The sequence below is a fragment of the Numenius arquata genome, chromosome Z, assembly GCF_964106895.1.
Source record: "Numenius arquata chromosome Z, bNumArq3.hap1.1, whole genome shotgun sequence".
NCBI lineage: Eukaryota > Metazoa > Chordata > Aves > Charadriiformes > Scolopacidae > Numenius > Numenius arquata.
Window position 1 is genome coordinate 26,003,974 of NC_133616.1, and position 288,358 is coordinate 26,292,331.

Sequence of the window (288,358 nt, forward strand, 5' to 3'; positions counted from 1 at the left end):
CTCTGATGCTGACACTGGCAGTCATTACAATGGTGGTGTTCTGTCAACAAGTTAGGAAAAATCCTACATGTACACGAGAATTGATTTTGCATGGATCAGTAAAGAAAGCAATAATTGCTTCAAGGCTTGCTCTAATTTATGCAAAAGTTTCTCAATTATTTGTGAAGGACTGTCAGATATAAGATGGTATGCAAATGGGAGAAATCATAAAAGCATAGCTTCTAAACAACAAAATGCTTTCAACTTTTTTGTTGCTATGAAGTGTAAAATACTTCATACTTCAAAAAACACAAAGGCAGCTGTTGTACAATCAACAAAAGTAAGTTACAGTATCAGTCACAATCATTCATATAGCTCACTTATTGTGACAGCAAATTAAATCAAGTTGTTTTCCAATATTCGCCCATGGCTCAATATATCATAGCTTAATGAAATGGGTTGGTAGTTCAAAAGCTGTGTGCATTGGCAGCTGTATATTTGGTCCTCATTCAACTGAACATGAATGAATGAATGCATACATGAATGAAGGAAGGTTTGGCTGAAAAGAATGTCTTTTCCTGTGTGGTTGCTGGTGCTTCAAGTCGTGGACATTGTGACAGTTCTCTGATAATAATTTGTGCACAGTTAAAAAGCAAAAATCTGTCATCTAATATAACTTTCAAGGCAATAGTGAAACTGCGTTAGGAAGTTTTTGGAAAGGATAATAAGTATTTTACAACTAAATGATAGAATTTTCATAGTGCATCTTTGCTGGCTACTAAAAGTGTTAACTTTGGGAGATACCAGATGCCTGCCAGTTAATAGAAAAAGAGAATGCATGCAAACATAGACCCATCACTGGTGAAGAAAGAGTTGGTATGCGAACTATTACAGGAGCTTGACCTCTACAAATCAATGGGCCCTGACGCTATCCAGGGTCTTAACAGAGCTGGCTGACATAGTTATGAAGCCACTCTTCATAATCCTTGAGAAGTTGTGGAGATTGGGGGTTGTCCCAGAAGACTGGAAGAAGACTAATGTCACCCCCATCTACAAGAACGGTGATAAAGAAGCAGAGATAAAGAAGTCATTATCCCACTCTACTCAAGCACTTCTCAGGCCACACCTGGACCACTGTGTTCAGTTTTGGTCCCTGCTATGCAAAAAGGATGTGGATAGACTGGAGAGGACCCAGAGAAGGGCCACAGAGATGATCAAAGGACTGGGAAGTATGGCATATAAAGAAAGGCTGAGAGAATTTGGTTTGTTCAGTTTTGAGAAAAGAAAGCTTAGGGGAGACCTTATCACCATGTTCCAGGATTTAAAAGGTGGCTACAAAGAAGATGGAGACTTCCTTTTTACATGGAGTCACATGGGAAAGACGAGGGGTGATGGGTACAAGTTACTCTTGGGGAGATCCTGATTGGACATGAGAGGAAAAGTTTTCTCCAATGAGAACAATCAGGCCTTGGAATAATCTCCCCAGGGAAGTGGCGGATTCCCCAACATTGGACACTGTTGAGACTCAGATGGACAGGGTGCTGGGCCATCTTGTCTAGGTTGTGCTTTTGCCAAGAAAGGTTGGACCAGGTGATCCTTGAGGTCTCTTCCAACCTGATGTTCTCTGATTCTATGATTAGCCAAGGATGCTCCCCACCCCAACAAGTCCTCTCTACACCATGCTTTCCAAATAGTAGAATTTTAGGGGTTTTGTGCTAGGTAAGAATTACCTACTTGCAATTAAATGTTTCTAATTTGGGTACAAGGTATAGCTCATAAATATATCAATCTGATTTTTAAGGTGCTAGTAAGTTCATTGAAAAATTAGTTCTAATAGAGAATGGGTGATGTTTAGATAAAAGTAGCTCAACTAAAAATTTCCCAGCCTCCTGGAATTGGTTTCATTCAGGGGTTTTCAGTAATTCTGAAATAGTTGCCTTCTTAGCAAACAAAATTATCTTAATCTGAATTGGCTATTTTCTCAGAAAGAAGAGTTTAAACTTCAATGAAGAGTAGATTTGAACTGCTTGTCTGAGTAGTAGTTGTATACTATTCTTAAGAAATTTTGTGTAAGGAACTGACTTGATATTATTCCTTCAAGTCCTGGTTCTCTCAATATTCTATCACTTGTGGAATTTACAATGTTTATGCCAACCTCAGATGGTGGCAAGGAGGGCTCAGATCGGCTGAGAGGGAAATCCATCAGGTTTTTTCAATGCAAAATGTTCAAACACTAAGTAGACAACCAAGTGATCTTTCTTGATTGGCTTTCTGTCCCAATAAAGTAGATCAGTTTTACAGAGGATGTGCCTTCAAAAAATAAAACCAAGCTGTAACAAATAACCCCTAGCAACCATTGTAAAGAAGTGTTTCCTTTCATAAAATGGAGCAATCTATGAACCATCAACTGCAAGCGTAATTGATAGAGGAAAGCAGGGATGGAGAATGTCAACGTGCCACATGAGCACATAGCTAAGGCTCTGCTACAGAAGTTGGGCAAAGTGACTGGCACTGAAGACTGAATGACTGCTAGAAGCTCATGTAGCAGAAAAAAGCCAGGGAAATCTATGGTAGAGTAAGTGCAAGTTACAGCATCAAATTAGATCATGTGCAGATACCAGTATTAATGTCTTGCTGAAAGTTTAGGCAGAAGACACCTAGTCTGTTAGGTAAAACTTTTCCTGAAGAGTTATTTGATAACTGCTCTTGGAACAATTTAAAATAGCAAGAATCTTTTCCTACGTTTTACAGCAGAGAGATTTACTTGCAAATTGTTGGAAAGATTGTAACTTAGGAGAGAGGGAAGAGGAATGTGATAAGCAGGTGTTGCACTATAATACTTGAAGGCCATGAAGTGCAATATTCCTCAAAATCTTTTGCCTCAATTTAAAAGAAAAATATGTGGAGAAGATAGGAGAAACTGCAGAAATCACAGCAGCCTTCAGAACTCCAAAAATCTGCTACATGCAGACTCCCATTTAACCTCTTTCTCTTTCTTACAATCAATGAAGCCCTGCTTCCCCAAGATAATAAATCCAGTTGTAGTGCGCTGATTGCTGAATCAAAATCCCTGTTTCCATCATGCAAAGTATTGAGCTAATATAAACTTGTTTTAAATAGTCTGAAGAGGTAGCTTTAGCCTCTTTCTAGGAGTGGAGTTCTAGTGTCAGAAGGTACACTGGTGTGCTTTTCTGAGTAGAACCAGATTATCCGGCTTACAGGAGGCAGTGTGTGAGCAAGCCAAACCTCTGGGGCCACCTAACAAGTGCAACAGTGAATACCCATAGGCAGGTGAACGTCTTGCCATTTTTATGAGAACCCTGACTACTTTCTGAAGCCCCACACTGAGATTTTCCCATTGTATTCCAGAACTGTTGCAGGATATTTGGAATTAGCCTCTCTCGATAGCTCACCTCTTCAGAGGTGGCAGAAGGGTTCCCAGGGCAATAGCTGAGTTTCAGCAGGGAGCGGTTAACATGTGTAGCCAGGTTGTGGCTGTTTCGCCAAAGGTCAGTCTAGCACTGCCAGTGATCTCATCTCGTGCCCTGCATGCCCATGCTCTGCCCCACTCTCTTGCTGTGACTGGCCCTGCCCTGTGGGCTGTACTCCAGACCCACACTGATGTAGGGACATGAGCATCCATCCACTGTTCCTCATGCCCCTCAGGGGTGTCAGAACTGAACTTCAGCTCACAGCAGAGAACTGACATCTCATATTTACTGTTTGGAGTAACTGATTTAGCTAATGTCCGGGTGCTCTAAGGGCATGCTGTGTAATAACAAAATTGGGTCATTCTTGGCTCGAGCAAAGAATCATTTTTGCTGACCTAGAATGACATTGCTCAATGTCATGTCATTCAAAATGAAGGTTAGATATGAAAAGTAAAAGCTGTCCCCAGTGGAGCCATTAGTCTCTGCTGCTCTTCATATTCCCCTTAGTCCTATTCTGCTCCATCTGTTCTGGGACTTTACAAAGAGTAGATCATCAGCAAACCATCTTTCCCTTTGCTTCTTTTCCCTGTGGACTAGTTGCTGGTCTTTGTCCAAGGAGTAGAGCCTTCTCCCACGGCAGGGGATGCCTGTATTTTAGGAATGTGCAGGCACAGCATAGCTATCACCAGCAAGGTGTCTTCATTTTTCTCCCAGACTGAACTCATCTGCCCGTTTTCCGTCCCACAGGCAGCAAAGGTAAGTGTAAGCACACTTAGAGAGCCCAGCAATCATTAGCACTGGCCAAGACAGCAGGATGTAATTTTGCAAGAAGGGTTATTCCTGCTGGAAGAAGACTCATGTATCCATCTCGCTGGGGACAGAAGAGTAGCAATTTTCCCACTCTTGTCTAAAGAGTTGTGACGCCTGTGGATGAAGCCACGTACTGCCACAAACGCTGCTTTTAAGAGGATGGCTAACCCACTGTGGGACCCAGCGCATGGGAGCAATGAATAGTAAGCTACAGTCATGAGGGAAGATACAGTGGAGCGAACACATGCTGTTTGGGAGTAGGGAGAGCATTCCAGGCAGCTGTGGAGTGAAGCCAAGTGGCACTAACAGTCTGTGCCTCTTGCATATGTGCCTGTACCAACTTAAGAGTGGGAGGAAGAAGCTAAGGCAGGTGATAAAAAAAACTAGTTCAGGCAGTGAGCAGACCTCAGTCTCAACTCTCTTCTCCTCCCACTTATATTATCTCTTGCTGCATTACGCTGCAGAGATGCCTGGCTCCTGCAGCCCTTTACTTACACTTCCCCGACCTCTTCTCATATCTGTACCCCTCAAGAAGAGGTACGGTGGTGGACCTCAGTGGGAATTGTCTAGACAGTAGCAGGGCTTGTGCTATGATCTCTTCCAGCCAAATGTTTTCAGGAAATAACTTCTCAGCGTCTCACATCCTTTCCAATTTAAAACTGTACATAAACAGTTGAACGTAAATAGTTGTCTGCATTTTGATTGTATTATGTTTTACATTGCTTTTTAATCACTCATTTTCTTCATTGAGTGATTATTAAGTTGTAATTATTAAGCAATTAAATTCCAATTAGAAAGCAATTTAATTGCAATTCTGGGATCTGGAAAACAATTCAGGGTGGAATCTGTATACATGTAAGGAGTGAATAATGCAAAACTGTGGTCCTCAGATGTCAGGAGTTCTCTTCTGCAACAAATAAGACAAGGTAAAAAGATTGAGAGAAAAAGGTGCGAGGAATGATGGTATCTTGGTTTCAATTCAACCATACACAGTTTTTCAGAACAAATATGGCATTTTGCATAAAACAGTTCAGAGGGCAACCTTCACAGTTTGACTCTCCTGATTCTGATGCGCAGGTGCGAGTAGTTACTTATCTTCACAAAACGCCTAACAATATATTGAGAATTTTTAGGCTTGGGCCAGCCTTTCCTGCTGTCATTCCATCTCTGCATGTACCTATTTTCCCTGTATGTTAGCATTAGTGGACAAGAAGGCTAATGCCTGGCACAGAGGGTCTCAATACAGCTGCATCAGGACATGTACAGCTGTCATTAGGCAAGGAACCATGTGTCTGCTGCTGCAGTCACTGCTCAGTCGAAAGCAAAAATTATGTATTGCTTTTGCAGTGCTGAATGGTGTCCTGGCAGTGCTTTAAAGGCAATTGCTTTGGGCCACCGACATAGGGGAAGTCTGATATTATAAACAGAAGGCCAGCTTTTCCAAAGAGGCCGGTCCACAGGGAGCCCCACAGGGAAAGAGGATGGACAAGTGAACAGCTGCACACGCAGCAGTCAGAGCATCAGGCTTCTCACCATCCAAAAACCTCTACCACTAGCTCTTGCTAAGTGAAGAGCAGTGTTGGAAAAGTGCACTTGTGTCTGAACCGGCTCAGACCTGTACTCCAAGGTAATATGACAATGCACAAGTGCAAACATGGAAGCACAGCTTTAGACAATGAGGGAAATTTAAGGCAGTCACCTGCAATCTGAAGGTAAATCTCAGCTATAAAAAAAGATAATTCCAAGATTAAATCTGAGGATCGGCTGGTGAAATTAGTCTTGCAGATTACCATGCTGCTGGGGAGATACAGTGTGGTGGAGATGTTCTGAAGGCTGCAATAGCAGACATGAAGTGAAGCTGACAGAAGGATTCAGACCTGTATGATTTAAACATTAAATAGGAAAGGTACAGTGTTGAAGGAAAATAAAGCAGATTTTGGTTTAATTTGGATAGGCATGATTCTTATGTATTCATGCCTGCTGTTTATATAAAGAAGAAAAGGAACAATTCTTAGAAATGTCAGCAACTGGAAGGATCAGAGACGACAATAAACCATAAGTTAGGTAACCAGCTATCCCAGTTTGGGTAGGTCTGTCTTTTTTCAGTGGCACGCAGGATTTTTCCTGCTTTTCTCTGCTCAGACTTTATTCCTGAGAATTTTTTTAGTGCAATGACAGAACCAGAAACAGTGGCCTATCACATGTAGTAGGCACATGACCTAAAGCAGATGGTATATGTTGTATTATATGGCATCCCTTTATGAACTAATCCATAGGAACAACAGCATTCAGGAATCTCTGCAAACCTTTCTTTTGTGAAAAAAACCAACAAAAAATCACATGGTGGTCTACTGCTGATGGAATATATAATGTGGAGCTTATGTTCTCCTTTTCAGGAGTTTATGTTCTCATGAGAGTTGTATGTAGGGTTTAGGAAGGCACATCCATTTATGGGCTGAATTTTGAAAAACATTTTGCATCTTACTTGCATACCTAAAAAGGTGTGCAGGAAAGGGGAGGGAACTGAGCAAGCAGTGGGGATGGACACACAGACGACATCTGGAAGTTTCTGATATCTGTGCCTGCACACAGCTGTAGAGACAGCATAGTTTGAAATGAGAGACATATATTGCACAAGGGTTCATATAAAAAAATACTTTCAATTTTTTTAATAAATAACTCTTTGCTTTGAATTTCCCCTTTGACATTCATAACAAGTTATTAATCAGATCCTTAAAAGGAAAAACATCTTGGCAGAACAAAAAAAAACCCACACACTCATTACTTTGAGAGGCTTATTTTCAGATGGGGCAAATTATGGATATGAAAAATGACATATTTTAGTGTGCAGATTAGGCTTCCTCTGAAGAAGAAACATAAATGAAATGTTTGTTAAGCTTGTGCCTCTTCAGATTTAAAGTCAATTAGAGAAGAAGAATATTTTATCTTAAAAATGCAGTAATTGCTCTCTCTTTTCTAATAACAGTAGCTCAGTTCATGCTTTCAAGACAAAAAGTGTTGTTTCTTTAAACCACTACAGATCTCTGGAGGAAAGGATTTCAACGCTGTTTCCATTTTGTACTGATTCCTTATTAGGCCAGATTTGTTTTTAAAAAGCGGGGGAAAAGAGAAAAGAAAGCAGGCATATCGCTAAATCTAGCTGCTGGGAAGAAATACGACAAGGGAACCAGATTAGTAGTTTTATTGTGGCCCTGATTTGTTGTTTACAAAAGTATTGTAGTTATAATCTTTAAAATGTTAACAGTTACCAAAAGTTAGTTCATTCAATGGTTGGGTCAAGCCTCACTGGAAACATATCAAATGTGGTAGAAAAACTACATCTCTTGCTGCCTTTGAAAAAATTCTGTATCTCTGAAGCATTGCATAAAAGGGAAGCAAAACTGCATTATTAGCTCAAAAGTATGTTATTCAGGAGCTTATATGCTAAGGAAGTCTTCATTTCATAAAAAGAAATTTCTTGTTAGGGTCACATTCCCTTTTCTCCCACTTAAAAAAGGCAACTGTATTTTCTATGGTTTCAAAAGTAGCTCTTTAAACTAAATTGCAGAATTAGCCAAGAATGTCCATTAATCTCCATTCCAACCCATTGCCTTTCTTGACCATGTAGCCTTTTATGAAAAAATAAAAGATGAAAAGATAATTAAAAATTACATCACAAAATAGTTTTACATACTGGTAAATTTTAACATTATCTAAAACCAAATAGCTAAGGAAATCCAGGACTTCATAAAAATACTTGTCTTTAAAGATAGTGATGCCAGCTCTGAACTGCTAACGGTAAGCATGCTAAAGTCAAACCAATATTCCCTTTGAAATATCTGAGTAGAAGCATGCAGCAAGATCTACTGTGGTACTTGAAAATTCAAAGTTCAGAATAGCCTAGAAGTTGTAAATGTCAAATAAACATTTCATGAAGCAGACATCTGAAGTGTTAGGGAGAAAACAGGTAGGTTGTTGGTGAAAGAGACAGGCCACTCACAAAGATAATGTTTTGCCAAGGATATTCTTGTTGCAGTCTTTCCATAAGCCTTGCAGAGAATACTGTTAACCTTTATGTGGAATAAAGAGTGATGGATACAGTATATACTTAGTACAGATCTATTAAATTGGGTTGCGAAACCATTTCAAATATCATATGGTATCATTGTTACTGTGTGGTTGAGCTGCAGTGCATACAGAATGCCCTGCTCCAGCTCCCTGCTCCAGGGTTCTCATCGAAAGAAAAAAATTTAGAGGTATGTGTATACCATTAGAATACCGTGAATCAATGCAAATCAAGTTTTTGCCCTTAGAAAATTTGATCTTTTCTTCAATTTGTGCATCTGTAATAGAACCCCAAAATAAATGTAAACCTCTCCAGCCACTGAAAGTGCTGGAGTGCAGCTCATAAACAGGTATTGCAAAGTGCTTAGGTATTACACTTTGATTAGTCTCATGGGCATTTTTTGCACAAATGAAGAATTAATTTTTCATCTACTACTGTACTATCAATATCCTAGACTATCAATATCTACAGACTAGCAGCATGGCTTAAGTACTCTAAGTGGCCAGCGAAAGATGGGATAATAAACTATTATTTTAGTCCTCAAAGCACATTTGCCTTGAAAACCCTAACATCTTTTCCATTTTTTTTTTTGCAAATGATAGGTGTGTCTGGTTTGATAGAGGAGATGTTACTTTCACTAAGCTTGATAAAAAAATAGTCACCAGAAGGTATATGTTCCGATCAGTGTAAAGAAGGTCACTCTGAAACATGGTACCACTCTTTTAAAGAAATTCAATGACTACATTATCACATAGTGCTCACTAAGCATTGATGAGTTTGTTAATTTAATGATGGATGTTTTGGCTTTGATGCTTAAGTGACAATGGGGGCACCTGTTACTGTTGCATTGGGTCATCCTTCTTCCACCCCAGCCAGGGCCCTACGTGCTGCCTGAGCACCAGGATCCCCTCTGGAGTGGAACAACTAGCTGTCCCTGTCCCCAGCCCTGCTGACAAAACTTGGGGCCAGGTCAGCAGTTGATCAGCCCAGAAACCCCATTGCCCAGCCCAGGCTTCTAGCACTGGCTGGCGTCTTTGCTTCCAGCATAAGCTGTTGATGTCGTGCTGCCAGCGCAGCTAGATCTTGCCAGGTCGCTTGAGACAAGCTTAACATTGTTAAAATACCTACCAAAGATGGAGCAAACAGGACCCAGAAGAGACATCTCAGTCTCAGTTGTAGCAGTATGTTTTGAGCTATCTTGGGATTAGGGAGGTTTTGGGAAATGCAGCCTGCTAGCACACAACCTTGACTCTGGTTTTTCACAATGTTTAATAATTATTATCTCTATTTATTGAATTTCCTTGGTTCCCTCAAGCAGGTGTGTGTTGTTTTTTGTTTATTTGTTTGGGTTTTTTGTCAAAAAGACTCATTTTTCTTGTTTTCATGGTACAATAACTCTGTAGAGATCCAAGAAAGAAGATAAATATTAGTCATCAGTCAGAAAGTGCTATTGGGAAAAATTATGGCATTAAGACCTAAATATGTAAGCAATAAAACCCACTGGAGTTCATCAGATGTTTGAGGGGAAATACTGTTAAAAAACTAGCAGGTGAGAGCTGAATTCCTAGCACTTTGACTCCAAGGAAAAAGTATGGTTATATGCTGGATATTAATTTAACAATGTAGATGAGATTCATTACATAAACAAGAGTTTGTAAAAGTAATTGCTTTCTTTTACTGAGAAGAATGGTCCTGTGCATGTTATGTTAAAGAAGAACTAGTTAATAAGCAGTTGCACACTTGAAGTAGTTCTGTGAGTTTTTTGTAAACTCACACTCACACAAAAACTTTTAGTTTTTGTCCAAGTAGTTACTCCAATGTGTCTGTCAAATACTACTTATCCTTAGAAATCTCTTCAACACTTTTCTCAGTATTTTTTCCCCCTTTCTTCCAATTCCATCCACCGAAATAAATAGCAGAGGAAAGAATTAAAAATTTTCCTAATGTTGGTGCGTGTGCAACTCCATGTCTTTAGAAACACACTTCAATTCACACCGTACAAATATACCATCCTATAGGATGCGTAAAATGTTTGGTAGTGGCACTGGGAAGTCTGGGCCTGCTGTGAAGTGTGACTTTGCAAAAATAGTAATAAAATTATTCCATATTTATTGCTTTTCTGCATTCCAAACTTAGCTAGACTAAGACTTTCAAAGAATGGAGAATTTTGCTATATTTTTAGCCTTTAGAAAATGTATAAAGAAGTATAATTTTAGAATCAAAGGATTTTCTATTTTTTGACAAAAGCTACGATCGTAACTCAAATTTGCTTAGTTTTCTCGTGCTGTAAGAATCAGAAGAAAATCCATATTTACAATCAGTGAAAATTTGAATATAGAACCCAAATGTTTTACAGAACAGAAAGAGCAAAATTTTGAATCAAGAATATTAATTTTGCAAATTTTCTATTCAAAAGTGTAATTGCATCATAAAATATTTCTTCTTCTGTGGTGAGTAGGACCCGAGAGGTGATTGTCCCCCTGTACTCGGCACTGGTGAGACCCCACCTCGAGTACTGCGTCCAGTTTTGGGCCCCCTACCACAGGAAAGACATTGAGGTGCTGGAGCAGGTCCAGAGAAGGGCAACGAAGCTGGTGAGGGGTCTGGAGCACAAGTCTTATGAGGAGAGGCTGAGGGAGCTGGGGTTGTTCAGTCTGGGGAAGAGGAGACTGAGGGGAGACCTTATCGCTCTCTACAACTACCTGAAAGGAGGCTGTAGAGAGGCGGGGGTCGGTCTCTTCTCCCAAGTTACAGATGATAGGACAAGGAGTAATGGCCTCAAGTTACGCCAGGGGAAGTTCAGGTTAGATATTAGGAAATATCTAAATATTTCTTTACTGAAAGGGTTATCGGGCATTGGAATGGGCTGCCCAGGGAGATGGTTGAGGCATCATCCCTGGAGGTATTCAAGAGACGAGTTGACATGGTGCTCGGGGATATGGATTAGTGTTGGGTGGTGTGGTGGTGTGTGTGTGGGTTGTGTGTGGTGTGTTGTGTGTGTGGTTTTTTTGTTTGGTTTTTTTTTTTTTTCTTTTTCATTGGTTGGACTAGATGATCTTAAAGGGTCCCTTCCAACCTAGGTGATTCTGTGATTCTGTGATTCTTCAAGTTGCAATATTCATAGTAACAGAATAAAGAAGCTGTATACTTTCTGTTTCATGCCCATGTCCTTGCTGTGAGATGCACTTAACATTTGAGAAATATTTAGCAACAAAACAATACTGGTCCTATTTTTGTGAAAGGGCATCTGTTGGAGCATTGTAGAAATGCTGAGAAAATGCAGTCAGCAAAATAACATATTTGGTATTTAATTCAGATGAACATTTATGTGAAAAGTGCAATGCAAGAATCCATCCACTTAGTATCTATCTGAGAAATGTTAGAAAGTGATGCACTTTCACCTAGCTGTCCCATCCAAAATGTAAGATTGTTTCTGCCAAGCATTTGCAATGAAACATAAATTAAAGTGAAGTAAAAATTTTAGCAATCCACAGTCATGCTGGCCCCATTTTGTATCCACCCCAACAGCCAAAAACCCTCAGCAAGGCTTTCATCATCTCATATCTCATTTACTGTAACAACCTCTCCCCAACTAATTTGTTTTTCACAACTGCTATCTTCCCAGAATGCTGGTGCAAAATTCATTTCCATGTCAGTTTTGCATCCTTACACGAGCTCTCCCTTCTCCATCGCATCCTGTATAAAGTGGGGCCTGTGTAATTTTACATTTCACACTGATATCTGTGACAACAGTATTATCTAATTATATAAAGATTAAAGTGTTCCATGAAACAGCTAGTACTGAATTGGTGCTATCTATCTGGTTAATTTTGAAATAGTTGTGATCTGCATTAGCTAATTCTAATCTTTTGCTGTTGATTCATATTTGCAGTCCACACTTCATAAATTTACAGTCTTTGAATTTTGTCTTTTAAAAGCATAGTCTTGAAATAATACATTACAAAACAGTTTCCACTGCTTTTGCACATTTCAGATTTCTGTATGAAATTTCATAAGGCAAATAGCTTTATCAGCTTTCTTTCTGAGAGATTTTTTGTAAAGGACTACTTTTAAAAATTCTGATCACAGAAATCTTTAAATACATCTCTTATAAATATGATGTTGTCTAAGTTTGTATGCCATGAATAAATACTTCCCCTTGTTTCAAGACTTGTGCAATTTTTGAGTCTGAGTGAAAGCACCCCTCTCCTCTCCCTCCTTCTCTGTATATGTAAATATGTGTGTATGTATCTATATATTATATTTGTATTAGCTAATTCCTTGTTGCCCAAAGTGCTGTATGCTGTCACTTATGCTTTTAAATTCCCGAGACTGTTTCATGCTTGCCAGAATTTTTATACTGAAGGTTTTGGGCTGAGCTACGTTACAGGATTGAGGTCAGTAAGTTCTGTTCTGTCCGTGTTTCTGAGGAAGCTTTTCCTCCGGGAATTCTGTGGCAGCACTGTCCTGGTTTGTCTTGCCGCAACATTGTTTCAGTTGTTCTATTTTGTGTGGTAATTTACAATTTAACCTTTAGGAGTTGTTTAATTATTTTGATAGACTTCTTTAAGATTCTTCTGTGGATTAAGAAAGATTCAGGAAAAAGAGATGCTTAAGTCCAACTATTCATTTAAAGCCCTGGAATTCACCAGGTCATTTCACTGGTAATAATATTTTCACATTTACATCACAGTAAGTAATTGCCATTTCATATTTCATCGAAATAGATTCTCTTTCTTTGGAACGTTAGTACCAAAATATCTAAATTCATTATCTACGAATTTTAGAAGTTATCTGTCATCCTTTACTGTTTTAAGCCACAATGCTGTATCTGTGATTTGCAGTCTTTTAATTCATGTCCTCATTGCTGAAAAAAAAAATCTTTATTTCCTATAATCCTTCCCAACTTTATTATGTATATTCTATGAAGAACATAAAGTCATAACCATATAATGAAATCTTAATTTCTGCTTCCACTAGGTAAATCACTCCAGCTTCTTCTGTGTCCCTACTCATCTGTCCTAAATAGCTTTATAATTAAAACAAGTAGTAAGTATGATAAGAAATGTCCATATCTTTTTCTTCTGTGTAGTGTTTCTGGTTTTTGCTACTGTCTTCCAAACAACTAAAGAGTCATTATTTAAGTTACTTTCTGAAAGCGTTCCCCAAAACAGCTTTCTTCTATATTTCAAATAAAAGATGATATCCTGTCGATTTCAAATACATTTCCTTCTTCTTAGTTAAAGTAGTAGGTCTCTCTGTCAGTAGTTCTAGAATTCCTTGTCTCGTGTAAATATTTTATCTTACATACAGGCCTTCTTTCTTTTCTAAAGCTAGTTTACTTTTAGTAAGCTTTGGTTATAGTAATTTTTTATCTGAATGCCAGCATTTTGATGAAAAAGTGGCTTTAAAAATATTCCTTAAAGAAAAAAGGCTTACAGATTGTTGTATCTAAGAAGTCTTCACCTGATTTGTATATCAAAGCTGCGTTTTTCTGGTGGAAGAAGCCTAATAACTGCCTTGTTGCACTTCAAGGTCAGAGTGCATATTTTTACCTACACTAAAAGATAGTATCTAAAGAGGTAACCATCTGATTGAGGATACTTTTGTGGTTTTTAATTATGAAATTCTTCTATTTCTTTTGTGTTATTGGATCCTCTATTCCCTCTCTTTTATTACATATCAAAACAGGCATTTCCAAACTGAAGTATGCTGGCTTCCAGGCCTCTAGTCTCTGCAGGGATATATTTGAAAAATTCCATTAAACTGTGTTAATTCCTGTGTATCTTGGGGCAAGGGCTTAAAGCTTGGGAAATGTTGAGAGGTCAGGGAAGGTCTGGCTCTTCTTGCACTTAATGAAATGCTTTGATATTGAACATGCTTGAATGCTGGGCAGGCATTTGGTGCACTGTGACATTTTAAGTGAATTGCAATTAAAATACATATATACTCTAAAGGTAGCCTGTTAGTATCTTAATAGTGTCACTAAAATTATCAGGCAGAAAATGTCAGAATTTCACATAAAAGTTTTTGGGATATCCTCATATGAAAAGATCTCAGATAAAAAAGCCACTTTATTACTTCAAGGTACTTTGCTCTTCATGGAGCTCTATGGTTTGCATTATATAAAGGGATGTTGCTTTTCCAGCCACATTTCTTTTTATTGCTTTAAGTAAAATTTTAGACTTGCAGAGTACACAAAGTATTTGCTTTGTAGTTGGATCTTTTTAAGAAATGTAACCACATTATTTTGCTATTATGTGTGCAACAAACAGGTTGGTAATGAACTGAGATTTGTTTATCTAACATTAGGCAAGAAAGCAGTATAACATGCTGGTTTTGGCATATTTGGAACATAAATAATAAAACCAGTTTTAAAGCTATTAGTGTTGAAAAATAATTCTCGTAGTGTTAGTCTCTTAGATGAAACATAGTTTTGTTAGATCATCATCTAGCTTCTCAGAGGGAGCTGGCAGAAAGACATAGAAATTCTGCATTAAATGTTTCCTAAGTAATTGCTGTTATTCAGTCAATGTGTGTGCGTGCGTGTGCCTTAAAAATATCATGTCCTTCCAAGTTTCAAGGAATAAATGTATAGGTAAAAGATTATATTAGTGCCTCAAATGAGGGAAAACTTACAACATTAACTAAACTACATTATTAGGCACCAGAAAATTTATAAATTAGGAATTATTATGAATTATAATATGAATGCTTCTCATTATAGAGAAAACTTTGGAGTTCGTTCTTCATTAAATGACTTGAAATCTATTGCTAATCTCAAAGCCAAGGGAAAACTGGCTGCATGAGTTCTTCTAGTTCTCCAGTTAAGATAATGTTGTATCAGCTCTTTGTCTGAGTCAGGATCCTATGCATTTTAATCTGAATACATCTAACGGAGAAGTACAGAGAAGACACACAGCCTTCCATGCACTTCTTTCCCCTGCTGGCTAGTATGTTCCCGGTGTCACCCTCTTACTAGTCGTCTTCAGCCCTTTTAGAGGCAACCACCTGCGTAGGGATGTTTTTGTATAGCAGAGGGTAGATGCCCTGAACACCAAGACTGCTGCTTTCCACCACAGAAGCACAACCCAGTGGCTAACACTGGACGAAGCACCCGTTCTGCTACAGCTTTGGTCCTACCTACTTCTGTGTTTAGAAAACACCTGTAATAGGGACATCTCCCAAGTGACACAGGCTTGGAGTAGAAGGAGCAGTCAGGGCACTTAGGAGGCCATGTGTGGAAGCTCCTGTGTCCTTATTAGTATTCTGTGAATCTTTATGTCTCTCATTACACCCACTGACTTAGTTAGCAATATAAGCTAAATTATGATATTCTTACTAATATTGTTATTTGTCCTATAGAATTTACACTTTCAAGACTTGAATGCCAGGAAAACATTGTACTTTTTCAATTTTTTTAAGAATGGGTAAATATCCAGGATTATCGAAATGGATCCTAAAGCCAGGACAGGAGAAACTGTTGAAGAGTGGCACTTGCACAGCTTAGCGGTAAATGGGGTGTGCTGAAACAGAATTATTTTTTCAGAATTCCAGCCAGAAAGAAATAGATAATGTATAGTTCTGTGTGTGACCTGTGCATTTCCCTTCTCATTTCAAGTACAGCTCTATGTACAGCTAAGACGTAATATATATTACATACAATGTGTAATGTATAAAATATAGCACATAATTTATCATAACAAAGCATTAATATTATATACTGCTATATAACATTATTATGTTCTACACAACATAAAAAACATTATGTAATAAAAATACACATTATATTATTAGTATTTAAAATATAATGTGTAATATATGGTATCAGTGTAGAAATCCCTTGCATGAGTTTTAAAATGAAAAATAGCTGGTCTGAGACAGAAATCAGCAATAGTATCAATCTCATATGGTGTATATTTATGTATCATGCCAATTTTCAAAGTTTCCAAAGTATAATCATACTATTTCCATTCAAAACAGTAAGAGCTGTTTGGTTAATACCCGATACAAGCTAGAAAGAAATTTGAAAGAGTTTTAAAATACATTTACACAACACAGTTCAGCAAGAGAAACACCTCTTTGCTATTTCCTAAATGCCTATTTTCATTCCTTCTTCTAAGTTGAATCCAAATATAATACTGGAAGTATTTAGGCTGTTAGACACTAAACTGGGAAAAAAACCCCACAAAACCAACCAACACAGAAACCTTGATATTCTGCATTTATGTAATTTACTAAATGCAGCATGCGTAACTGCTTGTATCGGCTAATCTGGTTTTCACAGCCATCATATTAGTTAACAGAAATAGTGTGCCACTGATCTGATACATCAGATGTGGAACAACTGAAAGATAGAACTTTTGTATACTCTTCTGATCTGTAACAGCATCCAGTAAGTACTGCCTAACAGAGCAAACATGTAAGAGAGGAATTGTATTGCGGGTACAGATAAGTGTATATACTGAATACCCTTGAATTTGAAAGGCCATTCTACTCAGCTTACAAAACCTTGCCCGCTACACTGGAAGTGCAGTGTCTTCCTGGAATGTTCCTCTGCAAGTTTACTGGTTTTCATGTGTAAAATGAAGGTACATTAGTGCTTTCTAGAAGACATAAAGACTACAAAGTGGACAAAAAATTGGGCATCACCATTAGAAGCAATGCTCGAGCTCACGTCTCTCACTATTGTACTTCTGTTCCACAACTATGGGCAAATTACAGTATCTGTAGGTGCTGGCCAGTAAGAACTCTGAGTCTGCATAGCTACACAACAAAGATGACCTTACGAAGAGGTGAGCTGGTGAATGTAGAAGGCGTCTCCGTAGAATTCTCAGCCTGACTCTCAACAAGTTCGTTCTCACAAGTAAGTTCTGGTTCCCAGAAGGCTTGCTTTAGAAAGTTGTCCCATTTTTGGAATATTTTTAAATGTTCACAGAATATTGTAAAGTATTGGCAAAAAGAGGTCAAACCAATCCTGGTTAATAAGAAACCCACTTTTTTAGCCTAATGAACAAGGCAATATTAATTGGAAAAGAGTTCTCACTAGCTGTTTAAGTACAAGAGGAAACATATTTCAAATCAGCCAACTGAGAAAGTTACTAACACTGTCCTGATTTGAATGGGGAGTTATCAATAAATAAATAGACACAGTTAAACAAAGTTTTCAAAGATGCCATAAAATACTGGGAAGAGATAAAGAATTACTGAGACTTTTTCCACTTTATCAGGTGATGCCTTGTGTAAGTGAAACCATATGTTGCCTGTAACTTACTCGTAAATTGTTGTTTTTGAAGCAGTAATTATTATATGGAGTACTTCATGATATGAGTAATAAAGCTTTTTTCCTACTTGCCAGGGAGGAAGAAAGACAGTAAATATAACAATAATAAAAAACCAATTCATGTAGAAATGGACAGATGAGAGTAATTGGTTAAAGGACCTCTTTTCTGAGGAACACGCCTAACTTTGTGAAGAGTAAACATCTATTTCAGTTCTTATATAGCTTATTCCACAACATCTGGTGTGCTTTAGAGTCAGACCCGTGTAAACAAAACTCTCTTTGTCTTCAGTGACAGGCTGGAATAATTAAACTTGACTTTTTAACAATTTCCTTTAGTACTGAACTGAAATTGTGCAACATTAAGCTATATATTTAGCAACATTTCCTCCAGACCTCTTGAAAAAAAAAAATGAAGCTACAACTTCTGAAACTGATTGATCAAAGGAAAAAAAGATTAAGATACCAAATATTCATAAGTGAAAATGAAAATAATCCAAGCATAAGTGATTAAAGCAGAATGACATACTTTATGCTTAACTGAAACATCCTTTGTTTATATTAATACTCAACTAAGACAGGAGAACTACTGAAATGATGAAAGAGTACTCACACAAGTAAAGGAAGACAAGTCAGGCCCTTAGTCTGAACCTTTAGCCATCTAGCAGAAAAAGAGAAATCACAATGCAAATCACTTTTCCATATTTTAAGAAAAGTGGATTAGGCAACAAAATGCATTAAAATGTAATGTAAAACTATGATGTGACCCATGAGTAAATAAACTTCTTTTATTGTTTATCCATTCTTTGAAGGTGGAGAAAACAAGTTATTTCAATGCCAAATCTTAATCAATTAAATGAAAAAACATGTCATATCACTAGTCATTATATTTTAAATATTACTATTACTAAATAATACTTAGCATTACTAAAATAATTAATATTTTAAGAGAATAAATGCACTAGGCAATTTAAAAGGCTAATGTTATACATGAAGAGTAAACTTTGAATTGAACTTTTTTACAAACTTACATAAAAGAAAATGTGTAAATACAAAACATAGTCAAAAAAGCTTGTTTAAACATCGGTGGTCTTTTTTCTTGTGTATGAGTTATTACACCACTGTGATGTACCTTAAGAACCAAGAAGCAAAACAGATGAACACATTAATGTAAAGAACAATTGTTTGGGTTGAATTAAATGTCAATAATGAGATAAATATACAAATTTTATTATGTATTAAAAAAACCCCCACATTAAATATAAATAATTTCAATTTTCCCATTTCATCTGCTCTAAACAGAGAAGAATCTGTACAAAGAATCTCAAGATTATTAGGAAAACAAATTTAGGATCCTTTTATGAAATTTGAAGAGTCTATTTTTAGATTGTATCCTCATCTTTGTTAGTGCAAAATAACTTCTGACAATAACAGAATTTGTGAGGCTGCCCCCATATATTGATCTCTTGATATAATGGACGTAAAAGTAGAAAAGAAGAGTTTCAATTTTGTTTTACCATCCAAATATCGCAGAAATGTGGGTATATACTGTATTTAGCTCCTACTTCTGATCATCACTGAAAGCCTCTGGAATCATTAAATTATGTTATTGGTATGTTTTGGGGTACAAAAATATGAAGATGAAAAGAAATGCACAAAAATGCATTAGAGGAGTTCTCTCTCCCCTAAATTTCTTTGGTCCATGTTTTTTTTAGGTATTGTTGTGATACAAGTTTAGAAATCAAGATCTGTATTACTGCAGTCTATTATTTATATTAATATTTAACTCCTCTCTCTGCTCCAGAACAAATGCTCGCCTTAAAAATAATCAGATTTCAATAATAGCAGCAGAGGGTTTTTAATATCTATTCTAATTTTGTATCTTGCAGGTAACACCTATTACATTTCAAAGCTTTTCTGTTGCAGCCATCAGAGGCTGAAAATTTAAAGTTGGTACTTGCATATGCCTGTTTTCATCTAGCAGTTGAGGTTATTTTAGTTCATATTAAATCCTAATTTCTGTTGCTTTGTGTCTTATCCTGTTTTTGTATCACTTCATCCACTAAATAACTTTTTGAATTAAAGAAAAAATAATTCTATATTACTTATGTACTTAGAACTACAAAAGTGCAAGTCAGGTGGCTCCAAACATGAAGTGATAAATGAAGCAATGAATGATATAGCATCCAACAGCAATTACAATAAATGGCTAAACTGAAAATTACTAAAATTAGTATCTCATCACTCATTTTGACTTGCCTGTCTTGTTTAGATGGAGATGTCTCACAGCTTTGCTGTAATTTAGCTTTAATAACATCTCTATTAAGTAGTTGCCTGTTGAACAGACAAGCATTACTTAAATAATGACACTTCAGTAGTGAATTAACTTTCTCCTGTGCAATTAAGTAGCTGTCCATCACATTCATCAACTTACTAAATCGTCTTTCAGTATCTTCATTATTACGTATTAGCCACCCACATTAATTGCTCAGGCAGACCATACAGCGACTCCTTTCCAGGAGCAGGGTTGAGTCCTCTACAGACAGTAGCTGATGATACTGGAGAGGAGGGAGATGAAAGTGATAACTGCTCATAAATCCCGGGACAGGTAACTTTTAGGGTCATGAAGGGCAATGGTATTTACTTGGCTGTTAGAGTAATAAAATGTTCGGTTATTGTAATGGTGATTTGTGTATATGACTGATTTACTCTCCTTGTATATTGATCTACAAGCTCCTTATTCAGCTTCAGTTTTAAGTTAGATTCAGATTGATTTTATTTTGCAGTGTTTGTTTTGGGATGGAGAACAGGAATAATAGGACAAAAAGCATATGATGGTTTCTTCAAATTATTCTATGTCCCTTGCACTAAACGTGTGTTTTCTAAAACCTGAAAATTACAAATTAAATTTTTAAAGGCCAAGTATAATCATGAGTTCATTGATTTAGATATTCCATGTAACAGTGGCCATGAAACTTTATCTGTTTAATCCAGATTTGAACCAAACAAGTGGACTCTGTTGAAGGAAATGAACATTTAATCCCCATCTGAATATTTTTTTCTGTTCCAATGACTAGCCACTTTAATTTTTACAGAGAGGTAGCTTATTTTGTATTTTTATGGTTATAATTTAAAATCATCGCTATTGTGCTTATCTTGGATGACTTAATTCTTTGTTTTTATTTTCCCCCTATGAGATATAAGTACATCCTAATAAAGTCATCTTTCATCTTTCTTTTGATAAACCAGTCAAACTGAACTGATAAGTTGTAGGTTTCTGTGAGGATTCCTTTTTTTTCAAGTTGTGGAAAAGGGTTTTTTGGTCCCTTTCATACCCTTTCTTGTTAATCAATATTTTTTATAGTGATAACAGAACTGAACATTGTAGTCCCATAACTAATACTAGTTCTTTTAACTGCTTTCTTGGAATGTAGTATAGGGCTCTACAGAACTTATAATTTTCATACAAGTTATATAACAAGTTATTTGCCGTCTCTGTTTTCTGTTTACACTTGGTCATGGGACTAGAATGCTTTCCAGTAAATTTACCTGCCTTTCTTCATCTTGTTTCCAGGGTTCCTGAAGTCTACAATGACTTGCATATTCCAGCAGGTCTTCAGACAGATGATCAAATACATATAATGAGAAGAAACTTCCCTTACAGCTCCAAAACCTTGCCCAATTTTTCATTTCTTCTTGGCTAGGATTCATTTGAATAAATGAACCTGTCTTTTACCATGTAGCCCTCCACATCTAATCTGTTTATCAAAGACACCATTTATAGTTAATAGTATAGAAATAGCAATAAATAGAAATTAGAAAGAGAAAGAAATAGAAAGAAATAGAAATAGAAATAGAAATAGAAATAGAAATAGAAATAGGGTGTGATACATCAGACCAAGCAATAATGTCTACTTCAGCACAAAATTCTTTGGTCTTCAGTAATGAATCCTGTTCCTTGTGGATTTGTTCCATCTTAAGGGTCATAGATACCTTTGCTTTCTCTGCCATGCTTCCTAATAAGAAATAATTGGTGGATTGCTATGATTTTTCTAGAATAGTCTACAAGTCTTCTGGGGTAGCAAGGGAAATCTGCAAATCTGCCTTAATTTTAAGAATAGTCTCTCTTTTAAATTTTTGTGTCCTTTTGATGGTGCTGAGGTCTGCTCCATAACTACTAAACCCAAAATTACTGCTGTCTCAGGAATAGCTTTTCTTTTTAGTACTTTGTTATTTGGTAGCTGTCTGATTTGCTTCAAAACTGTTTCTCAAAAGCATCATGATTTGGCACACACTTCTGTGCACTTAGCATCCTTCTGGAGAGTATTTTCAAATTAGGTAGTATAGCTCCAAAAGTTAAGCCAGGCTGAGCAAAGAATGTCTGTATGTTTAGTCCCATGCTATTAAAATTAAAATATGAAAATTACATTCATATAGTCTAATTAGTGAAAGCATTCATGCATTTTTAATTTAGAATTAAAGTGCCTACTGTTTTTTCAGGATTTGCAATAGGGAGATACTAAGTTAAGGTGGTAGAAGTAGCAATATTCTCCTTATTAAATAGAAATATATTTTTCCAAAGCTAGCTTTTATTCATAAAGAGATTAGTCATTGTTATTACATGCATTTATATGAAGCAAATTACTACAATATCGCTGGTAATTTTAAGATTTAAGTAAAACAAAAAAAAACCCAAAGAAACAATTTACCACAGAATCTGCACAATAGAATTATTCAATGAACTAAGAACAAAATATCCCTCTATTTCTCCTTTTAGGCAAAGCCTAAATGGGATCCTGCCACTTACTGAACCACGTATAATTAGTTGTAAAAGCTTGGACAATAGGATTTAACTTTTTTTCAGTAGGATAAAATTATGCTTAAGCATAATTTGGCAGAAGTGTATTGCAGAAGGGCAATTCTGGAATTACTGGAAGAGCAGCAATGAGCTTCATCCTCCAAGAAACACATCTGAAAATTTTAGATTAGTGGAAATCAAATGGTAGGATGGAAGAGATAGGCAAATTTAAATATGTGGCAAATGGGCTGCTTAAGTTCTTGCAAAATATAACCAGCTCCTTGAATTTCATGTTTTGTGACAGCAAAGAGACCAATGTTCATTTCAGTCATATGCTTGGAGGCCATGTATTAAAACTAGTAGCCAAAACTTCTGAGTGATTTTTAGTCTCCAAGGTAAAGCTGCTAAAATGGTTTAGCTAACTTATATCACACTTTCAAAATCATGTTTCTGGAATAATCTAAATTTGTGCTTTTAACTGAGAGAAGCGGTTTCTTTACACTGCATGTTCATTAGTTGTAGCCTCACTTTAGTTAGCATTTTAATATGCAAAAGATATGTACAGTAATCAATAACAAATTTCTGGAAACTTAGCTCTGCACAGAATTACCAATACTATTAGCAGTTGGGGCTGTTGACTAAAAATCTTCACGAGCCCCATTTTGACAACAGCTTGGTTCTTCCTGTGCAAAATGGTCTAAATTATTCTATTTGTATTTTCCCCATACACAAGTATCCATCACCTTTCCTCAAATGAAGGCTGCAGTTTAATTAATCCTCTTGAGTTCAATATAAAAAGCCTTAGGCACTTCCCAGTTAGTTGTGATAAGCATAAACCAGGAGTTTTTCAGGCCCTCTGCCTCTAAGTGAAGTAGACCATCCTGTTACTAGTACTTCCCTTGAAAATCTCAGAGAAGAGTACAAAGTTCAAATAAAGATGTGTCTATCTGGGTGTATTTATGAGGCATGAAATGTTACTAATTCCATGCTGTCCACATAGGCTTCTTTAAGAAAACTGGAAAAGACGATGACAAACTCTAGTCCTAAACCTATCCTTAATAATATATGCACATGGAACACATAATTGCTGAGTCTAGCAAATAAAGATAGAAAAATGGAGGCTAAGGCTGAATTGATATGAATTCAAGTTCAAATACACTGTGTTTGAACATGAGTAATCAGATACTGTGTCAAATTAATGGATCATTTGTCACTACAATGACAATGTTCTCCTAAATGGTAGTCATAGTACAGGATACTTTTCACTTGAAATAGGAGTCAATGCATATTCTATAATGGTCTAGGAAAGGGATCAGATGAGGAAATACAGGTGCTTTCTGGAATTTACTCATTCTACAAGTACCTAATCATGTATATGGTACTCTGGCTGTACTGGCAGGACTAGGGTGATGAACAATGACTGGGATATCTGTAAGATAACTACTCTGGAGGGGAGGAACATCGATGCCTTAAATGGAGCCAACAAAGAAAACAAAACCAAAAAGCATCATAAAAAAAAGAGATTTACATCTCAGATTAATAAAACTAATGAGTAGGTAGAAGGCCATATCAAATCTCCATTTCATGATAAAAGGACTAACTGGGGCAGTATAAGTAATTATTTTAATTAAACATCTGAGTTACATGGTGCTAAAATAGCAGTATGTATGAGAAATTATTGGTTTATTAAGTTTTCACAGCTGTCTACATAGTCACTGGAGAGCTAATGTTAGCAGTACTCCACTATTAAATTATATTTTCACTGCTAATATCCTATTTTAAACCCTCACTTAATGAGATTAAATTTCAGAAAAATATAAAGACTGTAATTCAAAAGTAAGCTTGTAAAACATTCACATTTTACTAATAGTTGGAATTATTTTTCAAGGTTAGCACTGTCAAACAATGTCCAACACCTCAACTAAGTTCTGCTATGCTTAGCTGTCTTCCATGCATTGTTATTCTAAAACATTAAAAACTGCAAAGTGCATAGCATTAAATGTCACACATTTATTTTAAGGTAGCAGGTGTTGAGTTTGAAGTAGTGATCACAATTCATTGTCCCATTATTTCCCACTGGTTCTGCAAGCTCCGTTTACCTTCTTGTCTGTTACATTTTGGGTACTCAAACAGGAAACCCCATCCAGCTCAGAAGTCCAAACTTGCCTCATTTTGTAACCTCATTTTCCTTCAGTTTCCTGGTGCAACTCATTATATTTGGCATTTATCATGTAAGTATTTTGCGACTATTTGCTTCACAAGAACTAATCACACATCATAGGCAAGCTTATGTATTCATAAGCTAGTTCATATATTCATAATATTGATTATAGTAATATATTCATCATATTCATATTGGCTGGAGAGTTGGGCAGAGAGGAACCTGATGAAATTCAACAAGGGCAAGTGTAGGGTGCTACACCTGGGGAGGAATAACCCCATGCACCTGGACAGTTTGGGGGCTGACCTGCTGGAAAGCAGCTCTGCAGAGAGGGACCTGGGAGTCGTCGTGGACAACAACTTGACCATGAGCCAGCAATGTGCCCTGGTGGCCAAGAAGGCCACTGGCATCCTGGGGTGCATCAGGAAGAGTGTGACCAGCAGGTTGAGGGAGGTTATCCTTCCCCTCTACTCTGCCCTGGTGAGGCTGCATCTGGAGTACTGTGTCCAGTTCTGGGCTCCCCAGTTCACAAAGGACAGGGAACTGCTGGAGAGGGTACAGCAGTGGACCACAAAGGTGATTAGGGGCCTGGAGCATCTGTCTTACAAGGAAAGACTGAGGGACTTGGGTATTTTTAGTCTGGAGAAGAGAAGATGGAGGAAGGATCTGATCAACACCTATAAATACTTAAAGGGTGGGTGTCAAGAGGAAGGGGCCAGCCTTTTTTCAGTGGTGCCCAGTGACAGGACAAGAGGAAATGGGCACAAACTTGTACATAAGTTCCATCTAAACATGAGGAGGAACTTCTTCACTTTGCGGGTGGCAGAGCACTGGAACAGGCTGCCCAGGGAGGGGGTGGAGTCTCCGTCTCTGGAGACATTCAAACCTGCCTGGACATGATCCTGTGCAACCTGCTCTAGATGAACCTGCTTTGGCAGGGTGGTTGGACTAGATGATCTCTGGAGGTCCCTTCCAACCCCATATCATTCTGTGATTCTGTGATAAGCTGTTGTTTATATGTTGCTGTACCTACAATTGTATTATGGCATATGGCTCAGGCTGTTCTTGCTCTATGAAGTGAAGAATGGGGACGCCAGCTGTGCTCTGAACCTGGTTACTAAAAATGTGTCAAGTGGGTCAGCCAGAATGTGAAGGCAAAAAAAGGAACCACTGCAAAACTGTTCTGTGGTAGCTGATCTGTGCTCACAGAAGCAGCCTGCAACCTGAAGTAAGTATCGGTGTAGCACTGCAGACCTGCTGCTTCTGGCTTCTCGCTGCCTGGGAGACAGGATAGGGAATGTCTGTGGTCTCTCTGTGTGAAACAGCCATTTTTGGCTGATAAGAAGGGCAATTCATCTGAAGTCACATTCAGCTCCTCCAGGCTGGATGGGTTTTGCTTGGTATGGACTCTTTACCTACCAGGTCTGTAGTCAGTCCGTGTGGACAGAAGGTTCTAGAAACACCCCAAGACAATCAGTGATAGCGCTTTACGGCGCAAGCCTGTCTCATTCTGTTCTTTCTGCTTAAATTCCAGAATTATTAACATTGCATTAATAGAATCTATTAGGATAGTTCATCTTAAGAGTTTCTTAAGAAGGAAGTTAATTTTGAAGTGCAAAACTGCATTAGCTGGGGTTTTCTTCATTTATCGTTCCGCAGCTGATTTAATATTTATGAGAAAAAGAGATTCTTTTACTTGGAAAACGTGAAGAAAGTTACTAACTCAAATAACTTTCTAACTTAACTAACTTAACTGAAGTTACTAACTTAAATAGCTAGTGTTACAATGTATGTAGTGAAAATTTTCAAGTAAAAAAGTGAAACTAATGCTATCTTCCTCATGCAAAATCACAGAATCACACAGAATCACAGAACGTACACTTTTATTACATACTATCTTCATGCTCTTACTGACATGAAATAGTAGGATAAAATCTCCGAGATTTTGGAGAGTTTTGTCAAATACACTACTTCAAATCAATTATTCTTTACTTTCAACCGTAACAACCTGAACACCTGTTGGAATGCAGCGAATGGCTGATGAGCCAGTGAATGGTAGAAGGACAAACCAAAGGCTAATTTTATTTTGTTTGGTATTTTGCAGTGTATGAAGCTACAATTACATATCATCTGCTGTGGCAGGGTTTATGTAAATACAGCATCAAACCTGTGAGCAAAATTGAACTGATACAATTCAGTGTGAAGACACCTGAAGAAAGCGAGTGTAGTAGATACAGGAATCTACATTCGTCAATTTTCACGGTGAACACGGATTATCACAAAATAACTGCGTAAGATTATGCTCTAAATATTGGAAGGTTCCATCACAGAAAAGTTATGTTTGTCACATAAATGAAACAGAACAAAGGAACTTATCCATCGGATTTCAGGAAAGTAATGGCAAGTAATTACTTAAACTTTCAGGCTCCTCTGAAGTAAATAGTATTCTCCATACAATAATTTTCTTACTGACAACACAAATATAACCTTCAGACAACATGTAGAAATGGCAGTTTGAAAAAATGTGAAGTCTATTATTGACTACAGTTCCTGCAAAAGCTTTCCAGGCCACAACATATGATAAAGTTCCCCTTCTGAAACTTTTGTTTGTGCAAGCAATCTTCACTCACATATATAACTACATTAAACATAATGAGTCTGCTAATGAACTTAAACGCAACACCAGATCCCACTATGTTGGTCATCTCAGATGATAAAAAGAGATGTAGAATGAAAAAGATTAATGTTTACATTGGATACTGTGAGTCTGTGTTACACAAAGGTCTGTCAAAAAGTGTGCTTAAAGCCTGCATTGCTGCCTTTTAAAAAATCAAAAATCATGTTTAGGTAACTATTGGAAGATTACAATACAGATAATAGTTTGAACATAATCACCTGACTTAGGTTGATAGGTAAAGCAATGTCATGCTTGCATTAATCTAAAAATCTTTCACAGTCCCCTTAAAAAAAATTGTCATTGATAACCCTTCTGCTAGGTTAACCAGGGAATGTGTGTGTGCGTCCCTACAGAAGATAAACGCAGGTAATGTGTTTCTTTTTCTCCATGATATTTAGGAATGGAAAAATTCTCACAATATTAAAAATTCAAATAGTTTTAGTAGACTCAAGTATTTCTTCCCTATGACTTATTAAAAAAAAATCCAGCCATTTGTTGGTAGCACTATTTAAAACAGTACTGTCTGAGGGTAGAGCTACTCTTCGCTTTTAATCATTAAATGCTTAGCTTACAGAGAGCAAGAAGTAACTCACAAAGCAGTTCCAACCCACACAGAAAATAATTGGATTCAGTGTAAGGCAGTTTAATGTCAGTGACGTACTCTCCATCTCCCACTAAATCAGCTTCACTCTGTGTGCTCTGGTTTCATAAGTGCATGTCGGTGCATATAATAGTTTTTTCTGGAGAACAAAATAGTAACAAGACACTGCATCACCTCTGAAATCCTAAGATCCACTGGGTAAATATAAATAACCCACACTAGTCCATTTTAAGTCAATTCATGGCTACCCCCATTCTCCATTTTATATCTTTACAGTTAATCTCACTTTTTGTAAATTTATTCCTACATAAGATATAGAAGAGGAAACGAACAATTTCTGATCATTGTTTACCTCGGAGTGTTATGGAGTTGTTCAGTAACGTCTGAGTATTTGTTAGAAGTTTCATGTGAAAACATCTACCTCTTGTGCCCAAAGTTGGAACTGCCACAGATGAGGGTAATTTGCATTAACTGATACAGAATAAAACTAACAGATAGTATTTCCTTTCGACACTGATTAATATTAATATTGCAGCTCTGTGTACTGTAAAGTGAATGTGGATCTATAGACAGGCCTATTCTGTATATGGATTTACAAATCAGGGCACAACTATGGCCAGGGTCTCGCGGGGGCCGGGGCCAGGCCAGGAAGTCAGTCCATGTACAAGAAGTTTCAAAAGCACTGATTTCTAATGGAACTAAATTAAATTAGATATCAAAGCAAAGTTTACTTCAAAACTCTCAAAGTAACTTCAAGTGCAGAAAAAAAAAAACCAAACAAAACTGGCCGAATATAGTATATGAATTTTGTGGGTTTTTTTATTTTGCTGCGTGGAGGCTTAGAATTTAAGTTCTATGGGTAGAAATGAGTAAACAGTATCAAAATCTTTAGAGAATCAAATGTGATGCCTTCAACCTATGCGTTGTGGAGAGAATAGAAAAGTTTTCTATTGCGTATTCCTCCAACTCTTCTTCAAAAACTGTATTTTCTGGGTGATTTTATTTCAAAGTTCCCATTTTCTGTTCTGTGCAGCTTTCATCCTACTTTTTCCCCTTGCTGCTGTAGAAGAGATTTTCATGTAGCACTTCCATGTCACAATCTCAACTACAAGAATGTAAGGAAGGACATCATGGATCAGAACAAGAGGTCATCTCTTAGCCTTCTTTCTCCGAAGGAGATTAAGAGTAGAGCAAAAATAAATAATCCTTTTGAGAGCTCCACCAGATTTTCTCAGTGTTTGGTGTAAAATTTTGGTGCAAACAATGTACAGAAAGAAATTAAGAGCAGCATAGATGGAAGTCCATCAATAGAGTGGGAGTGTGGGATGTCCGTCGGCAGCCAAACTGTTCAGTTCCTATGTAGCTTAAAGCTTAAACCTATTGCTATTTCAGGAAGCCTGAAAGTTCCTCTCCATTTAGAAGTGTTTTGCTAGTGTTCTCTGTTCTGGTGTTTGTAACTGCCTACCCTTTAAAGTGACAGTGCCTGAATGTAGATACTTTAACTCATTAGCAAGGCCTTAGGTAAAAGCAACCCGATTTTAAAACTACTAATTCTGCTTAAATAATTTTTTGTTGGAAAAAATGTAAGTCCTCATCTTTTCTGAAAATCAAGCACTTAAGCAACTAGATTGGTAAAATGCAAGTAAAAGGCAGAAAGCTCTGTCAGCCGTCAGAAGCATGTGTGGATGGGAGCCTGAGTGAGTATAGGAAGAGGACTTCTAGGGCCCCAGATTTTCTGAAAAACTAGCCTGGAAACTGTGCAGAAGGAAGCTGCTATTCGCTCTTTGTCTCTCTGTTTTCAGGGAATAGGACATTATATACAAAAGCTGCATTAAAGAAATGCTTTTCTCAAAGCAGAATCAAGGCTGTTTGGTATCATGGATGAAGTCTCCGGTCCTTTAATCCTGCCCGGTTCCTCCACTCCCACATCTAAGTGAACATGTACATGGGTGGGGTAGTGCTCTCCAATGTTCCGTGTTATCTTCTGCCCCAGAAGAAAAGCCCAATACACAAAGCTCTGCTGAGGAGTACCAGATGCAGACCACCCTGGCCTTTGTGTAGGTGTGGTATTCCCTTGTGGTTGTCCCAGCTGCATTCCTCATCCCACTTCCATATTCCCGCTATCCGGACTAGTGCGCCAGGTTCATCTATGCTCAGTTTGGCAGTTCCAGAATAGTGGACACTCCTTTTGTGTGTCCCCGTAGAGCTGCTCCTTTTGTGCAACACTGGCCATTACTTTGACTTTGCTTATCCCATCAATTTCTTCTTCTAATAAATATAAGCATGAAAAGCCTTGATTATTGGATAGCAACTCAGACCAGTAACTAGCAAATATCTTTAACTGATGAACAATCGGCGAAAGAGGGTAATGGAAATGCAGCTGTCTTCTTTCACTAGCAATTCATGACTCAGTCACTAATGATAAAAAGAAGGAAGAAATGCAGACATCAAAGGCCATAGAAGCAGAATTTTCTGTTGAGAATGGTGTCAGAAGGTTTGCATGACATATTGGCAAATCTTTAAAACACTTTATCAAGGTCTGAAAGGAAGTACATTATGTCTAAGACCTCTGCTCTTCTTAGTTGCTAGTTGCTTTTCTGATGTTTGAGTAATATTGCTATCTCCAAAGATACTGTTTAATTTCCAGTGAACTTTTGTAGGAAAGCTTTTATCTTTTGAGTTCAGTTATGGAACAAAGAGCTATAAAAGGCAAAATAGGATTTTGCCTCTTCAGCATTATCATCTTATTTCATATTTCTTTCTTAGGAAAATGAATGACTAAAGTAGCTTGGAATCTAGAAACAAAAACCTGGATTGTAGTTTACTGCTACAGAGGAAAAAATTTCTGTGTAAGTCATATAGGCTGTTTTGACTGAAGCAATGAGGAGGAGTGAAGTGCTTTATGGAGCACTGGACCTAATAACTGTGCAGCACCAAAGTGTTACAATTGAAGAACTAGACAATTGGCAAGCTGGGACTTGGTGTCCCTGAGAGCAGAACAGATGGGTCATCCTAGATACAGCATCTCAAGTACATTTTAAACGTAGCCATAATAGCCCTGTAAACATTTAGTATTTTTAAATACTGATCACAGTGGTTTGGCAGGAGTGAACACAAATTTCCTTTCACAACTTCAAAGGCAGAAATGGCAAACAAGACCCGAGGGAATAAATAAGACTGAAAACAAAGGATGTTTCTGTTTTTCTCTTGAATAAAATGAAACCTCACTAAATTCTCAGCTTTTGTGATCAGAATGGGACATGTAGCCTGGCTTGCCTCATATGTGGCATTCTTCAACTACAGATGGGGTAGACTGGTGTGTTCCTGTTTCTTAGAGGAGGAAACAGAAAGGTAGCATGACTTTAATTGCCATTTTATTGGACTACAAGTCTTTGGTAGAAGTCGAACCATGCCATTAGATAATATATATGTGCTAATTTATTTCATTATTATTATTTCTTTCATATTGCATTGAAATTCCAATTTATAGTGTATGGGCTGTTAGTGTTCCACAGAACACTTCTGAGTGGTTTGTACAAACTTGGCTAATCACGTTCAGTTTCTCATTTTTCAGCTGCTGAATTGTGTTATAAAACAGGGGGATATCCACACATTTATGTAGCTGCAATAGGAATAGTGTGCTGAAGTATACCACCTAAGAACAGTTGCAAGTGCAAAGGTCCATCTAGCCCCAGATACTTATATTTATGTCTCGTACCAGATTATTACAGAAGCGTATCAGAACAAGGAGAGCATGTAATGGTACTTCTCTGTAACAAACTTGTGGTTCAGGAACTTGCTTAGCCAGAGATACTATCTTTGTATTTAATAACCTTTTCTTCCATTAATTGATCTATTTGTTCTTTGACCTCATGAAAACTTTTGCCATTAACAATATCCCATGGCAACTATTAAAACCCATATTTCAGTTGCACTGTAGGAAAGAAAAAATCCCTTTATTTTGCATCTAGAATCTACCCGTTTCATTTGATGCCTTCTAGCAGATGAGAAAATGAGTCAGGCTGTCTGTGCAATTCATGACTTCATAGATCTCTATCATAAAATAGATAGACCCCTATTAAATGTCTCTTTTCTAGGCTACGGAGTTCAAGTCTATTTAGTTTTCTTTTCTCATATGTAAGTCATTCTTCATCTCAATCTCTCTGTGTCGTTTCAAGTTTTCTTAAGTACATCATGAGATGTACTGATCAGGACTGACTACAAATATTCTGTCTTTAAATGCAGCCTACATTATAATAAAGGCTTATGAATTCACATGCAAAATAGATTTAACAATAAAAGTCCATAAATATGCACTATATTTCCTTTATTTTAGTTTTCAAAACAATAAATGAGAGAAATCCACTTTTCTTCACATAACTTTTAAGGAAGTTCCTTCTTAGATGTATGAAAAAATGACATCCTACAGTGATTCAGTAGCACTGAATAAGTGGAATAAGGTGCCGACTGGGTAAGAACAAAAATCAGAGACACAGTCTGATAGTTTCACAAAAATGTTAATGTAAAATTACTTGGTTATTTTTAATTCATAAAGTAATAATTTTAAATTTAATATAATTATAATACTTGCAAATACCATTGAATTTTATAATTATAATTATAAATTTAATAATATTTTTATAATTATATAATTTTTTAAAAAATGTCTTTTAAAAGAAGAATTTTCACATAAATTCTCTTTACTTTGGATTCCCTACATTTTTTTTAAGAAACAGGACATACATCTTGTCTGAGAAATACCAATTAATTATAGGAAAAAACCCTGCATATTTAATTAATGAAATAAGTGATCTAGCTTTAGAATCACAGTTGTAGGGTTCTGAGAGACCCTTATCTCATTCCAAGACAAGCCAGAGATACTGTTCAACAAGAACACAAGTTTCCACAGCTTTTGGAGTTCTGGGTTAGAAATGGTCGCTATTCAGACATGACTGCAAGGAGAATCTCTGACAAAAAAAAGGCTGGGTTTTTCCTAGTCTGAAATTATCTTCTGTATATCCATTGTTATTTCAAAGATAAATCTTTCAACTTCCTCATTCTTGATCTGACAGGAAAATAATTTATTGGCCTTTTCACCCTTTTCATATACAAGTGCACTTGAGTGTAGGAATTGCTTACAGACCTGATTCTCAGCCAGATCATTATGTTCTTTCCAGAAACTATTTATGAATTACCATACATTAAAAAAAAATTCTGTAGGATAAGTAATGTAAGCGTTTCACCCTTAGGAAAATGTGAGGAGTAACCATTTCTTGGCATTACGCCTTTATTTTCTCACTTTGCTACTCCTCCAGTACAAGACTCTCCTATGTTTCTCCCCCAAATCCTATTACGTTCTGGTAAAGAATTTTATCTTCTGTGATCACTACCAGCTGAAAGAGCCATTGTGTTTCTCTGAGCCTTCATTTCTCATTTTTGCTCATTCTCATTTCTAAAAAGAACTTTCTCCTTTTCTCTAATAATAGGCTCCATTTTATATGTTATTTTTACATTGTGGGTCTGCTTCTGTTGCTGTCTGATTAGTTTGTGTCCTCAAATTGCACAAAAATGCTAGAAAAGGAGTTAAATCTTCTTGGACGAGGACTTTTTTGTTGTATACTTTTTTCTCACCCAATGGGACAGGATACGTGTTAAACGCTGCAGAAGTGAAAAGGTGGTATGTTGGAAGGACATTGTGCTCCAGATGCAGGGGAAAGGATTTGGATGCTATATTCGTTCAACATCAGTAGAACCTGTTCCCATACTACTGTAATCTATACCAGGACTGATGCATTCTTGACCCCATGACGGAGAAGTCACAATGGGCTTACATCTAGCCTTCTCCCTGCTTATGGACCAGTTGCTCAAAATTTTATACATTTTAATTGCTGCTTACTCACCAGTAAACTGAATTCAAAACTCAAGAACTGGCTGGAGGTTCTTTAGGGCAGCTGTATATTTCTGTATGCAGACTGAAAGGTACAGACACATTCTGAGAAGACCTAATCATCCTGACAATCTTTCTATGAATATTTGTCCCTTTATTTCTGCCAAACAACTCGCAGTACCAGCAGAAAGCAAACACAAACGCAAACACGTATTAGCTGTTCCAGTAGAGTTTGAAGGCAGAATGTGGAGTGTGTGCAGGTACACAAGAAACATGAACGCTAAAGTCCTTAGTAAGTGCAGCTTGATTTTCTTTCAAAACTCAAGACCCAGTAATACAGTTGGACTATTTCCAACTGTCAAGGCATGTATTTCAAAGGCAGCCTAACTCTGTGGTTTCTAGATAATGGCTAGGAGAGACCACAATAAAGAAGAAGAGATGTTGTGATAAACACATGAACCATGTACGTATACCTCCTTCTTAAAGCATTTAATCCAAACTGGTTTAAAAATATCTTTCAATGTGCTATCTTGCAGACTTTAACTAATAAGCTGTGAAATACTCATAAAGGCAGAAAAACCTGTTTTAGTCTGTCAGTTAAGGGAATTCCCTGAAGAATTCTGAAGCTGACCTTGACCCAGTAACCTTATCCAGTCAGATATGTTACAGTACAAATTATTTATATAGGCACAAGGTTTTAAAAAGTTATTTAAGCTGCATTGCATTACTCAAAACAGTAAAATACTTTGTTCTATTTAGCTAGACACTGCTTATCTAGATTCAGAAAAGCAGAAGACAAATTGGCAAACCCATGCCTATAGTTTGTATGCTAATAGATCTAGGGGGAAACCTACAATTAACATGAGCAAGGTAGATCAAGAGTGAATCTGTAACTTGTGACTGCATTAGAAAGGCAGTTGTGGCTAGCTGGGGCACTTGGGAGAACTCACCACACCTTGAATTTCTTCTCCTAGTTAACATAAATCTTCTGAGATACAGTAACTTTTCTTGTTCTAAAGCAGTATGTTGGCTTTTTTAAAGGATACAGTGCAGTAAACATTTAGACATTGTTTCGAACATTTTAAACTCATTCCTTGAGTTGTGAGCACTAGGTATGACTAGGAATGTGTTTTATTTATATTTGGAGATTTTTGTGTTTCTGTAATGGTTTTGAATATAATCTTAATCTTTTTAATTCCAAGATATTGAATATTGATATCTATCTGAAAGCAAAATCTAATTTTATATATAAATGAAAATTCTAATTCTAATAATACCTATTTGCTTGTTTATACTTGAAGAAATTACAAAGAACTCACTTAATTGAAGAATTGTTTTATTTTTCAAACATTTTCTCTTTTGTGTTCTGTGTTTTTGCTTTTTGCTTTTTATCTTATTAATCATTTAATGAAAATCTTTGTAACTGTCTGAAGACATGTCAATTGATGCAGACAGAAGACACGTTATGTAATTTTAGAGTTTATAGGATAGCTGTAGGAACAAAAGAGAATTTAGAGTCTCCTGGTTTCAACAGCACATACATGATATGTGCTGTTATTATCCACAGCAGCACATACAGCTCCTGTGGATAATATGATAGACGGTTGTACTCAGAAGGAATGGAGCACGGGTGCTTTTGAAAGAACGCTGGGTTGCTCGTTACAGTTCCAAATCTAGATTCAATCGGAGAGAGGCAGATCAAAGTCTTTCTCAGATCCATTAGTTTTCTCATTTGCTTAAGGGTACCCTTAAACTACTCCTGTAGTACTCCTACTGTAAACTACTCCTGAGTAGTTCCCTGAACTACTCAGGGATAATAGCAACTGAGTTCATGCCTCGGGCTGAAAACCCATTATTCCAGGCTAGGCAATGAGTTCTCAGTGCTTACTTTTAAAGTGACTGATTATACATCTGATCTATAAATCATTACTGAATGAAAAATATTCATATTCAGAAGTTAGTATAGTATCATTACTTATCTTTCAAGGACATTTACTGAAAAAAATATTTAAGTCAAAACTCTTACACATTTGTGTAGGATCTGAAATACCAGCATATTTTAGGTATATCAGAAACTATCAGCAAAATAGAAAATATGAGCAAAGCATTTAATACCCTGACATTTCCATTTAATTCCATTAAAAATGTGTTTCCTTACCAATGCATCTCTTGTCTTTTTCATGACAAATAGCGTATTAATAATCTGAGCCACAAGAGGGCACCAAATAAGCATACGGTAGCCCAGCTCGGCTTTAAAAAAAAAAACTACAAAAGGGACATAACTGTAAAAAACTTGAAAAATATCTTCTGTAAATGCTTCAGAAAGCTGAGCAAAGTTCATTTTTGTATGAATTACAAAATCACAGTTTGTTGAGTAATATGAATATTTTTTTTTGCATATGTATTTATCCATATAAATAGGTCTTGACTTCCTTGAAAGTTATTGCTTGGTGCCATGAATTTTTAAAAGCTATGTCCATACGTGACATATTACATAGTTGGTTACATTTATAAATGGAAGAGTAAAAAACTATGCAATTTACCAGATACTATAGAAGTAGCAGTCGTGAAGATGGTATGAGTCATGGAGGTGAAATTGTTTCGGAAAGAAGAATGACGAGTGGAAAACTGAGAAGCAAAAGCCTTCTATGTTTCCTGTTTTAAGCTTTGTTAATTTTCTTATGCTGCACAAAAACTTGAAATACAGAATACTGTAATCAATGATTGTAAGTGGAGAATTTAGATTTGGTAGTAATTTGTGTTTCATAATTCAGTAATTTGGACATAATTTTGTACAGGCTTGAATGCAATATGCAAATACACAATCACTGCATGGTAATTTAAAGAAGTTAATATAGCCAGGAAAAAGTTATTCATTGAACAGTTGTGGCGTATTTCAGGATAGAACCATATAGCAAGAACTAATAGCAAGAGCTTGTAGCTAGCCTTCCTCATAGGACTGTTTAATGATACTTAATAAATCTTCATATAATATTTGCTTTCTGTTCTCTCTTTCAGTTCCAAGGCCCTTCCAATCTCTGCTTCACTGTTATTATTTGCTCCTCTTCTCATACCACAGTCGCATGATCATCCACCTCAATAGCCCATTTGTCTACTTTTCCCCGTGTTTTCACTCCCACAAATTTCCCTGGAATATTCTACAATCTACTGTTCTTTTTCCATTACTCCTTCCTCTAAGATTACTTTTAAAGTGATATATATAAAAGAGTTAGTTTGTTGTACTTAGGATGTTTCTTATTGCTAACAATAAATACTTATTTTATAGAATTATACAAAGAAGCAAGCAGCTTAAACCTCTTGTGTCAAAGAACAGCCAGGCAGTTTTAGAAGAAACTAGAATAGATCTATCCGTCAAGCTATGGATTTGTTCTCCTATCAGTTACCCCTTCCTACACTATATCTGTCTTATACACAAATAAAAGATGCAAGCCAAGGGCCCCTCCATGTATGTGTAACCATGTTTGGGACCAAAGTTCAAGTGCTCTCACCGTTACATTTTGAAATTAATGCATGGTTTGAAAAACAGAGAGAGATGATTTCTAAGGACAGCTGATATGAATTCTCAGATTTTGCTGTAGATTAGAGCAACATTTTAAAATATTAGGAAATAAGTAAATGTCTGGTTTTCTCTGGTGAAGACCCAATTCTCCAGCAGTCTACTCTGGTTTTTGATCCTTTAAAACTCAAGATGTAGGATGTAGTCTGACATGGCACGACTGAGAGGTGTCTCCCTCAAGTGACATTACTGGAAGAGCATCAACAGTTACTGTGACTGTTTTGTGGTAATTATAATGAGGCATTTCCATTCAAGGGAAAGAAACCCATGATGGCTGTTACTGTGCAAAGGGCACAACACAATGCGAAGGGCAGGACAAAGATGGAAGTAAAGTAATTGCCATCAGGTAATATGGCAATGGTCAGGAATATTCACACTGGGACTTTTACACTCTCTGTAAAAGCTGTAACTTTCCAGACACAGTGCTACAAAGAAAAAAGCTGTCAGAGATCATAAAACAAAACCAAAATGCTGTTGTCTATAGAAGACAACTACTGAGGACAACTGCGCTTATAGCAGCCATGCACTCTTAATAAACCCTGTATTGGTAACGGCTTTTGTCAAATTCATTTGCTTTATACAATGACTCAGTTTCAATCAGAAGTGTACAAGTTCCTGAAAGGCAAGCAAGTCAAAAAGCTGCTTCAGAAAAATATTGTGACAATCCATTTCACCCCCCTTTTTTTTTTCGCTGCAAGATAAAAAGTATTGATTGTGAACTGTAACCTTTTGGAAATGAGTTCAGTTCTCAGGATGAAAAGGTTGGACTCCACTAATATAAATTATATCAGAAGATGGATAGAAGGGCATTTTAATGAACACAGATTATTCCTCAGACAGGAAAGGAAAGGGGGAAAGATGCACATAGGAAAATAAGACAGTAAAAAGAAATTAGAGGAAACTTTGCTCAGACAACTTCTAATCACCCTGTTACATTTTATGGCCTTCCACACATAAACTTCTGCTGTTAGTCTAGGCTACCGGCTAGTACTGTAACTGTGAGCCTGGAGGTCACTGTGACGTACCGACATTGACCGGGAGCCAAGGACATTTGTAACCTGGATTACTAGATGCAACAAACGAGCTGATGGCATGGGCCATACTTTGTATTTTAAACATCTGCGCCCAAGGCACAGCGGTGGGCTGGCAAGCACAGCTCTCTACCTCCGGGCAAACCAGGCCCCGGCACTCCGAGGGGGCCCGGCACTCCGAGGGGGCCCGGCGCTGGCAGGGGACGTGGAGCCACAGCTTCTCCTGGAGCTCCCCCGGAGGGACGCCGAGCGAGGCTGGCTTCCGCGGGCTCCTCTCGCCCGGTCTCTGGGCCCGGGGAGGGCCGCCGGGTAGGAGCGGAGGGAGAACGGGGCCGGTAAGGGGCGAGGCTGGAAACGGCGGCAGTCCCGAGGCCGCGGGGAGGCAACAGCCTGGCTCCCGCGGCCGCCGCGGCTGCCGTCTTTCCGGGGCCGGGCGGCAAAGCCCGAGGCACCGCCACACAGGTCCGGGCCCCGCCGGCTCCTCGTGCCCCTCTGGCGTCAGCGCTGGGCCGCGTTGCCGTAGCAACGGGCAGGGCGGGCCGAGATAGGGGCGAGTTCCGCCCCGGCCAGTCGGCCCCTCCTACCTGCCACGTGACGCGCCCGCCCCGCCGTGCTGGCGCGTGCCCGCCGCCGCTTCCGGGGGGAGGGCCGGGCCGGTAAGTTTGGCGGAGCGGGTGGGGAGCACCGGCGGCGACATGTCCGGCAACGGGCTCAGCTACAGCGAGCAGGGGGGAGAGGTGGCGTCCGAGCTGGCGCAGGAGGCGACGTCCACCACGAGCCCTTCGGCTCCCGCGGCCTTCGGGCTCTTCAGCAGCGACACCAAGAAGTAAGGGGGGGGGGGCGGGCCGGGCCAGGGGGGCAGCGGCGGGGGCCCGTCCCTCAGAGTCCGAGCGGGTCCCGCTCCGGGTTGTTGGGAAGGTGAGCGGTGACCAGTTCCCTGGGCGGTGCTGGGCTGGCGGGACCCTGTCCTCAGGCTCCGAGCGCGGGGGGGGGCAGGGGCAGGGGCAGCTCCAGGGGGCGGTGGTGGGGAAGCGGTGCCTTTGTTGCCCGCTTTTACCCGTTTATGACACCCTGGAAAAGTTTGCTTGCTTACCTTTCAGGTGCTCATCGCGGGATGAGTAATCTGTAAAGTTTTTTTTCTTGTTTTGTTTGAAAAACTGCTTACCATTTTTCCTCTGTTTTGATATCTAACCATCCTGGCATTAGTTTAATTTTTCCTTCAAATGTATTTAAAAAAAAAAAAAAAAAGTGCTTAGAACTATTTGTGGGAGTTGTAGTTGATCGTGGTGAGGTGGCCAGCTTGGAGTGGGTCTTAACAGTCTTGTGGCTTGGTCAGAAGTTAAAATGAGGAAATGGCGGAGGGAAAAAAACCAACCAAAGTGCACTGGTTCAAAAAGCCTTCAGCTCCTTAAAGGAAAAGTGAATTGGAGAGGAAAAAAATGTGTCTAAATGGAAGGATCAAGAGGTTTGCTAAGCTGGAATTGTGTCCTACAACAAATTGGAAATCTATTCCAAGAGCAACCAATAAAAAGCACCATAAACTAAGGTCTCATGTACATTAGAAAATCAATCAGTTCTTCTTCAGTTTGATTGTTCTGCACAAAGAGAACATCCATGCTCTAGAAACCTTGACTGATGTGTTTATTTTTGTGCCACACCAAAGTAAATCACAACAACATGAAGCTGCTGTCACTGTGATGCTTAGCTCTGTGAGACAGCAGCTGATGGGCCTCCTCACTTAGCCAGACAAGTCGCATTTTTCTTCCCCTGCTATTCCACTAAATACTTTGCTTTTTCATTCTGTTCCAGTTAAAATTTTCACTGCTCTACCACAGATGCTCCTCTGCTGACTTGTCTCCTGTAGCTAGTATATGTTGTTTGCACTCTTCCTTTCCTGTCCCCTTCCACAGAAACAACTTTGCACTTGATTTCTTAACCATTGTTTTGCTGCCTCTTTTCCACAGAGGGGGGTCATTGGTCATGGCCATAATTCTTTGCGTAACTCATTTAATCTTAGATTTCAGACTGTTTTGCAGGTGAAGTGTAGCTCTCCATGTTTTATCATGGAGATGATGCAGAATCTGAAGTGACTAATTCTACTGGAGGCTGCCCAGTGGTCAGGGGGATATATAGCGCTGGGGTCCTGAGAAGTTTTGTACACATGTATGTATGTGATTGTCTTTCAATATGGAAGAACCAGAATAGTTTGTGATATGCATGCGTGCCTTAATTAATTAATTGCTCCTCCAGGCTTGCTCTTAAACTTACAGGAGGGGAGACAAGATCCGTCCTCTAAAGGAAGAGCTTGAGAGGAAAGCAGGCATTGGTCTCTGTGGTCCTTTTTGGCTGATGAACAAATTCTTGTTGAAATAGGAAGTTATCCACAATTCAGGCCTGTGTGGGTAAACTCTGAGCATAGACTGGATAATTGAGGAACAGACACTGTGCAGTGAAGATTATGAAACTTGTCTGGAAAAGCCACTGGACTGCAAGTGAGGGTTATGGTTAGAAACGCAGACTGTGTTGCAGTCTGCTTGGAAAATCCATATAAGCATATAGTGTGGAAGTCATATAGTCCACTCTAGTAATAGCCCAAAAATTCCTTATTGAGAAGCAGACAAAATTTCCTTTCCTTAGAGCTGAAATGGAAATCTTCTTGCAATAGGGACTGTAGCCCAGATGGAGGATATTGTATCTTTTGGTGGTTTGGTGTTCTTTAAACTGGGCAGACCAGTTCCCTCCCTGCTGGGCATACAGAGAAGTGCAAGATGTGTCTCTGTGTCTTGCATATTAGATTCTGGGGATATTTCCAATGGTGAAAATAAAATTACTGTTATGGCTTTTCAGAGTTTGTTGGCTGAACTCTCTTGATTGTTACTCAACACTGTTAAATATGATCTTAGCTATGCTTGTGTCCCATGTTATTGTGACATTTCAGTGCTTTGCGAACTTTTTTTGTTGCTGAGGAAGAGGGCTTCTTCCTTAGACCTACTGATGATACAAGAAGTACCTCTTGTCAGCAGAGGGGCAGATGCATAATATTACAGCCCAGAATGTTGCTCCAGTAACTAATTGTTTGACCAGATGCCTGCACTTGCCGGTTGCCAGTTAGTCTGAACAATATAATGTGGTTAAAGTATAAATGTTAAGATGTTACTGTAAACACTTTCTTTAAAAAATTCCAGTCTCTTTTCTTTAAGTTGTCTGTCTTCTGTTTGTCATGAGGAGGAAGTAAGCAAGCCAAAATGCTTTTGAAATAAGCAAATTGTTTATTAGAATAGACTGTCTTCAGTCTTAGAGTATTGTTTATGTAGAATGGCCTATGACAAGTTGCATACAGATGCAGAAATGAGTATCAGTAGACTTAAATCTGACCTTAAAGTTGACCTAATATAAATTATATGTCCTGTCTTGTTTTTAGCATCTCAGTAGAAATACTCAGCTGAAGTACTTATTATGGAAAAGTTCTGAACACCCCTTGGTGTCAAAAGCCCATGTCTTATTCTCTTGCTAAAGCTGCCTTTTTTACCTTTAGCAATTCTATGATTTATTCATTAACTTTCAATTACAAATCGAATCTTCAATTCAGTTAATGAATGTAGTATTTTCTCAGCATATTAGTGTTGTAGTTTGGTTGAGAGACATGCTATCACGATTCAAGGCACTGAGATACTTTCAAATTTACGATGTGGTGACGTCTTAAACATGAGTAAGTGGGAAGTTTGACTGTTAGAAGATCAATAAAGAGGAAATAATCACTGAAATAAACAGTTATCTTAATATAAACAAAGTGCAATAAGTTGCATGCACCATGTGCAAATAATATGTTTCTCATTAGTTAATATATTGTATGGATCAAATGCAGTGAGAAAGAAATGGAGATTGTAAAAAGACATGTTTTGTCTGCTTCTATAAATGTTCATGACAAAAGAAGTGTGGAAAGGAAGAGGTATTTCTGCTCTATTATGTAAAATATTATTAAGTACAATGTATACATAAGAAACTCTTTTCTTACTGCCTTTGACCAAACTGGGACTGTTCTCTAATAAGAGATTTCACAACAAATAGATGAGATTGCGGCTAGCTTTTTCTGTGAGTATTGAATTGTTAGTAAAGAGGCAAATATAACTTGCTTATTTGGTATGTATGTGGATCTTGTGTTCAGAGGACAGAGGTGTTCATCCTGTTAAATATCTCAATAACTCAAATATTAAAAGATCTTGTGTACCTGAGATGAGTCAGTCTAAACTGTTACATTGCTGGAGATGCCTGTTCCTCTTCTTTCTCTCTACCTTTTCTATGCGAGTCACATGAGTTGACATGTGTGGTATTCCTTTATACAACTTGTGTAGTTACCTTTTAGGAATTTATTTGTGTGTTCAGGTAGATGCTCTGACACCTGTCTGCAAACTGGTTATGTTCCAGACATAGGTCAGTCTAGGTGCTCCAGATGTACATTGTTCACGTGCCCCACATGTCTGAAAAAAAGAAGAAAAAGGATCAGGTTGTGGGCCACCAGGATAATGGAAATGGTCTGTAGACAAGTCTTTGCCCGTAACAAGACTTCTCAGCAGAAAATTAGTACCCCTGGTAAGAGCGCAGGGGTCACGTAAATGTTATGGACAAGCTGAATCCAGTATGTGGACCTCAAGCTATTTCTCCATGGTCTAGATTGATGGAATCCATGAAATGAGCTCTGCCTACTTGGAAGACTGTCAAAATCATATTTATAGTGTAGAGAGATACCGTTTGATGCACATCACCTAAAATAAGAAGTTATTTTTTATAGTTACACTGTGTACTGTTGCTCTATGTAGAGGGATGAAAAGTTGAAGCACGTTCCAACTCTTAAGAAAACCTGGAGAGATAACTAGATAGTAACACAGAATCCATGTTAATTGCATACATTGGGGTGCAGCTATTACTGCCTACAGTTAATTGCAGGTGGACAGAGCATTTTCATCTATATTAATTATACTTTAAACAAAATTTACCTGTACGTCATATTAAAATATAATAATGTTTGGTCCTTGGAAATGATACGGTTTCAGCAATAAAACTAGCTGTTGTTGTATCTAAACCAAGTGTAAAAACTTACAGGTAACCCACATGAGTAACATCAGTAGATACCAATTGATAAGTGCAGTATTGAAGCAGATGGCAAAACTTATAATATGCATTTTCAACTTTTCTGATTTGCATCTTTAAACTGTATTCCTGCCAAGCAAAATACATTTGTAATTTATTAGACTTTTTTTCCTGCAGATCTGGCTTATGCATTCTGTTGAGCTATTCATCAGAAATCTCAGCAGGGCTGCAAACCCTTTTTTTTTTTTTTTTTTTTTTGCTGAGATTTGCACAAGCCTGTTTTGCAGAGAGCTAGAGAGCTGATCTAAGGTGGTGATTTCATTAAGATACTCATTCCCCAGTTCTCTGTGTGGAAGACTTTTCCAAATTCATCAGAGCTAACAACTTGCTTTCAACAGCTGCCAGAAATGTTGTTGGAGTCTTAAATTGATCTAGTTTTGCCTTGGCATATCCTGTTCAACCAGTCATGGAAAGCTTGTACATAGACTGCCATTTGTGAAATTCTTGGAGGAGACTCCAGCCCTAATACTCAAACTTGATGCATGCCCTAGCTCGTTGGCACAACGACTTCCTTTCGCCATCTGTTGTAATGGCACTATGCCCACTGATATGGTGATACGCCAACTTCAGAAGGATGTACAAGCCAGCAAAGATGAATGGTTTGGGTGAACTGATGACTCTACAAGAGTAGATGTTGCATTGATGTTGGCGGTAGCAGCAACTTACAGGTGTTCATGCATTGAGTTGCTCAAGCATTGTTCAGGTATTATATTTTCACGACAGAGAACCAGGAAGATTCATTATTCAGTTTCAACTATACACTTTTCTATATGTTTCCTCACTGAGAAGGGTGAGTCTGTACCTAAACCATCCAAATGGCTATTGGCAAAGCAATCATTAAATGAGTTAAATTATGTTACTGGTCAGATTATAGCTGATCTTGTTCTTCTCTGTGGCTCTCAGCCTCCCAGGATACTATAGTTATCCTGATTTTCCTCACATTTCTGCTATCTGTCCTTTGAAAATTTGCTTTCTGGGTAGTACGTTTGTTTTTCAGATTGAAAAATTAGGGGTGGCTGAAAAGGAACGAGATTATTTCTTATTTCAATTTCTCTTTAAATCACAGTACAGCTACACTCATAGGTAAATGATTTGAGTCTCCCTTGAAATAATAGTTGAATTCTATGTTGGTGTTGTGAATTGGCAATAAATATAAATAGCCTTTTAATGGAAGAGGACGGCAATACTGAATAGCACCACAAGATGTCATTCAAACAGTTTGTGGTATAGAATCAAACACAGTGAAGCTTAGATTTCTTAATTTCCTGCTAGAGGAAGACCCCAAATCAAAAACAAAATAAACTTGAATTGCAGCATGTACTTGCTGCTGTTTTAGCTTCATGTTAGTGGCTCTGAAATCAATTTACAGTTTCTCTTTAGGTGTTAAATTTAAACTTGTTTAGAGTTTATGCAATAGCCTGAGCTAGGCTAAGCCAATTTATTTTAAGGACTTTGCAGTGCCAGTGAAATGTAAAACTGATTTTTTTTTTAATTTATTATTTTTAAAAATTTTTTTAAATTGTTGGGGGGGACATGGGACCTTCCATAAGCCATCAGTACTACTCCGGTGTCAAGATCAAAGGTCAAGCTGCTCTGTCAGTGTGGATTTTCCACTTTAAACCTGGTAATATTCACAGTATTTTAAACTCCATGTTGGACCATTTTGCTGTGCTGCAGGCAAAAAAAATTAAATCTTAGTATGTCGTGGTTAAAAGTATGTCATCTGGACTGAAGTCTCCTAAAGACTTTGAACACAAGAACAATGCAGTTGGTGTGATGTAACTGAAAGTGTGCAGTGGATGGAGAACTTAAAACAAGAAACGAATTATTAGAATTCTGTTGAATGGGACTTTTGTATCTTTTGTTCTTGTTCTGTAACAGGTGGGTCCATAATATCAGAACTGGTGAAACTTGCTTACTCCCCTACAGTGGATTTGTTTGCCTTTCCCTGTATCTTAGAATCATAGAACCGTTTGGGTTGCAAGGGACCTTTAAAGGTCTTCTAGTCCAACACCCCTGCAGTAAGTAAGGACATCTTCAATTAGATTAGGTTGCTCAGAGCCCTGTCCAACCTGACCTTGAATGTTTCCAGGGATGGAGCATCTACCACCTCTCTGGGCAACCCGTTTCAGTGTCTCACTACCCTCATTGTATAAAACTTCTTCCTTATAATCTAGAATGAATCTACCCTCTTTTAGTTTAAAACCATTACCCCTTATCCTATCACTACAAGCCCTACTAAAGTATTTGTCCTCATCTTTCTTACAAGCCCCTTTGAAGTACTGAAAGGCCGCTATAAGGTCTCCCTGAAGCCTTCTCTTCTCCAGGCTGAACAATCCCAACTCTCTCAGCCTTTCCTCATAGGAGAGGTGCTCCTGCCCTCTGATCATTTTTCCTCCTCTGAACCTGTTCCAACAGGGCCACATCCTTCCTGTGCTGAGGGCCCCAGAGCTGGACACAGTACTCCAGGTGGGGTCTCACCAGAGCAGAGTAGAGGGACAGAATCACCTCCCTGGACCTGCTGGCCACACTTCTTTTGGTGCAGCCCAGGATGCGGTTGCTTTTCTGGCATTCAAGCACACGTTGTTGGCTCATGTCCAGCTTTTCATCCACCAGGACACCCACGTCCTCCTTGGCAGGGCTGTTCTCAATCTCATCTTGCAGTACTCTCAAAATTTACCATGTAACACAGCACTGTCCTTGTATATGAAGAGTCTCTGTCGCACCACGAGTTTATTTGTTTGAAATTCTTTCCCCTTTCTTAGAGTGATTAAAAGTGTTCTGGGTTTTGGGGTATATAGACAGCATGGAGAATCATAATTAAATCATAATTAAGTTCTTATTTTGTAAAACAACAGCCTGATAAACTCACAGGTGTAAAGATTTTGTAGCTAAAGAATTATTGTTACATTGCCAGCTGGGCTTTGGTTGCAGTTTTGATACTTATGAAACTTCTGCTTTTTACAGAGAAAGCCTTATGAATAGTGAGTGGCTTCTTCCAGTAACTGAATACATTAGAACTTAGCAAATGCTGACAATTTATGGGTTTCATCTTATGGTGTTGCTAAAAAGAATAGGAGATATAATAAATGCATATCTTACCAGGGCGGAATACAACAGTTTTTCAGAATATGTAGATGCAGTGGCAAATAATATACCACAGACTATGGATTAGTATTTTAGTATGGCTAAAGTTTTGTGATAGTTCCTTTGAGAAGACAAAGTAACAGAGAGAGGCCCAGATTTATCACTCACATAGTTGGTTTAAACCTTAGTGATGTACAGTTATGCTGGTCTTCTCTTGTTTTCTGTAGAAGCGGGTAATGTTGCTTAACAGAATCTGAAATCCTAGTCTTAATCTGAGCAAGATGCCAGTTTTAGTTGTCCTGGTGGACAAATTGACCATGAGCCAGTAATGTGCTCTTGTGGCCAAGAAGGCCAATGACCTCCTGGGGTCCATTAAAAAGAGCGTGACCAGCAGGTAGAGGGAGGTCATCCTGCCTGTCTACTCTGCCCTGGTGAGGCCACATTTAGACTACTGTGTCCAGTTCTCGGCTCCCCAGTTCAAGAAAGACAAGGAACTACTGGGAAGAGTTCAGCAGAGGGCTACAAAGATGATCAAGGGACTGAAGCATCTCTCTTACACACCCAGGTCTTTCAGCTTTTCCTCCTGTTTATCCTGGAGAAGATAAGACTGAGAGGGGATCACATCAATGCTTATAAATGTCTAAAGGGCTGCTGCCAAGAGGATGGGGCCAGACTCTTTCCAGTGGTGCCCAGTGGCAGAACAAGGGGCAATGGGGACAAACTGGAACACAGGAAGTTCCATCTCAACGTGAGGAAAAAATTATTTACTTTGAGGGTGCCGGAGCACCGGAATAGGCTGCCCACAGAGGTTGTGGAGTCTCCTTCTCTGGAGATATTCAAAACCTGTGTGGATGGGTTCCTGTCCAGCCTGCTCTAGGTGACCCTGCTTTGGCAGGGGGGTTGGACTAGATGGTCTCCAGAGGTCCGTTGCAACCCTTACCAGTCTGTGATACTGTGATAATATTTCTAATTGCAGTCCATACCAGTGCTTTCAAGTGGAAACTTTTTTAAGACAGTAGGGCTGTGTTATATAGTGGTTGACACTGGACTACGACTCAGGGAAATCTCAGTGCTTTCTTAGATACGGCAGTGGGCACAGAAGTGGAAATCTTTTTGTTTTTTCTTTTTCCCTCTCAGAAAATCATTTCACCTCTTCTCTCTCTCAGTGAAAACGGACTCAGAGACTATATATTTACTCTTAGAAAGGTTTTTTTGCTCCTATTGTTGTTAGGACCATTACTGTCCTGCTTAGTATAGCTCCATATTATTTGTGAACTGTCAGATTAGGCTTCTTTAAATCTGGCTTTGCGAAGCTTATATTTCATTCATCTATAATATGTATCTAACTCTGTAAGGCTAAAATTACCCTCAAAATTTTAGCAGGGAGAGGCAAAGGTTTTGATGCAGCTGCAAGGTTGCTTGCATTTTCCTGAGCTCCTGGCAGGTGGACATATGTGATAAAGAAATTATTTGTCTAACATTGTGTACTGAAGAGCTGTCACTTCAGAATAACTAATGAGCATAGAAACACGAACAGCATGTAAGTCTTGCATTTATGATTTCTGTTTTGAGGGATTTTACTTAAGGATTGAAATTCCTTAAGATCTTCTTAATGGTCACAAGGTGAAAATATTTTTGTACTGTACCATAAACTATATTATGAAAAACTGAAATGCATTTGGCTTTCCCATTATTCATTGAGGCTGCTGATAAGAGTTGTTTTTGGAGGGAAATGACCTTTGAAATCTGCGTAGGATATTTGTTTCTGGAAGTTAAAACAGCAAGGGAGTGGGTATCCTGTTACTTAATAAGATTTGCTTTCTTTGAGTAGACTTCAGTCACAGCAGGCAAGCTTGGTTGAGTGCAGTCATTTTTTTTATTTTTTATTTTTTTTAAATACTGTACTTAATGGAACGAAATTCTACAATGCTGGGTAAAATAACTGAGGTGTCTTGCACTATTAAATCTGCTCTTAAAGGGCAAAACTTTGAGGTTACACTGAAGCCATATCTAACTGTAGAAGAGAAAAGTCTTGCTGCTGCTGATCCATATGAATGTATGGAGCAGTATTTTACTCTGTAAGTATCTAATGCTTGCTAATCCTGGATTATAATTTGTTAGAAAAGAAAAAAAAAATTCATATTTTCATGTAACAATTAATTTCCAAATGGATTCATCAAGAATGTGTGGTTTTCTCCTATTTTTCTTTTTTTTTTTTCCTCCTGCTGCTTTTTTCTTAGGGAAGCAAGGCTGACTATAAGCAGGTCTTCATGTCTTAATTTATCTGGTTTCTGTTTTCCTTATTAACATTTCAAAATGTTTTAATTTGAAATGTGTGATAGAATATTTTCTATAAGCAGTTAGAAGTACATTTAATCATGAAATACTTTTGTCTTCACATCTTAAGTTCACCTTTTGCCTTTTTAATTTGTATTTATTACCCTGGTAACTCATGCTCATTCTGTGATTATTGTCTGCTTTTGTCATTTCCAACTTCTGGGAAGCAGTCTTCAGCATGTACATGAGTCTTGTGCTGTGTAACTTCCTCCATTTTTGCTACTTGACCGTCAAGTTCAAATTATGTTTTCCACATTTTCTACTTTTCACTTGAAAACTTTTGACGTATTCTTATTTTTTTCATGTTAGCTTTTTTGTTATTTATTGTATTAGGTATGCTTTGAATCTTAAGCAGTTGCTACAACTATGTACAACTATGTCTTAGTCATGCAATACTCTTTGGTTCTTTAGTCAGATGCTAATTTTTTTGAAGTGTTGTTTATTGGTTTATTTATTTATTAGCCAATTGGCTTTATTGGTTTATTTATTTATTAGCCAATTGGCTTTATTGGTTGTGCCAAGGAATCAAAGCATCCTCCTACCAATTATATGAGAACTAGGTGATCACAGTTTAGTAATATTACCCTGTGCTTTAGCTTTTACTGATGTCTCTCAATTTGTACATGATGATGTGAAATAATGGCAGGAAACTGGAAGCAAGAGTAGAGGACTAGAAGTAACTTTGTAAATCAAGTCCAGTCATCTGCTGTGTAACTGGTAACTGTGTCATAGTTTCTTTCACAAGCTAAGCTTAAAAGGTAAGGATTGAGACTTAAACAGAAGCAATTAGAATTCTATCTCTGAAATGTTTGTATCCAACTAGAGCAAAGTCTCAGGCAGGGTGCTTCAGGCTGATAAAAAATAACCGAGATGTACTTGGTATCCTATGAGGAATAGGTGGACAGGAATGATCAGCAAAATAAGCTATCTCTGTGACCAAGAATGATGGGAATAAAGAGAGCTGCCAAAAGTTAAACCAAGCTAGCCATCCTAAAAAGTGAATTACAAACAGAACTACACAGAGAGATTAAAAGGCAAAAAAAAACCCGAATTATTAAAGATATTTTAAGTACAACCCTACCAACAAATACCTGATTTCTGATATCAAAAATAAGGATGTAGAGCTGAGGGAGAAATGTGGAGTGGCTGAAAGGAGTGTTAGGCTATAGAGATGAACACAAGCATGCTTGAAGTGAAATCAGAAAACCAGAGAGCTTCATGTGGAGGGAGTTGTGCCTTTATCCCAGGGAGCTGGGAGAAGGGCAATAGGAGGTGGTCTGTGAAATCACAGCTTTAGTTACTTTTAACAGATCTGTCAACATGGGGTAATACTACAAGAAGGTGGTACACTGGATGTTACCACTTGCCATGGAGAAGGCGGCCAGCTATAGACAAATTGATTTCAACAGTATCCAAAACTACAGAACAAAGTTGCACAGGAAGTATTATTAAAGACTGAAGCAAACAACTAGATAAACATAGCAACAGAAGACTGTTCAAACTTTGAACACTTCCAGAAGTAACTGAAAACAGTAAAAACCTTTGAGTGTGATGCAGACAAAATAAGGAGGTCCTAGTGATATTTGGGAAACGGTGCTGAAGCAGGTGAGAAAATCAAAAACTTTTTTCTTTTAAAGATAATACTTAAATATTAAGCTGTCAAATGAAGCCAGTATTTACAACAGGCCATCTGTATTAGATTGCTGTAGTATTTCATGAAACACTTGGTTTTGGAAAAGCTATTAGACTCAGTTGGAAGTTGCATGTAGGTATCTGCATCCTGAATTTTGTGTTTGATTTTTACTTCTGGCTTACTAGGAAAAAAATTTGTTTGGTTTTTTCCCCATCTGGTTGTAGTTCTTAATCTTGTGGGTGTATACTGAAGTGTATGGGCAGTGGGGATTTCTCATGGAGGAGCACGGAATAGACGCAGTACTGGGTCTGAAAATACAAGGAAAATCTCTGTTAGAGTGACTCTGTCCTTTGCAAGCAGGAAAAATGCTATTTAAAGGTTTACAAAGAAATGGATGACTACATTTTTGTCTCATTGTAACTTACTCTGGCTTTGTCTTAAATCTCTTTTTTTCTCCCCATCTGAAATTCTGAGGGCAGTAATAAATTAAAATATACCTAGGTTTTGCATTCACTTTTGAAATCCTGTCTGGATTTCTATGTTGCCCTTCACTATGTGAAAGCTCACAGAGTTTGTGAACTTGGGAATTTTTCAGAGTTCTTTGTAATATTGCAAGTGTCTCTTCTTGAGCCATTGTTTGCTTTGTATTTTTTAGTACTCAAGCAATCTAGACAGTACAAAATGCTGTTTCTTCAAAAAAAATCTGGTTTTTTTTTTTGGTAAACTTTCAGGGGTTTGTAGATGCAAAAAGATCACAGCCTAACTGCATTTAAAAAGCCAAGCAGGGTGAGGTTTCTTATCAGTGGTGGCTAATGAGAAGCCATATCTGTGAGAATATCCTTATTGACTTAATATTTTTGTGTGAGAATTTTATTTCAGCTGTGAAAAGTGCTTGGACACTATATGTGGCTAATCATCGGGCTATCTTAATATTATGGCATGTAGAATAGATATACTACAGATCTGAGGCTTTTAATCCTGAGGATAGGAGATAGCAATTTACAGTCTAGAAAGGCAGATGAAAACATAAAGTTATATACTTGATTCTCATTGAAATGCAGCCCATATTGAAGTCTACCGTTGGGCTTTTCAGTGATTCACGTAAGCTGATACACAAACTTGTCAACCTCAAGCTGGCCCTCGCTGAGGGAAAAGGGAGGAGTGAAGACTTCAACCTTCCAACCAAGATTCAGCAAACAGTGGATTAAAGTTGCATGGGCTTGCATTGTGGTTGGAATCTGATAGATTCTTTTGCTAAACACTTCATTATACTAGGCCAGCATGTTAACAAATATGATTTAAAAGTGGGCAAGAAGGAACAGTGCTTCCCCTTAAGTTGTTGAATTGATGCAAGAATATAAAAATGGTGTTCTGGTTTTGTTTTTTTTTTTTTTTTCTAATTAATGCTTTACTGTGTTTCTACCTTAGAAATGAAGACCTAAAGCAAATGTTGGAAAGCAGTAAAGATTCTGCAAAGCTGGATGCTATGAAAAGAATTGTTGGGGTATGTGTTTTTTATTATTGTTTTTATTTGTTAGGATATCTGTGGGTTTTATTGTTACTATTTATTAGTATTATTTCTTGGATGTGAATACTGGTTTAGCTTTACAGATCCTGTACCAAGTCAGCATTTGAATCTCTAAACGTTGTTTAGAAGCTACTGTGAAATCCTTAATTTGGAATTTGGTGTAAAAATTGCTGTATAGAAATATATGCAGTCATATACTTTAAAAATATTTATGTAATGGTGCTAATATGCCTGTAAATAACTGTTTTCAGTAGGGAGGCGAGATCTTAAATAGGAAAGTGTTTCATCAGAGAAGCTTCAATCGCTGTCTTAATTCAGCAGACAGGAAACAACAGAAATTTGCAGGAGTAAAATGACAAATTGCATTTACTATTTTTACTTTTTAGATTTTATAAGGATTTTTTTTTTTTAATTAACCATCTCATCTGTATATTTAACTAAGTATTTCAGGTGAACCGTGTACCCATAGAGGTGATTAAATAATATTCCTTCAGTCTCCTCTGGATGTGCTGTTTTGTTTTGCTTGTTTTTTATGTGGGTTATACTATCTAAGCATGTACTGAAGTGAGTAGGTACAGGTTGTAACATGCAACTGTGTTCTTGCCTCTGACTCTAGAGCTAGCGATTTCTCCATTACGCTCTAGTGATGAAGATTTTACTCAAGCTGATTTTCTTCTGCTTTTGACTTTGATCCTAGTTGTGCTAGAGACATCAATTACCTGTTAGATCTGGGTAATCTATCAATTATTATTTCATAACACCGTTTTTTTTGTGTGTGCATGAAAGGTTTCTTGGTTCGTCTTCTCCAGCATGATGTGGGATTCCTCAGGGTTTGAGCAGTGAGAGTCTGGTGGACAGAGGTGCTGTTGCAAGCAGTCATGGCCTTTAGAAGTGCCATGATTTCAACTTACAGTAACTTACATTCTCCTGCTTCCCTCAGGAAAGAATTATTTTTTATTTTTTTTTCTGGCTATTACTGTGGGCAGGAGGGCTGGGGGGAGTTGTTTGTTGCTCCCTTGGTTTTCTTTTTCAAAGGGTGGCCAGATCTCTTTATCTGTATTTGGAAACTGTTGCAACTGAATGTGTATGCATATGTATGTGGGGGAATTAGAAACTATTAAATTGGGTCAGCTTTAAATTTTAAAACAAATCTTTACTAGATTGATATTTTTTTTTTTTTAATTTTTTTTTTTCCATCCAAACAATGCTCTTATTATAAATGAGTCCTCAAAGAGCAAATGCACTCATTATAAATATCTGCTGCTGCAGTGTATTCAGACCACTCTTCACAGATGTTTCTTTAATTTCCTAGAAGTATATGGTATGATAAAGCTGTAGATGTGTAGTTAGCACTGAGAGCTGTGGTCCTTGATAGTCTTAGGCTGAGGTGATCAGGCTCCATAGCTCTTCAGCAAGGGAAGGCATAACTGAACTGAGCACATTCTTTCTTCTGCTACCCCATTTCCCAGTTCCAGATTTTTGTTCTTTTATAAGTTCCCAGTCCTTGGTTTCTGCGCAAGGCTGGAAGAACACTACTTTCCAGGATGACAGCAGGTACCTTCTGTTTCTTGGATATTTCTTCCCTCCTTAGCTGCTGCTTCTTTTCTTAAAACAGAAGCAGCCTTCTAGCTTATAAGGTTGACCATAACTTGACGGCAAGGGAGTTTTTTGAATTACTAAATCCTCTGTTTTCAATCCATTCCATATTTTCAAGGTATGTGCTGTTATCCTGTGTTTAAACTATGTTTTGTAACAGACAGCTGGTACCAACCTCTGGTTCACATAACAAACTGAAACAATGAGCTTTACAGGCCAGGCCTGGGACCTTGCATGATTAGCATAAGACCTTCTAGCAGTAGTGACAATGTTCTTGCTGGGCACAAAGATTCTTGTGTGTTACCAATTGTGTGCTTACATTTAAAGAGTTCTCAGGGATGAGATAGGTTTTGCAGAAATGAAAGGCTTCCTCAAGCCTTATTTTTAGAGGAAAAAGGAACTCTGTTCTCAGAGTATTGTTTAATGTGTCTCCCTGGCATGCATGTTTTCACTAATTTTAGTTAGAGGAAAAAGCTGTGCATACCCATAGTTTTCTTTCTCTTTTAGTAGACTTCAAGAGGCTGAACCTTAATTTGTCCATATAGCTGTGATGGAAAAGTTCCAGGAGAACACTGCTTACAGCTTCTTTTGCTGCTGCTTCCTCCTTTAAGGTGGTTTGCAAACTCTCTCCTGGGAAGGAGAATATTAATTGCAAATAAAACCAAATACATCTTGCAGAGAGTGACTTTTAGCAACATAATTTCAAGCACAGGAACAGTCCAGTTTTCATCTTTCCAGTTGTAAGAAACCTCTTAGATGAAGGTGTCTAAGCCTGCCTTCAGCTAAAATACATAAGTGTGACTAATGATCAGTGACGTTTTTTGGTTTGGGGTTGTTTTTTTGTTTGGTGTGGTTTTTTTTTAGTCAGTATGTTATTTTTTTATGTTTCTTCCTTACATGCATGCTGTAAAAATAATTGCAGTCTTTGGAAGATTACAAGTAACACTGGCGGTTTAGAAAAAAATTTGAAGTGTGTGCAGAACCAAGTTTATGTTATGCTTTAACATACACTGATATTACAACAACCAAGATGTTCTTGTTACGAGGTCTTGAAACCTGTCTAAACTTCTCATCTGGGGAAAAAATCTCAGTGGAATATTGCTCCTAAAGATTTTATAGCATAAATTTAGGAAACAAATTCACATGCCTGATTTCCCACAGAGAATTTTATCTGTGTCTGTGTGTGTCTCATGGGGGAAGAAGAAAAAAAAGTTTAGTATACCCTGACAATAAGTAGTATTTATTCTAGAATGAAAGTTTCTGTCTGTGCAGGAACTCCAGTTACATAAGACAATTGGAGAATGTCTAGGCACAGCAACAAAAATGACATGATAGACCTTAGTCTTGGAAAGAACCATTATGTTCTTTCAGGTTAATGATCCATGGGCTAAGGAGGATTTACACTAATCGTTATGACTTAATGAGTCAAAATACACTCTTTTAAAAGACCCTAAATACATATTTACATGGTACACTGGAGCTATTATGGTTGATCAGTTAAATAATGCAAGTAATGCATAGAGTCATACTGTTACAGCCTATCAGGAAAGTCTAAGTCTATTCTAGTTTTGAATAACATAACTTCTGTTGCATCAAGATGAGAAGACTGATAATATTTTATTGTTATACTTTTCTGCAGTGCATCTTGCTACTAAGTTCTACTTGACTGTGGTCATTCTGAATGTGCCATTTATTACAAAGACCCCCCTGTCCTGACATGAGTGGTTTAATTTAGATTCTTAGTTAGAGCCCCTTGAAACATGTACAATGTGCTTGCCTCTTAGTTTGTCACTTCCTGTGCTTTAATAGAGCTGCAAGAATAGTTTAAGATGTTAAGTTGGTTAAATTGTAATGTCATGCTGGACAGCTGCTCTTAAACCCTTTTGAAAAGCTTACTCGGCTTGAACTATAACCACCTTCTTTTTTCTTCTAGTGTCTTTCTTCTCATCTCTGAATATACAGTTTGTTGCGGTGTCGCCTGGTTTTGTGTTTTCTTGTTTTTGTTGCATGAGATCCTAGGTCTTCATGTCCTTAAAGTGTTTTGTCAATGAAATACACTAACAGGCCTGTGAGTTAGGAGTTTGAAGTTTAATCAGCTGTATCATGTTGAGTAATGGTGGGAATGTGTGATGGTTATGAACAACAGCAACTGCAGCTGCAGAACCCATGTTCCTGTGTTGGATCCCGGCATATTTGCTTGTCTTAGTGAGCTCTTGTCCTTTCTGATTAGATTGATGTTTGGCTGACTGGATCCTGCTCTTGACCATAGCTGGGGGTTCTCTCAGTCTGTCTGTAATCAGCAACACTTAGTTGATATAACATGTTCCTGGAAATTCCATCTTTTGCAGCTTGAAGTCCGGGCAGACGTTCTGCTGGAATTAGATCTAAGAAATAAGAGAGTTGTGCAGCTGTAGTGTATACTGAAGTATTTTATTCCTTCTAACATACTTGGTTTCTTATACATAACTTCCTCCTTAAGCTGTTCGTACAAGGGCTGAAGTTAAACTGGGATTTTGTCATTTGTGCTATTGAGACAATTTTATTGTTTACCACATGCACTCGTTTCAGGTTTCTCTGAGATCAAATATGAAAACTTCCTTCATTTTTTTTAAAAAAAATATCACAGTGAGTTGACTGATCTTTTACCTTGCTGTTTTTTTGTTTTGTATAGACACTTTAAGGCCTTTTGTGTTTAACTTGCCATGGAAAGCAACCATACTTTTTTTTTTGAGTGAAATGTCTGTATTATTTTTTTCCTTCTTGGTTCAGTTGCACACCAAGATTGTTCCGGGCAAAAGGAACAGGACTTAAACTGGTATAACTTTTCCTAATGTTTTTTTGTTGTTTTTATTGGGATGAAGGTTTTTTTGGATAGCAGCTTCCAACAGGTAATTCTGTAAAGTTTTCAGGTTAGCAAGACCTTTGGGTGAAGTCCGGTTCATTGATTCCAGACACACTCCAAACCTCATAACCAGCCAGTTCTCGGCAGCTTTGTTGTATTGACAGTATCCTGTAAAATCTAATACTTAACAAAAAAGTCAGACTTTATCCTCAACTTCGTAGCATTCAGGTTTTAAATAAATCTGGAATAAAGGCTTGTTTCTTTAGGAAAAAATAAAAACAACCTACAAACCAAACAACAAACAACCTAAAAACCCTGAAAAGCCAACACTAATAAATTATATTATATTACTAAGATTTGTGTGTCTTTTTTTTTTTTATATAGATGATTGCAAATGGAAAAAATGCTTCTGAGCTGTTTCCTGCCGTTGTGAAGAATGTTGCCAGTAAAAATATTGAGGTATTCCTATAGCTCATTAAGCATGCTGTTATGGAAGATCTCTTTATGAAAATTTTACCTAATTGTATTTGGACTTCAACATAAACCATAAAATGTCTAGGATTTTTAAATATAATTTCTCAGGGTTAATGTTAATGACAACATTATGGTAGTAGTTTAATATGTAAATTAAAGGAACCTACTCGGTCATTTGGAGGGAGGAATAATAAATATTTACATTTATAAAATTGATTGATTATGGAAAGTTTGTGGAAGTGTGTGGCAGTAAGTCTTAGGAAAGGTACTGTAGTTTCTTTGAGGCGTGGTGCTGCTTGCGAAGTTTGAGACGGGATTGTGCTACATTGTATTTGAAAATGTCTATTGCAGATCAAGGCTAAGAGGTAAGGATTGGGTAAAAAAGTTGTGTTCTAATTGTGTATTTATAAAGGGAGTGTCTCAGCGTTAGAATTGCAGAATGAGATAACTTTAACTTAGTTAAACAAGTCTTTGTATGTATTCATGGTTGGACAAAATGTGATGTTACTAATGAAGTGTGTATAAAATAATTTTTTGTTTCACATTACTTAAATGTTGGTTCTTTTGATAATTTAGTGTAGAGAATATATTTAATGCTGAATTTAAGGCAACAAAAATGGTTGCTTTTTCCCTGGTTTAAGGCACTGACGATTTTATTTCCTTCAATAACAACTTCAGCAAACTCCTGTCTCTCTCTAATGTGCTGTAATAGAGCAAGTCACAGATACGTTTGTTTTCTTCCTTATTTTACACAGATTGATAGTAATAGTCAAGTTTGAGTCTAATTTTAGCTTTAAGGAAGTTGTTCTTATTTAGCTACTACTTTAAAACTTTGGTTTTTTCCATTCTTTGAAAATACATATATTTGGTTGAGGCCAAATACTGAGCTCTGGTAAGTCAAGGAGGCATAAGTCTGCAAAGATGACAATTCAGTGTCTTTCAGAATTTACCATATTAAAATAATTTTAGAAATTGTAACTGTACTTTTAGTAATAGGTGATAAAAAGAAATGGGGTAAAGAGTCATGCTTAGACTAGTTAAATATTCTCTTCCTCTTTAACTTGTATTTGTAAGGTATGAGTACTGTTAAGTCCAGTTTTGAACAGAGATACTATTCAAAGCACTCCTCTTTGGTGTAAGGTATTATTCATCTTGAGTGCTTTTAACTGTTAGGGCTGGAACCACTAGCCCAACAGAGGCAAGACTGTCCCAGCTTCAGGCTTCCAGCCCAACCAGTAGTAAGGCTGGGAGTGTGTTCCTGGTAGGTGTGCAGACGCACACATATGTTTTGTGTATATACACACATGTAAGAAGTACATATGTATAGAGTACTCGAATGTAAACAGCACCAGCAGCTTGGCAGTTCAAGATTAAGGTCTGCTAGTAGGAATGTATGTATGGAGATGTGTACATTGTGGATCCATCCAACAGCTGGACTCAGACATGGTCTGCCCAGTGGCTGGCCCCTGGATCTCAGTCACCTCCATTGCTGGCACCTGGACCTAGGCCTGCAGCCTCAGGGGCTCATATTTCAGTTGCTAGTACAAACTACTGTACACATACAAACACATGTAAAGCAGGACTCCCCTGATCACCCTCTACCCCATCATGGTCTTGGCCTTAGACACAGAGGTGTATGTGCAAATGTGCACACAAAACTGGACCTGGCCAGAACTCCCATAGTCCTCTACTAGCCAACCACTTGTGGTTATGCCCTTAGAAAGATGAACACAAACACATGGTTCTTGCCCCTAGAGACCCACAGACCATCTGTTTTTTCTGGCAGCTGGATGGCACTCCCCGGGTCTATGCCATAGCCAGTTCCACAGTTCCTGTGGTCTTGCCCTTAAATACCCACACCTTCACCTAGCTCCTTCCCGGGCCACTTCACCTACTCACTGCCTAGTGCAGTTTGATCCATTGGTACCCTTGCACGCTTTCCAGTCACTGGCAGCAGAAACACATGGGCTTGCACTTGGTTTCACATACTCCAGTCTCGTCAGTTGTTTGCCCTCTGGTCTGTGGTCCTAGCCTGGGTGCTGGCAGCTGAACCCTCACTTGTTCCATGTGGTGGCCACTGTGACTTGAGGTCCCTTTCCAGTTGCTGGAGGCACACTTAAGTCCCCTCACTTTGCTGCCTCTAGTTGCTGGTGCCCAAGGACACATGGGCCCTCTAGCCTGTGGCCTGACTGTAATTGCTGGCACATATATGCACCTTCACCCTGAATAGAGAGTACTTCACCAAGGAAAATAGTAAAAAATGAAATTTAATGAGAAAATACAACACACCATGGTGATCAGGTGCAGGGAACAGAAGGGTAGATGTACGAACCAGCAAAGTGTTTAGATGTGTCCAGCCTTTTTTATTTGCTTATCCCTCTATTTTCCCCTACTTCTTCCTCCCCAGATCACATAGATTCCCCCCACTTCTCTTTTGCTTTGGTTCCTCCCCAAAACATCCCATGATAAGTCTTGTGCAATCTTAAAATACGTTTCATTTGCATCCCATACCTGTATGTAGTAAAGCCCTCACTCTGAAAGGTGCTCTGGTGTTGATTGACTCTTGACGGATTTAACAGCTGGATGTGGGAGCTGAGGCTCTCCTGAGGTGGTCCTGGGAGGGGCCTGAGAGGGTATCCTTTCCTATGAGTCCTAAATTTGGGTTCCCTCCTGCTACTGTATCTCTCAGCACCTCTGGGCTCATGGTTCCTGTTAAGGATTTGGGAGAAACTAGGGCAGAGTATTACTTGCAAACATCTCTTTAGCCCCCTTGTCTCTCTGTGCTCCTTTGGGTGTGTGCAGACAAGGTTTTATCACATAACCTAACAGAAATTAGTAGAAGCCTTTCATTCACTGTTTATATCTTATGGGCCTTTTCTTATATTTTAAAACAAACGGACAGTTATGTGAATTCACATGTCCTGCTCTATGCCATAGTCAAATTTCCCTCATTACTTATTTTTCCACCATTTAGTGCTAACATATTTGTGTGAGAAGAGACCGTTAAACTGAAGAGAGATCAGGGCATTCAGTAAAGTGAGCTGACTAATTTCTTTATCAAGCCTAGTTAGATGACAAGTTTAGGTCATAATGTATGTATTCTTCCAGCCATCTAGTTAGCCCATCAGGGTCTCAGAAACCTTCATCATTGTCCAGTTTTTAGGACGCTTTTGAAATGATGACAAATTACTGGGTTAAGTCAGATTCTTAGTACATTGATCCTGATACTGTTTTATGAAAATGTTTTGCCAAATTTTTCCTGTCCTTAAGAATTCTTACACAAATCTGTCTGTACAAATTGGTACAATGCAGTAGCAAATGCATCAGTTCATCCGAATGACTTTGTATCCAAGTGACTTTCCTGCCCAGAAATGGCTGCTGGTTTTTTTTTTCTTGCCTTTTTTTTTTTTATCAGGGCTGAGTACTCTGATACAGGGAAATGGAGGTGAAGAAGCAGTAGAACACGTTCATTTGTTTTAAGAGAAGCAAAGGGCATTTTATTGTTTACACAAGTGCCTTCTGATTTTTGTTTTTATAAGTACACGCTGACCTCAACTTGATTATGTGCATCATGTCATGGATGGTAAGGATACAAAAAGTGACCTAATAAACAATTGGTGGTATAGAACAAAAATAAGTCTTGGTCAATAACTCATGGAGTTTGATGTGCTTATATTGATAAACTAATTAAACAAATCTGTCTGTGTTCCTCAAGCCTAATGTGCCCCTGTTATGATTAGTTTTATAGAAAGGAGCATTTCAACATTGAACGAAGGTAAATGGTAAAAGAATAGTGTAGTCACGAAGCTCTAAGTGCTTCCATTTCTAGTCACAGAGTGGTTTCAAGCAAAGGAGGCTTTCTTTGCACACCTGCAGTCATTCATTGCATAGGCCTCTTGTGGTCAATGTTGATTGCTGCTTGTCTATAGCTGAACAACAAATAATTTAGTATGGTGTAACCTTCTGTGATTTAATATTATGCTTTTTGCCAGAATTGGCACAAAGATACATCTTCTGATAGTGACAGTAATTATAGCACAGCTGTAGTTGAGGGTCTTTCAGAATTTTCCATTATAAACCCCAATAGTAGGTTTACAACTCAGATGTAAAAAATGTTTTCACTGCTTCCTGGGCATATGGTGACCATGAGGGGGTAAAGTGAACTAAATTGAATGCCCTCCTCCCCCAAAATCATACTGAGGTTTTCTTAATCTTTGAACATTGCATCCTTTGTAGTATGCTTATATTGGCTACATCTTTTGAATGCTTGTAGTTAGGCAAAAGTGGATCTAATACCCTTTGCTTTTGTCCAAGACATGGTTAGAAGTGCTCTTTTAGTCAGATTTAAATAGCGTAAGTTACTATACTTCAGCTGGAAGGTATTTCCTTTCACATTCTCTTTCAAATGTGTTAAAGTAATTGATTTTAAATTGGAAAAAAAAGTAATTGATTTTAAATTGGAGAGACGTGGGTTTGATGGATGAACCACTCAGTGGATAAGGAATTGTCTGTATGGTTGCACTCAAAGAATTGCAGCCAACAGCTCAATGGAGTGGAGACCAGTGACAAGTGGTGTTCCCCTGGGGTTGATATAGGGACTGGTGCTGTTTGTCCATGTCACCAACAAGCATGTTAGTGGGTTTGTGTGCACCCTCATCAAGTTTGCTGACCACACCAAGCTGCATGGTGCAGTCGACATGCTGGAGGAAAGGGAACAGCAAAGGGCTATGAAGATGGTTAGGGAACTTCCTCATCTCTCTTATGAGGAAGGGCTGAGGGACTTGGGTATTTTTATTCTGGAGAAGAGAAGACTGAGGGGGGATCTTAACAATGCCTATAAGTACTTAAAGGGTGGGTGTCAAGAGGATGGGGCCAGTCTTTTTTCAGTGGTGCCCAAGAGGTTACCGAGTGGTTTCAGTGGCTACCAAGGGGTAACGGGCACAAACTTGAACATAGAAAGTTCCATCTAAACATGAGGAGGAACTTCTTTACTTTGAGGGTGGCAGAGCACTGGAACAGACTGTCCAGAGAGGTGGTGGGGTTTCCATCTCTGGAGACATTCAAAACCCACCCGGACATGTTCCTGTGCAACCTGCTCTAAGTGGGCCTGCTCTGGCAGGGTTGTTGGACTAGGTGATCTCCAGAGGTCCCTTCCAACCCCATATCATTCTGTGATTCTGTGAATACCATCCAGAGGGACCTGGACAGACTTCAGAGGTGGGCCTGTGTGAACCTTGCAAAACTCAGCAAGGCCAAGTGCAAGCTCCTGCATATGAGTCAGGGTTATCCCAAACACAGATACAGTCTATGTGGAGAGTGGATTGAGACGAGTTGTAAGGAGAACACCTTGGGGGTGTTGGTTGATGAGAAGGTCAACATGAGCTGGCAATCATAGAATCATCTGGGTTGGAAGGGACCTTCAAGATCATCTAGTCCAACCATCAACCTAACTCTGACAAAAAAAAAAAAAAAAAATCACTAAACCATGTCCCCCAGCACCATGTCAACCCATCTTTTGAACACCTCCAGGGATGGTACCTCAACCACTTCCCTGGGCAGCCCATTCCAATGCTTGATAACTCTTTCAGTGTAAAAATTCTTCCTAATATCCGACCTGAACCTCAAATGTGCCCTTGCAGCCCAGAAAGCCAACCATATCCTGCCATACATCAAAAGAAGCATGACTAGCAGGTCGAGGGGGGTAATTCTGCCCCTCTACTCCGCGCTGGTGAGACCCCATCTGGAGTACTGCGTCCAGCTCTGGAGTCCTCAGCACAAGAAGGATGTTGACCTGTTGGAGAAAGTCCAGAGGAGGGCCACAAAGATGATCAAAGGGCTGGAGCACCTCTCCTATGAAGACAGGCTGAGAGAGTTGGGCTTGTTCAGCCTGGAGAAGGGAAGGCTCTGGGGAGACCTTATAGCAGCCTTCCAGTACCCAAAGGGGACCTACAGGAGAGATGGAGAAGGGACTCTTTATCAGGGAGTGTATTGATAGGATGAGGGGTATTGGTTTTAAACTGAAAGAGGGTAGATTTAGATTAGATATTAGGAAGAAATTTTTTCACTATGGTGGTGGTGAGACATTGGCACAGGTTGCCCAGGGAGGTTGTGGATGCTCCATCCCTGGAGGTATTCAAGGCCAAGTTGGATGGGGCTTTGAGTAACCTGGTCTAGTGGAAGGTATTCCTGCCTATGGCAAGGGGGTTGGAACTAGATGATCTTCGAACCTAAACCACTCTATGATTCTACAATTTTGAGTTTCAGGGTAAACTAAAACAGGCTTATTGAAATCCTTGGCTATTGCAGTTTAACCTATTTTCCATTAAAAAAAAACCATGAAGAGTGTTCAGCTGGTCAGCTGCCACATGTCAACTTCTTAGATTATTCAAGTCTTTATTTACTAGTTGATAATATAAAGCAGTACTTTGTTATTAGCCTTCATCTGACAGTGTTGTTAAGTAGGTAATGTTGCAGCACTTCAGGGAGTTTCTGTTAAAAGAATTACAGTAAATCATAAGACATTTGAGAAGCATGTGATTACTCTAGTGATATATTAACTCTTTCTTCAAAGACGAAAATGTTGATGAAATTGTGCAATCTAGGACTTGGTTTTATAGACTTCTAAAACTTTCTGATAATTATGTTAATTGTGTTTTTCTTTTCAGATAAAAAAGCTTGTATATGTTTATCTGATGCGTTATGCAGAAGAGCAGCAAGATCTAGCATTATTGTCCATCAGTACTTTCCAGCGTGCTTTAAAAGTGAGTGACTACTAAATAAGATTCATAGAGAGTTCTGAGTGGGTATCACAGAAATTAAAATATCTGTATAAGTGTAGTCTGGTAAACTAAAGCGTGTAAATGTCTACATCGTTTCAAGTTATGTCATTGACGTCATTTTTTGTGCTATCTCAAACCTCTTCAAGCAGCTAAGCCTGCATAAAGTAAAATTACTTCCCTAAAGAAAAGCAGCAGATTGGTGCTCTCAAATTCTCAGGCCCGGCATTTAATTTCTGGAGTGACTTTTCTTTTTCCAAGATAGCTTATGTATGTCAAAAGAAGACCTTGTTATTCCCCTGAGCCACCTATGTTCCTTTTAGTTTGTGTAAAACGTCTTTGTATACAACAGAATTGGAACATAAGCAAGACAGTAATAACTAAATTAAAATATTTAGTGTGTTGCATATGCTACTTTTTTACTAAAAGCGCTGGAGAAAAAGCATTTTTTACCGTTCCATTTCAAATTCAGATCACAATAGGGAATGGGATTAGAGAACAAAGATTAGGATTGCCTTTGAAGTGTTACTGTGTGGAAAAGAAAGATTTATTAAATCTCTGTCCTTAAATTTGGCCAGTTTTTATATTAAGAGAAGATTTGGTTTTTGTTTGTACTCTTCTTGTAAGGCTACTCTAGGTTCGTAATCAATTTTTGTCATGTCACTGATCTTACATCTTGTTGGAAAATGTTGCAATCAGAGTACCAGTTGTGCCACTGTAGGAGCATGCCACAGCTGACAAGAGCTCTCTGCCCTTTTCCTTACACCTTTTGTCTCAGTGTCACATGTACTACCTTTTCTATCTGTGTCTGCCATGAACAGCTAAAATTCAAATTGCTTTACATCTTGTGCTTCTATTGAGATATGTATACAGTGAACACTTTCTCATGGCATAACTTTTTAAAAAGCTGTGGAAAGCAGGAACAAAAGGAGGGGGGATAACTCAAATATTGTGACTGTGAGTAATTCAAAGGAGTGGCGGTGTGGCAAGGGAGAAGGCTCCAAGCTAGCTGAGGTTTTCAGCAACTAAGGAAATTACTAAGCCTGCTATGGAAGATTAGTGAACGTAATTAATTCCTTCTGTTCACTTTTTGTAACATTTTGTGTATGGTTTTGTAATGAAGTAAATAATTTGGCTTGATGTGTGGAGATTTTTTTCCTCCCTGTTTAGAAAGAACTTTTTAGGGTATTTTAAACTTTTGTGATTGGAGATGAGCTTTGCAAACTTTGATTAGAAGTTGTTTTTCTAGAACCTGTCCAATTAAGTGCTTCATCATCCAGATACTTACTGCCCATCAGCTGCTTAGATGTAGGAATTTTGAGAGTTTAGATGAACTGAATACCAGTCTGAAAAACCATGTTGCCAAATCTCAGTCTTTGGGAGAAATGTTGTCTAGGAAGTGCCCTTCTGGCAGACAGTACACTGAATTAATGCGGCTGCAATTTCAGTTTGCTGAATTTTAGAGGATTTAGTACATGATTAAGCAACATTTCTCCCATATGTCCCAAGGTCATGATTAATGGACAAGGTTTACATAACAGTTCCTCCAGATCCAGATGTTTTGTGATATTGTCGAATCTCCAAGCTATTTACATTTGGCTTAATATTTTCACATGTACTTAAGAAAATTCATTTTGTTACTGGCTTCAGCTTATTTCTTGCAATAAAGTGTAAAATAGATATGTTGTCAAGAACTTGAGTGGCATTGACACAACTGAGAACCACATTTTTATTTGAGAGTTCTTATATTTAAGTAATAAAAATGAGCTAGGCATGTTTTTCAGAATATCTGTATTGCACTTGGATTGCAGAAAATGTTTCAGATCATTAGATAAAATATTAGTCTTTTTTGTCCATCATTCCCATATTTTGCTTGGAAACATGAATTATGTTAATGTTTCCCTTTTCCAGATTGCCAGATCTTCATAGTGTTCCGATATTTTCTGTCTGTCTTTTACTTTTTTTGGTTGTTGCAAGTTTGAAATTGCAAGTGTGAAGTTTGGCACTTTTTCTTATTAGCATGGCCTTAGCTTGCAAGCCTGGCTGAGAGTCAGATTTACACGTGTAAATGTGCAGTTACTAATTAATGTAAACACTGCAGAGAATTTAGTGATGCATTTCTGCACTATCTTATTTTATTTCTCCCATTCTCTCTCATTCTTTAGGATCCTAATCAGTTAATCCGCGCAAGTGCTTTAAGAGTTTTATCCAGTATCCGTGTCCCAATTATTGTTCCCATTATGATGCTTGCCATTAAGGAAGCCTCTTCTGATTTATCTCCTTATGTGAGGAAGAATGCAGCCCATGCAATCCAAAAACTGTACAGGTAAGTGATTCTGACAAATACTGAAAAGCAATTTTAAGATAGTTGTGGTATATGTTTTTTAAGACTACTGGGGGGGTTGGCATGTCTCAGATGTATCAGATGCATTTCTTAAAAAATATAAAGTGTGTGTAGGCATTCCACCACTCAACTGATTTGGTTGGAATTCAGGCAAGTCTCTTGTTTGCTAGAATAAAGGGATAACTATGAAGAGATACAAAAAGAAACTGTTATCTTTTGTTTTTAGTATAGCAGTTATTGTCATTTGTGTGGCAACTATTTTGATGGGTATTCTAGAATCAGAAATTTCTGTGTCTAGCATCTTTATGTTTAATCCTGAAGGCATTTGCTATAGTTTGTATTACAGGTGACAAATGAATACTACCTTGTAGAAATATTTATTTATGCAAATCCAAATCTTCCTCGTCCCTGTTCAGAAATTCTAGTTGTGGAAGAGTTCATATGAAGAGATGGGTACTGGTTTACACAGGTGGGGACAGCAAAACCTTTTCCTTTGTTTTGGAAAGGCAGGCATTTATTCTACTACTTAGTTCCCTTTTACTTTGCCTGTGCCAAAAAGAGGAGGGTAAGAGGTGTTAGAAGTTCCGAATAAGGTAGTGTGGCGCTGCTGCAATTCCATGTCCCCAGGCAGACCAACCAGTAGTGAGGCTGAGCATGTATTCCTAATGGGCAGGCACACGCAGGCACACACATGCGTGCATGTGCACACACCCCCCCACACCCCCCCCCCCCACACCCCCCAGATGCATGCAGCCAGCTGTACAGATCAGCACAGGCAGAAAACAGCACTCATGCAGACAAAACCAGCACCAACAGCCTTATCCTGTTGCACTCTCTGGCTGATCAGGATGCAGGCCCACTAGTGGACCTATGTATGTACAATATAGATCCCCCCCAATAATGATGCTTGATGCTCAGTCTTTCCAGTAACTGGCCTCGGATTCATGGTCTCCACAGTCATTGGCAGTGACACAATGCTTGTGACCCCACTGCAGTTGCTGTTACAGTCCCCCTTAGTCAGAAACACACATGCCTCCACCCTTTCACTTGAACACTGTGAATCCCACAGTAGCTGGGTTTAGACACTCAGACTACGTAGTAGCTGGCCCTTATATCTCCTCATCTCCAGTTGTGTCTCGCTGGGTGGAGAAGAAGAGTAGAGAAAACAGAGAGACTGAGACACAGAAATGGTTATCTCAGTCAACCTGCAGACCTTACAGTCTCTCCAATAGTTGGCCTGGGTGCCCTGGTTGCTCTGGTAGCCAAAATCTCCAGTTATCTCACTCAGAGATATACACATACACACACGCCCAGTCCAGACCTACAGCTCCACTTCAATATCTGGCTTCCTAAAACACCTAATCTGCCTTGATATTCTCTAGCAATCAGACACTGACATACATACTTGCTATAGTTGCTGGTACTGGTGTTACATGGGTCCTTACAACCCATGGCCTGACTCCAGTTGCTGGAGCTTAGGCTGCATATCACATGTGCACGCAGAGTAGAGACTGCCTCACCCAGGAAAATAGTTGGAGTTTAATGAGAAGACGGAACAGACTGTGGTCAATCAGGTGCAGAGTGTGGCCAGACAAGCATGCTGAACACCAATGGATTTACATACAACTGGCTGCTTTTTTGTACCTATCCCTCTGTTTTCCTATGCTTGTTCCTCTTGAAATCATCTAGATCTCTCACTTTCCCTGCTTTTCATTTCTCCCGTAAACATGTCATAGTAAGTCTTGTACAATCCCAAAATGCTCTTCTGGCATTGCGTATTAAGTCTCATAGCCCTGTAGCTAGTAACACCCCTAAGTCTGAAAGGTGCTTTGGAGAGACTCTTGCAGTCATGATAGGTTCATTTCAGGACCATAAGGCTGATGGCTTTTTCGTGGCAGATCTCCGAAGAACCTGGGCAGGGTCTCCTACCTTCTGGTGATTTGTTAATTTATTTATTTTTTCCTTATTGTGCTGAGTACTCTCATGTGATGGCCCTGGGAGTAGCTGGGTCAGGATGTTACTGGAGTTTCCCCCACCTTTGTACTCCTCTGTGTGCAGCCAAGCCTTTTATCACATAATGTAACAAGAGGGAATGGATTTTTAAGTCCCTTCCTGCTATTTGAGTAGTTTATTTTTTATTAGCATCTGGTTCCAGCACACAAAAGACTTTTTGGCCTGAATTATTCTTCATACACAGAATGTCCTTTGACTTCCTGATAGTATCAAAAGTACTCAGAGGAGTTTGGCAGTAATGGTCTGTTAGTGCCAGCAAGGCGCAGCAGTATCTGGACAGCAGGCTACTCTATGGAATTTTAACTTAAATTGACGCTTCCTTTTCTTCTCTTTTTTACTAGCCTGGATTAAAGAGCTGATTGGTGCGAAACTGGAAGATGCTGAAATCTAACTTAATTACTAAAAGATGTTTTATCTGTCTTTCATCCAATCTCCAGATATGATTGCATCTTCAAAAACGATTTGTATTTTTTCTTATCTCTGGTTCGTATGATATCCTATGCTTATATGATGGTAGTAGCAATATTTTTAAACCTTGCAAATACCATAAAAAGATATGTTTTATGGTAAAAAAATACAGCAGCACAATCCGGAGAAACTGGCCTAACTCCCTTCTAGTTTCCATGAATTCCTGACTGGTCGTAAAAAGGACATCCAGCTCAGATAGCAAAGGAAAACTAATGGAACTGATGTTCTGTAAAGGTTTCCTAAATGCTTTTGTGGGCCTGTACGTCCTTCACAAGTTTTCACTCTGTGTGAACATTCTAGGCATCATAATGCAAGTTTTCAAGCTGCAATAGCTGCAAATTTGACATTACCTGGACTAAAATAAGCTGCTTGGTTACTTGTGAGTGGAGTTGTAACTAGCAATTGTGTCCTTGGTAGCAGGATTTGGGAACTGCTTATAGAAAGCAAGTGAACTATTATTGTCACATTTTCAAAATTTACTTATACAAATGCCATATCTCATAGCACTGATTTACTTCAGGAACCAAGGGGAGAGAGTATAGTTTTCTGGATCACTTGAATAAGCAGCAGTAATGGGAACTGGTGAAGAGTCTAATTTACCTGTCCACAGGCAGGTCCAGTTGGCTTGCCTGCAAATAAGTCTTCAACAGGCAGTCTCAGCAGATGTTTCAACAAGGATCATGACTGGTAGCTCCACAATTCAGTGATGCAGATCATATACTCATGGCAAGGTTATCTTTTGGACTATATGTGATGAGCAAGTAGTTTCAGAAGACTCTCTCTGAAGTTGGAATTCTGGAAGGGATGGATTTTTGATGTGAAGATCAGTCAACAGTTTATATGCTCTCCTAAATCTAATTACTTCATCTTCTTTGAGCATTTGAGTAAGACGAAGTAATTGTTTATTCTAATAGTGCCTGTATGCTCCATTTGCTTTTTGGTTTCCATGACTTCTCTACTTGTTTGATAGTCCTGTCGTTCAGTTAGGGCTCCAGTTAGACTTCTGGATGGAGGTTCAATACTCCAATCTTCCTTGCATTTAGTGTCATGGTGTTTGGATGGGTGTCTGACCTAGAAGAGCTTGTTCATTAGTGGTTCAATCAATCCTAACAGCAGGAAGCTTACATATCAAAGAGAAAAGATTTCAGGCATAGTGTGAACAGCAACATTTGTGCCCAATGCAATCAACATTGCTAGGTACGTTTAAGTAATTTTATCATTGAAAATGTCAGACCTCTTGCTTATTTCACTTGGGATGCATTTCAAAGCTATTAGTATCTTCTGTCTATCAATAGAAAACTCTACTGTGTACTTGCACCTTCTTGCAGCGAAATTTGGAAAAGGACTTCTTAAAAGCCCTATCACTAATATTGATAGATTCCATTACTAGTATCTGATAATACCAGTAATAGATTCTACTATTACTGGTAGATACCATAATGGGAGCAGATCGCTCTGAGCTCTTCAACCTGTTCTTTTATTTTCTCTCCAAGAATGCTGCCTTCCTTATCTAAAACATCAGGAAAGAGGAGGGGAAGGAATGTGAATTCAGTTATTGGAGCACTTGTTGAAGATTTTCTTGATTGCATAACAAAAGCGGTATTTTTCAAAGTTTCTTAGTTATAAGTACTTCTTTCATTTTAAATTTTATCCCATTTTTGAAATTTCGAAATAAGTTTTATTAGAAAGACTTATGGCTATTCCTCTGAAGGTTTTGGTCCTTGGCAGAAAATCTAGTAAACTTTTTTTGACAAAAATAGAAGTTGGAACAAAAAGTAATTGTAAAAGTACCTATAGAACAATGTGCTGTTGCTTTGCTTATGCTGATGGTGGCTTCTAACAAAGTTGTGTTATCCATTGAAGCATGTTCTTGTATTGCTAGGTATTAGAGCCTTAGCAAAGTAGTATGCAGCTAGATACGGTGTGAATCTGTAGCTGGGAAGGATATACTGTGCCTTAGGGCAGTTCATCACTCAGCATTAAAGCTGAAATGTACAATAATGACTATATACTTCCTTACTTATCTGTAATTGTATCCACATTGAAATGACTTTTCAAAGGCATAGAACTACATATCTGTATAGCTCTTCGTACCTGCTTTCTGTTTGTATTTTCTTCTGCCTTGGTTTTGAAGTCTTCCATCTGTTATAGATCCATGATGAAGCAGCAGCTGGAAAGAAAAGTTGGTGCTTACCTACCTAAGATGCAAGCTTGACAATAACAAATGTTTCTGGCAAATTTTTCTCTGCTGTTTGAATATGAAAAGGACAATACGAAGACTGTTGTTTGCAACTCTTGTTTTTTCTCTGTTTTTACTATTTATATAGGACTTCAAGCAGTCTATTTTTCATCAGCTTTCACACCTACTTTGTATAGGTACACTTAAATACAATGTCCAAATTTTTGAGTTCCAGTACTTCTGACTAAAATTAGTGAAGTTAACAAAGTGTCTTACTTGAAGCATTATATTTATAATTTGATAATAAAGGTTTGATTCTGCTTTGTCGTGATGTTCATTCACTGCTGAGTTCATTCATGCTGAAATTTCCTTCTGCAGAAGCAGTGAAATCCTTGTGACTTAACATCTGAAGCTCAGTCAAGTTCTCCCTAATGGCTTGGCTTGTCTTAATGTTTCTTAAATCCTAAAATTTTTATGAGTTTAAGTATTAAGATTCTTATAGAACGCACATAAGTGGTAACATAAAGTTAATCTTTAAAATTTAATTTTATACTCCTTCAATTCAGTTCTATATTCCATGATTAACTTTATTTTCAGTCAAGTTCTTTTACAATCAGTTCTTTGGAATACTTGATTTTTCTGGAAGTGGTTTCTTCAATGCTTTTTGTTCCCAGCTTATGTCTAAAGGTGAACAAACTTAACATCTTTTCAATTCGGGTATGTCTGATCAAATGAGTAAAAACAATTTCTATTTTTCCTTCTAGTCTTGATCCAGAGCAAAAGGAGATGTTAATTGAAGTGATAGAAAAGCTTTTGAAGGACAGAAGTACGGTAAGAATCAGTATTCTATTACATACGCACATATTTTAAAGAGTTTACTCCTGAAGCTGTCATTCAGCAGTACATGATATACTTTCCTAACCCTTGCTGATGTGTTTTTATATGTTTTTAGATAGAAGTATCATCATGTATTTATGCACCATACTATGACTGTAATCGTGACCATCTCCTTTAATAAGGCTTGTAATTGTACTTGCATCATGGGTATTAATCACCTGATTTGTTAGCATCTTTTTGTGTATGCTTCTTTAAACTTAATTTTGAAAATGAAAGTTATATAATTGTATGACTACAAGTGTCTATGTGTAAACACTTTTTCATTGGGGAATTAGCTAGGTCATTTCAATTTGTTTGTGATACTGTAAGAATAAATTACTTCTGTATGATGTACAGTATGCCTGTTGAAGTCAGTCTGCCTTGTAGTGTGTACAACTGTTAAGCAATGATACTTGCTGTATGCTTGTTTGTTCTTGCAAATATCCCCACTTCCAATCTGGTAAGTAAAACAAACACCCTGGGACAATTTCTATAAATTTAACACCCCTGTTTGCCTGTACTATATAGGTACAGGTTTTCTGTATGAACGCCTGGATGTCTCAAAATGGTCACACACTTTATTTTATTTCCTGCACCCTACAAATAAGTTTCACAAGTCTAAGCCAGAGAGGTAATTGAGCAAGGAGTCTTCATATAGAAAAAAGAGTTGTAAATTAAAACATTCTCTTCTTGTTCTTGTTGAGACTACTAATTTAGTGAATGTAATCCTTTTTTGAGTAAAATAAAGTGTTACTAGGTACCAGATAGTGTGATGCTTCATCCCCTATTTACCAAGTGTTTTTCTAAGACACAGGAATGTATCATCTGTTGTTCTAGCACAGTCCAGGTGTTCAGGACATAAATGGTGCTGCTCTCTAAAAAACATCTCGCAACTTCCACTGAAGGGTTACTGAAGGAGAGTGTCAGAGCTTAATGGCTCAGCAGACAGTAAATCATCTAGTTAGTTCTCCTGACTGCATCTATGCTTGACCTGTACTCATTTGTCAGAGGCCTTTGTGCTTCTGTGGAGTTGCCCCCCAGTGGTTCTTTGTGTATTTTCTTTTTGTGGTTCATGCTCTTGGTGTGCATGCAATCTGTGAAAGTGAGATTAGGTTCTTATACCTGTGGAGGCATAAAGGGCTGAGGAGCCATCTTTGTTTCTTTTAACTGCTGATGGCAGAAAAATAAAATCCAGGAGTTTTCACTCTGTTTCCTAGTTCTTATTGCATATGGTAAATGGCAAGCTATGCCATTTACTTTACAAAATGTTAGAGGAGAAAAGTGTGGTGTAGGTTCGGATCTTCTTTTTCCCCAGCACACTGATCCTGGCATTTGGAGCTACTTATAAGGGGATTAATGCTCGTTGCTTAGTACGTGCTGCAATTCCATTGCTTCTGTGACACTGAAAAATGGACACTGTATTTATGAAGATACCGGCTGAAGCAATAGACAACATTATGCAATGTTGTCAGCACTTTCAGGAAGCTAAGAATGATGGTCTAGAATTGGGTCTTCTGGACCTCTTTGGAGACATAATATGGTTAGCTGCTGCAACTTTTTCCTCCCTCTGCTTCCTCTTGGTCTGTTCCCTAGGAAGATCTGAATGCAGCCTGGGCTGAGACGTCAGGTTCAGTTTTACTTTTTCGGGGTGTGGTATGAAGAATTATTATGCCAAAAAGGAACTGTACAAATCTCTTTTCAGGACTTTCTGAATCAAAATCAAGTATTAATATGTGCTTTTCATCCCAGACTCCACAGCTTGTTGTGATCTAAAGTGGATCGATCTGTCTTTAGTCCTTGACAGCTTTGGGAAGACCGATCTGGCATGGAAAGCTTCACCTTAAGTAGCTATCTTTTGTCGTGTTCCACTGAACGTTCTCAGAAAACCTCCACATTTACTAACAGAAAGCGCATAGTCCACAAGAGTTTTATTAGCAGGTAACTCCAATATGAATAAGCTTATTCTTTGCCTCTAATTGGAGAACGTAGTCATTTGCTTGTAGTGGAGGAAACAGAGTGCCACTTGTATCTACTTTTAGCTTTTAAAATTGGAGAAGATGGAGCTGCTTATGGGTGGTGGTCCTTCTATACAGGTGTATCCCTAGGTAGCCTAGATAGCCTTACATTGGTTACTTTTTAAGTCTTATTTAAACTCCTCTTGGGAACCTTGTATTAATTTGAACCACCTTTTTGTAGTCTCTAAGGGAAGCTGAATTTCATACACTTAGCATAATCAAAAAGGGTTCTTCTACATACATAAAGAAAAAGCTTCTAGAAAATATTTTGCTGTCGGTGAAGAAAGTTAGGTTGGATTTGTTGCCACAGGAACTGTAGAAATCAGTCTGAGCTGTGGAACAACAACATTTTGTCATAGCCTTATGAAGTGCATGTGTTTGATTAATGTATTTTTCAGGTTTTTGCAGCTTCTGTTGCCTGTTTGACAGACAGGTGGCCTGAAATTTGTAGGCTGTTAGTGGTGGAACTCAGACCACAAGTGTTTGCTTGGTGCTAATCTTTGGATTTCTTTAATTTAAATGCACAGAAGCTGTTCCCTTACATCAACATTAGTTGTCATCTTGTGATAGTTTTAATCTAATGTTGGCAGATCAGTTCATTGGGCAAGTGATGGTGTTTTCATTAAATAGTGTCTTTACCAGAGTGAGAGGGTCTTAGTGACTTCAAGAATTGCTGAACATCAGTGGTTGTCCAGCTTTTTTTCCCTTGATGGAAATGTCAGTTTACTTTTGGCATTTCTGAAGGGCTGATAATCCTCAGACAAACCATAGTGCATTGTACATAATGTTGTTGTGGGAAGATCTACCATGTGATTTTGTTTGGGTTTTTTTTGTTCTTACTCCATTTGTTTAAGACATGTTTGAGACTTCACTTTATTAAAGTGTAAATTTTTACTCATAATTTGTTTATTTTCTGTAACCATTTGTTGTCAAGCAGTGTTTTTGAAACTTACTGACATACTCTCTATGTTAAAGTGAGACAGAATAGCTACTCAACATAAATGCTTCTAAATTTATGGAAACCGGAAAATTTTTTTTCAGAGAGAACATGCTATTGTGGATTATTAATGCAGTTTATGTTGCACAGAAAAGTCACAATGTATTTAAATTAGTCAGAGTCATTTTACATTTGAAATAGCAAGAAACTGTCTGGATGGGAATTTTACTACAGTAAAATTAAGCCATTTTATCAGACCGCACAAAATGTGTTCATTTTTTAGGTCTCAATCAGTAGTAAATTTTAATATAAGCTGAGGTAAGCAAAACTTAAAATAAGATGAGGTCTAATCTTAACCGAGCACTTCATTAAAATTTCTGGTGAGATAAATGAAAGATCACTATCTTCCTTAAGTGACTTAACACGAAGATTCAATTAAAATCCAAGCTCTCAGTTAATCTAAGATGCAAAATTATCAAGTGCAAACCATCATTAACATACCCTGAAGGGTAGCTAACTGGGAATTAGAGTATGTCAACAAAGCTGTGATTTTCTGCCAGGTTATTTAATTTTTAAACAGATAAGATGTCTACAAATATTTTTATTATAGAGACTTAAGAAACTCCTAGTTAGGTTTTTACCCTGCTTTTCAGAAGAAAGTACCCCAGACTTTGATGAGCAGGTACAAGAGTGTGAATGCCTGCTCCTTTCATTTTTCTAGTAATTCTAGATAATCGAGCAATTAACATGATTTTATGTAGAAAGGAGGCGAACAGCATGTGTGTATGTTATGCTAAAATGATTTTCTCAGAAAGTAATATAGCTAGTCACGTAGTCATGTGTGAAGGTATAATTGGGTATTCGAGAGGAAACTAGTTTCCTTTTTCTTTTTAGTTGATTCTGTATCACTCACTCTAATTCTGTTTTTTCCATTCACTTAGCAAGCCTGATGATCTAACTTTGGGGCACAGGGTTTAAGGTAGGATTTGTTGCTGTTGTGATTTAACCCCAGTTGGCAGATATGACCACACAGCCACTCATTCACCCCATCCCACCCCCCATGCACGGGTTGGGATTGGTGAGAGAATCAGAAAAGTAAAAGTGCGAAAACTTGTGGATTGAGACAAAGACAGTTTAATGGGTAAAGCAAAAGCTGCACACCGAAGCAAAGCAAAACAAGGAATTCATTCACTGCTTCCCATGGGCAGGCAGGGGTTTGGCCAACCCCAAGAAAGCAGAGCTCCATCAATGGAACAGTTGGGAAGACAAATGCCATCACTCCGAATGCTCCCCTCCTTCCTTGTGCCCCCAGCTTTACATGCGGAGCATGACACCACATGGTATGGAATATCCCTGTGGTCAGTTGGGGTCAGCTGTCCCGGCTGTGTCCCCTCCCAACTGCTTGTGCACCCCGAGCTTGCTCGCTGGCAGGGCAGTGTGAGAAGCCGAAAAGGCCTTGACTGCCTGGCAACAACTGAAAACACCAGTGCACTGTCAAAAGTATTTCACATCCCAAATCCAAAATGTAGCACTATAAAACATAGCTGCTAATTAAAAAAGTTAACACTATCCCAACTGAAACCATGACAGTTGCTTAAATTGCTTTTGCCATACTGTGAGGGGCTGTAGGACTGCATTGTGTTTGTTGCCTGTGTATTTTACAAATATGATTGTGTAAACAACAATAAAAATCAAGTTCCTTAATGATACCTGAGTTATAGCAGTTTCAAAAAAAAAAATCTATGTTGATATTGAAAAGGAATCATATCTATTGTCCAAACCTGTAAAATGACAAGAACTTTTGACTTGCATTCTTCAGTCCAAACTAATAGTCCAAACTTAGTATCCCTAACTGTTTCTAAAGCTGCGTCTAAAAAGAAAAGGCAGAAGTAGACCTGTAGCTGGGATGTAGTTACATGGATGCAGGGCTTATTGAAAATGTCCAAACTTTTTACAGGTTTCTGTCCTTAACTTTGATCTGTTTTTATTTTGTTTGGGCAGATACCTCTGTTATAAGGAAGGTTTATGATGTTTGTGTGGAAATATAAATGCATGTGCTGCATGATAAAATGAATTTTTTTCAGCCCCATTCAGACAGAACTGGGATAGTATGTGGCCATATGTATTTTGTGCTGTATCATAACTGTTGCTATTATAGCTCCTGTTCTGGGACCAGGTAGTATGCAGAGTGCAGCACTGCTTTTGAACTCTTCTAAGACAGAAGAATGTTAGACAGAAATTTCAAAACATGTTGGCCTGACTTTGAGATGCTCATTGATTCCCAAGTATGTACTCCTGATGTTCTGTCCCCAGAAACCTCTGTTGTGAAGTAATACAGGAATGGATAGAGGCAAGTTTTGTGTTAAGACTGACAGTAAATTATCTTATTGCATGGAATTGGTTCATTGCTAATTAAGATTTACACTCTTTTCTAAAATAGGCTAGATTTTTCTTTAGCCTCTGCTAAAATAATATTTTTTTACTTTAATGAGAATATTTTAATAACATTAAGCTACTTCTAATATTTAAATAAATTTATTGTTCTGTTGTGGTGTGATAATTTACTCCTAAATATAAGAGATGCAACTTAGTATGAATTCTGTTTGGGGGTGAAAAGACTATACAAACCTGTGAGTATTGAGATTTCTTTTGCAGACTGCATGGTACTAGATGAAGCACAGATTCTTGTGAAGTGAGACCCCTTAGATTAAAAAATGATCCTAGGAATTGGTGATGGCTTTGCAATGAAGATCTTGATCTTTAAAACTAAAGCAGTGTATTTGGTGATAATGGGAAAGAAAGCTAGACTCTACTTTTCAACAATAGCCTTCTGTTAATAAGTTAATGGTTTAGTTTAGAACCCAAATGTGTGGATAAGACAATGTTTTCTTAAGTTATTGATTTCATGTTGGTAAAAGCTTCACTTTTGTGGAAAAATATTACTGAGTTTGTGCAGATGTTTTATTGTGATAGATCTATTATCCAGCTATTAGAAGATAAATGACTGATCTTTTCCAGTTTCCTTGCCTCCAGAAAATTGAAATAAGAAGGGGAATATCATTTGGGCTGTATGATTAGGGCAGGTGGGGTGGCCATTAATTTAAGAGAGAGGAATCTTGGCAGCGTAGGCCAACTTGCACTATATTATCAATCAAACCTCGATGCACTTCTTGTGATGACCCAGCACTCTCAGGTTTTCGCAGCGTTAATTAGAATTCATGACAAAATAGATGCAAGGAAACGTTTTGTACCCTTCATAATTTTATAGAAAATTTATTGTTATTAGAGGAACCATTTGCTTAGTGTGATTTTTTTCATTACCAGCTTGTCAACTAGCATAGATAATCTGGAGAAAATATGAACTCCATAGATTGGGTGTCACTTTTGTTGATGGTTCATGTAGTTTACCTTGGAGCACAGCTAATGGCTGAAGTTCATAGCAACAGCACAGAAAAACGTGGCAACCAGTGGAAGACAAATGAACCATGTTTATTGCTTTAATATAAAAAATACATAAATGGAAAGCAGCATTTGAATTTGATGAGCTCATTGCTGGTTTTGTTGGAGTGATTTATATTTTCTCCTTATACAAAAAGCTACTATTGACACAGTGAGATGGAAATTAACTGACTGTTTTTTGGAAACCGATATTTTTTGGTTTTATATTCTGATTGGATCGTTTTGTTTTAATTCTAAATATTTTTATGGAATGTTGAGCATTTAATAAACAAAGATTATTAGCTGCTCCTCTGATGTTTAGATATATAGTAGGATCATACTATAGGGGAAACAGTGTCAACTAGAAAATAATCTCTTATTAAGAAAGCATTAGGAAATTTTCTCAAATAAATCCTCTTGTTGCCAGTGCATTTTCAATCTTCACTCTCACTTCTCCTCCCCTCCCCTGTTTCAGATGAAAAGCCTAATTTTGGAAAATGCAATAATGGGGAGAGGGGCATGATCTTAAATAATGTCATGATGTATGGCAATTCCTGTATTAATTTGTAAATCTAGAGACTCGCCATGGGAATAAAATGCTTGTTCATCCAGTGCACCTCATACTGTATGTTCAAATTTTTTTAATATCTTTTAAGCATTCACAAGTGACAACATTCTCATTGTGAACTTGAGTAGGTGACTGATGTGAATTGAAATAAGTAATTATTTAGAACCCCTGTATTTCAGTATGACTATTTCTTTGTATCGAATTGGTGTGTTTTACTTACAGCAAGTGAACTTTTTAAAAGCCAGCGTTTTTCATGGGAGATATGCTCAGTTTTGAAAGATCTAAACTAGTGTTATATGTATTATTTTATGTAAGATTTCAAACTATATCATATCCAAATGAAAGACAAATACAGCAAAATGTGTGTGCAGTACTAGTAGCAGTAAAAGGCAAGGGTATCCATTCCAGAACTACAGTCAGACAGCAGCATCTGTGTCGTCCTTCACCTGTGAACCTAAAAGGGTATTTTTAAATATTAGGCTGTGACTATTCTTATTGTCATAAATTGATCTGTGTATCATTCCCTCTCTCTCTCTCCCCTGCCTCCTTCCCTCCCTCCTTTTCTCCCTTTGTATGTCAAGCCTGTCAAAGAGACCCTATACTGTCTTGTAGTGTGGAGGAGTAGAGTATCCATTAGAAAGTTGATGGGACAGTGACTAAAAAAAGTCTCTGTGGTCTAAAAATGCCATCCCTTTCTTCTAACACTTCAGGTCCATCTTGCTGTCCTCTGCAAGCTGGCCTTAACTATAGTTCAGAGGTTTGCATTCTGATAAAATTACTTTGCTGCAAGTGAGTTCTAACATAGAACTCTTCCCACCCTTTCTGTCTTCCATCCTCAACTTTATTTGGCCTAATTGAGTAGCTACTCAGGACTGATAGTGATTTGTCTGGAGTTAGGTGCTATCTCCTGCTGAACTTTGAATCCACACCTAAACATCAACTCACAGCAGTTTTTAATTACAGAACAGTTACTGCAGCACGATATTAAGAAGAAAGTTTAGTACAACAACATTAAAAGAAAAATCTATTGTTTTTGTGATACGGCAAAAAATAGCAAATTATTTTAGATATAAAGTGGGTTTTATTTAGCTCTATCAAATAATCAAATTTTGCTTCCTGAAATGAGTTGTATACTTGCTGGGACCAGCAGTTACCAGTATGTGGACAGACCTGGAGACAATAAATGCAACTTCACGTTTATTCTTATTGGTAATTCACAAAATCCCCACAGAGCCTGAAACTTGTTTAGCATAATAGCAAGACTATATTCTGAGCTGTTTTCTTTCAATTGTAATGTTGGGTGCATACTAATAAACCAAATGTCAGCCAAATACAGGGAGAAAAATGTAACATATGAATTTCATTGTATTTAATATTTCTCAAAAAGTACCATTTCAATAAACTGCACTTCTATTTAATTGCTTACTTTAAGTCATTGGGGAAATTTTAGAGGTTGAAATGCAGATCCCCAGTGCTCAGATAGAATATGACATTAATTTGCTGCCAGAAGGCTATACTGCATGCATGCTAACTGCATACATATCAGCTGCTTCATATAAAGTCTCATCATTTTAGTTATTTGACTTAACATGTACTCTGACACAAAACAAATCTTAATTAAAGCAATTAGAAGAGGAAGAACAGTAATTCCAGGTACACAATGACATGTCCTTATAATGCATGGTCAGCTTTTGCAGTTTTCCCACAGTTAAAGTAACCTGCTGACAGAATTTTAGTAGGAACCCCAATATATGTTTTGCTTCTTTATTTTTAAATGAAAATAAAGATCAGAAGGTTTTGACAAGCCTTGAAGTGTTAGAATGTTGAGAATCTATTTAATTTTCTCATGAAAACAAATATTTTTATAATCATTGTCAGTATAAGGATTTTTGTAGATATATAAAGATTTATTTCTAATGAAGGCAAAAAATGTGTGAGGACATAGCAGGGCATAAATGATCCATTCCTGCAATTTTGGAACTGATAGGGAAGTGCTGAACACCATGCAGAAATTCTGCTTCTGTTCTTGGAGGAAAAGTGTTAATGTAGCTCTGTATTGTATTGCTGATTTTCATGCCTTTTTTTGCAAAGTGTATTCATGAAGCTCTTAATGCAAAATTTCATATGACAGTTAATTTGGCCATATTAAGAGAGAAATTTGGATCCCAGTAGTGCTGGGAAACTTACCGCAGCTTCTCTTTAGTTTGATCCCACCAGTGTTGATAAGAGAATCCAAAAAGACCTTGTCGGGCGTTTCACTATATTATAGTTCTTGTTGTTTCCTGTTATTTCTGAGTTAATTGCAAGTTCTCTGATAATTTATTTGGAAACGATAAGAAAAAAAAATTATGCTTACATTGCACTGTGTCTTCAGGGCTGGGAGCTAAGATTTATGTATGTAATAGAGCAAATGTTTTCTCTTTTCTAATAAACTTACCTCAATTCTGTTTTAAATAAGGTACCTTTTCTGTGGGCTTAGGGTTTTTTGTTGTTGTTTCTTTTCACTTAATAGAAACAATTTTAAATTGCTGAGAATTGCTGGTATTAATTCTGGTTCTCACTTGTGGTTGAACTGTAGAAGGAACACTGAACTTCTGGTCTATATTTTGTTTTCTAGCTGGTAGCTGGGAGTGTTGTGATGGCATTTGAGGAAGTGTGTCCAGATAGAATTGATCTGATTCACAAGAACTACCGAAAGCTCTGTAACTTGTTGGTTGACGTGGAAGAGTGGGGTCAAGTTGTTATAATCCACATGTTAACTCGATATGCACGTACGCAGTTTGTAAGCCCGTGGAAGGTAAGTTTGTGACTTTTAAAACTACTATTTTGTGCTTGCATTCTGAATTATTTTGACTGTTGGATATACTTAGTCTTTTAAGATGCGTTTTTATGCAAACTCTAATAAAAATAGAAATCAAATGCGTAAGTCTTAGCTCTCTAAGGCTTCACTTTTACAAGGCATCCACCCTTCTTCTGAGCATGAGAGTTTTCCTTCCAGGCTGTAACCTGTTCTGATTTACCCTGGGCACATCCCATGGGCAGCAGAGAGATTGCTTTTTCTTTGAGCGACGTGGCTCTGCTCTAGGAGATTTTATGTGAGTCAAAGCTAGAAAGGTTTGCCATTCTGTCCTGACACTGGATAGAATCTACTTTCTTTGTAGGTATGAATACCCAGTGTCACAGAATAGTGAACATTACGTTGCTTGTCTAGGCTTTGTTCATGTGCTGAGGCTCTGCATGGAGGCTTGAGTATGTGTTTTTGAACTGTGCAATGTAAAAAAGGTTTTGGTATTTTTGTGTATATTATGTAAATATGAGTTTACTCTTACTTGAAATTATTAAAAGGGATATTCAAAGTACAAATCCTGTCACTTCTAACAGCAAACAAATAGACAGCTCAAGAAATTGATGCTATTAATATTGGTTTCAATAGGGATTTAACTCTGAATAACAATTTAAATTAAAAGACAGAATAATTCTGGAAAGAACTGTATAAAATTGCTCCACAGCTCCACAGTTGTTTGCATTTATTACAGTCTTGGGGATGTTACTACTGTTAAATTTTACCATTTAATTTGAAACTAATTCTTGTTTAAAGTTGTACATATTCATTGATACATATGTTGTTTTATAGCAGTAGCTGGAGATGGATTTTGTACAGTTGCATAAAGGGATGTTTGGGGTACCTACTTCTAATGAGTATAAGATGATCTCAGAATCTTAGAGAAAGTTTAATCATCTGGATTTATTTTTTTTAATTCCTCTGTATTTCTTTAGACTGAAGTAGTTCTGCCATAGCTCAGCTAATGTATCTTAACACTTCTGTTCAGGCATTGTTATTTTGGGGCAGATTATTGTGGTTTGTAATTACTGTATTAACATTTTTTTAAAGGTTTCTTTTTTTCAGCATTAGCATACAGAATGACACCAGCTATCACTGAGTTCTTTCAAATTCTGTCTTTTAGTACCTTTTGCCTGGGAATCAGTTTGAAATACAGTGACATTCTATGTTAATATATGTATAATTTATTATGTGAAAGTAATTGTAAGGAGATATATTTGGACAAACAGCTAATTTCAGCCTGACTTAGTTTATAATTATATTCACTTCTTAAATAAGCAGGAGATATAACAAATAGAAAACTAGAAACAGCAAAAATGTCTGAAGCAGAATAATATTTTTGCACTACCTGTTTGGTTCTGAAACATCCTTTTTTCTTTCACATGAAAATGAAATTCTCTGTAAGAACACATCTTTCTAGAAAATTGGTTACAATGAAGAAAGTATTTTTAGATAATGAGACACTTAAGTAATATGTTTTCCTAACATCCTTGAGACAGTGTTTATTATGTGTTGCTTATTGAAAGAGAGTAACTTGCATTCTTCTCTCTGACCTTTAGAAAGAATCAAAATTAGTAATTTGCTTTGCCTAAATCTACAGTTTCACAATTGGTTTAGGTCAGTTTTAGTCTGTGATTGAACAAAGGAAGCATAGAAGAGGAGGATGACCTCCTGTCTTTGATTGAGAGGTTGAACGTCTTGATGGGATGAGGTTTCTTTAAGACTAATGTACATTTTTCACTGAAACTGGATGGATGGTGATTGTTGCTGTGGCTTCTGCTCTAGGAATGTAAAAGGTTTGTGTAACAATACTGCCTGTATCAACCTAAAATTGGTCATCAGTGGTATAGTATTAATAACACTTTGTTTCCACTTCCATGAGCTTCAGTGCAAAATTTAGTTTGTCTACCTACTCAGCAATTAAATTAGCAGAATTTTTTTCTGGGGCTAGTTGAAAAGCATGCCTTTGTCAATAGGTTCTTAAATGAACTCATCATATAACAGGGCATCTTGTGCAGTAGAAGAGATTTTTAATTTAGTTTATTTGCATCATTATGGATCAGTATTTAGGCTGTTTATATGTAAATGTATGATTTGAGGAACAATTAAGTGTTGACAAAGTAGATTGCAGTCATATCAATTGCAGTGCGTTTTCCATAATTTTTCTAACTGACATCTTTGATGATAAATAGTGGATGCCAAGTCAAAGCCGATTATACAGTGCACTAGGAATTCATGGCGCTGTCAGGGAGAAGACCGATTGACTTTAAATTTACATATTAATGAGAAGATTTGTTAAGGGGGTGCTTGACTATAGAAAATAACAGCATATTTATAGGGCACGACACTTTATAAATAAAGCTGATGCAGGAAAATGGAAATTAAACCTATCAGATTAATAAATTCAAGGCTGCTAAAATGCATATTTGCATTTTTATTCACTAAAATTTACCTCACTTTTTGAGAAATGTATGCTGCTTCTGTTCAAGTTGAGCTAATTCCCAACAAGTAATGGTGTAATGTTTTGAACTGACTTCTTGTGCACTTAGAAACGTGAAAAGAAAAAATGGAATATGTACCAGTTAGGAAGAAAAATCCTTCTTTGAGCAATATGTGTAAAAATGTTGCAAAACTTTAATTGAATTACCTAGTAACCAAGAATACTAAGTTTTATATCCCTGTTTTTAGCTTCTCCAAAGGGTAGATTTTTTTAAAATTCTGATTATAAATGCTGTGAGGAATAATGTCCTTGGTTTACCCTATTTGTCTTGAAATATTTAGAGGGTGCTTTTTAAGTAGTTACATGTGAATAGCAGTTTCAGAATAACGTTTTTTTCCATGTGAACTGTATTCAGCTTTAACATGTATTAACTGGAATGAGAGCAAGACACTCACTCTGGAGTGAAAAAAAACCTGCTCGGGACTAACTGAGAAGAATAATTTCAACAATTTTCTGGGAAGTGACATATTTGATGGCAGATAACACTGTAATGCGTCCCAGCTTAAATGTTTTGCCCTGCCCTTGTCACAGGAGTTGTTGGGACTGCTGAGTCATTTGAAGACAGCTCCCAAACCATTACAGCTTGCAGCCTGATGCATGAAGATGTTTAAAATAAAGTTGCTGTTGGTTTCCATGAAGGCGTTGAGTTGCACTCTAGCAGTTCAGGAGCTGATTTTCAAGCTGTTCAGCCATCCCTGAAGTCAGAAGTTTCAATGGTCATTGTAGAGATTGAAATGGAGCGGGGAGTTGTAATCTTGCAAAAAACCGGGGCTTTCAGGGCTGCTCAGCTTCCTTTCAGGCAATTGCAGTTTTTAGAAATAAACTGTCTTGGTGTTCAATTAAGATTGAACATCGATTCAGGTTGGTAGCCTCCTGTTAACTAGGAGAATTACCTAAAGTGATAAAAATGAAATAAGCTCAAGTACTTTAAAAAATATTGTGTATGTAAATCATTCATGTAGTAATGAATGAACCTGGGTACAACTTTCCCCCCCCTTCTAAATCCTCTACAGAGAGGCTGAGAAGTTTTATTACACTCTCCTTCAATAAGAAAATGGGTAAAAAGACATAGATAGTTAAACACATTTAAGAAATACTGAGAATATTTTAGAATAAAATTAATCAAGATGTGTGATGTATTGTACATAATGTGTACTTTGTAGACCTCACTGAAGTTTCATTGTAGATATTTGTGCTTTGTGGTTCTACCAGATGATAGTTTTGCTGACTTTTATTTTTTTTTTTCTTCTTCCTTCTGCTCTGCTCCCCTGCCCGAAAATGATTATAAGGCCAGAGAATTTTCTTCCCCAGAGGTCAAAAGCAGTCATTTAATTTTCAGCTTCTATTATGCTGTCCTCATCAGATGCAAGTGTGAAACCATATAGAATGGTAGATTTCCTTGACCCTGATATGGCTAATAAGATCAAAAGATTAAATTCAGGAAAACTAGTGTACGATGAAGTTATGTGTTATACTACTTATTTCTTCCATTCTTAGTGTAACTGTCAGAATCCTTAGTCCGAATTGGAGGGTTCTGGATTCAGTTACTGTTTCCCTTTTTGTCGGAGTGTGATACTGTCTGACGAGGTTTCTTTTAGATATACATGGGGAGGTGTTAATGTCTAATATTAAATTCACTTATTTGAAGATATTGGGTGAAACATTTGGGGCATAAAATTTTACTGTAAAACCAGTTTTATTAGTTTTATTTTTCCCTCCTAGGTATACTACTTTAGAATAATGTAGAACGTAGATTTGTAACAAAAAATGGCCTCAAGTTGATTGTGGATAGTTGATTACTTGAAATTCTGAACAAAACTTTCTGCTCATGAGACTATTTTCATGATCACTGTGCAATAGTCTCTTCTGTCACTGAAAGGAAGCATTATTGTCTTTCTGCCTTCCCTCCCTTCCCTTGTGATAGGGGTATTGTTTCTATGGCAGTCTGGGTAAGGAATTAATCCAGCAGAGGAATAACTGAAAGGATGAGGAGGGCTACATTTCAGCCACGTGAATTTCCTGATTTGCTTTGCTTTGTGCCTGCCAAGCACTTACTGCTGGCAAAAGAGAAGTACAGTCTGTAGATAAAAACACCATTTATCTTTTCAGCAAAGTGTATTGCTGTGGTTTCTGTTAGTCCCATGACAGACTTGCAGTGGAATAGCAGCAGTGGGTAGAATCTGTGTAGGCAAGTTCTCTAGGACATCTGTATCGTTCATGTTAAGAAAGTAACCCCTGCATTTCCCATAAATTTGACCAGTCGAGGTAATCCATCCAATGCTGTTGCCTTATTTTCTTGACTCAGGAGGAGGTGTTTTTTAATTATATATATATAGGATAAGAGGTATTCTAGCCATCTGTTGGTTAAAATTGTTTTTATATCTGTCCAGATCACTGGCTTACAGAAATAAAAATTAATTGAAAGGAAATGCTGAAATATTTCTATAGAAATCTAAATATCAACTATCTAACTGCAAATAATTTTTAATTTACCTATCAGATGTACCAGACCCCATCAGCTACAAAATTTCTAGCTTTCATTTTGGCCATTGCAATGATGTTTAATCATAGAAAATTTTGTAAGCAATATGAAATGAAGGCTGTTTTACAATACTTTGGGGCGGTCCTAGATGCCAAAATACTCATAAATTCTGTTCTAGACACTTATCTGTGGGATATTATTCTCTGTTTAGTAACTTGTGTGGCCTTATAAGCTTCCTTAGCTCCCTCTTTGCAAAAGTAAACATTTGTTTAATTGTTCCTCTGTTTGAAGAAGACCTACATGAGGTCAGACCTATGGTCTGAGTCTGAGCCTGTACATTTGTTCTGTTTGCAATATCAAGTAGAATTCTTGATTCATTACGGCATATCTGTAAAGGACCATGGGGAAGAGTAAATATGAAAAAATTCAATTTGGATCATCCATCTCGTTGACAGTGCATCCACACATTTGTTCCAGTTTATGGTTGGAAAAATGCCAGACAAGAAGACTAGGGCTAACTTAGGCCTGAATGGTAGCAACACATGCTCTTCCATCACAGCTTTTACCATCAGAATAAATATACCATCAGTTGTTGGTGTGAGAATATCACTGAAGCAAATCAACAGATGTTTTAAGATGCTTTCAGATCCTTTGCCTACTTACGCATTAGAGTGAAGGAAAAAAAATCCTGTAGTACCAGATTTAATGTCCATTGACTATGTTTAGGTTAGTAGGGCAGACTTTCTGGTGAGGATATGAGACCCTCATCTTTCAGACTGCTAATCTAAGTACAGGTACAGTTAGCATTCTTTTAAGGTTTCGGGTCATTTTGTATCTTGAAAATTTGAGGCTCCTAATGTCTAGAGCAAGAGCTGTAGTCCAAATATGGTTTAAATGTTGGATAAACATTCTATTAACAGTAAAAAATCCTAAGCTACATAAACAAAAAATAAAAATAAATTTATGAGTGTGTTTGCATGTGTGGGAAACAGGGAAGACCCCTTTGTTGTCTTTGACTTTACTCTTAAAATTGTCTACGTTTTTTCCAAAGAGAAAGGAGTTGGGTTGTTTTAATCTTATTGTGAATATTGGGAACACTAGAAAGGGAAGGGCACTGTGAGCCGTTACAGTTCTGTACATGCTGAAGATCTGTGAGATCCCTGTTCCTCCCTACCTTGTTTGTAATTGATGGCAGCTGGTGACTACTACCTAGAGCATGTAGTACCCTTCTTTTGGTTGCGCCCCCAGAGTAACTAACAGTTACCTGTTTTTCTTATGGTTCACTTACTGTGCAACCCTATGGAAAAATACTTTTGCTAGGCAGTTGCTTCATAAGTGCTTGCTATTGTGATAGGATGGTTTATACTGCGTCTTCAGATAGTTAAACAGATTAACTTTAAACTGAGATTAAACTTTAACCATCATAAAAAGCCTTAAAGGTGCTCAAGCATTTAACCAAACTTCTGAATACAAGTTCCAAATTCTACTTCAATTTTTGGACTTGAGTGGAAAAAAAATGAGGAACTTTTAGTCAGAAGCAGGTGGTGTCTTTTCCCTCTAATTTATCCCTTCACCTTTGCTCCTTCTCCACTTTATTTTTACTATGTTTATTTTATCCCTTCTTGTTTTTCCTTGTATTTTCTGTTCTTGCTCTCTTCTTATGCTCCAGATTTTTCTGTTTTTTTCTGTTCTTTGCATCGCAGTGTCTTTGCACTCTCATTATCATACCTTCTTCACACACTATTGAAATGAGGATGTTTTTGTGGTAAGAGAAAACTATTTTATGCCTCACTTCCATTTTGAGGAGAGTGTAGCTGTTTTGAATAAATTAAAGTGATCTAAAAATCACAATTGATTTTCTTAATTGTAACTGAAAGTATCGTGAGGCTTTGTTACAACAATAATTGGGAATTTGGGGTTGTTGCATAACAGTGTTAGTTACTGCAGCATATTTAACTCTTAGCCCCTATTCATAGACAGCAGCCCTAGATTTAGTTGCTGCTTCTTATAGAAATGAGAATGAGCTTTTGAACACTTCCTGAGTTTTCACATTAGTTCAATATGAAGTTACTTAGCACAGATGTTCCTGTAATTGTGATATATTGGGAAAAATTTAATGTTCAGTGGTCCTCAAACCCATACTTCCACCTGTGCAATGCTCTTGTCTCAGGGCTGTAGTATAAAACTTCTATGAGTACAGGCTTTTGAAAAATTTTTTTTTACTTTTTTCACTGCTTTTGAATTCATTGCATTTTGGAGTTTCTATTCAAAACTGTTATTTGCTAAGCAAGTTTTTAAAAGCTATCCTAAGACTGGTTTGAGGAGTTTTTGAACAGTCTTTCATGTAAAATATGAGTTTACATATTCATACTGTATGGGAAAATTGTTGTGTGGTTTTTTTAAGAGTGCAATAAACATGTACATCCACACTGGGATTACAAAGGGCATTGTGTAAATAAGAATATGCAGGGATTTAGTCTTAGAATATATGAGAGGAAAAGATGTAGTAAACTATAGATGAAGCTTGACTTATGAATCCTTTATCATGTAATTACATATATGCTGGAAGTTAAGCTGAGAACAGAGTTGTGACTAAAAGTGCCTTAAATTAATGCTACGGTCTGATTCTCAAGCTTGAGTAGGTAGGTGCCTTTATGTAATTTAAGTATCAAGCTCGCTATATTTACAAATCGGAAGGTTTTTATATAGAAAGCTTCTTTGAATTGTGTATAAAATTTCTCCAACCTAGTGAAAATTTGTTGTGGGTTCCTTAGCCACATGAAAATTTAGGTTTTTTGAAGAAATAAGAAAATGTTTTACTGAGTATGAAACATGCAACTCCAAGGGCTATTGATACCACAAGGTAAACTAACATGGAAGATGTGTCCTTTTACAGAATAATTTCTGTAATAAGTCTCAAAGTTGCCCTAGGATAGCTTTTCACAGGGATGTTACAATATCATAATCAGGAAATTGCTTAGAATGCTAAGAAGATACTGGAGGATTTTGTGCAATGGCTTTCCTGTTTGTTGGAACTGAACTGAGACTAAAGCTAGTGTTTTAAAGCCCAAGTATAGATACTGTTGATAATCTCACCTAATTTGAATCTTATTTTTTGCAGTTTTAAACTGTTGTCACATGGTGTTGCAGTCCTTTCTTACTGGTAATGCATAATTGTCATGAGATCACCTGGGTTTGGGTGTTACTAAACTCCAAATAATTTAGGTCATGGGACTGTGCAACTGATCTTTAGACCACAAGACCATTGCCACAATCTTGAGGCCCTAGGAAATGCAACTCTAGAAGTTGCATTCCTCCCTTCCCTCAACTGTAGAACCTCTTTGAAACAACCTGGTAATAAATGAAAATTCAAACCCGTTTTAGTGAAGGGATTGATTGAGCTGAAAAACACCTCAGAACTTCTGTGTCCCAGTGAGATGAAGTCTGTGGGAAAACAATTATTCTTGAATGCAATACCTCTTGTGTGAAAATGCCCTGGTTTTGGTCAATACCCTGAAAACAGTAAAGAGTGTCTACTTGTATGAACACAGTGAAGGCAGAGAAGAAGGGAGGAGTTTCCTTCTTTGAAAACTTCTTATCCCATTCTTTTCTTGCATTTTTAGATCATGGATTCTCAACCTGCTTCTTTTTGGCTTTTCACTCTTTGTATTAATAGAAGGTCTGTTAAGAAATTTCAATGGCACTCGCATTATAAACCCTTTTTCAGGTTGAATCATTTCCTGGCAGATGTTTGCATTTGAAAAATAGATTAGTTTTCAACATCATGTGATGAGTGTTAGCCCAATATAAAGTCTATAGAGTGAGGGTTAGAATCAGAAAATATAATTCAGTGTGACTCAAATATTTCTTCAGGTTGTCACAACTACCATTTTCATTAATACTCACTTCAACTTCTGTTAGATGAAAGCGTGTTTATCTCTTTAGATAAATAAGCTTTAAAAACCCACAAATATAATTGTGTGCAAGGAACCATGAAATCTCATTTGTGCAGAACATGATAGCTTTTATCTAAAACTTAAGACTAAAGTACCAGTTTCCATTGTAATTTATTGGAATTATATAATATCTTTTATAAAACTGTATTAATATATTACATATTGTGTCTGTTTGTGGGTGGGATGGGGTGTGGTTGCGGGTGTTTGTTTTGGTTTGGTTTTGGTGTTGGTGTTCTGGGATTTTTTGGGTGTGGTGGGGTTTTTTTGGTTTTGGTTTTTTTGTTGTTGTTGTTGGTTGGCCTCGATGATCTCAAAGGTCCCATCCAACCAAAAATATTCTGTGATTCTGTGATTTTCACAGAATCATAGAATTGCAGGAGTTGGAAGGGACCTCTGGAGATCATCTAGTCCAATCCCCCTGCCGAAGCAGGTCCACCTAGAGCAGGCTGTACAGGAACATGTCCAGGCTGGTTCTGAATGTCTCCAGAGATGGAGACTCCACCACCTCTCTGGGCAGCCTGTTCCAGTGGTCTGCCACTCTCAAAGAAGTTCCTCCTAATGTTTAGATGGAACTTCCTATGTTCAAGTTTGTTTCCATTTCCTCTTGTCCTGTCACTGGGCACCACTGAAAAAAGACTGGCCCCATCCTCCTGGCACCCACCCTTTAAGTATTTATACGCATTGATTAGATCCCTCCTGAGTCTTCTCTTCTCCAGACTAAAAATACCCAAGTCCTTCAGCCTTTCCTTATAAGAGAGATGTTCTGGTCCCCTAATCATCTTCGTAGCCTTTTGCTGTACCTTCTCCAGCAGTTGCCTGTTCTTCTTGAACTGGGGAGCTCAGAACTGGACACAGTACTCCAGATGCAGCCTCACTGGGGCAGAGTAGAGGGGGAGGATGACCTCCCCTAACCTGCTGGCCAGTGTATTTCCTTACGAATCTGAGGAGAGCAACTGAAGTCTGTAGCTTTAAAATCAGTTATACCTAATCTAGGAATACAAATATTTTAACAACTTTTCAATAGAAGATGGAGTTAAGGCTAGTAGAGTGGGCAAATAGTATATGTTCATACTTTGGATTTCAGTGAAATTTAACTCTGAGTTTGTGGATGTGTGAAGCTCTGTTTGGAGGTACTTGTAACATTCACATAATGGGCATTACCCTAAATGGAAGACACACGCTCAACCTTAATGCCGTATTAAATGTAATTTCAAGCAAGATTTCAGTTAAATGGTTAGTTCATTTACTTAGTGACTTTAAAAACAGGCTAATGGAACTTGTTATCTGGCAGTTTCTTCATTTAAGCTGTTAATACTTTATGAAGATGTTCCTAAACTGTATGTCTGGAATAACATAAAAAAGAGTGAAAGAACATGCGTAATTCTAAAATACTCACTTCTCTACTGGATTGAATAAATCGCAGAAGATGGGGAAAGCACAGAGTACATTTGCAATTCCTAGCTTGGCATGCTAGTGGTCTCTCTCAGTTTTTAATCACTTCTTTCTGCCAGGGTTCTAAACTTTTTCGTTATTTCGCAATTTAAAAAAGCTATTAATTGCACGATTAAATCATGTGCTACTGCAAACTCTTAAGTGTACTTAATGCAGATTAACTAAAGACTACCACTGAAAGGGAATGTCCCTGTTTTGTCCGTCGCTCTTTAACACCTTCTCGTTTTGAAAATTCAGCAGTTCTGGTGATCCTGTGATCACAAAGTGAGCCAGATCATTTTACTGATCCTGCTGAAAATAAAACATGCTTTCTAAAAACAAGTGAACAAACTAATGACAAACTTTTAATGGTATGATTAGTCTTTAGATGCAGTTTCACAGTTAATTTAAGTGATTGAAAGGATAAGCAAAAGCATGGGAATATTTGAATCTACTTCCCAAGCTCTTGTGCTGTCTTTCCCCTGTCACAAAGGATCAGAATGTTGGGATTTTTTCTGATAGAGCTGCTAATATGTAGTAGTTATCAGTTTGAGCTCTAGTTAGGAATCTGGGATAGTAAAATTGGATAGTAAAATTTGAGTGCCACCAATATCTGGCATTTCTTCAAGGACGTATGAAGCACCTCCCACAGCTTATGTAGGTGCAATATAGATACTGAGGACTGGAGAATAATTGTGCAGGAAATTGTCTGTGGAAGCTGACAGTTGTTGGTTCAACATTAATAGTCAAAACAGGAAGACTTTAATTTCCTAAGTGCAAGAGTCTTATTTTCAGTCCTGTGCTGGCTCTAAAAATATTAGAGTGTTAGCAGTACTACTTTCTCCATTACAGCCTATTCATACTTTCTTTCTTGGTTGCAATTCAATATGTAGACCTAGTATAAGGAGCATGCTGTTCTGGCTGCTGGAAGAATAGTTGGTCACCACTAGCACCGTTGCTGAGTATGGAGTCTCTTCCTTTTGTACAAGCTTCAATACTTGCACTACAAAGTTTATCTGGGAGCAGAGCATAAGTCATCTAGATCTCTTAAGACAAGGTTTTGGCTTGGTGGTCTGAATTCTTGGCTGTAAATTATTGTGTCTCAGTCAGCTTGAAGGGTTCAGTTTCAGGTTTTCTGCCTTGGCTATTTATATATTTTTTTCTTGCCTATTTAACAGAATCTCCATTCTTTATTGCATAAGGAATGAAACAAAGACATAACAAAGACTCAGGAAAAGGCTGAAGTACTTAATGCCTTCTTGGCCTCAGTCTTTAATGGTAAGACCAGTTGTTCTTAGGATGCCCAGCCCCTGAGCTGAAAGACAGGGTTGAGGAGCAGAATGAAGCTCCAGTAATCCAAGGTGAAATGGTTAGTGACCAGCTACACAACTTAAACACACACAAGTTTATGGGGCTGTATGGGATCCGGCGAAGTGTACTGAGGGAGCTGGCAGAAGTGCTCATGAAGCCACCTTCCATCATTTAACAGCAGTCCTGACTTACTGGGGAGGTTCCAGTTGACTGAAAGTTAGCAAATGTGACACGCATCCGCAAGAAGGGATGGAAGGAAGATCTAGGAAGCTATAGGCCTGTCAGTCTGTCCTCAGTGCCAGAGAATATTGCACATCTTGAGTGCCATCACATGGCATGTACAGGACAACCAGATGATCGGGCCCAGTCAGCATGGGTTTATGAAAGGCAGGTTCTGCTTGACCAACCTGATTTCCTTCTATGGCGAGGTGACCCACTTAGTGGATGAGGGTAAGGCTGTGGATGTTGTTTACCTGGACTTTACTAAAGCCTTTGACACCATTTCTCAGAGCATTCTCCTGGAGAAACTGGCTGCTCGTGGCCTGGACGGGTATACGCTTTGCTGAGTGAAAACTGACTGGGTGGCCGGTCCCAAAGAGTTGTGGTGAATAGAGTTAAACCCAGTTGGTGCCTGGTCACAAGTGGTGTTCCCCAGGACTCAGTATTGGGGCCAGTTCTGTTTAATATCTTTATCGATGATTTGGATGAGGGCATTCAGTGCACCTTCAGTAAGGTTGCAGATGACACCAAGTTGGGTGGGAGTGTTGATTTACTTGAGGGTAGGAAGGCTCTACAGTGGGATCTGGACAGGCTGGATCAATGGGCTGAGGCCAATGGTATGAGATTAAAAAGGCCAAGTGCCAGGTCCTGCCCTTGGGTCACAACAACCCCATGCAGCGCTACAGGCTTGGGGAAGAGTGGCTGGAAAGCTGCATAGAGGAAAAGGACATGGGGGTGATGGTTGACAGCTAGCTGAATATGAGCCAGCAGTGTGTCCAGGTGGCCAAGAAGGCTGATAGCATCCTGGCATGTATCAGAAGTAGTGATATCAGCAGGACTAGGGAAGTGATTGTCCCCCTGTACTCATGACTGGTGGGGCCGCACCTCAAATAACGTGTTCGGTTTTGGGCCCCTCACTATAAGAAAGGCATTGAGGTACTGGAACATGTCCAGAGAAGGGCAATGAAGCTGGTGAAGGGTCTAGAGAATAAGTCTTATGAGGAGCGGCTGAGGGAACTGGGGCTGTTTAGCCTGGAGAAAAGGAGACTGAGGGGAGACCTTATTGCTCTCCACAGCTACCTGAAAGGAGGTTGTAGCGAGGTGGGGGTCCAGCAATAGGACAAGAGTAAGTGGCCTCAAGTTGCGCTAGGGGAGGTTTAGATTGAATATTAGGAAAAATGTCTTCACTGAAAGGGTTGTCAAGCATTGGAACAGCTGCCCAGGGAAGTGGTTGAGTCTCTGTCCCTGGAGGTATTTGTAGGCATGCTTCTTAGGGCCATGGTTTGGTGGAGAACATGGCAGTGTTAGGTAAACGATTGGATTTGATGATCTTAATGATCTTCTCCAACCTAAATGATTCTATGATTCTAAATGTACAGTTGTCTTTTTTTTGGCAGTGAGTATAGTCAGCACTTCAGGTTGAGGCTTAAGGAGTTGAGAGTGAGTGAAGGTTTTCACATTTCCTGGTAATTGCTCTCAATGTCTGGGATGATTAATAGAATTTGAAACAACAATTTTTGCACACCACATAATACTTTGCTTTCCTCTCCATGGTAATATGCAAATCTTGCAGTATTACATAGTCTCTTTGTCTTAGTAAGGTCCTTGTGACTACAAATTCTGACTAATATGGACTTCATCAACTTGATTTTAATGAATTTCAGTTCATTAAAGTTATTTCCCTGTGTGTCATCATCATCCTTTGTATGGAACATAATTATTTCATACCAGTTCTCAACAGATTTGGGAGAAGAGGAATATTCTAAGATTGCAATAAAATACATGACTATGAGAAAAGACCACATTAATACTTCTGCTATGGGGGTATGAAGAAAGTGATTCAATATAAAGACTCTAATGGGATTTAAATTAAAAATATTTTCCTAAGAGGCATACATTGCTTTATAATTATTTGGAACTCTGTTCCAAGTATGTTCCTAACCAACATTTCTTTTTTTAAAAAAAAAGAGTCAGGAATGGGAGAGCTCAAGCTGTTTCTTTACAACAGTGATAAATGAGTTAAATACAATTTCCAACTTTGTATTCCTGTTGAGTTCAGTAGTACTGATACGAGTGCCTATTAGCAGTCAAGGCAGGGATACTGAAGCCTGAATCAATGGAGGTTGAATTATCCTCCTTCTGTTACAGGAAGCTTCTTCAGTGCAGAGTTGAGATGCACTGGGACCAGGGTTTTTGCTTTCAAGTTGCCTGTCCTGTAGACATGGGGAGGAATTTGGTTACCCGTACTCTTGTTTTAGCATCCTGAATTTTTAGTTTAGAGGGGTGACTGCCACAAAGATGTATAGACAGAGAAGTAAGCAAACTAAGTAACTTTGGTTGCTGTTGGATCTAAGAGCTTGCTGGGGATTCTGTAAAACACTGAGAGCACTGTTGGCATCAAGTAATAAAAATAAGAAGAAATGTGAAGAGAAGTTTTGTTTTCAGTGTCCTTTCAAATTGTAATAAAAACCAGTAAAATGACAACTTTGATTTACTGTCACTTCTTCCCTCCCCATGCCCCTCTGCCTCTGCTGAGGACACTTTTATGGGCTCTTTTACTACATGTGAGTCTTGACCAACGCATACAACAAAGGTTTGAAGTTACCCATGCCTAGTTTTCTGAAGACCTATTAACTAAATCTGTATTTTCATGTCAGGCTATTCTTCCATTCACTTTTGGTCATATTGCTACTGCCAGCTAGAATTAAAAAGACATATTTGTCTCAAAATTAATTGTCTCTTAAAAATCAGCAATTGGCTATATCACTTAAATAATCCTCTTAAAACCATTGTGTAGAGTTAGGTATTCCATTAAATAGTTGAAACAGACTTGAGAGAAAGACAAGCAGAGCTATTGGTATGGTTGGTGTTTGGTACCAGCCAACCTATTGTAACGTGAATAGCTCCAGCTGGCCACAGTAATCATCTTAATCTTGTGTTTCTCTAAGTTTGTGGACTTATTAATGCTAATTTAATGTAAGCATAATGAAACAGTTTAAGTCTGTTCTTTATCAATTTTTTGATCCACATCAGAAATCTTAAAATTTCTTCTAACTTACCGTGTTTATATAATCAGATATATTCCTTTATATTCTTTTATTTAACCCTCTGGCGTAAAAGAAAGGCCTAATTTACTAAAATCTCAAGCTTTAATGAATTATTTAATTGTGTTGGTTTGGGTTTTTTTAAGTGATGTTATGCTGATAATTCATAATTTTGTTTAAATAGCTCAAGAATTTTTTCTTCATCAGAGAAGGCCAGGCTCAGAATACATGGTTTGGGATACACATCCTTTTTCTCATGTAATTTCTTAAGGAAAAAAAACCTGTCCCTTCTTTTGAGATTTGCTATTTTTACAAATAATTTATATATTGCTGGAGAAGGAAGAATTCACATGATTTGCATTAAATTTTCAAACAAGAGGGAATTTTAAACAATTGACCGTTTTCAGAAATACCAATTTCAGATCATAGCAGTATGAAGTCCAAAAAAGACCAATATTCACACCTGTTCTCCTTTATAGAATATTAATGAATATATTTCATTTAGCAGTTCACCTTATTTCTAAGGAAATTTTTTCATATATTATTAAGCTGTTTTTCATGTCAGTACATTTGCTGCTTTGAGCACACTGGGATAGAGGATCCAATAGCTATTTTTTAAAAAATATATGTGTCTTCCATGAAATTGTGGTGTTGTATGTTACATCCTTAGTGACTAAAACTGGTTGATTCAAGTATTTTGTATATGTTTTTGTCATTTTGTCTTTCGGTAGGATGATGTGGTTGTTGAAGAATATAGTGAAAATAATTTCTATGAATCTGATGAAGAGAAAGAAAAGGATCGGAAAATGAAAAACACCTACACTATGGACCCTGATCACAGGCTGCTGTTACGAAATACAAAGCCCCTGCTCCAAAGCCGGAATGCTGCTGTATGACAAATCCTGTTTTGATTAAAATATTAAACTAATAAATATCTATGCTTCTAGAAAATTTAAAAGATTGAAGAATAAAATCTACACCTCTTTAAAAGTGTTGATAATACTCTCTAGTAACTTATAGAAGTATGGTGGTTCTTTCTTTTTTGAAATTAACTTGGCTTCTAAGTAAAACACCTGAATTGAATATTATATATGCTCCAAATATTAAGAACAAACAAAATATTAGACAAAATACAAGAACATTTGAATCCAACTTATATAGCATGTGATGACTATACCATAGCTAGTTTTTAATGCTTATGTTCTGAGCAACTAGGATGGCTCAAAAGTTTTGGTGGTAGAGATTCACAAAGGAAATCATAGTTGTTATTGATTCATTAGGTTGTGCTTTCCTTTGAGTCTCACATTTTAAAAGTAGACAATTATATGCCTAACTTCTTTGTCAATCCAAGGCAGGTTCTTAGTGTTAGTGCCTTTGTAGGTTCAAGGATGGATATGACATCATGAGTATAATATGCTCTGCAATGTTTCTTTGAGATTTTAAGATGCATGCAGATTTTTAGAACAGAAAAAAGCTGTGCTGACAGTGAATCATTGTAACATGACTCATATGGCAGAACTTTATAACCTCTGTTTGTCCTGTTAATCAAGACTAGATGTCTTTGGGAAAAGACTTCCAGTGATAATGAATATTCATGTCCTTGCAAAAACATTTACTGCACCATGATTAAGTCACCTCCCAACCTGTTCTTGATAAGCTAAACAGATCAGGTTTTTGTTTCTCCCTTGGAACATACTTCTAGATTCTGACTAATGTCTGACTCTTTTCAAAACCACTTATAATCTGCCAGCAAAATTTGGAAATAAATTGAATACAGTTTTACAATAATAATTCTGTTAGAGCATAGCCTTTTGCTAAAATCACTGTTCAATGTCTATATGATACTTCCTCATCTCACACAAGGAGCAAGTATGTTAAATGTCTGCTGTCACACTATACTGAGAGCAAGTTCAGTTGCTTATCTGCCACATCCCATAAGTAATTTTCTTTATATCTGTTAAATATGGTATTGATTCTCACATTTATGATCTTTAACTTTCTGATATTAAAGTTAAGTGAGATGTTTAAGGGAAGTTTGTGAAGTGAAATTGTGCTTACACACAATTGTGCTTTGAATTGCTATTACAGCAATTTTTGAACCATTCACAGAATTTACTAGCAAATAAATTAATTGCTTTCTCTTCGACCTTAGATTCTTGTCAGTAATAAAAGATACCTAGAGTATGTTGCTAAAAATCTCCTAGTTATTTCTACTTTTCTGATGTTTTAAATCACTTTTCATTGTCTAATAATAATTTCTATTTCATTGGTACTAAGATTTAAGATACCAAGTCAAGTGTCATGATGATGGCTTTACTTTGAGTCTCCTTTCTATGATTTGTTTTGTTTTGAACAGCAAGTTGACCATGATAGTATTGTAGTGAAGGCTGTGACGTGATTTATTCATTAGCATAAAATTCATCATTTTTTTTACTTATGAGAAAACTTGGAAAAAAAAAAGTATTGTTACTAAGTTGATTATATTTCAGTCTTCCGCTTTTTGAAGTATTTTTTTAATAATGGGATGAAAGATATTAAGTGGAAACTAAATAATAGGTAATACTGAACCTGTATTTAATAAAAATCACAAAATTTGCAGAAGTTTTAACAGTATTTCCTCATTAATTTGTACAGCTGATGTTGGCAATACTGACTTGTTAAGGATGATATCATTATGTTTACAATTTGTATTGCCTATATTTGTTATCTCTTTGTCCCTTTTCCTCTGTCTCTCTATATATTATAGTATACAAAAAATACTGGGAGAATTGAGAGCTACTTAATTAGCTATTATTTTAGAAATACAAATATTTTTTGTCTGATGTTTTTCCCCCAGTCTGTTGGTTTCAAAAAAATGTGGGTATGTACTTTGCTTTCTGAAGAGTGAGTAGGTAGTTCTGCAGGTCTGAAGCAAATGTGATAAGATACATATGATGATTTGAAGTTAACATGCTGTTCTGAATGTTCTTCTTTTAGGTGGTAATGGCAGTTGCACAGCTTTACTGGCATTTGGCACCAAAATCCGAAGCTGGTATTGTTTCTAAGTCATTGGTGCGTTTACTCCGTAGTAATAGGTAATTAAATCCATACTTTACATTGTTATGTCTACTTTATGTCTACTATATCTATAGTTTTTCATACATGCTTGTTTAGCCGTGATTATAAGAATATTACTATTGTACTTTTAGAGTGTTGTTTTTTTTTTAAATTGTCCTGTAATACTAATTTTTACTCAACAAATGAAGATCATTAAAACCAATTCTGTCACTTTCAGGATCACATCCAGTGATTGTTCAATATTGTGTTTCGTTTGTAATTACGACTTTCGTTCTGAGAAGAATCATGGCTGCTTAGTTAGCGTACTAATAGAGGCAGTCCTGACTAGTTTGCTTAGTTTCTTGATTTATTTATTTTTTAATTATTTGAAATTTAATTATATTAGAATTCCTCACTGTCTTGCTAGGCACTAAAGAAGTCTTCAGATGTGTATTTTCTTTTCCTGCACTATATACTGAAGACTTCTTGTTACAGAGAAACTAAGGAAAATATTTGTTAAAATACCCCTTGATGCTGATGAACCCCATGTTTCCTTAATCTTTGGACTGCTTTTAAGGAATAAATTTGTATTTCTTTCAGGACCTCTAATTTTGACATTATGATCTTCAGTGTAACCTTGTCTACTTTCCTATGAAGGGTCTCACTGGCTACATGTTTCATAGGATTGATAATACTCTTTTTTTCTTAGTGTTTGATAGTTTTGGAATATTATGCTAATATTTGCTGCACAAAACCAGGGGTTTTTTTCTCCTCAGTTTTTAGATTTTGGACTTCCATGTATTTGTATGAAAAGCCTTGAAGGGGTGATAGGCGGCACAGCATTAAGATGTTTTGAGTATATCTTTCTAACTAAACTTTGTATTTTTGGCTAGACCATCACTATTAAAATGATTTCTTTGTTAAAGTTGGTAACATCAAACAGACAAAAAGCTTTTTAAAAAAATCACTTTCGTTGTCTGACAAGATTGCTTGTCTGAGATGGGCTTTAGCTTTTGTGAGCCCAATAACTGTAGAGCTCTTTCTCTGTTAACTTTTGCAGCTCACCCATGGCTAATGTTTCTTTTGTTTAAAAGTTAGTAAAGAACTAAAATTTGGCTTGGTAGGATATTCATACTTTTATTTCAGATAAAAATGAATCACTGTTATTTTTGCTTGGTTTTATAGTACAGTATGCTTCCCATTCTCTTTAAGCAAAGATAAGTATTGGCTAAAGTTTGGCATATGTACAGGTAATGTATAGAACTAAATTCATACTCGCAGATTGAAAGGATTATTTTTGCATGTTGCTTATTGCTCACTTATATTCAGTTTCACCAAAAGAGAAGTCACATTTCCTGTACCTCAACTAGTGCCTAACATGGCACTAGTCTTATGATTTTCCTGTGTCGAATGGCTTGTCTGTTCTCTGTTACCAGTCTGTGTGAAACATTTCTGCTATTAGAGCCACTTTGAAATAAGCTTTTACAGTTTGCCCTTGAAGTTATGTGCCTATGGCCTTTAAATTGATGTCAAACACATCATGTGCAGCTATTTCCATGTACCTATGTAAGAATTACATAAAAATAGGTTTAAAAGATATTAAGTACTTCTCTATTATTACTTTTCTTTGTAAGCAACAGCTGTAATTACCACAGGGCTATTAGACAGTTTTGAATAGGAGGAGGTAATGGATGTGATGATTTCTCTATTAGGATGTGATTTGCATCATGAAAGAATTTGAATGGTTCAGGAAAAAATTGTGTAAATTATTACTTAGTTTTTAAGTAAATGTTGCAGAAACTCTGGAGTTTATAAGCTTTAGACTACTACCCAGATTTCTTTTTTGCTCACTCCTGCTGAGGCTTTTAAGCTAATACATTAATGCTCAGAATATCCTCCAAACATGTTTAATGTTTTTGTATTTAGAATATTACATAATTTTGTAGTCTGTATCTTGACCAAGTCTATTATGTTAAAATACTGCTTTTTGATAGCTGCATATGCCTGACAGTGTATACTCCTAAGTCACAGGAGACCCTGGCCCTTTTTAAGAATTACTAGGAAATTTTTTTAAGACAAAAAATGTTATAGCAATTCTTGCTAGTTGTGCAAGTATTAACTCTTCTTGTAACTAATGCAGTCATTTTCACACTTGTGTTTTTGTTCTCAATGGGCTTGCAGCCCTTGTGTTTTCGTTCTCAGCTGTGTCAGCGTGAAAAAATTTTGTCCAGCATCTTGAAACTTAAATGAAGGTGTTTGTGAGCTATTTCTGGAGATGCCAGAATAACAATGTTGTAAACAAAGTTTTGGTTTAAACAAAGACCCAAGGCCTGAAAGAAGCATGGCACCATTGCACTGGTGTCAGTGATTATTTTTTTTTCCATATTGAAATTTTTAAGAATGAGAGCCTGGTTTCATCATGCATCTTCCTGTGAAGCAGATGATGAACTTGTTGCAATTCGCAATTAGCTTTTTCCTTCTATGTTTGTGACAAGTAAAATGTATAATGAACTTTGGATTCAAATCTATTTGGACTTTCTTTGCCATGTTGCAGTATTCTATTTATCTGTAATTTTGCAGAATAACTCTTGTTTTTCTTTTCATATTCTAGGGAGGTGCAGTATATTGTTCTGCAAAATATTGCCACTATGTCAATTCAGAGAAAGGTATACCCTCTTTAGAATATTCTAAATCACATTTTATATGAAACACAGGCAAACTTCTTAAGTATGTTCTGCTTTTTCAGGGCATGTTTGAACCCTACCTGAAGAGCTTCTATGTTAGATCAACTGACCCAACAATGATCAAAACGCTGAAGGTGAGTTTAAAAGCAAATTCATCTGTATACTGCTGGACAACTCTGTTTGCAACAGGAAAGTAAAATTTTCTTGCACTGATGTAACCCACGTCATTCTGTGCTGTTCCTTGTTTTCATTAAGAAGTGTAGAGTGTTGTGGCTTTTAGTTAAGCCCACAAGTGTCCTTCAGGCTTGTCAGGCTGCTTGAAATTTCTCTTGTTACCATGCTGTAGGTGGCAGATGGGCAACGTTTTCTACTACAGCTTTTGATACCTTTCAGCAAGACAGGGCATTACTATTTTTATCTAACCAGCCATTCAAACATTTAAAGACTGACTGTTTTCATGGGAAGTAGAATCTTCTCGAAGAGAAACGAAAACAGAGTCTTTGATACTGTTTGCTTAAAAAAGAGTTTAAATCTGTTTCCCTGAACAAAATGAGACAGTGTAGAAGTCCCAGATTCCCTTTGAAGTTGGCATGTGACATGAGAAGTACTTTAGGCTTTCCTCAAGGCCACATCTCAATGCGTGTTTTAGGCTGTCATCATCTTGTTTTCTCTATTCTTACTCTTTAACGGATGTGAAATCCTTGACAAAACAATAGCTTAAAAAATTGTCTACTATTATGTGCCTTTTCTCTTGTTTTGCTTTAGATTGTCATAGGCACTTGTGTTTAGGATTGGAAGGTATGAGTTTCTTAAAGAAACATTATTTTTTCCTTATTTTCATTTTACATCCATTTTGCACACTCATTACTTGTGCAGAGTGGTGTAGTCCATGGTGGTTGTGCCCAGCCCATCATATTTTTATTAATCCAAAATGAAATCTACGTAAATTTGAGGCAGTTGGAGGCAAAAAGGTCTCCACATTTAATGATTATGAAAACTGTCAGGAGTACTGCTAAGAGTGTTATCCAGGAAAGTTGCTCCTGAAATAATTGAAAATTGATAAATTTCCCATATTAATTGATAATACAGTGGTTAAGAGGTAGAGAAGTAGACATTGTGGTTTTTCCTTTCATTGTCTCAGTTCTTTCTTGGTGACTGAAAAATTGAGGACAACCTACACTGTTACACACATAAAAATATCTTGTGCTTTTCTCCACATCCTACTCCTGTAGTTCCATCCTATCTGCTCTAAGATAGGAGGATGAGACCTAAGGCAGTATTTCAGATGCAGGAGCACCCTGGAATTCATCTGCTGCACTATTTAATTTTCTGTTTTGTTCTCTGTTTCTTTCCCAACGAGTTTGCTTTTTGATCACTGCTTAGCATTGAGCTTGTATTTTCATGGAGTTGCCTATTTTACCACAAATTCTTGGATAGAATTAGTAGTAATCAGATCATTTTCTCCAAAATTAAGGTTTTTACCCAGTTATGAACATTAATTTACATTTATCTCTTTAATTTTTTCTTTGGCCATTTTATCAACCAGTCACCTAATACTTGAAGTTTTTATGCAGCTTTTCTTAGTCAGCCTTTGTCTACATTTCTCTGAAAACTGTAGCAATCAGCTGCAAACCTTGCTGCCTGTCTTCTCATTACTTTCGTAATTCATATATGAATATGTTGAAAAGCAAAAGACAATAAAGATATTTTTGGGATTCCATTGATAGCCTTCCTATGCTGTAAAATAATCTCATTTTTTTCCTGGAAGCATAGCATTGTAACAATATATGCCCAGTGTTGTATATCATCCTGTTGTTCACCAGAAACAAAGAAGAGGCCTTCCAGGTTCTGTTGATGTTGATTAAGCTCTGAGGAGTCTCATCGATGCAACTGTTTCTTTCCTGAGTTTAAAGGTCTTTTATTGCTGTTCATCTGAATGTAATGGACCCTTTATTTCTCCCCAGCTGCAGTTGTGATTTTCATTATTTCTTCTTACAATGTCACATGGTTGTTAAATGCTAAGGCCTGTTGTATAACATTGGAAACTATGTTGCCAGAAACCATGTTGCCATCAAGTCCGTTTGATATGCAAAGCAACAGTAAAACCACAGCTCGTAGAAAATGCATCCCTGAACCCTAAGAGTCCTCCTTTGAAAACCTTGCGTGTACTTGCAAGGAGAATATTCCTCCTGAGTGCAATGCTGTTACCAATTTATACTGAAATCTGGTATACTCTGTTGAATTGTAAGTGGTATCTTTAGTAGTACTATCTTTTATTTATATACAATAAAAGTATAGTGTATATGTGGTACTGTTTATAATATTTTAGCTTTTGATAAAATACCTGGGGTTTTTTTCTTGTAGCTTGAAATCTTGACAAGTTTAGCAAATGAAGCCAACATATCAACTCTGCTTCGAGAATTTCAGGTTTGTGCAAAAGTGTACTCTTTTTATATGAAATGCTCCCTGTTGGCCAATTGCCATTATTGAATGCTTCATCTAGATTTTTAGTCTTATATTTTTAAACTTGAAGTCTTTTCCAGGATAAAATGTTCTCAGAGTCGAAATGAAACTGTGTCATATAATAATGGATAATTAAGCTTTTTATATGTGGGAAGGAGTTTCGATGTTTTGTTTCTCACTCTTCTTCCAGCTACCAAAAAAAAAAAAAGCGTTGAGAAAAACTCATTCATTCCAAATTCTTTAAAACAAATTCTACCAACTTGACTGACACTGTAAGTCACTAAATGATGGAGTCTTAATTTTAGCAATATTTGGCCATTAGCATTTGTTGCCAAACCTCATTTCTGTAAGTCATTTGATGAAATAGTAGTATCTCCAATATCTGCATATGTATCAGCAAGATGTTCTGCCTGTGTTGTGAAACAGTGTCTGTCCTTCCGTCTTTCCTCTTTGCTTATGACATCTATTTTCATTGCTTCAGTTCTCTGCCTGGATTTCTCTGAAAGGTACTGGTTCTGAGGCAGGTAGGTTATTCATAGTTTCACAGATGCTCCTGGTTAAATGAACTGAAACCTCTCTGAAGAGAGAGCTCATCAACTCTTCCAACCTTGCACACAAACTAATTGCTGTTTTTGGGTAATTGCCCCCTGCCCCAAGCTTTCTTGAAATTGGAGGTTTGCATGGCCATGGGTGACCAAAGCTGGCAAAAAAGTCTTCTGAAAGTGACAATGAGGTGAAAAAAGTTTAATTTCTAATGCGCAATGTAGTTTTCTAGATTAAATTTATTATACAGTATGCCTGTCTTATGAGAATAATATGGTAAGTCTTTAGTTGACAAGACTTATGTATTGACTAATGAAAATCCTGTTTCCTTAGACTTACGTGAAGAGCCAAGATAAGCAGTTTGCTGCAGCTACAATTCAGGCTATAGGCAGATGTGCAACAAACATCACCGAAGTGACTGACACATGCCTTAATGGCCTCGTATGTTTGCTGTCCAACAGGGATGGTAAGCTAAATGTTCTCTTTGTTTTCTGAAACCTTTCTTAATGAGAACCACACAGGGCAGATCGAGTTAAAAAGTATATGAGAATTTACTCTTATAAGAATTTAGCTGACATGACTGGATAAAAATAGTGATTCTGGTGTTTCTTCTCATTTGAAGCACTTGAAAAGGGTCTTATAGTCACTAGGTACGTATTTTCTCTTTTGTTAGTGAAATTAATTTCTTGTGGCCTGCGATTTACATGTTTACCTGTTTTTTCTCAATATGCTGTAATTATTAAAGCGTGCTGTTGTGGTAATCACAGATGACAGTAGTTTTACTGTTTAGGGTTAGTTGCATCAAAACAGTTAGCCTGTAGAGGGTGCTGAAAGCTTGGAATGTTGGGTGGTTTTTTTTTTTTAGTGCATCAATGCCTAGCTGAAAAAACATACTAAATAGTTTTAGGATAAATGGCCCCAAATTTGCTTTGATTTTATAATCTAGCCTTTTGTTATTTTTATATAGTGAAATGGAGTTGCAAGTCACTAAGGAACACAACAAGGAGCAGATAAGTCAAATAGGATGTAGCAGCACTGTAAATCAATAGCTGATAATATTGTATATTCTTACCAGTTACCAATTAATATAGCACAGATGTAGCCAATAAGACAATCGGAAGATTATTATATAACGTACAGTCTACATGAATATGGTTAAAGTTTGGAAATAGAGTTTAAGATGTAGTTAAAAATAATAATGTCAGGAAGGAAGAAAGTATGGTTTAGGGTGGCCTGGAGTAATTACAGTTGTTCGGAAAACACAGATGAGATCTACTCTGAGCTTTCAAAAGTGGCATTAATTGCTCTCCATACCTACTGGACATATTTTTCATGGTAAACCTAAGAAGGCCTTTATTAGGGCCATCACTTTGGCCGCACACAGTCATCCTGTGACCCATTGATACACTCAGAGCTTTCTCTTATTTGGTTTATGAACTACGAGTCGTCGTCTCCCACTTCACCTTGTATTAGGAATTTCTGAGAGGCCTCAGTGTATATCTTTGTATTTTAAATATGTGTAACTTTAATTTCCTAGTGCTCCAGAGCTTATTTCCCTTTATGGTTTTTTGGCTATCAGCTGTGTTTAAAATATCTTCCCATATTGTGTTACAAGGTCATGTCCGCACAATGAGCCTTTTTGTCTTACATTCAGCAATGACCATATTAAAAATACAGGCTTCAAAGCTTGTTCTTGATTCTGCTTAATTCTACTAGCAATCTTCCTCTAGGTCAGTAGGCTCCTTTCAGCATGTACAAATCCCCATTTTTTTCTGTGTTAAATAAAATAATAAAAAATCACTTCAGATATTTTGTTACTTAATAATCCTTCTTTCCATTTTCTTGCTTTTTCTTTTTGCTAAGAATAAACAAAGATAAGAGGAAAAGGCTTTTTTTTTTCTATTATGATAGCTTCTCAATTTAATATTTTCTTCAAAGTAATTCCACATATATATACACACACATATATGCATGTACATATATAAAAAGGTCTGTCTCAACAAGATTAGTTTTCCTGACTGTTTCTAAGTAGTTGTCTAGCAAATAAAATTATCTTCTTGTGCTTACTGTTCTGAAAGACTGCAAAGGATATATTGAGGATCTTTTAAACCTGGCAGCTGGCAAATTGCTTTACCATAGCCACAGTGTCTTTATTCTTTCTTTCAAGGAATGAATAGAATAGCATAATTTACGTGGTACCTTTCCTCAGGTGGCAGGAAATTACAGATAGTCACAGCTTACTGAACATAAGAAGAGTTTTGGGCATGGTAAGGAAGAAAAAAAGAGATTTAGCATGTGTAGGACAATAGATTTAAGAGTCCTGGTTAATCTTGCTTTCTTCCAACTTTCAGTCTTGAAGTGTGCAAGCAATATGTTTGCCCTTCTTCCATGATTGTTTGAAGCCTGGAAGCAGTTCTCCTGCCTTTGCGTAGAGTAAAACCTAAGCTCATAAGTTCAGAAGGTTCCGAGTTCCCTGAAAGCAGAGTTGGCTCTGTTTTCTCTGCACTATTTTCTTCTTATAGGGAATTCACTTGAGTTTGGAAGAGAAGTGACCAAATTGATTCTACTGCGTCAAAACAGAATCCTGAAGAACAAACTTGTAGTAAAGCTGCCTTCTAATTCTATGCTTTTACCATAGAATCGTAGAATGGTTCAGGTTGGAAGGGATCTTAAAGATCATCTAGCTCCAACCCCCTCTGCCATGGGTAGGGATACCTCCCACTAGACCAGGTTGTGCAAAGCCCCATCCAGCCTAGCCTTGAACACCTCCGGGGACGGGGCGTCCACAGCTTCTCTGGGCAACCTGTTCCAGTGTCTCACCACCCTCACAGTAAAGAATTTCTTCCTAGTCTCGCCTCTTTCAGTTTAAAACCATTATCCCTCGTCCTATCAATACACTCCTTCATAAAGAGTCCCTCCCCATCTCTTCTGTAGGCCCCCTTTAGGTATTGGAAGGCCATTATAAGGTCTCCCTAGAGCCTTCCTTTCTCCAGGCTGGAGAATCCCAACTCTCTCAGCCTGTCCTCATAGGAGAGGTGCTCCAGCCCTCTGATCGTCTTTGTGGCCCTCCGCTGGATTCGTTCCGACAGGTCCATGTCCTTCCTGTGTTGAGGACTCCAGAGCTGGACACAGTACTCCAGGTGGGGTCTCACCAGAGCAGAGTAGAGGGGCAGAATCACCTCCCTGGACCTGCTGGCCACGCTTCTTTTGATGTAGTCCAGGGTTCGGTTGGCTTTCTGGGCTGCCAGCGCACATTGCCAGCTCATGTTGAGCTTCTCATCCACCAGCACCCCCAAGTCTTTCTCAGGGCCGCTCTCTTGTTCTGGAAAGGCCTTTACTGTAGATACAGCCCAACAGCCAAGATATCTTGTATATATCTCCAAGATATCTTGGCTGTAGCTGGTACAGGAGCTGTGCCATTAATCATTCTGGCACATAGATGCCAAGAGGCAGAGTGTTGTTACACAGAACAGTCCCTTAAAGAGTCAGGTCCAGCTGGGAAAACTCTTCACAGAGCTCTTCAAGTGTCTCATCATTGAACTTTCTCGTTTCTGTACGTGCTTCTGATTCAAATGGTTGTTTTTTTTTACTGGAGCTCCCAGCTTCCCTGAGTTGGGGAAATTTGACTTTAAACAAAGCACTCAAAAATAGGCAAAGAAAATTTCAAGAGTTGAACAGAGCCTTTTTTCTGGAAGCCATGTTGAGGGTTGAGAATTATTTTCCTTTCTTGTCTGGTGAAGGAAGTACAAAAAGAAGAGTTATTTTGGCTCTTTGGTGTGACATTTGGCATTTGACTGATGCATTTCCTTTCAGAAATTGCCTTGATAATTTCAGCTGACCAATGGCCTTACTATGACATAAAAATCACTTTAGCTGTAAGAGACAGGTGGGATTATAAGGAGTCTCTTGTCTGTCTGTGTACGAGAGATCCTTTCTTATAAGCTCCCTTTAAGTGTTGAAAGGTTACAATGAGGTCTCCCTAAGGCCTTCTCTTCTTCAGGCTGAAGAACCTCTAATCTCCCTGTTTGTCCTCACAGGAGTGGTTCTCCATCCCGCTAATCATTTTCACGGCCCTCCCCTGGACCCACTCTAATATGTCCATGTCTGTCTTGGACTGAGAGCTCCAGAGCTGGATGTCGTACTCCAGGTGGTTTCTCACCAGAATGGAGTAGAGGGGCAAAAACCTTCTTCAACCTGCTGGCCCCACTTCTTTGTGTGGATATGGTTGGCTTTCTGGGCTGTGAGCCCACATTGCAGACTCATGTCCATTTTTTTCACCCACCAGTACACCCAAGCCCTTCTCAGCAGGGCTACTCTCAATCCGTTCATCCTCCAGCCTGTGAGGGTTGACCAGAACCAGGTGCAGGACCCTGCACTTGGCCTTGTTGAACTTCGTGAGCTTCACATGAGGTTCACATTGGTCCACTTCTTGAGCTTGTCCAGGTCCCTCTGAATCGCACCCTGCCCCTCAGGCATGTCCATGGCACCACTCAACTTGGAGTCGTGTAAATTTCCTGGGGGTGCACTTAATCACTTGTACAGAGTTGCTATGAGATTCAGTTGGTATATTCCTTCCAAAAGCAGTTGGTGCAATTTTGCTGCTTTTAGAAATAGCGATTATACAAATTTCAGACTGGATAAATTAGTCTTCAGTTGTGTGTTTTAGTTTCTGCGAGTATCGGTTAATGTAAGTGGAAGAAAATTTGACTCTACATCAGTGGTACCAAATGTAGTGCTTCAGAATGCAGCTTTTGAATATTTTCTGGTAATACATTTCTTGCTAGGGTCTTCTGAGTTTCTGCTACAATGTGGCCAAATTCTCAATTATGAAAAAGCCTGCAATTTGGTCTCCACAAGTTACTGTCTACCACGTTGTTAATTTTTTATATACATCATTATTTGGCAAAATGGAACATTGTATGACTGAATATATTATAGGTTTTTGAGAAGTTGTCATGCTGTAGGGTCTTCAGAGATTATCCTACTCAGACTAGTCATTTCCATATTGCTTCAAAATTGTTTGAATTGTTTAGTTTTATTTTGCTTAAACATTCTCCATGTTAAGTAGTATCACAAAACACTCAATGAAGAAGGTCGTCTGTATTATGATGTCCCCCGCTCTAAATATTCCAGATTGTAATTTTAAAATTTTGAGAAGTGTTATCTTATTTTAATATCTGGCAAAACACAATCTAAATTAAATTTATCTGTAGGATTGTGCAAGACCTTGAGATATGAAGTAGACATGTTAACTTTGCTTCAAGAAATTAGTCTAGAAAAGTGACAGAGATCACGTCAAATAAGGGATGACACAAAAACCTGCAAGCTAAAGATTAAGCATTTCAGAGGCTTATGGCATAATGATACATACTCAGAGCTTTTGCAAAGCCTTTCTCCATAAAGAAGTTTTCTATAATTTTTTTTTTTTTTTAGAAAGCAAATTTAGAGATCTCTTCCCCACACCATTCTTTTGAAACTTCAGTTTGCTTGATTGCTGAGTGAATGGTCCATGTGCCATATTAATTCTTGAAATGTAGAAATTCCTCTGTCATGTTTAACGAATGGTTGTTAGGCTTTTTCTTTGTTTTAAACATTGATAGTTTAGGAGAAATAGTTACTCCCTTTTTGTAGTATAGATGAAAATTAGAATTATGCTGAACTCTTACAGTAGTCTTTGTTTTGGTTTCAGCTTTGGCTGTGTTTGACTTTCCTTCATCTTTCCTTACAGCATGAGTTTACTCTTGCATAGAAGCTTACCTCTGCACCAGTGGGTTTTTTCAGTTTCAAAAACTGTACATTTCATACAAGTTGATCAGGCTGTGAATGTTACTTTTTACAGTAGTTAAGTACTCCAGTGCGTGACTTTGGCATAAATCTTCCAACAACTTGCTTTTTAGAAGCTTCATTTGAATGTTCTAGAGTTAAGGTTACAGACCTGAGAGACACAGTTTAGAAGGTGAAAAAGTGCAAAGGAAATGTTTAGATATTTCTCTTGTTTATGAATGAGCTATTACTTTTAATGTTGTATATTTTTTTGAAAAATAAACAAGTGTTTTTATTTTTAATGTAGACAGCAAATTACTTATGAATATGCATAATTTCAATGAAAAACGGATGGTTTTTGCTGCTGTTTGTCAATTTGAAAACAAAAACTACAGAGTGCAGCTTTACTAAAAGGCAGGTTTTTAAAAAAAGCATGTAATAAGATAATATTTTTACATTTAGAACATTTCTCTGTACTGTTTTTGTTTGGTTTTGGTTTTTTTTCTGCTTTTAACTTGACTCTGGAAGCTGCACTTGTGTTTACTTAGTAAAGCGGTTTACATCTTTGTTACCAGGTAAACAGAATTCGGTTCTGCAAAGCATAATTTGAAAACTGATAACATCTTTTACACTCAATTATTTATGGCTTTTTCTTTTGCATAAATGCTTTTAAAATTAATAATTTGTTTTGTCTTAAACAGAAATTGTAGTTGCTGAAAGTGTTGTTGTCATTAAGAAACTGCTGCAAACTCAGCCAGCACACCATGGTGAAATTATTAAGCATATGGCCAAGCTCTTGGATAACATTACAGTGAGTATTTGCATACAGCATCTTATTTTCATTGTTAAATGATAAAAATCACGCTATCTGCTTTTAATTTGAGCCATAAATAGAAATAGATATATTAGAGAAACACAACATAATTTTTTATTTTTGATATAAAATATCATTTTTCATGATCTTAAGGAAGAGGAAATAGAAGTGATTATATGGCATCAATTTGTGCCTTAAATCTGGGAAGCTATTTTGAATGAGATCCTGGAAATGCTGAGTATTGCTAGTACCATTAGGCCAAGATGGGTAGCAGGTTTAGAACATCTACATCTACATCCCTCTACAAACAGATAGGGGCAGCATCGCGCTCACACGCTCTGGTCCTCATGGGGGACTTCAACCACCCCGACATCTGTTGGAAGGACAACACAGCAGAGCACAGGAAATCCAGGAGGTTCTTAGAATGTGTCGACGACAACTTTCTTCTGCAAATAATAGAGGAACCAACGAGGAAAGGAGCAGTGCTGGACCTTGTCCTCACCAACAAGGAGGGGCTGGTCGGGAATGTCAAGTTCAAGGGTAGCCTCGGCTGCAGTGACCATGAGATGATAGAATTCAAGATTCATAAGGCAGCAAGGAGGGTGCGCAGCAAGCTGGCTACCCTGGACTTCAAAAGAGCAGACTTTGATCTCCTGAGAGATCTGATTGGTAAGGTAGCGTGGGAAAAAGAACTGGAAGGGAGAGGGGCCCAAAAAAGCTGGGTGGTATTTAAGGATTGCCTCCTCCAAGCTCAGGAGAGGTGCATCCCAAAAAAGAAGAAATCGGGCAAAATAGCCAGTAGGCCGGCGTGGATGAACAAGGAACTGCTGGACAAACTCAGGACCAAAAAGGAGGCCTATAGAGGGTGGAAGCAGGGAAAGGTAGACTGGGAAGAATACAGAGAAGCTGTCCGAGTCACCAGAAACCTGATCAGGCAAGCGAAAGCCCAGGCAGAACTAAATCTAGCCAGGGATGTGAAAAATAACAAGAAGAACTTCTATAGATATATCAGGGATAAAAATAAGACGAGGGAAGCTGTGGGTCCCCTCCGGAAGGAAACGGGAGACCTGGTCACCCAGGATGTGGATAAGGCTGAGCTACTGAATGACTTCTTTGCCTCAGTCTTCACTGGCAAGGGCCCTAACCACACTGCCCAAGTCACGGAGGGCAAGAACAGGGGCTCTGGGAATGAAGAAGCACCCACAGTACAAGAAGACGAGGTTCGAGACCTCTTAAAGAACCTGAAGGTGCATAAGTCCATGGGACCTGATGAAATCCATCCACGGGTCCTGAGAGAACTGGCGGACGAAGTTGCTAAGCCCCTCTCCATCATATTTGAGAAATCGTGGCAGTCTGGTGAAGTTCCCACTGACTGGAAAAAAGGGAACATAACTCCAATATTCAAAAAAGGAAACAAAGAAGACCCGGGAAACTACAGGCCGGTCAGTCTCACCTCTGTGCCTGGCAAGATCATGGAGCAGATCCTCATGAAATCCTTGCTAAGGCACATGGAGAATAAAGAAGTGATTGGAAACAGCCAACATGGCTTCACCAAGGGCAAATCGTGCCTGACAAATTTGGTGGCCTTTTACAATACTGCCACAGACTTGGTAGACAAGGGCAGAGCGACTGACGTCATTTACCTGGACTTATGCAAAGCATTTGACACTGTCCCGCACGACATCCTGGTCTCAAAATTGGAAACTCATGGATTCGATGGATGGACCACTCGGTGGATAGGGAACTGGCTGGATGGCCGCATCCAAAGGGTTACAATCAATGGCTCAATGTCCAGGTGGCGGCCAGTAACGAGTGGTGTTCCGCAGGGGTCGGTACTGGGACCAGTACTGTTTAACATCTTTGTCGGTGACATGGACAGTGGGGTAGAGTGCACCCTCAGCAAGTTTGCTGATGACACCAAGCTCGGTGGCGCAGTTGACACGCTGGAGGGAAGGGATGCCATCCAGAGGGACCTAGACAGGCTGGAGAGGTGGGCTCGTGCAAATTGCATGAAGTTCAACCAAGCCAAGTGCAGGGTCCTGCACCTGGGACGTGGCAACCCCAGGCACAAATACAAGTTGGGTGGAGAATGGCTGGAGAGCAGCCCCGAGGAGAAGGACTTGGGAGTGCTTATGGATGAGAAGCTCAACATGAGCAGGCAGTGTGCACTGGCAGCCCAGAGAGCCAACCGTGTCCTGGGCTGCATCAGGAGAAGTGTGGCCAGCAGGTCTCGCGAGGTGATTCTGCCCCTCTACTCTGCGCTCGTGAGACCCCTCCTGGAGTACTGTGTCCAGCTTTGGAGTCCTCAACACAGAAAGGACATGGACCTGTTGGAACGGGTCCAGCGGAGGGCCACGAGGATGATCAGAGGGATGGAGCACCTCTCCTATGAAGACAGACTGAGAGAGCTGGGGTTGTTCAGCCTGGAGAAGAGAAGGCTCCGGGGAGACCTTATAACAGCCTATCAATACCTGAAGGGAGCCTACAGAAGAGCTGAAGAGGGACTCTTTGTCAGGAAGAGTGGTGACAGGACAAGGGGCAATGGTTTTAAATTGGAAGAGAAGAGATTTAGATTAGATATAAGGAAGAAATTCTTTACAGTGAGGGTGGTGAGGCACTGGAACAGGTTGCCCAGGGAAGTTGTGGATGCCCCATCCCTGGAAGTGTTCAAGGCCAGGCTGGATGGGGCTTTAAGCAACCTGCTCTAGTGAGAGGTGTCCCTGCCCATGGCAGGGGGGTTGGAACTAGATGATCTTTAAGGTCCTTTCCAACTCTAGCCATTCTATGATTCTATGATTCTATGAACATGGAGCGGGTAAGTTGAAATGAAAATAAGGGCAAAGCAGAATTTAACTTGAGGATTTTCAGCCTTTTGTCTTACTGATCTGGGGTGGAGTTTAAAAAATTTTAAATCTCTTTCCCTACCCCCATGTCACCTGACATTTCTATTGTACTGCACACACTGCTGTGAGTGTGTTGCAATATTTCTTGAAGTTACACTTTTTTCTTCTGGGTATTTAAGATTCTGTGGCACTTAACAGTAAAATTTGCTCTATTGTCTATTATCTATCCTTAGATTAAATTGATGTTTAGGTATGACAATATTAATTCCCAAATTCTCCTCACAGTCCTGGCTATTGATAAAGTATTTAGTGGGCTATCCTAAATTTTAGTGTAAGGCTGAAGACCCATTAGCTTCCTGTTGCATCATACCCCAAAGGTGACAGATTCTGATCTGTCAATAATTATTTTTCTCTAGATGCTTTAGATAGGACTGTTCAGTTTCATATAATTAAACATTTATTGATGATGGTGGAGTAAATAGTTTCTAAATAAGTGAATCTTCCATTTTCCACAGCTGAATTTGGCAGAGTTTGGAATATTAAAAAAAAAAAAAAAAGGAAATGTGGTGGTCTCAGGTCATGCTTGCTGAACAGATTAAACAGACCTTTGGCTGCTAAGAGCTGATGATCAAACTTCATAACTGATGTAAATAAAATATAATTCTACTGGATTTCTCATATCCAGAATCAAAAGGGTCTATAAGATATTGCTGCTTATTAAATGTCAAATAAGTATTACCTATTTTCTAATAATCATCTGTGTTTTCAGAAAATTTCTGCAATATTTTAGTTGATAATTACAATCTCATGAATTATGTATAATCTTAATATATGCATCTTCTGGCACTTTGCCAAATGAGTTTGTCATCTTATTTCCATATACTGTATGAGAGAAAATAGTTGTTTTCTAAATACTCTGTTCAACACTTAAAAGAGTTTTGTAGCTATTTTATACAATAAATAGTTCTGAGTAAATATTTCATGTTTGAAATACAGGGAATTTTTTTGGAAAAGGAAATCCTTTTTTAAGTTGAATGGTGGGGGGTGGAGATTTGCAGCACTTGAACTACTTTGATGTACTCATGTTCTCCAATAATGAGGTTGTACAAAATATCAGAAAATGGTTAGTTGTAGGAAAGAGTCTGTAGAACAGAGCAGTCATAGGAATAAAGTAAAAGTCAAAATCTGAATCTGAATTATGCTTGTTTTCCATGACGGAAGCAGTGATAGTGATGCTGTAGGATTTCAAGGATGATTGTTGTACATCTTGTTTTACCTTTTCCCCTGTAATTTTTTAATAATAACTTCCAGAAACTTATCTTCCTCAGTATGTTTAGGACTTGGGATTAAAGAATAAATTTGGAGGAAATTCATAACTATAATTTGAATGCCATGTCATTATCCTGAAATAATTTGCACCCATTATGTTTGAAAATGGATGTATTCCTTCACAGAATTGTTTGGGTTGGAAGGGACCTTTAAAGGTCATCTAGTTCAGCCCCCCAAACCCCTGCAGTTACTTCTGAAAAGGACAGGCATATTTTTACATGTTTAGGAAAGTGTTATTTGGGTTATATAAATACTGAGGATCTGTGTTTGAAATTTTGACATTTCATAAAGCAGTGCTGGAATTTCTGACATCTGCAGGTGTATTTTAAACATTGATCTTACTATGATAATAGCGGTTGTGAGCCAACGTAGCACAGTTGCCTTGGGTTTTGTGTGCTGCAAGACATAGAGACACAAAGCAAGGATTCCTGGCCTTTATTACTTTGACATATAGTATACGTACATACACTCACACACACTTTTCTACACACATTTTACACAGATTATTTTTTTTTTCTCAACATCTTCTGGTGGGGAAAGTATTTCTGGTCTCAATTTTTAAATGGGGGTTGAAATTTAAGGATCTACCCTATTTCTTTATGGAAGAGCATACAACTGTCTTGAAAGGACTCTTGCATTCGGATGTAAGAGAAGCAGCCAAACGATACGGTTTGGAATGAACTTGAAAGTAACTGGAGGTTTGGGGACTTTGGGCAAAGAAATTCTTTGGTGTTTTTTAGAGTTGAGATTAATTTAATACTGTGTAAAACACAACCGAAAGCACGAACAGATTTTAATACAGTTAAATAGAAAAGGTTAAAATAAAGCTTTTTGATTGTTCTGTCGTGTTTTAGTTTAGGTAAATGGTGAACACTTAACCACTAAAATAAACAAAATTGGTGTAAACTGGATGGAATACATTTTTGGGTTGGTGCCTGAATTTATTTCATTCAGGTTGTTATAAATTTCACTTGTGTTAGCCTGAGATTGTGATTGTCAATTATGAGATCTCTAAAAATCTTTTGTAGCAATGTTTCTTTCAGGTCATCCAATCTAAAATGTACTTATTCTTGTTTTCATCTTGTCTTTATTCTTATCTTCATCTTCTTCATCTACAGAAGCCATTTAGAAAGTGATAAGATGGATAGTAAGCTAAATATATCTGACTGACTATAAGAAATGTTAGGAAGCCTAATTAAAAACTACAGAGCTCTTGTAGACCACTGACTCTCACTTACGCTAAAGCTTAGAACTAGGTCCATTTCAGTTTGTTCTTTATCTGATTGTTTCTTACATATCTGAAAAGAGTGCTATTTGTCTTCCATTGCTTTTGTATGTTATCATTTGTAACTTAAACTTTTGTCTAAAGCGTGCCCAGGCAAAGATCTATAAGATTATGCTATGTCTGGTATTTGTTGAGTACCTTGACCATGCATAGTACGGCTCAATCTAGCTGCATTCCAGCTCCTTTCCTCCACCCACTTCAGAAGTTGTGACTGAGAAATGCATGTCTGATGGTGTTCTGAAGATACTAACCGAGAGAGTAATAGGATCTCTTTAAACTTCAATTTTTAAAAATCAGATATGGTGCCATTTGACTCTTAATGTGTTAATAACGTCAGCATGCTTAACAATTTAATGACCTGGAGAGTTGTGGGCCAGAGATCTAGGCAGTGCTAGTTCGTGCTAGATGTTCACTCTGAGGTAGGATTAATTAGTTGTGTGGATAGTTTTTAAAGTGGCAGGAGTTTAAAAAATACGCATGTGGGAAAGGGGCATTTAAAGAAGGATGATACTAGTAGAGTCCAAAAGTTTTCTTAGTAGAGTAGTCTCATCTTTGGCAGCCACAAAATCTGATGCTTTAGGAGAGGGGTTAAAGATAAGAGCAAGTTAATTGTGATGCAGCTCTGATGAACCTTCTCAGCTGCTGACCAGAAGGTTGAATTTGTGTCTGCATCATGCTTACTAATCTAAAAATTCTAATCTCTCCTCACGTTCCATATCTCTAATCAGCCTTTCCCTCTTCTCTTTGTCTTTTCAGATACTTGTGTGGTTTTTGAAGTGGGGTGACCAGAAGTGCACCCAGTAGTCAGAGTATGAATGAGGAATTTTATGCAGTGACATAATGATATTACTTGTTTTGTATTTTTTATCTCACTTTGCTGGTGATGTCTGCCTTTTGACTTCCACAGAACATTGACTTAACAATTCTACAATTCTCTGAAAATATTCATGATTCCAAGGTATTTTTTCCTAGGAAGAGTTTGGGGTCCATCAGTATGTATAGAATTATTTATATTTTCTTTTAGGTCCTGTTATTAGTGTTTCAAGGCCAGCTGCATCACTTCTGCCTATTTTTAAGTATAAAATAATAACTTATCTTCAACTGTTCAGGCACTGTTTTAGTTTAGATTACCTTGAATAATTTTGCATCAGCAAAATTGACTGTCTCCTCACTAGATAGCCCTCTTCTAGGTTACTTGCAAATCTGTTGAACAGCATGTTTTCCCCTGTAGGTCCCTGTATGGCATCTGATGATTGCCTTCCATTGTAGCTGGGTTTTTGTCTTTTGTATTACCTAGTCCTTTTTCATTCATGAGAGTGCCTTTCCACCCTGTGAAGGATGACGTTTCTAAAATTACTGAGGGGCTTTTTCAAAAGCTCTTAGAATATTCTCTCATCAAATGTGTGTCATATAGTCGTATAATCTACTCTTTCTAGAAAACCTTTCCTTCAAAACACCTATGGTCCACAATTTGTTTAAGTGCAAATAGTTGCAGATTTAATCTGAATTGTATTTTAAAGTGGATTGGTTAGACTGCATTGATTAAACTGGATTAACATATGACACTTTTGTTTACATTCAAAGTATGCCTCTTTTGATTTAACTTCGTTCTTTTTAGCAATGAATGAATGTCAATCGACCTAGCAAGAATTAGCTTTGAGTAAGAATGTCTCAATGGTGTACTACATTTGTGTATTTCCTCATACAAACAAGCTGCAGTAGGCTCCAGATTAGTTTCTACCTTTTTCTTTTTAGAAAAATTTTTGATGATACGTTGTACCCAGTATTGATTGCTTTTTGGGTGATGGGAATCTTGTAGTTCTGGTGTGATTTTTCTCCAGACTGTCTCTTACAGTAGCACTAAGGCAGGGTGTTTTTATTTTGATAGTTGGTGAATTCTGACATCCTTGGTTTTCGTTACAGACTTATTCCTAGTTCCTTTTAGATATGAGAGAAGTCTGAAGAGTTTTCTAGAGATGAGGAAGAACACTTTTTGATGGGATAAACACAGGAAAAGGAGTGACAAATTTAGAGGGATGATAGATGCATGTAACTTTGAAGAACTTAGTATGTGGTGCAAAACATGTCATTTGCAATTAAGCAATTAAGAATTACAAATTACTGATTTGGGTTGGGATTCTAATTACTAGGGTAGGTGACTGGGAGTTTTTGACACTGCTCTGTCCATTCATCCAACAATAACAAACTTAAGTTCCTATGCAGTATTCCTACATAAATACTGCTTATTGAGATATTTCGGGTATGGCTTCACAGCAGAGGCAACTTGCTTGCTTTAATTAAGTTCTTCTTTCCCTCAATGTTAGGAAGGTATCACAAGGTATGACATTCATATATTCATATGTAATTCAGTTCTGCAAGCTTCAGATTCTAGCCACATTCTTTTCCCTATGATACACTTCAATAATGTATTTTTAAAACTTTAAGTAATGCCTTAATGAACAATTCTCATAATTTGATCATTTTTTAACTTGGTCTAATATCTAGGTAAAGTTTCAGAATTTGAGAGGAATATATGGCCTTTGGGACACTGTATCTAGGAAGACTGTACACTGAACTTGAAACAAATACTCAGCTTGAGTAAAACACAATTTAAACAAAACCTGTACACTATGTAAGAGGTGGCAGTCATCAATGGAGATCCATTTTAAAGGAATTTTATGTGTAGACGTTCAAATAATGGAGGAGTCCTTGAAGGTCTACCATTTGAAAAAAATAAAACAGTTGTCTTTTACTCCTACTCTTTCCTGTGTACCTTTTCTTCTTGCTGCCAGTTTGAAATTTAACATCAACTTCATTCCTCTTTCTATTTGTGATGCCAAGTAAAATTTAAAAAAATTTAAAAATTGCTAGCTATGCAAATTTTGTCCTGGATGCAGAGAATTAGACCTCATTTGCAATTTGGATATTTCCTTGTTTTGTGACAAAAGTGGATGACAAGAATTGGCAATTTTAAGTTGTACTTTAGCCTAGCCTGTGTAAAAAGGTTAGAGCTGAACTACAGTAGTTTTTAAATTGTGTTGTATAGAGTGATCTGTAAAATCTTTGTAGTGTCTTTTTCTAACTGCTGTAAGTAACCGGAATCTTGCCTTGAGGGAAGAGAGTGTGGCTGGTTTTTATTTTTTAACCATTTATTTCTTTTCCACCAGACAGGTAATGGGTTAAAATGGCTGTAGAAGCTGCTTTCTGGTACTAAGGCTTAAAAAGTGCACTTAACCACTTGCTCAGGGCATATGGAATAAAACATCAGGCAAAGTAATTTACAATCCTGTTTACCTTTGAGGATAATGCAGAGCAGGGCTGAATAATGAAAGTATTATTTCCTGCATTTTTGTCAATTCAAGGTCCCTACTTAAGCTATACTGGAAAAGGCAATGAAGGTCTAGAAGTGGCTTCGTTTCTTGTTTGCTGTTTTGAATGCCCTGGAAACAACGGCTGCAGGATCATGCACTTGATATTACATGGTTGAGGACTGGGAGACTTAAACAGGGAAAAATAAATCTGAAAATATTGTATGATTTTGACCCCAAGTGAATCCACTGACACAGAAACATTGGGTTCATCAGTTTGACATACACTTTTCATTAAAATGACTTCCACTCAGGTTTTGATTCAAAAGTCTCTAATTGATATTGATTCTTGTGCACAAAATTGTGTTTAATATATACAATATTTACATAATAATCTAACCACCTGGTTAAAAGGCAGAGTCTCACGAAAAATTTCAACTGTCTTCTTTTGTCACTATTTTTCAAATTATTCTTTGTTTAGTCTATTTATTTTACATTCTGAAACTAGTTTGTTACTCTGATAATTACATTTTACAAACTGGGGAAAAACTTTAAATAGTAAAACACTGCTTAAATGCATGCTGTTTAAATATATTTGAATACATTTTATTGTGGTCTTAAAGTTTAGTGTTGGGTTTCACCAGGAAATGTACAATACTGATCTTTGTCTTTCATAATTAATACTATTACTAAAATTTGTTGGCTCTGTGAGCTATTTTTGCTTCATGAAAAAACAATAATAGGAAAAGGGATATTTCTAATAGGCTGTGGTACTTGGTGGTCTCTTAAAGAATTCTGATATTTTAACAAGACTGTAATGAAATATTTTAGAAAAATAAATCTAGCATAACTGAAATCTGAAGTTGCCTATATATTCTTATTTAGAGGTATCTATCTGTACAGCAGGCAACTTGAACTGATCCAATACTGGAAAATTTAATGTACCACTCAATTACTGTTCTTTAGCCCAATTTAAAATAATAGATTAGGAGTGAGGTCTTAATGTAGTGTAACCTTTGGAACATTAGAAATAACCTCTTTCCCTTCTGAAATCAGTGTACAGTAATGGCATCAGTCTTACCATTTCACAAGCGAACATATTCTGACTGCATTTAAAGTTTTTATATTTAGCAGTTGTTCAGTAGCTTGTTCCCCTCTCTCACACTGTAAGTTCCAAAACCATTTAAATTTTTTGTCAACTCACAAAAAAAAAAGTTAATCTGTGTCTCAATCAGTATTTACGTATATTTATGTGCATTAAATCACTGTTATACCAATCCCCATACATTATGTTACCTTAAATATCTTTTCCATGTTTAGAATTGGCATTTATCTCTTGAGGGGATTTTTAGTTACTGTTCGACTCCTGTACTCTGTCTTTCTGTGATTTGGTTGCTTTCTCTTTCAGCAGAGGCAGTCCTCTCTTCCCCATGACATGCCTATTTATGTTTTTATTGGTGTGTGTATTTACAACAATGTGAAGTACAGAGGCAGATATTGTCAGGTGGACTTTGTTCAAAGCTGTTCCCAAACTTTCTGGAGCAGTAAAACATGTTTAATCATTAAAATTTCTTGTGAACATAATTAGTTTCTTTAGTATGGCTTAGTGGACCATTTATTAGGGACTGTGGACCATTGTATTGTTTACAAATTACTATGCTGAACCTTGAGGGTTTTCTTGCATTTGTTACCTTTTATGAATGTAACTGAAGAGCAGTACTTTCAAATTTTATGTGTATGCAAGGTAGGATACTTAATAGTTCGTTCCTATTTTAATTCTGAGAAAGAGATATTCATATATGAACAACTGAGATATGCTGAAAAACTAATTAAAACATTGTTATGGTTTGAGGAACCCACAACAATTTACTGATGTTAATGCAATTATTCTCTCACCCCATAATCCCTACCCACCCAGGAAGGGGATTCGGGGAAAAAACCAAGGAAACCCGAGAGTTGAAAGATAAACAGATTTAATAATACAAGACTAAATAATTCACATTAATAATACTGAAGAGCCAATATTGATACTGATAACAATATAAAATGTACAAGAATTATACTCAGCCAATACTATCAGCAGGAAGCTGTGCACTCCCAGCAGTGGACAACAAACGTCAAGACCATGAGTGCTGCAGCTTTGGGAGAAAGGGAAGGGCTCAGGGGTCTAGCACTGGGGCAAGAAGTTCTCAGGATCGCAGCCATCAAGGGAGAAATACAGGTTTGCAGTAAACTTCCTAATTTATATTGAAAGTGACGTTCATGGTATGAAATAATCCCATTGGCCAGCCTGGGTCAAGTGCCCAGGGCTTGCTCCCCCTTATCCCTGCACCTGGCAAGGCTCGAAAACATGGAGACCTTGAATCCCACATAGCCTAGCTGGCTGTGATGTAAATATTTTCACAAATTCAGACAATAGAGCCTTCTAAAAGTACAGTTTTCCCAAGCATTAGAAGAGAAATTAGTCCTGTGTTGCTCAAACCAGGACAAACTTATATAAAAGATGCTAAGAATTAGAGCTTTGAGAACCATAGCACTGAATTTCTAAAGCTTGTTTCTCCTGTGAATCTTACCTGAGGTAGAACTCATGCTTAAGTGTAAGCTCATTTAAAAAGATCACCATATAGTCTAGGGAGTAATGAAGAGTGTTAGTACAAATGTTTTTAACTTTTTTAGAAAAAGCAGCAAAATTAGCTGAAACTGCAATTACAATTGGAAGCTTTCCTTTTTTTCTAAACTACACTTAGTCATTTGATAGGATATAGAACAGTTACGTTTTTTCTGTAGTATTTTCACATCTGTTGAACAAGAGTCTGTTCGGGACATGAGAGCACTACAGTCTGTAGGCACTATGCAAGACATGTTTCTGCCTAGAAGAATTTTCTCATCACATACTTTCTTCCTTCTTTTGAAGGAAGAGAGCAATGTTTTCAGGGAGGTACGTAACACAGATGCAATTTTTGGTTTGACCACCAGTTAATATAGGCTATCTCACCTTTGAGAAGAGCATGTGTATATTACTTCGTTTAACTCCTAACGGCTTCTAGCTAAACTCTTTGTGGAGCTTGAGCTTCTGTTTCCTTCTGTGCTTTCCCATTTTGGTTCCCCTCCGTCTGTGACAGTACTGTGCTTTTGAAGTCAGGGCGATACACTGGGAGTTCATCTTAAAAACTGCTACTGCCAGTTAGTTCAGTGAAACAGCCAAGTAGGCTCCAAAACAATAAGACCTGTGTGAAGTTCCTGGTCAAGAGTGTTCTCAGTTAAGGGGTTAGATCCTATTCAGAAGTTGAGAACCCTAATTTTGAACTTCTGTCTCTCTAAAATTCTCTGTTTGGTTGGCCTTGGATGTTTGCAAAAATGCGAAACTTACTCTTATTAAATTTTAAATAAGAATGAAGGAAAGATAGCAATAGTCTTAAAGAAATTCTTGTGCTTTTAAAGTAGATAGGCAGGATTTGAGGAAGCTCTGCTGTTGGAAACCTTTTCTATATTAATATGGTCACAAACAAACACTGTTTTATTTCAACATGGTGTTTAGCGTAGCCTGGTGGCAAGAATTCCCAACAACACCTCAAAGACCACCAGCTTGTACTGTGAACATGAACACGTTTCTTCTGTGTGCCTCTTTCCATTCCTGCTTTGTTTGTTTTGTTAACTCGTAATGCGTGGATTTTGGGGCAGGATCTGTATCTTACATTTGGTATGAATATTCAGTTTACCACAGTAGCTATATTGAACAGTACTTTATTTGGGTATGTATTTCTTGCATGGCAATTGCCTTTAAATGGTTTAACTTGTTACTGAATACAGACATGTACAAGTTTGCAAGTAGCCCTTGTGAATGTGTTAACTTAGAGTGCACAATGTTTTCTCAGGTTCCGGTAGCCAGAGCCAGCATTCTCTGGCTCATCGGCGAGTACTGTGAGCGGGTTCCAAAGATCGCACCTGATGTTTTGAGAAAGACAGCCAAGAGCTTCACTAACGAAGATGACCTTGTAAAGTTGCAGATCTTAAATTTGGGCGCAAAACTCTATTTAACAAACTCAAAGCAGGTAAGCTTAAACTCAGAAGTGTGTGTATTTTGAATCACAGTAGGTTTTGCACAGTCTGTGTAGATCAGTGGTGATTTCTTTTATATAAGTAACCAAAACTAGTCCATATTATTCTACAAAGAAAAGCTGAACATCAGTTTTCAAGAAATCTAACAGACTAAATCTAACCATGAGTCTTTGAGTATGTTCTGGATTGTGAATGAGAGCGAGGTCACACTTCTTTGCCGCCTCCTTTCTTGGGAAAATTGTGGATTTTTTAATTCACATAAATATGAAATATTTGTAAGTTTTACTAATATCAAACAGCAGATTTTCTAGATGTCATTTGCTGTTTTCTGGATGTAAGACCAGAATGTTCAAGGGAATACTGTCGATTTGAACAAGAAGCTGCTCATTTTTTGTTCAGGGTGTCTTAAAGGAGATGCCAGCAAAAGACCTCATCATGTGTTTCTGTCAGTGCTCATCTTAAAGATAGTAGCTGCTTTCACTTTTTAAGTATTTCTTACTATTTCACTTTAGCTTGTGGAAATGTTGGGGTTTGATCATCTCTAGTAATAAAGATCATTTTAAAATGTCAGATAGTACAAAAAAGGTGAACTTAGATCTCCAGGCAGCTGAAAACAGTAGCTACGAGAGGTGCCAGCTGCCTCATTCTTCTCAACGACAGCAGTGTGAACTTCATCACTCTTTGGCTATGGAATATAGCATCTTGACACTAATTTTTCACTGTAATTCCAATTATTGCTGTAAAAGGTTGTAAAATCAAAATTTATTTTTTTTTTTTCAAACGCAGAAGAAATATATTGTCAAAGATGTATACCCTTTCATGGGATGCTAGACCTCTTTGTTTTACAACAGCTTGAACAGCACGGGATTTTGTATGTTTGCAACTGTGGTGTCATCTTGTTCCTTGATAGCTATATCCAACTGCAGACAATCTGTCTGAGACTTTATTCTGTAGGGCATGTGGAAGATAAACTGTCTTGAGATGTATTCATGTAAGAGTGAAAGCTTGTCCTCGGCTTATACAGTCTAAAGTGGCTCAGTAACAAATGATGACTGTTGGTCTGATTATCTGAACTGCCTCTTTTTGGCCCATTACATAATACTTGCTATTTTCCTGTATGATTTTTGTAATTTTAAACTAGCTTTTCCACACTATATTTGGCCAAAAATCCATTGCCTGCAAGGAGGTGATGATTCCCATTATGCTCTTTTTCCAGTTTCACATCTTTAATACATTTTAAACCATCATTATACGTGTTGCATAACACTAAATACAGTGATAATGCTAAAGTAGAAGAAACTGTTTCCTGAGATGCCTTCTAAATGATGAATTTCATCAAAGGGCATTTTCCTCTTTTAGTTTTAGGTTGTGGAAAAATATCTTGTCTTCTCATGTGATAAACCTATTCACATACGAAAATTTTAACAGAGTAGGTTGATGGCTTGGCTTGATTCAAAGCTTTTTCCAAACCAGAATATGATGATTTTGCCTTTAGAAGCTGGCAACACTCTTCCCATATCTACATCCTTATTCCCAGGAGTAACTCTTTACTCACTCGGTATTAAAACATTTCTTTCTTGAATGACTTGTTTCTAAAAAGTCCAGCCATTTTTCAGATCTTGTACACTTGACTGCTCAGTTGTCAGTCTGTCCACCTCTCCTCATCCCCATGTTTTCTCCCTCTGTATCCTATCCCACCATGTAATCCGTTATCAGTTTCATCCAAAGTCAATGGAGTTGTGAAAATCTCAAAGATAACAATGCCACTTTATTGAAAAGTAGTGGTAGGATAGTTAAGAGAGACTCAACACCAAGCAGACAAAAAGAGCACCAGGCGAGACGTGAGAGAAAGGTAGGTAAAACTCATCTGTTAACTCTTGCTTGGAGAAAAGCACAAAATTGTGGAGGACTTCATTATTTTTTCCCTCTCTGTAAATACATTATTTTATTTGCTGATAATTTCATTAATGCAACACATTCTCAGAAATGCTTTTTAATATTCAGGATTTTTTAAAAGAATTCCCAATATCCTTTATATCCCATGATCACCCCATGAATTTTTAAAGACTGTTTATAATTTTAAGGAAGAGTTTCAGATTCAGTCCTATCTGGATAAATATCTAATTAGAACAGACTTTCCTGTTTGTCTGTGTTTGGTAAAATTTGCTTCCTTTTTTCATCACTTAGGGTCATAAAATCCTTATGAATGTGCTAGATAGCTGTCTAAATGGAGCTCATATAAGAGAAAGTGTTACGTGGAAAATATGTCATCTAATTGCCTTAGCTGTTTCTTGCATATAGTAGGAAGAATAAAGAGATTTTGATGGGTTTCTGCTGTGTAACAGAGTAAGAGTCCAACCAGAAAAAGTCCCGAGTAGTCCTAGTGTGTAAATAGATACATGAAATGTGGTTTAGCACAATAACCTTATCTTATGTATCTAATGAATCAAGTTTCTTCAAGCTAATGATATCAAAGAGTTTATAGATAGCTGTTTCACTCCCATTGTAGAGCCTTATCTGTTGGTGATACTTGCATTATATAATTTTCAAGTGAGGATTTACCAAAAAGTTAATTGCTGCTAATGTAGGATAGGCATTACATTCTTAAATAGAACTATTACCGCTAGAAAATTCTAGAAAAGTTGCTGAAGCAGATGTGAAGTATACTTTTCATATTAGCCATACCAAAATGTACAAAAATTAGTAATAGATTCTAACAGTGTGCAGATAAAAGAAATTACATTATACCTATATAACGAGCATGTCCAGGTAACAGGCGATGTTGACATATGACAAGTCCATGATATCATATATCAGAATACTTTGTCTTACTGTTCTATGAAGCAGTCATGGTGTGGAGATTCTGTCATATTTCACCAAATCAACGTGCTTGCTTAAATAATTTTCAGCTTCTTATGGATATTCCTTTGTTGAAAAAACTGATGTGTATTCATTAGTTTATTTTTTCTTTTAATTAAAGTTAATTGTTTCTATTAGCTACTTCCATGTAGAAAAGCTTCGCTAGTTGTTTGGTTGCATTGCCACAAGGCAAGAAAAAAATACTGTTTTCATGCTATTTTCATGAAAACTACTTATATATTATGCTTGCAAGGAGACTTCTTGCAGATACGGAGCATTCTTCCATATAAATTTGTTGTGTCTTTTTCTGTATTGGACATGGAAAAGATATTTTAGGGGAGAGGAAAGGGAGGAGGAAAAAGGGAAAGGATCATGGCAAAAATGATCCCATTAAAGGAAATGTAGTCTACCGGGATCAACTTTTTCTAATTCCATCAACGCTCACTGAAAAATTGCCCACCATGATAACAAGTCCCTCAACTTTTCTCATCCTTGCAGCAGTTCACAAGCAAAGACCACTGTGTTTTATGATCCATTCTACTGAGCTTTCTGCCATGACAGCAAGGAGTCTTGTTTTGTTTTACAGAGGAGAAGTGATGGCAAAGGCTGCAGGAGGTATCCCTCATTTAGTTTAATTCATGCTACCTGAGAACCCTCCCTTCCAATTCCATTTAGATTGAACAGCCCAAGTCCTGCATGAGTGCAGATTACGTATGTTCTATCTGTGCAGTTGTTTAAAATTTTATACCCTGATATAGAAATAGCTGCTAATAGGCTGTGAAATAAGTATGGGAAAGTTTTTACCTTTCCCAGAGCTAAGGCAGTCCCTTGGAGGAAAAATATCTTTTCACAGGACTGTCCTTTGGGTACCAGAGAGAAAAAAGAAATGAAAAATTTTTCACTGAAAGCTTTTTTAACTTTGCTTTTACTATTATTCTAATGTAATATGACTAATTATTCTTGAAATCCCTGGTACCGTAGAGTATTTTGTGAAATGCTTTATAACCACATACATTGCATTGTATGTAGTTAAAATTAAAACAATTTTTTTTTTACTGTATATTTCACTTATAGAATAATCAATACTCTAATGAAGTATTTTTACATCTCTAGAAAAAACCTAACTTGATTCCTCAAGGTGGAAATTATTAAACTGAACTTTTCTTAGCAAATCGCACATAACAAAATTGACTGATTTGTTTTTTTAAACACATGTTTCTGCTCACATGATTGAAACTGTGTTGTTATTATTACAGCAATAGCATGATAAACAAGATATATATGCAAGGTTTTTTCTTTGTATAAAGAAAGAAATTGTCCTTGACAATACATTTTTAACCCTGTGTTATTTGTCCATCAGAGTTGAAATACTAAAAATTTACTTCCTTATGATGGTTTAAGGTTTTTAGCTCTTTTTCCTGTTCGCTTGTATGTAAAGAAAATAGCATGCTTCTTTCAAATATGTCTAATGGCTACAAGTCTGTTCAGCACTATTCTTATGGTTACATTACATTATTTCTAAGATACTGGGAAAGTCTCCCTGATTTTTTTATATTCCTTTTTTAGTTTTAAAAATTTAACTGAATTATTAAAATTATTTAATACATGTTAATATCTCAGACATCAAATTAGGAAGTCCTATTATGCTGTAAAAAGCTGTGATAATATAAGTTGCTCTCTTACATAAATAAATAAATGACCGATATTACTGGAGGCTTTAAGCTTCAAGAAAAAAATGGAAGAAGTCTTTTATCCTGGTTTTTAGAGGGCATCAGCAGCTTGCTTTTATGAAAAAGTAACAGCTAAATGCACTGCAAATAATTTGCAGTAATCCAGTTCAGTGATTCATGTGTCTGCTTTAATGGGTCATAATTCAGGATAAAGTAACTGAGTGCAGTCAGAGTGCAGACACTGCTTATGCCAGGGACAGTATCTCTTCATAAAACACACCTCAGCAGAAGCAGTTTGCCAGCCTCCTAATACCCTCTGATGTTTTGATGTCCTGCATATTTTTCCGATTAAGTTTTGAGTGCCATGTTTTTAGTTGTATTTCCACATTCATTATCCTCACGTAGACCCTTCAGCGGGTTTGCCATATATGATTATTTTTTTAATGATGCCTTTCTTTCCACTTCAGCAGTTTAATAATCTAGCACATGGCTGCTTCTCAGTACTCAGCATTCACCTCCCCAATACAGAAGAGGACATGTGCTTTGGCTGCAGAATTCCATTTGCAGCTTTAGAAATGCATATTCCCTGTGGAACAACATTTGTTTGACATAACCATTCATTTTTATTACCTCTTTAAATATGTTTATCCAGAGTTATCAATAATCATAAATAACTTGTATTCTGTTCTTGTCCTGTTTTTTTCCACAGACAAAATTGCTTACCCAGTACGTATTAAATCTCGGCAAGTATGATCAAAGCTACGACATCAGAGACCGTACAAGATTTATTAGGCAGCTTATTGTTCCGAATGAGAAGAGTGGAGCTTTAAGCAAATATGCCAAAAAAATATTTCTGGCACAGAAACCTGCCCCGTTGCTTGAGTCTCCTTTTAAAGGTATAACTGCCAAAATCATTTGGTAAATGTTCATTGTGTAAAGGAATGTGGCAGCCTATTCTATTTCAAATATGCTCACAAATTGTGTCACTTAGCAAATACAAATGATTAATATGCAAGGGTACTCGCTCTGCTTACTTGCTTTTCAGCAAGCAAGGTTTGCATGGTGCAAACAGTGCATTTCTCTGATGATAAACCCTGACAAACTGATCTATTTCTATTTATGTGGATTTTAAATTTGATTTAAATAACAGAAGGTGTGTCTTTTGAGGAAAACTATTCCTCAGTTTAGGAAAATAGCTCTAGTCTTTTATCTGGACTTTAATAGAAGATTGCTAATGTGAGTATGGCAAATGTTTTCTGAATCTGAAATAAATTGAATCTCAATAGATTAGGTTTTTATTATTTTTCTCCAAAGTCATAATTCTCCCTGTCTGTTTTCCCTGCCTTTTTATAAGAAAGAACCATTGTCTGTCTTCTCAAATTAAAAGGTTATCAGGTTATCTTAATTTAAAAAAATGCTCTGATATTGTGACGATTTGTAATTTTAATTTTCATACTTAGTTAGTCCCAGTTCTGAATCTCTAAAAGGAGCTCCATTTTGAAGAAAAACTATTAAAATTCTGGATGTGTTTGTGCCAAGACATGTATATGGATTGTTTAACTGTGCTGTCATTCTTAATATTCACAGTAAAGTAATTTTTAGAGAAGCTACATTTCAGAGCAACACCTCTAAACACACTGACTGATTAGCTTTTTTATTGACCATTATGGGGGAGATTATTGTAATCTATGGACTGAAATCAGTTTTTTGACCTATGAAGAGCTTCCTAGTTTATATTTATTCCATGACATTTGAGGTAATATAATGGCAATTACCTTTAGCCCTTATTAAGATTGCTCTTTGTGGTAGAGCTCATGGTGTTTGTGTATTTCACCCCTCCCCCTTATTTTTTTTTTTTTAATAGATCGGGATCATTTCCAGCTTGGCACCTTGTCTCACACGCTGAACAGCCGAGCCACTGGCTACCTGGAGCTGTCCGACTGGCCAGAGGTGGCGCCTGACCCTTCCGTCCGAAACATCGACGTAGCCGAGTCGGTACGTCAGCATCATTAAAAGTAACTTTGCTGAAGGTGCTCATCAATACAGAGTATTAGCCTAAAATACAAGTATTTAAATACTATCTGTATGCTGTACTGAAAAACGTTGTTACGTGTGAACATCCGTGTTGCTTATCTTAGCTTGGAAACAGGACACTTGGAAACCTGCATGATGCTTGCTTTTTCTTTTTAGTGGGAGTGGATCAACTGTAGGCCACTTTCTGCTTTGCTTGTGGATTAGATGGGCTTTTCCCCCCCTCCATCTCACTTTTGATTTCATACCTCTTACATTCACTCTGCTGTAGTATGTTACTTGCTCCTAATGATGAGTGTAGCTGGACTACCAAAGTAAGAGGTGAGCGGAAGTGTAAAGTTTGGAAGAGACCAGGGTTTACACTTCAGATCATCTGGAGAGAATGAGAAAAGTTTATAATAGGGAAATGTTATCTATTAGTGCACTAGTCATTTGTTGACATTGCAGGGCTGGTCTTCTACTACCAAGAGTTTTTTGTTACTGGATTATGAACTCTGAGGCAATGTCATGTTCTGGTACTGGAGCTGTGATTTATACATCAGGTACCAGAGTCCTACTAAATGTCAGTTAAAGCTATTGAACAGTAACAAAAATATAAAGGTATCGAAATACAGTGTGCTGATGGTGCTCCTGGAGGTATGTCATTGTAACAGGTATACCCAGAAAAGCACATTGTCCTTGATATGAGCCAAATTCTACAGTAAATTGCATATGAATTAATTTGCATGAAAGATGTTAGGCATAGAATGGGTAGAGAAGATTCTAAAAAATAGGTATGACTTGCAGAAGCCAGCGAACTGCAATGTGGTAGAACAAGCATTCCTCTTTAGTACTTCAATGTTACTTGTGTACCTTCTTATATACATTTCAGGAAAAAGTATTTGTGTACAAACTCCTGAAAGCTTTTGTGGGGAGAATCTGAAGGCAATCAGCTCAAGCAGGGGGTTATAAATGATAGGCTTGGCATGAGAGAATGTGTGGAGGCACCTTTGCCCATAAAAACAAAAAGTATTGCAGGAAATTGGTCAAACGGAGTAACATCCATCTACGACATAATAGCAAACATCTCGCTCCAACCATTTAAACCTCAAAACAAAAATGAAAATCCTTTCCCTATGTTTTTTTGCAGGTATTTTCTTTGTAGAGTCTCTCAGTGTCATAGATTTCCTCCAATGCTCAAATTCACAATTAAATTGTCATTTATATTCAAAGAAATACTGGATTTTTAAAATGCCAGTTGTTGGGTGGAGCATTGCAAACCTTCAGCAGCTTTTGGTGTTTTAAGAGGAAGCCCGTGCGTCTCTATAGCCATACACCATTGCAGGTCACTGTTAGAACTTTTTCAAAAGTCAGTCTTATTTCAGGCCAGAGCGGTATGTATACCCAACTGTATTGAGTGATACAGGTCACTGAGGCAGACCGGTACCATTCAATATAGTTGTCTGCCTATTTGCTTCTTTCCTGGCCTGAGTTTTCTTGTGCTCCTCTAGTAGTATAGGGGAATATGGAAAGCAAAAAGTCTGGCCAAAGTATTACTATGTTCTGGTGTTCTCTTGGTGGTAAGAATTTTATTTGGAGAATTGCAAAGGAAGTGAAATATAATTTCTCTTTGGCTGCTGGAGCTTTTGCTGCCTACTGGGTCCTCATCTGTTTTCCCCTTAAAACTTAGGAAGATAAAAGTGGTAACTAGCTATATTTACCCTTCATTCTAATCATAGGCTAAACTCAGCTGGATCTAAAGATAAAAACTCTCAGACTTCAGGTTCTTTTGGCATAGAAATTTATTTATGGTTACTGATGCTTTTAATCTGCCTTAGTAAATCTTTTTCTAGACTCTCTAATAGACATATCTCACCTTTTATAGGTATGTACAAAACTTTTAGTTCTTCTAATTGTGTGAAGTAAGAGAAGTCTAATAGCTTCTCTTGACTTGCTTAGAGGATTTATTTAGAAACTGCTTAATACAACTACTGCAAGTGGTTTTTCTTTGCTGTGTTGTGTGTATATTTTTATATTGCTGGTTGTAACAGTAAACTTAAGTAGAAATTTATTTACAGGCAAAAGAATGGACTGGAATGCTAGGTAAGACAAGGAAAGAGAAACCTACTGAGAAGTTCTACTCTGAATCAGAAGAGGAGGAAGATGAGTCTGCCAGTACCAGTGCATCAGGTGGGTGTTTGGAAAGCAACTTGCATATCTGCTGCCTGGAGAACTGTATCTTCAGAACTGGCCACTACTTGAAAAGAATTGGAAAAAATTAAAAAAAAAAAAGCCGGAGCTATGTATAAAATCAGGAAATCGGGTGGAAAACTTTACATTTACTTTAGCCGTGCAGTAACTGCCAATTTTACCAGTATGGCTTGTGTGTTTATTAAATGAGTTGGCCTTTGCTTTGTTTCCCAGTTAAAAAAGCTGGCATGCCAATTACAACCTGCTTTGAGTCTAGTAAGAGTAGTGAGAGTTTGTAACTCCAATTAAAACTAAAGGCACCTAACTTTTTGTGGGAAGGCTGCCCATGTGCTTTGTTGTTGGGAACCGTAAGTCTTGAATGTTTTTTGGAATTGGCTGTTGATGAGTTTCTATTTTGATAGTAATTGCAGATGCATTGATAAATGCCCAGGCTTACTTAAATGTGTAGTCTTTCATTGGGTTTATTCAGTAAATTGTGTTATAGTATTACTTTCAAGTTCTACATGACATTTTCTATTTATTGTAATGGGAGTGATGATGGAGAAGATAACTGACAGCTGCCTATCAAGTTCAGTGAGCAAAGGTTCTTTTGACCAGTCTCCCACTTAATGCTGGACAGGCAGTTCCCCAAGACATCAGTAGATCAGATGTAGTGAAGAACATCGTTCTCCCAGGTCCAGAATTTAGTCACAGAAAGTGTTTAGCATTAGACACTTAAAAGAATTATCAACATGTAGTGGAATGGAAGAGGGGCACTAAGAATTGTGTCACTGAAATTAATGATCTCTGAAGCAAGAAAAGAATACATTCACTTCAGATATTTGAATATTTGGTAACTATATGATTAATTAGAGGATGAATTATTTGTTTAAGTCAGTGATTCAATCATCATCACTATCAGTATTCAAGAACAGATTATCTAATTAAACAATTGGTTGAAAAGATAATCTTGCAGCTAAGTGAATGTATAGATTTAAGAATTTGAGATCATCTCCAACTCCTGATAGGGTTATGTAATTTTGAAGAATCCACATGCAATTAATTTATTATTGGGCTTTCTAATTTGATGAAGTGTATTACTGTAGGCTGAAGAGGACAGGTCTTTAACCACTAAAATTTTGTAAACGTTAGGACAAAGTGATTTTCTTGCCTGCTTTTGACACAGGTTAAATAATGTTAAAGCTTGAGTTTGGATCTTACAATACTAAAACATTGTGTTATTTAAAATAAATTTGGATTCCTAAAATATTATGTAAGATATTTGGAAAAATAATGTAAGATTTTTTTTTTATTTCAGAGAGCGAGTCTGGCAGTGAAAGTGAGAAGGAAGATAAGGAGGAAGGCAGCAGTGATGAGAGTAGTGGGAGTTCCTCTTCCAGTGGAGAATCAAGTGATAGTGAATCAGGCAGCAAAGAAAGTGCTGCAAAGAAAACATCTAGAGCTACTGATGAAAGGTAGGTATATATTTATATGGTTTTAATTTTTTGTGACACTAGCTGTTAAAGCACTCTTCCTGTAAACAGTCTGATAAACCTTTAATTAGGCTTTTTTGGGGTGTATTGGCCAAGGAGTGATGTATCCTGTTTCAATATGTGCCAATAATATTCAGTGTTTGAACTGCATTCATATTTTCATTAATAAGACTACTCTTATGTTTAGAATTAATTTCTGACTTCAGTAAAATCTTGGGTGGCTTTTTGAAAATTGATGTAACCTTGGGAGGCTGAATAAGTGATCAAACAGTTGTGTGAAACACTTAATTACCTTTTGCAGCAATTTTGCTGAGAGCTAAAATTAAGTCCTTCAACACTTTGCCATTATGTAACTAAGACAATTGATTTTTCTAAATAATGTTATATTAAAAAGATTATGATCCAAATATTAGAGGCAAGGGCTGTGAAGGGAAACGGTCATAAGATATTTAAGTGTTAGCGCTTTTTAAGATTGCCCATTATCAACAGCATTATCATGTATTAAAGTATCATTAAAATTTTGAGTAATTGGGGCTAATACCTTGGATTGTATGAATCTGTTTCTTCCACTGCTGTCAGCAAGTGGCCTCTGCAGACATGATCGCCCTTTACTCTGTAGTCTGCTGCCAGCTCACTTGATGAGTTTGCAGCTCAGCTCAGTCGTGGCTGACAGCGCTGATTGGGGCGCAGTACGCACTCTGCTCCTTTTATTACAGACAGTAATTAAAGCAGCTCGCCTTGCCACTTCCATAACAAACACAGCATAATGCCCTAATTATGACTTTATTAATTTAAGTCAGGATTTAATGATTTTAAAAGTGATTTATATTGTTTTTCCTGTTCAGAACAAATGAAATCTGTAGGTTAAATTAATACAGGCTTTTCATCATTGCAAAGTTAAAAAGCTAGTTACCAGTAAATTCTTTTCATTAGAATAACATCTGAAATTTTAAGCAGTAAGGTAAACAATGATTACCCATCAAAACTGGCTGATGTACAATAAAGTAACATTTTTAGTCTTCAAATCTAGTTTTTAAAGATAAGCTAAAGATAAATTGTTGAAAAACAACTTACTCCCTTTATATAGTGGGTTCACAACTATTTGTTGATGCAACATCAGCTTCTGTTCAATGGCAATGAAGGGAATGTAGATAGTTTTGTCAGTACCTGTTTTATACATCATGAAGAAGAATTTTAAACAGCATACGCTATGAATGTTTAAGTTTAGATCATTGACCTCAAACAAGTTTTTAAATGTTGTCATATTGAAATGTAATTTTGATACTACTGATTTTTTCACCATGATTTTAGTAATCAGATATGCTACATTAGACTGTTTTTATGAAGTGTACTCTTGTTTCATTTTTAGCTTTGCAAGCTTCAAGTTTGCTGCTTTTAGAAAAAAATGCTTTTGACTAAAATATGGGGGGTTGATTTCAATTTCAGTTACGTGGGTAGGAATTATTAGCATGGCTTAAATGCTAATATTGATTTTTAATAATTTTTTTTAAACTTGATTTAAGCAATTCAGTCCTGGGGAGTTGTTGGAAGGAGGAAGGTGTTGCCCTAACCATTTTCCTTTCTGTCATGTTAGATTTTTCAATTCCCCTTCTCTGTATTTTTCCCTTCTAAAAACATTGCTATCTCAAACAGTAGTGCAGCATAGCACATTCTTTTGTACTGCTTCTAAAGCTAAGCAAACAGGTATAACAACTTAATTTAAGTCTAGAGGGACCCAATATTTGAATGGTCTGGATTTGTTTAATTATTGTTGACCTTGTTACCCTTCAAGCATTTTAGTAACCACTTTATTGTCTTGGGGAGGAAGCTGAATCTCAGGTAGTGTATGAAACACCTGATTTGGAAGTATAAAACTGTTGCCTTCAGATCCGTGAACAAAGGGGTTTTTTTTATATGCAATACTAATTTATCAGCTCCATGATAATTATTAGAAAACAATTTTCATTTCCTGCTATATTTCTAAGTAGTAATTCCCCCAAAGACAAAAGGGTAATCTACTAATTGGTAGTTGTAGTATTATTAAAAATGAACAAGGCAGATTTTAATAATATTCACTAGCTATTAGCACAGAGCAACATAAGCCAACATCGCCAGGGTGAACAGAACCTTACTGTATGAAGAATACTGTCTCTGAAGTCCATTGCTTGTAAGATACTCACTATGACCAAAGGTGTCAGGATGTAATAGCTTTTCTCTAGAAACTTTTCAATAGTTGAAATATTTGTGGATATTATAGGTCATATTTCTAGGTGGTTTGATTTAGAAGAATTAACAAAGCAATAAATTCAATGCATTGATTTTTTAATATTTTTTAAAGCAGTATTACTTTGCAAAAACATATAATAGCTCATCAAGATTCTGTTAATCATAGGTGGAATAGTCTGAAAGTTTCTTTATATGAAAGGATGTCTGCACTTTTCTGAAATATCATAAGCTTGATGCATGCAAGTAATATTTGTAATGTTTTATACGTTCACATTTTTGTTTGGCTGTTTTGCTGGTTTAGATTATATGTGATGATTTATTGTGTAATGTGATAGAAAAATTTTGTGTAGCCTTGCATAAGCTACTACTTCTGCCATCTTAGCTGAGTTTTTTTACAATGAGGAAATACTGTCTTAAAACCCATTTAATAAAACTTTGAAATGTTAATATAGAGTATTGCCTAGGTAGATTTCTTTGGTGGTTTTACATGTCTCTTAAATATTTTATTTTCAATATGTAGTGATTCAGAGGACATTAAAAAGAAAGCAAAGGGAATCTCCAGAAAGAGAAGCACATCCAGTTCCTCTGATACAGAGTCTGCTTCATCGGAAGAAAGTTCTTCAGACTCCAAGTCAGAATCAGACTCTAAAAGTGACTCTGAGCCTGGAAAATCTAGAAGTGCTACCTCTAATAAGGTATATCTTGTTTTTTAAAAACCCCCGTAAAATATGAAAAGATGCATCTAACCATCTATACATGTTTGTTCTGCAGGAATGGAGATTGGTAATGGTTTTATGGTTATCTAAAAATCCAGAATTTCTGGAAAAAAATTTTGACCTTTCATAAAAAGACAAATCCCAAAGCAGTTTGATAGGTTAAGCAAGTAAGAATATTTTATAACAAAAAGCATTTCACTGTTGATTGTTTTATATTTTTACTCCAGATAGATGAAGAATAATAGAACCTAACTATTTTTTTAAATTACTGTTGAACTGGTGAAAGCATAGTACATGGATGGTTCACAAAAATATTACCCTGATTTGGAATTATTATATTAAAATGGGATCGTAAAGTATAACTACTATAGGACCTGTGTCTGACAGGAAACAAAACTAAGACAAATGTTAGTGCATTGTTTCTTAAGAGTTTGAAGACATTCTAGTAGAACCACCAGCTTCGTTTTAAAATTTCCTGTTAAAAATCAGAATAGTGTAGTTAATGCACCTATGTATATGCTTGAGGTATATATATAGATTAGAAGAATCAATATTCTTAATGAGTAATCAACTTTTTATTGTTCTCTGCATTTCATAGGAATAAAGCTTATAAAGGGTTCCATTACCTCAAATTGTATTAGCTTTCTTACAATATCTAAAACGTAGCAAACTTTCAAATATGTCTTTTTTAAGTTGGATTCAGAAGTGTATGAAGATGTGCAAAAGTGTTCAACAGAGCCATTCATGTGTCAGCTAAGTTTTAATTGCTTACCTTAGTGAAGAAAAAGAAGTTAAAAATTCATTATACTCAAGCTAACATTATATAGCTAGAGCTAATAGTGTGAATTTGTTAGTTTCTCAACCTACATTTCATTTAAAAAATAAGAAAAAGGAGGAATTTTATGCTAAATCTGTTAAGGTAGAAGAGTAGAAGGATTTCTGAAACTTATTTTTCTGTTACCAAGTATTTCCTGTGCATTCCTTTCTATATATTTATTAAAAATTTGAAGGGTAGAATTGTAGCTCGGAAGTTTCCATTTTAATACTGATGTGTGGTTTTGAAAATTAAATGATGCTCTGATGCATTAAATTAAGCCAAGACATTTCAGTCTGGACTCCTGTGTAGATTGCTGCATAGACAAAACAAACACTGTTTGTTGCATTTAGTGGAATTGTAGAAGCTGGTGGACAGGTGTGTTTTGAAGAGTTAAGAGGGAGGGCCAAAGCTTTATTAAGCTACTTAGATGTGCGTTTCCTTTAACTGGGGAGGTGAGGCTCTAAATCTGGAACATATGTTGTACGTGGTCTTTGTTTTGTAACTTTATAGGCCCACCTGGGGACTCTGAGTTGTAACCTTAACCCTTAATCTATTCCCTTGTTCTACTAAGTAGAACAAAAGATTAAGTGGGACTGTAGTATTTGAGAAATGGAGATGTGTTTCCATGGTTTGATCATTGTTTCTTGTCCAAGTGCCACACTGGGTCATGCACCTATGTCAAAGTTTTTTCTAGTAGAGAAGCCAAACTGGATCTTGCCAAAAAATGGTAGCACAACAAATGTAACCTAAGTCTTCTCAGAATAAAATCCTTTGATGCTAAATGGGAACTGAATTAATTCTAACAGGTTGCAGCTTCTCGTATTAGTACAGTATTTTTTCACCAGAAAGTAATAGATACTCTGACCTGCGTAGTTCTGAGCAGCCACTGCAAAAACATATTCAAACAATTGTGTCTTCTCACTGCTGCATTTGTCCATTTTTCTCAGGATATCAGCACCATTTTTCATGGTTTCTTTCACTACAGTTATCTAAACTGTTCTGGTTCTTTCGCAGGATATGCGAGGACTACTAGCATAAAGAAGCTTTTGTATTGTAAAACAGCAGTCGAGAATGTGTGAAGTCAAATATACTGAATAATATGAGAACTGGAATGTCAAAGAAGCTTGGGATTGTTTTGTTGAAGTCAATGGAAAATTGTCAAGTCCATGGATTTTAAGAGAAGAGAAAGAACATTGCAGTGGTCCTTAAGTCTTACTTGATTAAGAAGCACCTAAAATGAAATGTGTTAGGAACAAAAAGTATTTATAAGCAATTGGCAGAAGACTTGTTCAGATTCAAAGGGCAGAACTGAAAAATTGCAAAGCTTTTAAACATTACAAAAAATAATAAAACAAATAGGAATGGGCTTATATGCATGGCAGCAAGAAAAAAAACAAGGAGGTTATTGAAAAGAAAAGATAGCATAGAGCTTACTATGCAAAAGCTAAATGTCTATGTTCCTTAAATTCTTTTTTACTAAGAAGTTAACACAGTTAATGTAAGGGCAACAGTTGTGGCTGATGGACTGTTAACAGCAATGGTCATGTATGAAGGGGGCAGGAGGAAGTTAATTTAACGCTCTTGAACATAGTGGACTGCTTCAGTGTACTTTATTAATCTCTAGGACCATGAAGTTAGTTTCCGTCTAAGCCATGTTGGATGCCTGCACTTATACTTGAAGTGTTTCTGATACTTGGTTGTATTCAGAAGCATAATTGGACATGGGGGAGGGGAGAAGAATCACAGGCATTTTTTGTGAAAGGTGATTGTTATGCTAACTAGCTTAATAGTTTTTGTTTGTTTTTTTTTTTGGAGAGATACCTGTTTTGAGTCCAGTGATGACTGATAGAGCTAACTGATGATAATCTAGATAAGCCCTTCCAAGCTGGAAAGAAAAGCCATTGTTAACAAACTTTAAAGAACGTTATAGAGAAAGTCTTGCACAGAGCCATTGTGTTAAGGTACATTTTACAAGAGCCACCCATGTTTATTTTATTTCTAGGAAAATCCTGGAATTTTTCTGCTACCTGACTTATTTTCAGGCCAACCAGGAAGCAGACTGTTTCAGTCAGGCTCTCAGAAATGCATGGGTTTGTTCTGATAGATTTTTATTGGGAAAGCCATTGCTTATATTTTTCAGCTACAGGGTATTCTTAATTTGGTCAGTGTATATGGGAAGATGATTCATTGGGATTTCCTTTCCTTTTAAATAAAACTGAAAAGGTGTTCTCAAATTCATATTGATAAGAGTAGGCTCTATTTTTTTTTTATAGCTTCTGAATTTGCCACACATTATGAACTGTGTTACATAGCTGATGTTTTGGGTGATGTTTACTGTTCTGTATGTTTTGTTGGGTACCATTGCCATGTTCAGCAGAATTTTTATAATAAAAAAGGTTTGATTGCCCTCACATGGGTGCTTAATTTGTGCATACATCCATGCATTTACTAGAATTAAAATAGGGTACAAAATCTTCAAGTTAATTTCCCTGAACATATAATTAATGCTTTCATGTTTTTTCTCTTGAAGAATCATTTTGAAAAAGCTGTTGTATTCACTGTAATTGAGCTGCAGTGAACAGAAAAGTCACTCTCTTGTACTGCAGTGTTTTATATCATTTTGAAATATGGATAGTTTGAGGTGTTCAGATACATATTATACTGTAAGCATAAATACTGTAGAGCTAAAGTGCAGATTTGAGGATGATGCATGTATAAGTAGGTGTCTCTACAGTGGGATTTTAAAATCAGCTACTGTTAACCTCCTTATACAAGTATAATACAGTCACTCAGCTGTTAAAATCTTGATCCACTATTTAAAAAATATACAAAAACAAATTGTCTATCTTTCTGCCTGATCTCTTTTTCAAGTGCTAACACAATGGAAACAGTGGGTGATCTGTCAATGCATTTGGATTGTCAATGATGGTTTTGTATAAATATTGGGAGGATAAGAAATAAAATTCGCACAGCAAAATATGATTTCATCTGCCTTTTCTCTGCAGCTCCATGGCTCATGCTGCGGTGTGAAATTCTCATTTTACACACTTTGCAGGCGGAGCACATGAATTATGCATTGAGCAAGAGAAATCTCCTGCTTCAAGTCCTATATGCATTTACCAGGTTCTATCTCTATTACCAAGATGAATTGCAAATGGAGAAATGTTTGATGGAATATAGCTTAACTTCTTTGTTTAGTATTCCTGTTTTCCCATAGCGGGCTCTCTTGGTAGGAAACTGTTTGGGTTATATTGAAGACTTAGTTTTAAGAAAAAAGCTGAAAAATTATGTTACAGAGAAATGCCAGATACGTCAGAGCCTTTTTATTGTCTTGATTTGGAATGCAAAGCTTTTTTCATTCAATAGAAATATCTGTTGGTACTGTGTGTTGCAGTCATTGGCTGTTTATTATTCCTAGAAAGCCAATCAATTTTCTTTTCTTGGAAAAACCAAATTAAAAAATAATCATGTTTGTAATAGGCAAGACCCATGTAAATAGGTTTCTTTGGTGTTTTGCACAGAATTGCACACAATTAATATATATACCATATATAAAAATATACACATAAACACAATTATTTTCATATTTTTATATATATATATATGTATAGCATCCATACACATGCATATAAGTAGCTGAATATTTACTTAGGGTTGATACACTTGACTGAAGTAGAAAATAAGATGTGATCATACTTCAACATTAGCTTTATCTTGATTTAGTTGGCTTCTGATTTTACATTTCCCAGATGGTAGGGTTGGGTTTGGGGTTTTCTTGTTTGAAGGGTCTTTCTTGTTTGTTTGTTTCTAGAATAAACTGATGTGCTGAAGTACAATATTCTGATAAAGTGGGAGTTTTTCTTACCATGCATTACCTCGATGTAATAATTCTGTACTTGTACCATATATTAGGACCATTTTATTTTATTTTGGAGTGTAAGAAATAAATTCTCTTGAAAGATTTCCCCCCCATTTTTAAAGAAGAATTATGTAGTAGATTCAAAATAATATCAGTACAGGAGTGCGTTTTATCTTATAAAATTACATATCAAGCTTTGCGATATGCACTTAGTAACTACTTTAGAATGGCAAAATAAGTAACAGAAAAAACAATCTGAAGAATACTATTGGTGTTATTTGTGATGTAGAATGTCCTATCTTAATAGTCTTCGGTAAACAGATTAACAGTAAGGGGATTTCTTGGCTCTGACTCCTAATTTTTTTTAAACATCTTGACTTAGCAATGCTGCCATTAGAAGAACTGAAGCATATTCAAAATTCTCATCCTTGTGCTATACCCTCTCATGTGGGTGAGCGACTTTTTATAGATTTTAATTGGCTGCATAATAAAAGAGAATGGAGAAATTCCATCTCTACTGGAATAATTAGCAAATATAGAACTCTAGCTAAAAATAGCCTTTGAACCTTAATCATAGTTGAAGTAGAACTGTATCTTATGGATAAGTGGATGTAGGGAGTGAAAGAGTTCAGAAATTGAGGGTTTTTAAAAAAAAAAAATATTGCATTTTGTTTAACCATGTTCTCTTTTAGTCTGTTCCAGTGTCTGAAGAGTTTGTACTGTAGCAAAAAAGTTGTGCTGCAGATAAAAGCTAAACCCCTGATTCAAGGCTAAATATTCACCAGATCATACTATGAAAAGACTTGGAATTCATTAAACGAATTATCATGAAATTGTTTCTCTGACACTTCATAGACATGAGTAATTCAAGTAGAACCTGTAGCTTATGCAGTATACTATTTATCGTTATTTCACAGATATTTTTAAAAAATATAGCCAAAAGAAGCTTAGTGGCTTGCTAGTAATCACACTGGAGGATTAAAATGAAGTCTGGTAGATGTGGCCAGAATGGAACTCAAGAGAGCCGGTTCTGCAGCAGAGCCCCTCACTATATGCCTGGGCAAGGCATATAAGGAATGGAGTAACATTAGCACCATTTTCAAGATTTTTTGTAGTATTTCCTTTGTCTGGAGGAGTTCTGTGTTTCAGATAAATCAGTGGTAGTTGAACACTCAAATACCATAGTGTTGTGATTTAACCCCAGCCAGCAGATCGGACCACACAGCTGCTTGCTCACTGCCCCCGGTTGCGATGTGGGAGACAATCAGAAGAGTAAAAGTGAGAAAAAACTTGTGGGTTGAGATAGACAGTTTAATGGGTAATGCAAAAGCTGCACATTCAAGTAAAGGAAAACAGAGAATTCATTCACTGTTTCCCATGGATAGGCAGGGGTTCAGCCATCTCCAGGAAAGTTGAGCTCCGTCACGTGTAAAGGTTACTTGGCAAGGCAAATGCCATCACTCCAAATGTGATTATCCCTTCCTTCTTCTTCCCCCAGCTTTATATGCTGAGCATGACATCATATGGTATGGAACCCAGCTGTATCTCCTCCCAACTTCTTGTGCACCCCCAGCCCTCACTCGCAGGGCGGCGTGAGGAGCAGAAAAGGCCTTGATCACTTAGCAACAACTAAAAACATCAGTGTTTTACCAACAGTATTTCTCATCCCAAATCCAAAACATAGGCCTATACCAGCTGCTAATAAATTTATCTCTATCCGAACTGAAATGATGACGCAGTGATAAGGACTGTTGAAATATGTTGATTTAAAAATAATTTTAAAAATAGTGGCTTTCATTCTTCTCTGTCCACAATATTATTCTCCTCACAGAATATCTAAAGCACATCTGTAATGATCATAAAAGTGACAACTGTCTACTTGAGCCATGGGTTTTTTGGAAGAAAACAATAAGCAATGTCATTTTGGCTCAGGTCAAGGCTGATAGTCGTTAACATCAGTGGCTTCAAATAGTGAGAACAGTAGCTATGTTCTTCCATATTCTGTGAAGGGAATGGTGGAATTTCTCCTCAAAATGGGAGAAAGAAGACTAAGCATTATTGTTAGTTTGCAACTGACTCTGAGGCTGAGAGTCTAGAAGAAAGGAAATGCACTTTCAGAAAAGAGGGGTCATTTTATTCTATGGTGATAGTTAAAGAAAGTGATTCTAGCTGCTGAGTTTTTGAGAGGACTCCAAGCTCCTCTAGGAATTTGTATCCTGAGTGCTTGAAGAGACCATTGCATCTTGCAAAAAATGCCCAAGAAATGGAGCCCAAACAGGCACACAGATTTACTGATTTATTTAGACCTGTTCATTTATTAGAAAAAGTAAAAGAATAATATATGTATATGCACTTGGTTGTCACATGCTGTTGAAAAGGCAACTGGTAAACTAGAACTTTCACAGAAGCATGACTCCCGGAAAGGCTGCGTTTAAATTATTTGCCATACCTTGGGTAGTAGCAATGTCCTAAGGGCTAAAGGCAGTTGACAGGTTCTCTGAAAGAATGACAAAGCCTTATGTCCAGCGAGTGAGCCAGAGAGAGCAAAAGAAGGAGTTGTTCAGCTGATCCAGATGAAGGATGCTTAAGAGTGGGTAAGAATAGCATGGTGACAAACTGTCTGATAAGCATCCAGCAGGTAATGTGTCGAGGTTCTAGCTACATCCAAAGACCGATCGTTGTTACTAAACCCCCCTAGTGGGAGTCTAAACCCTCCTAGTGGGAGTCCATGTTGAACTGTGACACACTAAATTCTGTCCTGAATCATCGCTGCTTGTGTTCTGTAGGTATGATCAACACTCACTCTTAGTAGATGTGTTTAGAACTTTATTTAACTGTATTGAAACAAATTTTATTGAAATACTGTTTGAGTCAGTGAGATTACTCTATTACTGCTCTATACTTCACTTAAAGTACTGCCAGGCCTTATTATTAGAACTCATCTTAAGGCTTAAAATTGAAATGTTTTTGTGACAAAAATCAACTTTTTATTATTTGTCCAGCAACTGAGTAAAATCAGAGGACAGGATTCCATTCTCCTAGATAAGTGCAAATAACACTGCTTTCTGATTGAACAAATTTTGTCATGTTTTTCATATGGAAACAGAAATGTTAGTAGCCAAGTCTTTTTTTCTTAAAAAAAAAAAAAAAAAAAGCTTCTATCTCTACGAAGTGTCTGATCTGTCACCAAAAGTTGTCTTTGAGTAGCAACTACTTTAATATTAAACAGAAGCATGGGCTTCAGAGTAGTAAATGGTAAATGTAACTCAAATGTGGAGTTTATGTTCAGCTTACCTGTATAAAGAAATCGTTCTCACTAGGTGAATTTTCTGAATTCCGAGGCCTGAAAATGGGTACATTTTTCTCATTTTTCTTTTACAGCAGAGAAAATTCACTTTGCTTTATAAAAAAGTATTGAAGACTTTTCTTTTGCTGATATGGTAAAATATGAAATATTCATGTATTTTGACAGAAAGAAGAAAAACCAGTGCAAGATAGAAAAGCTCCAAGTAAACAAGACGTGTTTCTCTTAGATTTAGATGATTGTAAGTATCTTGATTAAACTTCATTTTTCCCATGGCATAAATTCAATTCAGTTAACTCAATGAATTTTAAATGCCTGAAACATTGATTCTGTTCATTTATTGTACCAGCTTCCTGACCAAAAAAAAAAAAAAAAATTATGAACTTACTTTTAAGCATAATTATTATAACACGTGATTTTGTTTTAGAACTGAGAAAGTTTAAAAATTTGGAATGTATTGGTATGTGAAGCATCTATTTTGAGAATTTTTGTATGTCTGGATTTGTTTTCTGTTAAAGTGGGCTTACTTTCTCAGATGCCAGTGGGTGTTACTTCTACGACATCTGTGCAACCTGTGAACTAATTGTGGTACTATAACAAGATACTAAAAATCACAGGTTTTGGAGAACAAGGTAAAATGTAATATTGAAAGGGTGGGATAGAGCTGGCAGTGGCTTTTGGCTATGCTTTATGGTTCCATTCTTCAAGTTTGCTTCTATAGTTGCAACACAAGTTAGAATTGCATTAGTAAGTACTTTGCACATAACTTGTAAATGAAAATGTGTTGCACAGTATGGATCAGACTGAAGAATAAAATAGAGGAAAAAATGGGAAAGGAGTTTAATGTAAGTAACATAGTCTATACATGTATATCGGATGTATATTTTCATTGTTCAATTGGGGCCATATGTCTGAAAAAATAATCTGCTATTAAGAAACATATATACAAGAATAAAATAACTAGATCAAGGCATAAAGCATTTCTACACTTGATGAAAATAACTCATTGTCTTTCCCAGTATTTTAAAATTTTTTAAAGTAAGTATCAATTGCCTTTTTGCTTCTAGTCTGTCCTGTGGCAACTCCTGTGGCAGTTCCTACAGCAGCTGTTTTGTCCCCAAGTTTAGCAGCAGACCTAGAGGGATTAAGTCTGTCGAGTTCATCAGTCATTGATGTAAGTACCCTTTAAAAAGTGGGGTAGGGTGTGTGGGATTCTTAATTTAAGCATTTCACATGTTTTTGAGGCAGTCATTAAACTGATTGTTTAAAAGTGCTCTTACATATAGAGGTCTTTTATGACCTTCTGTTTTACATGCAAGTCTGGCAGCTTTTTTGATCTGTAATAATTACATTCTGAAATGTAGAGTAAAGTAGCAGTATTGCATGTCTGAGAAGGATGCCTTCAAGGCTTGTTAACCTTCTCTTTCAATCTGTTTTTTTTGCTGCCTAAGGGAAACTTTAATTCACAAATTAAGTATCCAAACTATACAAATCTTTAAAATCATCTAGTTGCTACACTATCAAAAATACACTACAAGAAAATCACATACCTGTTAATCCTCAGCCTGTTTGTTTACCGTACATGCCTCCAATTACGACATTTTGCTACTTGGAAGTAATTTTTCATGAGTATACAGAGCATAGCTCCTGGGTGCAAATAAAAAGGTATAGATTTACAATCAGTGGTGTATCAGTATGTGTCATGATTCATTCTGTTAGTGCTTTCTGCTTTGTAGCACTTTCCATTAGGGAATCTCAAAACTGTAGATATAATTAAGGTTAGCAAAGTCATAGAGGTAGAGGGCATTCATTTGTAGGGGGCAAGGATAGTTGTTTGTGGTGTTCTTTTTTGGTTGGTTTATTTTTTTTTTTAAGTAATTTTGTGTGTCCTATTTAAATTTGCAATTTAGTAAGGAAATGCAGCAGTGCAACATATGATACTTACCCTTATGAAAGTGGATGGGAGTGAGTAGAAAAAATACCAGAGGCGCAGGCATTTTTTAGCCTAGCCCTGTTTCTAATGAGGCTGGTATATAGAACCTATACTACAACTTTAATAATTGCTGGTAAAGTACTTTGTGCTGACTTTGGGAGCAATACTTTTGGAAAATCATTCCCCTTACGTAAGGAAGGTTCATCAATGATTTAACTCAAGAAATAAAAGGTCTCAGCTGATGATTCTGTTTCATGTTTACAGGCTTTAAAATTTGGTGTTGAAAAGGTAGACTTTCAGATAATTTTTTGGATATTAGCCTTACCTAAGAAAATTGTGATGCAATTTAAGTTTAAAGTGGAGCAGTAACAATCTGTGGAAGTGCAGTTGCTTTACCTGATCCATAGTCGTTCACCTGTCACACAGTCTGAAAATGCCAGAAATGCTCTTCCAAGTTATTTTGCAGTGCACTATGCAGTGTTAAGCGCGAGCCTGAGTTTAACTACAACTGTGTTATTATTCCTGTGATTGCAATCCCACAATTGCTTCTTTGCCATCCTTTATGGCTTTGACAGCTCAAAGCATAGCCAATCATCTGTTTTCCTGGCTCTGGGTTAGCTTAAGAATGACTTCGGTTTCTATGCTTTACTTCAGAGTTACCATCTTTGAGGGTAAGTTAAAGATAGCAATCAGTAATGTTGGATGCTTGAGATCACCCCTTGTTTGCCAGTGTCTTTAGTCCTTTCATCATCTACAGTAGATGAATACGTGTTCCACTCACACATTCATGCTTGCTTTCCTCATGATTGCCACTGTTCCTTTGCTAAATTGCTTCTCCCCATTCTTCAGAAGGTAGCTACAATGAAATGGAGGTGTTAGAGAGGAAGAGCTAGAAGGTGTGGGCTCAACAGTGGAAGAAGTTCTGCATGAAAGGGTTGCTTCTGCAGAAAGCCTTTTTCTTCGTACTGCTGAGTTCCTGGTAAAACATGTAACCAGCAAAGAAGCTGGAACATTTCCTCATAGTCCTCGCTCTGGAAGCAACTCAAATCACATAAGAACTAATTGTTGCTCTCTGGATAGTGAATACGTGTTTTGGCCTGTATTCTATTTCCAGATCTAAGCTCAGCTCTCATTGCTGTTGATAATAATTGCAGACGCACATGAAGTCTTTTGCTGAGTTTTGTGAACCAGAAAGCAACAAAAATTAAACACTAAAGTTAAAAATTGTTCTTTCAAGTGATATTCTTGTATTGTAAAAAGTCTTGCATGGAAGTAGTTATATAACTACTGTCACGTGTTGTTCAGCACCATCAGGTAATTTGCTAAAAATGAAAACATAAAAACAGCTTTTAAGGTTTTATGTGGGAATGTCCCTCTTAAAATAGTATTTTGAATTTAATCTGTGATTACTAATTCTAAAAATAAGGAGGATAGTTGTCATTCTTCAGAAAACTTTTTCTTCCTTCAATGGGAGAGAAAATGAATTTAACTCTAGGGCACATGCCAAACTAACAGTGAGAAATTAATTTATTACTAGCCAATGGAGAGCATGGAGTAAAAATAGATAAGTACAGTATATGACCCTAATATCAAAGAAATGTAGCAGCCACTTATCTTGGAATATGTCAGGCAGTCTATTATTCAAATCATTCAGCACTGTAATTGGATACAGCTTTTAGAAAACTTATAACTCCAGATTCATAGCTGTTGAACATTATAGAAAGCATAAATACAAGAATGGTTTTACAGTAATCGTATGGGTCCCTTTAAACCTACAAAACCAAAATATCCTTGAGTAGAAACTGCAGTGCACAACCTGATGCTTTGTCCTGTGGCTCATTTGTTTTTATGATTCGTGTTTACATATAGCACATTTCCCCCTAGTATAAACGCACACATGCATGTTATAGTTTGTTCCAGGAAAACCAAAATTCTCTGGTAATTTATGGATAACTTTCTTCCAAGTGGATGCAAAACATAGTACATCCTTGTGCATGCTTCTGCCCTGGTACATGTAGTCCATATTCAGGTAGCGCAACTGAACCAGGTAGCTGATGTAGCCAGAGGCTACTATGGGGCTTTTTGGGATGTGCACACAAGAGAAGTCAGACCTAAGTGCTTGGGAAAGTGCTGCATTTGGAGTTGATCAAGTTTTAGATAGATACATTTGTAGGCTTGAGCCATACTTGAAGATATGGTGCCAATGAAAAATAGGAGGCGACAGAAAGCTGCAAGCTGTCAGTGTAAAGATGTTGTCTGAAAACACTGGAAATGGGTGTTGTCCCCAAATGGGAGGTTATAAAGTGAGAGGAGAGGGACCCTGAGTATGCTGCATATGATAATTAGCTGGTAAAAATGGCATATAATTAAAAAAATAAAATTAGTGGGAAGGTAATACTGCTTTGGTAGGAAGATATTTGTTACAATTCAGAATAGTGTTAGTGCAAGGGAAAACTGACAGCTGGATATGAGTCCTGACAGTAGGAGCAGTTGGTTGGGGCAAAAAGTGTGGAGAAGTATCAGCCGAGTTGAGTAGGTTTTGAGGGGGGAAGATTGTTTCCCCAGCCCCAAATAAAGGATAATTTGGAGGACAATTCAAGGGTGAATAAGAAGTTCCTGATAAAAGCATGTAGCAAAACAGGGGTAAACTCTTGTTGTAGTGAGGAGGTACTTATAAAAATATTTGATGCAACAATTTAGGGTTGCCATTAATTATTGTGCATATGGAATTATGGTATAATTGTAGAAGTGGTACTTCTTTACTGACTAAGGTTTTATTTGGCATGGTCGTTGTATTCTCTTGATAGTAGTTATTATCAATGATGTGCTTTTATTGTTTCCTACTACTTGGAGTTCCACAGAAACTGTTTAGGAAGGGAAGAGTAAATCATCTTGTTTTCTATCTCATATCTCCTACAGAACTTTTGACTAAGATCCACTTTGAGAACTTCTTTAGAGTGGCGATGCATAGAGCAGAAATAATAGCTTTTGACAAAAGTCAAGGTCGAGCTGCAGACCTGTCAAACCAGGTGATAAATACATTTAATTTCAAATTGATCACACTTACAGAATTCCTTGAGAAACAGTAAACATGAACACCCTCAATATTCAACTAGAGATATTTTCAGAATAGGAGAATACCTTTAAGGGTGCTTTAATTTCTGAGTTGTTGGAGGTGGTCTTCACAGGGGAAAACTTTCTTATCATTTAGGTTGCTTTGTCCTTTTAGGCTGTTTCTAATTCCACTATAGCAAGTGTTAAGACTGGCTCTGAAGTATATTCTTTTCCTTGTGTGAAGGATCTCTGCTTAGAAGTACTGGGAACACAACGATTGCAATAACTGATTATATCATGGCTCTAGTCTGGTATGGAGCTTGCAGGAAAAGTTAGCACGAGGTGCTTAAGAATTTGCCAAAGCCTTCAGTAGACGAATGAAGAGTAGTTCTTCCAAATAATTATTGGCATGCACTCAGCTTTGTGAGTTTTATTTTTTCAGAGCTTTGATAGCAGAAATTATTCCATAACTAGATGCATTTATGATTCATATAAGCTGTGGTCTGAGTTCTTATCTCAGGAATGGCTGCATCAGAAGAAACATTAACTTGTTAATGTCATGAGAGAAATGTTGTGCAATCAGTTCTGATAGCAGCAGACTGTGTGTGATGTGTGATGGTTTGACTAGATTCGTGGTACCCTTCTGCCCTGTGTTCTCAGAGAGATTCTGATAAAAAAATATTGGTTTTTAAGTAACTAGTTTTATATATCTGTAAATATACCCCATCACTCTTATGACACTTCTAAAATTTTTTTAGTCAGATGAAAGATGTTTCTTTTAAATCAGTTTTCAATGTTAGCCACATCTTTTCTTTTGTCAGAAGTTTTAGTGATTTTGTGTTAGGATAACACAGGCTTATGGTATCCTTGATATCATTTTATTGGTTTTTATAGTTTAGCATTTTCCCCTTTGTTTTTCAGTTTCCCATAAAACATGTCTTATCTTTTTGGTGTCTTGTGACAGGAGAGCTTTTTCTTATGCATTCGATATTTTCAAGGTACTTCTGAAGCCCACCTTTATTTACATAAAGATTGAAATGGGGAAGGTTTGTTGGGAGGAGTTGAAGAGGAGAGTGTGCCACAAGATAATTTACATGTATCCTATCCATGTGCATGCATGTAACTTGTTTGCCTTGTTGACCACACTCGCACACTGAGCAGAGATGGTTTTGTAGTTCTGCATGGTTTTCTCTCCATCTTCATTTCTTTAGATGGTACTTTCTTCATGTGGAACAGTTCAAAGTGTCTGCAGTGTCTCGATTTTCCCCTACTGTGTGCTCTAAAAGATTTGTAACTAGCATAAGGCTTAATTGAACCACTTTTTACAAATATTGTATGTTAGTAGGGTGCCTGGAAAAGTTTGTACCTATGAAGCAAGTGAAAAGGCATAGTCTTAAATTTAAGAGTTAAAAAGCAACTTTAGTTGTGCTGCCCAAAATTCAGCTATGCAGCTGATTAGGTGTGACTGATGCTTGTGGGAAGGTAGTGTGGTCCAGTGGATACAGAACTGGGTGTTACATATGGAAAATGAGTTCTATTTTTGGCTTACCACTTGCTGTGTGATCTGGAGGGATTAACTTAATCTTTTAGTTCTCCATCTGAAAAATGAGGATAATGATGCTTACTCACCTTGGGAAAGCACTTGGAGATCTACAAATGAATGTAGCTGCTCATCAGCAGATATTAACCATTGCCAAGACAGGAGGAGTGAAACAAAGACCCCCTACATACTTAATTTTATACTTCTGTGTTTATATAAATTTGCTGTATAAGAGGGTGTTCTTAAATTGGTAACATAGTATATGTTACCATCAAATATTTGAAAGATATAACGTCCTTTCAGAAATTGCTTCCACATACTTTTAAAAAAATGATAGCTTAAGAAAAGAACACCTGCTATGATACTATTTTTAGTGTCCTTTCACCTTTATTCTTTAATTAGAAATCCATTTATCGATATTGTGATAAGTATTAGTGACCAAGCCTAAAAAACGCCCGTCTTAACATTTTTTAAATGTACTGATACTTAACAAACTCTACACTTAAAAATTAAGACCTTTCAACTTCTTTTTTTAAAATAAGTTAGAGAATTTAATTTGGAAGTTCAAACATGATCTTTCTTCTGCATCAGAAACAAGTTTCTGATACAAGACACTGGCCCAAATAATAGTATGTCCAGTCTGAGAGGTATATTATATTATTACTATATATAATCTCATTGATTTAGTTGATTACTGTGTGTTTTAGTACTAGATATTCTCCAGATTGGGTCTTTTATTTCTGCTGTTATATATAATGTATACATTTGACAAGTTACATGTAAGTTATAAATTATATGCAATGTATAATGATATAAATATCATGTATAATAAGTTAGCAACTTGTGTATATTCATTAAATTGTATTCTGTATAACCAGGTCTTTGATTAACAGTAATGATCCTAATTCAATGCTATTTTGCTGTCTTGTTATTTTGGAGAGAAAACAATTAAACCAATATTCAAGTATTGTATTTAAGAATAAAAGTGCTAAAATTCCAAAGTAAAGTGCAATTGCAATATTAAAATCCTCCTTATAAAATAGAAATTAAATTGGGGGGGAGGGTTATTGCAAAAAAGAAACTCCTTTAGATAAGTTACTGGGAAGAGACCGTCGATCTTCTTTTGCCTTACATTAGAAGTCAGTACTGTCCTTAAAACTAATCCAACTGTTTTGAGACTGGAATGCTTAGATCTATGAGAGAATTTGAAGTTATGCTTCTTTTTCTTTCCAACATGAAAAATACATATATTATGCTCCTTAAAATAGGACTGCTGTAAACAGAGTTGGTACTAGGGGTTTGAAAACAAGCATGTGTAATGCATGATGATGGTTCCGTAAGTTATTTTTTAAATATGTAGTGTGGTAATGTATGTAAAATAGAGTGTGTCTGTATGTGTGTTATGCTACGTCACTCAGACAGAAGAGAGAGCTAACCTAAGCTGTATCTCTGTTTTATTTTGTGAATAAAACCTAGCTCTTAAAAATTTCAACCACATCTTTCTAAGGTAACATTTACCTCCTCACATCTTTAGCATCTATCAGACATGACATGGGACATATTCATTGACCCTAAAAATTTTCATCAGTCTCATGCACTGGAAGGGGGCAGCCCCAGCCAGACAAGAGGCTCATTTCAATTTTAACAGCTGTAATTAAAGGTTAATTCACTGAGTAAGGATTAACGAGGAAAGTACAAATGATAGGCAAGCAGCTGCCTTTATAATACAGGATTAGAACAATGCAATTACAATAAGAATTAGAAAAAATCAACTTCCTGAAAAGGTTTTGTAATGAATGAAATGTATTTCTCTGTTCTTAATTGTGGTACTTAAACATGAAGTCTCTGCAGCACAGTTGTGTTTTTTTGTTGTAGTAATAACACTTGATCAACAGTATGTCTAATAAGATAGTATGCCAGCTACAATGACAGCAATTGTTATATTGATAAATTTAATACTGTACTGTACTGAAAACCTTCAGGCTTACTTTTGTATTATAGCTATATATGCTACCCACATAGATGATTGCTTCGAGCTTTGTGATTAAAGATTTATTTCTCTTACTCTATTACAGTTGCTTATTTTAGCCAGTTTCTTTAAGCAACCTTAATATTATATTGAATTTTTAGAAAACATTGACTTAAAAGTTTCCCTTTACATTATCCCCACTTATTTTATGTGATGTGCTTAACATCTGAAAAATAATTTTATTTTATAGATCAATATATATCAGATACACTCTGACTTTAACATCCTATTGTAACTATATGTGTGTTGCAGTTGCAATAGTTAGTATAATTTAAAAGTTGGTATAATTAATGTTTTCACACAGTTCCATCTTGTGCAGTGCCAAATACATGGGTAGCACATGTATTAATGTAAAAATACATTGCAAAGTAAAGTTCTATTCACCACTTAGGAGTTTCCTTTAAAATTTCTGGCTTGTCAGTAAACATCAAATAGAGCTTTGTAATAAAAGGAAGCTGGGTAACATTCTGAATAAAGCATTAGACTACTGTCATTTCTTAACTTTGAAGCAGCAAATAATTGTGACAAAAAAGTCTTCCAACTTATCTCTGTATGCAAATAAGTAGTCTGGAATTTGTCAGACGCTCCTATACTCAATCACTAGTTTTATAGTCCTTTCACTTCTCTATTCTCTTTTAACTTCAAAGATTCAACTTCTTTAATAGTCTATTTAAAAAATTCTGTGTTTACTGCTTATCTAAAACTTTGGAAGTATATGAAACCATATGTGCTTGAATTTTCAAAAGATAGTATTTCACAAAGGCAATCAGGAGACTACTCTGAAAACTGAGACTCCATGAAAGAACTATGCATTTTTATCAGTTGCTTTAGAGTTGTGCTGAGATACCATCTGGATGCTGGAATACAGCTGAGCATTGGTACTTTAAAACTAAAAATCCAGCAATGTTTTCTTGGAAATTAATAGTTATATGGGAATATTTGAAAGTTATGTGGTTTATGTTATTCAAAGCTATAAGCACAGTACCTTTTGATAATAAACGGTAATATTAATTCATGTGTTATATCTAATAGCAGTTGAAGAATGTTTTATGTCTATACTGCAAGCAAAAAGTATGTAGTGTAACACTGGTATTTAGATTATTCTGGGTATTGTTTGGCTAAAAATCTGGACCAGCATGCATTTCTAACAATATTTTGACATTAAAAGCTCCAAGAAAGCTCTTTTTGGTGAGGGCAGTTGATAACTTTTCATTCATAATTAGCTCATAGAGAACCGAGAGACATTTCAGGGAAATTGAACTGTCAGTGGGTAGAAACAAGCATTTGACCTCATCACATTGAGTGGGGCCCATCATAATTTGTTCATTTGGTGCCCATCAGCCCAGCCTCATCTCTCATACGGCACCTCGCTGACCTTCCCTCTCCAATTCCACTCAGTTCAGCTTTAATTATGACTCTGCAGACCCGAAGAAATATTGCGGCTTGCTCTCAAAAACCCTGAACTGCCACTCACCAAAAGATTGGTTTTTAACAGGTAATAAATGCCCAAAGGAAATGGTGCTGTGTCCCACACAGAGTAAAGCAGCTTTTTTTATTATTATTATTATTTTTTGAGATTTTGCTGCTTCTCAGTTGTCACTTTCCCAGTGAAAATTTCATTCCATACAGAGAGTAGTAGACTAGCTCCAGTACCATAGGAATGGTTTGGGGTTGGCATTTTTAATCATCTTTTTAAACCTAAAAGAAAGTTTCACTTGATCTGCTAACCCAGAATTGTATTAAATAACCCAGGTATTATTTAAAACTGAAAATAATAACTAAAAAAAAGTAGCTTTTATTTTTAAACAGTTGTTTCTGAGAAGCTCTGAAACTTAGTCTGAAACTTGGAAACTGGTTTTCTTCTGTGATAAGGAAATTAACTGAGATTCTCTTATAACTGTTGGCAAATTTTACTGAAATGGTGATGATAATGTGAAAGATTTAACTGTGTGACACCTGCAGAAGATCTGTGGTTTGCCAGCTTACTGGCAAGTATTATTTAATAGTTTTGCCAAGTAAACTATTAGAAAGCACAAGATACGTGGGAAGAAAATACAAATTACTACTAATTTTAAATATGTACTTCCATCCTAAAAAAAAAAAACGTTCTCATGAATTTCTGAGCAAATAAAAATATTTAAAACTACAGTACTAGAGAGTGTATCCTTGTGGTGAATGTTAAACTGTCAGCAGGATTTTCAGGTCATTTGACAAAAAGGATACAGGTGCAGTAGCTAGCAGTGAAGGTGACTGCTAGTTTCATCAATCACTTTGCCTTTCTTTAAGTTGATACATAATGGACCCCTTCAATCAGCTTCCTTGTTCTTTGTCAGTTGTTTAGGAAGAAGAAAAAAGAGGGTGGAAGGGCTGGACTTTAAAGTCAAGGTTATAAAATGAATTGTTACTTATTTACACAGGGTAAGGAGGATAAGTCAGTGTGAGAAGGGGCTCTTCATAAAATGTCGAGTTTGTCAATGGGTGATAATATGCAGTTTGAAGCTTCGTGCAGACCTTGAGTAGTGACAGTAGTTGTCAAAGCAGTGATTCTGAACAAGAGTTTAAAATTAAGACATTGTTTAGTGACAGAGACACGACATGTGCCAGAAAATGTGCTAATCAGTATTCACTTTATTTTCAGAGGGTCGCAGTAAATGATGATCCTATGACAAAGTTTGTTTAACTGCAAAAGCAGAATTATGATAGAAATAGCATGTGAATTTATACAGCACCTAGAAGGCTGTTGATACCATTTTCTTGTGTAACATATATTAACTATACATAACAGTCAGTTCAACTTCATTACAACTGTATACCTAATACATTACTTTTTTTTAGGATACAGCAAGAATTTATTTTTTTGAAAACTATCTATGTGATAGCTGTTTAACAAGCTATAATTATTTCATATTTCTTTGCACAGTATTATGGATAAAACTGATAAAGTAGAAAACTGAGTTTCCTGATGTTAAAGACTTCTGCATTTGTCACCTGCAGCACAGCATTGTGAGACTATGATGAGTATTCTGAGGGCAACACATCCGAGTAGGAAGAAAAATTTCAAGCTTTTAGCTAGAAATTAATAAAAATACAACTTTTCATATTTTCTGCATTCAAAGATTCATGCTGTTGCAGCATATATTTTTTATAAACTTCCTTCAGCTACATCTAGAGATTGTACACAGGGTTTTTTACATGACTGATTATAGTTTGGTGTTTTTATATTTTTGTACTGAGGTATGAGACTCAAAAAACATAGAAGTCCTTTATAATTTTAAATTGTGTCGTTCCATATCTTTATCGGCATGTCGATTGGAATATTCTGCTAATCCCAAATAAAGAAACAGGTTTTTTTATTTCTTTGCTCAGAATTTATAGAGAATCTGCTGAAAACTGCTTGTTGAAACTCCCCTTCTCTCTGAGGGGGACAGTTTATGGATTTCAATATGCAGTGATGGTGAGGTCCCAAAGCTCTTCTAAGTATATGAATCACTACTTGTGAATACAGCTAATTATTTCGGGTATAAGGATGTTACAATGGGCATAAGTTGCTTTTGTTCACCTTTTTTCTTGATTGCTCTGTGCTTAACTGAAGCTTGGATTGCACAAAAAGTAGAAGGCAGAGCAGCATAAAGGGAAACCTAAGATTTCACCAGAAGATACTTTGCTGATCAGGACGAAAATTTGCCTGTAACTTACTTATATACAGTTCCACATATGTCTAACTATTCTGAGGGTCTGTAAACCTTGAAATTAAATACTTGTTAAATATAGACGAAAATAGGAGTAAATGCTTTATAACTAACATAATCTCTTACTTCTGAAACTTTGTTTGTGATGGTTTTTTAGCTTGGCATATTTTAAAAAGTAAATAACCAAGTCTTGGTTGATTTATATAAGACTCCATCTTGTCAATTTTACTTGAAGAGTCATCATCACATGGAATGAAACACCTGATATTCAAATTATAATATTGAGATTTTGTCCCAGAATGTTAAGAATAACTTAAAGCTTGTTTGGGAGGATAAATATTTTGTCATTGAAAATAAAAGCTATGAATGGGGCTGACTCAACTCATTGAGAGGTGCTGCTGTTAGGGCATATCACTCCTGCCACAGAACAGTTGTGTATTGCCACACGAGTTGTGGGCTAGCAGTACAAAATAAGTGAAAGGCAAGGCCATTGTAGTTGTTAAAGTAAGGTGACTTGGAATCTTTTAAATCATGTCAATACAGACGTATTTTTATGTACTATAAAGGTTCTCGCTAACAGTTGCAGAAGGTGGGATACCCTCCATTGCCCCTCTCCAAATCCGTGCTAAGGTTGTTTTTTAAAAGTTGGTAAGTGATGTGCCACTGTTGTCTCACACCAGCATCATTTAGAAATGTTTTCAGTCCTCTTATCTCATAGACTCTGGAGGATATTGGAGAGACAGATGACCCTTTAAAAGACTGTTGAACAATGATGTGATTAAATATATTGCCATCAGAGAGACAGGTTTTAAAAACCTCACTTTAATGCCACACTTTCACATTGGGGTTTTTTTTTTTTTTGCATGCTTTTCTCCTAATGACTTGGTGAACAGTGCATTGACATATTTAGACTTAAAAAAGCAGTTCTAGAATCTTCCTGAATTAGTTTTGGTTCCTGTGCAGTTGATGAAATTTTTCATTTTAAACTGCTATTCACTTGGATTAGGAAACCTTTCCACCTTTGTATGGCTGCATACAAGTGTCACTTGGTGTTTCTAGTCCCTAGCATTTGTGTTCTTGATTTGAAGATGCCAGAAGAATTGGGGAATAGTACATTCATAAGAGCTGTAAAACAGATCTTTTAATTATATAGTGGAGTTTAGGAATTCATGGCGGTAAAAGAAGGTTTGTGTACAAATCTTCTGTTATTAGTTTGAAATGTTCTTATGAAAAATGTACAAAAATCATTTTACCATTTCTGCTGAAGGAGCTTTGTAACATTAGCAGCATTAGAACATATGCTTACTACATAAATCATAAATTTCAACTATTATTAAGTGCATTTTTGTATTAAAAGTTGCTTTAAAATGGAATAAGTTTTAATAAATGGTGATTGTCACAGTCTTCCTGCTGCTACATTTGCGCTCAGTTGACTAACAATCTTTGGAGGATTCAGACAACAGTAGCAGAAATACTCTATAGTAGTACCAGGGTAATTTCAAAAGTAGGTGAGAAAAAATTACCAGCCTAATTTGCCTTCAGTCATCAGCTGAGGATTAACTATGGCCACAGCTACTGTGTAAAGCAGCATGCTTGTGTTCAGGGTCTGTGTCTGCACAGTGGAGCCTTTATTAGAGATATCCATTGGGTGAGGTTGTTTTGTTTGCCCGTGTGCTGTGCATGTTGTTGCTTACATTACTCTGAGCCATGTGTGGATGGGACTGAGTGGCATTTCTTCTTAGTTAAGTGTGAAAAGAAGTGTTCTCATGGAGGCTGAGTAAGTCATTTGATGCCACGAATTTTGTTTCCATGTCCAAAAAAAGGAAGTGTGCTTTTGAATTTAAGCAAAGAAACTGAAGGTAACTGGTTATAAATAAACCTCTCTTAACAGACTGTATCAGATGACTTTTTTTCTTTCTTTTTAAGGCCAAAAAGTGAAGCTGAAGGAAAACAAATCATGGAAAAGCTGTATTTTAGCAATGATCTCAGTTAGGTCAACTGTAATTTTTGTAAACTAAGGAATATGGTTTTTTTCAGGTTAAAACGTTATGTGTAAGATGAAATAAAACTTGGGAAAAATTGGCACATCAATATCATGTATAAGAGAGGTATTCCAGTACATGCAGAGATTCTACACCCACATTGAGGAAGTGCTAATATAGGTGTATACATGCAGCGGGCTCAGTGCTGATTTCAGATTTTTGTCCTTGCAGGTGGGTTAATGTGCATTAAGATCATCATGACAGAAGCCAAAATAACATGTTGCATTCTTCAACAAAAATATTAGTGACCAAGATTCAAATATAGTTGTATTAAGCCAGCAATGTATTTTAATGTAATTTATTTTTTTTATTACATTTTAAGTGTAATTTACATTTTAGCATTCATAAATATCAGTGCTAGATTTCAAATATTCCGTATTATAGGCTGAATTCGATTTGTCTCGTAGGTAATACTGTGCGGTAAATGTTTCAACTTACACACTTATCCTGGCACAAGAGGTCCTTTTCTGGGGGAAAGTTTGAACTTGGTGCTTCTGTTGGAAGAAACCACTATGCAGAAGTTGTTACAGTATAACCTTAACTGTAAAATTATACATTTTAGCCAGTAGGGTTCAGTATGTTTTCACATTAGAGGTGTCTAGAGTACTGGCTGTTTACCAAAATCAAAACAATATATTAGAAACCATTTGTAGGAACTTTTCTGAAGTCATTTAGACTCAATGCCAAAATCTGTATTAATCTCTCTTGGCAGCATCCACTATTTCAAGTCCATAATTCGGGTGCATGATGAGGCTGCCACCTTATTCTGTTTTTCTAACTTTTGAACTACTTCAGGTAATCCTTAGACTTTCCAGTTAGGTGGTCAGTGGAAGGATCGAATCACTAAATTCAAGTAAATTACTTGTTTGTATATTGAGAGAATGCCTTTTCCTTGAAAAGTCTAATGACTATTGCAAAGGAGCTTAAAATGTCATGCTGCTTGATGAAATTCACACACATGCATCAGCCACCAGATCCTTGCTATTTGCTTTGTAGAATTGTACATAGGAAAAAATGATGGTGAATCTTGAGGTTGAATTGGTTTGGTCACTGCTATTTCAGAAGTTAAAACTTGGACTGGGATACAGTTTAAGCACTCAAGTGTGGGAAGTTTCTGCAAATGCAATTAAAAGAAGATTCTCCCTTAGTATCTGTTGAATCCCTTTTCATTGCCGACTGGTGATCTCAGAGATTACCTATGGGCAAGAATGTGCACTTCTCAATTTATGCCAAGGTTTGTGGCCCATAATTATGACACTGAGTTCACCCCTTTCGTTCATGTTTGTGTAATAACCCTGACTTAATTGTGAGAATATTCCCACTTTTTTTGCTACTGAAATTCTTTCTTGTGTGGCTTTTTAGAATATTTCACTAATATTTTCACTGCGCTATCCATGTGATTCATTATGCTCAGCAGAAGTAAAAAGCAAAGATGCCAAATCCCAAACAAAATGATGTGTTGCTGTAAAATAAAGCTTTAAGCTCTATTATACATGCAAAGTACAACCTGTCTCACTGGCCTTCAGCTACACATAAAATGCAAAACAAGTGCACGCTTAGTTTTAAAAGTGCTTGATTAATCTGGTATGGGATTAATAGAGTTTTCTACTGTTCATGAACTCCAGGTTAAGGCCTAATTCTGCTTCCTTTATATCATGTAGTCATTTTTATGCTGTAAGAGCAATACTTTTTACTGATAAGGGGTTACTGGAAATCTGTCTAGGTGGTTATATTTTAAGAGAACCATAGAAAAAAATCTAAGGGACATAAAAATATTAGAAAAGGGATAATTTAATATTAGACATGATTTTGATCTTTTCCAGATTTATAGATTACCTTGAACACACTACTCTTTGAAAGGATTATTTTATACCTATTTGAGACCATACAAATATTAGAGTGAAAAAAAAAAAAACCAGAGAAAATGATTAATTTTGGGAGACTATGAGCAGTATAATAGAAGTGCTCTTTTATTATATATTCATCTCATTGTGATTTAAAAACCAATGCGAGTTACTGAGGGGGAGGGGTGTTTGATTTTTCCTTGCAAGTTTTTAGAAACCAAAGTATTATTCTATCAATGTTGAAATTCAGTAAGAACTCTTGGAATTCACTTTCTAATGTCTGAAATTGTCAGAAACCAATACTGGTTTAAAGGTATGAGCATTAATGTGCTAATTTTCAATTAACCTCATTGACATATTAATCATTTAGGGAAGCGCAGAGCCTAAAAGTTGGTGACAATGCAAAAAGAAGGGAGTTAGGATATATTAGAAATTTAAGGACTGCCGAGCAGACATGGCTTTTAGAAGGTGTTTAGCGCATGTAGAGCAGTTAAATGTGCCTTTGGTGGAAAGTTTATATTAGTATTTTCCAGAATTTGACATGATGTCCTCAAGTGTCTGTATATCTAGGTAAGTTAGCCCAAATTGAATTGTGGTATCCTCTTGCTTTCCCAGACTGCAGAAAATATGAGATTGCTTGCTTGGTTGGTTTCTCCACCCCCCTATCAGAGGAATACTGTCCTTAGTTTCACAATCCATATTAGTGTGACTTAAGTATGCTCTAATGTTGGGGTTTGCTACAGCGTCTTCAGATAATGCAGACTAGGATGTTGACGTTCTTTCTGCAATTCTTCGTTTGCTTTTTTAATATCTTTTTATGAATTACCAATTCTTTTATTTTGTAAGAGATGTGTAAGGAAGACATTGCCTTGTGACTATGAGTAATACGTAATTGGTAATGGAGCAAAAGATCATGAATATACTGTTTCCTCCTAGTAGTTGTCTTTCCTTTGTTTGCCTCATTTTCCATCTTTCTCCTAATGCTATAAAATTATAGTTAAGTTGCTCTCATAGCTTCAGTTGAAAGATCATGTAAATGTGGCTGGGCTATGCGATAGCCCTTCTCCTCTTATCTGTTGTGGAGCAACATAGCCTTACAGTGAGTGTAAGAGAGGATATAGCTCTCACAGCTCAGTAGGTCATTCTTGGATTATGTGATGGATATTGCCAATAGGAGGGCAGTAGAAGGGCTACTTAGATTAAATGATTCAGTCCACTGCTTTAACAGAATATAATTTAGAAGAATAGAACTATAATTATCATCATTCTTGGAAGCAAATATTTTTTTCCAATAATATGTTTTTATCCAAACATATACATTTCTGAATCAGGATCAAAAGTTAATCTATGTTTATTATTACAGCATTATTAAGCTAAGGAACAAATACAAAAGAAAAAAGAGAACAGACATAATTTTGTGCTTAATAATAATACTTCATACAAGAAAGTTTGCCCAGCCCTTTTCTTTAGTAGTGCTTTTTATTTTAAATAATTTTGGAAAATAGTTTTTTGTATTAACTTCAGCTTAGTTTTTAAGGACTGACTTAGCTGGCAAAAAGGAGTATGTTCATGTGCAGAGGATTCAGTGGTTTATAGCTAGTCAGCTGTGTTGTGACAGAGAAAGCCAAAAGTATTGTCAGTGATGTTACATTTTTCCTTTATGTGGTTAATGAGTAGGAGACTTTTAAGGCAAAATCTTAATGTTGCCCCTCTTGTTCTTATATAAGAAGTTGTTTAAAAAATTTTGCAGCTTCTTTTAGGGTGATGGATGATCTTTCAATGTGTGCAGTTATTATGGGGGCCAATCTGACTCATACCAATACAGTTTTCCCATATGGCTTCACCATGGAGTCCCTACTCTGACTTTTAATTCATGGTAGCTTTCAGTCAAAATGGGGTGGGAGGACAGTCTATATTTGATTATTTTTTTTATTTCTGTCATTTTAAACAGCTGTATAAAAAAAAAAAGTTTTGCAAGTTTAATCTTAATAATCTTCACCCAAAAAAAGCAGACACGCTATGTCATAAAATAACTATTAGTGACTAGTTTGTATCCTATAAATCTAACTTGAGTTGATAATATGGTCCATTACCAGCTAACTGCACAGAGTATTTTTCATTTTACACTCTTCAGTTACTTTTTAGTGAAGTGTTAAAAAATATGAAGCTTTTCTCCTCTCTAAAATTGCACACTGTCTGTCTGTTATTAGGGAGATAACAGCTCTTATAAATGTTTCAGTAAGCGTTAAGTAGACAGTTATGTGCACTCTCATTCCACGCTTATTTGCTTACTGTAATAAACTGATAAAATATGTGTGGTTTGTCTCTGTGTATCTGCAGGCATCATGAGTCACATAGATTTCCTTTAGAAATAATGTTGTGTCTGCAGAATTGATTGGTTATTTTCATAAACCATCCAAAGGTACACAAACGACTTCTATTATTTAAACATATGCTGTGTAAGATTTGTAGGGGATTATCTGCTGGTTACTAGGTGCTTCTTGTTCTATTAACTCTTTGGAGGATTATTTTAACCCCAGAGTGATTGCAGGTATCTGCCCTGTGTGTTTCTTTAAATATTGCAATTGTATGCATTAAAAATTTCAGAATAAAACCAAAAAATTCTGTTTACCAAACTCATGCATCTGTTAAATAGACTGCATTACAGTCACAGCAAGCCTTGCCAGCTCAAAACCCTTGCTAACATGTAGAGGGCTTGAAAATTTCCATCTTCCAGAACTAAATTCCTTTGTTCAGCATGTATACATTTTATTTATTTCTAGTGCTGCTGTGTTAAATGCAACTGAAAATTAATGTTCTATGGGAAGGAAGATGGTTAAAAGATAATGTCATTATTCTGGCTGTCCTTTGCATGTCTATTGCTCTGTATAGTATATTGAAAATAAAAGTGAATGGGCTCACAAGTGAAATTATGACTGAAACATGAGAAGTAAAGCTGAAAGGGGCATAGAATAAAATCTCTAAAAATCACAGGAAGGTTTCAGTAAAATTTGAATTAGTGTTACAATTTAAGTACAGTGAGGGATTTTTGCTGTATGTGTATACATATGTACCTACATTTTGGACTTCTGACTAATTTTTTTTTCATTGCTATTAATAACATCATATTAATAAAACCAACTATATGTTAAGACAGAGAAGCTAGCGTACTTCAAAATACTTATTTTAACATGAATAAAACAGATTTCCTAGGATTGTTAATGAAAAATGGGTGAACCATTTCATGAAATAACTTTTCTGTTATGCATGTCCAGCTCAAATTGAATTAAATGTTAAAAGTTAAAGGCTAAGCTTGAATTTAAAAAAGATATTTATTATATCTTAAAACTTAAGTTTTATTCATTATTTCATCAATGGCTTAATTAACTGGTACTAATGTGACTGCTTATAACCTCTAATTGCTATTGCCTCTATGTATCAATAAGATATTTACTATTCGAAGTACCTCCTTTCTTATTTCCTGACAACTGAATTGTTTTTTGAGAGTTCTACCTTGTCAGTTATTTCTAGAAATCTAAGCGGAGTATTAATCTATTGAAGTTTGGTTTTAGTATTCAAAGATATTCTGAATTTTGAGGAACTTTAGAGGTCCATGCAATTTGTACTTTTCCCATTCATTTTGCATTAGCCAGAAATCTGGTCATGTGATGTCACAGGAGTTATTATTTTATAAACATAATTTAAAGTTAAGCTATGTAAAAGTAACCCTAATCGTATTTTTATGCACATGAAATGGCATTGGAGTAAAAAGATACCTGGTCATTATGGATCTTGTAAAGTTTCACTGAATTGTGTTCTTGGACAAAAGTATTAGATATTTTCCTGCTTGTCAGATATTAGTAATTGTACCGAAAAAATCAACTCTGTTTAAAAAGATGGTGCTTATATTCTTCAAGTGGTATATATTTGAAGGGGGACAGAAATGTAAGTATTTGGCTATGTTTTTTATTCTAAACAGCTGTATTTTCTTCTGATCATATAGGAGAACTAAAAACGTTGTCCCTGAGGACATTACATCATCTTTCTAGTGGGAAGAAATTGTCTGAACTTCACCAAGTTACTTTGAAAGTATTAGTATATTATATGTGTTAGAAGTTGGGGTTGTGGAGTTCCCTCGGTTCAGATGTATTCTGAAACTGCCTTTCGTCTTCACGCTGAAGGTTACTGCTAAATCATTAATTTGTTTGTAAAAAAAACCCTGATAGCAGTTTTTGTGTATTAGAGAAAGAAAGACTAGGTAAAAAGTTGAAAGTTACATCTTACATGGAAGCCTTTGCAGAAGTGTTTGCTTGATCCCATCCCATGTGTGTTGTTTTAATTACAGTCACATAGTGACTGAGTTTTGAGGGGATGGGAAGCCTTTCTGCCTTTTTTCCTTCATTATTTGTTGTTCATTCAGTATGATATGTGTGAAACTTAGTGCACCTTCCAAAACCACCTCTGAATACAAACTCACTCATTTCCTTATGTAGTTTTCTTCAGCTTTCATCAATGTAACGCTCACATTTCTGAACATTTATTAGTTGATCTTTATAGATACTCATTTGAGGTGATGGATATTACTAGGCTGGCTTTCCAGTTCAGAAACTGGTGCTCAAAGATGATGGTCAAGCTTGTTACGTGCTCCCTTTCTTCTTCAGTTTTTCAAGAGGATTGTTTTACAGCCTTACATTTTCCAGATACTCTGCCATTACTGTAACACCTTGTGGGTTTAAATCCCAGCTCTTACCAGCTTCTCACACTACTGGAATTGTTCACTAAGCCTTCAGACCAGCCCCTTGATGTTAAATGTGGCAGTCAGGAAGATGTTGCAACCTGTAAGAGTTTTGTAGGGAAGGCAAGATAAAAGCCCGTTTTCCTTGCTTAGCTGCTTGGAGTCTTGAACATCCTGCTATTTGCAGTTGTCTCTTTCACTTAGTTACACCTGCAGGGCTATAGGGAGGGCAAGAGAAGATGGACACTCATCAGTGGAAACAGATAAACAGATATATCTATCAGATATACTACAAAGCTCAGTAGCTCATAATGCGTGGACCAGACAAATGGGATTTTCAAGCTGAGCATTTGGCTTTTTCAACCTCTGTTCTGTTTGTGTGGTGTTACTTTCATGTAATTTCCTAGCCTTTCCTTAAAACTTGTTTAAAGAATTCAAATTCACTTTTCTGCAGTTTTCTGCATATTCCTTGCTTTTGCGCTTTTGGGCTCATGATTACGGATTTCCTTAGCAGCAGTATCTTCTGGGAATTTGTTTGCACACTGAATGTCTTTTATACATGGTACTTCTTCAGGATAGAATGGATACAGGCATCCTTGGGATTTCTCTTATTGCCTGTGGCAGCAAGACTATTAAAAAAGTGGCAACATCCTTCTGCTCTATACAGCTGGTTTTTTAGTATTTGACTATATGTAATTGTAATTGTTAGGCAACAAAATATGTAATTGTTAGGCAACATTTTTTGTGGTTTTAACAAGAGAAGGAGAAGACCATTTCTCACTATACTTTCACAGTACGCAGGGGGCTCGGGGTCACCCTTGAGTTCTGATGCATAGAACAGAGGGAGACTTCTTGTTGGAAACAACATAATTAATTTAAGTACTTACCTATGTTAAAAAACCTCTGATAATTTAATGGAAAACTGTAGAGTTAAAATATTTATTTATAAATAAATTTATTTATAATGGAAAATGAGGCAAATATGGCAAAGTTAAAGCTGCTGTTTCTCAGCACCAGCAATGTTATTTTTAGGCCTTATTATCTGATATCTATTACTGCAATTTGTTTATGGATTTGAATACATCCTTACATGTTTCTAGCTCACTAAAATTTCTGAAAGAAAGCAGGCACTCTAGCTGAGTGAAAACTGCCATATTTAATTATCATTTTATCTGTTCTTCGCTTACACCATTCACTAACTGTTGTTTTGTACTTAACAGGTCACTACCCAAGTCTCTGTGCCAACAAAACCACATGAACTGCTTCATCGAATGAGCGGAAAAGGTTTAGCAGCTCATTATCACTTCTCAAGACAGCCAGGCATTTTTGGTGATCGTATGGTGTCTGTGCAAGTGACAGTAACAAATACAACTGATCAGAAGATAGAGAATATTCACATTGGAGAGAAGAAATTACCTCCAGGCATGAGAATGCATGAGTTTAATCCAATAGGTAATTGTATCCTATCCTTAAAAAATACAGAATCTTAATCTTTCCCAAAATTTCAAATATAGGAAAGTGGTTTTGCATAGTTGTATGTATGCTTGCATAGTTGTATGTATGCTTATATATATGTGTATGTATACCTGCACACACACACACACGCGGGCAACTATCTTTTCTTAGATAATCTAATTTTAACAAAAATTTAGTTCAGCTTTCCTTTACTTTTATTTGACTTTGAAAATAACTGCTTAGATCAGAACTTAAGGGCCTGAAAGCTTAGCTGCTTGTTGAAATATCAATTATATTATATCAATTCCAGTTGATGTAATAAAATTTTTCTGTCTCCCCACAAACTTTAATTCTCTTACAGCCTTAGTCCAGAGTGGGCTACTATGAAGAATGAGGTTTTGATTTATATATTCACAATTATTTTCTTTTCAAGCTTTACTGAATATTGTGGTATAGTCAGAAGGAACAAAAGTGTCTCTATTTTATAATAGAACTGGAAAGGGCAGACAAACTCCTTTTTGACACAAGTTCCTATACTTTAGACGAATTTCTTCTCTGTTAATGAGCTACATTACTATGTAAATCCATGTCACCTTAGAACAATACAGAAAGTTCTTAAAGCACAACAGTGAAGTAAAGATTTCAGTAGTTAAAAGATGTTTGGTATTTAATTGCTCTATACTATTGAAATACTTACTTTTTTAACAGGCTGTACAGATTTACACCAAGTAGCTACAAAAGCAATTGTACAATGCTACCATTTATTTCAGAGTTAAAATTCTGGAAACATATGCATTTTGATAATGATACATATTTGATCAAGACAGTAACTTTTAGGAAAAATATTAATTTTTGCATTAAATGAACGATTTAATGCAAAAATTGAGGTTCATTAAATGAACCTCAATCAGAGTTCTGATTTCAAGTTAGTTTTGACCATCAATCTAATTTAATATCATTCCATTTAAACATTCAAAGAAATAAAGTCACAAAGGCTTACCAGTAGAAAACTAGTAATACTATAAATCAGATCAGGAGATACTGTACTTACAATAATAGTGAACAGTAGCATTCACTTTTGTCATGTAAAAAACATGAAAAAATCTGGAATTAATAAATTATCCAGTTCAGGTTTTGAGTTCCACAGCACAATCCTACCCTTTAAAGTATTTATTTCCTTAAGAAAGACATTATTGTGGTACCTGTCCTGTGAAGCTGTTGGTTTCTTCTACAGAAAATAAGCTATATGTTATCTGTAGTTCCTTCCAAAAATGTTGCTTTTCTGGCTCGAATGCAAATTTTCTGTATTCTTTGTCACTTTATGTAGAACTCAGTTTATATGCCCTGTTCTTCTTACTACCTTTTGTGTTTCTAGCATTTGGAAAACATATATCAATTTTTCAATTTTATTTTTTCTGTAAATAATTTTCCTAGCTATTCTAATACAAAACCATATTTTGTTGATGGCAGGGCTGTAAGATTGAAATGGCAACATTCACCGTGGGGAGGGGGGATCCAAGACACTTAAACATGCAAGTGTGACATTTGGGTGATACCTACTTGAAATAAAACTGCAAGCATTGGCTCCTTTTTATGGAGCGCTTTCTTTAAATATAGGTTTTCTAATTGTGTGAATTTTGGGGGTTTGCATCTTGGGTCTTCTATTGCTTTGCATGTGTACTTTACCTGTTGAAAATGTTTTCACGTAGAGTGCATTGAGCCTGCAGGATCCGTTACCGTTTCAATGGGTATTGACTTCTGTGATTCTACTCAGACGGCCAGTTTCCAGTTATGGTGAGTTCTTGGGGAGGGAGAGTAATTTTTTGCTCTTGAAAGGCAAAAGTAGTGCATATTGGAAGTTGACTTGGCAGTAGCAGACTTGCTGTTTATTATATATTTAAAGAATTGAACAGTAGTTCACAACATGATGTATACCCAAGATGTTTTTAGAGTAATAAGACGTAGTGTTCGATTTTACTATTACAAGGATTATCAGATTTCTTCATTGTTTCCAAATTTTTTTAGAACTTGCTTCTAAAACAACAGATTCATGGTAAGCTGAAATCTAGGTTTGAAATCACACGTGTAAGTTCAAAAACTCTTTGACAGGTCGGGTTTGAGAGGTCGTGTTTTTCCCTTGTTGTAAATGATACCAAATAGAAGCATGAACTCCTCTTCCAGTTTAGAATTACTTTTCTTTTCCTGAGCATTATTTTTTTTTTTCCCCATATCCTTGGAATTCTTCTTAGGAACACCACCTTGAAGGGAGCAGTCAGGTTTGACTAATCGTCTGGAGTGTTTTGTGTGTGTTCTTCCTTGTAAGAAATCACAACAAAAAAGCAAATAGTGTGAGCAATTTTACTAGCTTGAGTGCTTATGAAGTATCATTACTGCCAACTCCAAAATTTGCTGGCCAAAGAAGCTTATTCCTTATGCTGTAGATTCTTTTAAATTATTAGAGAGAGAATGAAAATAAGTAACTGGCTGGCCAACTAGATTTTGTCTTATATACTTACATACTTGATTTATGCCTTTTATGCTCATTAATGGCACAGTCAAGATCCTCTTTGTATGAGTTCCTGTTGCATTCTAGGCTAGCAGGGAACCTGTTCACACAGTGAGAACTCCGTTATTAAGCAACATTTGAAACCAGTTAAAATTTACAGTAGCAGTGTCCAAACATCAGGAATGAACAGGTGGGGGAGAGCTAGACACCTTCTTTTATGAGCTATTCTGGCAAATACAGTCTTTGAAACTATGCAAAGGCACTGAATAGATCTGCACAATTCTTTTTTTTTTTTTTTTTAGCATATTTTGAAATAATGATTTTTTACATATTTGCTGCAAGACGCACTACTTCCTATACTATGCACAAAAAAGGGTATTCACGTTGCTGCATTCCAGTTTAGGGGAAGCAGGAAACCCTTTGAGAAAGTTCTGTTTCTCTTTCTGGAATACCGTAGAAATTTTTGTGTACTACTACTAAGCACAGCTTGCACAACTTACAGGTTATTAAATACAGTTGGATAATCTTAATAAAGATGTAGCCAAGTGACTCCAAAAGAACCATTGCTAAAATAAAATTTCTTGTTCTAGCATCAGGGAGGTTTTAACATTGATTTTTACTCCCCTTCCTCCGCCTCCTGCCTCCCCCAACCCTTTTCCTGTAAAATGGATACATGTGTAGTCATTTAAAAAATATTAGTACCTCCAGCAAGATGTCTGCAGCATGTAGTTTATGTGCATCATGTTGTTGTAGCTGGTCTGTATGCAGTTTGCTGGAATTTGGAAACAGCTTTGGATTGTTGCCTGATGCTATGTTTGTTTGGGAAGTGAAGTTCCTTTCTAGGCAATGCAATTTCATAATTGCTTCAAAATGATAGGCTCTCTTTCCCTAAATATAGTTTGGGGGTTTTCTTTTAAAAAGAATGTTCCTACTTTATAAACTGAGCATATTTTATATAGAGCGGATATTTTTCTTTCAAGTACATATTTTCAGTATACTAATGATTTGATTCCAAACTTATACCATTTATTGCTAAGAATCTTAGTAGTGATGAGGATAAGCAATGTAGCATAACACATTGATTTTATGCAGATCATCACCTTTATGTTTTGGGAGGTCTGCTGTATTAGTGATATATAAAAACTGATTACTTTCTCCAACATTGCCTAGTAATTGTTTATTATTTTCCTATTAGACAAACAAGACAGATCAATATTCCTGAACACCGACCAGACTATGAGTAACATCACTGTAAATAGATTTGCCTCAGACCTCAGCGGTGTATTCATTTTAATGATTTGGACAATGTGAGTCCAATGACAAAGCTCAAGCTAAGTTTAAAATTAAATTAAGAATAGGAATTGCTTACTTTGTTCCTTTGCTAATTGATAAGGCCTTGTCTCTTTTACACTAGTTCTTAGTATAAAAATAGGCAAAATGTCCTTTGAATTAAATTTGCTATTTTACTGTTAAAACATGTATTTTTCAAAATCCTGCTGATCTTCAATATCATTGAAAAAATTGTACAGCGGCAAGTTTGGGGGGAAATGTCTGACAGAATTCTGCTGCAGCCGTTTTAACTTGTCACACTTCTTAAAAAGCTTTTATCCAAAAGGAAGAACGACTTGTAGAAGTTTGTCAAAATGTAGTTGAAATACTGTGTATACAAAGGTGTCGATATTCTTGTATTTCCTGATAGCATATCTTTATGAAAGACATTGTCAGTTATTTTGCATTTTTGTTAGAAGCATGTTCAGCAGTGAAGTGTTCCTAATCATAATCATTTTCTTTACGTTGTTCTAAGAGGAGCACTTTGTCTTGCATCAAATGTAATTGATCCTGAAGCAGTGTAATCACAATTACTCACTTTCTTAATTGGCCTGCCCAAAATCAGAAAATGGAAACCGATCGGCAGTGTTTAAATCAATAGCTTTGTAGTAAAGCTTGTGGGGGTAGGGAGATAGTGGTAATGGGTAGATCAATTGGTCTTAGATGCCAATCATGGACTGTGTGTTTTGCATAGCAAACACCACCTTTCTGCTTGGGGATGTGCTGTTGTACTAGTAGTTCAATAAATACAAACTGTATAAAGAAAAAAAACTAACATGAGTAACAAAATATTTAGATCTGTTTCTGAATTTGTTGTACAAATCAAGAACAATGCAGGAGAAACTGCATTACAGAGAGATGTTCGAAGAGCTGGGCTTTGAAAGACCCCCCTCATAAAAACTGTTTTTATTAAGCAAAGCTTACTGAGATCACACATCTAATTAAAAAGAGGTGAAACGCCTTAACTTGAAAATTGTGCCTAATGCATTTATTTAGAATGTGTATTAGGATGCTCACACTATGTACTCGTAAGGAGAACATCTCTTCATTGCTATTTTTCTTGTACCGTCTCCTTGGAGAGGCACACTACTTCAGCCACACTGGTGTTCTGCACAATAATGCCTCTGAAGCAGAAAGTTAAAGAGGAATAAATGGAGGAACTTAGTCTTTTAAAAGATTTTTGTGAGTGTTACTCATTCTTTTTGGATTACATTGTTCTGATTCTGCAAGCAGAACGTACACAACTTAGAAGTGTAATGCGATTTGTTATTGACTAACTCACATGCAAGGTAGTCTGAATTGTTGAATCCTAGTTAAGCATTACTATATTCACCATCCCAGTAAGAGAACTGTCTTTGGTAGGCAGGTAGACATCAGTAAGCAGAGGAAAGGCTGGAACAGATCCCTGATGTTGCAGACTGAATGCAGTACTGTGGAATTTTAATTTTTTTCCTTTGTCAGATTTTATGTATTTCCACATTGGTGTGTTTTCTCTTGTATCCTTGAGCTCCTAGTAATCACCATCCTAATAATCCTACCACTGTCTCTTATTTTATTTTTGTTATTTTGCATGTCTCTACTTTTCAGATACCCTTAGGTCTTTCTCACAGCTTACCAGTTTCCTTAGATGTGGGGAAAAAAGATTTGGGAGCTTTGCCATGTCAGAATTGAGCACTGGATCCTTGGAATTAAGGCGTTTGAATCCCTAGAGAAGAATGCCAAGGAAGGTTACAGAGACAGAGGGTTATGCCATATACATGCCTTTATCCTATTTTGTGCACATATATTTGGCATGTCAGATTCCTGTCTGCATTTGTAAAACCCAGAAAGTGAATCGCAGAATAATAGGGGTTGGAAGGGACCTTTGGAGATCATCTAGTCCAACCCCCTGCCAAAGCAGATTCACCTAGAGCAAGTTGCATAGGATCATGTCCAGGTGGGTTTTGAATATCTCCAGATAAGGAGACTCCTCAACCTCTCTGGGCAGCCTGTTCCAGTGCTCTGACACCCTCAAAGTAAAGAGGTTTTTCCTTATGTTCAGATGGAATTCCCTGTGTTACAATTTGTGCCTGTTGCCTCTTGTCCTATTGCCGGGTGCCACTGAAAAGAGCCTGACCCCATCCTCTTGACACCTGCCCCTTAGATATTTATAAGCATTGATGAGATCCCCTCTCAGTCTTCCTCAGAATAAACAGACCCAGGTCTGACAGTCTTTTCTCCTAACAGAGGTGCTCCAGTCCCTTGATCATCTTTGCAGCCCTCTGCTGGATTCTTTCCAGTAGTTGCTTGTCTTTCTTGAACTGGGGAGCCCAGACTCTAGATGGGGCCTCACCAGGGCAGAGTAGAGGGGGAGGATAACCTCCCTTGACCTGCTGGCCACACTCTTCTTGATGCACCCCAGAATGCCATGGGCCTTCTTGGCCACAAGGGCACATTGCTGGCTCATGGTCAGCTTGTCAACCAGGACTTCGAGGTCCCCCTCTGCAGAGCTGCTTTTCAGCAGGTCAACCCCTACCCTGTACCGGTGGTATGGAGTTATTCCTCCATAGGTGCAGGGCCGTACACTTGCCCTTGTTGAACTTCATTAGATTCCTCTCTGCCCAGCTCTCCAGCCTGTCCAGGGCTTGCTGAATGATTGCACAGGCTTCTGGTGTGTCAGCGACTCCTTCCCATTTTGTGTCATCAGCAAACTCGCTGAGGATATGCTCTGTCTCCTCATCTGTGTCATTGATGAATATGTTGAACAAAACTGGCCCGGTATTGACCCCTGGGGAACACCAGGAGTTACAGGCCTCCAGTTGGACACTGCACCATGGATTACAACCCTCTGAGCTCTGCCATTCAGCCAGTTCTCAATCCACCTCACTGTCCTCTCATCTAACCCACTATTCCTAAGTTTACCTATGAGGGTGGTATGGGATACAGTATCAAAAGTCTTGCTGAAGTCAAGTTAGACAACATCCACTGCTCTTCCCTCATCCACCAGTCATGCCATCAGAGAAGTCTATCAGATTGGTCAAGAATCTGTGTTGACCACTCCCAATAATCTTCTTTTCCTCCACATGCTTAGAGATGACATCCAAAATGAGCTGTTCCATCACCTTTCCAAGGATGGAGGTGAGGGTTCGTGTAGGTGTCTGGTGAAGGGAAGATGTCCTCTTTGCAACATTGAGAGCTGGAGAAGGAAGCTTGTCCTTGCCTCTTCTTCCCTATTCTTTTCATCCCATTTCCAAATTCTCTTACCTCTTCCCAAATCCATGAAAGAACCACAGCTTTGAAGATAAAGTTAATTTACAGAGAACCTGTTTTCTTCTCCCTGTTCTCTTCTCCCTGTTCTCTTGAAAAGCATGCTGGATGTTGTTTAGCTCTCTTTTAAATGACTTGGCATAGGGAATGTATCTATGCCATGCATCTCTTCCCCTAGTTTTCTCAAGGTTTATGTGCAAAAAGTGTAGTCGGAGCTCCCAAAAAGAAAGAGAAATGGAATGAAAATTACTTCAGTGCCTTCCATTCTTGCTCAGAATAATGAGATCATGGGAAAATAGTGTGACGTGTGACAGAGGTTTTTTGCAAATGTGGGCTGGTTACCTTATAGTGGCATTTCCTAAGTCTCAGTGTTATTAGAAGAGCTGGGACTATGTACATAGAATCATAGAGTCATTTAGGTTAGAAAAAGCCTTTAAGATCATCAAGTCCAACTGTAAACCTCACACTGCCAAGTCCACCGCTAAACTATGTCCCTAAGCACCACATCTGCATATCTTTTAAATACATCCAAGGATGGTGACTCAACCACCCCCTGAGCAGCCTGTTCCAGTCCTTGAGCTACATAGTCTTCTACAGTTGTTATGCTGATAGAAAAGAAAGCTGTCTATTCACCTCATCTGCCCTGGACTGTATAAAGTGAGTGTTTTGCTGATTTCTGCAGAGGAGTCTGGTGTAGCAGGAACAATATAGCATTTTCTTAAATGAAATAAATTCCATGAATGAGATTTGAAAAACCTTGTTCGGTTTGCTGTCTGCAGGTTCTACCTTATTGTAGAAGCTTTTTGCTCTATATTTTGTTTTCCAAGGAAGAGATTTTTTTGTAGTATGAAATTCTCTTACCTCACTCTCTGTTGATGTAGGAATCTTCCCAAGCAGAACTTCTACCAGCAAGGAGGAATAAATGAAGAGGATCAGTTGGGTAGCAGTCAGTATTTGTACTGAGTGCATTCAGGTGTAGGTGCTAGCACAAAAGCATCTGATTAAAATTATGTAGTAGAATATGTTATGGAATATATGTAGTGGAATATATTATGAACGTATTAAAAGCTGATGTTAGAGATGCAGTGATTCACATCACTGTCACTTGCATATTCACTTGTTTCTTGCTGTTTCCTTCCCTAGTGCTTTGTCAGCAGATCACTAAGTTGTTTACAGATGTTAGATATTAAGACAAGCAATCCGGTACTCTTCTCTTTACTTCATTACTCTAAAGTAGTCAGTTGGCCCAGTTCCAGAAAACAAATATATCAAGATAGATAACTGACCTGGAAAAAGCAAAGCTGGGCATAAACAACTATGCTCATTTCTTCTATGACCCTGGCCTTTTTTCTTGTAAAAGGAGGATGCCATCTTTTCCTCTCTTGAGTAAGACTATGAGCAAAGTCTCCTATACTCCTCCATTCCATGTTTTGCAGGGACTTAGTGTGTTGGTCTTCCTCTTCCATTCCTTTTTTTTTAATCATCTGTGGAGATTTTTTGAATACAAGACAAAAATAGTGAGCTGGTTTTGGATAGATGTATTCTGGGTCAAGCAGCTACCAGGAGTAAAGCAAAAAAGGTTAATGTATATAGTGAGAAGAATTATTTCCCAGCCTTTTATTACAATAATAATTTTTTAAAAGCTTTGAAAATTAAAACTTTAAAGACTGCCATTGTGACATCTTCTAAGAACTCATTTACAAGTGATATTATTATTTCTATTAGTTTTAAAGAAGATGTTGCCATCATTGTCCTCAAGGCTTTTATTACGATACTGAATTTTTTCCCAGGAACCCTTTGAAACCAATCCTTTAAAAAAAAAATTGCGGGAAGAGAAAGGGAATAAGGGAAATGGACACTGGTTTCGAATGACAGGTGCTAGCTGTTCCCACTGCAGCCATATGAAGAACAGTTAAAACTCTGCGTCTTCTAAAGGACTGAATGTTAGTCTTGCACTGTCATTTATCACAGAGATGGTAAGTCTCTCTGTGTTCCTGTGGGAGCATTATCATCTCTCATTTGTTCATCTTAATTGGGTACATCAGAAGATAAATTCATGTGATCCTTGGAATTACATCATGAAAGTGGTATAATTCTTTTAAAAATACAATAGTTTAACAACTATGAAGGCAACAGTAAGATTAAAGATGCCTGACATTATTTGCCCCTAAGTTCACAATTAAATACAAAACAGATCTTGTGAACTAGTGGTGAGGTACAGTTCTCAGACATCCCTATTTGTCTGATACTTTTGGAGCTTCTTGCTTCAGGCTTCTCATTAAGCATACATGTTCCACAAAGGATGTAACTTTTCAATTGTACTTGCTAATACCAGAGAATGCAGTCTTTAACTTTTGAAATCTAAAACCAGTTATATTTTATTGACTTGAGAAGCTTTGCTTTTTTTTCTGATAAGCTGCTTCAACTTGGTCTTCCAGGAAAGTTAGAGCAGCACCACCCGAGAGAAGTTTCAGTGCAGCTTGAACCAATTGTCTGCCAGATTCTTAAATGTTAATGTTCAAGCTTCAAACCGCTTCCGCAGTTTTTTGTTCAAACATCATTTATACTAATTATAGTATTCGAAGTATAAATAAATAAGTTAAATACACTGGAATTTAGTTCACTAGGTATTGGGGGGAATTATGTAGTTGTAATGTAAGACTCAATTTTATTATTAAACTTATCCATTAGATATCTGATGAAATCTCCATCTTTGGAGATACTCAGAGCTCAAATGGACAAGGCCCTGAGCAATGTGAACTAAGGTGGCTCTGCGTTGAGCGGGAGGTAGGACCAGATGATTTCCAGATGTCCTTCCAACCTGAATTGTTCTATGGTTCTATGGAACTATGAAATTACTTTTGTTTATTAGAGATCTAGTAATATCTAATTTTAAAGATGTAGTAAAAGAGATGTAGTTCAATAAAAAAAAAGCTGTGTATTTAGCCTGTAAATGTGTGATAAAGAGAATGATAAAAAGAAGGTTGGTTTTCTCTGGCTGAAAAAGAAATTTACTGAAGTACACTGAAATTAAAGTAATGCAAAGTAAACCAGATGCTAGCTAAAGTGAAATTAAGAACAAAGTGGTTTGAAGAACAACTGGCAATCAGAATCTCTGCTTATAGACTGTGAAAAGTTCATGGTTTATCAAAAAACATCTATTAGCCTTTTCATCACTAGGGGAAAGGCAAGTGGAATGTTTGTTAACACCAGAGGTGTCGAGTGGTCCTCTTGAGCAGTTACAGCCATAGAAAACCCAAATTGTGCTCATTATTTTATTCTTTATTGTGAAAAGATTGTTACAAGCATTTCAAAGCAATCTAATCATTGATGCTATAAGTCAAGTTTATGTACAAATGGCATGTCCGGTCCATGTAGGACATGAATCATTGTACACAAAACTGTTTATCTATTTTATGCTGAATTAGGTAGTCCACATCTTAAGTATGATAGATAACATTGGTTGAACAATTGGTTGGACTATCAGTTGAACAATACCAGTGAAGGTATTGTTAGAAGTTGTAGTCGTATAGTCCAAGTAGTATATACAAACAGCAAGAAGTTATGAGGTAGTTGATTAAAGACCTTTCCTTCAGCTTCTAAGATGATGGAGTTCTTGATCAGTTTTCAAAGGAAAAATTAAAGAAAAAAATATTAATTCCTTATTTTACAGTGCTCTTGGTCAGGCCAGCCAGTCAAACAATCCCTGCTCTTTTAGTATGCTAATAACTTTAGAGGTGGATGGTATTTAAAGTAATATAGGGGAAAAAGAGTGAGAATTTGTTAGCCAAGCAAATTTTTAAAAGCAGCACTTCATAAATGATCCTTTGTATAGGAAACAGTAGTAGCCAGGTTTGAAGGGATTGTTTCACTGTATGTTTACTAAATAATAATTTTTAACAAAGTTAGAATTAATGCTGAATTTTATTTTAAAAGCCCATATTTGAGTTGCATCCATAAGCATAACAATAACACATCAGAAGTCAGAAAGTAAGAATGTACTAGTTCCTAAGCATTTGCTTGTGAAATTGAGTAATTATGGTAAGTATTAAAATTTTAAGTAAGAGGACCATAAAATGCTTTTCTGTTTTCAGGTTGCTTATCTTGCATCTTTAGGAGGGAGACACATATGTTTTCTGTATTATTTAACTGCTGCTGTTTTTTCCATCAGTCTATCTTATTTCAGAATTTTGAAGTTGTTATAAAATAGCAGTAACAAATGTTTGGGGTGAGTTTAAATGCCATGGATATTAATTGATGAAATACATTTTCCATTCAAATGATCGTATCATTATATTTAAGTAGGGTATCTAAGGCATATCAGCAATTGTATGTATTGACTATTTGATACATCTGCAAAAAAAAAAAAGTGTCCTTACTTTTCCAAAAATTTCTGATGCCTCAAAGCATTAACAAAGATTCTGATTGCATGTACTAATCCTGAATTGCGACGCAAATCTCATATGGTATAGTTAGTCAATCAAACATAGCAGAGTGATTGTATCTTGAGTTTCTGTAGACTTGGAGAACTCAAGAAGAGATAGTTGAAAACTCAGAGAATTGAATGGATAGGGAGAGCAAGTTCACTGTATGGTATTTATTTCTTAAGGAGGAATCTGTAGCATTTGGTAGTAGTATGCTACTACTGATAGTAATTTTTTTAACTCTCTGCCAATACAAAAACTGCCTCAAATTCTGCAATTTTCCAGTGTGCTTTTACATCAACCATATGCTGTGTGTTTTTGCTGAAATACACAAAATGTTGTGAAATTGCAGTGATCGAGGATACTTCTTCTTTACTCCTAAATTTATTGTTTGGTTTGTTTGGGGTTTTTTTTCAGAGAATAATAATCCTTTTTGTCTGAAATTATACCTTTCCAAGGTTTAGCCCTATTTCTGGGACAGCTGTGGCAGATGACAGAAATTGTGTGCAACAGTTCTTTCAAAGGAATTGTAAAATGCATAATAATTTGCCCTTTGCAAGCATTTAGTTTGAGTGTGATGCCTTATAGATTACAAATAAACATTAATATGAGTAAAAGGTACATTTTCAGATATACAACAACATGCATACTATATTAATACTACATTTGTACTGGAGAAAATGGATCAGCTTTACTGATGTAAGAAATAAGCAGGCTTTTGGATTAACAACATTGAAATCACGCAGGTAGTTCTTACACTGTTTATAGACTTCATAGTAAATTTGCAGCTGATATGTATATATTAATCTGTGTTGAAGCACTTGGTTGAGTCTCTGTAATTTCTCTTTTCCCAGCACAAAGGATGATCATTTCAATGTTAACATTCAACCCCCTGTTGGAGAACTGCTTTTGCCTGTCACTATGTCAGAGAAAGACTTTAAGACGGAGCAAGGTGAGAAACATTTCAGCAGCTTCAAAAAATGTATTTGGATGAGAAGAGGGCTGTGTGCCTTTCAATTTCCAAGCGTACAGCAAGTGCTTCCAGCACAGTTGTTTGTGTTAGTCTCTGTTAGTATTCAGACTGATACTAATTATTTAATTTAAAAATATCTTTAAAAGGATGCATCTGACAGCTTTTCAGTGTCGCTTTAAAAGCATAAAGCTCACCCTTTACCCTGAAACAGTCTTTTGGCTCAGAGAGTTTTGGCTTCCTATCATGAAGTGTGAATGTCTTTCCTCCTAGCAGTAAAGCAGAAAGTTGGAACCCCAGCTTGAGGAAATAAACCAAATATACATTGATACGGTGTCTGTCTTTACTCATCTTTATTCAAAGACTACTTTTAAATACTATTAGTGTATCTGTTCCTCAGCTACTTTGAACACAATTTTAGTCTTTTTTCTTTCAAACACTTCATATTAAAAATGTTGTTGTTGGAATACTGTGTTAGAAAGGTGATGTCTTTTATATACTTCTGCATTCTTCTAATGTTGCATCTTTAAAGAATGTGAGTTTCGGATGCTAGTGCAAACACAAACCTCCATAAGAGCTTTTAGTGACTTCAATATTTTATTGAAAAAAAACTAGAGAAAATTGTACTTAGCTTTGACCATGTGTTAAATGGAACAGTCCATACTGCTACCCTTAATTTGGGTATGATTTTAAAATACAAATGATTACATTTTGGATGCATTCAAGTGTAATAATGTTTACTCATCTATCTCAATGTATGAGGATTTACATGTGTAAATCTCTTCATATTGAGATGAGAGTATACCCATGGGATTCTGTCTCATTGCTGTGTAAAGCTCAGAAACTCAGTATATCCATCAAGCAGTCAAGAACACCAATGAGTAATACTATGTATTATTAATTATTGCTTTTGAGCATTTCTTCTTTTGTATTTTTTAATGATTAAGAAAGTAGTTTTATATATTGTTTAGATCATTTTCAGTTAAGCTTATGGCTGCAGTGAAAAGTTAGGATTGTGCTTTGTTTTCTTAACCAATTGATACTTATTTGCTGTTCTTACCCTTTGCTGGCTAAAGCCTGCCTCTCTGCTTTATACCTGCTCAGCAAACCAAGGTGAGTGATTGAATGAGGCTGTGGCACATTTATTTTAAACTGTTGCCTTCTGAAAATTGTAGCTGAGGTTGTAGTGAAAGGAAGGCCGGGTACTGTGCTTCTCTTTCCCCCTCCTCATCCCCCTATTTTTGTATTTGCTTGCTTTGTGGTATTTTGATAGAGTTTTTGTATGTTTTACTGTGACTGAGGGCTTTTTTTCCTCCTGACTGGCCATACAGAACCACGAGCACATAGAAGAAGTGTACTTGGAGAATAGCTGTGGTCCTCTGTGGAGTTGTTGCCAAAATTCCTTTTTCTTCTGCCATTTTACTTCTATGGTTGTTGATTATTTGTCTGAATAAACCTGGCAGCTGTTTGCTATGTTTAATAGAGCAGAAAGGCTACTCTGAATAAAGCTATTTGAAAATTTGTTTATATGAAGTATTTGTAAATCCATGAAGGTCTCTTGGCATTTCTGTATCGCTCTCTCTGTCTTCCTGAATTCATTCTTTGATGCAGGACTTGACGCAGGCAAATTTACCACAGGTTTAAAAACCTTTTCTATTGCATCTTTTTTCTTATAGATATCAGCTGTTTCAGAATATTCGTGGTAATAGAGGTCTCAGTTCTAAATTTTACATAAGTATTATTACAATGATCTAGGAGCAGCTAGCATTTGGGGAGAATTACTATGTGATCTTGCTAAATGAAAAATCCAAATTACAATAATAAATGCAGGGCAATTTAGAAGTTGGTGTATATTATTCTATTTTGTGCTTAACTTCGATTTGTCTGTATTCTCCAAATGAATCTGATTTATATAACTTATTTTTCAGTTGTCATGCTTTTTCTTTTTCCCTTTTTTTGTTGTTTTTGGACATGAGTCTTGTAGCTGGAGATACCTTATTTTATTTGCAACCAAAACAAATAGGTGAAAACTAGTGAAGGAATCAGGAGAACATTAGAAATGCAAGATTGTATTGGGGGAGAATGAGAATATGTATGGGTTTTAAGGATTTTTACATCTAAATTGCATGTGTAACCTAATAAGAATGCTAAAGAGGAAATAGCCGGTATTATACTGCTATGTAGAAGACAATTCATTGCTAAACATCTTTACTCAATTACAGTCTGCTGTTTTGCATTGTCTGTTACATTTGTATATGTCCATTTTCTTCCGGATGGCATAAGGAGAGAGAAACAGACAGGTTATTGAATATTCATGGCTGTGAAGGTTATCTAGTGGTAGCGGCAGAACCTTGAAAGCTGGATTTATCCACATGCTGCACATGATATGCTTAGCCTTGCTACACCGTCTTGCCTTCCTTTCCTTCCCTTCCCTTCCCTCCTGAGCTGGGGAATCCTCCAGTGAGGTAATTCCCTGGAGCAGCAGCTGAGTTAGTAGTTCATATTGTGGTTGACAATTTGGAAGCAGTGGATAAAAATGGTATTGCCAAACTACTCTTTACCTTTCTGGTTAAATTTTTCTACTGATCTTCAGGTCTTGGGATTTCATACCCTGTTTTACATCACATCCCCATGAAAAGTCCAGTTTCTGTAGCAGGAATTTTGCATGAGTGAGACATGTACTGTTGGATTCTCTGTAGACAAATTTTTACTTGTCTGCTGTTTTTAAAAATCAGTCGCAAAACTCCCCTTGCCTTAGTTCAGAACAGGACTAGTCTGGTAGCTAACAAACCTTGTTGCCTACCAGTGTAATATTTCCAATTTAATTTCCTTTTATTATTAAAAATGTGTAGTTATTTCATTGTATCAGTTAGTTAACCCAGATTAATTTCTGCTCTGTGCTCTGACTGGGGTTTTCTTAGATTCTCATGTTTCAAGCAATGTTAAAGTTGGCATGTGATTGTTATAGCTGGATATTAATCAGAATTTTTATGAAGGGGTTTTTTAAGTAGCCAGTTAAAACTATTTTAAGTATAAAGACTTTTTTTCCCCCCCTATGGACGTGTTTTTAAATTATTTTGTTGGTTTTTTTTTCATAAAAGGTCTATACCTGATTCACATTAAAAAAAATTTTTAAAACCACAAACAAAACCCAAACACCTTGGTTAAGTAAACAAATTGTTTACCTAATTTTATTAATATTTATATATCCAACTTGTTTTTGTAACAAGCAAGATGCTAATTCTTTAAATGGTTGGACATTTACTATTTTCTGGCCCTTGACTACCACGAGCAATCATATTTGATGCCCCTTAATTAGAGCACCCTTTTTTCTTTCCAGGTTCTTTTCCACCTCAGCAATCGAGACAATACATTTGCTTACCATGCTGCTCTCCTAAGTGTTCTTTTGCATGTAAATTAATCTTGATTCAGTTTACACTGTCATGCTGAGTGGTACAAATTGCCTATAACAATAAAACAGCATGAGTTAAAAATAAAGGGGGGTGAAAAGGCAGATTGAATGTGTGCCTTACTTGATAGGATGTTACTTTGCTTTATGCCAATACATTAGTCGACGATAATGAATCTTCTGTTCTGAAAAGCATGGTTTAGTTGATTTTTTTAATTTTACTTCAATGGAGCAGTACCTTGTCTTTTATAGAACAAGTTAGACAAACCATTAATGACAAGAGTGTTAAGGTTAAATATGAAGCAATGCATTCACTTCTCTGAGTGCTATCCATCTTTCCATTTACAGGAGCTTGACAAAAGTACTGGCTTTGTACAACATTTCCTTTAATTACGTGCTGCGGGAAACAGGCTTTTAACATAAACATAGTTGCATTCATTTATTCAGCATTTGCTCTTCAATAGAGCTTAATGGAGAAGGTTTAAATCCTAAATGAGTACACACATCTCTCAGCAGTGTTATGTCAGTCCCTGTGCTCTGCTTAAAAGCAGTTTTAGTCTGTGTATGTAGTTTTTAAAGCTTTTGCCTAATAGTGAAGTTAAACAATTTGAAACAGAATGTTCTATTCCCAAGATAAAGCTGATCTTTACAGAAGTTGCTTGCTTATTTTTGTTATCTTCAAGAGCAGATCATGTTCAAAAATATCCCATTATTTACTTGAGCTGTTCCATTTTAAAAAATATTTCCTTTTTTAATATTTGTTCTTTTTAATATTTCTTTTTATTAATATTTCATATTTTGTGACAGAGCTAGTACACATTCTACTGCATTAAAATTTTGGATTTATTTTTTTATTGCTGTATTAAACATCTTAGTGCCATTTGCTCTGGGTTAGAACTGTATGTGCAGCCCTAAAATATTAGCCTTTTGAGACTTTTGCATTGTTTTCGTTGTTAATATTATTGTGGCTTGCAGATGCTTCATATTTCTGCCTAAAGTACTGTTCTCCATTGTTCTCTGCATTTTTCAGCTTCTGAACACAGTGTAAAAATACACACATAATGTTAAGTTGTAGTTACTGTTGGGTTTTAATCAACACGAGCGTCTGGCAAATCATTCTTCTAAACAATGGATGTTGATAGAAGAGAAAAGTGGGGTTTTTTGTTAAAATGACCTTGAACAACATTTCCTTCTTTACTTTTTTTTTTGTCATGTGTTTGGATGTAATCTTGACATTTCTGTTCCATTTTGTAGTGATATTCAAATTATTTTAATCAAATAGTTTATCATGATATCTCAGAGAGATGGATACTAACTGAATTTCCCAGTTTCTGATGTTATGATTTTATCTTCATGAACTAAATTGAACCAATGACTACTATCTGAATTTCAAGATTATTTTTAGCAATTGGATATGAAATTATAATTAAATGCAGTGGTTTTACGATTGAAAGATTAGAAGGTGTCTTTGTATATGGTCTTACTGAAGCTGGACTTTTCCATATCAGTCTTACTTAATGTTTCATTTCTGTGATTACGTTCTTCTTTTAAGTTATGCTTTTTGTAAAAAAGAACCATCTTGATTTCACAGTTGTATTAGTATCACATGTGATATCGTTCAGTTATTAGTAATTTGTTTCTAACAATAGGGCATTGCAAGTAATACATTAAACCAATGTAATTATATAATTTCTTATAAAATTGTTTTCTTGATGAATGATTTAACTTTTAATGCAAATGTGGGGGTTTGTTTAGAAGTCTCTTATTTTGGCTATATGCTTAATAAGCGAGCAAATCTTAAAGTATTCATAATGAAATACTTAATGTTTCAGGGATGCTGACAGGAATGAATGAGACGTCTGCTACAATAGCTGTTGCTCCACAGAACTCTACTAGACTTGTAATAATTGAGAGGGTAGTGAAGGCAGCAAACCTGGGTGTAGTCCCTTCTGGTCAAGATAACATACACAGGTAAGATTACATGTCATTTGTAGCGGAACCATCTTTTGATATGAATATGTTAGTTCCAAATTCATGAACATTTGATAAAGTTGGGGAAAATTTTATTATCCACCCCTTTAGTGGACAAGGTACCCAATTATACTGTAACACAGAATCGTAAGCACATGTTAACTTGAGCCTAAGAACTCCTCAGCTTTTTATTTGAATGAATATAGAGCAATCAAATATTTAGACTTCACTGCACACAGTTAGGGGGAGTTCTCCTTTCCTGGTTTTGTTTCAAACGGAAAAGGTAGGCTTTTAAAACACAGTACTTTAAAGAGCATCTATATGGTTTTTTTTTACTTTTGTTTCTGAAAGTAAGTGGTCTTATTCGGGTTTATTATCTGTGAGAAGCAGCTTGTTTTTCCCACGTTAATTTTTGACCTACGATACCCAGCTAAACCTAGAACATGATATTTTTTTTTCAGTTGGATGAAGATTTTTTTAAATGCAGATTGAACCTTAAATTGAACATTTCCTTGTCCTTCCTATATATATATATATATATGTATATGCAAGGAAAAAAGTGATCAGCCAAGAAAGTCATTGGCCCTGTCTAAATTCCAGATGTTACTTGCATTTCATCCAAAAGCTGTGGTTCAGAATGTCAATGGTATTGATGTGACTGTTGGTTAATGACAGCTTGAGATGTGATTGACTCAAAATATTTAGTCCTGTGAATCTGTATGGCTTCTCACTTGTGACAGGACCAAACAGGAAAATTGCCATGTGTGGAAAACTGAGTGGTCACAAATAACAACAGCAAGATGAAACTGGCAGCTATTAACCTGGTCTTAGAATAAGAAAATGCATACAACTCTCCTAGCATCTACTAAAACTCTTCCGGAGTGTAAATTATCTCTTTAGCCCCCTGAATTTTGCTATTTCAGTAAGAGCAAAGTATCTCCTTTTAAAGCAAAGAACAATGTTTTTCTTTGAAATTTTGCTGACCGAGGTGGCTGTTTGGAATGGTGAGAATCCTGTAGCTTACACAGCACTAATAACCTGATATTTCTCTTTCTTGGATTTAGACTTTTTTGCATCACTAGGCATTTGTATTGCATTGCATTAACATTAACCCAGCTGGATTTTTCTATGTATTTGATACGGTCAATGATAAAATTCTGTTTCACCATAAAAACATGGTACAGCTAGTGTGATTGCACTGAAATGATTGTCACTATTGACACCTGCTCCTCCAGGAAAGAGTCCTCATTTGTTGCAGCCCTGAGGGATCTATACAGCCTGTGTTCTCAACATCAATTCAAAGACTAGGTGAGAGTGTCAATCAAGAGAGACTGAAGTGTCTGCAGTATACAGGTGTTCTCCGTCTTTACCCTATCCATCATGAGACTTACTGCACAGGGATGGATCAGTTTGTGACTGAGTCTTGAAAAGTCTCCCTAAAATAATAGCTCAGTTCCTAGCTCAGCCACAGGCTTCCTGTTTGTAGATAAGTTTCTAATTTGATCTTGCTTTCTCTTGCTCTTTTTTTTTTTTTTTTTTTTTTTTAATAAAGGAGGTTTTCCACAAAACAGAGTCAATAACCAACAGTAAAGTAAATAAATTGGAGTTGTGCTTCCTGTTGGGTACACTCCTTCAGAAACAGTGGTTGAAGACATGTTGTGGTTGGGCTGAAGTATTCAGAATGCTTTAGAGCATCCTGAATTCTTTTCTGGTTTTGATTCAAAATAAAATTTATTCAGTCTGCTACAATAGTTACAGAATAGTTTGCATTTGTAACATCCATCAGACAAAACCAAAATGTTTATGACAACTCAAATGGCCTACCAGAAATGCCCAGCAAAGATAAGCGTTTAGAAAATGGCCCTTCATTTGCTTCACAGTAAATAACTGGAGTTCACAGATACTACGTAGTCATAATAGCACCTGGTTTTTACTGAGAACAGGAATGGGAACATTAACTAATTGATACTGTGTGAACCTGTTCATCTTTTAAATAGCACCACATTATCATTAAAGTAAATGCTAAATTTAGATGAATGAATATTTGCAATAGAGATTAGATAGCGAATACTTTCAAAACTCTGAAACAAGTGGCCAAAATATTTTTTTTTATGTATGTATGTAAAATGTATACCTATATTTGGATTAAATCAACTCTGCCATGAGAGTAAACATAAATGGACTCTCTTGTTGCAAAATCTCATGGACGCAAGAAGTGTGCCATGTTTTATTTATGTGACAATACACCATTTCAGGATGATAAAATAAATATTCACCTCTTACCTTGACAAAGTAGTTACAGATTCAATAAAAATAGGATAAAAGTGATATTTTTTCTTTTTCTATAGTATTGTCATTTGTCTTGTTTGTTTTATTGCAAGTGGTATTTGGAGAAAAAAAAATTATATCCAAGAACTTGTTTCAGCTTGTCATGCTATTCTGTGAGGACTGCTTGAGTTCACTTCTTGGAAGTGCTTAGTACATACCCTTTTACACGGGAAAAGAAGTACTATTTTTAAACTGGCGTTCAGCACTGTGCAACATGAATTATATTAACCTCTGAGTTGGTTATCCCCAACTTGAATATTGCTACTTAATGACGGCTAATGCCAAGAAATTTATATTGCCTGGTAATGCAATATACTTATTCAAAACGAAATTGTATAGTTTAATACAAGTGTATCTAATGGACATGAACAGGTGCGTGTTCCTTGGGTTTTTTCAGTCTAAACATATTTGCAGTCTTGAGGAAGATGTCATGCTGGTAGGACCCAATTACTGTTCCTTAAATTGATAACCCTGTGTAGGGTTGTGTTTTTGCACCAAGTAAAAACACTCAAAGCAAATATAATGAAGATTTGAAAATAAATACTTGAAACAAGTATCAACAGAATAGCATGTAGTTACCAATGAAAAATAAATGTAAACCTGCCAAATACATCAGCTATATATCAGTCCATATCACATTATAGCAACACTTCCTTACATGCATTTTCTTCTCTCTTTACATATGGCTACTGAATTTTTTTGCTTTTATTTAGTTGAAATGTAATAATTTAACTGTTAACTGAGTGTAGAACAAAATGCCAGGTACTACAGTTGGTTCTATTGTAAACTTTTTTTTCTGACCTGTTTTATTTGAAGTGATAGCTGCAAAAATTTTCAACTCAATAGTCAATATATATATGTATCAGAACACAAAGGTGCAGATTTATATTCACATATTTGCAAAATAAATTTGCTGTACTATTTTACTTCCTTGAGCGTAGTTCTCTGCTCTTCAAATGAGTTTATACAAGCTATTAGGTTACTGGGCCTTGTAGGGCTGCATATGGTACATTCTCGTGTTCTTAATAGAATTTGACTACTTTGTGTATTGATCTCTCTTGCTTTTGTTATCAAGGGGAAACATTATTTCAATTTTAAAGGCTTCTACTAAAAATAAGAATGTGAAATGCATTTCAAAAGAGAACTTTTTGAGGAATAAATACAATGTCTCCTTAAATATGAAAACTTCAGAAAAAATGTGTGTTATTTTTCTTAAAATATTATTTCACAATAGTTACTAGGGCAATTGTTGCAATATACATAGCTTTGTCAATATTCTGAGAGCTGTTGTTTGCTAAAAATATTTTTAGAAATGAAGGGTTGAAAGTGGACTGAGCAGCCCATAGATGTTGACAAAGTGGTTTCAGACAGCATCAAGCTTCTGTCTTGTGATTCAGACCACATCTGTGGGCATCATTTGAATACCTAAAGACAAAGATTTTGAAAGAGCAGTATTTGTTCCTTCAGGGAGTTAAATCAGTCTGAATAACTGCATTTAGGGGACCAAGTACATTTCAGTTGAAGTATATCTACTGTCTGCTGTCAGTAGGTAAAGTCTGCCAGGAATTTTTCCTTGCTCAAGATAAGAGGATACATAATTGAGGACTTATTCGTTTGAAGTTGGTTCTTCTGTGGATCATCAGTTCAGCTCCCTGCCTTTACTTGGGCTATAACATCCATTGCTTTATATATAGAATCATAGAATGGTTAGACTTGGAAGGGACCTTAAAGATCATCTAGGCTGTTCTCTTCTATTTCAAAATGTGATGAGATGAAGATACTATTCAACTCAAGATTTTCAGTAATTTTCTTTTTAAGCAACTCAAGCCTTCTTTATCCAGAAATGCCTTTCATGCTACTTTTACGTTCAAGATTTGCTAATTAGTCCTCTCAATGAATATTCTAAAAGTTCCTCAGGTCTCTTCCTCCTTTATTCATTTTCGTCTCCATAAACTCCTCCCAGAATAGGTGATCTTTATTTTCTTTGCTTTGAATATAGCAAAAGACAACAGATGGTAATAGAAAAGACTAGTTTCAGACTTCAATCTTAGAAAGACTTGAACGCTCTTATGATGCTCTTGAAAGTGTCAAAATATTGTCTACTATTACATAAGGCTCTCTGCGTGTAAGAGAGGCATTTCAGGGTAAATTGGCTTAGAAAGAAAATAATGGAAATACATACAAAAGCATTACTTTCCACTACTTACAAAATATGATGCAAAACCTTTTAATACGTTGGCAGTCACAAACTGCGTTTGCTTCTTCACTCTTTCACTTTGTTTTATGCTTGTGTAATTCCATTGACGTCAGAATATAATGGGCGGTGGTAAGGAGAATCAAGCCATCTTGAACTGCCTACCTCTCTGCCTTCCACTTCCTGAAGCATTTCTTAAACAGGATGCATTGTACTCTAGTAGATATTTCCCTCAATGACCATGGCTCTACAAAATGAAGCAGAGTAGAGCACCTTTTTAACATTTTTCATTCTTGAACACTCTACTTGCACATTGCCCAACCAGTCAGTGAGGTAAAAGTCTGAACCCATCAGGGTGGATATGAAGAATAAATTTTATTCAACCTCAACTTGTTTAATAGTCCATTGAACTACTGTGTTGCTGCGGTTGTGTTTTGGAAGGAATCCACAGTTAGTAACAGGAAATAATGGGGTTAGAAAGTGAGCATGGTCTCATCCATGTACCTCTATTCTGCAGATCATCAGGATGGCCTTAACCATTGACCATCACTTTGAGGCACATGACAGCATTAATTTCAGTCATTTAACTTGAGATGGTCAAGTCTGTAATTTCAACAACCCAATCTGGGACAATCTGAGGTTTTAGAGAAAATCAAACCTCAGCTGCTTTCACCATTGAAGCTCTGATCTGCTTCAGAACAGCCATTTCACATATTAAAATAAGGAGTTTATTATTCTTCTCCATTACAATCATGGAGGTGGTCATTCTAATAGCCATCTCTTCTTTCTGGAGATCACCAGAAGTTGCAGAGGGAGGATTCGCATCTCAGCATGTGGTCATAGTAGACACCTGAATTAGCAGGAAACAGACTAGCTTTTAAACAAACAGCAGTTCTGCTCATTGCTAGAGTGGGTCTAATTAGCTCAAGCTCAGCATTGCATGCAGTGACTGCTGCTTCTGGGACCTGTGTTTTTAAGGACGCTTGGCTGCACCATATTGATATGCAAGTTTGTTCAGAGCTTACTTTGTGTAGTAAATCATTGCTTAGTGTACCCACGACCTATGTGATTTTTGTGAAGAAGCAAGATGTAAAGTAAAGAATGATGAAAAAGATGTAAAGTGTCTTCCACCTGTCTTTTGGAGGCTTTCATTATCATTCTATAGCAAAATCAAAAACATACTGTGTAAATCTTGTAACATGGCAGTAAACACACTGCAGTGGAAGAGCATTGAAATCATGAACAATGTAAAAGCAGCTAAAACCAACATAGAAACTTGCATAAAATCCTTAAAAAAACCCCAGAAATCCAAGGAACAATACTTGTTTTTCACTAGCATTTATTTCCCACCCCAGGCATCAGCCTGACAGTCTGGTTGTATTCACCCCTTTTTATCATTTTGCAACCTGTCATGTCCTATTTATAGTGTATTGGCAGACTGATTCTCAAAGGAAAGAGGGTTTTGTTTACAGACAATTTTGATTATCAGAGAATGGCGTGCTTAGTAACCAGTTATCATCCCCACATATTTTTAATCCCACAACACTTCATGTGGGGAGAAAAGGTGTGTGATTGTGCATCTATGGAGGTAGGTTTGTATTGAACAAACCCCCATTTAAAAGGGGTCCATCTGGAAAATTTCTCTGTGTGTGTCATCTTCCAGTTCGTACTACATTTGGAAGAATTCTCAGGCAGAAAGTTGGTGATCATACCCCATCAGCTTACCATAACTAACAACTGCATCTGCCTCCAGCATGTCAGAAAGGACTACCATCCATCTATTGAGGATAAACACAGTGTAGAAATTTCTGAGAAATGTAAATTGTTTATAGTTGCATTTGAATGCAAACATATGTTTTCAGTAGCTAACAAACAGGTCTTATAAATCCAAGACGACTTTTCTAAAAACCTTTTCTGCTCTGTGTGCACACAGAAATCTTAGGAATGATTTTTTTACTAAGGAATTGGCCTGTCGGAGGGCTCAAATGAAGTGAAATCTACCTCTGGCAGTAGGTCCTTTGACGGTTACGTGGACTGTTCTGCTTCTGTGGTTCCGTAGCTGTGGGGCTCAGTCATCTTTTTCTACTCTTCTAGAGAGCTGCAATGGGTAGCTGAGTACATAAACTTGTAATAGACAAGTTGATTTTGCTTCCTAATTTCTCAAGTAGGAATTAATTAGCTAAATACCCTAGGCAAAACAGTTTCTCTGGTAGCATTTACCTGTAGGAGACAGAATTTTAAATGGGATAGTATATCCATGTCCACAGTATTTCAGCCTTCGTTGTAGCCAGAAGTTGTAAAGTCTTAATGTTTTCTTGATTTATAAGTAATGCTGGCTTTAATCAAAAATATAAGGAAAAAAAAAAAAAGCACAGCTAGACTAACCATTTATACTTCTTCAGCCAGAACTACCTGGACTAAAAGTCTTTCTGGTTAGTCATTATTCTTAGGTAAATATTTTTATTCCTAGAGAAAAATGAAAACTGAAATTTTAAAATATGAAAGTACTGATTCAGTAGTTCCTACTAGATATTCCTTAATTTCTTAATCAAATTCTAATGCCCAAAACCTTGACATTCTCTCCCTGCTAACAAAAGGACTTTGTATGTATTAATACAGTTTTCACATATTATCTGCATATGAAGATTTTGATTAACTGGTACAAAATACTCGATCAAGGGAATAACTTTCTACAACATCATTTTAAAGCCCTTAACATTTAAAATATATTATTGCATTTAAGGAACTTGCATGTGGATTGCAAAATTTAAAAGTAACTTGAAGAAATTAAATTTTAGCTTAACATTAAAAATATACAAGTGAGTCATTTTAGATACAAGGTTAATTCAAATAGATTGTTCTAGCTTAGCTTATTTGCTGTCCACTAGAGGACAGCACTGCTTTTGTATCTGAATGCTGTAAAGTGAAAAATATGTGCAGCATTTTCTTTGAAAAACAAACAGGAACCTTCCGAGGCAGTTGTTTAAACAGAAAACATTTAACACTTAAAAAAGCTAACCGAACAGAATAATATCTTTGATTTGAAAGATCTCTGAGCAAATCTAATGTTTTAATTTGTTTCTGTAAGGCAACTTACTTTTTTTTGAATTAAATAATTTTTTTGCAAATCAAAATTTATAGCCTGTTTACAAAAATGAACTGGATGTAATTCTCAAATACTCATCATATTAAATGCATAAGTCTTTAAGAAAAATAAAAATAAAAGACTAGATGAGAAAACAAAATAGATTGAGTACGACAATTAAAATTTTCTAGGTGTGAGAACCAAATATTTTGATTCAAGCTTTTAGCTTATTGAAGTATTGGGGAGGAGATATAAATACCTACATATGAAAATGCTGAAATTTTTGAACTAAAGGTAAATTTCGAGGATGATAAAAAGTTCATGCAGCATCTTTCTGAATGTGTGGAGTAATGCTATGTATTGGACAATAAGTTAGGAAGACTCACTTGCATTCCTGCGTTTTTGTTAGAGGTACAGTGCAACTGTTAACTGACAACTGAGGACAAACTCAAAATCTATTTTTGCAATAGAAATAAAAATGCTAAAAACATGGTACCAATTTGATTGCAATTTATTTTAAAATTTTATTATTTTATTAAACCCAAAAATAGTTAATATTGCAAATAATTACATGGTGGTAATGAATTATGTATTTTGAACAACTTATTCTAAGATAGTGTTAAAATAGTACTGGAAAAAAGAAAATGTCAAATTATAATAAGATTTTTAAGGTAAATATTAATCAAATTTTATTAAAAACCAATGTCAAACAAGGATTTTTTCTTTGAGGCTAAAATCACCAGGTTAAGAAAAAGATCCGTCTTTTTGTGTGTACATTTCTGCTTATGTTTTAGTGTTTAGCTTACTCTATCCCTAATTCAGAACTAATACATAGTAATGATGTTCTGAATACTCTTTTTTTCATATTCTAAGGCTTACTCAGAGAATGAATACAAGTAATTAGTAATTTAGCCCATTTTTAGATGAAATGTTAATTATAAAGTCAAATTTGTACATAGACAGAATTTATCAGGGTAAGGTAAAAATTCAGAGTACTGAAACGATAAATATTTTTGTTGTCCAATTGATACACTGAAAGGTACTTCATAGTTGTTCATTCTTCTATTTACAGATTGAAGATTAATTCACAGCAGTTTGTTTTTTTTTTTTTTAATATATTTCATAACTTGATTACACATTTGTCAACTTTGGACTAATTATTTTTCTACAGCTAGGGCAGGGCATTGCATCTTCTGATCGTCTTTCTTACTAATAGGATTCTGTCTGCTTCAGCAGGCAGTAATTGAAGGCTTCATGTACAAGATATAAAGAAAGGGCAGAAGAAAAAAAAGTTTTAGCCTCCATGGGCCATTGTCACTGTTTCTGGTAAGCAGTAGAACAGAAAAAGAAGAAAATTTAGCTTGAACAGAAAAATCAAAGAGGAAGAAGAGCACCCAGCAGGAGAGAATGTATGTTTCAGTGTTGTTGAATTATGCGTAACAAACCCTGCTCTGCTGTAAACAAATGTCCCGATAGTGAGTGTTCAGGTGTAAATTTACATTCTTAAATGTTGAATTTTAAAGAGCAGATTTTGAGTGATTTACTTTGTTGCTGTCTATTTACTGGCATGGAATTTTCATAACCTTTCCCCATAAAAATGCTTCTGCCTGTATATCGCAGCTATCTTCTGTTTACAAATAAAGGGAAAATAACTGCTGGTCTGTAGTTAGGCTAGTCATCATTACAAAGCCAGTGCTTGGCAAATGCTGTCACATTTTAGTATCTGGTACTCTGTGTTTTCCCTTTATATCAACTATAAATCAAATATTTCTGTATGATAATCATTAACAGATCTTATTTTCATGGAAAGTGGCCAAGAATATGGATTTGATTTTTAACTCTTGGAAGACTGAATGACTTCATAAAAATATACAGTACTTCATTGATGTTAATTTAGAATTAATTTCTTAATATATATTTCCTTACCTACTGACAAGTACTGTATTTATGTAAAAATAATCTATGAACAACTCCTCTTTTTTTGCATGTCACATAGCTCATTATATTTAACATTCTTTTTAAAGAAAATAAAAATATTTGGAAAAACTCAGAACATGCAAATATATCTCATATTCCTAATCAGTCTGGGCTTTTTTTAAATGGGAAAAGTATTAACAGCTGCAAATATTTCTAAATATTTTTAATGATGTGAAATCAGGTGTAGAATTAATATTATCACAGAAAAAAAACCCTAGAAAATAACTGCAGTGTAGCAGAAACACCCATCTTTATTAGTAAATATTTGGTTCTGTTTTCTGAATTGTATTCTCATTTACTTTATTTTTTTTTCATATTCACTGACGCATCCTTTGTTGCAACAGAACCATGCTTGTAATATATTGTCTTACTTTAAGAGTTCTCCATAGGACAAATTCTTTCTTTTGGACCTGCTAACAACCAATTTGCAAGCTAGATATTCATGTACTACATTGCAGTTTCCAAGGTTTATTTCAGTCTATGAATTTATGAATTCTGATTGTTTTTATTATCTTTTCTTTTTTCAGTTTTTTGTTTTGGTTTGGTTTTTGTTTTGTTTTTTTTAATTCAGATTCTAACCTTTAAGGCAGTATCAACTTTCAAAAAAAGTAAAAAATAATTACAAACCTTGTGAGGAAAGTAAAAGTTTCTCACAAAGAATAAATACCTACTATATAGAGTGGTTAATTTTTGCTGCTGAAAGATTTTTCTAATGACTTTCTGGTCTAAGTATTTAGTTGAGCACAACACATATTTTGGAAAATCCACGTGGGCTTATAATAAGAGTAACCATATAAATGCAATAACACGTACTTAGTCAAAAAACAGCTATTAACCAAATCCTTCATTAATGCTATATTTAAAACATCTAAATAATTAGCAAATCAGTTTTACTGCTAGTGTCTTCTAACCGAAAGTCAACTGCTTTGTCCTTTTGTAACTGTATTCAGTTTCACAGATCATATAATCATATTTATGTTATACCTCTCTTTAGAAACAAAATTATCTTCCTTACTTTAAGGAACAGATTTAGATTTCCAAAGTTCAAGAGCAGTTGTAAACCCATTGTGTGGTTGTTCTTCTATAGACCCTTTTTAATGGTGAAATAAGTCATCCCGTTCTGTTCCAGTTCTTTTTTCACCAAGCAATTCCAGATCGGTGACCACTGATACAAACTGATTAGCCACTGCTAGCTATGTGTACTAACACTTTGTGTAAAATTATCCGAGTATCAGACCCTTTGCTTCTTGCAAACCACATACAAACTCACATTTTATTGATTTCATGTGTTTTGTTCAGAGGTATGGAAAAGTAATATTGATCCCCTATGTGATTTTGCAAATCCACGTGTAAAAATATCAGCGCAAGACTCATCTCTGATGCTTTGGGCCACCTTGGCTTTCACAGAATGCTGACTTTGTATCACTTTCAGGTTTTAATAAAAGAGGGTAAAATCAAGCCTCGGGGCTATGAAACACAGCGGGAGTGCCAACTACCAACCTATTTATGTGCATACTCAGACATTATCTGCTTCTGTGTTGTCCCAAGACACAACTGTTAAGTAAATAAAGTGACTAATAAGACTATTGTTTCTATAATTATCCCCCTGTCAAAATCAACAAGAGAAATAGTGATCTTCCACATCACAGTGCAAATAGATGAAATCATTGACATAACTACCTAAGTAGCTAATTTTTATAGTAGCAACGTTGTTTTAGAACCTTCTATTAACGGGAGAGGTCTTTGAATGTATCTATAATCCGGACAAAAGAAATAGATTGACCTGTGATGGGTGACATTAGAGAAGTGCCCCACGTTTAATTAGTATAATGTGTTACGAGATTTTGATATGCTTAGTTTAAAAAGAAAAAAGACAGAAATTACTTCTCGTTTAAAGAGAACCTGCTTCCTGCTTAAGTGGCTAATATTTTAATTAAGTCTGGAGTGAAGTTTTTTGAGTATCTCCTGATAAACTCCCTCCTTTATGTTGATGGTAATTAAACAGATCCCCAAGGGCTTGGGTAGGCGCTTTGCAAGGCCCATGCTAATTGTCAAACATGAGACACTGACCAGTTGGTTTGCTCTTGAATAGCCCACAGCGTGCTGTCAGCCCAGCAGTTTGATTTTTCGGTATTGTGAGCTGTTGTCAGGGCTAACTGGGTCCTATTGTGGCTGAAGATGTTGCGCAAATTGAGGCAGATGGCTCTGATTCAGACACGTGTCATTCAAAAAGAGGAGAGGAGATTGGCCCTGCAAAGTGGGGTCAGACTGGGTCACAGACCTGCTCTACACTTGTTAGTGTTTTCAAAAGCCCATGTGCAGCAACTTTGTTGTTGTCAAGTAACCAAGGGGGGCCAAAAAAAAAAAAAAAAAAAAAGGCATGGTGCGTTCAGTTTGGAAGATGGAAGATGAGGCTGTTGCGATCCTCTTCCTTCCGTCTCTTGGGCCGGGCTGTGCATGCAGAATGAATTAACAGGATTGACAGAAGTTCATTGTGCCTAAAATGGCTTTTCAGTCAATTGTGGTGCTTAAAAGGCTAGTTTTGCTTTTAATTCCATGTAATTAGTGGGTTCTTCATGTCTTGGAATTTAGTAATGGTGAATTAGTCCCAACTTTTGTTTATCTGATTGGTTGGGTGTCTTTGTTTAAATTTCTTTCACTAGGTTTTTAATAATGATAAAATATCTAGAAATATTGGCTACATTTTTATGATAAAATATTCTGGATAAAAATTAATAGAATGATATTGTGTCCTGCTGTTACCATCATTTCAAATTATTGTGTTTGATGTTTATAACTTTGAATATTTTTAGTTTGAATTACTTCATGAGATGGCAAGAGGATGCATTTTCTCTGAAAATACAATACTTTGACTTTCTGGAAGTGTTCAATTACGTTTAGCGAAGTCATGTTTTCTTTGGGGCACTGAATAATGCTTGTTCTCCGTGCAAAACTCCATAAAGCTGAATTCAAGTTTCCAGTGTGCACAAGTATTGTAGATGAACTTGAAGAATCAGAATTTACATAAAAATTTTATTTAGCTAGGCTTTAGTTTGTACCACTAAACACACAATTTTGTGTTATCCTTTTTTGTCCTTCTTAAATGCAAAAATATTTACACAATGCTGAACAAATAATTTCTGAAGAATTTTTGGAGGTTTTTATGGTTTATCCCCTGAAATGCATTAATGAAATTGGAGGCATTTTATTATATTTGAGCTTATTTAACTTTTGCAGAAAGAAATATTAGCAGTCTTTGACCTTAAGATCCTCAGTGATTTTTCTTTTTTACTTTTTTACTTTTCTTTCCCCCTCCAGGTTTGCAGCTAAGACTGTGCACAGTGGGTCACTGATGCTAGTCACAGTGGAGCTGAAGGAGAGCTCTACAGCACAGCTCATCATAAACACCGAGAAAACCGTGATTGGTTCTGTTCTGCTGCGGGAGCTGAAGCCTGTCCTGTCCCAGGGGTAACCTGCTTACATCTGGACTTCAGAATCTGGCACACAACAAAAGTGCCTGGCATCCACTACTGCTGCCTTTCATTTATAATAATAGCCCTTCCATCTGGCAGTGGGGGAAGAATACACTCTTGACATTCTTGTCTTCTGCTTTAGAATGCTAGTGTGTATCTATCATGTATGCAAGTCCTTTCCTTTTCTGCTTGCTAACCAAAGAACATATATTTTACTGTCAGTTATCTGCTCTTTTAAATGTATTTCCCATTTGTTCTACCCTCGTCCTTTCCTCTCTGTTCCCTTCCCCCCTACCTTTCTTCCCTGTCGGTTTTCCCCACTGTAGTGGACAAATACTAGATAATAAAGTTCAAGGGAAATCACACTGCTTGAAACCCAAGTTAAAATGGCAGGTAGGTTCCGGCAACATATACAACAGCTACATGCTTCAGAAAGCTTTTGTGCGTAAGTGTAAAAATACAATAGGCACAGCAAAATAGTGTTTGCTTTCTGGAAATGCTTGTAAACCCGAACTCATCTATTAAGAACATTGTTCCTACCTCCTGCCATTTTCTAAAATATTTCTGTTAAGATGCCAATAAAGTAGTGCTATGAACAGAGGCTCCCTCTTTCTTATTTTGGTAGAAAACTGATAACGAAGATTGCCAGTATTGTATATAACTGGTTAATTAAACTAAATACTAACAAGGTTGGACACTGCATAGGTGTCAGGAAACTGTTCTTGTGAAAGTAGCCAGTGTTTGTGCTCCTGTTGTAATTTTCTGCTATGCAGTTACATTTTTGGTAATGAACAAAGCCAGTAACTGCCTGTTTTCAAATTGGCCCATTCATAAAATACTGATTGAATTATTAAAATTATTATTATATGAAATAATGATTATTACACTATGGTGGCAAATACTGTAAACTAGCTTAATAAATTATTCAGATCTTTGCTTCAACTTTCTATTGTAAACTGAGATTAGAATGTCTCCCACCTGTGTGAGGGCAACAAAGATGATTAAGGGATTGGAGCATCTCCCTTATGAAGAAAGGCTGAGAGAGCTGGGACTCTTTAGCCTGGAGAAGAGAAGGCTGAGGGGAGACCTTATCAATGCCTATAAGTATCTCAAGGGTGGGTTGAAGGAGGAGGGAGCCAGACTCTTTTCAGTGGTCCCCAGTGACAGGACGAGGGGCAACGGGCACAAGTTGGAACATAGGAGGTTCCACTCGAATATGAGAAAGAATTTCTTCATGGTGAGGGTGACAGAGCCCTGGAACAGGCTGCCCAGGGAGGTTGTGGAGTCCCCTTCTTTGGAGATTTTCAAGACCCACCTGGATGCAGTCCTGAGTAGCATTCTCTAAGCAATCCTGCTTCAGCAGGGGAGTTGGACTAGATGATCTTTATGGTCCCTTCCAACTCTAAAAAAATTCAGTGAAATTCAGTGTATAAACCAGGGCTTGAGACAAAGAGAAATTCATAACCACATTTGCTGAGGAGACCAACAGCTGTGCTGCCTTTGTTGCACCCAGTTTTCTGCCTGTGGCTTGGGTGTCACTGATGTTGACATTCCCTTCACATTCTGGTTCCATGGTAGGACTGAAGATGCTGAGCTTTGTCATTTCATATCAGTTTTCCTCACTTATGACATGGCTTTTCCTAGTAACTCATGGCTCCGCTACAGATATTTTCATGACACAGAGAAGATATTTTGGGTAACTGTAACCTCACTCTGTCACCAGGACCCTTACATGGTCCTTTGATGGTGACTAAGTGGTGCTGTTTTGGTTTAGCTTTTTGGATGACAGAAAATATCGCTTAATCAGAAATGCTGCATTACTGCACACTGGAAAATTCTTCTATAATTTTCTACTAAAATTTGGTAGAACTAAAACATAGTTCCAACATGTAGCAGAGTTTACTGGCAAATGCTAAAGAGGGTTCAGGTTTTTTTAGGTATTTAAGTTGCACTTCTGTGAGAAATGTAGCACCTAAAAATATACTGGCACTTCTCAGACAAAGAAGCAAGAATCTTGTGCCCTCAACAGAAATGTACGTGTTCAACAGTTACATTAATTTCTGAAGTCCTAATCCTGCAATAAGTTTTTTCTTGAATTACAGCTTTCAAGTGAGATGTAAAAGTTATTCAATGAGATGAAAACTTACTCTTTGTACAAAATGCCATCATCTGAGAGAAAATGCAGATCAGTCTAGATGGTATTTGATATTAAGACTCAGTGAGAAGGTGGTGAGGGAACTGTGCAGAACCACGCTTCCTGAGAAAAGGCTGAACCGCAAAACCTTCAGCCATGTTTGTAAAGGAGAAAAAAAATGGGAATTTTCTTGTACCACAGTATAAATCAAAGGAAAGCGTATTAATGTTATGTAATTCACACACATTTCTGAGTAATTTCTGCCTCCCTAGAGTACTTTATACACTTTAATAGTGAAGCCCAGAAACATGTTTCCGGAAACATGTAAGGATATTTGGGGAGTTTCTGGTATAAATTTGCATTTTTCAACAATTTGTGACTTGGTCCTGTAGTTCAATAACTCTTGATACAGGTATCTGGGCTGATGGTGTGACTTGAAAATTTATGCTGCCTTCCCCAAATAGTAATTTGGAGAGAAACTTTCTTTAAGGACAGATAGTTTAGTAGTAAATCATCTCTGCATGCAATAAAGCTCAGCTCTTCTGGAACCTAAACATGAGCACATGTGCATGTCATGTTAATAGTGGAAGTTGCATTCAGTCATAATTCAGCCAGTTAGCAGTAGTTAACAATAGTTTCGTGGGTTTGCTATGTATCACTTTTATTCACTTTCTTCCATACCTTTCATCATTTATAGAAGCATATTAAATATTATTGGGATATGAAGTAGGTGATGAGTCTAAATTGCAGTCTAGAATTCACTTCAGAGTGATTTGCTTGTACCAGGTAGCAGCAGCTTCTACCTCTGTGGGCAGACTTTTCAGTCAGGAGCTGCACACTGAGAACCACCTGGCTTTGGTGAAAATCTAGACCTGGGCAGCCTTGGAACGTACCTGCACATGCGCGAGTTGGGATGCAGGAGCAAGGCTAAAGCATAGTATTGCAGGACTGGTGAGGTGCGTTTTGCTAAGATGGTTAGAGAATTGTATTGAGGTCTACTTCAGGGAGAGGGAGGTAAGGGTTAATTACTTAAATAATGAAGGGTTCAAATGCAATGGAACCTGCAGAAACATAGGAAAACCAACAACAACTGCGAATTGGAATATGTTATCATAAAGAGAAAATTTGGGTGTAATTTTATTAACTGTTTAATTCATTCATGCCCAAGGTAAGTAAAACTCAAAGAGACTCCAAGATTATTGTGATATAGTCCAAGCTTTAAAACTGATGCTGGTAATTTTGGGTTGAAGAATTATGCAACAAGAGCACGGGCAAACAGGTGAGAAAGTTTCTGCATAGTGAGAGATTCACAGATTACCTCATCTTTGCTTCCTCGTTATTTCCACAAGCACATGTTCCCTCTTGTGAGGAAGGGATTTTTCTTTTCTTCTTTCTTCTTTCTTCTTTCTTTCTTTCTTTCTTTCTTTCTTTCTTTCTTTCTTTCTTTCTTTCTTTCTTCCTTCCTTCCTTCCTTCCTTCCTTCCTTCCTTCCTTCCTTCCTTCCTTCCTTCCTTCCTTCCTTCTTCCTTCTTCCTTCTTCCTTCTTCCTTCTTCCTTCTTCCTTCTTCCTTCTTCCTTCTTCCTTCTTCCTTCTTCCTTCTTCCTTCTTCCTTCTTCCTTCTTCCTTCTTCCTTCTTCCTTCTTCCTTCTTCCTTCTTCCCTTCTTTCTTCTCTTCTCTTTTTCTGAATTTTCAAATTCAATTATTCCAAAACAACTCAAACCATTTGGAAATAATAGGGCATAGGAAGAGTTGTTATGTTACTATCGATGGCAGAATATAAACATAGGCTTGATGCACGACAGTGAAAATAACATAATTTTTTCTCCTCTTATTTTCCTTTCACATTTTATGATGCTGTGTAGGAGGATAATATTTTTTTTCCTGCATACCCTGCTTTAATTCTAGTAACTAATTTCTAAAAAAAATAGCAGAAACAGGAATGGGTCTAGAGCTAGGAACAAAATAATGGAAGATGAAAATAGAATGCTGTGTGAAAGGATAGTGGAAATAATGAAAGTGTTTTTAGAACAGGGACATGATACAGGATATGAAATAATGAATGGCATAGAAAAGATAAAATTGGCTTTCCTGATGATCATTTCTACAAACTCAGGAACAAGGTGGCTTTCTGTAACATTTCTAAAGCAATTTATGTAAATTGGAGGAAGAAATAACTTTTTTTTTCCCCTGTTTTTAAAGACAACATGTACTTAAGCTCTGGTCATCCACTGTCACGTAAGTTTACTAAAAGTGGAACAAAACTGGAAATGTACATTAGCAAAAGAACATACAGATACATATTGGTTAGGATACAAAAAACATAAGCACTTTAAATCCTCTTGATCCGAGGCTTAGGCTAATTACTGATATTTGGTGATAGGATGAAATCCTTTTGCACACTTTGTTTTGCAATGTTTCATTACCATAATTAGTATTAATTCTTTTTAAAAAGTATTCAATTACTGAACTCTCTAGTTTTGCATACAATATCTTAAATCCTTAATTTTGGGTTAGCACTTAAGTGCCCTAACATGGGTTCTGGTAACCAGTGTACAGGTAAGTTGAATCCTCCCAAGCCCTCATCTGACTTGCAGTGAGTGCATGAAACAAGCATCGGATTTTGTCCCCTTCGTTTTCTGCCAGTCTGTCTTACTCTTACCCATATTTTTTTTTTTTTTTTATCATAAAGTGCATGTTTTTATAACACCTGTTATATTAAATGTTTTGTGGTGCAGACACCAGGCTTTGCTGTGTTTGCATATGTGGTTTCATTGCTGATAGAAGCCTTTGTGCACAACCCTGATAAAGGTAATGCTTCTGTTCAGGTTATTTTTCTCTTATCTGGTATGCTTGTTGTCCTTATGTAGCGCAGTCCAGTGAACCATAATGGTATGAAGCTGTGGCAAGGGAGGTCTAGATTAGATATTAGGAAGAATTACTTTACTGAAAGAGTGGTCAAGCACTGGAACAGCCTGCCCAGGGAGGTGGTGGAGTCACCATCCCTGGAGGTATTTAAGAAACGTGTAGACGTGGTTCTTCAGGGCATGCTCTAGTGCCTGGGATTGTTGGTTTGTGGTGGGGTGTTGTGTGTGAGGTTGTGGATGTGGGGTTTAGTTGGTGGGTGCTTTTTTTTTTTTTTTTTTTTTTTCTTTTTTTGGGGGGGGGGTTGTTGTTTGTTTGGTTTTGTGTGTTTTGTTTTTTTGTTTGTTTGTGTGTTTTTGTTTTTTTTTTTGTGGTTGGACTCGATGATCTCAAAGGTCCCTTCCAACCACTAAGATTCTGTGATTCTGTGAACCTGTTTGGAAGAGAAAGAGATGGTGAACACCACTGCATTTCTAGTCTCAAAGCTAATCGGTTTTGATTTAGAAGGTACCAGGTGAACTACTCTTCAGTGGCTGGTAACTCTTGAGTCCATGCTGTGACCATACTGCCCCAAGTCCCGATCCACTTAAATCCCTGTGTACATTCTCGTGCATATACATTTCTTTACCAATAGCATTATTCTAAAGTCCCTTTTCCCCATTGTGCATGTACAAGAGAGAGGGCAAAAATGAGTTTTGCTGGCTCCACCACTGCTTTTTGCATCTTCACCAGGTCCCGGCTAGCTCTCACCCTGATGTTTCGAGTCACCATCTACATCTCCATGCCCCACTCTGGCTCAACCCAGACCTGTTTTTTCTCTGTGATGGGAAGAATTTAGACTAAGCCTTCCAAAAACATCTGACAAGCACCCTGCTCCTTCAAGAAAGAGGAAGAGCTGTTGGTGCACTTGGGTCCTTCTCTCCCTCCCGCCCTGTAAAAATGCCAGTGGACTCTGGGCGGGCAGTGGAAAGAGAGGTGGTGAAAGGCCTCCTCTGGTACCAGCCATGGCTGACAGCCATTCAGCCGCTAGCCATGGCAAATGGCAGGTGGGTGAGGGAGCACCCTGGTGCTTCCAGCCACCCTGCAGAGCTTCAGCCCTGTCTTGGACCTTGGTACACCCACCATGGTCCAAGCTCAGGCTCACAGTGCATTCCTGAGTCCAGCACCTGTGTGGGCCAGGGAGGCGCAGGGAAGGCAGGAGCCTGGGGAGAGGCAACATCAGCTCTTCTCTTTCTGCAACACATTACATCTGATCAAAATTGCTGCCCGTCATCTCCATCACCAGCAGCCATGGGCCGTCCTTTTTCACAGGACTTTGAGGCCTGGGCAGGCTGGCAGGCAGCAGTAGCTACAGGCACCCATTGAGTTGGGGCCCGGTAGCTGTAGCTTCACAGGGCAGGTGGGGTGGCCTCTGCCCACCCTGCAGCCACCCAGGCACACCTGGCCAGGCTGGGATGCCAACGAGGGCCCAGGTGCCATCAGCCTGCCTGGGTGAAGGAGGACGGAGAAGCAGCAAGCCCCTTCCCTGGGCCACAGGAGCAGGAGTCCCATGGGACAGTGGCCTCCAGAGAGGGCTGCAGCTTTTATGGAGGTTTGTAACTAAATCCCAAGCAGAGGGGAGGTGTGGGCTGAGCAGCTTCCTGCTTGTCCCCAAGAGGCTTCGCCCAGGTGCAAGGCCTGCTTGCCATAGAGTCACAGAATGGTTTATGTTGGAAGGGACCTTAAAGATCATCAAGTTCCACTCCCTCTGCCATGGACAGGGACACCTCCCACTAGAGCAGGTTGCTCAAAGCCCCATCCAGCCTGGCCTTGGCCACTTCCAGAGATGGGGCACCCACAGCTTCTCCGGGAAACCTGTTCCTGTGTCTCACCACACTCACACTGAAAAATTCCTTCCTAATATCCAATCTAAATCTTCCCTCTTCCAGTTTGAAGCTATTACCCCTCATCCCATCACTACATGCCCTTGTAAAAGGTCCCTCTCCAGCTCTCTTGTAGGCACCCTTCAGATACTGGAAAGCTGCTATAAGAAAAGGCCAGCTATTGTGACAACCTGTGCTCCTGGGGACCCTGAGCAGACCCGTGTGAGTGGGCAACAGGGCTGCACCTTCACAAGGGGTGGCTGGCTCTGTCCTGGGGCACTGCAGACCCCCTCATCTTCTCCTAAACGGTGCCCGGAGGCTTGTGTGTAACATACCTCACTGCAGGGGACACTTCCCTCTCTTTGCAGATAGTGTTTCACCCACAGAATAATTTGATCCCATAGTATTTATTATTTCCTATGATTTTCATTTTGGTTTGTTCTCATTTTGTATATTTGTGTGAGGATGTTTACTCATTTAGTTGCACTCTGTGTGTACACCAGCAATGGACAGCTTACCAGCACTTGCTGAATCCTATTTGGAAAGTAAATGGTATTCTGTATGACTCTAAAACATCAGTTGTGAGGGAGATTAAAGAGATGAAAGAATTACCAATTCAGTTATTTTTTTAGACTTTTTTTTCCAATTCTGGCAAAAAGCAGGGATCCATCCCACTTGGTACCACCAACTCCTCCCTCAGCTGTCTTCAAATGTTTGCAAATCCATGCTCTAAAGCAAAATAGCAAGATTATTTGGGTTTAAAGACCTGGTAACCTTTTCTGTGAGGCTGCAGTGTTTTGGTAGTATTTCAGGTTGGTTTTGGTGATCAGATCATTTCACTGACAGGACTTGGAGTGCAGCCCTCCAGACATTTGGATTTGGCACAGCTAAGAGGGATTACATCCTGGTGAGGCAGAGAGAGGAGCCCCTGCTGTTCCTCTTGCCCTTACCATCTCAGCACCATGTCATAACAGCACCACAGTGGCTTCTTTTATCAGAAAAAGGAAAAAAAAAAAGAAAAAAGGCACCTCTGACACCGGGTCCAAAAGAAACTGTTCTGCTTCAGACAGATCTGTGGGCCTCTGCCAATGCCTCAGTTTGGGCAAAGTTAGTTGGTGGCTCAGCTTGACGTAATTGAAAGTCATTCTGATTTCTGCACTGTGGTGTAATTGCTTAAAAAACCACGTTATTTGATGATTAAGATTCTGAAGTGAATTGTGTTCTTTTGGGTTCTTGCACTGTTTCTCCATCAGGGACTTGGTTTCAGCGGTGTGCAGCTGCTGGAGTTGATTTACAGTGCTGCGGCTGTGGCTAGTCATAAATAAATCCTCTTATATAGTTGTTATGAACACCTGTTAGATCATCTGTCAGCAAAGCGCTGTTCACATTTATCATGGTGCGGTAGTTATTTTACCTCAATCCATTTCCAACTGACTCGGCCTCCATCACTGGATTACTATTACCACACCATAATCGCTCGTTTCCACTCCATGTTACAACTTGCAGATAAAAGATTTCACTACTTGGCCAAATTTCATAAATAAAGGAGCAGTTCAGTGCAGTAAAAGTTTATTTTTGTCATCATTTGTCACCCCATTATTCTATAAATCAAACGGAATAGCGCTATTGCTAGCTCAGGCGTTGCTGTCAGCCCTAGGCATGGAAATGGTCCGTTTCTTCTTTTTAGATGAGATGACATGTCTTTCAGACTTAACTGGCTTATGGCTTTGTTTCACCCATTTTATTTTATCGCCCCTTCAGAAAAATCCTTGGGGACCAGAGAGACTAAAGGAGTAAAATGGAATCAGAAAACACAGTAAAACATGCTGCTTTAGCTGTGTTATGTACATTTCCCTCCCCCACAATCATTCATTTACAAACTCCTCCGCAAAAATAATGGATCTGGATATAAACAGCCCCTCAATGCATTCTCTGGCTTTGCACAGATTTTATCGCTCATGTCAAAACCCTGGGACTGAAAGGGCTCCGGAGAGGGTGCTTCAAAGTCCTGCTAATGCATCTGCTCCTAAATGGACTTCCCACCTGCACAGGGGTGCGTTCTGGGATTGTGCTTTGCTTTTGAAGGTCTGCACTGATGACTTGCATTTTGGAGTCTGAACTGTCTAATAACACTATGCTGCCTGCACCTTGCTATGCAGCTTCACAACCAAAACCCTCAGGATATTCCCCCACGCCTTCCCAGGCACAACTTTCACAGAAATGTTGTTTGCTTTTTCATTTTTCAGTGATTTCCTAACTCTAGCTGTAAAATCTCTTCCTGGGCTATGCCTTGATTTTTTGGCCCTGTGTCCTTTATAAACACTTGGGGTTTGCTTGATTTATTGAGAAGTTAGGAGATGTATCTCAGACTAAATTTTGAAGAACACAATATTCTTTGGTTTAAAAAGAGCCAGATAGGATGATGATAAAGGGATAGGGTAATAGAAAAGGGTTTATAGTTGATATTATACTTCTGAGTTGGTTCTAATTCAGGTTACATTCTTCATAGTCATTATGTAGCTCATAAATTCAATAAAGTGTTTTACTATTACTATAAAAATGACAGGAGGGGGGTTTTATGTTGTAAGTTTCGTTAGTTGCTCTTCCTGTTTTATGTTGAAGTTCTCAGGCCGTTATGTCATTAAACTCCTTGGAGTCTGAAGGGCTCCGGCCCCTCCACTCCTTATCACTGGTGCGGTGCCTGCTGCGGGGCAAACGTCTGCGCAGTCAGTCTCTGTCACCATCACCTTTCTAGTCAATGACTGTCTTTGGTTCCATTTCGGCTTTCTTTTTCATTCACAAGCCCAGGTGCCTGCCTTTGTGAGGAGACAATGGGAGTTTCTGGGTGGCTTTGGCCCCCCCTTTGGATTCTGAGCTCTGTACATCAGTTGTCACCTATGGCTGAGCTACTCATGCATGAAAATGGCTAAAGACTCTTAGTGCCGTGGGTCTTGGGTGACTGTGGGAAGAATCTGCTGCCAAAGAAAGGTGCTGTGTTATGGAAGTAAAACACCTTTGCAGAGTCCACCCTCCCCTTTGCCTTCCCAGGAAGACTTGCTGTGACTTTTCTCCAGCCACCTTTGTTGTAAAATTACGAGCTCATCTTGGTTTGAAAGTCTTGTTCAGTTTGGCTGTGGGCAAACGCTTGCAAACACAGTCTTGTGTATTTGCTGGGAAGGCCTCTAAAGGCAAACCCGGGACGGTTTTTGCCTTTTCATTGATGAGGGGGATTTTTTTTTCTAAGGCAATGTATAATTTCTGTTATTTCTGCTTCATTAGAGGAAAGAAGCATTGAATATCTGACTCTGGAGCCTTTGCTTTCTCCAGATGTTTGCTTTGCACACAAATAATCTGCATGAAAACAGCAACTGCTAATTCAGTGGCCAAAGTGCATCAGGACCCTAATCTAAAACCTCCCAATCCATCCAGCTGTCTGGCATTTGCTATTATAGGGCACCAACAGAGAAATGAGGCTGTGGCTTTATCACTGCACCCTGGGTGACAACTTGATTTTCTGCTTTCACCGCAGGCAGCAGCAGCCCAACATGATGGGGCTGTTAATTTGTGCATTTCATGGTGTCTGTCAGGGGGCCGGGAGAGGAGGGTTTCAGGGGAAGGGAATGGAGCATGTCCCAGCCTCGGAAGCACCTGTCTGCATTGACGGCACAGAGCACTTCTTATTAGCGTGCAGGTCTCTAAATGCAGCCCCAGGATGACAGCCTGGCATTCCCAGCACCCACACAGTGTGACAGGCGCAGGCAGCCGGTCCCATTGTTTGCCCTTGATGAGCATGTCATTAATGGAAATGGAAGAAAGTGAGGGCCACATCAGTATTCAAATAGCCTCCATCCTCTCTGCCATTCAACCGCCTGGCTCAGGCGGCTGCAGATTTCCTTCTGCAGCTCCACTTACACATTTTCACAGATTTATTCCCATTGCACTCAAATCCCCTCCGTGTGGCTCTGGCCCCATGGTCCCCCACTCCCCTCACAGGCACAAACATCTTCCTCAGCATCTTCTGATCTGCCGAAAAAAAAGTGGGGTTTCTCCCCTTCCTCCCTGTTTTGTGAATTGCTAAGGTATCATTAGTAAATACTTGCTATTTGCAACCCAGGAAATAGCAGGTGCTATTATTTAAACTTGAAGTACCTTGCAAGGCCTGATGTATTGTTTATAATGTTCTTACTTGCTTGTTCTTACTCCCAAGCAACTGTTGATGTTTGTCTGGGTGACCTGTTTCTTTATAATAGATTGCAACATATTTGTTTTGGAACATTTTACCTAGTAGATATGGAGTAAGAAGATTGCAGTCAGAAGGAGGAATGACTAAAAATTCTATATTCCTTCTTAATGACAATCTCAGTGAAAACATTAGTAAAGTCACAGTGTTCTCCCTCAAAACACTCTTTTAAAATTCTCTGCCTTGACGATATCTGGACCATGGATACCTGGAAACAAATACCCATCTTGCTGGGTTACACCATCTTAGGCTGTCTGTACCCCTCTGATCTCTCACGTGCAGTGTGAGCTGTTTGGGGGCGGGGGTGTGTTGGCCTTCTGTATTTTTATGGCATGGACCGCAGCAGGATGCAGGTTGATGATTAGTGTTCCTGAGCACTCCAGCAAAACAAATAACACAGTATCATAATTCAGCTGGTATGAAGAATGTGCCTTGAGCACACTGGCATCCGGCCAGATCTTAAATGTATGTTTCTGTGCTTTAGTTTTGTGTTAGTCTGTTTTCGTAATAATATAATTAGTGCTCACAGGGGAGGCTATTGACACTACCACCAGGATCAGTTTGCTCTTTGCAGTATTTCCAAATCGTTCTTGTTACACATCCGACTTGCAGGTTGGATATGGTACCCTTTGCCTTTTGTCTGCTCCTGTCCTCTCCAGCCAGTGATTTAGCCTCAAATCTGAAGCTCTCTCCACTAATAAAGGCTGGACCCAACAGCAAATGAGTGCTGCTGGGTGATTTCCAAACCTTGTTACATTTTGTAGCCCTCTTTAACCCCAAGTGGTATGGGAGAAAGCAAGCCCAGAGATTTTTCATTGGTCTGTTCCAAAACAGATACCACAGGACTAAATAGCAGAAGCAGAGCTCTTGCGATACGTTTTGGTAAGCTAGAGCACTGCCAAACTATTGTCCTTCCTCACACTCTTTCCAATCACTGCTCTGGACTCAAAAATCCTTCTGGGGTGTGATAGTGTTGGGTCTTGGGTGTATTTGCCCTAAGGGGTGCTTATCTTCCACCGGTGACCGTGGGGACTGCCCCAGCATTCTGTTTCCTGCAGCTTGGCTCCTGGCATCAGTGGTGATGTCCATCTGGTTTTGGCTACAATCTCCAAGAGCAGGATGGAGAAATGGTTGGGTTCACATTTGGGTGCCAAAGATGCATCCCAGCACTATGACCTGTGTGAGTGTGGGTGCATCCTCTCGCCTTGGCTCCAACTGCTTCCTCTGCTCATCTTTCTCTTGCTGACCAATTTGGACTACACAATATAAGGCAGGATCATGCCTTTCTGTAGGTGTGTACAGTAATTTGTGCAATAGCGCTCTGATTTCAGTAGGAACCTCTAGGTGTTGCTGTAATATAAATAATAATTGTCTTCAGAGATTAATTCAAAAAGGGCAGTTGAAGTTGAGTGAGACCAAGAGAAGAAACCCACGAGTTATTTCTCATGTTTAGAATGATTAATAATTTCTGCATAGTTTAATAATTCAACAAATTGCAGAAACTGCATTTTATCAGGCTGCCTTTAGCTCAAATTGAAAAAAAAAAAAAAAAGCCTTTCCATTGTTTCCATTGGCAAGCAACCAAAGGCCGGTCTTCCTTCACCAGAGATACATCTAGAAATGGCTATAAGGATATGCTGATAACTTTAAAATTAAAGCCAACTGTCGTATTATGACAAGTCAAGTACCCTCTTTCTGGGTACACAGCCACAAGCAAAATCAAAACCAAAACAGGGGCTAAGAGGCTCACCTAGAAAAAGTGGAAAATTTTCAAAACTGACATATGGAAATATTGCATTCTAGAAACCAAAATGTCACTGTCTTCAATAACTGTAAGAGTATTTTATGTGGTAACCATCCTGCAACAATGTCTTGCACAATGTACATGCCAGAGACAACAGGGAGAAGTTAAGAAAAATAGTAAATCCTAATCTGGAGGGATCAGCTGCTGTTCTGCTTTTAAAACTGAGCTAGCACCCTTTTAAAAGTAATTTAGGAGATGTAACAGATACGTACCTAATGCGGCATCAGGAGGAAGAACAGACAAATGGAGAAGAGACATGTATGTAGAAATGTATGGGGTACATTTTCGGAAGCAGTGAGTAATTTTAAATGCGTTACATGTCACTGGAGACTACAGACAGCACCTGGTTTTCTCAGTTCAATTCATAGTCCTCTGAGAAGCAAATCCCTAGGCCGTCTTCACTTGGACACCTTAAAAGCTAAGACAAACGGAAAGTCTACATCCATCTGTACCCAAAGGCTTGCAGGTAGGAAAATTCATCTCACTGCAAGCTTGGTCAGGAATGTCATTATCTCAAGCAGACTCCATGGCTGTTCCATTTGCATTACCTTCACTTGCCACAGAGCTGTTCATGTTGTTCTTTACTGCTTACCCCTCATATGAATTCAGTGGAGATGAGAAGAACTCAATAATTTATTTTCTTTGGGGTTGAACCAATCAAGGGTAGCATTTCCTCTTTGGCTATGCAATTTAGAAATTTTGAGCCAGAAAACAGCTCTGGATTTGTCATCTAGGGAGCAGATCTGACTGCATGCACAAATGCACGTACAACTGCACCAAGAGCAAGAGGACAGTTTCACAGTCAGCGTGTAGTATTTTAGCTTACCAGGCTTCTATGCTCTAGTCTTCACGGAAGATATCCCTTTCCCTGTGTATGTGGTATCACAAAGGTCCAGCTTGATGATACAGAGGCTATATCATTCCTACACGCAGGGTAATATAAGAGACTTTAGGTAACATGCAAACTGTTGTTGCAATACCTAAAAGACCCTTGGGAAGATGAAGGAATAGCTTGTTTCCCCTGTCCGTGATGGATAGAAAGTAATGTAGCAAGGCTTGGTTTAGGCACAGGAAAGCTATCTGGCAATAAGGGACAGTGCAGCCACTGAGCAGGCTGGCTGGAGAGGTTGTAGAGGCTCCAGAACTAGAAATCATTAGAAGTTAAGGCAAATAATTTGTCAGGAATGATATACAGTACAGCTGATCCAGCTTTAGGACACAGATGAGATGACTTCCAGTCCTTTTCTTTCTATGCATGTGTAAGGAATATTTTAAACCTAGTTGACCTTTCATCCTACGTACTCCTTGTTTATGTACTTGGACAATGTCACTAGGGAACAAAAAGCATTTTTGTTCCATTGCTTTCTGCTTTGCTCTTTCCCATGCTTCCATCTTCTGGCCAAGTTTCTGCCTTTCTTTTTCTCTGGTCTGTAAAGTGGTCAAACACACAATTACGAAGATGTGGAGCTGCATATATTTTGAATCAAGTTTACCTACTTTCTGATACTCAGATAGTTGCTACTAAGTGGTGGCCACCAGCTACTGATTTTTATCCCACTAAGTGCTGTCAGCTCCTACCTTTTCAGCAGAACAAAGCAATTCTGTGGTGGATTTTTATAGCACAGTATCTACCTCTTGCTGACTGCAACTATATGCTTCTCAGGAGGTATAAAAGCTTTGTAATGAAGAATTAAGCAGTAACATAACACAGTCTCTACTACTAATTCTTCAAACACACACATATATTTCACTGTTGCTACATTCCATCATAGCTGTCTTGACAAAATCTCTGTGCTATCTTCCTTTCTCAGGGCCCTAGTGGCAAAGCAGTTCCTTATAGCTTGGTACCTATTTTGATTGCTTCAGGTTTTCTTTCCATTCAAAAAGTTGTGGTTTGTTTACCAAGCACCAGATTTGGTATGTTTAAAGTAAATGATAAATAAAAACCTCTTCTTTTTAAAGAGTCAGGCAGACATCATTTATGTTGGTTTTTTTCGAAGTACTTCTTTTAACCATGCATAAAGTTTGGGACTGAATTTCCAGTGTCCCTTTAACACGGTTGGTTTTTTTATTGCATATTTTCCTCCAAGACTTCATGCTTGCCTTCAATTTTCATAATGTGTGGAGTACATTCATCCATCTTCTCTTACCATTTTTTCCTTCTGGAGTTCTAATAGCTGTAAGCAGAGTTTTCAAGGAAGTCTCAGTTCACTGCTTGGCTTCTGAAGGCAACTCCTCTGACTGAGTTGCAGAGCACAAGGGAAAGAGAAAAGCTGTTGCCGGTGCAACGCTTCCAGGAGCCTTCTCACTGGAAATGTGGTGCTTACCAGTATCTGAACGTAAAAACCATAGTGAGTACTGGTGTGACTGGTAGGGTGCTGTGGTATCTGGGTTCAGCTCCTAAGGGGACAGCACTGTTGTGTTATTGAAAATGTGTCCTTTTTTCTCTTCACGTGCTTTGAAGTGAAAGTTACTGTATGGTGCTTCCTGTTTGGTGCTTCAGTTCAGCTGCAGTTAGCGGGTTTATGTGGTGGATTGACCCTGGTTGAATGCCAGGTATCCATCAAAGACGCTCTATCACTCCCCCTCCTTAGCTGGGGAGGGGAAAAAGTAACAAAAGGCTTGTTATCCAGATAAGGACAGGGAGATCACTCACCAATTACCGTCATGGGCAAAACAGACTCAATTTGGGAAAAATTAATTTTATTTATTACAAATCAAACTAGAGTAGGATAATGAGAAATAAACCCAAATCATAAATACAGCTTCCTCCCACCCCCTCCCTTCTTCCCGGGCTCAACTTCACTAGCAATTTTCTCTGTTTCCTCTCTCCCTGGCAGCGCAGGAGGATGAGGAACGGTGGTTGCAGTCAGTTTATCACACATTGTTTCTGCTGCTTCTTCCTCCTCATGCTCTTCCCCTGCTCCAGCGTGGGATCCCTCCCACGAGAAAGTCTTTTCCAATGGGGTCCTTCCCACAGGCAGTTCTTCATGAACTGCTCCAGTGTGGGTCCCTCACTGGGTCACAGGTCTTGCCAGCAAATATGCTCCAGTGAGGGCTCCTCTCCATGAGTCCTGCAGGACCTGCCAGAAGCCTGCTGCAACGTGGGCTCTTTACGGGGTCACAGCTTCCTTTGGGCACATCCACCTGCTCTGACATGGGGTCCTCCATGGGCTTCAGGTGGATACCTGCTCCACCATGGACGTCCATGGGCAGCAGGGGGACAGCCTGACTTGCCATGGTCTTCACCATGGGCTGCAGGGGATCTCTACTCTGCTGCCCGGAACACCTCCTCCCCTTCCTTCTTCACTGACCTTGGTGTCTGCATAGTTGTTTCTCTCCCATATTCTCAGAGCTGTTTCTCTCCTATATTCTCACTCCTCTCTCCCAGCTGCTGTTGTGCTGCAGTTCTTTTTCCCTTCTTAAACATGTTATTACAGAGGCACTACAACGACTGCTGATTAGCTCAGCCTTGGCCAGTGGCAGGTCCATCTTGGAGCCAGCTAGAACTTGCTCTATCAGGCATGGGGGAAGTTTCTGGTAACTTCTCACATAAGGTACCTCTGCAACCTCCCTGCTAGCAAAACCTTGCCACACAAACCCAATATATTTTGGCTGAAAAGCTCTTGCTTTTTCTCATGCATCTGCATACTCACTGTAGATTTGTATATTTTTTTTGCTTTCTTCCATGTGAAATAACTGTTATTTTTACTGCATTCATGCTAGTACAGGTATGGGAGTGCCAAATAGACAAGGTGATACCATGATGGCACAGTACCCAAACGTGGCAAAGAAAATAGGCAGCTTTACGACCAATGGCTCAAAGGTGTGAGAAAAATTATGAAAGAGGTCACTAAACAAACCTAAATCAGAAATGAAATGCCCTCACTGCTTTTACTTTCTTAAAGGAAAAATAGTATGTGTTATTTAGACCTCTGTATTGTATTTACAGCTGTCTGTGTTTCTCATATGATCCAGCCCTAGCTGTGGGAAAGGAAGGTTTCTTCATTTGTATTTACAGCCAATATATTAAGTGTACTTTGACATATTTGAATATACGTAGATATTTTCGATTTTGATAGTACTTTTGTGGAATTTTAAATAAAAAGTATCATGTTTTATGCGTGTGATAGAAGGTTCTTTTGCATTATACCCACTTTGTTTCATCTCATGGACAACAGAGTTTGTGTCCTGAACTGTGTGTAAATGTAGAGGCGGGGGGAAGCATGGTGGGCTTTTTTCCCCAGCTGTGTGGAAGATCGGTGCCATAAGGAGGTGGAGGTCTTTTTTTATGGACACATAATTCTCATGGCAGATGCATCCAGAGACCTGCCTTGGGACTGGGAAAGCTTTGACTCATCCACCACTTCATCTATATAATTTTTGGAGCTGCGTTGTTCTTCATTTTTTATAAAAAAGAAGCAAAGAAAACCACAGGGTCTTTAATTTTGCCTTGTCACTTGGAGGACTCTTCTTCTGGAAACCCACCAGGATAGACTGGTCTTGTTGTGCTGCAGGTGATTTAGTATGACTTTCTGCCTCTTACCATCGACAGCTTTGAATATTTTGTGAATAATTGAGCCACAATTTTACCCAATTTCTGCTGGGTTTTTTGCATTTTTTAAATGCCTTTAGTAGCATGTGAAAACATCTTCCTTTATTTAAGAAAAGTCCACACTTGAATGCAAACTAAACATATGGTTTCTTTCAGATCATATATGTAATATTGCACTCCTCATTATATTGTTTTTGTTTCACTAACTGTTTGCTGGAGTCTGCTATTCTGACTGTATGCCCTGGTATTTATTTTTAATGAGATGCACTTCTGTTCTTTCACTGCTTACTAACACTTTAATTTGAGAAGCAGTTTTCACTAGCCCTGCAAATATCCAATGTTCTTTGCAAAGTCAAGTCCATTTCCTGCAATAACCTTGCTTTGACCTGTTATCAGTTATATCACAAATTATTCAGTCTCTAATTGGTTCATCTTTTAACTACAAATTCATATGACTTAGCTTTATTACATGGCTCCGTGACAAGCTTCTGTGGATCAAAGTAGTCTCACATTTTTAAGGAACTTTCTCTTGCGGGTCAGAACTCCCTTTGTTCTACTGCTTGAATATATTCTTTATATTATTAATATTAGGTTTTCAGACATGCTGCTGTCATTCTTAAAGGTCTTAATTGTGTTTTAGGCCTCATGTAAATGCTGTTCAAACCCTGATAAGTTTTTAGCTTGGAGAGCATGAGGTATAGCAGTATGGAGGATTTTTCCCTCTCCAGTAATTGCACTCTGTTTTCTTGGAAAATCTGAAGATGCTGTAGCTTCTTACTGCTTTTAGCCAGATCCTAACCAAACATAGGGATGAAGTTCACTTGGTATTTACTAAAAATATAGTTTAATCCTGCAACAAGTAACTAGTATGCAACATGCACACGGGTGGTAAAAGGCCAGTTGTTGTCTCTCTGACCCCTGCGCATTTAACATAAGACAAGGTCTCAGCACCTGTTTTTAAAAAGAAATGAACATCTAAATGGGACAAAAACCCTACAGAGGAGGTCTTTCAAGACAGTTCATAATCCAGGCCAGTACTCAAATATAACCATTTACAGTAAACGCACGTTGGAGCTGGACAGCTAGAAAGGACTTGCCTCTCTCCCACAGTCTCCATAGAGCATTTTTTTCATTAAAATGGGCAAAAAGAGGATTTATTATCTTTTTCCATGCAGAACCTTATATTATCTGCCCTGCTAATGATTTGTGTGTTGGTAAGATTTCTAGCCTTTATTCAGACGCATGGCCAGGTCTCTAGCGGCTGCTCAGGATGCATCACAAAAAGGGAGAAAGAGTCTTTTCCTTGATGCAGCCACCACCTAAAACAATGCTTGAAGGAGAAAAGCTATTCAGTCAGCCCAAGCATCCATTCATATTGCTTAGGGCTTGTTGTGCTGCAGTCTCTCATCTCTCCATTAATTAATGGTGAAAATACACATAACTAGGAAAACAGCAAACGTAAGCAGGGAATTAATTTATTTTTCATAAATAGGGAATGCCTCATCAGTAGAAAAGCAAAGGCTTGAAGTGTCTCTTCATGTTCTGATTTTTGTTCTGAAGCTGCCTGTTTGGTTGCTTTCTCATCTCTTCTATTTAAACCACACAACAATCTATTTATTATGACATTAAAAAAAATATTGTGGCTAAGGGAGAAAGTACTTTTGAGAGAGATTCAAGTTCAGCAGCTGGAAATGAGGGGGAAAAAATTGGGACTACACCAGTCTAATTGATTTTGTTATAGAACAAAATTAGCTGAAGCCAAAGAGCAGTAAAATGCACTCACCTTTATTGTAGGCATTTGAAGCTGTGCTAAATGAAAGGGGGGAAAAAATCTGCTCTTTGCTCATGGCACAGGGCATTTATTAGAAAATAAAAATAATTAGTTGTAGAAACAACAGTTGAATTGTGCAAAGTGTTTTGCCTGGATTCCAGGAATGGCAGCTTTAATGAGGCCCTACACTTCACGAATGTTAAAGCAGTTCTTAAATGGGGTTTAATAGGATATTTTCACTTTCTTTCAGCTCTTTGTTCTCAAACATATAGGTACCCCAGAGTACACACATTTAATTTAAGCAAGTTTTACGCAAATTCATCTCCTGTACCTGATGAATGTGTTACTAAACATACAACAACTCCCTATCAGATCCTTACACAAGAAATCAGTGGCCTTCAAATAAAATCAGAGGCCTATTTGTTTCTTGTGCTCTGCATTACAAAAAAGGATTTTAATTAGCCAAGAGACACTGTTCCCAGTGCCCATGAAATGCAACTGGAATCCTAATTTCTCAACAACATCTAAGAGTAATTAACTTCTGGGAAACAATGTTTAACAAGCCACTGTTGACTGGAGTTAGGAATATGACCTGCCACCATACAGTAACTGTCTGATAGGTTTTATACTTTGGGTTGTGAAGATAATGGTTTGATTTCAAAGGTGTGTCCTTTGAAAAGGAGGGAATGAATACAACTATGTCAGTGTGTTGTCTCTTTTGGAGATGCACTGAATCATTAGGAATTGTTTGGAGTTCAAGTTTTGCTTTGTTTTGTTTTTCTCGAGGGACAAGATGGCAAACTTGAGGCACAGATGGACCATCACCTCAAGAGACATCAAAAACGTTGAAATCCACCATTAGGTCATAACCCTGCTAGTACCAGACTAACGGGTCCTAATGCTTCAGGCCTTCTCAATCTCATATAGGTAACCGAAATGCACAAATAATAAACTCTGTTACATTTTGATCTGCTTAGAAAGCATAGCAAGAATAATTTTTTTAACACCTCAAAACAGAGTCCGGGGTGAGGGGTGTTGGTGTGGGGGTTTCTTTCATTTGTTTCTTCTTTGCTCTACAATTTTATTGGTTGGTTACGGTCTTTCTATAAAAACAGATGAGTATAAAATGACAGGAAAACTATTTTGTGGGCTAATACCTTGTCAGCTTCTGGAACAGTTTGCCCTGAGCTGAAATCCAGGGGGATGTTCACACCATTTTTAAAGATTCTTTCAAGAAATGCATGTGGATGTGCATGTGTGTGTTTGAAGTAACTCAGGTTTTTTCACGATAAATTTTTAGATGCTTTATTTTTGTAGCACCATTACTGTCTTTCACTGTTTAGGGAACAGAGGAATTCTTCCTTCCAGCTGTCTTCTACCTGCTTGCTTTAACTATTGATATCTTTCTTAACCTCTTCCTAGAATTGCTAGAATTTTTCTGCTTGTCAGCACATCAGAATGCAAAGCCAGCAGAGCAGAGGGTACACAATTTACAGTTTTAAAATTTCTCAATGTTAAAACTGCAGGCAATGACTGAAATCCTCTGTGGGTTGAATGGAGATCTCCAAAGAGTCTGTGGAGTTCTCAGCCTTCTCATGGGGCACTACTGGCCTTCCCTGATGCTACCAACCCGCAGCTGATAAAGAGGCCTGGTGGCCTCTTCCAAACCATTTAAGTATTGTTTCAGTTTCCAGCAGGGAAATTGTCCACTCTCTAACAATTATCACACTGCATAGCAATTTAGAGAAGAGACTGAATGGGCATAGAGATGGGGTAACTGAACATAATGTGGCCTTCTTCAGTTGAGAGTTGAGGCCCATTAAGGGCGCTTATGTGATTGCAGTCTGCTCTGCTTGGGAATAAAAATAGGAATTTGATCACGAGGGATCTAAAATTTTGAGTTGAAGGAACTTTCAGACTGGTAATGGCCAGACAGCTAATATCTGGGGAGTAGATGTTTTAACTGCCCATTCTGGTGCTCACTAGAATATTTTTTATTGCTTAGTATATGGTCTGCATCTCAAAAAGATGGATTTGACAATGCTAGAAAGAGTTAAATCTACCTTAAATTAGAAATCAATTTGCACTCACCTGGCACATCTGGTAACCTCATAACTCATAAAGTCCTACTGAATACCTCAGCAGCACCTCATGTAGAGGGGAGATGCTTTGAACTTTATGGACCTTGTAGTAATTCTCACAGTGAAATCAACACTAACAACTGCAGAAGGCAAATCTTCCATTCTTGGAGTGTCCAGCAGGTAATCTATTGCAGGCCAAACAGGAAAGGAAGATTTAATAATAAGTAAATAAAAATCAGTTCTCTGTCCCTTTAGTCTCCTTATTATCCTTGACTTTGACTGATTGGACAAAAGTGGTGTACAAACATCTCAACTACAACTTGTTATGGAAAGCATTATATAAGTGATGTATCTGAATAATAGATGAAACAAGCATATAAACATCCCGCCAGAGTGCTACATTCACTTAACTTTGGCTGTCAGGAAAACCTATATAAAAACTGTAGAGGTAGTTGTTTAGTCCCTAAAAGGGAACTGAACCAAAAGGGAAAGTACATTCTCTTATTTTAAAGCCAATCCGTGAAACAGCTACAGTTGTACATACTTCAATATACTGCCTAATGAAAAGTCTTCTGGGTCCTGGTACAGATTTGTAAGTGTGTCACTGATAGCAATGATTCCATAAAAAATAAAAATAACAAATGTTTCACAATTGAATATCCAGCCAAAAAAGCATGTACACATGTTGCAAGAGTAAATAAGTTTTGTTAGAATAATGTTGCTATTCTAAAGGAGAGTGAGATTAAGAGCCTCATTTCTACTGAGGGGAAAAATCATTGTGTTTCTTACATTCTCCATCTGATCTAAATCCAGATCAACTGATCAAATATCAGTCAGAACAACATACAGCTTGTCCACTTATTTACCTAGAATCAGAGAAAACACATAATTGGTTCCCTAACAGAATCACACCATTAGATTGATTATTGAAGCCATGAATGAAATCTGAATGCTCTGTTACTCAAAGATAAATAAATATTTATTGTTCTGCAACCATCACTTATGATAAATACAGGTTAGGAGCTGAGACTTGAGTTTAAATGTATATCTGTGTCAGAAATATGTACAGTTTGAATGCAGGTGTATTTTTAACATCAAGCGACTGGAAAGCAGCACAGCAAATGATTGAGAAACCAACAAGATAAACAGCTGCCAAAGCATGTTGCCCATTATGACATCAATATTCCAATGTAGTAACAAGACTTGGAATTAAAATTACGTTTGCTTTCATTGGAGACCTAGAATAACAAGGAGAAGACTGTAATACCATACTGTCTGTCCCTCTAGAGTAGCACACACAGTATTCAGTATATGTAGGCAAAACAAAAGAAACGTTAGGTCTACCCAAATACTCTAAAACTATCATATTTATATCATACGTATCATATTTATAAGAAAGTAACAAGGCTAAAGAAGATTCCTTACATAGGGAAGAAATCAATAACTTAGTAATTATCCTTTGGAGGAGAAAGACATAATTTTATACATAAGGAGCAAACGCTTTTATTTGTTGTCTCACTAAAACACTAAGATTTTGAGCACATAAAGCATATTCCACTTTCTGTCTGCTAATGTATTAAGCTTTGTGATGAGCACACTATATATGTTTTATGATATGGAGTTAGGGTCCAGATGAAAACTTTGTGATTTACATTTTTATCCTGCATTGACCTTTTGGCTTCACTCCTTAATTAAGCAAGGCATGGTAAAGAAAGAGATTATTATGAGGTGGCTGGGTCCCCAGGGCGTTATGAGATACCACACACAGTTAAGCTATCTCAAGACAACCATGTTCTCTAGAGTTACTTTATTGCTATTATAAAAAATCTTTATTATGGGGGAAAATATGTATTTTTATGCTAGAAGAAGATGAAGATGACAGTTTAGGATGTTGAACGGTAGTTTCAGCTGAGCTTTGTGCCCACAGAGATTGTAAAACATTGAAGACTGGGCGGCCTTTGATTGGCTCCTTTGGATCCTAAAGGGGTAGATTAATCTTTGTAAAATTCATAGTTGGAACATTGTACCATTAACTGGCACTTTCCAGTTATCAAGATACTTTATGAAACTGAAAAAGTCCTATTACACTTGCTAAAAAGGCAACTTTGGGGGTGTGGCTCTCATGAAACCATTTCATCTCTGGAGTATTAGATACTTTCCACTGTGCCCCATGCTTGACAAAGCCCAAGGATGTGGATCTTCATCTGATAACCCCTATCAGTTTCTTCTCTGCTAATTGTACCCTGTGAAAGGACCCAATCGTACAGCATGATGAGCTTTTTCAATTCTCTCTCTTTTTCAGTTGGAATTGAGAGCGTGTTTAAGCCCTTGTGGGACCAGGCCTTAGCTCCTTGTGTTTTAAATCACAACTCTGTTTTTCAAGCACTATGTCCTCTTTTTAACCTCTGCGATAAATATGTGATGCATACATAGGAATTGGTATGTTCTCTGTGTCTGAGGGGTGTGAATATACAATGTTCCAGTTGGTTTTAAGCCTTCTGCAGCGTTCCCCACATTGAACTTTTTGTGTATCTACCCTCTGCACTGCTGCTAATGACCAGTTGGTATCAGAAAATATGCATCTATTTACAGAGCTTAAAAGGTAGCTCTTTGAAGAGCTGTTCCAGGAACACAGTGATTACACTAAGGGACTCAGGCTCATGAAGTGCTCCTTGTAGTAAAACAATATGAATGCCCTATGGACCAAAGAAAGATACAGAACAGACATATGTCTTTAAGACTAGATATGGCCTGCTTGACAACACATTGATTTATGCCCACCACTGTTCTGAGGCTGGCTTAGAGATATTTGATTTACAGTGGATAGATTGCCTCCTGTTAAATAAAGTCCTGGGTCATTGTTCATAAACCTGAACTGCACATAGCAATCTTGATGCACTGTTAAAATACTGCGGTGGAGTTCATAGTGCCTTATTAAGCTCTGTAGTTCAAAGATTAATAGTTAAAAGGATGAAAACCTTTGTGCAAACATCTAACAAGCTTCTTAAGCCAATGACAATTAGCCCTGCAAAGTACTCAAGAGCTGTCTGTCAAGAAGTTCAAACAAAAGTGACATGACTTGGGCAAAAAGAGCGCCTGTTGCCCCATCCCCATCCCCATACCCAGTGGGATAATGGATTAGCCCTCAGAGACAGCGCTTGGCCATTCCCCAGAATAACAACTCTGCTTGCCAAGGTCACATCATAACTAACAGACAGGAAGGGTCCTGAGGAAGAACAAACCATCTATAAATGAAAATCAGGAAAAAACCTAGCACTCTGATTTTTCAGACAGTCCAGGATGCTGGTGACACCTTCCAGGTGAGCCCAGGTGTTGGGAGAGGTGACGGTGTTACGGTAGGTGGCACTGTTCCCCTCCTCCAGCCACGACAGCCCCACCACTCACCGAGAAGTGCCATCTTTGGGATGAGACATAAAACTGAGGCCTTGACCAGTTGCAGTTATTAAAGGTCCCATTGCACTTTCCACAAGATTAACTGTGTTAACCTCAGTGTCCTGGCTGATTGCATTCTGTCTTCCTAAATTCCCTCTGTAGTTTCAACTGGACAAGTTAATCTGCACTTCCTGTTTTAGGCAGCTGTGCAACTGTTGCTGTGCTCGGGCACACAGCCACTGCATTTCATCCCAGGGTCGCACTGTTCCAGTGACAGCCGGTACAGATGGACCGAACTGTGTCTGGCCGCACTGGTGCCCCAAGGAGGATGGAGGAGGTCGGTACAGTTGTACTCTGCGTTTCCAACCAAATGACAAGACATGGAGAGGGAATGCACTATTGAAAGTGGATCAGTGTTTGCAACACCAGCAAATGGTAGTAGCGGTTATTTGGTGGGACAAGCGGTTGAGCCACATGAGAATCTCCACCTGTGCAAGGCACAATATCTTAGGGACCATTCCCTGGAGCCAGTGATTGTGGCTGTCCACCCCACTGCAGGCCTCCCACTTGGCTGAAGTTCTAGGTTTTTAGCTCTGGACTGGAGAGGCAGAGCAAGAGCATGCAATGATTTTGGCATGGTTCTAGATAAAACCCATTGGGTCCTAATTCTGAAACTCCTTTCCCATGCAAGTGGCCCATTCTGAGACAGGCATGAGTGAAGTCCCACATGAATGAAGCGGTCCTCTTACAAGGAGAAATTTGCAGCAAGGTGACCGACTATCTGAATCAGCATAGCTCATACATGTCTTCCACTTTTCTCACAGCTTTGAGGTTTGGTAGCTAGAGTCCAGGTTGGGGAAACTATATACTTTCTGCCTTTAATTCTTCCTGTTGTTTCAGTTGGATACTTCCTTTGTCACTTCATATCCCAAACTATTGTGTTTTATTGCTGGAAAATGTGTGTTTCATTTCAGCGACTGGGGATTACACACACATGCCATTGAGTGTAATGCAAGGACATTATGTGAATGTAAGGAATTACTATTTTTCTGCTTATCTAGAGAAAATAAAAGTGATTATTAACATCTTCATAACTAGACAGGGAGTAATATTAATATTTGAACTCCATGAGAAGCCTGAAGTATAGCATGGAAATAACCAGGCTGGGTGATCAGGTGTTTAAAATAAGCCAGGTGTCAAGACAGGAAACCTATAATTATCATGGAATAAATACAAGTTTCTGAAAAATAAAACACATTTGGTTGTCTGTTTTATGCTATATGGCATTTCCACTGAAGACTGTGATTCCTTTTTCTATGTCCCATTCCCCTTGTACGGAGTGTCCCCTTGGGAAACAGGGCCCAAGAGCCCTTTCTAGGATGGGACAGGATATTACAGCTTGGTTTGTGCACCAGCATCCTTAATATTTCCTTCCTTTCAGAAGCAAATAGAGCGTACCCTTATCTGAATGCTAATTTCCTAGTTAAAACCCTCCCTTGCTGACAAGGGACTGAAAGAGTTTTAAATCACAGATGTAGAGTATCAAATGCAATAATGCTCTTGCAATAGTGCATTGAAGCCTCAATTAATTAACCCTTGGGCTAAGTAGGCAGGTACATGGTGGTGGCCACAGGCGGTGGATGGATGAGATTTAAATGGGCATCTCATTTCCTCAGCACGGAACATGCAGTTTGGTTCAGAAAGGAGTCATTTTACACACTCGCCTCATTTACGCTCAGCTTTAATCCCTTTAATTCCACCTGAGATCCAAGCAAGAATGGGAAAAGAGAGTGAGGTGGAAAAGGCTACAGAGCTGGTCTTTGTTTACATATGTTTCCCAAGGGACAACCCCCCAGCAGAGCCAGGGCTTCTGGCCTTTTCATCGGGCTGTGGGGATCCAAAGCAGTTGTCATATGGAAATGGTTAAACAGAGATTACAGGGGAGCTCTTCACTGCAATCCACCCCGTTTAGAGCCTGAAAAGTAAGGAGTGGGGAGAGGAGGCTGAGGAAAGGGGCTGCAGCTTACTGCAGCAGCCGTCGGGATGCAGCAGGGACTCGGTGGCAGAGGGTCAATTTGCAGAGGCCACCGTAGTGCGGGCCTCCCGTGACACCATGGTGACAGCTGCCGCTTTCCCTTCAATGTCCCATATGGGTGCATGTTCACGTATGATGTAAATCGTGTTCCATGGGTGATGTAAATCTCTGACATCCCTCTGGCTGGCTTTTACATATGTGACATGAAAGCTTCCCTACCGAGAAGGAGACACGATTATGCCACATATCAAGGGTAACAGAATAGTACTGTAAAAATAAAAAGATCCCCCAATGATTCCTTTGAATCAGTTAAAGGCTTTTGATCAGGCTGTGCTTTGCTTCTCTTTTGTGCTTGCTTTCCGTGGCCCTCCCAATAAAGGGATCTGCTGGCAGGAGCTTGTGCCAAAATTTTAAGCAAATGTTGCAGAATATTTATGGATAATGAATTTTGAATTTATTATCATTATTGCACAGTAAATCTGATATCTCAGCATTGTGCTCCTTCAAACAAGGATATGCATACAAACACGTGACCTACGCAACAAATTAACCCAGGTAAAATCTAAAATATCAGATACTTGCAACAAACTTCACCTGAACACGACTGGGAATTGTTCACAGAAATTATTCAGTAAGTGGTTGGGAATAATGAACTTATATTTAAAAAAATCAGAATCTCCTCCTTACCAGCCACCAAGAATAAAAATGCAAAATATGCCCTATTATTCATTGAGGTTACATTATGTGCCTGGCTCTGCAAAAACAGCTGTATACAAGGTAGTGCTACGTATCCAAAGATATATAAAGAAGGTTTGAGAGAGAATCCTATTTTTAAGCAGATCCAAGCTGCAGTGCACTTGTTTGAAACGCTCTGTGGCGGTGTGTGCTTGCTCCCGCCACACGTAGCAGGCTGTTCCTGGTGGGACTGTACGGATGGTACGTGGGAATGTCTCCAGACCTCGCTCTGTGCCAGCCTCATTTCTGCACATCCAGAGGCCTCCTCGGAGGAACCCACCCAGCAGTGGGTACAAAATGGGAAGATCCCCCACACTCCCCTTTTCCCCTCTGCCCGTGCTGCTCGCAGCTGAGGCCAGACACGTTCATCGCACCTGTGGGCCACTGCCATTTTGTGCAATGTGTGGAGAAACGTCGCCAGGGTCCAGTGCCATGGGATGATGCACTGCCAGCGGTGCCTACCGGGGTCTCTGCCCCCTCCCGGTCCCACCTGCCGCCCCCACTGGGCCACAGGACTCTCCATCTCATTTCCCTCCACACGATTTACCATCTGTGAGCTCGTCTTTAACCTAATAAAAATCATCTCGCTTTTGACTAACAAGAAAAGGAAACAGTGCTCATTGTGGGGTTTGGGGAAAATGGCCTCGCTAATCTGCAGGATGAGAATGGAGTGATTTATAGGCGGATTTAACTGTGGGCCATGATTAGGGGGCTGGTAGTAAGTGCATTAGATGTCTAAGTGTGGCAATAGAGTAAATAGGCGTTTTATTTATCGCAGTGCCAGGGGCCTCTTAGCGGAAGAGCGCTTCTCCAAATTGAAATATAGCAGAGTTTACACTCCTGATTAGGGCTTCAAGCGCAGAGCCCAAGGCTATCAGCGAGCAGAAACAACGCTCGCTGACACCTAATTGTCACTGGATTAATGTGCAAACAGGGACAGCAAACAGCAACAACAAATAACCCGGTGTCAGAGCTGCTGGTGGCAGTGTCCACTAAGTGACTGGGGGCCAAATTGAAGTTTATATCTCAGAATCTGCTGAGATCAATGCATCAGCTGGGTAGACAGGGCTGGAAATATTTCGCTGTTGTATGTGTTGTATGTATTTACATACGGTACAGGTGTGGAGCTAGCTATGAGAAAGGAAAAAAAAAAGATTTGTTTTCATGCCCAGTGTGAACTGTATGTGGAGTGTGTGTTGTACTGCCAGGTACCGGCAGAGGGTCCCCCTCCAGAAATCCACGTCCCCCTTTGAATGCCCCCAGACTCACAAAAATTAATTTCTTATGAAGATGCCCAGTGCATGTGTGTGGCTGTGTCTGTAATAAGAGAGGAAAAGCTTGTAAGGAAAGGTAACATATTTCATTAAACTGGCAGATACTCTGGGAGTTAAGAAGGACAAGCATCTGGGCTCAGAAACCCCTTTTTATATGGTAATAATAATCCATACATGGGAATTCATATGCCTCAGAACAAGCGTTTCACTCTTTAAATTATTAAAAGAGGTATGTATCCCCATTATTATATGGAGTTCACAAATATGCCCATTGTTAACATGTATATCATGTGAAGCTACCTACCCATTTGTCCGTAAGCTAAGTATGGGCAATATTGTTCAATTTATTTCCTTTATACTTCATAGCCATTCAGGTAATTTATGTGAATAAGGTCTTTTGCTCTATGATCTTGTGACTTTCACTAGCATCTCCATATAAAATTTTATAACCCTGTTTGTGAATCAAATCATTCCCACAACAACTGATTCAATCTGGGTCGCCACCTGTCCAGCTTTGGACTGGAGGAAGCAGTTTGGGCATTTGAACTCTGGTTTTTCCACTCCTGAATCTGGTTGGCTTGCTTGTTCCAAGGTATTTCTACTCAAGATCTCACTGCTGCTGATAAATTCTTCGAAGGTAAGAGATACAAAAAAATCCTGTGCTGTTCATTTACAGCAGCCACTTTCTTTTAAGCTGAGAAATTAGCATCATTTCCTTGGAACAAACAAAAGCGATTAAAAATGAGCCTAAAAACAAGTGCAAGAATTGGTGAGCAGCCAGGGAGTTCATGTATTCAATCATTTTTTTTCCATAATTAGCTATTGAAGGAGGAAAAGTCACAAATATGTGATTTATGTCTCTAAATGTATTTCTAAAGTTCTTAAGTTTTATTGACCATGAAAGTTGGTCTTTCCCTGTGTTAAGAACTGAAGAAGCTATAGAGCTAGCTAGTAGCTCAATGGTGCAAAGTCTTATGATTTAATCTTGACATTTGCAATTTTTTGCTGTAAAATATTACTTTCTTTATTTCAGGACTTTAGTGTAAAACCTCGTAATTTCCTTTAAGCTCCATTTGATTGTCAATTGCACAACTCTCTCCAAAGCTTAAAGCTTATGATTTTCATACACATATGATTTATTTCTTTTGTACCACAATATAATGTACTTTGGTGCAAATTCTCCTTATTTCTCTTGCATCCTGATCTTCCCTGCTTTGTAGCTAGGATTTTTGTGTGTGTGACAGTACTTGGATATGTGAGATTTGAACTTTCTGTAGATTCATTTAGAAATGTTTCAAATATCCATCTCTGGGATTGAACCAGCTGCATATCTGTTCTACTCTGCTTAATGATTTCCAGGAAATGGTGGTCTTACTATTGGCATATTTGGAGAAGGGATGGGATCAATTTTCAATATTGAAACCAGTCCAACAGCTATTTACACACAGTTTATTTCAGAGATTCAAAGCTGCACAAGGGTGAGGAGAAACGGTTTATACTGCAAATTTGCAAACATTTCTGGTTTTCTCTTAGTTCATTTAAGTCAGAAAATCATAAAACTGAGTTTGCAACAGGGAAGTCCCAAGTTCATTTTACTAACAATATGCTTGATGAATTCAATGTATTTTTAATCCAAGTGTAAAACTCTAAGGACATCCAAGGTGCTGACTAGAGCATGAAAATCTAAATTAATGCTCTTCCAGAATGACAGTACTTAAACAACCAAAATATCACCCACAGGCATTAGGCTTTCTGAGAAGTTCATAATCTATATATTGTTATTGTAAAGATTGTGATTTCATGCAGAAAATAATTCACAAATCATAATTAACATCGCTCCCAATAGATGACCAAAGGCTTTAAATATACATTTCACATTTTGCTGTTTCAAAAAGCTATACAACCCTGTAATATATAATTACTACAGATATATATCATAAAATGACCATATTGTTCAATATATCAGCAAAGACTCATAAATCAAGGGATAATTTTTCTTAACTGTATGTAATGTTGATATTTTACATTTTAATTATATAAAATCTGCCAGTTAATATCCTTCAGCCATATAGATCCACGTATGTCTGTTCATAGCCAATGGACTATTTGAAACAGGTTAGAGCTGCAAGATGCTCGTTGATACAGACTGTTGTAAAATGGGGCCTGTTTCCTTACTTGGGCAAAATGCCCATTGGAGAGAACAGGAATTTTGCCTGAACAAGGACTGCACAATTAGCAGCGAAGCATGCCAGAGTGTTTTGCACCAAGGAGCTCTGGATAGTGTCACCCAAAGGAAAATGCCCACATCTCCCCCACAAACCTGAACAGGACATCAGGGGTGAGAATTTAGAGCCCTTCCTGTGGAAAATGAGAAAAAAAGAAAAAAAAAAAAGATGAAAAAAAAAAGAAAAAAAAAAGGTATGTTGATTTGCAGTGATAACAAGCTAAATCCAGTAGTGAAGGACCTCACTGCATCATCCTGTGTGCTGGTGAAGCCTGCTGCCAGGCTCTGCACAGGCACCGGGCTCCCAGCCAGCACAGCCGACTGCAGGACTGGGGCCTGAATCTATTCCTCACTAGCAGAGCTGACTGCAGAATTAAAGCTTTCAGACACAATTTTCAAGTTGATAACACATGGACACAGCAATCCCATCCACGTGATGGCGACTGCAGCATTCAGGCACTAGATTGTAGGCTCCTCTGGGCAAAGACTTTTCGTTTTGTTTATTTATAAATCATCCAAGTGCATCTATCATGCTGTATGGATGATAACAATAAAGAGACGCTCATGGCTCCCAATACACATGCAGCAAGGAAAACACTGGGTTAGTTTCCGGAGGAATGAGAAAAAAGTGAGAAGACAATAAATTGCATTTAGTTCATTGAACTGTAGAGGAGGAAAAACAATAAAAGCCTGGCTTTAACAAACCCTTATTGAGACACTGATTGCTCTGTAACAGACATAGTTGTGCCATGCTAACATTTGCTCATTAACCAGTCATGAATTTGTGTCACACATCAAATACTAGTAATGAAACAAAATTAAAATAACGGTTTGCCTTTTAGCCCAAATATACGAGGGGTGTTAACATGCCTACACAAACATTTTAAACATCAAATTAAAATATGTGTTTGGATGAATATGAGTTGAGGGTTGGTTTAAATTATGTCAAGTTTCAAGAAAATCTCATTTTATTGAAAAGGGGAGCTGGTGTCTAAAAAGCACAAGAAAAGAACAGCCTTTTGAGTACTGCAGGGCTGCCAAATTACTCTGCCAAAACTCCCATTATGGAAAGGTGGGCTGAAGCAGGAACAAAGCTTGGCCCTATTGTGCATTTGTACACAACAAAGTGCCGTGGCATAAATCAACATCGAAGCATGGAAGACATAAATTGCAGAGTTTTATTTCAGTGAATCAGCTTTTTTATTAATTTTTTTTTCTTACCACTTCTTTTTTTGAGCACTAGCCTGTTAACTGTAAGTTGCAACTATTCTCTTTACTAACAAAAGCAATGCTCTTGCGGTTAAAAGGGTTAATAATGTGAGTTAATGAAGCAGAATTTACCAGTGAGATTGAACATCCGTTAAAGAAATGTGAGAAATCTATCAATTCAATTACTGCATCCTGTAAAGTGTCCTGATGTTTTGGACTGCTTCAACACGATGGGATGAGCTAATCAAGCAGGCAGTCAACAGCCACCAGCAAGGGGAGGTCCTGCTCCCACTCTGTTTCCCTTTCCCCTCTCCCCCTGCTCCCAGCCAGGCACTTCTGGCACTTGCCATGCACGCTAACTCTCCCCAGGCTCCTCTGAGAGCTGATTCAGCTCGCCAACCTGGCAGAAAACTAATGCAGCTGAAGGGGGGTGATTTTCTGCTGGGTGAATGAGCTGAAAGAAAAGGAGGGAGGTTCTGATGAGTGAAGGAGACGGTGCAAGGCAGGTGGTGGGACCATGTGGCCAGGAGAGAGAGAGAGAGAGAGTGGGGGGGAGAGGAGAAAGGACTAGAGGGAGAGGAATCAAGATCTGCCTCTTTGGGAATCAACAAACCATGAGATAGGCACAGATACTCCTACAATCGCAGCTTTGGATTGTGATTTTGTTATATGAAGTGTCTGGTGACAACACCAACTTGAAGTGTTCCTTCCCCCAACCACCAATGCAAATGCAAAGTTACTAACAATACTATTAGCATTCACAATGAGTAGTTTGTGAATTGGAGGCAATAGGGCACAACAAGTCCAGTAAAAGCACTGGATTAAAGATAAGTGGCAGCTCGGTAGACTGTGCCTCATCTAGCAGAATAATAATTTAGTTGAATCTCATGTTGACAAGTGAAAATCAGTCAAGGTGTAGAAACCACCCTGCTCTTTGGTATTGCCAACCACGGTGGGGCAGTTTTGACTGAACGGGACCACCAGCATGGGGTCCTCTGAGAACCCCCAGTTCAGAAGAACAGGTTATTCTGCTGAAACAGCTGAGGTATACAGAGCCTTTCATCCTAAACTATCCAATGTCAGGTTTCAAACAATTCATTTATGTGTTTGCCTCTGGGTAGGAGAGCAGCAGCTACTTGGGAAGACCATGTCCCACTACTGAGAGGGCAAAGAAATTCTGATGAGGGCAAACTGCATCTCTTCTCTGAATGTGTGTGAGATGTCTCCTATGTGTTTATATCTATGAGCATCACCAAAACCCTGGTTACCTTTACAGCAAGACAGGGACTCCAAACAGTAACAAAAATGTCCAGTGCTCTAACTGCTGGGGTAATAGTCCTAAAGACCTGGATTTGGGTTTGCTTTTAGAAATGCTTATTTTAGTTCCAGGAAAACTGAGGTTATATACAGAAGAAAAATGACTATTCTAGTGTATTCTGAATTTGGGAGAGGTGCTTGTTTGTTTTTTAACTGTGTCTTTTTACTGCCTTAGAAAAAAATTCACCTAGAACATAATAAGCTATTAGTATAATACCTGTAAAGGCCAAAATGCAAGCTTCACAGTGGTGGTTAGGATGCTCATCCTCCACATAAAGTAATGATGTAAGGATGTAAATACATTGAATGATGTGAACACATTCAAAAGTATGTAGCAAAGATGTGGGAAACACACGAGATTTTGTGTATGCATAGAGACAGGAAGCTAAAAGTATAAAAGGCAGTGGCTAGCAGTGAAAATGTGCTGTGGGAAAATATGCTTTGTGCAACCCATATTTTTAATGTTCTTAATCCAGACAGGGGTCTTATTTGGAGGTCCCAGCCTAGGGAAGGCTGCTCAAATCAAGGGGGCACACTGTACTCTGAGACTTGTGGTCTCTGGGGCCCTTCATATTAACAGGAGAGAAACCGTGATCATCTGTGCTTTACACTGTCTAGGTGTAGAGCTCCTAAAGGGAGTGAGGAAGTCCCAAAGAGACACCTCTAGAAAGTTCCTACCATAGGGAAGATGGACATCTTGGAAAAATTTAATTAATCCCATAATAGTATATAAATTTGTACAACACAGCCTTTTAAAATACTCCTAACTCTCAGAAGACTTAATCAATGTTATACAGATTACAGAATCATTTGAGTGTTGGTATGAAGAAAAAGCCCATGCTTCTGTCCCTGTGGAACGTTAACAATATCAAGACAAGCTGCCTATCCAAAATACCAGTGAAATTAAGTATATTCTGCCAAGGTTGATGAAATTATGGTGGCTACATGTCAGCTTTTTCCTGTTTAAAGGGAAATCTATGGTCAAGTATGCCTTGAAGTTCTTCAGGTTCATTAACAAGGTCAAAATCAATGTTATTTTACTGTTTGGAATCATTTTTGGCGGAACAATGAAAAGAAACCATAGTAGAAGTAGTCTTAATATAATCATTTTCTTTTCATTGTTCTTTATGGGAAAATAATTTGGCCCGAAATTTAGTGGTCCCATCAGGGAGGTGATATCTTTAAAAAGGTGGTCTGAAGGACAGGTTTTACTGTACTTTAATAGGCTTATAGATTAATATAAATCTTAATATTCATAATCTGTACTATTCCTTTTCTCAATATCTCGTTCATCTATACATCTATTTGTAATGTGTGTTTCAAACACAAGTTCAACTTGATTTTATTGAAAGTACTGATGGTGCTATAGGGATAATCATTTCTGAAAAAGTCAGGAGGTCAAATGTATAGTTAGTTTTCTCTTGAAAACTATTTTATTTTTAAAATTCAAATACTGGTGCCTTGTCGCTGAATGTTCCCTGAATATTTTGAAATATCTGATTGCCTGAAATAAAATATATCAATTAAACAATGGATATTATTGCAACGAAATGGACAATTATCAGCCCAATTCGTATTCCTGTGCAAGGGTAAAAACCTGGAGCAATTCCATGTAATTCAGTGTGAAAGCCACCAGTCTGTTTTTACTAGAGCTATTCTGGGTTTGCAAAATTAATTGAATTGTTTTAATTTTCAGGCCAGAAAGGTAGCATTGTAAACTTCCCATCACAGAAAATCAAGTAAGTAGTGTGTAAGCCCACTTTTTGTAGCATCCTTTTGCAGAATACATGATGCTAGAAGGCATACCAGAAAGATATCTAAGCACTTGAAATATTTGTCTCCAAGGACACCTACAATATTTATTCTAGGTGCAGTGCTTTTAAATGGGGGCAGTTGTTGTCATTTGTTGTTGTTGTCATTAGTTTTTATGTAAGCTGTACATAGGAAAATTTACAAGTGTCTGCTAATGCCTCTTTGTATTAACAGAGAACAGCAATAAGCAAATGCTGCTCGTGTGAAGTGATGAGCATTACTTTATAATACTCAGCCATTATCTGCTAACTGAAAAATTAGTTGAACTTTGGTAAATTGCATGCGCAGGCCAGTACTTATCTACTTTCTGCTGATTAGAGCATGAAATATTTGCATGATTTGAATTCCTTTTACAGAAATCAGGACAGAGCATGTCAAATACCCACAGTACATGAAAAAGCAATGCCAGCTACATGGAAGACACTGGACCAAATCCTCTATGTGTTTAGTGCAAACTGTGGTAAAAGGCAGGATTATCATGCAGGTACAGCCCAGTTCAGAATGCGCCCACAAAGTCTGCTTATATTTTTTCCTGTCACCCCTTAGCTGTGCAGCAGCAAGTGATTAATGTATTACTTACTGGCTATTATAGAGCTGTTGGTCTGTTTTGACTTTCTTTTAATGCAAGCTGAGCAGGAAACCACTGTGCACTTTCTAACATGAATACCAAAATGGATTTTGTAACTATTCGTCAAAATAGCCCTGATTTTGTCTGCCAGCTATTAGATGGCTGATCTTGGACTGGATTATCATGGAAAGGAAAAAAAAAAAAATGCTGGCGAGATATGTCTGAATGCTGAGAAGCGTTAGCAGAACTTTGCAGTTGAGCTGACCATCTGGAATAATGGACAGTATTGGCTGTCTTCCATTAGAGGGAATCATTCAAAGTCATAACAGGCAGTGGTCACTAGGGAAAGGGCCGGAGAGAAAGCTAGTCATTCTTTTATATTTGTATGGAGTATTAGTGAAGATTTATTAAAACACTTGTCTTATTCCTACAATTGACAGACGTGGTTATTAATAACTTTAGCTACCTTTGATAAAGATACTGCTTGCTATATTTCAAAATGGTTTACAATATTATATCAAGTACAGCCTCTTTATTGTGGGATTTCAAAGTTCAAAAAAAAAAGGATGGTAATATCACCGGATTTTATGTGGTACATAGACAGAAAATGAGGTTTTGCTAAATTTTAATAATATAAAGAAAATCTGGTTCATCCTTTAGTTGTATATGTGCAATAGCATCATTTTGTGTATAATTACTTGTCTTTTTTGATTAGAAAAGTTTATTAATACATCCACACTTCGTGTGAGGGCTAAAAAGAATTCAGTTATTTATTTTTCTATGATAGTAGCTTGCACAGTGAATTACAATACAATTCAGCTGGCAACATCCCCAGATAAAAGGTGATCAGCAGATCTTACTCTAATCCTATACAGTGATGTTAAAATATCACTGTTTCATTTTATTATTCCAGGAGAAGAATAAGCAGCACACGTTTATGAAAGAATTCCTTTGATAATTTATTTAATGGCATTTCCTTATAGGTGCATTTCCTTTGTTTTCAGTGATAAAAAAAAAAATAATGAACTAGTGATAAATAGGAAGAGGACATTGAAAAATCTCATAGGTTTATGACCCACGTTTGGTATTTGTTAAACATTTGCCCACATCTTGAGGTGCGTCTTGTCTCCTAAAATGAGTCCAAGGGGACAAAGAATTAAATTAATGTTCTAACTAAGAGTTTTAAAAAGCCAAATTTTGTAACTCACAAGTACCATTGACAAATACTAATGAAATGTTACTTGACAAGCATAAAAACACAATATTAATATAAACGCTTTATCCTGAACAATTCCTTTTCCGTGAATAATGAACATCATCACACACAGACATCCAAACCACACAAGTCCCAGGCCAAGTTCTGCCATTGCTTACATCTCAGCCCCAGAGGACTTAATGAAGCTGCAAGGCTGTACAGAACTTGGTTCTTTATGTCTCTAACCTCACCTGATAAATGTTAATATTTACCCATATATACTGAGTAGGAAACTCTAGCCATTTATTTGGGCCATGCTTAAAAAGAAATTAACTTAGACCACACTTTAATAAAAGTAGAATTTTTTCAGTATCACTAATTTTAAAATGTTGCTAAGTGGGAGAAAACTATCATGTCTGTCTTTCCTGTTCCAAAACCAAACCCAGCATTTGCTAATAATAGCATCTGAGGCAAACTTCTACTCCACGGTACAGGATGGTAGGCTTCCCAAAGACCAGCTGATTATTTCTGTATGCATGCATGTTGTCCCACCCATCCAAGCTGTTGCATAATCAGGCGTATTCAGTGGGAAAGGTGCTAGCTTATTGAGCTTTGCGGGAAGCATTTGCTGCTTGCTGACAATTTCTGGACGTGTTCCCCACCAGCGGGAACCTAGAGTTTTTTGCTAAGTTTTGCAGCAGTCTCTTCTCAGCCATTGAAACCTTCCTCATCTCTCTGAGTTCTGGGTGTACCGTTAGCCGCTTCGATGATACTCATTTTAAAAGGTTAACAAACGAGAAGCTAAACCAACCATACAAATAACAGCCAAAAGAACAGTTTCCAAAATGTGTTGCTGTAGTGCCATTTCCAATTTAATATTCAGACAGAGTAAAGCTAAAGGCCACCAAACCAGGTGGATGAAATAGTTCTGCATTTTATGACTCATTCTTAAATGAAATCTCTTAAATATTGCTAATGAAGCCAGTTATCATATACAGACCTGTAATGCGCCCTTTCTAAGCTGGTTCAGTTACATTTCCCTGTCTAGCAATTTACCCCAGGCCCCTATTAAATGAATTATCACGGCTCCTAAATCATCTCTGCGGGGGTTTCCGCTAATCCCATCAAGACACTTACACTCCCTTTCTTCCCTCCTAGTGACATAATGAATTATTATTTCATGGGGAGCTGTTAAAGAGGCCCCTTTGGAAGAGTGTAATGTGCAGCGCGGGGAAGGGGAGGGAGCTGCCTGCCGAGGAGGCTGTGGTAGGTACCACAGCCCCAGGCTGCCCGGCCGCCCCGCCGGCGGGGAGACAAAGGCCACCGGCGCCCCTGGCTCTCCGTGACTCCTCTGGGGCTGGCCCCGATGGCTCCCCTGGCCTCAGGGATGACAGGTGGGCTTGCTCCCCCCTCACCACTGTCCCCTGCCCTCTGCTTACCCTCATGGTTGTGAAAGGCAAAGGGAGAGGGAATATAAATGTTTTCCTTAACCGGAGGAAGCACCCCGCTCACAAACCGCTTGCGGAATCCATTAGGCTAATTTATTAAACACAATTTGCCTTGTGTGGCTGAACTGAGTAATGATAAAAAACATAAATAAGGAGAAAGCAGCAGCACTGAGCCGTGGGCTCTGTGGCCCCCTGCCCCATTACAATGCCCCTGGATTGCAGGGACCATGCCCCTGTTACCCTTCCCTTCAGCCTTCCTGGCACCACCAGAGAGGGGTACAGGGTCCGGTTTGGGGAGGGGGCACAAGACTGAGTCAAGTTCATTCCACCCTTCTGGCTGTGCCCAGCTCTAGGGATGATAATTAATAACAATAAAAAGAGAAGGAGAGCATTAAGCAGTAGTGGAGTATTTTGCCAAAAAAAGGACTGCACGTAGAAACGAGCACTTCCCTCAGAGAGGATAACTTTCAGGCCTCTTTAATCTCCAATCAGACTTCTGCAGACATCCTTTTGACCAACGCTTTGTTTCTTCCCTGTGAAGAGCCATAACACAGGTTGATAGTACCAGGTTGGCCACTGAGCTGAAAAAGCACTCAGGGCCAGATTTTCATGCCATGGAAATCCTCACTGTTCCTGTGACATCAGCAGAGCACAGCAGGTATGGATGACCTCAGAGCTAGTCCTGGGGTTGATGGGAGGAGGACAACATTCACAGAGCTGTATACGAGGTTTACAGCAGATCCAGAAGGGCTACAGGGAGAAAAACCCTAAAGCAAGTCCTGGTATGCAGGTCAGACTTATTTTACCTTCGCTGTTCATTAACTTTTTGTGTAAGAGGCAGCAGCAGAGTGATCACCTGTAGCATGTTTGCCTGAAGAGTGGCAGCAGAGCACTCCCAGATGAGACGTCTCACCTTCCCTTTACTTCTGTAGTCTGGTGGAAACTATCAGATCAGAGAGCCCTGTGAACGCAACTTCATAGGACTTGTCATTTTGCAAAAGCTTTTTCTGAGCTCATATAATTGATTTGGTCAAGGATTGTAAACTTTTCAGATTAGGGATGTTTTCAGTTTATACACCAAACTACATTAGTTAATGTAAAATACATGAGAAGAACTCTATGAAAGATCTGTCTGGTGTAGTTTACTCTCCACCAGTGGCCAGATGCATCTGCTTACCGAAAGTTTAAAGGTAAGCATTGTGATCCCTTTTATTTTTGGCAATCAAACACTTAGGGAATTTAAGCTGTGTTGGAACCATGTACTTATTCACCTTTGGTAGCTCTATCTGCCATGAATGTGTCTAATCCCCTTTTAAATACAGATATACTTGGTGCTTCCCCAACAACTTGTTCGCACGTTACTTTCATGCTCTGTGAAAATGTGCTTTGTTTTAAACCTACTGCCTGATCTTCTAGTTGTCTGACCCTTGTTGTCGTTCTGTACTCATCAGTTCCTGATTGTACCTGTTTCCACCATCTCCTTCCTCCGTTGTCTTTTATCCAAGCTGAAATATTTTGTTTGGAAGCCATTCCATGCCTATGACCACCTTTGCCTTCATCGGTGCTTGAGGTTCTTCAAAACATGCACTTGAAGTGGAATTGTAGAAATTAAAATAGCCAGTAGAAGCAAGTCTTAGTCCTTTGATAAACTCCATTTACTAAGCACAAAGAGATGAGTCTAATATGATAAAGTAGATGTGTGAGGATTGTATGTTTACATTTGTGCAATGTAGAAGTTCTGGTTTTGATTAATAAAGTCTTCAAGAAGAGGAAGAGCTACAGATGTTATTCTCACTCTGTAGGCTAATCTGTACTCCTTATTGACTTCTCCATTCCCAACTTACTATAGAGTAAGAGGTGCCTAACCCTGAAAGAAAACATACTACTCCCTCACAAAGCTTAGAAATGAAGTCAGCAGAGAAAATAATTAGGCGTCTCACTAGTTCCAGCTGTGTAAGAGATACAGGGGGACAAAACCGGTGTTTTCTCTGTAATCTTTAGTTGAATAAGTATAAATGATCTTTTGAAATTGCTATGGTCTGTCAGGTAAAACCAGAGGTTCATGAAACATTATATTTTCAATTTATTATTCATTTCTGTTTGCAAGGATTTCCATTTCCTTAGATTATTTCAATCTATATTCTAGAGTTGGTTTGAATCTCTGTTCTAGAGAGTAATAACAATATAAAAATAAAATACCAAAATATAATTAAACCATAACCCAACAGATTTTGCCAAATTTTGGACTGGCAAAATCACCTTCCAGCCTTGGAAAGTTTAGCTTAATTTTTATCAAAACTTAATAGTGTGAGTTTTCTATTCAAAACCACACTTTTGGCTCAAATTTAATACTTACAACATCCAAAAACTTGGTCTGAGTTTTGGACTTGTGACAACATTCTTGAAGTAGTCAAATTTAATCTGATTTCAACTGAAATCTTGAAAGATTTACATCCATCCGGCCAAACGTGTTCTGTTATATACATGATTTGGAAACAGATAACTCACCTCCAGGGATAGTTGTAGTCTGTGTCTGTTGTCAGCAGAAGTTTGGTGGAACAAAGGCCCTACATTAAAAAATATGGGAAAAGCGAGATGACCATACTCGTAGATATACAACTAGACCATTAAATAATAAATTAAATTATAAACCTTTCAAGTTTTGGATTTGTTTGGTATTTTAAAATTAATAAATCAATTAACCATCAATATCTGAATATCCTAATTGACTTTTCTGAGAGGAATGCATTCTAGGCATGTGCATTTTGAAATGGATGTTATATGTATTTGTGAACTGCCTCATCTTAGTGCTGCCATGTCTGTATCAGCAGGACCAGCTTAAAATAAAATTTAAGGAAGGTGTTGTGCCACTAGGCAATGTGAAAGACCAATTAGTTACTAAACATTTAGAAGCTTGCAAATGTGACAAGAAGCATATCCAGAAATTGATGAGCTTCCTTTGATAATTTAAACAGCTCATTATTACTATAATTTTCAAACCAATAGAGAAAAAATATGCATCTTCCTTTTCATTATCTGCAGTCATTTTTTTGTCTTCAGTCTGGAATAATAGGTATGACTTTATTATAATCATTGTTATTGTTATTAAATTCAGTTATTCCGAATAGAGAAATTGCCCAGTTAACAATGAAGAACATGATTTTACTTAGGGCTAGAACAAAAAATTGTCTTTTATCATCTCAGCTTGGCTGGGATCCAGATTCTCTTTCATTTTGGAAACAAAGATTATTGTTGCAGTCTCTACACGGGTAGGACTCCAGAAAGGAAAAAGCGCTGGTTTGTCTTTCTGATGCATATTTTCAGTTCTGATTAAGTGAGGTGCTATTACATAGTGTTAATAGGCGACAAGTCAGAAGCATTTTGCTTGTTTTCTCTGTGAATTGTGCAGGATCCATGCTGACCCTACAGCACAAAGTGTGTAACCACAATTCTACAGGATACATAGTGCCTGGGTAAGTTTGTGTATGATACTTTGCCCTTCTTTCTTGCATATGAAACGTAAAGTATCTGATGCAGATGAGAAAATTCATAGTTCAAAGTTCTGCCACATACCTGAAAGGAGAAGCAGGCCTGGTAGTGGCAAAACCTAGGACATTTCAATGTCCCAATGATTTATTACTAGAGCAAGTGGAAACATAGGAGACCACAATATCATTTATCATTTAATTACAGATCTCACTGAAACACCTAGTGTCTGACCACACAAGGAGTATAGGACCCTCCCTTGTATTCCCCCAAAGAAATGTTTTATGATACTACTGTTTGGGAGAATCTAATTGGCAGATTTCCTGAGAACCTGTTCAATCAACTTCGTTTATCATTAGACTTCCAGCACAACCAAACTTTCTGCGCTTCATTTTCAAAATGATAAGTCACTTTCCTTTTGCTATTGTAACTCTACAGGTGGAGTTAGAGGTCAGAGCTTGTCAGAATTTCTACTTTTCTTCATAGGAGATCTTGGATAATCAAACAGGAGATGTGTTTGGGACTTGTTGGGGGTTTTGTTTAGTAGGTAGTCCTTTCAATGTATGCTAAAAACATGTACAGATATTCATCAGTCCCACTGGAGTTACAAGATACTAGGGGGAAAAACATAATCTGTGTACAATACTTATGTTTTATTGTCATAGAATCTCTAATTATCTGTGGATCTCAGGTTGTCATGAAAAATATTGATTGATTGAGACACACAAGGCCCCCGGGAGATAAGTAAGTAGGATACCCTTTGTTCAGAGATGGAAATGGAAGTGTGGTGACTTATTCAAGGTCACAGAGGGAGTCTGTGGAACACCTGATAAATTGGGAATTGTGACACCTGATAAATACCCTGCTCAATCCAAAATCTTCCACTGGAAAATATTTCTCAAGATTGGTAACAACTGAAGGAATCCACTACATTTACTAAGGGGTAGAATATTCTGGGATGTAAAGGTTAAAGGACTTACTAGCCAAAACCACTATTTTAGCTGGCATTTAATTGCAAAATGTTGAATTTGAAGATAAAGTGAAGCTAGATGTAGTTTGGTCTTGCACACAGGAATAGTCTGGAATCTTCCTTGGACACTTCTATAGGTATTCAGTTTCATTGTTGCTAATATTTTTCCAGTTAATCTAACTAGCTACCTGAAAGATGTTGATTGCAATATCGGATTCCGCCCCCCTACCTCGAGGTTAGCTATGATTTAATATTTAAATATTTAGTATTTTTAAACAAGGTTTCCCATCAGCCTTTGCCTCCCAGTCTCCAATCAGGATTACTGCTCCTTAGACTGAAAATTAGTTTTGCATTAATTTGTGAATTACATTCTTTAATACTCACAGGAAATCTGAATTAGAGCTATATCCGCAAGCTCTAACTTACTGAGATCAAGTCAGTGGAATTTTTGGCTGAATAAATGGCACAGAATTGGTAATTTAATGTTTATATTTTCTTAAAATAAAAACCATCTTCTCCCTCTACAGAATCCTTGTAAGGAATATGAGTTCAATCTCATTCAGCCTTAGCACAGACGGGATTTACTAGCAAATTCCGTCTGCTGAGGGCAGCTACAACATCACACTAATTCTAAATGGACAGTTTTAAAGCAAAACGAAGCCGTATTATTTGATGATTCCCATCCAAACCATGATCTTTACCAGGTATTCCTCACCTTCTTCTTGTGCATTAAGGCAAAGGAGAACAGTCTTGAAGCTGTGCTGGAGTGTCAGAAGCAAACCCAAAGGTAACTTTAGAAAAGTTGGTCAGTGGTCAGCCTGCGGCTCTTCAGTCCTGCCACCTGCCTAAACCCCAGCAACATGTTCCCACCACTTCCTGAGGATAGCTGGTAGTGATGATGTTATTACGTGGTGAATTGGATCAACTCAGTGACCCAGGTGACCATCAAGAACATTGAATTTCAACTAGGTTAGACACTTGTTTTGATACTGTATGGGGTCCCACTCCAGATAACACTGGCACAAGGTACTTGATAAGGCAGGACTACCTCTTTTTAATGGCAGTGTGGCCTGAGGTGGCCTTAAGCCAACCATGAAGGTTTACCTCACAGCTTGACAACATAACCTGAATACTGGGAACTTAAATAATGCCAATCAAGACAACATACCAATTTTGTTAAAACAAATTATTTATGAAATACAACCTATGGCCACAGAGATGATGATTCTGGTGTTTATGGTCATGTCTAATCATTTCTGATTCCCTCCTTTCATGGTCCGAAAGGTCCAGCCTGTAAACCTCGGAAGATTCCAACACCTACTCCTACTCTGCTGTTGTAAGGCAGCAGTCTTTCATCATTAATAGGAATTTTTCTGTTTACTGCTTGTTGTTTTTAAAAGCAACTGAGTTTTTTTTTTTAAATAGACCTGCCCTCAAGCAATCATATAACCTTTATGCAAAGAAGCAAAGTCAACAACAGCAGATGCAGACTTAATAGGAAAAGGAAAGGGAAAATTTTTTGCTAGAGTGCTATTCTCCAGTGGACACCCACTGCAGGTCCACTATCAAAACATCCAACCTGAAGAAATGAAAGGTTGGAAAGATACAAGCTCATGCTTAAATATCACATGCAATTAGGGCATAAATATAAAGACTGGGAAATAGGGCCCTGTATCATGTGTTTCCCTCTGAATCATTTTGTGCAAGTCAAAGCCTCCCTGCCTCAGTTTCTCTGTGCAGCATATGAAGTAAACAGTAGCTCCCACTCCCTGCCTTTGCAGTGATTTGGTATCGCTTTGAGAAGGGTCCTATATGTGCAGAGTATTATTTATTCATAGAGGGCTGAGGTTTTATAAATGCAGTAAGAGCAACTGTGTTTTGAATATCAGAAAACTTAAAACCTGTCAAGTTTATTATAGCTGTCTATAACATTTATAATGTTCTAAACTTCCTAGAAATCATTGCAAGGTGAATGGAGTGAAATATGTTTAGCACCAAACATTAGCATCCTTTATTATTCTTATTTCAAATGTGACCCTCTTTTCTTTACCTTACACAAAACAGCCCTATTTCCAGTTCCATCACTGCTCTGTTAAGTAATTTGCGAAAAGCTAACAAAGTCTGGCTACATCCTCATAGCGACTGTTTAAACCCATTACTTTCTCTTTTAATCAAATCGCTGTTGTGTCAAAATATACAATTCTCGCCATGAATCTCACTGGCTTGTTACAGTTCACCGGTTGACCTTGAAAATGTTTGCTCTCCTAAGCGTCTTCTCTTCGGCCTCCAGCTAAATTGCTCAAGACCAGGCCTGATCATTTTTCTATACACAGAGACTTCTCATTAACATAAACAGAGCAGCAAGCTTAACTGCAACAAACAAAAATCAGCAGTAGAAAAAGAAAATTCAAGAAAACCTTGGATGCAGAATGTGCTCTGTGTTATTTAGGGTCCTGTGTATAGTAAGCGATTTTTTTTATATCCACGTCTTGAATTTTCTACGGGAATAACCCCCCAATCTCAAAAAATGAAGTACCATCTCTGTAGTTGCTTTACTCCTTATATCTTTCTTAGTTATCTTTCCTTTAGAAAATATCTTAAGCCGTTTAAAGGCCAAGAAGGGACAACGTAACACCATTCAAAAGCCACTCTCTCATTAGCATCAAAGATCTGTACAGATCTTAAATGAGGAGTTAAGTGCCAGGGGCCATTTTCATTGTTTAATGTATTAAAGTAAATAAAAATGTATCTAAGATGTGGACACACAATTAGTTTTGAGTTATTTATCTGGAGTTTGTATGGTTTAGAAAAACTCCATCTTCTTGGCTGATCCTGTCCTAATGCATTTAACTTCAGCCATCAGCTATGATTAAACACCTGCTGTTGTGGGGAAACAAAGCACACTAATCCAATATGTATTTCTGACATCTTAAATATCACCCAGTCCCCTGACATCAGGCACAGCTTTTCAGCGGGATGGAATTCCAGAGCATATTTTTCTAATTTATGGATGGACAATAAATCAAAATTAAGCCTTGGGCAATGAAATATACATCAGTGCAGAATGAACTGACTGCAAACTAGGGCACAGAACAGCAGCAGGGAGAAGTGTGCATTAATGGAGTCCTGAGCTGCAAACACTGATGTGAAAATTAAGGAAGTTCTTCTCATATTTTATTATAGAGAACAAAACCAAAAATATAGCAGAATTCAAAAATATAGCAGAATTTTTTAAAAAAAAATAATCTCCTGAACACCCTGCTCTGGGGGGAATTGTCCTGTTAGTCCTGATGCCACCATTTTTTACCACGTCTGCAAAAAGGACTGTTTAGTGTCATTGCCTCTATTCAAACCCATTCAGATGCTAAGAGCTTGAAAGTTTAACTGGAATGTTAATTTTGTGGGTTTGCATTCTGTATAGGGGATATTGTGAAAGGAATAGGAGGGAGAGTGGAAGAAACCTAAAGAAAAGCAAAACGGTGTTGTGAGGGGAGAGAAGGAGGAAGGAGAGAGACACCGAAGAAGGGGGCAAAAGGGACGAAGAAGGAACGGGAAAGAAAAAAACAAAATTCAGAGGGAAAGTAAGAAAAAGGTATAGACATACTCCGTAGTGAAAACCTGAAGGTGATATATACCCTATATAACTAGTCCTAATCAGCACTACCCCTGAGGTACAAGAGATGGGGGTACAAATTTTATAGAAGGTAAAATCTTGGCCCCTACTGCAAACAATTGGGAGTTTTCATTCAAATGCAGCAATGGCTTTATTCCTTAAGCTTGATAAATATGGACTTCTGCTCAGCTGGAGAGTTGTACTTTCTAAAGGCGGTGTACCTTCTCTTTAATTTAGTATCTCTTGGGGGGGAGGGGAGGAGCAACCCATAGTATTAACCAGGAATGGAAAGTCTGAAAGACTCCAAATTGGTTTTGTGGACCTAAAATATTAGCCTTATAGATTCACAAAACCTGCATCTTTATTAAGTCCAACCAACCCAAGTCTGAATTACCTTAAAAGTTGTGTTTAGATGAACCTTTATTCTGTTGCAGTACTTAATTATACTATGTCAACAGCTAAGTGGTTTAGTTTCTGTTATATCAGGGTCTCCCAGAGTGCAACCCACAGCCACCTGTATCCTAGAAAGGTTTTGCATGTGACCCACAACGGGACCTTTCTTCATCTGACATCTTTTGAATGTGTTACACAGTAAATGAATCTCTTTATGTGGTCCCCAGCCTATTGTCCAACCCATTAAGGGGCCCTCAATGAACATGACACTGAGAACACCTGTCGTATCGTTTCTGAGGATGTGAGGGCTCCCACTAGGTTCAGAGAAACTGCTTTTGCTTAAAGCTAACCGGGACCTGTGGTTTGTTGGATATGCTATTCCTGGTCACACCTGGTCACATAAGAATATAGCAAGGATTTGCAAGACACTTAAATCAGGGCTGTGCTGAAATAAGTGCTAAATATTTGTACCTCAGGTAGGTTTCTGAGGTGTGATTAATTTGTCTTTGTGAAGCACTGTGAGGACCATGACCTGCAGGGAAGCTAGCATGCAGCATAGTGATGGTTATTATTGTTGCTCTTCTGTGGAAGAGTTGGAAGATGAGGAAAGTCTCTTGATCTCTCGTGTTGCACTTTGCCAAAGAGCTGTCCAAATGCAGAAGTTAACCTGATCATACCTGCTTTGTCTTTAGTTGTTCAAAGTTACAACTGAAGTAGCAGGTTTAGAGATTTTTGTCCAAATTGAGATTGTCATAATATGAGTTCAAAACCCCTGTCTTTATCATGTCTTGAGCTGTAATGGGATTCTTTTCCCAAAAAGTAAATGTTTTTGCACAAGTTTTAATTTAGGATGGATTTTTTTTTTTTGCTTTATTCCCTTATTGGCATTTTATATGTATATATTTATGTGTCCTTCTGAATGCATTTAAGATTAAGTCCATGAGTCCTGTGAAGTATTTAGGAGTGACCTAAGGAAAAAAAAATGCAAGACAAAGCAATATAACGCTGGTGGTCCTTTAAAAATAACAAAACAATTCAATTTACTTCCCAGCAGCATCCAGCTGATGCTAGCGTATGACTGCTCAAACACTGTGGTACTCATGCTCTGGTTTTGTCTTTTGTATTGAGCATCACTGTGTGATGACTCATCAGTCTTGGAGCTATCACACGTCTCTCCTACTTCCAGTAAATGATTCCTTGGATCTTTCTTCAAAGGAAACAAAAATCATAACACATACTAACAGCAGTAATAACAACAAACCAAACACAGCTTTTGCATCAACCTAGAGGCTTTGTTGTTGCTTTTGTGGGTGGAGGGGAGGAGATACAAAGGTTGCATACACTTCAGAAAGGAGGCAAGTCCTATGGTTGCCAGCAAATGTCTCCAGAATATTCTTCTAAGAGTCTGATGCCTCCCAAACTAAAGAAAATATCATCAAAGAGAATCAAAGCTGCTTCCAACTATTGCTTGTGCCTTTGCTCTTCACCTTTTCTTTATTGATTAGACCTAGAGGTGAAAGAAAAAAAGGGGATGTGCAGCTGGATTTCGGCAGCACACCACAACATTATTGATTTAACAATGGAGAGGGTATATAGTCTGCCTACCTCTTCTTCCACATAAAACACTTATATTAGCTTCAGCAATGTGTAATTCTTAGCGCAGGATAGAACATCTATATCTAGCCCTTGGATTCAGTTCTCACCTTCCCCTACCTGTGGAGGATCCAACCCCACCAAGTCTGTCCATCTTTGCACGTCTCTCTTTTTATCATAGGGTGACAGTTCCACCAGCCACATATGTCAACTCAATCAGAACTTCTGGCTGAAACACTGGTTTCTTCAGGACAGTCACACCTAGAACATGGTCAGAATCCCTTTTCCAGCAAATACTGAGTAAGTTTTATAGGATAAAGGTACGCTATTACACAGCCACTGTGTTGGTTCTTCTGAAACCCTCAGAGAGAAAACCTATGCCTGTGGAGGTGAAGCAGAACTCGGCAGGTTGTTCCCCAGATTCTTTGAGTTGCTTTGCTCTGATTTAGAGGCTAATGCCTATAAAATTAGATGCTGAATAACCTTTTGGTGGTTTTTTTTGAATGGTATGTGGTTGAGCAGGAAAATGGATGGAAAATTGGATTAGGTTGTTCCTGCTTATTTCTCATTCTCCTACTGACCTGGTCTTGGGATAAGTTAACTCCCTCTTCTAATTTATGGTTCCCCAGCCATCCTCGCTGGGTGAGGTACTGCAAACCCTTCTTAAAAAGAGCAACAAGTAACATTTAATTTCCCAGTCTGTGTGAACTTAGTTTCTTCCGACTAAACTGCAAGAGCATTCTTAGGGCTTTTAAAATTAAGCAGAAAGATTAATGAGGTGAAAGTGCATAAAGTGTTAAACAAGAACGGTAACACAAATTTCATTTTTTTGTTTATCTTTCAAGAGAGTTAATCTTTTCAGGAAAAAATGGCCAAAACAGAGTCAGCAAGATACTGGCTATAATAGGAGCCTTATTGTAGCTGGGCTGCAACCTGATCTTGGTGAAACTGGTGAGAATCTCTACAACCTGCATTGATTTTAATCACAAAGTTATTAAACAAATTAAAAAGGTAATAATCTATTGCAGTTATATTTTAGCAACTGTATTTAAAACTGTTAGTTTAGTATATTATACAGAAATATGGACCAGTACTGAGTGTTGCAAAAATGATTTCCTGCACAGATGGTCAACTTGTGCCATCTCTTTTCATGGCCAGAGAAGAGTAGTCAAAGCAGCAAAAGGTATAACGGAGTGGTTGGACACCAGGAAAGGAGTTTGACAAGGCTGTCACATCTGTTCAATATTTATAGTGAAATAATAATGTGTATTGCTGTTGATGGTTGCCATAGTGGTATTAACATTGGCAGAAGGAGATGTTGTAATCTCAAGTATGCTGATGACATCCTTATTGCTGAGTCTGTGGTTTCTAGCACTAGTAATGCAAGTGGCTGAAGCTAGTGCGGGCTCAGACACTGTGGATGACAGTTGACAGCAGCATTACTGGATGGAAATGAACAGGCCGAGCAAGTAAAGAAGTCCTTTTCCTCCAGGAAAATGGAGTTTGCCACATTCTCCTGGCAAGTTAAAAAAAAAATAAAAATTCAATGGTTTATTAAGTATGTAAAATAATCTGATTCATCTTATAATGTGCACAAACAAAAGCCTTTAATATCTGCTCATTGGCATGAAATTCCTCACTGGTAAGCAAAATGGTGAAAAATCTGTTCTTTTCCTGAAGCCATTCACCTTCTCTTCCTATCAACTTGAGATGATCTTCAGCAGACCCTGGGTCTTTTGCTGGCCCTCTACATACTGGTGAAGCCAGGCTTTGTTTGCCAGTTTTCTCTCTCTTATGAGTACCAAATCAAAATAAGCAGAGGCTCAGGGCCTAGGCTTTAACCAGAAAAGATGAAGACCAACATGCACAAATGCAGCTACTGTCAAACCAAGTTAAGTCCGTAGCAATGACGACAACCTCAGCCTGAGGAGAGAGTGACAACTGATTGAAGGGAGGTATGGTCTGCTTCCCGAATCTCTGAGTGTTTCCTTCAGAATAACTTGTTCTGTATGTCTGGATTTTCTGACAGGCAAATTGTGAGAGAAGAAGCTGAGGTTTGCCAGGGCATACGGCAACTTGCATGCGTATAGAAAAAATTCCAGTGTAATGTGTTGAAAATAAATTTATTCAGGACTGTTTGTCATTGAAATTACTAGTGAAGTGTTATATTTTAATAGCCATTTCTTCATATTTCTGGATAAAACATGTACAAAAGTGAGTTCATGCATTTATTCATGTTGTAGAGTGCAAAGGCTTATTAGTGGTTCATGCTGCTTTATACGATGTGTTGTACCAATGGACAATGCCATTTTATAATCATAGCAATTGCATGAACAAGAATGTATCTCTGTATATGTACCTATTCATATACAGAAAAGAAAAAAAGAAAGAAGTGAGAGAATAATTGAGAGAATAATTAACAGATTTGATTTATTCTACATTCTCATAAAGGGGAAATTTGAAGATGTTTAAAGCTAAATCTCTTTTGCAGAAATCTAGTTAATGTAGAGTTTATTGGGACATTGAGAAAAAGTTTATGCTTTTCTTGTGTTCATGAATGACCTTCTTGCACTTCTTTCACCAGTATCGCAAGGATTGTTCATCATTTTCTTCTTCCTTTTTCCCATATCAGAAATGAGGCTATTATTGGGCAAAAGTATTGTGCATATGGTCTCTTAGTGATACAATTTAAAAAACTATCGTGCAAAAACTGGAGTTGGATTCAGTAGACAAACATAATTTCTTTGACAGTACATGATACTATACATGCTATCTGTTCTTAAGAAGATGTCTGTGTGATTGTCATGGGATGACTAACTACACTGAGATATTGGTCAGTATATCCACAGTAGTTTACTCTTGCATATTTCAGGAAACAGTTGCTGCTGAAGACTCTTGCAAAGTTTTTAGTGTAGATTGGTTAGTTCCTAGTTTAGAGTGAAGTCTGTGGTAGCTTGTGTTTCGTGTTGTTCTTACTCGAATTAATGAGAGTAGAGCTTGGCTGCATAAAACTTCGTACAGTCATACTGTTGGTCCTGTAAGAAATGTGAAAGCAGAAGCAGATGTACCTCCACATTACATTTTAGATTATTCTTATTAATATAATACCATTTTAGTTATGAATATACATACCATGAATTTTATATGAAATTATATAGAATATATATGCAGTTTAGGGTGAGAACAGCTTTTTTGAAGGAAATAGATCCAAAAAGAGGATTTTTTTTTTTTTTTAACTGCAAAGAGACTTAAAATTTGCCTAGATAACCTTGTTTCTGTAACAGATAATAACTGCCTTTATCTTTACAAGTCTGGAGTTTGTGTCTAAGGACTCTAATTCAGGTGTGACGGGAATTACTCCTGTGTCTGCACAACTCACCTTGCAGCTTGTATATCAGCTCCTGACTTCCTGTGAATTACAGCCTGCCATATTAAGGGAAATTAAAACCTGTGCCTGTTTCCTTTGGAATACCAGGCTGTAAACTATGGAGATTCAGCAGATACTTCATGAGCAGCTGAACATTTTTTGCAGTGTGGCAAAAACCTCCAAGAGAGGAGACACTTGACAGTAGGAAACTCAGCAGCCATTCCAAGGTTAATTATAAAGAGAAGCTCTTGGAAATTATGTTTGTGTAAATGATGACAATGAAAAAGTGAGAGGAAAAAATAAAAACTTTGTGCTCAGGTAAATTTAACCCAGATTTCTAGATTTGTTGTATATTTTGTTTTAAATTTCTTCAATTAATTTCTCCCCTTTTTGTTTTATATTTTATTGAGTTTTTCCACTGTTGCAACAGATAAATGTTAATAGTGTTATGGTCAAATCCCATTTTGTGTGAATCACCTAATAGCTTTATGTAGCCGAAACCTATGAGAACATATATTTCTCTCTCAGAGTTACTGCAAAAACTATAGTGGTTGACTAAAGGCTTGAAGTGTCCCATTCATACTCACTCCCATAGCCATCCACAGACAGCTGTATTGGCACAACTGCTGGGAGGGCAAGCCGTGTCATTAGAGGTGGGGACAAGCAGCCAGTGGCAAGAGCAGGTGCCATTTCTTAATCTGCCTTGATTGCTAAAGCAAGAGTGCTGAGGAAGAGCAGAAGTCAACAGTCTCTTTGGTGTATGAATTTACACATCCACATGTGCAGACACAGCCACACACAGCCATCTGAACTGGTATTAGGATGGGGCAGTACCTGCCTAAAATCCATGCCAGCTGTACAAGTTCTGAACAGACTGAAAGCTTCTTTCCAGGCTCAGACACAACCCTCCTGGTTATACTTCTGAATACAAAGTTTACTTTTTCAATGTAGTGATGTCTGTGAGCTCAGCCTCAATGCTAGACATTCTTCTGCAAGCTCCACTGGAAATTCTTTCTCCTGGAAATGTTACCTTCAAAGAAAAAAAAAAAACCACATTATGTGGAAGGCAGTGGTGGTGTAGCCGCTGGTCATAACTGTAGAAGAGATCAGGATAGCCAAAGAGTTTGTAGATCAAAACATGAGATCCATTTCTTTGATTGAGCTCCAATAGGGTCATTCTGCCAGGAACCACACGGCATGCAAAATGGTAAATAAATATATAAAGTCCCTGCAACATGGGGGAAGCACAGGAAAAGAGATAATGAGATTTCCCTTCATTATAAGAGCAAGTATAAACATAAATGTACAGGTACTGAAGGGATGACCATGATTTTAGCTGGGTATGTGACTTTCGTTATTATCTATTTCATTTCAAGAATTTATTAATAAACATTAGTTAATTGTACCAAATTCTTACAAATTTTCCTTCTTCTAGAGAACTTTGGGAACCATCTTTTAAAGTAGCCAAAGTGGGCTCCATATTTTGTGTAGTTTTACTGTATGTTTCTGATTTAGTTTTACCTGTGATTTAGATTTATAGATAGATTTGTGGAGCAGAAGCTCTCCAAACACATGGCAAAGCAGAGCAGGTCATGTCTAATACTACATGAAACACTACAATTACTTCAGTGCTATTACTAATAAAATAAATTAGAAATTTATTTCTTATTTAACAGGGAGCAGATCTGGGTTTAGTATCCTAGTCCAGTGGAAATATTTGTATGAATGCAGTGAAATCAGAAAAAGTGTATTTTAAAACACCAAGGGAAGTAATTTTATGTGCAAGGAGTAATGAATTTATAAAATTAAATGGACTTGAACTAAGAAGCAAGAGATGGGTCACTTTGGAGGTTTGGTCTTGCAAATGTCCTTTTTAGATAAGAAAATAAAGAATACTGCAAGATTTGTAGTAATTTGTTAGATTTAGTAATGTATTGAACATTTATTATATTTTCAGTGAAGTAAGACAAAATGATCCTCTGCAGTATGGGTTGGAATAGAGAAAATGATAAGGAAATAATTGATTCTTCATAAGTAGACAAATGAGTGTGTTCATATTTTGTGTGTTCATTACTTACAACATTTACACAGTTATGAATAAGTATGGCAGATCTGTTCACATGCATTGATTAGCTGCATGTTCTCTCGCTAACTCTTTCTGTCATACTTACCTGTACTGTACTTTTGTCTGTCACATAAATAACTACATAAATGTTAATATTCTCCCTCCCTGGGGAGTCAGTTAGGGTCTGTGATAGGCACCCGGCAGAAAGCACTGTAAGTGGGTATCTTTTGCGTGTGCACAGAAGAAAGATGGCATGGTGAGCGGCAGCCACCCTACTATTTCACTCTTGTTCTCTCCAAGACTGCCAGGCTCCCTAGGGCTACATTCTGATGACAATGGGAGCTACCTATGCAAAAACAAAGGGTTAATCAAATTTTGCTTCACCTCCTGGACTGCAAATGTGCACAATGCTCAACAGACTGCACATGAGCTGTTGCGTGATCTCATGTGTCTTTGCTCATATGGGTAAACCTTTTTTGTGTGACGGTTTCCTGATGTTTTAAGACTATTTACTGAGTTACTGGATTTTCACATATCTCAGTTATAAGCCTCTTAGATGAGTTTATGTTTTTTGGCTTCACAGCCTCATCACTTTTGTGATGTAAGAAGTGCTGTAAAGTTGATGAATGTCAGTATTTGCCAGGGCTGCTCCATGAGGCAAGACAAGCCAGAGCTGAGGGTGATCCCAGCAAGGGTAGCATCCTTGCCAACAGACACAGTCCCACTGTCCTCAAGCAGGGCTGAGCTTTTTGGCAGTGTTGGACAAGGTGAGGCAACGTTGCAGCTCTGGGGACCTGTCAGAAGCAGCTGGAGACCAGGCTGGACAACAGGAACCTGAGGTCCACCTAGGGGACAGGGCCACAGGGTACGTCTGAGGTCTGTGCAGGAAGAGCAACGGGTAAGGACAGCAGGAGACAGGGCTGGACACAGATGTAGCTATGGTGGAGCTCCAGCAGGATCCCAGTGCCCAGGTCTGAGCTTTAGTGGAGCTCCCTGGCCACATGGGCACAGGGTGCATGAATAGGTGTCCCAGAGGAAGCTGGTTAGGACAAGTAAAGCCTACTGGGGCACTCAAGGCCCTGATGGTATTGTCGCCTAGACGTGTGCTCCAAAAAAAAAAAAAAGAGATTTTGCAGATCCTGCTGAAAAAAGCTCACCTTGCTGCAGATGGGAGTTTGGGTTTTTTGGTAGAGACAGGAAGTTTGTGCTGTGAAGAATTTTTTATGGATATACATCTAGATTTCTGTAGTCTGATAAACTGTGAGTATTACTGAAAATAGTGACATTTTGCTATGGATCAAGTCTGTGAATAACAGCAGAAGCATTTGCATGTGTACTCATGACACCCAAATAGATAGCGTTCCCTTCCCTGTTTCTTTTTTTACCACACTCTGCCCCAAGTTAATAGCAAACCTCCTAGTGCCTTGAGCATTACAAGAGCGAGCCTTAAGGGGACTGCTGCACTTTGCACATCATATCTAAAGACATTTATATTGGAAGGATCTGTAGAATTATATTTTTGTATTAGAAATTTGATTTAGTGCTGCTATCATTTTTCCTGAAGAGAACAATTTTATTCTTTCACAATCAAAGTCATCAGTTTAAGTTAATCTAAAAAAACAGACATTAGCATATTCATTACCAGGGTGATTTAACTATATCTTAGAGCACTGTTGTAAATTAGATTCACATCTTCAAGGATTTTACTCTCTTACTTAGCAACATTTGTAATTGCAAAACTGTGCTTTCCTAAGCAATGGCTATAGTTGCCACAAGCAACTTTTCATCTAAATCTTTCTTAAAAACCAGCACTATTTTTTTATGTTGCTATGATGGCTTTTAGCAGAAGGCCTGAAAATAATCAGTACCCTTGTATTCTGCAAAATGGAAAACATTAAACAGTCTCTACACCACAGCATGTGAAATACAGCAAAGGCAGACATTGAGTAATTACACTATGCAATATAGTGTTTTTGTAAGATGCAGTGTTTTGGAATACTTTTTTCATAAGGTAAGGTCCTTTCTCCTGCAGGGAGCTCCTGACTTGCTGCAATCTGTTTTATGGTTGTCCTCTGTGCACTCCGCCACCCTTTCTGCCCCAAAGTACATGTTGTCTCTTACAGAGAACTGGACTGGGCCAGTGACTTGAAGGTCCAGTTCCAGGCAGCACTTCAGCTGAATTTTTGAAGTATCTAATTAATTTTAATGGAAGCTGTGTGTTTCAATCCCCTGGACTACTCTGATAATCTCAGCTGCACAAGTGGTGCTGATGATACAATTTTCTGCTGAATCAGAACGTAATGGAAATCCATGTCTGTTGTTAGGGGAAGTCCTGTTTGCAGAAGAGCATAAAGCCAAGCCCGGTGTTCATCACTTCCACAGGCAGAAAAGGAGGGAAGTGTTATTTGTTGAGAATATTGGGTTAAAGTGTATGGGTGACAGTTCCAGGGTCTTAAAAACTGTAACATGTACATTTACTTCTTGTCTACAACTTCATCTGGGCAATGGTCGTCACTTCTAGCTGTGAACGGCTAACAGGTGTAACAGAGGATTATCTTTCCCGAGGAAAGAAATGCTAAGCCATAATGCAGCTGTTGTATGACAGCTGGAAATGAGGTGATACCAGCAAAGTATTTGTTTTCCTTCTGGGAAAAAAAGTGTTATTATAAGTGTAAGATATTATTATTAAAATTACATCCATTTTATGTCAATGTCACTATATCACTGGAAATCAATATCCACATTCTTCAGTGACTTCTGTTTGTGTGTGACAATTTATTACAGATAAATAAAGAAGTGTCCCTTCAGACTGCAAGTACAACCTTTAACCTAGTGGAGCATACTGCAGATTTGTTCTTTTTCTTCTCCCTACAATGTGCAAGGAACTGTGAGATTAAAAAAGGTTGGCCCCCGTTAAGAACTAACACATGCTGGAGGGGATGTCTTTTCAAAGCACTTTCTCTAAGGGCAAAAAAAAGCTGTTTAAATATTGCATTTATAACATTTAAAATGATATTTCATCATTCCTCTCCCAGAGAATGATAGCGATACTATAGCAAGTGACAGAAATAACCTTTTAATAAAAGTGAATTTTTATAGTAGGACTGGATGGCTCAGGATATTAGTAATGGAACATAGAACCTCTCCCTTCTAGCTCATCCGTTCATGTCCGTCCCTGCCTGGTAAAGACCCAAAATTATTATCATCAGATGGCTGCTTGGGGGCCCAGAGGAAATGAGTTGGTGGTCTTCGTCCAGTCACTGGCACTAATTGCCATCCTTGCTGACAGTCTTATACAGGTGTGGAAGCAGCCCTGCCTTAATGAACTATTATACAGGTTTGCTATTATATCCCTACCTTCAAGCACCCAAATGCTTTACAGATATTAGTCGTGTTGTCCTCACAACACCGCTAGTCAGCAGGGATGTATTTACCCCTGTCTGCAGATGGTGGAGCAGAGGTACAGAGCAGCTGTACTTAGTCATGCGTGAAGTTGGAGACAAAGGTGAGCACTAGGTCCTGCTCTCCTGCTTCAACCCTAACTGCAATGCCATCTCCCTGGCTGGTCTGAGTGACAGCAAGGGTTCCACCAAACGAGGGCTGGTGCATAATGGAGAATGGGCACTACGGCTCTCTGTATGACTGTATAATGTTTGTTCAATAAATACTTCTAAGCATTTGGACTAGTACGCGGGCAAGGTGCTGCTGCAGGGAAAAGTTGCAGGGGCCTGTGTTATTACAGGAGACGTATTTTGAGTAACATGGAGAACAAACTTGCCAATTTCTAAGAACAATAGACCTACAGCCTGTATTTTTGTGAATCAGATGGCTTGTGACTGATGAGGCTTTTTTCCCAGTTTGGCATAATAAGCAATTTACTTCCTCACTGATACGGTTATTGTCACAGCTTTTGCACTAGTGTTTGATAGCATTGATTAGTTTGTGCTATGCTAATTTTTAGCACAAGGAGGGAATTGATTTACTTCAAGCTTAGTATATTTTAGCACTGAAGTGGAAATAATTCCATTGAAAATATGGAAAATGAGCAGTCACCTTAACAATTGAATAAATGACTTGACATTTGTGGGGCTAAAGTATTCGATAGATAAGAAGATTTTCATATTAAAAATAAATCATTGGCCTACCTATTATTTAGCTAGACTTGGAATCATGAATAAAGGGTCTTCCACAGAAAGAGAGAGAAGAATATTGATTGTGCCTCCATATTAAAAAAAAATTAAATGGGTGGCATTTCCTAGTTTCTTATGGGAAAAAGTCAGTGCATTTAGGTTATGGTCAGAATAACTCAATAATTTTTAAAGCAGTTCTTCTATCAAGAGGTCATAGATGATGTGATTTCCTGTGTCTTCTGCAGATACTGGGTACAAATTCTCTAATAGGGATTCCTTGTTATGAATTATTCACAACTCAGAAGTGTGCTCTGTATTCAACTATGTTAAAAGGAAGCAAAGCATATTCTGCATCAAAGAACTGCACAAGGCAGGAGGGAAATAACAGAAGAGTGGAATCTGTCTGGGGAAAGAAGAAAAAAGGTTACAGCAATAAAACTCTGCCAGAAAAGGCTGCTGTTATGTCTAGTGGAACAAAACATATTGCGAAATAAATATTACATTACCATTCTTACAAAATTGAGCACACAAAATATTCTAAAAACCTCTGAAGAGGGTTGCGTGTCCAGTATGTATTTGTTTCACTTTTTACAATTGCTGTGCTACTTAATACTTTTGTTCACAGGGCCCTACCTCATACAGGGCAATGGGAAGGAGTGAGGTCGATGTCTGTCTCCAATTTATCCATTCACAGCATCACAGAAGAAAATGAAAGGGCTGAGGACCATGACTCTAGTCTCAGCTCCATCCACTGCCTTAGGTCATATACTCTGAAACAGTATATGACCTAACTCTTATATGCCTGGTAGGATTGTACTCATGATCCTCACTTTCTGGGTATGCAGAATAAGCCACCTGATTTGAAGGAACAGTCAGCATTTATAATTGAACCCAAAGTCAGTAGGAACTTTCTTATGAACAGATAGAGTGCTTTTAATATATTTTTTTTACTCTGAAGAATTAGGCCCTAAGTTTTTCAAATTTGGTGCCCAAAATTACTTCGCATCTTGCTTTCAACATCTGTGGCATGTTTCCTATCTATAACATGCAAATCCACACATTTCCTCACCTTACAGGGGTTTTGTGAAGATAAATTCATCTGTGTTTGTAAATCCCAAAGAAAATACTGTAGGAACATTGTATAAGAAGCTCAAAAGGAAATTAATAATATTGTATTCAGTGCTGGGTTTGAATAGTTTATAGTAAATAATATAAGAAGTCACAGACTGAATGATAAGAATAAAACAAATAATCAACAGCCATGCATTCAGTACATTGAATGAGATCCAGTTCCTGTTGGAATAAGTACATTATCTTGTAATTAATACCTATCACAACATATTCCTGTAAAGGAGACAGATTGAATTTACAGAGGAGCCCTTTGCCATCTTTTCAGTCATGATCATGTGGCCTGAACATGCTTGTGAGGTTAGGGGTTTTGGACTGGGAAGTTCAGAGATATACCTTTATGATTTTTTTACACATCATAATAATGTCAACAGCAAGAATGTAGAATAGCTGCTTACATGTGTCCAACAGTTCTCTGTCCAGTTAGAATTAGATATGCTGCAGCTTTAAGTTTCTTTTCAAGACTTTTTCAGTGTAACAACAGTAGTTAAAACCCAAGATATCTGCTGTATTTCCCCTTTTGCTACGGCAAAAGTCGTGTCCGCACAATATGTTCAGGGCCCAGTCTCTCCCAGTGCTGTGGCACCCGAGGTCCCTGTGCAGTGTCCCTTCCTAAAGCCTCATCACTGGTGGGGCGAAAATGCAGCTGTCCCAGATGTGAGTTCCCCAAAGTGAGTAAGATAGCTGTGATGTCATCTGCGGGCTCAGGGTCCTGTGGGGGTTTACCCATCATAGCCATAAGCCTCATTGACCTATCTGAGTGCAACTATTGGAAATAGTTTCCTGTTGATGTAGCAGTAGTCAAAAGCCAAATCAGGGAAGAGGTCTCTGCTTCTCAGAGTTCTGAAGTCAGCTGCATGGAGAGCGCTGAGGCCCCACTGTAGATGGTTTACAGTTTGTAGTCTTGGACAAGGGGAGGAGAAAATGGCACTTCTTGCCCTGGGGACTGAATTGCCTCTGCTCACTTAGCCAGTTGAATTTCCTGAGTTCCTGTTGTAGTCAGTGTTGAAAGAGTAGCAGAAGCCTATGTTGATTGATATGAACATGTCCCTGAACTTCTGCAATTTAAATAATGATCTGGTACAGTTTTCTTCAAATGGCCTTCTTTTAGCACAGCGTTCAAAACTAGATCATGGCACCTCTTCAGTTTTGGAGGTGGACATTTTTTTAACTGAAGCTTAATGCTTGAACGTCATTGCAGCTGCCTGATAGTGCCCTCTGAGAGGAAAAAAAATATGTGGCCCATTTAACTGGATTGTCTGAAGTTGCATGTTGTTTCCAGAAAAGGTGAAACACACATTTTAAGTTTCTGGGCAAAAATTTCTGGAGTAGAAACAAATGATAAGCCAATTGTGGGGTTTGTATGCATACTGTCTGCTGGCAGTTTTTGGTAGTTTTCTTGGTTCCCTGTTCCACCATGTCTTCCATTCTTCCCCTCAAGGTCCATTTACTGATATAAAAGGTAGAGCAAATTCACCACAAGAAATGCAGGAATAATTTCATTTGACATGTAAAATGAATTGATTTTCAGAAAGTGCTGAACATCTACCCTTTTAAATTTGGGCTCCTTCCAAATGTTAAGTAGCCAGAATTACTAGTCGCTTTGAAAAATTAGGCTTAAAATACTAGTATCATTAAAGATATGGCAGATGAGTAATCCAACTTCTATTTTTTAAACACTGGACATAAACTAATACAAATGTTGTAAAGTGTCTTCAGAATGTAGATAAATCATTTTGCAATATGTTGTGTGTCTGCTCTCAGATATGTGAGACCACGTTGTTGTTTATCCTGTCAACTTTGGTAATGTTCATATTAAAGGATGTCCAGTTTCTTCTTTTGCATGATAAATCCCTAGAAATATAAGAAGATATGAGTCAATGTAATCTTGGCCTAAGAGTATGAACAGTAACATCATTACATATAGGGAAAAGTAGTTCTTCCTGAACTGGAAAATAGTATGTGGCACCTAGCATAAAGGTGCCAAATGGTGGTACCTAGCATAAAGAAGGAGATAAAGAACATGTAGTGCAAACAGCCCCTAACAGGGCCAAATCTTGTCAATGAAGTGATACATCACTTCACACCAGTCTGGTAAGGAGTATAAGGAGAACAATAAAGTGTAAAAATATTTTTACCTTCATTGCTTTGTTTTCTAGAGTGCCGCTTAGAAGAGAACGTGCAAAATATATTTTGGATCAAAGGAACTGTGTACTAAAATCAAATTTGGTACCAGTTCATGCCTCCAGCAAGGCATAGAGTCTTAAACTGCTCAGTTTCAGACACCTGAGAAAAGGCTACGTAGTAAAAGGCAAAGCACAGTGTAGGACAACAAAAATCGCACACACATTTCTTATTATTTGAAAGAGGATTTCTGGCAAAAAGGGAACATCTTAAAATATACAAAGTTCTTGGGGGATTAATTATTTCAGAACTGTTTGAGTTAGACTTGAGTTGAAGAAGGAAGAATACGCACCCAAAACAAGAGTCTTTCAAGTACCCGGTGTTGCATGGAGAGTAAATGATATGCATTGAATAATGCAGCTGTAACTCAAATCCCCACAGAGTGCTATAGAACAGCTGTAGGACTGTAGAACAACTGCAACAATACCCAGAGAGGTAATAGAAAGTTGTTGTTTTGACTTTTGACTTTTTTATATTATCCAATTTGTTAAATTTTTATGAAGTCTTTACTTTTTCAGAAATCCTATGTTGAATAAAGCAATCTACCTTAAACAGAGTACAGTCAATTTTAGGTAAGGAGAAAGGGGCTGTATAGAGCCACTGCTAATCCAGAGAAGAGAGTACTTTGATAACAGGTGATTATTCACCTCTTGCTCTCTGAGTAGTCCAATCATTAAAAAAAAAGTTTTCACATTTTAGTTTCACTGGTTACAGACCTAATGCCCCTCTCTTGGGTCACATAATGAGAATTAGAGGCATATTTCTTACCGCAGTGTTGAGAGACCACTTTCTGGCAGCTAATTAATGCTCCATCCTTATCTAGACTCAAAGGAATTTCAGTCTTCTTATTACTTAAAGAATTTTTTTTTTAATGAGGGAAGCCTTTTTCAGGGGGAAGTTATATCCTTGATATTTTAGATATTATTGTTTCTTCTAGCAGTATTTCAGATTTCTTTAGAATCCAAAGAAGCTTATTTATGATGTAAAATATTTTTCATTACATTTCTGTATATATGTGGTTTTCTTCTAATTCTTTAAACCAAAATACACAGCACTATTTTTGATGTGGTTTTCGTTTTTTTTTAAATCACTTCTATTTAAGCAGTAATAAGCCAATTGATATAAAAAAAGAAAAAGAGAGAAAAAAAGGACAAATCTGCATAGCAATAGAAAGAGTCTGAATTAGTTGAGTTGGAGAATAGAAAAGAGCTGGATAAGACTGTGTGTGACACTTTTATAAACCCAAGTGACATCAGCAGAACCTAGGAGAAGGATAATCTCTAACTTTATTTGAGTTGATTTTGTTTAAATAATATAGATTTTTTGTTTTCACCTTAGAGTAAAAATTGTTGCTATTTCTTTGTTTGCCTTTTGGGGATGGGAGGAAAAAAAGCCGTGCTAAGGCACTACAGAGGAACTACGAAGCAGAATTTGCTTCCACATGCTTTATGCCTCTTGTGGTTCACTTGTTTAGGAGAACATGCTCACAAAGCTAAAAAAGGTGGGTTAGAGAAACCTATGGCATTGGGGCAAAAAACACCTATGGAAAGACCTTAAAAGGCTGAGTCTCCTGGCCTGGAGGAAGTCCTAAAGTCAGCAGGGCCTGTGAGTTCCTGCTTTTTTGGAAGTAGGGCAGTCTCAATCCAGTGATAAGCACCACCATTCCTCTCGGCAAGGTACCATCAGAGCATCTCACTGAGTTTGTATGAGTGTGCTTCTCATTTGGGAAAGAAAAATACAGTTTGGCACACCACCCGTAACTTGCCATTTTCTCAACTAAAGAACTCAGTCCTTCAGTACTTTTTAATGAAATTGAGTCTGCAACTATCAGCTTCCTCAGATATGACTGCTCATGGGAGCAGTCATTCCTCAAGACATTATGATAACACCACTCTTTTCAGGTAACAGATGTCACCTGAGCAGGGAACTTGGACCAGATGACCCCCAGAGGTCCCTTCCAACCTCGACTATTGGGTTCTGTGATTCTGTGATTGTGAAAATGGTAAGAACTGTGGCAGTGCACCCTCACTAAAGGATACAGATGTGCAAGTCAGGGGCTGCAAGTGCTGATCTAGGTCTTGACAATGGCATATTTTACGCCTTTGGGAAAGTAATTTTGCACCTTTACTGGAGTTACCCGTATCAACAATCATGGATATTTATATAAGACCTGCCCCACCACTCTGTTGTGTGGATTAATTAGCTAATATTTCTTCAGTGATTTGCATATGTAAATGATATATAAATGCTAAATAGTTATTAACTCTGCAACTTGCTGCTAGTGCTTACATCACCATGGTAAGCACCACTTTCATTCCCAGTGTATAAAGGCTAATAAGCTTTTCCCAAAGATAGACCTTGCCACCACTGCGAGGCAGCAACTGTTAGTCGTCAGTGTTTTTTCCAGTAGTCTTCAACAGGGTTGCATCAAATTATTCTTAAAGAAGAAAATGCTGTCTAACACCAGCATTTTATCTAAAATTTACTGTAATCTTTTTTAGTCTCATCTTTGCTTTCCAAATAGGAAGTTTTTGCTTCCTGTATTCTTATTTTCCAGCTCATCTGTATAACAGAATATGTGAAATGCCATACCATGTTTTGTGCAACTTCTTTTTCCTTTTTTTTTTTTTTTTTTTTTTTTTTTAACAATAACTGTGGAATCCACCTTGCAGTATTATCAACATACCACCCATGTGATGCCTGAACCATCTTCTCCTCTATGGGTTATCTGAAGTGGTGCGCGCAGGTCCTACTTACCTGGTTTTCCCTATCACTCACTGTGAAAACAAGCAGCTTAGAAGCAGCAGATCTCTAAAACTTGCACCACTTAGAGGGAAAAGACCTGGGTGAAAACAAATGGTTTATGTTTTCAGCCAGAAATAAATAAGGCATGGACTATGGCTCTCTCATCTATGAGTGAGTTTTATTAAAGAGCTAGAGCAAGCTCTAGTTTACAAGATATTCAGAACCATATGTATGCATTAATTAAAGGAATGTGGAGGAGGAGGAGGGGATCTGAGAAAATAACAAAGCAGCAGTGTATGCGTGCAATGATTTTTCATTCTGTTTCGCTTCAGCTCTGCCCCTGCAACAGAGGATCTAATCAATCTGCCGGCTATTAAGTTTGTTAATTGATAATGCATACTAATTAGGCTGTGCGCAGTTACTTAAGAGACTTTGCTAAGGTGATTGTAGGCACAAGTCCAAATGGAGTTTAAAGTATTCTGTGTGAGGTTAAAACCCATCAACCAGAATAGATGGATTTTATATTATAACAGAAGGCACAACATACCCATAAGTATTTAATGTATTGCATGGTTATCCATTGTTACATATCCTAAGTCTACCAAACAATTAAAAATATAAAACCAGCCTCTAAAAAACGTAACTAAATAAAGTATGTGTATGAATACGTGGAGATAGTAGGGATGGAGGGAAACTGCAATTTGTTCTTAAAATAAATATTCATATTAATTTTCACACTTATGTCTAGGAACAATAGTATGTATCTCTGCTGCAAGGGAGGAGCAAGCATAATGAGAACACAGCCTAATCTAGCTTTATGAACACTTTGACAATAAGCCACATAAAAATGACATGCCTTTCTGCCCCCATCCAATAGGGTAATAAACCAGTAGTAGCAGAGTAGCATCAAAAGCATGTTAACTAGCTATTTGTAATATATAGATAAAGTCAGAGCTATTATTTCTATAGTTACTATATTATTACAAACCTAAGAGTCTCCTTTCCATTTCTAGTGGCTCTGTCTGTGGTACAATTTGAGGTGCTCCTGACCTTAAGGAAGTCATTTCTTGTATATTAATATTCTTGCTCTTTTTCCCCCCTTCTTCTTCTTTTCTATGCATCATATAAAATGAAAGTTCTTCGCAATATAAATTTGGAGTTGGCAGGCGCTAGTGATGGAGGTAGTGGGCATTTAATTAGTGAATGAATTGTATTCTTATGGTGTGACCATTGGACCTAAAATCCAAGCTGTAGTGCTTTATTTTAACTATATGAAAATGACCGGGTGCCACAATTTAGTATGCAGAAAACTGTTTTTAAGCACTGAGTGCACTGAGTAGTTAGAAACCAAAAGAAAAAAAAACAGCTAGAGAGAGCCTATTTCATGTCTCACAGCCTTGTTGAAGAAAAATCCTTGCAACAAGATATGTCGTATTGAAGGAAGAATTATTCCAGTGAAGAGTTTTCATTACCTGCATGTAGTCAACAGGTACATTTGGGGTGATAGCATGTATGTAACAATAAAAAGGTTTTGGTACCCACAAAGTCGTACAACAGTAAGGGTGCATAGAGTATGTTACAATTAACCGTTTTGTATGTATAGGTTATGTATATATTATATTGAGGATTATGAGAAAATTGCTCTTTATTTGTTTCATATCAACCAGTGGCTTGATTTTGTGTGTAGTACAAATCTGGAGAGACATAAGGAACGCTCATCTAAGTGGCTGAGCAGTGACCCAGAGGGCCATGCACAAAGTAAGGAAAAGATGATGTTCACCAGGTTGTAGGAGAAACCTGATGAGCCTGGTTTTAAGAAAAAATACCTGTCCTTAGGCTTTGTGACATTAGCAATGTAGCATTTGCACTGAGAGATACAAGCACAACTTGTAACAAACTTTTTTGAAGTTTTCTTCCTCTGAGAGTTCTGTAGGAGCTGTAATACCTCCTATCCCTTTCAATGCTTTGCTTAACAGTCTGTAATGAACAAATAAATAAGAGGAGATGAGCTTAAAAGGCAATCAAAGTAGCGGGGAACTGTTAACATGAGAGAGTGAATCTCGCTAGACTTTTCCACATCTCAGGGAGGGTACAAGGAAGATAATGATTTTACAAGAGTTTGATAGCAGAACTGTGGAAATTCTTACAAAACTGACACTGGAGACAACAGAGGCTGGATTTGTCCCTCCCGACACAGACACTTTTCTGAGGCTATTGCCATAGGGCCTCCTTCTCCTTGATGGGGAAAAATGGGCACATCCAGAAAGTAGTTCCTACCACCCAAGATCAGAATTGCCCTCCAGAGGATCCCATTGCTCCATGGAGCTCAGGACATTCCTAGGGACAATGAAGTTCCTAATGCACTGAAAAGTGTCTGAGGTGAGTGACTACAGGAAGGTGGGGTGGATCCCGATCGACCACTTTTGCCTGTTTCCAAAGAGCAAGATGTTTCAGGGGCAATAGCTTTATCTATCTGTCTATCTATAGATCTATATATATAGAGAGAGTATAAATATAAAAGAAGTTACACCACTGGTCACTGCTTGTATGGTGACCTCTCATGTCAGCGACAAATATATGTTCTGAAGAAGCCTATCTTACACCAGCAATAAGCTGATCACTGGTAATTATGAAAGAAGCTAGATGAATAACTTTATTGATTAGCTCTGAAGGGGAGCTTAGGGCGAGGTACAGCACAGGCTCTTATATTTTGATGTGTGGCTGAAACAGTAAGGAGAGCTCGCTTAGCCATTGAACAGTCTACTTTAAAGGCTGCCCTCTGAACGAAATAAAAGGACAGAGCAGGCTAAATCATGCTACGCCTTTTCAAGAGACCTGCTTGTTCCAGGAATATTGCACCTGCATTATTGAAGAGGGTTCTGCTGTGACGTTTCTCTTTAGTGCACATCAGTGAGATTTTAGCCCATAATGTCAACTAAAACGAAGTGAATAGTAGGAAAAATGTTCCACGAATATTTGCTCGAAGTGGAAAGTGGATTTCAATTAGACCATGTTTGCAATGCTTTCACGTTTGCTTTCCAGGAACACTTGAGTGCTCAAGCTTTATTAGTATGAATAACTCATGAAAAAGTGAATGCAAGCTCAAATATTCACCAAAAGCAGATTTTGAAGAGAAAATTCACTGGAGAAGTGTGTGACTAATTTTGAATAAGAAGTACTTCTGAGAATTTTACAATGTTACTATCTCTTTGTGGACGGTTTGCAAAAAGAAATAAAGGTAACATCTGCGGAATAATTTTCAGCAAATAAAATGTTCACTCAACTCTAATGTAAAAAACCTCCCAGTGTCACTGTCATTTCTGTAAGGATAATATTCATTGTTTCTGGTTTCTTATGAGATGAAATTCTTAGCTTGTCACCTAGGGCATGCTTCATAGAGGTTCAAGCACCTAGGGCTCCCTTGGACTTAAATAAAATTTGAGATTGCTTGGTACCCTCAGGACTGGATCCCTAATCACTAATTCTTACTAGTTTATATTTTCCTGCTCTAGTTATTATAGGTTACACTTTTAGAAAATTGTGCCTACTCTCCCACTTGTGTCATCTTAGAGATTTTTTTCTTGATGAGCTGGGTGAAATGTACAGCATTTAATTATGTTTTTCATTGTGCATATTTTTTACTTCATGCACTTCCCTACTATATTCTATAAAATTAGATTTAAGATAAAAAAGGCTGCAGGGAATTTGCTGGATTGTGGTGTCATAGCTCCACATAGGCTGTTGTCTTATTTCAGTGGGACTCCTTGGAGTTCAAGGGACTATTTAATATAAGCCAGAGTATCATCCTCTGATTTTAATTAGAATACAAATGTTACAGCTAAGGACAGAGAATTTGGAAAGGATTTACAAAACAAGTAATACTAATTGTAATCCTAGACCACCAGGAATCAAACCATATCTGAAAATGAGTTTTCAGAATTACTGTGAATGAGAATGAGTATTCAGAATTTCCAGCCTGTCAACTGATTCCCTTTACTCTTCCACTTTCTTTCTGAGTCCTCCTATCTTCTTTCACAAGGGGAGAAGGAACATAATTGCCATTTCCTGCTGCTATTTCTGATGTAGATGGTAAGATAAGGGGCTTCTCATCTTCCTGTATGCTCCCCTGGCTATAAACAGAGACAAAAGCAAAAGCAAAATAAAACAAAAATAAAAGAGAGACAGAAATACTTTGTCTTTCACTTAATAAAATACACAAAGAAAAATTATTAACATTCAGCTTTGTGCTCCAGTGTGAACTAAATTATGTGGACTTAAAAATGCAAAAATGAAGATGAATGAAACTCTCTCTTGCTTAGCAATCAAATATAAAATAAACATTTGCCTAAAATGATTGCTATTGCTTAATATGTTTTACAAGAAATAAGATACTCTGTTGTACCATTTCTCAGAATATGTAATGCTTTGTTTTTCTTCAGTACTATTTTGCTGATTTCTAAAATATTAAAATAGATCCTTTCTGCCTGTTCAACAGCCATTTCTTTACATAAACAAATGCTTCTAAATACTTTAAGAAGAGGTATTAAATTGGTTAAAACACAAAACATTAGTAAGCCTCACAGAAAAAATCTGCAAATGTGAAAACAAGAAGGGAAGAGTACAATGCACATAGTAATTATTGCAATTCATCAAATCATAGCATATGTACTAACATTGAAATTATATCACCCAATGAGCACAGACTTTTTACATAGCCTGAAAAATTCTTTACTTTGTTATAATGTGATGTACCAATAACTCATTTTATTTCCCATATGAAACATATATGAGCGATTTCTCTAAAGTCTGTGTCCTATTTGCTGTTGAATATAGATCATGTAATTCCTAGATAGACTCTTCCAAGGAGAAAATGAGAAAGCAACTATTCAGATGCCATAATTTAGTATTTTAAAAGGTAATGGAAGTACTAAAACATATTTTGTGATAAGATTTCATTAAAATATGTTCAAGTAAGCATGAAATAATAAATAAACTCCAGTCCTGAGACTTTTCTGCATACAGCTGTTGTCCTGTGAAGACTCACTGATCGTTCAGAGTAACATCTGGAATGAGCCATTCCTTAGGTACACACTGGGATCTCCTTTATCAAAGAATAACTAACTTTCAAGAGCAGCGTCCACCTAAAACCAAAACAGAATTGACCTCTAATTTACTTTTTCATGCTTGTCATCTTGTTTCTTTAAATGATGCTTGGAAAATGTCTTCATCCAGCAAATATACCAATCTTTATCCTTTCAATTTAAACAGGAGTTCATCACTGATGTTATATTTATGAACAAGGAGCCGAAGAGGTAAAAGCATTCACAGTAATTCTGAATAAGGTCACTCAGGTATATGAATTTTTTAATTGGACATGTGCCACGCATTGTGTTTTACATGCTGAAGTGTAAGTCTCACAATTCCTGCTCCCAGATCAGGTGAATCAGAGAACTTCAATTCCCATGTCTCTCACTTAAACCTGAAGTGAGCTAAAATGGAATTGAAGACTTTGCTGTCTATTTTGCTGTTCATTAATAGCTTCGGTTTACCTCTTGCTTTTATGATTTTGTATAGAAAGTCATTGGCTTCAGAAGGGTTTCTCTTGATTTATACCAGCATAAGTAAAAACTCATATTGGCTCTTTTCTCTCACTGAAGATGTTGCCCATGAGATGTGTCAGAATAATGACTCAGGAAAATGAAGTCATAGAGTAGACAAGGCTCCCAGAGAACGAGCGGCCTTGCACACTTCACTGGGCCCCGCATCAGTGTGCGCCGATCCTGCCGTGACAAGGATTACCTGGGGAGGTGCCTGACATTCTCCGTGCCCGCTCAATCTGTTCTGTGTGGCAATAGGGGTGATAACTGTGTTGTGGACATTTGTCCTCAAAGAGTACATTTCTCATACCAATAGGCTATTGACTTTCAGTAATTGCAAACTTAGGGAAGATTTTTATTGGTGTGCTGGAGATAAAAGATCTCTTGTCCCAATATCACAGTTTTCCACAGTGATTAAACTGCAACTGTGAAAGAGACAAATTTGGTCCCCTTTGCTCACCTATCTGAACAGAGTATTGGTATCTGCCTACATAATCAAAGAAACAGCATATAGAGATTTATTTCACAGTGGGACTTGTGCCACAAAACTGTAAGGCAGTTTGTTAATGATCATTTGTCAAGTTTTTTGTCATAACTGGATGCTAATAAGGGATATTAAGAATGGTGGAAAAAGAACGTCTGATTAATAGCCTTACCTTTAAACACAATTATATAAAAAATTATTAAAACTTTATAGAGTCAATAGTTTTGAAAGATGAATTTGACCAGTTATATTCCTTGTTTAAAGTATAACAAAGACACCTGGAATTATAACGTCCTTTGCACAGTGGATGTCATATTACGTTTTTTGGTGATTACGTCAATTTAGTATTTCACGTATTATTAATAATTCCTCATTACATAAAATTATTACTAAACTGGCAATTAAGTGAATGTGAAGGATCCATATGCTGAAGTGTTTGTAACATTTCAATTATGAACTTCACATCAGATGTCTTCCAGTGTACATCAATAACATTAATGAACAATCTTTTTGCCAAAGCCACCCAAATGACTTCCATTACCTTATTATATTTTCACAGAGCTTTAACTACATCTTCATAAATATTTAGATATTAGCTTCAAGAGGAATCAGGTAGTCTACTTTCCTGCTCTATTGCAATAACAGGTTTCCTCATATCCCAACAGTTGTCCATTCTAGCCATAAGAATTTCTGCTAATGGCAAATTCTTATTTCAACCTGTCTGCATCCAGCTAATTTTATGCTTGATATTTTTCTTTGCATTTATAGTTCCTCCTTACTATTTAAACTGAAAAGTCTCCTAAGTCAAGGGCACTTGCCTTCTCACTGTTCCTTTTCAAAGACAGGTCTATTCTCCTAAATTAAACCAAATATTTTTCAGACAGTAGCCAGGACTTGTGTACTGTAATCATAATAGTATCTGTACTTCTTACTTTCAGTTTGTGAACCACATAGACTATCATCTTCTCTGTAAAAGCATAAATCAAACAATTTTTGAAAGACAAGGAAGATTAAGAAAAGTGATAACTGAATAAAAGACAAGTACTATGCATACAAAACTCCCTCCTCACTCTGCTGTGCATTTGCCCTACCAAAGTCATCAGGAATACTGCAGATAAACAAAGCACATCAGTAAGATAAGTTAACTTCAGAAATGTTCCTCCCTTTGTCTTTGGCTTCCTGATTTAGTCCATCTGGGACTTCGGTCATTTGTTCCCTTGTGCTTTGAACTGACCAGCTGCAAGACTACCAGTGTAGCACATAATCTTGCCTTCCTGCATTGCAAAAGTTTGACCAGTACTCATTGCTTACCAACACTGATTGAACACAGGGTGGCTGCTTTTCTCACTTACTCATCTTTAAAAATGAAGTAATTGCGTATGCCACCCCCATACTACTGCAGTGGGTACAAATATGAGATGAACAAACTGCAGAGGATTTATTTCCCATTAATGAGTGGTGATGGTTTCCACACATATGTGTGAGTCTGTCTTCATGTCCTTATCCAAAAGACCAGACTGATAAAGTAGCATGCTCCCGTGACACTTCTATGACATGAGCTAGTAGCAGGTGGACAAAGACTAATGTCCAGCAACTGAAGGAACCAACAACTTGATTTGTCATGCTTAGACAAGGTCTCTAACAAAGGCTCAGTACAGAAAGAGATTATTCAGCTCACATTTATTTTTTGACTGAAGACTTTAGGATTTTGCCAGTCCCCTCATCACTGTGATATCAAATGGTGATCTCTGCATTTGCAATTTATACCCTTTCACCTCTTCCAGGAATCTATAAAACACAGGGATTCTGGGGAAGATGGTGGCAAAAATCTTCTTCCAGACTATGAGCTTGTTGGGTTGGGAGCAGCGGGTTTTACTCCTCCACAGGAGTCCGAAAACTACAGTAATCACTTACTCTGCATTTAAGAGTTTTTTATTAGTATATACTGTCATGTTAACCATGGGTAGAATAATATGGCTTTGTCAATAAGGCTTCATAAAAATACTAAAACACCAAGTAACCATTGTATTGGTGAAGATTATTCACTTTTAAGAAAACACTTTGACCTTGATTTTCAGAAGTGGATAGAGATTGTAAACAATTCAAATTTTAGATACCCAGCCTCAGATTTCTAAATCTTCATGACTGGTTGGTGAAGAGGATTTGAATGGACAGTTCTTTTCAGCATCATCTCTTTATAAGACCTCTTCCATTGAGAACTCCAAAATGAATGTATTCAAAATCACTCAGAACTTATTTTTTCTCCTTATGTCCTCAGAAGATTCTTTAGGTACACAATTTTTATTTAAACATTTCTCAGGACTGCTTTATATGCATAGAGGACATGACGATAGAAGTCATAACCTGTTCAGGTGTTCCTTTTTGAAATTGGAAAGTGGCCTTTTTGAGATTGATTTGAATTTTAGGTTGGAAAGGTGCACTTTTGCGGCAGCAACTACTAACCAGAATTAATATTGGCTCTGTCAAAGATCTTCCAGCATCTGTCAGCCAGGTTTTCCCAAGTTTGAAACTGGCAATATGCAATGTTGAGTGGTTTGGGAAAGACAAAAAGGGGCAAATCAAGGCGGTTTTGCTAGAGGAGTTTTGATATGTGCACATCATCAATCTGTTTTACTGTCCTCAATATCCTGTCTCATTCTCCATCTTTATTTGCCTTTCACTTATGAACTTCTCATGCAGCCACTCATTCATACATTAATCTGCCCTCCAGCTTTGCTCCCTCTGGTGATCATCTACTACTTGTCCATGGAAATTCCTTATCTCCATCCTTTTCTTGTTCATAGAACTCCCTCCATGCTGCAAACAAGTTCTCCTTTGCTTTTATCCTTCCTCCAGCATCCTGGACTCTTCCAGTCCTGTTCCTTTTGTTTTCAAACTCCCCATCTGCCCTACAACCATGTTTGATGCATTTGCCACTGTTCTTCCTCACACTCTCTTTTTCTCCCCCTCTAGTACCTCCACATCCTACACACCATCTGTGGTGTTCAAAGCAAATTCATGCAATGTAATCTGTCCTGTCTTATGACACTAGTCTGAATATAGGAATAAGAGGAAAAGAAAATGGGTACATTCTGTATTTTTATGTATTAAACTGTGAATAGCAAGCATCCCCAAGGAAAACAAATGAAAAAAAAGTGTTTGTAAAAGGATTCAGAAATACTGTTTGTGTGGTTGCAGCAGTGGAATCACAAAGGAAATTGTCAAAATGAAAGATGTGAAGCAAATTCTTATACACTGCTGCTGTGTAAAGGACACCATCAAAAATATGATCTAGAAGTTAAGATGATCCAGGCTCAGCTACAATCAGTATGTTATTTTTAGAAACAAGGTAAAGATAAGACATCTATTTCTGATACTTGAGCAAAAGGTATTTGTTTGCTAGAGCAGGTCAACATTGCAATTCTGGTGAAAAATGGAAGATAAGACTTTGATCAGAAATCCAAATTAGTCCAACTGTAAGCAGCATGGTTATTTTATGCTATATGGGAGTTCCCTGATTGTGTATCCCATTACAAACTCATCCGCACAAGGAATGTGATATACCAGGAAGTCTCTTCCAACCAAAGGAAGGCAACATATCATGGGAATCCCCAGATGTTGTGTACTATGGAAGATGTACTGTGGCCAGAGAGCCCAGCCCTAGGGAACAGGTACGACATCTGGCAACTGAGGAGTAATGAAGCACACTGGTGACATGTCCAAACTGATATATTTGAATTATCAGGTGTGCGGTTTTTTTAAATTAGAATTTAAGCCTTCTCATAGAAGACAGTTCTTGTGACCTTTTAATTTATTAAAAATAAGCATCTTCCCATATATATATATATATATTTGAATATATATATTTTTTTAAGTCCATGTTTTGTTTTTCTTATTTGGGTCAAATTCATTAGTAAACTTATTAAAGAAATGCCAATCTGAGTTGGAAAATCTACCTTCTGTGAAGCTGTCAGCACCAGGAAGGCCTTTGATGATAAGTTAAGAGAGTAATCATGCAAGTTAGAGCTGTTCTGAAGTGACTTTAACTTACATACTGAACCTTTCCAAGACTGCAAACTGTTCTGTTTGCAATGGAACTCAAAATACAAAAACTCAATGCACAATAAAGTAAATTGTCACACATACACAAAAAAATTAATGCATCGAGTAATTTTTCCAGAGCCGAAGAAACCTTTCTCTTAACTAATGATTTCACCACCACCAAACATGGAAATGTGTGGAAAATACCCACAGATTTTCTGAATGCCAATAACTAATACGTAGCTAATTGTGTAAGACAAAACGCTGATGGAATTCTTCCAGGCCTATCCTTCTTTAAATAAGAAAGTATTCATAGATCATATGAGACTGACACTTTCTTGAGAAGCTGGTAAGTCACGGAGCCTTTGAATCTGTGAGAGGTTGATGACAGAATTGTCATCCTATATCTTTTTAGAACATTAAACATTCAAGCATTCTGTGTTTTTCTTAAATTGTAATGGAACCGACATTTTTTCCCATAAAAAATAAAATCATCCTTTGTTTTGACAAAGTCTTGCTAGTGTTGATATAAATCAGTATCTTCCAGATCCCACAGAATTTAGTAATCTATCCTCAAAACTGACCATGGCAAATGTGCCTTTTGCTTGCTAAAAATGCAATGTAATAATCCACTGTTGGTTAAGCTTAGTCAACCGCACCATGTTAGAATTTGCTCTTTCAGGTTTCTCTAATATAATTTTCATTCTACTTTCAGTTATTTTTCATTTGAGACTATTCACTCTTGTTGTTGATATTTATTCCTTGTAATAATGTAATAATGCTCCTTGTAATAACATAGCACCAGAAGAACAAAAACAAAAACCCCAAAACAAAAACAACAAACAAAACCAAATAAACAAACCCACAAAACAAACAAACAAACAAACAAACAAACAAAACCCCAAAACAAAACCAAAGTAGAACCAAAGCAACCCAGGACTCCAGTGTACAAGGAGATGTTCAACAGCAGAAGCATACAGTCTCCAGGAAGCATACAGTCTAGATAAAACATTAATTCTACTGCAGACAACAAAAAAGAGCTTTGATCAGTATTATGGGAGATCAAGTCATCCAATTAGCAGCTTGAACCTTGTCAATCTTGTTTGTTGGCATCCCAGCACAAGAGAATTGTGCAGTGCAACATGAGGGCAGATGGTGAGTATCCATCATCACATGAGAGGCAGCACTGGCTCAAGCTCTGACAAAGTCTTGCTGGTATTGATATGTATCAGCATCTTCCAGCTCCCACAGAAGATAGTTAACTATCCTCAGAAACAACCGTGACACATACACCTTTAGCTTGAAAAAATACAACCGATGTTTTATGGCTTGGCCTTGCTGTGTTTGAGCCAAGGGACTTCCATGAAGAATGATGCTGTAGGTGATGTGAGAGGTTGCATGAAGGTACATTGTTGCTCAGTCTTTTGTACTGAGGGCTTGACGCGCGGAAACAGACTCTACAACTCCTGAAGAGTTATAAAGCAGGCATGTTTATTGCGGCACTGGGTGCAAGGGGGATCGTTCCTCCAAACTTGCACACCAGGTCGTAAAACAAGTGTCTATTTATGATAAAAAGCATATATATTCATTAATATGGGGTGGGTTATTATAATTAATTCTAAGAAAAGGTGTTACTATTCTAATTATTTCTAGGAACCCATTATCATAAGTCTCCCCTTGCCACATGCATACTGTCGGCCAGTGGTCGTGGGCCGGGGTCTTCTGGAGGAAGGCTCATAGTCTTCTTCACCGCTTACTTTTACCTTTGGCTTAGAATGCTGAGCTGGCTGGACCCCAAACCATGGAACTGGTCCCGACCAGATGGATACTTCACCCAGACAATCGGGTTCCTCCTCAGCATACAGGCTGTTCCTACTATCTTATACATTGTGCTTACAACACAAGGCCGGTTCCTTATCTTGGAATGTTGGGCTCCGAGCTCTGTTCTTTGTCAAGTTGTACTAAATCTACACTAACGACATTTAACCATTCATTCTCTGAATCAGGCTATGTTCTTCTGCACCTAAAGAGATAGTGCTTTATGGTGTTGTGTTGCATGGACTCACTGGCTTCCATGAGAGCTCACTTGGAGGTGAGGCATTCTTGGTCGTGGGCTTCGGATATGTGTGTGTTTTATTTTGGATGCTTGGTTGTTGGTCTCAAGTGAGGCACTAAGTTATGTGGACATGGCAGCTGAATTTATGTGGAAAGGTATTCCTTAGGTAAGCTCTCCTATACACCCCTTCAACATCTCAAAAATTTAGATAACCTTTGCATGTAGGTCATTTAAACTATGTGGACAAATATGTCAGCTTTTCACTTTCTGAGATCTAAATTCATATATATTTTTTTTTAACTCTCCCTATTCTATTTATAATCTTATTTGCCATAACCATCACCCTGGACACTGGGGAGACTTTTATAAGACTAATGATTTTGTGTCTTAATTGAGGCTTTAGCTAAAGTTTCCTTTGAAAATCAGCCTAAGTTTTATATTCAAATAGAAAGCCCAAAACTGGATACTTCCAAGGTACTCCATAAAGTGCTGACATAAATCCTTGGATTTATGTAGCCCTGTCACACTACAGGATCCTTTGGATCTTCCTCACTATTCCAGCACACAGAGATGAGAATTTAATCAATGAGAATCAATTCATAGTCCAGCTTCCCTGCAATTTGTTTTTCAGTATATGTGATGCAACGACAGTTTGTCTTTATAACAGTGTGATCCTCATTCCCAGGAGTTTCTTCTCCCCTGTTGCTACAGGATGTATTGGCAACTGTGACTCCCAGCTTTGCAGGTGCAAGAAGTAACCAACTCTTCTCCCCTCTCTCCCTGTGGGGGGTGTTTTCTCCACTCTTCCTGGAGGTGGGAACAGGGTGCTGGGGAGGATCATCAGAAAAAATCTGCAGCAGAGCTAAAAAAAAAGAAAATACTTTCTTGACAAATTTTAACTAATGGTGGAAAAGGCTCCATGGGGAAGGTAAGGAGGCCTTTTTACCTCCCTAACGCAATTTTTAGTTACACTGACTGGCAAACCAAGCTATGGCACCCCACAGTCAAAATCACTGTAGTCCGCGTGAATCACACACTACACAACACCTTCCACGTATACTTTACCAATGACAGGGTAATGCCAAAAGAAAAAGAGTTAACTGTTAGTAGGTGCTAATATTAAATACTCTTCTTTCCTCAGAGAATGGTTAGTTTGGCTGTATGTTGTAACGATGTTTTTCTTTTTATGGAATCGATGAGTCTGGGGAAGCAGACTATACAGTAACAAATTGGGGACTTACTGGAGGAAAAATAAAATATGCCTGATGGACTCCTGACAGAAACAAACAGCGTAAATCAACTTTATTAACCACTCAGACATGGAGGCCAGCTGCAGTAAGTCTCTAGTGTAATAGGAGAAAACTGAAGACAAATACTTGGAAACTACAGATGTACCGGCACTGGGTCTCACAAGGCACGTCACACTTGCCTGCTCGCACCTCTGCTCCACAGCCTGCTTGGAGACACAGGGCTCCAGCAGCTCCTATCTTCCTCCAAGGTGGTCTTGAACCGTAGGGGGGAAATTATAAAAGCAAAAGACTGAGCTCCTGTTGCCCCCTCAAGTTGGCTTTGCTGATGTGCAATTTCCCCATCGTTCCCCAGGGTGCTTCTGCACCTACAGCCTTGTACACTGGGAGACAGATTTGGTCTTGAGCACATGTTCAGTCTCCTAAAAGTGAATGCCAGGGTACTATGAAACTGGATAACCTCATCTTCCCAATTGTCTTTATTTGCGAGGACAGTTTACAGGTAAACGGAGATATGTAAGGCTGCTGCTGGGATTGTGAAAGGGTGTAGTTAAGCCAAGTTAAAGCTAAGTTAATTAAACTTAATTAAATTTAATTACATTAAATTAAGCTTCTAATTACACTGTTCACATTGAAAATAATTCAGATCTATTTTAAGATATTTTTAGTAGTATTAAAATTTTCCTATTCGATGTTCATCTCCCCTGACTTCTGCCTGTCTCCTATGTGTGCCTCAGAGGGAGGCTTTCCCTATCTCCCCATCCCATGACACAACCAGAAAGCTGCTGTTCTCCTCGATATGACTGTAAAACACTGAAATAACATGAGGACATTTGTACTTGACCACAGTCTGGTATTGTTTCTATTACACAACTATAGCCAAAGAAAGCTTGAAATGAGCTGGCTTTCCTATAGAGGTTACAGTTTCTATCATTTCCACTGGCATATTCATCCACTTCGAAGTCAGGACAAGTCCTTTTTTAGATTAGAGTTTCCCTCTTTATAGATTTATTTCTCGTTGACTCTATAATTATACAATTAAAGCTAATATAGGTAATTTAAACATTTAATTTATTTAATGGCATTGAAGAGAGTGCTTAAGGTCAGAGGAGATCTGAGGTCCTATAGACTCACAGAAGTCATGATTCATGAGTGATTTCCAGCCTGTGGTGGTAGTTAGCTGGGTGACATTGGAGGATAATGACCAAAGGTCTGAGAGAGGCACTGCCAGGAAAGCAACTGCTGGCAGAAATACATGAGAAACCTAGGAGAAGAAGTCTTGCTCATGTGAAAACATTACATTTTAAAGGAAATAAAAATTTAATTTTAAAGGAAATACTTTAAAGGAAATAGGACCTCTGTCTCATTCTATTTTAAATTATTTTAAAATTATTTATTTTTAAATTATTTTAAAATAGAATGAGACAGAGGTCCTATTTCCTTATTTACAGGGAAGGCTTTCTGTTTTGGTTTACATGTAGAAAATACCAATCTAAGCCATGCCTGAAAACCTGGCGTGTCTCCTGGAGCAGCAGCTTAAGAAAGCAGAGAAACAAAGAAAAAATTCATCTGACATTAGTGCCTCTAGAGGGCTTAGCATTTGCTAATGAAGTGGAAGCACTTAGCAACATGAAAGATGGAAAAAAATATAAATGAATAAATAAACACACAGAATCCAAAAGTTGAGCCAAATAAATTCATTTTCATTCTACTGAAGTGCATGCCATGGATGCAAACATGTAGAGAGAAGTGCCTACTCTCCTGTCCATATACATATGTGTGTTTCTATTCCAACAAAACATCTCTGCACCTTGTGTCTCTGAGGCGGTGGGAATCCATGGTGAGTCAGTAGTGCCAGAGGCAACTGCCTTTGATATCCTCCTGTAAAATGCCAGTGGAGGAGTAGGCAGTGAGGGCTTGTTTTGTTGAGTCTGCATTGCCTTCCTGCGAGACTGGTAAGAAAATGCCCTCCCAGTAAGTCTGGGCACTCACACATGCGGGTGTACAAACTCTGCCCATCACTGCACACTTGTTCCTGCCTCACTGCCTTGTGTCCCAGTGATGAGACCACTTGGGACTGGTTGTGCCACTGGACTCAAAATGGGTTTTCCCTAATTTGTTCTCTACTGTGCTCTTCCGTGAAGGACAGGAGCCTACACAGGGTCTGTGTCTTATGCCACACCCAAAAGCAGGTTAGACTAATGCTCTACTGAAGTAGAGCTGAAGGGAAGAAAATTTTATCTCAAGGGCCTTCAGCTGGGAAATCCTAGAGATACACAGGGAGTCAGACGCTGCAGTTTAGTGTTTCCAAAAATGTCTGAATCCCTGCTTAGGGATTCAGGGGTCACATTGGGGTGACCTGGACTCTATGACAAGGGCAAGACAGAAAGGGGCATTCGGTGCAGGAAAGTAGCTCAGACCCCTGCAAGAAAGACTTTCCAGAGTCCCACAGGTCCATAAAGTCTGTATTTACTCACAAGTCACCATAAGACTATCCCTCAGAAACCCTCTTTGTTTGCTCCCAAGCTACCACAGTATTGCTGTAGCACGACATAACTTACACAAAGAAGTATCAAAACATGTTATATGCATGTTTCCTCATGGATATGCTTAACTCATCAGGACAACTTGGCCTTGCTGTATAACCTAACAGAGGACAATAAACAATAAATGCAAAGGTTGTGTTGTTTGTAAGGGGTTACAGAACAGAGTTCTGCCCTTATAGAATCATAGAATCATCCAGGTTGGAAGAGACCCTTGGGATCATCGAGTCCAACCACCTACCCTACACTACAAAGTTCTCCCCTATATCGTATCCCCCAACACCACATCTAAACGTCTCTTAAACACATCCAGAGATGGTGACTCAACCACCTCCCTGGGCAGCCTATTCCAATGCCCGACCACTCTTTCTGTGAAAAATTCTTTCCTAATGTTCAGTCTAAACCTACCCTGTTGGAGCTTGAAGCCATTCCCTCTTGTTTTGTCATTAATTACCTGTGCGAAGAGACCTGCACCAACCTCTCTACAGTGTCCTTTCAAGTAGTTGTAGAGAGTGATGAGGTCTCCCCTCAGCCTCCTCTTCCTCATACTAAACAGTCCCAGCTCCTTCAACCGCTCTTCATATGATTTATTTTCCAGTCCCTTCACCAGCTTCGTTGCCCTCTTCTGCACTCGCTCCAGCACCTCGATATCTCTCTTGTATTGAGGTGCCCAAAACTGGACACAATACTCGAGGTGTGGCCTCACCAGTGCTGAGTACAGGGGGACAATCACCTCCCTACTTCTGCTGGTCATGCTATTTCTAATACAAGCCAGGATGCCGTCGGCTTTCTTGGCCACCTGGGCACACTGCCGGCTCATATTCAGCCGCTTGTCAATTAGAATCCCCAGGTCTCTTTCTTCCAGACAGCTTTCCAGCCACACTTCCCCAAGCCTGTAGCAATGCACGGGGTTGTTGTGGCCCAAGTGCATAACCTGGCACTTGCCCTTGTTGAAACTCATACCATTGATCTCGGCCCAATGATCCAATCTATCTAGGTCTCTCTGTAGAGCTTCCCTATCCTCCTGGGAATCAACACTCCTGCTTAACTTGGTGTCATCTGCGAACTTGCTGATGATACACCCTATGTCCTTGTCGAGATCATCAATAAAGACATTAAACAGAAATGGTCCTAACACTGAGCCCTGAGGCACACCACTTGTGACCGGCCGCCAGCTGGATTTAAATCCATTGAGCACCACTCTTTGGGACCTTCCAGTCAGCCATTGCTTGACCCAGTGGATCATATGCTCATCCAGGCCGTGTGAAGCCAGTTTTTCCACAAGAATTGTATGGGGGACAGTATCGAATGCTTTTCAAAAGTCGAGGTATACAATATCAACAGCCTTTCCCTCATCCAATAATCTGGTTATCTTGTCATAGAAGGAGATCAGGTTCGTCTGGCAGGACCTGCCTTCTATAAACCCATGCTGACTGGGCCTGATCCCCTGGTTGCCCATTATGTGGGGTTTGATGGCACTCAAGATGACCTGCTCCATGACCTTCCCTGGTATCGAGGTTAGACTGGCAGGTCTATAGTTTCCTGGATCCTCCTTTTTGCCTTTCTTGTAGATGGGTGTTACATTTGCCACCCTCCAGTCCATTGGGACCTCCCCAGTTAGCCATGACTTCCTGTAAGTGATGGAAAGCAGTCTGGCGAGCACGTCTGCCAACTCTTTCAGCACTCTTGGGTGTAACCCATCCGGTCCCATAGACTTGTGTGCATCCAAATGGCGTAGCAGGTCACTGATCTCTTCCTCTTTAATCGTGATGCCCTCATTCCGCTTCCCCTCCCTGTCTCCTAGCTCATGAGGCTGGGTGTCCAGGGAACATCTAGTTCCACTGCTAAAGACTGACGCAAAGTAGGTGTTGAGCACCTCAGCCTTTTCCTCGTCCTTGGTGACTATGTTTCCCTCTGCATCCAATAAAGGAGGGAGATTTTCCCTAATCCTCCTTTTGTTGTTAATGAATTTACAGAAACATTTTTTATTGTCCTTAACAGCTGCAGCTAGGTTGAGCTCTAGCTGCGCTTTGGCTCTCCTAATTTTCTCCCTGCATAGCTTCACTACCTCTTTATAGTTTTCGTGAGAGGCCTGCCCCCTCTTCCAAAGGTTGTAGACTCTCCTTTTGTTTTTGAGATCCAGCAAGAGATCCCTATTTAGCCAGGCTGGCCTCCTACCCCGCCTACTTGTTTTTCGGCACACGGGGACAGCCTGATCCTGTGCTTTTAAGACTTCTTTCTTGAAGTACGTCCATCCTTCCTGGACTCCCGTATCCTTAAGGGCATCCTCCCAAGGGATTTTGTCTAGCAGTCTTCTGAACAGGTCAAAGTTTGCCCTCTGGAAGTCTAAGGTGGCAGTTTTGGTAACCCTTCTCCTTGTTCCTCCAAGGATAGAGAACTCAATCATCTCATGATCACTGTGCCCTAGACAGCCTCCAACCTTTACTTCCCCCACAAGTTCTTCCCTGTTCACAAGGAGCAGGTCTAGGAGGGCACTTTCCCTGGTCGGCTCACTTACCAGCTGCATGAGGAAGTTATCCTCCACACATTCCAGGAACCTCCTGGATTGTTCCCTGTCTGCCGTGTTGTATTCCCAGCAGATATCAGGGAGGTTAAAGTCCCCCACAAGAACAATGGCAAACGACTGTGATATTTCTCCCAGTTGCTTATAGAAGGCTTCATCCACCTCACTGCTTTGGTTGGGAGGTCTATAGCAGACTCCCACAGCGATATCACCTTTATTTGCCCTTATCCTAATCCAAACACTCTCGACCCTGTTATCACTATACTTAATTTCTGAGCTCTCATAGCATTCACTAACATACACAGCCACTCCGCCACCTCTCCTTTCCTGTCTATCCCTCCTGAAGAGCTTGTAGCCTTTGATTGTGGCACTCCAGTCATGTGAGGCATCCCACCACGTTTCTGTGATAGCCATTATGTCATAGTTTTCCTGGTGCATCATGGCTTCAAGCTCCCCCTGTTTGTTGTTCATACTGCGTGCATTGGTATAGATGCACTTCAGACGATCTAATGTGAGTGTGGGCCCCATTTCCTACCAGGCCCCTCTCAGGTGTTTCCATAATTTCTAGGTGTCTATCACTTCTCTGAAATGAATTGGTAGAGTAAGAGTCCTTGCTAGTCCACCATCCCTCAAGCCCTGGCGTGTTTCCCTTGAGTTTAGTCCTAACAGGCCCAGTTATCCCCCCCTCCCCCCTCATATCTAGTTTAAAGCCCTGTTAACGAGTCCTGCTAATTCCTGTCCCAAAATTCTTTTCCCCCTCTGGGACAGGCACATCCCACCTGCCACCAGCATGCCAGGTGTCTCATATGGCAACCTATGATTAAAAAACCCAAAGCCCTGTCGATAACACCAGTCCCGAAGCCACGAATTGACCTGTTGTCTCTTCCTATTAATTTCCTCACTCATAATAGCCACTGATGGGATAGAGGAGAACACAACTTGTGTTCCTGATCCTTTAAGCACCCTTCCCAAGGCTTTAAAATCTCTTTTAATTGATTTTGGGCTCCTTCTTCCCACATCATCACTGCCCACCTGAAATACTAACAGGGGCTAATAATCAGAAGGGTTGACTAGAGTAGGAACTTTGTCCAACACATCCCTGACCCATGCCCCAGGGAGGCAGCAGACTTCCCTGTGAAGTGGGTCAGGACGGCATATTGGTCCCTCTGCCCCCTTCAATAGAGAGTCACCCACAACGATGACCCTTCTGCTTTTCCTTTTGGAACTAGTTGTGATGCCAGGTCTACGGTGACTTGGTCTTTCTGGCACTTCCTGCCTAAATGTACCACCCTCCTCTCCAACAGCCAGTTCCTCCTGCAAGATTCCGTACCGGTTCTGCAGGGGTAACTGGGGAGGTGGGAGGGGGAGGGAGGGGATTTGCCTGCTTCGCCTAGCAGGGACCTGTTTCCATTCCCCCTCTTCTCTGAGATTCCCTTCTACTGCCAGGTGAGAAGTGGGGAGGGGGTCCTCTGGTGTGTGTGAGGCCTCAACATGTTCCCTCACTCTCAGGGAGCGGGCCCACCAGTCGATCTCCCTCTCGCACTCCCTGATGGTCCTCAACCTTTCCACTTCCTCCTTCAGCTCAACCACCAGGCTGAGGAGATCATTCACCTGTTCACATCTGACACAGGTGTTGTCCCCACTCCCCTCCATGGCAAGGGCCAGGCCCCGGCACTCCCTGCAGCCAGAGGCCTGGACACCCACGTGTTTGTGTGGGGCCTCTGTCTGGGTGCCCACAGCTTTCTTAGCAATAGCCTTTGACCTAGTTCTAGCCATGGCTGGATGTCTGCAAGCAAGGGACAGCGGAAGGGTCAGTTGGAATGAACGTGCTGGTCGTCTGACTAGTAAAAGGAATTGAACTTACCTTGTACAATGGCAGAGGCTCAGGACCCAGCCGTACAAGTTACCGCCACGTGAGGCGTCGACCAGGACACACACCCGAGCGCTGGTTTCTGCTCGGTGCCTCTGCCCTCCCTGGGGCTCCTTATAAGCCGGCGGTGCGATGAACCGCAGGAGGCGCTGGCTCCGCCCAGTCTCAGTCAGCAGCCCCCCCACCGGCTGGCAGCCCCCGGCACGAGGAGGAGGCTTTGCCCGGCGTCAAAAAAGGCCCAAAAAGAGCTTTCCATCGGCCTTTTTAGCTACAGATCCCCTCTCCCAGCGCAGTCTTACCTGCCCTGGAGCCGGTCTCCGTCGCAGTCAGTTATGAGCCAACTGAGAAGTATTATGCCTTTCTCTGCACTCCCAGAATCTGGCTGGTGGCCCAGTCCTGGAATATTTTGGTTCTTCAGGGTTACTAGTAGTTTAATTTGGATGCATGGAATAACCCTAACCATATGCCTGTGGGATTCTACAACAGTTAATTTGGGAGCAGTGGAGTATTTGATCACAACAGTCTAGACTAAAATCTATTTTAATGTCCCTTGCTAGAAGTCGCAGAATTTGTCCAGAGGTAGATTTTTAGGGTTACTTTTTTTAGAACAGCATTTTTGTTTTAGACTAAGGGAACATGTAGTACTAAAAGCCTTTCAGTGTTTGGTGGATCAAATCAAAACACAAATTAAGACATTTGCCATAACTTATCAATTTATCTAGATAATATTGCTGTGTAAAATCAGAATGATAGTTGTTCAAAATGGTTTTTCCTCCAAACCAGTACAAACTTAGGCAAGTTCTTTCTAGAAATGGCTACAATAAAATAAAATAATAAAGCGAAGTAAACTAAAATAAAAATGAGATTAAGGCAGTTGCTAACCCCAGCACCTTACAGAACACCTATCCTTTCAATATCATCTACTATTGCCTAGCCCAGATTTTCATAGCTCCTTTCTGGTGTGCACCAGAGCCTAAGACACAGCACCAAGGACAACCTGATGAAGATTAATATCATGTGGGGGGGTTGAGGTGGGGGGGCAGAATATTAATAAAAGAAAAGAAATTCAAAGACTACACTGCCAAGAAAACATTCATCTGTAAACTAAGGGGAACACCAAGCTCTGCACAGGCAGGTTAAAAAAAAAAAATTCTACTTTTTATGTAGAGGAAGAAGACACTAAGACACTTTCACCCATTCACCCATAGACAATTCTCCCTTTTCTTCAGCCCAGAAAAAGCATTAGCATAACTCATGTCATCATAAGTAAGAGACAAAGTGGGAAAATTTTGGCTGATATCTGACAATGTGCATTTCTATTGTGACAAAAAAGAAAATGTAGTCAATGGATTTCTGTAGATTAAAAGTACTGCAGTTACAGTGCTGTCCTGGCCACTTCCACCAGTGGAGCAGAGAGTAATATGCCAGGCAAGTTTGGGTTGAGCAGAGCTGCCAGCAGTGGCAGAGGACAAATATTCTAATGCTCTGTAGGCTTTTATACTGTGCCATTTACTAATGTCCTTACAAACTTGATTATATGAGAGGTTGTTTGTGGAAAAAAAATAAACTGAAATGAAGAAAAAAAGAAAGCTGCCAATTTTTCTTTAAGTTACTTTAACTTTTCTTTAACTTTTACTTTCCCCATTCCAGAGTTTCTTAACTGTGTCTACACAGAGAAGCTTCTTACTTTTGTTTGTTTGTTTCTCTATTTTTCTTCACTTTCTCTCCTCCCTAGTGCAAGACATTTCAGCAATTTCATTTGTAGAAATTTGTGGGAGGTCAGAGGTGTTGTGGCCAGTGATGATATTTACACAGAAAAAAAAGATGAACAGACAAGTGAAGACTTGTTACCTGAAGGCTTCAAGACCACAGCATAATTTGGAAGCCAATTCTGTGCAAATGTACCATAGCTCACATAGGGCTTGCCTATGCTTGCACACACCAAAAATATGGTATAAGTGTGTTGGGAAACAAGTTGTGCTTTCACCTTCTGAGGACATGGAATGGCACGGTGACCTTTTTGGGATGGAAAAATTAGAATATAAGATGTTAGGTGGTGTGAGATAATGTGGCAGCTTTACAAAATAAAATGTTATCATTTTGGAAATGAGTGGGACTTCTTCAGAAGTCCCAGCTATGACATCTGATCTGTGACTGACATCACATAGCCAGAAGGTCCACCATAAATAAGAACCAGTAAGCAGCAGATACTTCTAACTCTTCTTCTTCACCTAATTAATTTTCATCCTTTGCAGAACCGGGTATGGCAAACTTAGCAAAGTGAAGAGTATACAGAAATGGAAAACCTGTATATGATGGTCTTGTGCCTATGAACTGGCATCATCTTCTTGCAATACAGGTTTTGCTGGGGTATGTGGTGATATGTATTCTCTTCAGCAGAGTCTCACACCATCCAGGGCTCCAAAGATTCCCTTCAGCATCTTGAACTGCACTCAGAAATTAAACTGAAGCTCTTACAGGAGTCTTGCTGCTTTGTGGGTTTAGGTATCAGTATATACAAATAGAATAGAATAGAATAGAATAGAATAGAATAGAATAGAATAGAATAGAATAGAATAGAATAGAATAGAATAGAATAGAATAGAATAGAATATTTAGTTGGATGGTACCTACAGTGATCATCTCGTCCAACTGACAGACCACTTCAGGGCTGACCAAAAGTTAAAACATACTATTAAGGGCATTATCCAAATGCCTCTTAAATACTGACAGGCTTGGGACATTGACTGCTTTTCCAGGAAGCCTGTTCTGGTGTTTGACCACGCTCTCAGTGAAGAAATGCTTCCTCATGTCCAGTCTACACTTTCCTGCTAGCACAACTTTGAACCATTCCTACACATCCTATCACTGCATACCAGGGAGAAGAGCTCAGCACCTCCCTCTCCACTTTCTCCCCTCAGGAAGCTGTAGAGAGCCATGAGGTCACCCTTCAGTCTCCTTTTCTCCAAACTAGACAATCCTGAAGTCCTTAACCATTTGTCATAGGACATTCTTTCCAGCCGTCTCACCTTGTGGGACCCAAAACTGCACACAGTACTCCAGGTGAGGCCACCCCACTGCTGAATACAGTGGGACAATCACCTCTCTTGACCATCTGGCTATGCTGTGTTTGATGCACCCCAGGACACAGTTTGCCCTTGTGGCTGCCAAGACACACTGCTGACTCCTGTTGAGCCTGCTGTCAACCAGTACCCCCAGATCCCTCTCTGCAGGGCTGCTCTCCAGCCACTCCTCTCCCAGTTTATACTTGTGCCCACAGTTACTCCATCCTAGGTGCAGAATCCGGCATTTGGACTTGTTAGATTTCATCCCATTAATCATTGCCCAATGTTCCAATCTATCTAGAGCAATACTTATCTCTAGTGTGACTTCTAGGGAAGCCACAAAGAGCTTTGAATACATTGCACATACAACGGACAAGGGCATAAAAGACCAAGACCTTTCAGAACCCTGTCTAAAAGGTGTGAGCCCATTCCAACTGGTCTTAGGCTAGCTACTTGCTGGAACTGTGGAAGAGAAGACAGTTGTCATCAGCAAACTCTGGATTGATCACATCATAAATAATTTCCATTCAACTGGAGCTGCTTAACTTTCAAGAACTTCTCTTTGGGTACCTGTATCTCAGCTAGTCAACATAGGTTCTTTTTGCAATTCATCCAACCTCTTTCAGACTTTTACTTTATGATGACCCAAACCTAAAATGTGCCTGTTTCTTTAAAACAGGGGCAGATACCTGCAATTGATCAAATGAATCCCATCCCTGCCTTTTACCAGGATGTTGATATAGTATGGTGCTTTCAGAATACCTTGAAGTGTACTGAGGTTCGTCATTGTATAGTGTATTGTCAAAATGTTATTGCATTCACCCCTAGAATCTATGTCCATCCCATCACATACATATGGAGAAAATCTACACCATCTTGAATGCAGCTTTTAAAATAATTCTTTGCATTTATAGATCTTGATTTAAACTCTGCAAAGACAGTGGAAAAACTTTTGTTTTCCAGGCAGGCCCATGTAATACTTTTTATGTGTAGCACTCATAGCCACTTAAAGGACAAGTAATTATATGATCCCATTTTACAAAAAGGGAAATGCAAGGGAAGAGTTGCAAGGGGAAATAGTTTTTAAAATATCTGCAAATTCAGGGTGCACATCTTGAGACACAAGACCTGGTTCTCAGAGGAGAAGCTGAGTGTCTAAAGATGGTATTGACTTCAGTTACAATGGTGAAAGTTCAGCAGTTCAAATACTCATGTTCCTTGGGTCCTAGAAAATTTAGAGACTCACTGTATGTAAAACAGTGAGCCAGTATAAAAGATGAGAGTAGAAACATGGTCTTTTTGGCTTTATCATTCCAACCATCCTGACTCTTCTATTGCCAGGTCATGAAAATGCTGAACTTTAACATATTACGTAAAAACTGTAATTAAACCATTTTTATATTGATTTAGTCTGGAAAATTGACATATTATAATGCAAACATAAAATACTCACAATTTCTTAATAAGGCAAAAGTCCCCTTTGCTTCCCAAGAACCTAAGAAATCATGAAAGGCTTCAGGGTTCAGCCCAGTGATGTCAATGCAGACCTTATACAGGTGCTAACCATCTTCAGGCTAGCAGTAACTTGAGTTTCCATTTTTCCAAGTACAAAAATAGTTCATGTTGGAGAGTTCATATAACAATACAAACCAATTCAAAATTCAATTTGATTAACAACATTCAAGAGGCCAGCTTTTCTCTTCTCCTCAAATACTGATAAATTTATCACCTCAAACAGTGATAAATAAATTAATTCCCAGGCTATTCCCTACTGATCTCTCTAAGTATATGTAACAATATAGATCAGGTTTGAGGACTTACAGTCCCATCAAATGGCCTGGAAAGACACGAGAAGGTAGCCTGTCGCCTTCAGTTTCCTGCTGGATATCT

The 288,358-nt window shown here is 37.8% G+C and overlaps 1 protein-coding gene across 2 annotated transcripts; it reads left to right on the forward strand.

Annotated features, from left to right (window-relative positions):
* The first annotated feature begins 38,936 nt into the window (after window positions 1-38,936).
* AP3B1 (adaptor related protein complex 3 subunit beta 1) lies at window positions 38,937-199,440 on the forward strand. 2 transcript variants are annotated; one of them, XM_074166859.1, is made up of 28 exons: window positions 38,994-39,124; window positions 51,932-52,007; window positions 56,854-56,928; window positions 63,609-63,704; window positions 65,885-66,045; window positions 71,488-71,554; window positions 81,175-81,354; window positions 94,255-94,270; window positions 97,093-97,232; window positions 99,319-99,416; window positions 101,990-102,044; window positions 102,125-102,196; window positions 104,427-104,489; window positions 105,402-105,534; window positions 111,533-111,642; window positions 124,286-124,462; window positions 129,708-129,894; window positions 130,863-130,993; window positions 133,087-133,198; window positions 134,517-134,673; window positions 137,438-137,607; window positions 145,780-145,854; window positions 146,681-146,787; window positions 167,700-167,931; window positions 169,644-169,728; window positions 180,294-180,391; window positions 185,651-185,789; window positions 198,692-198,845. In XM_074166859.1, the coding sequence occupies exons 1-28, from the start codon at window positions 38,994-38,996 to the stop codon at window positions 198,843-198,845; spliced, it is 3,297 nt and encodes a 1,098-aa protein (XP_074022960.1). The 2 variants fall into 2 exon arrangements, with proteins under 2 accessions (XP_074022958.1, XP_074022960.1); XM_074166857.1 differs by lacking the exon at window positions 94,255-94,270 and having other exon boundaries at window positions 38,937-39,124; window positions 97,074-97,232; window positions 137,438-137,612; window positions 145,782-145,854; window positions 198,692-199,440.
* Window positions 199,441-288,358: the final 88,918 nt, after the last annotated feature.

Bases quoted from the DNA above. Each gene is read 5' to 3' on its own strand.
- AP3B1 (XM_074166857.1), top strand. From the start codon at position 38,994: ATGTCCGGCAACGGGCTCAGCTACAGCGAGCAGGGGGGAGAGGTGGCG. The intron at 66,046-71,487 runs GTAAGTGATTCT...TTTTCCTTCTAG, and splicing joins GCAATCCAAAAACTGTACAG to TCTTGATCCAGAGCAAAAGG. The intron at 145,855-146,680 runs GTAAGTATCTTG...TTTTGCTTCTAG, and splicing joins TCTCTTAGATTTAGATGATT to TCTGTCCTGTGGCAACTCCT.